This window comes from Perca fluviatilis, chromosome 19, assembly GCF_010015445.1.
Source record: "Perca fluviatilis chromosome 19, GENO_Pfluv_1.0, whole genome shotgun sequence".
Classification (NCBI taxonomy): Eukaryota; Metazoa; Chordata; class Actinopteri; order Perciformes; family Percidae; genus Perca; species Perca fluviatilis.
The window spans coordinates 19764709-20036718 of NC_053130.1; the positions used below are offsets into that span (position 1 = coordinate 19764709).

Here is a 272010-nt window from a genome sequence, read left to right on the forward strand (position 1 = left end):
CACCCAGTAAGAGCGTTGGCCCCAAGTCGGCTGAGTCGGCTGATTAACAATTAAAGGTACAGAAGTGTCTGCAGAGAAAAAAAACAGTGTTGTTCCTGTGTTCATCTTACCTGTCGAGTATTACACTCAAAGTCTTTGCTCTCGTCGCCCCAAACCTTCTGTGCTGCCACCACAAACACCAGCACACGGAACACAAACACCATGGACAGCCAGATCCTCCCGAACGCAGTGGAGTATTTATTGACTCCAACAGACTCTCCAGTCTGTTGAGTCCTGCAGCGGCGCAGGTTCGAATCCGACCTCTGCCCTTTGCTGCATGTCATCCCCCATCTCTCTCCCCCTTTCATGTCTATCCACTGTCACTGTCTAAATAAAGGGAAAACCCCCAAAAAATTATCTTAAAAAAACCCAAAAAACTTTAAGCTCCAAATATTGAGCTTAATGGACATCCGTAAATGAAATCACTATAAGGACTTTTTCTTATGTTCTTGCTCTCTTATGCTTTACTTGAGATGAGTCACGGGGTTGGTCCTCCTCCATATCTATTCTCATGTTTTATTCAGAGGATCCTACATCCTTCAAATCTCATGCAGATTTGACTGTATTGTCACTGTGCCTGGGAGCACTTGTGAGGGCATTCGAGATATTACATAGCCTGTCAAAACGCGTAGTGACAATGTAAACTAGATCTTGTGATTGGAAAATAAATGTGGAGAAATTTTCTCCTTTACCCTAAAAATGGAAACAAGACACACATGCCTTTGTTTTTATTAGGAATCCCATTGGTTTTCATGGCCAGGCTGCTCTGTAGGAAAACCATTGGGATATGTTAAAGGCTTCCTTTCCTTGACTCTAACTTCTACCCACTTTTAAAACAACTATGCTGTTATTTAGTCAAAGGCAAATTAAAGTGCTACACATAAAGTAATTGACTTTAATCTGTCAATCTGAGCAATCATTAGACTCATGTTAATTTGAAATAAGATGGCTTTGTGACCAAGAAGGAACTATTATTGGGGAAAGTGGGACGACTGGTTAACAACTAATATAAAGTGTTGTATTTAATGTATATTATTCAAAGTTATTCAAATAATATTCACTTGTTTTATCATTACTTTCACTATCAAAGGAAACAAGAAGCTCCCACTCTGCTCTGAAGTAGAATTATCCCCACCCACCCTCTGGAAGAGCTTTGTCCCAAACAGCATTAAATCTGCCAAAGAGAGACAAATGATTTTAGAGGTAACATAATTTAAACACATTTTCACTTCATAAATATGGAGCTGTTAACTGAGCCCATGGTAATTCCATGCTATGCTGTTTATTGGGCGTGATGTGAATAATTCTGGATTACATGCTTTGCTATTCACCAATAAATAGCTGTGAATCTATAAATCTGTAAACGGCAGTTTATCTTGCTGTCCACAGATGATTATTGAGTTGACAATACAAGACTGTCTGAACGGACAGTTTACTATAGTGATTGTCCACTATTGTGTATCATGCATGCTGTGTGTTGACCTTGCAAACTGGATGCATGTTATTCTATTGCAATGTATTATTATTTATTGCAGTGTATTGCATTTTTGTTTACAGTATTATACTATATTGTAGAAGAATCTATTGTATTGTAAATTACGGGGAACTGCAAGTGTATATGTATCTGTTCCCAAAAACTGCTTTAACTGAATGAAATAAACACGGAAAAAAGGTAAATAACACCATTTTAACATGCAAGTTGCTGTCCACTACAGCGGATATGATGAAGACAGCATTTTGTGTTTGTGTCCTGGCTATGGCTAGTCAGCCTTGAGTAAATTTGGCAATGTGTACTGTGTGACAGATGATCCCATCTGCATCACAGTTAGCGACAAGCGCAGGACTGTCAGGTGTCTCATCAACACATTTCAACAGAAAAGCTCAAGGGGCAGAAAACACCAGAGCACAAACACACTGTCCAATCAGAGCCTATTCATTTAACATACAGGTTGACTTTACCGCCTTTAACAGCAATGTCAAAAACTCTTAGAAACGCTCAAGCAGGATTTGGGCATTTTATTTGGGCACAAAGTAAGAAATAATGAATTACTTAAATCAATGGGGTCAGATGCTGCAGGAATATATATTATCTATCTGATATACTATTTTCATACAAGGGTACAGTACCAAGTGCTGTCCTGCTTGTTTTCTTGCCTCTGTATGTAATGCAAGTAGAGTCCTGTAAGCCCATGTGGGCTGAGCTCCTTTGGGTCTATGAAACCAGAATAAAAGTATATCCTTTCACCCAATCATCCACAAAAGCACATCACTCAACCCTTCAGAGCATGTTGTCTGGATTTGCACTGGAAAAATGCAAAAGGTACATCTGTGAACCGAATGAGCTGGGTTCTGTATTTTGCTATAAATGTTAGACATGCTGCGACATTAAATCATTAGAAAGACTGTAGAACATATTATGTCCCAATTAAGTCCCATATGTGACCTTGATAACAGTTATCAGTTATTATAAGTAGTAGGTATAAAGAGAAGGTGCATCTCATGCATGGTGTATTAAACCGTTTTCTTTGCTATATTAGAATGTATCACTTACATTTCAGCCTGACTATGTCTTAGGTAGAGTTCTTAAAAGTATCAGACTGATGCTGTGGCTAAATTTGAATCAAGAAAACTCAAGGAGGATGTGAACTTTTGCTGAAAAACAAGTCTTTTCTGACAACATGCAGCTTGTTTTGGTCTGGACATTGCAATCCTGATCTTACTCTATGTTGAAATGACATCAGCTGGCAATACACTGTGAACAGCACATTTTAAATCCAGTCAATCATACAATTAGTCTTTTCACCCTTTTAATCCTGAGAACTGCTCTGCCAACTGTTTTAGTTAATTTTCTGGATGTTGGATGCCAGAGGGCAGTGGGTTAGAATAAGAGGGGATAACTCTCACACACTTTACTTTCTGTGCTCACTGCATTTCTTCCCTCCATGGTAGAAAATCTCAGAAAAGTTCTGCACTGGAGCCAAAGAGCAGCTTCCTCCATTAAACACACCGCACAGTGAATTCATAACCTTCAAGCAAGCATAAAGAGTCAATGGGCAATGTGTTTAAAATAAGCTTAAATTAGGTCACTACCTCCCCAAAATGCAATGCAATGGGGTTTTCAGTTGCGGAGAACAGGGTGAATGCCTCTGACAAATAACTGTGCAAAGCTCAAAGTAGATTAGACTTGAAAAATACCTGACTTACCTTCTGCAAGCAGGCGCAACGCATGCACAAAGGAGGGGTCCAAGCTGCTTTTCTCGGCCACCAGTTCAGGTAAGTACTTATCTGGATGCATTATTACCACAGCGGACCTGTTCTCCGGCCAGGCAGGTGAGGCGACAGGAGTGCTGAGCGTCGGAATGCAACTATAAACCTTCCCGCTCCTGCTTTAGCTTCAGTGTACCAGTCTTTATGAGCGCCACAAGCGAAACCCCTCGAAAAAAAGAAAAAAATAGTCGCCTCGGGTCTTCGAATGAAGGTTGAGATGTGATTCAGAGGTGTTGGCGACTGTAGGTTGACTTGTGATTCAGAAGTGTGAGCCCATCTCCGCCACCGCTGCCTGCTACCTCTCCTGGGCACCCAGCCAGACTCTCAGACTCAGTGGGTCTGCAGACCGCGCTGCTCCCCGCCCCTCAGCATCATTATTGGCCATATTCTGGGACTGGCGCTGCTGGAAAACAAAGACGATCCCCGCTGAGCGCATACCAATTGGGCGACGTGCTTAGAGGTAATAGAGAAAAAAAAAGTTGACGTTGCACTAGGTTTTTTTTATTTTTTTTATTTTAACCTTTATTTATCCAGGTAAGTCGATTGAGAACAACTTCTCATTTGCAACAACGACCTGTCACATTCACACAGTTCCACATTCATACCTGGAAGCTGCCCAGTACAACCACAGTCTGATCTGCTGGCCACTGAGCAGCTCCACTGGTCGGGGCTGACACTCATCCCTGCTATAATCTCATCTAAAATGAGAGATTCAGTTGGTTTATTGAAAGTGTTATGTAAGTGATGTTGCAAATAGTGCCTTATTAAAAATGAAGTATTCTAATACTTATATTACTATACATTTTAGAATACTATGCAATAACACTACAAATTTATTGTGGCTACAAAAACAGAAATATGCCTACACCATCATAGGTCACTGTAAACTCGTAAGTCAGTGTCAGCCACACTGTAAATCCCTATAAGAGCTGTCAGTGGAGCCAGAATCATAGAAGATACAATATGATGTTTAATTATTGTTAAGCCAGTAATGGTAAGAGATAGTACCTTAACTCCAAGAAAAACATTTCTTATTCAATTAGTTTCTCGATTGAGCTGTGACCTGTGAGTTTCTATTAGAGTTCTCTAGAGTAGCTTGTACCTGTAGCAAAATGTTTATACTGTTTACTAGCAGTTTAACCTGAAGGAATAAAAGACAGGTCTCTGTGTCGCTGTCCATGGTGCTGAACACTGCCTGCATCGCTGAGTTTTCTCTGGATTGTTTTGCACATGTGGAGAAGCTATTCTTTTATTTATTATTATTGTAATAACATGCACTTTAAATAAAAGCATATAATGAGAACAAAGAACATAATGTCATTTATTTCTTCAGTTGTGCTCCCTAGTCATTTATGCTGCCTCTAGCCAAATGGTTTACTGCTCTTGTGTCGTTTATCGGTGTTTTGGGGTTGGGGTTAGGGTTAAGGTTAGGGTTATGTGCCTTGAAGTCAACGGTCGCAGCGCTGCCTTGAAGTCAATTAGGCAATGGTTATGGTTATGATTATGGTTATGGTTATGGTTATGGTTATGGTTAGGGTTAAGGTTAGGGTTAGGTGCCTTGGAGGCAGCGGTAGCAGCGTTGCCTGGAAGGAGCCGTTGGGGGCAAAAATCACCATCGAGCGTGTCTTGTAGGCCTTTAGAGATGAACATTTTGCACCCTGAAGGATTAAAAGACTTGCTCTACTCCAACATCTCTGTTAAACAAAAATAAATCAGACTGTCTTATTATGGAGTAAATCACTGTTTGGCATCTTACTTAAAAAGCACTGCAAAATTCTGACCAACTATTTTCTTTTTTTAATTGAATTAATGGCTTATGGGACCCCCAGGATCCTCCAACTTAAATTCAAGGCTTTTTAAGACCTTTTTAATACCATTTCAAATAAAATTCAATGCCAACTTCGTACCCATTTCGACAGAAGTATGGGTAAAATGTCAAATCTGTATACATTTGAAACCCTAGAAAATAATGATGTACAAGTAGTCTACTTGAATAAATCCGTCATATTTAATACAGTTTATTGGATTATAATATAATGGTGTCATCTATGTGAAAAGATCTTTTATCTGGCTCAAGGAAAAAAAAGTGCATTAGGTTTGAGCTTGGTGATCTTAATCACAAAAGAGCTGAAAACTTACACACACTATTCAATATATCCTGTCAGTTCGAATGGAGAGAGCACAGAAAAACAGCTGTTATCAATGTTCATTGTTGCAAAAGATACAGACTATGGAATAGTCTGAAGTCCAGATTTTTGAAAGTTCCTTGTTCAATATTGTCCAATGTGGAAATTGGAGATAAAATCTCAGATCGCTGAAAATTGTGGCACCAATAATCCCTTTACTAGCTGGATGGAAGGTGACAGATCAGTGGTGACAGATCTGGGGTGTAGCCCAGGGTCTCCAATTGGATTGACCGCTGGCTCAATTCTCCTCGCTCCTCTTGTTGGCGTTGGTGTTCCTCTGAGGGCCACATCCTCCTAAAACCATGTCTGACACCTGTGGATGTCATCACCGGTGTAACTGGGGATGAGACCTCTATAAGACCTCTCTCCATCCATATCCCTCCTTTTTTCAGAAACAGGATCTGTTTCTGAAATATCAAGATGGACCGGCTGAGCGTGCTGTTCGTTCCCGCGCCATCCTTAGCTTTTTCTGGTGTGTCAGCAGGTCCAGGGTCAGGAAGTGGACTCCAGTCTCCTTGTTCTGTCAGGAATCCACCGCAGGAAGTCAGCAGAAGCGACGCTCCATGCTCTCTGTCGGCATCTGGTCAGATGTTTGTTTGGCTCTCTGCTGGGCTGTTGTTGATCGCATGTAGTGTGAGCATAGACTCATGTGGCGTTCTTCACAGATCACTGTAATGTTGGTGTCCAGCAGCACCCGGAATGAACCTGTCCACCTGGACCTGGATTCCTTGAACAGCTGAAGTCATCTGGCTGTATGACAGTCTCCATCAGCAGGAGTCTGGGGGAGACTGCTTTCACCTGTGAATAAATGGCTCTGACAAGCCGACACAGTGCCTTGCAAAAAGTCATATTAGTGTTTTCATTTCGGGCAATGTCTAGGTGTGAAAACAACGAGAAAATGTGATAGAAGTTAGTCCTTGATTTGTCCATTAATTTCTCATGGAGGAGAAATGTTTCCTTTGTCATCTGTGTTTTCCAAAATCCTTAAGACAATGGGCAAAAAGCTTCAGTCCGAAACAAAATAAATGATCCCAAAAGTCATCCGTCCAAGGAAATTAGACATACATAATCACAAATTACAAAAACATAAATTTTTCACTGTATAAAGTTATCTTAGTATTTTCCAAAGTCTCTCAAGGGGTGAAGGATGGGCTGTGTGATTAATCTTTACTGGGTTTGTTGGTTGATACTTCAAACATCTGACAAATTTTGGTCAACAAATTGCTATTTTTGGAACAAATTGATATCAGTCACCATCCTTCTTTTGCACTTCTTTTTTTTCAATGTGTCACTCTATGTACCACATTCAATAACCTGAGAAGAATATTTTGTGTAACATTTCTGTGTGGCCAGCACAGAAGTTCCACAAATCCTCAACTCTCACAAATCCTTTTTTTATGAAACAAAATATTTACAAACTAGGGAGAAGAAAAACTAGTGGAAGAAGATTGGCTACAGTAAGATCAGAATAAATAAAAATGCAATGAATCATCATTTGCCTGTTATTTATAATTTTGAGTGAAAAACAAACCAATCATTTGAGTCAGGATAAACAAAAATGCCAAATATGCATTTACTAAATTATCCATTGAAAAACCCCTAAGAATCTTAAATTAATTTTGGTACAATTTTAACTAATGTTAAATTGCTTGAAGCATCTCAAAATATTTTTCCCCCTTTTCAGATAAATCACTGGAATGCTTTGACTTGCAATGGGCTTCATCAATCACGCACAATCCTACTCAAAAAAAAAAAAAAGAAAGAAAAGAAAAAATAACAGATGAATCAAAATAAAATGCACTTATCTCAATTACCTGAAACATTGAACAACAAGCATTCATTCACAAAAACTCTGAGTAAATTCAATTTGTCTGCTTGTGTTTAAATGAGGTGTGAAAACCCCCATGCCTCCCGGATAGTCCTTCATTAATGCAGGAGACAATAAAAGTTAGTTTGTTGGAAGAATAATTGAAACTTAATGTATTTGGACAGAAAAAAATGATTTAAAGTTAAACAAGACTAAAACTGTAAGGTATTCTCCATTTCTGTCCCTATAGAACAAAACATGAAATGGAAGATGTAATTGAATAAAACTAATCATTTTAAATATTCAATGTTTAGCAGGCATTTTGCTCCCATTTTTAACTGCTAGCTGTTCATTCATACGTTCACGAAAACTTCTGACCTTCACTGCAGGCTTTTCTAACATTAGGTAACAAAAGCAAGAAATGAGAAGCATTAATCTGGGACACAGCACCCGGTCGTCACCGTGATGATGGTACACCAGTTCCCACAATCTCACAGTTTGTTAAAACTGGCTTTAAAAAGACGTATTCTCGTCTTTGTTCCTCACAGAAACTTATTCTGTCGCCATGTTTAGGTCTTCTTATTAAAAATTTTAACAGGATTCTAAACCTGGCCGCATAAAAAATTGACTTCTAGTGCACTATAACCATGGACCCTCTGTGCGGGCTTTTTAAGCTTACCATGGACCCTCCATACGGGCTTTTTAAGCTTTACACAATCATACAAACACACACAATCAAAAACGTCATATCAAATGCAGCTTCAATTGGTTCAGACTTTTTAAATCTTTTAGTCTTTTAAATCTTTTAAAACTTTTCAGATTTTAGTAGACTTACGAGTTGATGCTTGCTGAATTTTCACATCTAAAACGTTTCCAATATAAGTTCTGCAACAGGTTTTCTGCTCACCTTTCAGTTGTCTGGGCCCATGTGAAAATTCAGCAAGTCACCATAACCCCATCTTTTGAATTTTGTCTATTCTCCTTTCATTTATCAAAAAATCCACGTCAAGGGCTCACCATCTGTTAAAAAATTACTAAGCGACGTGACTGAAAACTCTCCCAGGGTAAGGACACACCTCTGAAATCAGGTTTACTCCAGGTCACAGACAAAGGTCATTTATCATGGTAGTGCCAATTTTATTCAACTTTACAGAGATGTGCATTTCCTTTGTTCTACTCAAGTATGGCCCAGCAGGCAGAAGCAACAGTTACCTTTCCTGTGGGGACAATGAGTCTTCTCCAGTATTCTAAATGTCAGACAAGACCTGATGATTCTTGAAGCTTGAGAAGGTGTGAGCCAGACAAATGCTAATTAGTGTAGTTATTTGATTAGATCTAGCTGCAGGCTACATGAAACCAAAAGTAAATTGCTTTCAAAACATAAGCATGGTTTTAACTTTTAAAAACCTAACACCAGATGCAATGAGAACCCTAGGATAGCCAGACGCAATGAGAAACCTGGGATGGCCAGATGCGATGAGAAACCTAGCATCGCCAGATGCGATGAGAAACCTAGGATGGCCAGACGCGATGAGAAACATAGGATAGCCAGATGCGATCACAAACATAGGATAGCTAGATGTGATGAGAAACCTAGGATGGCCAGACGCGATGAGAAACCTAGGATGGCCAGACGTGATGAGAAACCTAGGATGGCCAGACACCATTAGAAACCTAGAATGGCCAGCCGCCATGTGAAACCTAGGATGGCCAGCCGTCATGAGAAACCTAGGATGGCAAGACTCCATGAGAAACCTAGGATAGAGAGACGCCACGAGAAAACTAGGATGGCCAGAAGCCATGAGAAACCTAGTATGGCCAGACGCCATGCGAAACCTAGGATAGAGAGACGCCATGTGAAAACTAGGATGGCCAGACGTGATGAGGAGTCAAGAAGAGCTGTTTCTGCTTGTAAAGTGAATTATATAACACTATGGTACAGACGTTTCAATGTCAAGTGAATGCTTCATTAGGTCTTTATGAAGCAACGACAGTGGTGTCAGCAATGTAAAGCATGCATCTCATATAAAATGCCTCTCTTTTCCCGTAGCTATGATATTGAGATGAATCCTAAAGTCATCTGCAGCACGGCAAGCAGGCTGCTTTACTTATTCACTATTCAATTTGTGCAGAACAGGCTGGTGAATGACCTATTCTAGCCCCATTTGACCTTTTATTTATTCTGACTGCACTGATCAGAATCATCGAGACTGTGGGGGGACTACAGACTCTAGCATTCAGTGAATGAGAGTCAATTTTGATGTTTTTGTCAATGTGCAATAACGACACACAACTATGCTTACCTGTAAATATATTATATTGTTCTCCCACATATTAAATATTAAACACATCAATACAACTTTGAAAACTTACATAATTTCAACACTGTGGGTGCATGTTGTTATTAATCCTAAAAATTGTTAAACTATTTCTTTCATTTGACTAGTGTCTTGGCATTAAAGATAAGTATGAAGTTACTGTAGTTTGATTGGGAGACTAAAATACAGTGTCATATGTAGGAATCGGAGGCCAGTGCCCATGTGGCATTGGTTTTATTAACCAAACAACAAACAAACAAACCATTGATTCATGACAATGATGATGGTACTTCCGCCACTGTTACAGTGGCTACTAATAGTAATGATGACTATGACTGTTAATGTACTTTAATCTTGTAATCTTGTGGGTGTGCATAATACTCAAGCAGGCAGTCTTCTTCATCATGACATTAAAGGAAAGAGAAAAATAAATATGGATGGGGAAAATATCTCATACAGCGATGTTTGTCAGGGCAAAAAAAACAAGACTTTCATCAGACTGCTGCATGTCACTTTGGACAAAGATGATTGTGACTCTGTAATTTAGACCCTCTCTGTATCAATACTGAAATTATTCAGAGTCTCAACCTGGATTAGATGCATTCTTACAGCTCTCTAGTGGTCAAATTGCAACATTGCACATTTCACTGCTACATCCATGTGATGCAGATTAGTCTTTATAGTGTTTAATTTCTTTTTTGAATATATTATATATGCCTTTGATTACCATGACAACCAAACCAGACTTTTCTTTTTTTCCCCCCCAAATCTTCATTTAACAAATTCAGGCCATTACAGTCTTCGTTTGACAATCAATACATGGAGTACCAAATACAGACTAGGTATCCAACTATAAGAAAGAAACAACTGAATTATAAAGCAAAATAAAAGACAGAAAAGTAAATAAATTAATAGAGGTCTAGTCCACAACCAATACTTGTATGATCTATGACATTCTCTGCTTGTTTAATTTTTATACATTTCAAAGATTTCTTATAAATACGTAACTCATTCATGAACACACAAAATAAAGGTCTCACCTTCAAAAATCTGCATTTGTGGATAATTTGTGTTGATGTCTTTACAATCTGTAGACCTAGAGCATCCGACATCCTCTGTCCAAGTTTTTTTACAAAAAAGAGAGGGAGGTAGAGAAAGAAAGAAAGAAAGAAAGAAAGAAAGAAAGAAAGAAAGAAAGAAAGAAAGAAAGAAAGAAAGAAAGAAAGAAAGAAAGAAAGAAAGAAAGGGAGGGAGGGAGTAATTGTGCTTTGGCAACACATGTCAAATGTCATGCCCATAAAGCCTACTGAACTGAAAGATTTAATTGAGAGAGAGAGACTGATGACTGACATAATGACAGAATAAACAACTAACTGAAAGTTAAGGCAAAAGAATGAGTTTAAAGTTGGGATTTAAAGGCCCCAACAGAATTAGACTGTCTGATGCCCACGGGGAGTTTATTCCAGAGGAAGGGGGCACAATGGGGGAAGTTGCTGACTTCTTTTTGACAGAACAGACAGGAGCCCTGTGCTGTAAAAGCGGAGAGTGCTGATTGGAGTTTAAGGTTTAAGGAGAAGTGGCGTGCCAATTTACAATTTTGTAGGTCTGGTGTAAAATAATAGTGTGGTCAAATTTGATAGTTTTAGTTAAGATTCTTGCTGCAGCGTTCTGAATCATTTGTAGACTTCTAGTACTAGATCTGGGCTGGCCTGAAAACAAAATGTTACACTAATCCAGTCTGCATGACACAAAGGTGTGAATTAGGATCTCTGCATCAGCCATGGACAAAAAAGACCTGATGCTGTGTAAGTGAAAGAAGGCAATCTTGGTTATATTTTTAATGCTGACAAAAATCTTAAAGTTTGTTTCCAATTCTCTTTAAAGTGTTTACTTGTTTATACATTTTGGCACAATTAAAGGGTTTGTGCTGCTTGTCCCTGCATGGAGTGAGAGTTTGTGTGTGTTAAAGTTTGTAACTGTATGTATCTCTGCAGTTCTTGCCATGCTTGTGAATGGTAGTATACTGAGTTTGCTCTGTTAAACTTGTATTTCTTACTTAAGTCAGAAGTTCCAGACAGAGAGGAATCAATAACAAGACCAAAAACCCACAAATATAACAACCCCCAGAATATGGATGTTTAGACCAGAGTTTGGTGAACACATACTCAATCTCGAAGTGTCCTGATAAAAAATCTGCTATGATTTGACACTATAAATAAAATTGAATTGAATACCGATTTATTTCCATATAACTTGATGATATTATTATAACGTGGTGATAGTTATGTAATGGCGAAGACCATTGTGATTGCTTGGCCAGCTGATAAACTCTGTCCTCTTTTTGGCCTCTGTTAGCCCCGCCTTCATCAAGCCAAGCACAATAATCCAAAAGTGGTGTCATACTTTATTTTCAAAATAAAACTATATTTAAAGATCTACTATACCCTATAACGCAAATATACATAGTACCCATAGACTATTAACAGTCTATGATAGTACCAGAACTGGCCTGGGAAAGAGACCCACTTAGGGCCCAGAGTCGTCCTAATTTGGCTACCTGATACAGGATTATCTATTTTGGTGTATGATATTTTTTGTAAAGGTGAAACAAAGGAGACATTATTGGGTAGAACACAATCATGCCTTGGGCACAAAAGGGTGTGCAATACCCGATGGGAAACATCGCAGGCACGTTTATCAGGCCTACTATCAGGCTTGTTATAGCCTTATTTTTACAGTGGTTAGGGCTATGGCTTGTGGATAGGCTACTGCCTGAATGTATGATTTAGTATGGTGCCAAAAGAACCTTTGGAAAACAGAAATTCCTCAGTATACCGAGCCTTTTTTTCTTTTCTTTTTTTTTAAAGATGTTTTTTTTTTTTTTACCACTCAACGTTCATCGAGTTGGGAAACACAGGTTTTATTTTGAAAGGTCACACCGGAAGTCTTACCTTGAATCATATTACACTTGACATTAGTGTGCTGTGCAGGCTGCCAGTCGCGATGAGGGGTGGTGGGGGGGCAAAACATTTGACAAATCCCACGAAATCACTTGACTATGGCGGAGGGATTCCCCCCCGGGAAGAAGCGAGAAGATCAGGAAAGGTAAGAAAATATTTAACTTTTTAGTATGTTTATTCAATTAGCTGCATAAAATTGATGGCACAGTTACTGTTTGCTGTACCTGTGTCTGTCCAAGGATACTTGCCTGAGAGGGTTCACACGTGTCCTGTAGTTTCATCGTCAGATCAACACTTCAAAACATGTATGAATCATCAGATGAATGAAGGAACCGTTTTATACTATTAAAATAACTGCAATACATGCATGCATGAAATCATGGTTGCACTCTTAATGGAGATGCTCGTTGATAAAAAGTTTAATGTTTACCTGTAAATGACTAATAAAGTCAATGGGTGCCCATAGAATCGCTTTGCCAGACCCTCCTCCAAAGCGCTGTAAAGGAGGGTCTGGCTACTCCACATAACATTCGGGGAAGGGAGGAAAACGTGCTCTGGTGTAATGGCAATTCTGTAAACCAATCAGAATCGTCATGGGCGGCGCTAAAATCCGCTCAGAGCCAATAGTCATGCATGAGAAAACTCAGATTGGACAGATAGTCTAGATAGCTGTCTATATTTACCCTGCGGAGATCTGAGGAATAGTCATCAATAGTCCTCATAAATCCACCGAATTTAAAATTCCGACACAAAGAAAGCGGAAGGAAACGGAAATTATGTAAAGCCTAAAAATTAAGTGATTGTAGTATTGGTCTTTTTCCTGCAGGAACTTAAAGATGTCAGCAGTCATAGTCGTGCACGGTGGGGCGTGGGCCATACCAGATGACCTTGCCAAGGCCTCTGTTGATGGAGTAAAGGTTGCAGCATGTGAAGGGTTTTCAGTGTTGAGAAGAGGAGGTAGTGCACTGGATGCTGTTGAGGCAGCTGTGAGGGCTCTGGAAGAAAACACTGTGTTTAATGCAGGTATACTGTACACAATTATTCTTCCCAATATATATTAACCATATAGACACACAAATCTACATTTAAAATCTACATTTGAACCACAGGGTTATACACTCAGTCGCCAGTTTATTTGATGTATTGCAGGACTGTTGTATGTATAGACTGCATAATTTTTAGCTAGGTCTACCTAATAAACTGGCAACTCAGTGTATATCTGTACTCTAATTTCTATAATTTAAATAGATCTTAGCAACAGGTTTGAAAGCCACAGCTCTTGGCTCTTATCCATTCATACACCAGTTTAAAAAGCCTCAAACTACTCCCACCTGTCCACTCAGGAGCCAATCATTGATGATCAGTATCCTCTTTAATGATTTAGTTAGTTTTATCTGCAGCTCAAAGTCTCCATCTGCTGGTGGCAATGCCAACATTCATCTAGACTCCATTTAGAATCAGAGTGGTGATGATGGTCAGCAGAGCTGAGGTTGCTGACTGATTATGGGGCTCAGCCTCATAATCTGGTATTAATCCAAAATGGAGTCTGCACCAAAATCTAATCTACATTTTAGAACTGTGTAACTCCCTCATGGTGACCTCAGCAAGCTTGAACAAAACATAAACCTGCCCAATAGAAGGTAGACTCCTGTACACTGTACAAAATAACAATCTGCTTGTGCTTGAATCTTTTGGAGACAACTTGACTTGAATTAAGATGAATCCTTTTCACGTAAGGTCTTGGCCATGACCGTCACTAACATACTGTTAATGGACAGTTTTCAGAAATGAATCCGTGTAGATCAACTGTCAGCACAGTGATGCATATATTGCTTGTGCACAAATCATTTTCTGTCAGTGTGATCACAAAACAAACACTGCCAACATGCTTCACACCGACATACAGTATGTGTTAACTCAAATCTGTATAGAATTAAGCTACATTAAAGCTAAATTTCAGACCGTTAAAGCTTTTGAATTATACATCAGCACCAATGAAACTCTTGAGAATCACTTTATGTACCAAACAAATCTGTACAAGTACATACATTCATTATTTCATAAGTACTATGCTCTTTTACACTGTTTTGTCACCACCATGTGGACTTGTGAGGCTGGAGCAGGCAACATATGACAACAGCCTGTCATTCTTGCACTCTCTCTGTCTGCTGTTGTTAGATTTGATTTAGTTTCTCAGCATTTATAAACTACCTCCAGTTTACATGGACACTTGCTATCAGCTGTGCACGGCTTTGACAACACATGCATCTGTCTGAGCCATTGTATAAGTTAGTTACTGATTGTGATTGTAGGGCACGGAGCAGCGCTAAATGCTGATGGAGAAGTGGAGCTGGATGCCATTATCATGGATGGAAGGACACTTGCCAGTGGTGCCGTGTCTTCAGTGAAAAACATTGCCAACCCTGTGTCACTGGCACGGGCAGTGATGGAAAAGGTGTTATTTTTCTCTTTTTAAAAGGAAACCGCAAGAGACCACTTATGGTTGGAATCACTGATTTGGATCCTTTTATTTTATTTATTTTTTTAAGTGTTTCTAATGGCAAAGAGCTTTTGTGTGCATTGAACTGAGTGGTATTACACAACAATAAAAATGGTTTTAGAAAAACATGTTCTGTTACTAAACTTTTTCTTACATGACTGCTGCCATTGAACATTTCAGACATCCCACATCATGTTGACAAGCAGAGGTGCAAACCTGTTTGCAGAGAGCATTGGCATGGCCACAGTTCCCACTGATACACTGGTAACTGAGTATGAGAGGAAAGAGTGGGAGAAGCACAAGAATTATCTCACTGGAGTAATGCAGGATTTCAACTCTCAGTGGTAAGTATCTGCAGTGTTGGACTTTATTTTGACCCCTTCTAGTCTAGTCTGGATTTCATTCATACATCTCTTCACAGCATCTTTTCAGGTTGAATAGCCTGGTGTGAAACAACCCTTAAATAAATTAAATATAAACTCTGGAGCCTGCTTGGTAGAGAATGAGCTTATATACAAAATGTTTTCACAAAAGTTAAAACAGCGGGAGAAAATGTTTTCAAGTCCTCTTCAAACCAAATACAAAAACAACATTCATTAACATTGGATCACAATGTGGTTTTGATGGCCATTATACCAAGTTCCATTAAATGTGAGGATTGCTTGGTAAATGCCTTCTCAGTTCTCAAAACATCTTATGTATTTTAGCACATCTTAGCAAAATGTTTTCCGTAAATTGACACCTGGAGGTCGGCTCTGTTTTGCCGTTGGGGAGTAAGAGCAAAATGTATAATGCAAGTGAAATATGTCCACCTTTATAACCTTTTGTTCTTATTCTAGGGCCCATGATACTGTTGGGGCGGTGTCTGTGGACTCTGCTGGTAATGTTGCATGTGCAACATCAACTGGAGGGATCAGAAATAAAATGGTTGGCAGAGTGGGAGACTCTCCGATCATTGGTACGACTTCATTTACTAGCACTTTTTCCACTATCAGCTGCAGTTCAACTTAGATTAAATGAAATTAGAAGTCCTCATCATCATATATAATCATTAAGTCTGATTTTATCACACCATAAGCTACTGTAGCCGAACAAGCTACACTGTAAGAGCAAAATTATCATTTCAGTTATACTCCCAACTTTGTTTTTAATCATTCATTTTTGTTTTGTTGTATTTTTTTTCATGTTCTCTCTTGTAAATAAGGCTCTGGAGGATACGCCGACAACTTTAGTGGTGCAGTGTCTTGTACCGGTCATGGAGAGTCTATTCTTAAGGTCACATTGGCCAGACTCATTCTTTCACATATTGAACAAGGTGAAGTATCACACTTTCAAACTATTAAGATAAGATTATTTGGGATAATCATTTAAATGTGGAATGAATGAATAATGTTAAAATAGTGTACATGTCTTATGGGTTTAGTATAGTTTAGAGTAATAACAGTTTTGCATTGTAGCCTGTAAGTTTTCTTTGTCTGGCAATACAGAATTAATGCAACCGTTGTTTATTTCAGACAGCACTCTGTTACGACTATGTTTGAGCAGAATTAATTTGACAGTATTACGATTTTAACTACGGCTGCAATGAGTTTGATAGATGAGTGTGTTAGTTTAGTTAGTTGGTTTAAGACAAGCTTCTCTATATGCTAAAAGCATATTAGCAGAATTAAATTGAAAAAAAACCCGTAGGACTCAAAGAATGAAATGTGGTCTTGTCTGTTTACTTGCACTTTGATGTAAATGTTGCTGTTGTAACATTATGGCTTTCACTGACATGGGTTTGCAAGTTTTTAGATGCTCTTGTTTGTCTGAAAATGGCAGCAAAAACAGCATAAATGGACACACTTCTATTTCTTGTGTTTATTGTATGGTATTGTGGAAGGACACGACCACACATTGATTCCCTAAATGTGTTTTGTTAGTTACCTATTTCCATCTATTTCCATATTTCCTCACAGGTAAATCAGTAGCAGATTCTTCACAGTTGTCTCTGCAGTACATGGGAGAACGTGTCCGTGGTGCAGGAGGCGCTATTGTAGTTTCTCCGTCAGGACAGTGGGCAGCCACATTTACCACGGAGCGAATGGCTTGGGCAGCAGTGGATCATGATGTTCTTTGGTATGGATTAGACCCAAATGAAAGATCAAAAGAGCAGTTATCCCAATATATATAGTAGTATATTATTTATATAATATACTAATATATAAAATTATCCCAATGACCATTTGAACACATTTTTTATACTTACTAATCATAGAATTGACCAATATAATATGGAACTGTATTTCTTAGGTTTTCCACTAATTCACTACTTAATTTGCTACTGTTGTTTGTAGTCAAATTAAACGAGTAGTTTCTTCTTCTCTAATCTGTGATGTCTAAGCCATGCACTGTACAGTACATGTGTACAGTGAAGTATATTAATAATATATTATTAGTATCAAAGTCTCAAGATCTCTGTTATTTGAGCAGCTAGTACATACATTTGCCTATTTTTTCTTATCCTCTGAATTCTTACATTTTACATATAAAAATATCAGATGTCTGCTTTATTTTATTAAAATCTCTTTAACATTGTGTTAGTTTTATTTCTCCACATTTCTGTTTATCTGTCCAACTCCACAATTGTACACCTAATCCAATTGAGGTCTAAACATTTTCAATCAGCTTAGATGTGTAAAAGCAGACTACTACATTGAATATGAAAGTAATTAAAAATGCATCTGTGTAAATGTGTTTTTCTCAAATTTGATAAACTGCCAAGTTATGCAAGTATTCAAAGTCATTATATGTAGTTCATAGTATGCCTTTTAAATTCAACTTGAACACCTTCTTTAGTTAGTGGGTTCCAGTGCTGCCATGTACTGTATGCTGAAAGCTGTAACTAGTGGATAGGATAAAAAACCATCCTGCTCCTATTTTAAAAATCATTTGTTTCATTTTTGGCATTCAATAAAATGAGCTCTTAAAGTGTATTGTTATAAGTACTGCATGTATGTGAAACATAACTGACACTGAAACTCACTGTATACAAACCTGATTCTGAATTCAAATTAGATAGTATGACCATGTGATCCTACTGTGATTTAAGACATAGGTGCAGCTCTGAATGGCTGGTTCATATGGTGCTGGAGACAGGAGTTGTTACAGTGCCTTGCGAAAGTATTCGGCCCCCTTGAACTTTTCGACCTTTTGCCACATTTCAGGCCTCAAACATAAAGATATAAAACTGTATTTTTTTGTGAAGAATCAACAACAAGTGGGACACAATCATGAAGTGGAACGAAATTTATTGGATATTTCAAACCTTTTAAACAAATAAAAAACTGAAATATTGGGCGTGCAAAATTATTCAGCCCCCTTAAGTTAATACTTTGTAGCACCACCTTTTGCTGCGATTACAGCTGTAAGTCGCTTGGGGTATGTCTCTATCAGTTTTGCACATCGAGAGACTGACATTTTTGCCCATTCCTCCTTGCAAAACAGCTCGAGCTCAGTGAGGTTGGATGGAGAGCGTTTGTGAACAGCAGTTTTCAGTTCTTTCCACAGATTCTCGATTGGATTCAGGTCTGGACTTTGACTTGGCCATTCTAACACCTGGATATGTTTATTTGTGAACCATTCCATTGTAGATTTTGCTTTATGTTTTGGATCATTGTCTTGTTGGAAGACAAATCTCCGTCCCAGTCTCAGGTCTTTTGCAGACTCCATCAGGTTTTCTTCCAGAATGGTCCTGTATTTGGCTCAATCCATCTTCCCATCAATTTTAACCATCTTCCCTGTCCCTGCTGAAGAAAAGCAGGCCCAAACCATGATGCTGCCACCACCATGTTTGACAGTGGGGATGGTGTGTTCAGGGTGATGAGCTGTGTTGCGTTTTTACGCCAAACATAACGTTTTGCATTGTTGCCAAAAAGTTCGATTTTGGTTTCATCTGACCAGAGCACCTTCTTCCACATGTTTGGTGTGCCTCCCAGGTGGCTTTTGGCAAACTTTAAAACGACACTTTTATGGATATCTTTAAGAAATGGCTTTCTTCTTGCCACTCTTCCATAAAGGCCAGATTTGTGCAGTATACGACTGATTGTTGTCCTATGGACAGAGTCTCCCACCTCAGCTGTAGATCTCTGCAGTTCATCCAGAGTGATCATGGGCCTCTTGGCTGCATCTCTGATCAGTCTTCTCATTGTATGAGCTGAAAGTTTAGAGGGACGGCGGGTCTTCGTAGATTTGTAGTGGTCTGATACTCCTTCCATTTCAATATTATCGGCACAGTGCTCCTTGGGATGTTTAAAGCTTGGGAAATCATTTTGTATCCAAATCCGGCTTTAAACTTCTCCACAACAGTATCTCGGACCTGCCTGGTGTGTTCCTTGTTCTTCATGATGCTCTCTGCGCTTTACACGGACCTCTGAGACTATCACAGAGCAGGTGCATTTATACGGAGACTTGATTACACACAGCTGGATTCTATTTATCATCATTAGTCATTTAGGTCAACATTGGATCATTCAGAGATCCTCACTGAACTTCTGGAGAGAGTTTGCTGCACTGAAAGTAAAGGGGCTGAATAATTTTGCACGCCCACATTTTCAGTTTTTTATTTGTTAAAAAAGTTTGAAATAGCCAATGAATTTCGTTCCACTTTATATATGGGACCCACTTGTTGTTGATTCTTCACAAAAAATTACAGTTTTATATCTTTATGTTTGAGGCCTGAAATGTGGCAAAAGGTCGAAACGTTCAAGGGGGCCGAATACTTTCGCAAGGCACTGTATATTTTCCTCCTAGACTGGACAAATCTTTGAATATCTTTTTTATTTTTTCATTTACAAATTTCAAATTACTTTAGTTTTTGTCCTATAAGTTATACAATTGTATATTAGGAGGTGTAAGAACACAATTTTGATACTGTAGTTAGGGGTGTAGATCTGTGCTATTAAGCACATACTGTATATTATAGATATTGAAATCTCAATCTAAAAGAGAGAAAGTCAAAAAATATTTGATTGTGTGGTAACTATACTATTTGTCCTGAAGTGTTATTATATACACTCACCGCCCACAACAACTTTGTCATGAATTCTTTTTTTTTACAAAGCTTATTTTTTTTCAGTTTGTGTTGACACTGTCAGAATTCAGAAAGGTAATATTTCTGTTATGTTTATTATTGAGGTCATACTGGGTGTTGGTGTTGTACTGGATCAGTGCATTATATTGAAAGGTGTTTCTCATATTCTGCCACTCTCTATATATGTAAATGGTGTGAATAAAATATTAGGAACATAATACTGTAACAGTATTTACATTTAATACTGTATAGAATGCAGTCCAGTTCCACACCACTGCAAATTACAGCCTCAATAACAAACATTTAGTTAAATTAATACATTTCTGACTAACTAACTAAACTGAACTATCATTGTAAAGACATAATATGGTAAAGTTGTTTTACAATGGTAAAAATGCCAAAGTTGAAAATATCCCTACTTAGTGGCTTGCATGCAGTTTATTTTTCAAAAAAGGCTAGAACTTATACATCCATGGCTAGAACCTGCTTTTCAAATGTAAAAAGTAAATATATTTGCTTTCCAGGCAAGACCGTGTCAAATATTTTACTTTTATATATGGAAATAAATCAACATTTTTTTTCTCTACGTGGGACTGCTGAATGCGTTTGAAGAGTTGACTCAAACATGCTCTATAAGACAGTTAACCCTCTGTAAAGTTACTCTTGTTTACAGATACAGATTAAAAAAGCACGCTGTAGACGTGTGTTATGTCTGTACTATCAGCTGCTATGCTACCTGTAAACAGAAGCCACGTGACAATCTGTCGGGCTTTGCAGCATCGGGACGAATGACGGCTGAGTTAGAGGAAGTTACTGGGAGCAGCTGTGCTAGCATGTAACCTTACACGAGTTGGATACAGCATTGCAGTAAGAGAGAGGTAAGAGTCTTATATATACGGAGACAAATATTTCTACACATCCATACAAGTCTTTGAACAGATGCATGTGGGTGTGATCATCTAACGACCGTTAGCAGCAGCTACAGAAAAAAACTTGCTACCTTAAGGCCTATGCTAACGCGACCTAGCTAGCCTGTCTGACAGATTTAGCATCGAGCTGTCTAAGTATTTTCACATTTTGTACAACATATTTGTAGCTTTTCTGGCACACGTTTGTATTAGTGTAAATGTTATTTATAGAAACAGTGCTAGAGTTTTGAAACAGTGAGTTACATAGGGGGTTAACTTCCTTCATAAGTTACCGTTAGCTTGCGTACATACATGTTAGCGTTCTGCAGCGTATTCCATGAGCGGATTGTTGTTAGCCGTTCTATAGCGTTAGCATGCTAACTAGCAAACCCTTAACTAATTGGGAGAACCTTTCATTATTAGGTGACATTAAATCAACCCGTCTATATATTTACTAACATATTTAAGTAGCGTTTTTTTCTATGCACTTTCCAATTATGGCCTGCTTAACGTTAGTTGTAACTTGATGAGCTAAAACATGGTAACTTGCAGGTAAGTTGAACACTATCTTCCTTCTTTGAAGGTTTTCCAAGTTTAGAATCAGAATAGGATTTATTGCCAAGTAAGTAATACTTAAAAGGAATTTGCCTTGGTGATTGGTGCATACACCAACGTATTAAAAGGAAATCAACAATAAAGTAAAGTAAGTTTCGGCAACAGACAAGTACCTTAACTATAGAACAGACATATACACAACAAAAATATGTAAAAGACGCGATAACCTAAACAAATATGTACAATATAACTGTTTTAACAACGAGAAAATAAGGCTTTATGGTTATGTGCAGGATCTGCTAAAAGAAAAAGTGAGGGAATGTGCAACAGTTCAGGATATAACATGTGCAATGGGCAGGCATAGTCCAGAAAGTTCGTTAATGTAACGTTTAGTGTCTAGTGGTGGGGATAAAAGTCTGTCAGTGGGAGTCCCGGTGTTGCACCGAAATCTGTGACCCGTTGTGAACTGTGTCCCTGTTAAAATCAGTTACTGATTAAAATGCGTAGCGCCCCCCTCCGTAGTTAAGGTTAGGGACAAGGGTTTGGTTCAGGTTTAGGTAGGGGGACACCGATCTCGACGGGTCACAGAATTCGGTGCAGCGAACAGAATGAATGAGCAACCATTAAAGAAGCATGGGCCCTCAAAGTTGAATTCCATGCCCATCCAATATATATTGGAACCCCACCCCACGTAAAGACACACATCTTAAAAAAAAGAAAAAGAGTTATGTTATCAGAGGTTCAGTGTTATTCACAATTTCATACTTTTGGTCCAAAATATACAAATTAGGTGATTTTTGTCCTTAAACCTTAATTTGCAAAAGAAAACCTTGTATGTTTTTTTCATTTAAAAAAATATGTTATAGGGACATTTTCTAAGATCTCAAGTTTTCCTGTTGTGCCTGCTATCGGTTGAGCAACAGCAGACGTATATGGCTGGGTAGGTCAGTCCAACACATGAATCCCTAATGTTGCCTCTGATTTTCTGTTTCACCTCGAATATCAATTCAGTTTTCCCAGTTGTTAGGAAGGAAACTACTCAAAAACAGAAAATTAAAATGAACTTAAGTAAAAAAAAAGGAAGCCTAAGTCAGCAGGAAGGTGTAGTGCAAACTTAAAGTCATGTGAAGTTATAAATATATTTATTTTTATTTTGAAGCCCCTGGTCAAGGACTGATGATACTTTGCTCATCTCATTTGGACTTAGACAGGATGCTTTGCCTTTTGCTGTGTATGGCTCCACTGATGTGAGTTTGGCCTTCAAGACCAATGAGTATCTGCTCAGATCATCCCTAGCTTCCTGAGATTAGACCATAATGGTCCCCTGAGCCCAGTTAAATGAACATGGTGCATGATAGCTGTCTTGGAGCATTATTAATATAATTTTTCTTGATCAAAATGGGTTATTTGACGCCTGCTTTCCCCACATTCTGTCTGTTGTTTTCATACAGGAAGGCAGCAGCATTCATGGATATTGTGGACACCTTTAACCATTTAATACCCAGTGACCAGTTGGATGAGTCCCTGGTAACTGGTCAGAATTTGGAATGTGAAGCCAGTAATGAGTTTGGGCCAGGACTCCGACTGGAAGATTCACTGAAAAACATGCTCAGTGACAAAGACCCCATGTTTGGATGTGCAAGCTCTCAGTTTAATCTTCTGGACAATGAGGACTCCACTTTTCAAATTGCTGGCTCAACAGGTATGCCAACAGATGAAATAGACGGTAAACATACACATAACATATGCTACTACCACAACTTATAAAGGTAATAAAGGCCATTCACAATTAACTAGAAAACTTGGTAGAGGAAGTTTAAAGTATACATTAACAGCTTGCTTGAAATTATTTATAATGAATATGTATAAGTTTGAGTATATGTTTTTTTTATTCAATTTTAAAGAGACAATACACAATATGTCATTGTACATGTGCCAGTGTCAACCAAATGGCAAATTTTTAACCATATCAGTGTTAAATATTGTTTTTGTTTAGTAGTTTGGCCCCTTATATTGATACACTGGGAGATAAATGACATGTATTCATTTGGGCAGTTGCAGGTCTCAGTGATGGTTTAGCATCCACAGGCCTCAGCAGTGAAGTGACAGTTGCAGAGACCCAAGTCAAGCGACCTTTTGGCAGGCAGAAAAAACGTCCACGTAATTTTTTAGAATACGGTAAGTGGCTCATTTAGATTCCTGTTTTTCACCAGATGACACCTTCAAATTAGAGATGGTGTGAAACACACTTTTCTGTTTTGTTTCTTCTCATTGAAACAGAGTATAGCAGTGGTCCACAACCTAACAAATCCCCCAGCACCATGCCCCGAGGACGACCTGGAAGGAAACCAGCGAACAGGCTACAGAAGTCCTTTCTTATTGAGAAAGGAGTTAAAGGCACCCAGCTGAAGAAAGAATTAATTCTGGGAGGGCGTATTAATGTTAATGATCTTGATGGTGGATTATGGCTGAATCCTTCTGTTGTATTGAGACGATTAACAGTCACAATTGCGGGATTCAGGATTGAACTGCTTCCAGGGCCCTCTTACACACAAAATGTTGAAGGGAGCCAGTCTGCGTGTCTTGAAGGTGGTTTTTCATATGCTGGGGACATTGGGTTTGCCGTGTTGCCAGATGATTCTGTCAGTGTACAGAATCCCACCCCTGAGAATGTGGCAGAGGTGAATGTAATTGCAAAGAGCTCGGCTGATGATGCAGCCCTCGGACTGGGCCCATATGTGAATCCTAACGACGTGCAGACCTCCAACGGGACGTTAATGGGGAGTGCCTGCACGCAAGAGACAAAACTTGACAATCAAAGTGTTCCTGAAAAGCAAAAGCCAGTCAGTAAAGGAAAAGATGACATCAAAGAGCCACAAAACCATGACAAGAACAGAACTACTGTTAGTAATAAGACAGATGATGAGGAAAAACAACAGATCGTGGCCAAAACACTGCTCAAGTCGAAGCAAGGACTGACTTCTAACAAGAATAAGGACTTGGTTTCAGGTAAACCAAACAACATGATAAAGGGAAATAAAGTATCCCAAAACATGCCATCCAAAATCCAAAGAGCAGACCTGCACAAAATTAAATCTCTAAAAGAAAAGAAAGACATTTCCCCTTTGAAACGGCCTGCAGAAAACACCCTAAGTGAGCCTGCTACTAAAATGCAAAAGACACTGGGCACAGGAGAGAGTAAGGTGAAGCCAAAATTGACAAGTACACCTAGCTCTGTAGTGAAGAAGAGCCCATCATCTGGCAACCGTGTTGATCAGCAGGTACCAACTAAACATACTCATCCTCCCACTATCCCCAAAGTTGAGACCACTAACCCGACGCCCGGTCGTCCAGGCCATTCTTTAAAAACACCTGACGAAGGAGGGCAGGAAAAGTCCAAACTGAAAAAACCAGAGAAGATCCTCCAAAGACAGAAAAGTAAAACTGCAAGAAGCATCTCCGTGGAGGAGCCACAGCTGTTTATTCCAGACAATGCTCCTGTTGTGAAGAAGGAAGCTGCGGAGGAGCAACCCGTTAACAGCGAGACTGTATGGGATGGAAACAACTGTTGTGGCCTGTGCAAAAAACACCACAATAACATGTAAGTGTGGCAAGACAGATTGTTATGTTGTTACTGAAACTTAATTACTGCATGTTGTAGATTTAACTTGATAGGTCTGTTTGTTACAGAACTGTGAACAACATTGAATTGTTGATGGTCACATTTACTCAGCACATGAAACGTGCAATATTTGAGGGCGTTTAAGACTTGAGATAGTTGACATGATGAGGGGAAGGTGACAGCTAACATACCACAATATTTGTACAATTATCAAAAGACCTGAGGCCTGTACTACGAATCAAGATCAACATGCCCTGGATTTATTTCAGTTACCCGGCTTCACCTAACCTAACAACCGCGGTCCCGCATAGCTTCGTCACGATGGTGGTTAACAACTAGTTCAATCAACCCAAGTTTCCCAATCCAGCGACGTGCGCGTTCGCATAAAAGAGGCGGAGTTTGCACAGCATGACCAATCGCAAACATCTACCAGAGCCGCATATTTTAAGAAGAGCACACTATAATTCTACATAAATATGAAGAACACAGACACGGTTTTACAGGCAAAACGCAGGGAGGAAAGCTGGCAAAAAAAGCAGACGCTGTTATGCATAGGCTAAATCACAATACTTATCCATATCACTTCCCCATCAGTCAGGCACAAGATCTGACCATAATTACACTTGTGCTTTCCATAAACTGTCGTTGCTTTATCCTATTATTTCAGTTGCAACCCTGGCAGTGGTAAGCGATCGTAAGAGAAAATAAAAAATATAAAAACATAATTCAAACCGATGTATGGCAACACGGCTCAACAAGCCGACAAATGGCCTATATGTAATTCCCTCCACTGAAAGTATATATCTTTCATAAAAATACCCATCAGGGAATGTTAACGGGGTTGTCGGTCTCTAAATGTTTTAACTTTTATGAGCGCACCTCTCTCTCTCTCTCTCTCTCTCTCTCTCTGCGCACTGAGCTCCACCTGATCTAAGAACGGTGACGCTGTCGACCAGGTTAGGTGTTCAGCATAAGTTACCACGGCGATTTAACCCGGTAACAAGTGATCCACTGTTGTGATGCACAAATTAATCAAATAGTACAGGCCTCTGACTGACAAAAATGGGATTGTAATATTGGTGTCATTTTTGTTCTGTGCCAGAGTGTATCTTGTGCTCAGAATGCTTATTTGCAAAAACAGCTCTTAATAATATCCATACTTTTGTTTAGGTTCATGGTAGGCTGCGGCCGCTGCGACGACTGGTTCCATGGCGACTGCGTTGGTCTCGACCTGACGAAAGTACGTGAAATGGAGGAGGAGGACCAGATGTACGTGTGCTTGAAGTGCTGTGAGGACGAAAGCAAAAAGGTGGAGCCTGAGGCCCCGAGTGCAACCAAACCAGAAGTTCAAGCGAAGGCGGAGGTACAGGATCATAAGATGTCTCCCAAGCCCCAACCAGGACCCTCCCAGACACTCACATCAGGGGGCGTCCGACCAGTAAGAAAGGTAAGCAGTGTCACCAGGAGTTCTTTAATAAAGCTGTTTGATCATGAATTCATTTAATACAAATATTTCATGTACAAAGGATATTTTATTTGTTCCCCCAGCTAATTCATCCTCTGATATTAATCATAGCCAGGGTTACCACTACACAAGGGTTTGTTGTCTTTTTGCTTTTACTTTGCCTGTACAGAAGGCTTGCACGTGGGTGTGTGGTTAACATGGTGTACTCACCAAAGTTTAGTGCATTTTCCCACAGATTAAACTCACCCTGTATTTCTTTTTAAACCTTTTTGGCGCGGGGGGGGGGTTATATTTTATGTTACCTTTTTCACACTTTTTAATTTTTATTCATATTTTCGTTCTCAATGACCTGTAATATTAATAATAGGGCTAATGTGCTTTTTGTACTGCTCTCCTTAAACAGGATCCTGATAGAAGGCAGTCCACAGAAGTCAGAGAATCAGCTCACAAAACAGGTATTTATTTAACATTCTGGTTTTAATGACACATTAGTTCAAGGCCAGTGTGGGTTCACTGGGTTTGTGATTCTGTGTTATAATATGTAAACAATATTGAAGATGATCACAACAATAAGTGACTAGTCCGTTTTCTTTTTGTTTAAATTAAAACACTTTAAATTATTACGTAACATAACATTACATTAAACCTTTTATACTGCCAGTTTAGATTAGACAAATTTCATCAACAAATATGCTCAAGACAAAAAAAAATGTATTTGTAATAATTTGTTAATTATATATCGATCTACACAAATCCTCAGTTACAACTACAACATGCTTTGCATTGTTGTTGACAGAAGTAAATACAAATCCTCATTGTCCTTCTTCAGATACTTACAGAAGCATATTGCTGTCCTTCGCGTTATAACAAGATATTTAGTTTTGTTTTAACAAGATATTGTCACGTTATCACAACATACAAACTTATCAATCTATAACAAGAAAATTGAAAATGTATTTTTTTTTTTTTATGTGCACAAATAAGTGACAGGTAGGGCTGCCAATTAATCAAATTTTAATCACGATCACGATTTTGGCTTCCCACGATAAAATTTGCGTGATCGAGCGATATTTAAAATGCGTCATTCCCTTCAAAGAACAGTTTTTGCAAAGCCAATCTAGCGCTCCATAAACCACTGTCTGATCACATGTCTCCATGAGCCAATCAGAGCTGTTCTCTGCCTGCACCGCGCAGCTTAGTTTCTAGATGTAGACAGTCACCATATGACAGTCACAGAGGACAGGGTAACGTGAGGAAAATTCCACAACAGGTAGCAGTCGGTCATCATAAGCCGGTCACGATGTTAACCAGTTTACCAGTAAACGCAACGTTTTGTCCCGTCTGTGTTGTTTTTCAGACAACAGCAGTGACCAGTGCTAGTTTGTGTCTTTTAGCTCATAGCTTTAGCAGCAGACTGTTGGACGTCCCGCTGTTGGAAACCTACAGTGAAATACAGACACACTACACTGTTTAGCAGTCAGCATTTTAGCCGTGTTTAATCCAGTTACTACTGTGGCTAACGGTAGGCTAACGTTACCTGCATTGTAACGTGTTATTAGTGTTTACTAGCGTGACATTCAGCGATTTGTTTATGTTGCCTCTAACGTGGGTTTCGGTGCATCAGAGCGCAACGCAGACATGTAAGTGGCAGTGTAATGAGCCACAGAAATCCGCGTAGCTATTTCGTCTGGTAGATACCAGGCACCACATGCGCCGTTAACGTGAACAGAAAATTGCGTTGCCTGTATCTTTCACGGCAAACATGCATGTGTGGAAAGCGGTCGCACAACAGCTGAAATGGCATACTCCTTCACAGTATCCTTCAATAAAGGAGGAATGTAGCACAATATGGATGTATTAGTAGGAATGTAGCACAATATGGATGTAAAAGCAGTTCTAATTATATAATTATGTGACAATAAAATTTGTTTTGGCTAAAATCAACAAATATTCGTGATAATTAATCGTGATCTCAATATTGATCTAAATAATCGTGATTATCATTTTGGACATAATCGTGCAGCCCTAGTGACAGGTACCATAAGATTTTCTTCTTCCTGTTCCTTTTTTTTTTTTTATTATTCATTCATGTTATGAATGAATGAATGAATGAATGAATGAATGAATAAAAAATGTTCTTATTACAATATACTTTTTATAATTTATCTTGTTAAAACAAACCAATTGAGAAATAAGGCTCTATATAATAAGGCTACGTGATAAATAGTATATTGTGATAACAAGAAAATTTTTCTCGTTATGACTTGATAAGTTTGTATGTTGTAATAACGTTAAAAAATATCTTTTTACAGTGTGAAAACCATCTTCTTACAATAAACCTTTCATGTAATAACGTGATACTGATACATTTTTCTTCTTTAGGCATGGTAGAAATACGCTTCCATAGATAATGGATAACCACCAAAGTTGCAAATAATTTTCACATTTTTGTATCCCAACTCTGTGTTGAATCTTTGATATTTTGTAATCCTTGTGGTCCCAGATTCCCCCCACCTGCTCAGTAGATATTGTCATTCTATCCTCATAGGTTTTTATCTGAAACAAGAGACAAAAAGTAAGACTTCAGCTTCAAAGAAGCCTGTGTCTGTGGAGGCAATCAGGCGAAGTGTGCGTGATTCTCTGAAAGAAATCCTTATACAGAGGTGAGTATTTCATGAGTGAAAGTTATTAAAAGAATTGTGTAAATACTAAAGTTTTTATTTTATTTTTTTTATTGAAAAAGTTTACAAACAACTACCTTAGTGCACCAAACATGTGACGCTTTCTGCACTTCAGGTTGAAGGAGTCTGATTTGGACGTCTCAGTGGAGAGGGCCTCTGAAGTTGCCAAGAAGACGGAGAGAGAGCTTTTTCACTTGTATAAAGACACTGACAACAAATACAAGAACAAGTACAGAAGCTTAATGTTTAACCTCAAAGATACTAAAAATAATGTAAGTACCATTTTAAATCGGGCATGATCCAAATGTAAAGTTTCTTGGTGTTGCATTAGCATTTGACTTTGAATAATGTGTACTTATAATTGTCTTATTTTAATTTGTTTTGTATGTTTTAGGTCCTCTTTAAGAGGGTTCTCAGAGGGGAAATCTCTCCTGGTAATCTAATTCGAATGAGCCCCGAGGAACTGGCCTCGAAAGAATTGGCTGCTTGGCGACAAAGGGAGAACCGACATGTAAGTAATGCCTAAGTCTGTGTTGTAGTTTCTTACTAATTGCATTGCATATATTCATCCTAATAGTTCACAATAATTAAATATAAAAGTTAAGCTCAGCAAGTAGTAATATAATTATATTTTAAGGTGTTCTCTTTTATCAAGAATGGTTGGTTGTATTTTGGAAACAATCAGTAACCCTCTCAAAAGCAATGAATTAATGTGTTTTTCTTCATTTTACAGACAATTGAGATGATTGAAAAAGAGCAAAGAGAGGCCGAGAGACGGCCGATCACTAAGATCACACACAAAGGTGAAATTGAAATTGAGAGCCAAGAACCAGTGAAGGCACCTGAGCCTGCCGAGGTAAGGGACACAGCGAATATTACTCTGCATTACTGTTTGTCAACAAGTAAAAGAGGGTGACAGGTCTGCTTCAACGTCATATTTTTTCCCCCTTGTCAGCTTGAGTCTCCTCCCAAGGTAACAGAAGTCTCAGCAGAACCTCCAAAACCCCCTGAGAAAAAAGCAGAGAGTACCAACAAGGACAAAGACACAACCAACCAACACAAGTCTCACTTATTTGACCTACACTGCAAAATCTGCACAGGTAAACCCTGACACGAGAAAAAAAGCCATTAAGCTCTGCCTTTATTTCCATGTTATTCTGCTTATAACGTGACACTATCCTCCGTTTCCAACGTGTGTGTAAACGTGTTTTTTTTTTATTTTTAATTTTTTTTTCTCTCTCTCAATAAGGTCGTATGGCGCCCCCTGTGGAGGAGGCACCAACCAAGGTGGTCAAAGTTGCTACTACAGTGGTCCGGAGGCAGTCCGCCAAAGTAGACGAGACAAAGAGCACAAAACCTGCGATCGACGACGACCTGCACCTCACTGTTTTAGAGGAGAGCTTCCGAAACGCTCAAGGCTATGAAGGAAGGTAAGCAGGTATTTCTGACACTCTGCGTGGTTTCTGGTGTGCATCTTCTTTTTTTGCAAGCTTTTTTGCAAACTTTTTTGCCGGTATATTCGACACAGGTCGGGTCATATAGCTGGAAGAGATGAAGAGGCCGCGTTCCTTTCCAACCTGACGGTCCTGTGGCGAGGATACATTCATATGCACGCTGTGGCAAAACTCGTGACAAAAGCTTTCCCCGTCTCAGGCTTATTTGACAACTTGACTGAGGTAAAGTGGACACAGCTCAACATATTGAGTTTGAATAGCTGCTGCAAAAGTATTTTGTACTAAGTCCTGTCAGAAAGGTTTGATCTTTTTTTTTTATTCTTTCTTCAATAGGACCTTCCAGACAACATTCAAGTTGGCGGAAGGATAAGTCCACAGATAGTGTGGGATTACTTGGAGAAGATTCGGGCAACTGGAACAAAAGTGAGTTTTTGGCAGCTTTCCTTCTTAAAGGGATAATACAGCCTGTAGTAAAAATCTGTCTATATATATATATATATATATATATATATATATATATATATCACCCTACATATGGTATATTGTGATCAAGAGCAGTTTATGTCCAGACTGTTAACCTCAAGATTTGTAATGCCATGTGATGCATTCCAAAGTTCTGGTCAAACTTCTTGCACATGGATTGCAGATTTTACTGACGCATGCTTTTTCTTTTCTTAAAGGAGGTTGGCCTGATTCGCTTTTCCCCTGAGACGGAGGAAGATGAGATCTCTTATACTCTTCTGTATGCCTACTTCAGCAGTCGTAGGCGTTTTGGAGTGGTGTCCAATAACCTGAAACAAGTGAAGGACATGTATCTCATTCCTTTGGGTGCCACTGAAAAAGTTCCACATCAGCTTGTTCCCTTTGATGGGCCAGGTAACCTGACCACTAAACCTACATTATTTCCTCTCTGTAAATGATTACCTTTCTCATCTTTCACACTTAATTCATCTTTTCATTTGACAGGTTTAGAAAACAACCGTGCCAACCTTCTCCTTGGGCTCCTCATTCGCCAGAGACCAAAAAGGGATTTTCTTTCTGTTGACATGAACGAAACTGCCAGGATTATTCCTGAAATCAAGCCCATCACCGTTTCCGCAAAAGAAACCAGAGCAACAGAGGAAGATGAGAAATTGTTCCTCTCATCCTTGACTACTGCACATAAAAAAGAGGACAAACCAGTTAACACTACTGATGATGTTGATGAGCCAATTACAGAGTCTGTGGAAGAACCATCTGCATCAGAGGAGACAAACAATCAGGAACCAGGAAAACCACTGCGCTTTCTTCCAGGTGTGTTAGTAGGCTGGGGTGGGGAATTACCACCTCTGCCAGATGTTGGAGGTAAACCTGCAACAATAGCAGATGACACCCAGAAGACCCAACCAGCTCCAAAAATGGAGGCATCAACTGGAAACTCAAAAAGTCCAACAGCTGCTGCATCACGAGATCGCTTTGTCATAAAGAAGAAGGAAGCTAAACCCGTTAAAGCTGAACCGGAGCTATCCAGCCCGACTGATACATCTGCTGCTAACAACTCATCAGGAAAGGATGCTGCAGTGGTGACCCATGGTGCACCAGTCTCTCTGAAAGATAAGCCTCCAGATGTATCGACTGAAGTTTTCCTGGCAAGCTTGTCAGCAGCTCCAGTTGGGACTGAAACTAGCAGCGCTGCCTGTGCAGACAAAGGCGACGCTGGCCTTTTGTCTGAAACTGAAAAAGCACCGACTGAAGGGAATTGTTTGTTGCAGTCAGAATCCCAGGCTGCTCCAGCTCAAGCTAATAGCTCAAAGCCTCCTTTAAGTGGAATACTGAAAAAATCTTCAGCATATTACACTGTGAATGAAGATAAAACAACGGTGCTACAAAAGGATAAAGCCAGCCACCCAGCTCCTTCGAGTCCCAAACCAGTTCCTGTGTTGAGTAGCACTAGAAATAATTCAGTTACACTATTTCACCAAGGATATTTACAGGTTTCTCAGGCCAGAAACAAACCGCAGGAAGAAAGGCAAACAACTATTCCATCATTTGCTAGTGAAAAAGAAGATCCTGGCATGTCCCAGGCTAATACTACAGTAACTCAGACAGTATATCCTCCTGCAGTCCAAGGACCACAGATAGAGTGTTACACAGACACCTCTGAGCTCCAACACGACTCCGTAATGGCGCCAGCTCTCCCAGAAAACAACAGTACTGCACCTATCCCATCGCAACAGCCTCAGGTGCCTGGCGGCTATGACTACCCAACTGGCCCTCCTCCTAACCCTTTCTCCGGCCCACACACCCTGGATCAAAACCACAGTGCACCATGGGCTCAGGGTAGCACTTCACACGCTCTTTCCGGACTTCAATCACAGTACGCTGAGAGCTACCCTGAACCAGCTGGCCGACCTTCATCCCTGGCCAAAGACTACAAGCGTCTAGATGAGAGATACTGTGACCCGTGGGAGAGGCCGCGAACAGCAGAGGACCGAGACCCCCACGGGAGGCAGAGCCATCACAGGGACACTCATCACGGGAAAAAGAGCAGACACCACGACAGGGAGCGGGAGAAAAGGCGTGAACGCAGCTATGACAGAGAGAGGAGTAGGCACCACGGACACTCAGACGACCGCTATGGTGAGAAAAGGAAAGAGAGGCACCACAGCGAGGACCACAGCAGCCGTCATAAGGACAGACACAGACATAGACGGGACTCTGATTATGAGAATGGACGGAGAAGTTCAAAAGACAGTTAACTCATAATTGTTTTTTTTTTGTTTTTGTTTTTTTAAGCCCTGCTAGCAAGCGTTGGGGGCTCTAAGAAAGACTGCTAGCTTGTTGCTTACTTTGCTGGTTCAAACCACTTCAGGTATATTGGCTGATAGTGGAGTTATTTTACACAGCGGTCTGCAGCTTGTATGCCATTTCCTTGATACAAGTTCCATTTTATGTTATTGACAGTACAGCCAAAATGATTTGATAATAATCAGTTGGATTGTGAAGATCTTTATAGTCATGTTCTCTTCGGACCAAGAAGAACTGAATATTGGAACAATTTCAACATTTTTAACCTTTTATTGTATATATTGTGTTCATTTTGAGCTGCTGTGCTACCAATGATCAGTAAATGTTTTCAGTCTTGTGGTAACATACAAAACAAGTGTGGACCATTTAGGGAAAAGTTTAAATTGGCATGAATGTAACACATAACATGTTTCACTGAGAGCCGTGATCTAAACAGCAGCTTTGCTTTCTCCCCCACAACTTAAATTCTTTTAAATTGCTTTAATATTTTATAACTTACTTTCTTTGAAAAAGTATGTACATTTGGTTTGTAATATACATAGATGAAGTGTGCCTTTGCACTGTGTTTATGTACAGTTCTTAATAAAGCTAATCCTTTTTTATTATTGATTATAAAACAAACTTCTACTTCTTTCTAAATGTATTAAAGATAAAACCACCTGGATTTACATTGTTGTATTACGTGTTGTACACATGTTGTAGATGTGTCTGCCTAGAAATCAGACACAGGGACTTGAATTTACATTGTCACAATTGTGTTTTAGAAATTTGTCCATTAGAATAGTGACGGACCCTCAGGGATTACAGCATATTTGTTTACGATATTTCATCCAATTGAGTTCATCCAAAAGTCAGATGAAAATCTAGCTGTACAGTGTTGAAGAAACAAGTATTAAAATATAGTGTAGTGTGAACTTCCCTTTTAAAAAAATTAAAATAAATCTAACTACTGCCAAGTGTTACACAAATCTCCTTATGGACTAGTTTGTAGTAGGACTAATTAAACTACTATCACGTCACAAAGGGAGTTTTACTACTACTCATTGCCCTCATAAACATTAAAACCCTCACTATTGAGAAATCCTAGCGGCTTGGTATCTTTAAACATATAAACATTTCTGAGACTTCCTTCAAAGCCTTTTGAAAACAACCCAGAAGTAACAATTGATACATTTCTGTATAATTCAAATCCTCCAAAGTAAAGCTGACCGCCATAGTTTAAGGCCACGTAACGCTCAAATGGGTCCATGTCTTCGAAAAGTACTTTCTTATTGTTCAGGAACACCTGGATAATTGTGCTGTTTAAAGATATGGACACATTGTGCCATGTGTTGCAGCACAGTGTGAGATTTCTGACCGTTATTGGGGGCGAAAGTCTCTCTCCAAGATTGACAGCGATTTTGAGGTGGCCGTTCTCAAGTCCAACTGTGAGGTAGTCATCATCTTCATGTACAGCCCTTCCCATCCACATTATCAAACTGTCATTTGAGCTTGTGTGGAAGCTGAAAGAAACCTGTGTGTATTGAACATTTCTTGTGTTGTATCTTGGGTCCTGGTATTTAACGTATGAGCTTCCCACAAACTTAAGAGTGTCTGTGGCTATTTCTGTGTCGCAGTACCTCCCACCCCATCCCAAGGGGCATATGCAGTGGTATGAGGTAACACTAGTCGGAGAACATAAGGAACCCTGCTTGCAGATGTTGTTTACACAGCTTACAGACTGGTTACACACAGAACCAGTCCACGATGACAGACATACACATGTGAATGAGCCATTTCCTGTTGCCCTACAGTGACCTCCGTTTTGGCACACCTTGTACCCACATGCGGTCCCATCCCAGTCCCCTACGTTTGCTCCACTTATTGCCCCTGTCTCTGTTAACTCAAACTCTTCACCGTTGAGGAGAAGTTCTCTTAAACCACCAGTGAAGCCCACTGGCCCCCCTTCAGTGGCATCTGTGGAGACGAAGCTCAGAGTGGACACGCCCCCGACAAAGATGTCTGTAGCAACATCGAGGGTGGTCATCCCTTTGGTCACATTCTCTCTAACCTCCTCATTGTCCAGACTGAGGAAGCCTTGGTGACCAACTCGGCCCGCCTTCACCGTGTGCCAGGTCCTGCCGCGCAAGTCCACTCGCTCAACAGACTGCAGGACGTGGGTGCCATCCCCAAGATTGTATCGCAGCTGGACAAACCCGGATGTCAAAGAGAGGCAGAAGAAGTCTCCTGTAGGAAGAAAATAAAACATTCAAACATTTCATTAGTAAGTTCTTTGTTGTAAAAAAAAGAGGTCAGTTCACGTACAATTTCTACAGTAGAATAATAATTCTAACGTAACCTGTTCGCTGCAGTGTCTGTTGATTACCTAGACTTACAAGAAGATTGTTTGGAAAGATGCCTTACTGTTGAATTTTTTAAATGTAATGTTAAAATTTGCTTTGAGCAACACAAACTGAATTGTACTCATCCTCGCTGTATTGAGGTGGCAGCAGAAACCTCTGACAGATATTTTAAAAAGCTTAAGTAAAAACATAAGTTTTATGTTTAAAAAAATTTGAAAAATGGGGCTCTGTGACTTATACTTGTGATAATGAGTAAAACGACTTTGACTTCAGTCTATAATGTAGCAGAGGCAAAGCTGTCTTTGATTATGAATTTGGCGGCTATAGGATCACTATGGAAATATGTAATATTAACTTCTAGTGTTTTTATAGTTAGCTTTAATTTCATGCATAACACATTATGGATTGTTTTATTCCATTTTCTTTTCAGATGCTCTTTCGCATGAAATCCTTACAGTTTGAAGAATAATTAAAGCTATTTTTTTTCTATGACTGTATAAAATGATGCAAGGTGCTCCAAAATTCCATTACATCATCTACTTAATGGGGCTTCTTTGTAGAGTTAAGTGCAAAGTGTCTATCATGTATTATTCTTTCATTATACTGTAGAAACAAAGGATGATTTGGTATGTATAATGTGTGCCATTGTGGCGGGATGTAGGGAGAAAACTGATCCTGGTTCTTACATGTAAACATAGTGACATAAATATAATATTTTGTTCATTAATATAAAGCTGGAATTGAATGCCCTCACCAGCTCTGGCACTGAGATGTTGTGCAATGTAGACAAGGATGCCATCCGGTGATAAAGGCTGGAACTGCAGCTGCAAAACAGTCCTATGTCTTGTACTCATAGGTGGGAATGACATCCATGAGGACTGGTTACCGCTGAAGAATGGATCACTGATGGTCACAGCTGAACAGGCAAAACAACATAGCAGTTAAATAACTGAATAGTGAAGATCTTGTCTTATTAATTACCAAAACACATGCTACAGATAGCAACCGTTCTCGCAGTAAAGTCCTGCAGTCCCCAGGGGGCACTGGCAGGTATATCCATTCGGGAGAGGGATGCAGGTGGAGCTGTGGGCGCACAGAGGAGGAGGACTGTGCTCGACATCACACACAGACACGGTCTCAGAACAAAGTGCTCCTTTCCATCCAAATGGGCACTGGCAACTGCAGACGGACACAGTCAGACACTGTAAAAAGCTAGTGAACACTGTCAATTCCTTTCGCTATACTTGCACTGTGTAACTGATTTTCTGTAGGTTACTGGTGTCTCGTCAAGAAACATGGGAATTTACATGTGACATAAAGTTACTGGGTGCATTCAGCTTAGCGTTATTTTTGAGTGGGATCCTTATAGATAATCAGAAAATAAATCCATATTATTGTTTATTTTCACTTACTACACAGATGAGCCAGAGTCCACGCATGTCCCTCCATTTTTGCAGTGAACATGAACACAAGGGGTAACTCCACACTGACCCACGCTGCGCCCAAAGGCCGGATGTCCCGCAGGCTGTCCCAGCACTTGGAACTTTCTGTCTCGTCTTGTACGAAACTGCACATCAAAAATGCACCCTTTGAGAAGAACAAACACAAGACCTTATGTCAGCGGGATATCTTTTATTTCTCTGATAGGGAACCATCAGAGGAAACACAGCAATCTTCCCTTGTATGAAGTTGAATGGTGCGCACACTAAAATGTGATTAATGTGAGCTGAGTTTGCCACTCAAATAAGGCCAATAAAAAGGAAACACCTATTAAAATGCGAGCAGTGTTCGAATTGAATATCTTTGATGGTTGTTTATTTTATCGGGTGACACCACAGGGTTTTATACTGAAATCTGCACGACTTTATTAGATGTTAACTCTTGAATTTGATGGAATAAAATCTCTGCAGTCTCTACACTTCACATCCGTTTTTTCCCCCTCCTTTCATCATGCATCTCCCTCATCATATAGGTTTTTTGCTTTAATTATGCAATTTTATCAAGACAATATTTGCTTTGGCCTGTACCTGCAGAGCACCGGGCCTTCTATAAATATAAGGCCTGAGCACAAACCATGTAGTCATCTGCACATGTAGACTCCGGTCTCTGCTGCATTAGTCATTGGCATAAACAGGATGCAGGGGAAATGTCATGCTCATTCATGAATATGCATGGCATGATGCTGTCTTCTTGGCAGACTCAAGTGATGGTTGCGGTGCTGCAAACATAGACTGTCGAAAAGCGAAGCAGATTCATAGGGAAGATTATAAAATCTGGTTATTTTTGTTTTAGCTGCACTCACTGACTCTTGTAACAGAACCAAGAAACCAGAGGAGCCAAGTCTAGCATTAATAAGTGACAGTAAAATGTGCAGTAAATCTGGTTTCAGAGTAATATTTTCTAAGTTCCCGTGGCAATCTTTAAAAACAAAAAAAATGACTGCGGTTGAAAAGTTAATGACCCTCAAGATCTTCTAGCAAGTCTGATAAAAAATATCTACATCAAAGCAGCATGAAATCAGTTTTTTTAATAGACAAGCTCGATAAACAGAAACTTCTGCGTTTCGTGTTATATGATCAACAGCTCAAATTGAGTAACTGATTTGTTTAGTTTTTCTCCCAGCAGCAGACACACTACCTCCTCTGCCACCTTTCCACAGGGGAGTGTGGATCTGTTGATAACTGGGAGTGAAGTGCATTATCAGTGTGTTCACTGCCAGCCATCATGATTAGGGCTCGAGGAAGGTCACACAGATCTGATTAGACGCTCATGAGTTCTCATTACATCCCGAGCAAAAAGGTTGTGGTACCACCAGGGTCGCCTGACTCAGGTAGTGCTTACCAGTACAGGGGGAGTATGACAGTCTGATACAGCATGGGCAAACTGATGCTTTATCACAGCTGATTTGATTTTGGAAGGTTTATTTGGCAAGCAGAAAAATGAATTATACGATGATAAATAAGCAAATGCACAAAAGCGCTCTGGTCCTTAAGTATATATAAAAAAAACTTGTGTTCACCTCAAATGGATCTGCCATGACATTTTAGAATAACAAGCTTCATTGCTGTAGTGCAAAGACTGCTGAATATGGTTATGATGATATTCATAGCTGTTGTCATCATTACGGTTATGGCAATTTTGCTCCACAGTTCTGCACATTAGCGGGCACAATGAATGCTCTCCAGAATACATTCCTACATGGGGTCACCTGAGAAAAAGCATAAATGATGATGATGACAAAGATTATTTCTATGGCACCCTTGTTCAAGTGACTTGTCAGCAGTGGAATGGATTTGCACACAACGCAAAACTGTACGGGGGTGTGAAGTGATTAAAGGGTGCAGATACAATCAACCTCAAAGCTTTGTTCTGCCCTCATACAGCAGTCCGAGCCTGTAGCTCCCTTTTTCATTACACCCCTTCCCTTCTGCTTACACAGAGACAGAGATCCTTGGAAAAACTCCAAGCCCCAGTGCTCTTTCTCCAGACAGCAGTGTTGGGTAGTAATAAAGCCGTAGCAGTCTTACCCTGAAAGCCATGACGGAACCTGGATCCAAGTGGCAGTAGTTCAGGGGTGTACTCATTATATCCACCTACAAAGAGTTGGTTGAAAACATTGAGGCCTAACAGGGGCCCTGGAGATGATCCTGTTCGGTTACGTTGTCCGTCAACCTGAGAAAGACATAGTGAAATGTCAATACTGAAGCTAGAGTCTTACAGTAGGCGGCAGCGTGGGAACACAGTTTATTTAAAAATCTGCCAAAACGTATGACCCCGGATTGATCGCTGAGTTATTCAGGATGTGTCCACCTATTAGCCACAGTAGCTGCCATACTCCCATGCTTTTGAACACACAGACCTTGCTGACTCGATGCAGATTCTTTAGCCACACTTAGATGATGTAAACATTCTGATTCCTGGTCACTGGATCAAAATTATTTGTTGGTACTAGCAGAAAACCTGATGGTGTTCACAGAAACTATAACACAATTAACCTGCCTACACCAGCACCACCAGGCAGGATAGATCTATACTATGTACACAGTGCAACATATAAAATATATAACATTTGTTCAGTATACAGTCAGGTGACAAATTAAAGAAAAATGGTGAATAAATGAGGGTAAACAGGGGTTGCTAAAGGGTTTGATGAGATGAAATGAGGGAATATCATTGAGAACAGTATAACACAGTAACATCCCCTCTTTCTATACTTCACCAGTGGTCTATTGTTCCTTCTTTACATTGTTTAATCGTAAAATGCCTCTATCTGCACTTTTGCTACTGTTTGAACTATCTGGTTAGATGCTTAACTATATTTTGTTGCACTGGTGCTGTGTGCAATGACAACGTTGGATCTAACCTAAACAAATTAATCCATTTCTACTTGTGACAACTTATCACAGGTCATCGCCTCAGTGTGGACATGGTTTTGAGCAGTTCAACTGAAGAGTACATTTTTTCACAAGAAATAGAAAGATACAAATACAAGTCAGAATTAGTTAGGTACCCCCTTAAATGGTAACATCTATTTTTAAAAGAATAGTGTTTGCAGCATTTAAGCTGTTCTGGTGGCTTTCCTTTCAATTATCCTCCATATGTATATGAGTACAGTATGTATGTACAGTAACCTTTTTTTAATACAAAAATGACACTTTTCTAAACACCAAATCACCTTTAGCCATCCTGTTTGCTTTGACCTTCCAAATGTAACGGTGTGAATGTTGACCTGGGGGTTCAGTTGATCACTGACTATAGCTGCTACACCTGATCCAAGGTTGAATTTATGCACAACTCTGCCATTTCGTAGTCCCAAAACGAGGAAGTCATCACCATCATTGCCTGGAAAACACATAGTTTGTCACAAGCACAGAAGACATATGTAAAAAAACATTCTGCTTACATTATTAACACTACATTTATAACAAACATTTAGAATGAACACTAAATTTGTCTCCTTTAAGATGAGTTTTAGTATTGTTTCATATTTTGCCTCTCTGCTTGTTTAATTCTGTGTAACTTGATCACTGCCATCCAATAATTAAAGATGCCACTTCATCAAACCAATTATCATGCGAATGGTTCGTATTTCATGTTTATATATTGTGCCTTTGAATTTGTACCATTTCAAAGAGTGCTGCTCTCTCTCTGTCCTGACAAGTGTTTCATTATTCATATTCATATTGTTTTGTTTTGCCTCCACCTTGATGCATTGTACTCTCAAGAGGAAACAAGTGCAGAAGATCCACAAGATCTTTTGCTTTTTAAATTTTTTTTATTCTTCTTCGTTTGATGAAATATGCTGGTGACAATGACGGTGGCGGTTACCTGCTACCAAATCTGACCCTACAGAAGGGAGATCCTAATTTAAAGTGATGGCTGCTGACAGCATCACATTGCACCTACACCTCAAAGTCTGTTTAATGCAATTAACACTGATACTTTTGAGATGCTTGGGTTTTTTTATACTAGCAATGCCAACATGCTCCCTTTGAACGTCAAGAGCAATAACAGTTTAACTGGATATCAACTAATTACTGGACTGCAGGAAGACTCATCATTAATGTCTCAAAATCTGCCAAGAAAGAAAATCCTCAGGGAATATTTTTGATTAGGGGATATCAGAGGAGTGAAAATCTATTAGATAGCACTTTACAATACACAGCGGGTTACACCTCTCAAAACACTTCTTTTTAAATCCTTAATGAAGTTTGACAACTGAAATCCAATGAAGGAGACGTCTCCAAGTTGTTTTTCTCTTTTCATTTGACTGTCAGAATGATTTTAAATTGCTGTGCAAGTGTCTAGATTGAGCTCACCTTGTCCTTTATGCCCAGCGAACAGCATCAGGTTGTTTTTCACAGCAGATGAATTATTGGCGAGTGTGAACCTCAGCTTGAACTCGTAGAAGAAACTGAGGCTCGGGATGGAGGAAAATGCCACGAAGGAAGTGTAACCAAACTCATCACTTCCACTGAATCTGGCACGAGTGATAGTGATGGCTGCAAAGCAAACACACGCACAACTCATTTAGTTCATATGTGTGTTAAAATGTGACTAGTGTTGGCTGATTAAGGGCTCTGTGTGTCTGTGCGGTTATGAATTGAACAGATCTGATAATTCATCATCTCCCTCACAAGTTACCAAAAGATGGCACTATTGCTACACATTACATACCAGGGGTTAGTGAGATATTTTTCTTTCTGAATGGTATTAGATGATGACCTGTTTTCAAACACTATCACCTCTTCAGTCCTATTCTATTTTCATTAGTAGCTGTTTAAGAAGGGTTCTGGCAAGCACGCATCGCTTCATACCCAATGTTCACAAGGGTAGTACAATAATCCCAGTGATATTCAATTACAATCTCAAGTTTACTTATTCAGCATGCATGGTTGATTCAATAATGCTCTCTCTTGTATTCCATCCCAGCATACCCATCTACTTGATTTTACACTAGGGGCTCAATGCAAATTTCCCCACGCTCATTCAAAATAAGTTTTTTTACGGTTCTTTTTTATTTTATTTTCTTTACACACAGCAATGAGGATTTAAACACAAAACTGCTCTTCTTCAGTGGAAACACCTTGCATATTCTTCTGCAGCCCCAGGCAATGGCTAAGAGGAGTTCAGAGCTACCCTCTGTGACTGCCCTCAGCTCTGTTTAGCTGCTAAATTATTAATGAAGCTAGAAATGCTTCTGTTATCATCTCTAGTCTGGTAGAGCTGTATTTGCCTATTGTTTCACTGAATGGCCCGAGTGTTACATGTAAAGCTACAGCTTATTTTTAAGATGTGGCGTGTGTGTGTTTGAATTGATCATACACATGATCGTCTTTATGCCCTGTAATAACAATAACAAGCTCAGACCAGATACCAACATGTCAGCCATTACTACAATATTAAATGACCTTGAGTGTGTTTATACGAGGCTATTTGCTCTGTTCATGGATGAATTACCCTTGAGCCGACTGTACAAATGAATTAAGTGTCCGAACTGATCTAAACTGATATTTGCAAATTTTAGAAGACTAGGAATTAATAAAAAAATTGATTATTAAAAATGGGATATGAAACTATTCTGTTAGTCAGTAATTGTTTAATATTGAACACTATTTGATATTTCAGAATTTCTTATTTAAACTGATTTATTTATAAACTTAATTTGAGTGCCTTTGTATTTGTGTCATATTACTTATGTACAAGTGGGGGACATAATATAATGAACCAAACCAAGAAAACACTTTGTGAGGGTTATATTGTTCAAATGTTTGCTTAGACTGTGACAGGAATGTTCTGACAACTTCTAAATCTTAACTTGAAGCCACAGTTTGCAATATTGCTATATTAGGTTTCATTATATTACAAGGGTTTGTTACCCTGTGTTTGTAAATTGGACAAGTATACAGTGGAAGGACAGGGAGTTAAATCAACACCTCTGACCTCTCCACAAACACTGAACATTATATGTTTCACAAAAATAACATTGCAATTGCATTTTTATTCAATTTAGGTCTCAATTTCCCTGTAATTTTTTAAAATAAAACACCATATGTACATCTTATTCAACAGATACTAAAACACTCTAAAGCTCCATATTTTAGAATCTGCAGGCAGGTTTAATCTCATACAGTAACTCTAAGCCTGTGTAAAAGGTTGACTTTACTATCAGAGACCTTTGGGTTAGCTGAAAAAACATTCATTCAAATTCGGTCCATATTCATTATTTTGATGTAGGAGGTGATAGGATTGTTGATGTGTGAATATAATCAACAGAAATCCTTTTTTGGAGTTTTTTTGGTATACCGTATTTGTTCCTATGCATAGTTTCTTTAAGCAAACTCAGCATTGCATAACACTTTGTAATTATGGCTCAGTGCTAAGGTAACTAGTGGTTACAGAACATACTATTAACAAAGAAGCTTATGGACTGCCTCCATGAAATGCATCCATATATGGATTATACACCATACTCTGTCAAATAATATCACATAGCATTTCCACTTTGCTGGGTATTTGTGTAATGTGGTGCAAAGCAACAGGATCGGCAGAAGAAAAACAGAATGACAAGCGGCACTAGATTGTGAAATGCATTCTGACAAAAGCTGCACGTATATGGTGTGCATCTTGGCTGCCACAGAGCAGCTGGGAACAACTGTCCTGAGTTAGAGATACTGTAAACAGTATACTATTATATTCTTTTCAATCTCGGCACAATGCAACGTTAACAGAAACGTCACTAAATCAATACTTAACTGAGGTGCTGATGCGGAAAAAGTGCTGCACAATGCACGGCTGTTAAACCATTGAAAATGGATTGTGTGAAATGTATCTATGAAAATATGATGTACTAAAAAAAGATTGCATTACATAACTGTATGTCTGCACTTGGCTGTTGTTTATTTGTTTATTATAAGACATGGGTTAAACCAAGTATTATTTTTCTTGCTAAACTTTTTCTTGCTTAATGCCCTCAGCCCTCAGGGTAGGCACTTTTCAAATAATTCCATAACAATCTTTTAGCATATTGTAATTCAAATGGTCTCAGAGAAAACTAGACTTCAGCACCTCCTCTTGGCTCTGTTTTCAGGCTTTAGAAAATCTAGCCTGTGACAGGAGACTTTGGCCAATCACAGGTCATTACAGAGAGATACAGTGTTCCTATTGCCGGTTCTTAAAATGCAGAAGTGCGTGCACATGTCCCTTCGATGAAAGTTCTGTTTACCATAGCCAAAGGCTCATGGCTGCAGCTAATTCAAGGCTAAACTATTATATAAGAGACTTAATTGTCATCCATCTATAGTACATAGAGGAACTAAATTAGCAACTGTGTGAACTGTGTGAGCTAATACAGCTAATTCATGTTCACGTGTATGTACCTAACTAAAGCTAAAGGCTTTACTAAGAATACAGAATGGTCATTCTAATAGAATTGTCACTATATAAGGGCATCTGGATGAAAGGAATGATTAGTACTCATAGATGTTACTGTATGAGGCAGTTGCATATTCCCTTGTTCGTCTGATGGAAGGGGCTAGACAGAGAGGAGCGAGGGAGAGCTGCATTAGAAGGTCTCGCTCTACTTCAAATTATTTTTTTTATGCCTACTGCAACTTTAAAGCATCCTTACTTGACTGGAAACATTTTAAAATTAGAATGACAACCACAGTCATTAACATTATAATTTGCAAACAAAGCTAATGTTTAAAACAAACAGGGCCTACCCTATGACTGGATTTGAGAAGCAAGAAGTGGTAATACTGTACTAGTAGTACTGTATAGTTCACATGGTGCATTGCCTTCAGTGTTTTAGTCTCTATTAATTCTAAACATGAATTTTTAACAGGAGGTATGGGCAACTTGTATACAAAGGTAGACCATTAAGAATTCTGAGTGAAGTCATTTTAAATATCTATTCATGTTTCATGAACTCAACTCTTCAGGCATTCCAGCATCAATAGCACTTCCTAGTCTTCCCTTTCCTGTTTGTTCATAGACCAACCTTATCTATTAAAGTGCACATGGGAACCAAGAACTGAAAATCTTCTATTTAGAGAAAATATTTAGCTCTTTCATGTTTCCTGCTGGACAAACAACTTTAGCTTTTTCTCAAATAGAGAAAAAAAGACAACTACTTTGCTATCACTGACAGTAGTTTGCTAAGGGTACCACATGATGAAAAATATAACAAAAAGCCAAGAGAGGCAGGGGACCTTAGGAGTGATCAGATTTGACCCTAATCTTGTCTGATGTTATCAGGATTAAAATTCAAATGTCAGCCATATACTTAGTTTGACACTGGAAGGTTAGATTACTGTGTTTGGGATGTGGGTGCTGAGTCTGTGGCATGGCTGAGCGATTTATATGCCAAGCACCCTGCTGCTCCTACAGTCAGTTTAGTCAAGCAAAACCCTTTGTTTCTGAGAACCACAATCTGTGAAGCCTATCTCTAATGGCATTATTGTTTGCATAGCATGGACAATTAAAACAGTCACTTCTTGGTCATGCTGAATTATAAGCTTTTGGTGACTGCTTTTTTTATTTAATTTTATTACAATTTTGAGTTAACAACTGCTCTGTGTAAATGCTTATGTCCCAATGACAATGATAACATACTGATGTTTAAACAGGTATGTATGTTGTCACCATCTTTGTTCAGTATGTTAGAATGCTAACAATTGTTAATTAGCATTAAACACAAATGGGAGTGTCCATTTTGCATGTATTTGGTCATTAACCACAATATTGGACAAAAATAAACATGTTGAGCGGTTAATGGTGCTAGGGGAAAAGTCTCGGGATCACTAAAGTCAGAGAGACTCATCCTCTGGGGATGTCTGAACAGAATTTCATGGCAATCTATCCAAACGTTCTTGAGATATTTCAGTCTGGACCAGAGTGTTGGACCGACCCAATGACATTAGCGTCCCTAAAATCATGCTGCTAGCGTGCGTAAAAATACAGCATGTTTTTTTTACAGTCAAATACAACAATATTTATTGAAATCCATTCTGTTAATCAGATGTCCCATGGTCCTTCAATGACTGCAGTTTGTAGCTGTGCATTTTAAATGTCTTGCTCAAGGGGAGACTATATATAACACCAGTTTTTGGGTTTCAATACAATAACAGCACGGAGCCCATCACTGATATCTGACTACTGTAAATAATTGCATGACTATTATAAACTGAGGAAGAGTCAAAATGCTAACAGCTCAGAAATTATCATTAGTGTTGGTTAGCCAGTAAAATCACTTTGTATGGCTGTGGAGATGTGTGATATGATATAAAAAGAAAGCATTATTAACATATTGTGTTATAAGGTAGCCTATGATGAACTGGTCAACACACAGGCCGAAGTAACGGCAAGCTATCTTATTAACATTGCTCGTAATGTGAGAACACATCAACACCCTGCTGTACAGTAGTAGCCTGACATTTCAAGAAAAAAAGTTCTTAAGAAAAGTTGCTTTGGGTCACACTGCTGGAATTGCAGTTGTTAGGAAATAAAATATTGTGAACTATAAGAGTTTTTTGGAATATTCAGTAAAGCTGCCATGAGTTTCTTGCTTGAGGAAGATGTTTTTTTTTTGCCTTTTTAGCATAATTTAGTTTCAATGATCCCTTTACTTAACAAGAGGCTCTCATTTGACCAACTGCTCAGGGCTCTCATACACCAACTGTTTGCAGATTAGCCTTTTTAGTAAACCTGCTAAATCTATGTGGCATTCATTTGTGTGGAGCCATTATTTGCAACACTTACGTTCATCACACAGTAGACCTTGTCTTCCATAGGGGCAGAGACATACGGCCTCCAATGGTGACTTTGGGATGCATGTGGCTCCATGACCGCAGGGGTTGCGCTCACAAGCGTTGAACTGGCACAGCCGGCCTGTGTAGAGCGGGGGACACTCACAGAACCAGTCCTCAGCATCACTAAACATGTAGACATAGAGGGAGACATCATTAGGCCAGAGGTGAAAATGGACCATGACATTGCAGCAACACATCCAGATGCATTACAAGCTCACAGTGGCCCACAGAACACAGTGAGATAAGTGATGATAAAACACCCCGTGATTTGTAAGCGATTTGCAAAGATGTTGAGAGTAAATGTGTCCAGCCTGATGAAATACTTGTGATATCTGCTGAAACACAAGCATTTGAGGGAATGTGTAGATACTGTCAGCGAAAAATAAGAATCCTAATCTAGCAGCTACTGCAGACATTTCTTTTGGTAAAGGTAAACACATACACCCTGAAAAATAACAGCAGAAAGCAAATGATAAGTAGTGTGTCAGAAAACGTATAACCAGAAATTTTACACGATTTTCTGTCTTCTTTCCTTGATTCATATACTCTATGTGTGCTTCCTCTCTTGGTAAGAAGATGAGGGTGATCTAGCATGCAAAGTAATATCCAGACAGGGACTTTATGAAATGCACTAAGATGTGCACAACTCTGAAAGGTATAATATCAGATAGAGGAAGCATTGGTGGGATTTGAAATCTATAAATTAATAATGTGTTTTGAGCAGCTGCACTGCGGGAGGTATTTTGCTTCTTGAGAAACTGGCTTCATGAAATGAAATATTTACATTCTGTCACCGGAGTTGAGCATTGTTAGACATGACTGTATTGAAGTACAAAAGGATGTCGTATAATGCAGTAAAAATTTCTAGTGTATGATTATTAACAGGCTGCTAATGTCAATTTCGAGACATTTTAAGGCAGGCTACACCGCTACACACTGTCGCTGCCAATTGTGACCGTTATTTTTATAATAACAGTCACAGATGAAAATTTATGACGTTTTGTTATTTGTATAATCTTTGATAAGCTGCAAGAGGAATAATCAAATATTTAATGGAGCACCTTCTGGTGCAATCTCCATGTTTCAATGCGTTGAGTGTTTAAATGTTGTTGACACACAAATTGCGTGAGTTTTCTTCCAGATGGTCCAGTTTCCTCCCACATTCAGAAAACATGCAGGTTAGGTAAACTGCTGGTAGGTGGGAATATGTTGAGAAAATGAAATTTATGCAATCCAATACTCCAACCTGCACCCTGCACAGGATAAGAATAGATGGATGGATGGATAAACAAATAAGAGTTTCTTCTAATTGCAGCAAACTTCTTCACAGATGATTTCTTATATGCAAAAAAGTAAACCTAAATTACTTTACAAATCAGATACTATAGATACCGTAACATTAGATCATGTTCACACATTTTGAATTAACTGCCATATTTCAAAGGCAAGCTATTCATATTTTTAACATGCATCTCTGTGGACTAATTGGACTCTACAAACTGCTTTTGTGGCTTAGTTGAGGATATATTTATTCCATTTACATATTTGTTTTATACAACATTAGATTATTTGTGTGAAATCTTCCTTAGGTACATAAAGGCTAATATGAGTTGCAGTTGCAAAATGGGATAACAATACAAAATAACCACACAATACAATGCAAACAATATTGGCCTACAAACAATTCACTACCTTTATTAGGCAAACAACAATTCTCTTCAGATGTGTTGAAAGCAGCATACAATTAACAGTGTGGGAAAGAATCAGGTCAAGTTCTGCCTGACATATGTTTGTCTTTGCAAGAGATACAAATATTTTTGTGTCCTCATAGAACAATTTTGATCCTCAAACACAAAAACAAAACCACATGTACTATAAGGGCAGATAAACCATTAAAGATGAATTGTCACATAACTAAAGACAGGCAGGAGATATTTCTGGCTCCAAAAATGTGTAGATCGAAGAGGCAAAGGAGCACAGTTGAAAACACTTGAGTTTTAATTGGCCTAATCAAAAATGTGATGTGTGTGATGACAAAAGGTTATTTTAATTTGGCTGAGGCAATCACTTTGAATATGTAATTGTTTTAATGTTTGCACACTCTCTTAAATATGTTAATCACAAATGCATGAAGTTGGTGCGAGCCATTACATCATTCAAAGTCTGCACCGCTGCAGCACGCGGGCTGGATAATTTATTAAGGAAGACTACATTTTTAATCTAATGAGTACCAGATAAAAGGATGAATAATTGACCGGTTAGCTTATGATATCCCTGTCAGCTTGAACAATAAGCTGTGTGGCCATATGCATTCCTCAGATTTTATTCCTTGTAAGTTATTTACAGAAGACTTCTTTTCAAGTGCTTGTTGGTATGCAAATACACTTCTACAGTAAGGCCTTGATTAGGCTCTGCTGCCATGGCAGTCTTCAGTTCTTGGGATGAAAGCTTTTAGCCCACTTCATTCTTTGTTAAAATAAAATGGACCACTGGGTTTAGCAGATATTATTTATAGATAAGAACTGCTTTGTTACAGAAACACCACTTGCTTTCCAGTATTGTAAACAGCCAACTGGACACCATTATGCTGGAGACACTGTGATTCCTGATGGGTGGGAGGAAAAATCATTTTAAAGACAACTGTTACCTCACTCAATTATTTGTCCCTTGAATTTCAATATGAGCAGAGGGATGAAGTGGAATTTCCACATGGCATTCACCGGACACACTCCGGTTCCTGTTTTAACAGACGGCTGTTCGATATTTCCCTGACCTCTTCCAGGCACTCTTTGGCGGTGAAGAAGGGTGATGTCTGTTAAGTCTCCATAACAGAGTCCTTTGAAACAGGCTGCCATGGAAAAGCATACTTTAGATGATACTTGAATTGAAATCCTTATAGAAAGGAGACACAAAAGCATGAGGGAACTTTTCTCAAGGGATCAGATATTTCTACGGTCCAACTTAGAACACTCTGCACTCTGCAGAAAGCTGTGCCTTTCTGTAACACTGTTAACGTATATTCACGTTTAAACTCTACACTCTTCAAATGTGCCAGTGTTTTTATTCCAGGACAGTTTTTTTACATTTCTAAACTCCTGAAAAGGAAACCTTAGCATACCTTATAGAACACTGTCCTTTAATAAACTGAATTGCCTCCATGTCTCAGAAATAAAGTTGTGCTTCAATTCCTCACTTACCCAGGTTCAGACGAATTAATTGACACAAGATGATAACATGTATTTGTTTCAGACTTAAGTTATAATCAGCTGTCAATTCAACCAGGGTGAGATTTTCTGAATTTTTTTCTGTTAACAAAAAAACTCTCCACTACTTAGACTGCATGCTGAGATGTAGCACTATAATTGGTCTTCTCTCTCACTAACACACCAGCATGGTCATCAAGATAAATGTTCCACCTATTTCTTTGAAACAATTTTTCACATTTTTGTGCAGTGAAATTCTTTGTGTACCTGTTCCGTCTCAATAAAAACAATAAAATCAACAATAAAATCCATAAAAATAGTAATATACAACACAATAGATGTCATAATATATGGTAAACATGTTGATATCGTCAGGGCTGCACTTGAACATATCCTGTGCGGTCTAGAGCGTCCTGTAAGGCGGCCTCTGATTGGTCAGTCCAGCGTGTCACCTTCCTTTGCACCGGGGCTTGCTGCTTTAGCCGTTGTTTATATTTTGGCATGAGGAAAATTACAGCATGGTCAGATTTGCTGAACGGAAGGAGAGACTTTGTTTTGTAGTAGTCCTTGAAGGGTGAGTAACAGTGATCCAGGGTTCTCTCTCCTCTGGTGGGGCATGTGATGTGCTGCCAAAGGACAGGTCTGACTCTTTTCAGGTTAGTACTGTTAAAATCCCCGTCTAAGATGACGGCTGCATCCTGGCGGTTAACGAGAGCCTCATGTAGTTTAGGCAGAGCAGTGTCAGTGTTTGCTTGTGGTGGGATATAAACGGCACTGATGATAACTGAGGTAAACTCCAGAGGAAGGTAAAACGGGCGGCATTTGATTGTCAGGAACTCAAGGTTGGGTGAGCAGGAATGCGTGAGATGATGGACGTTCCTGCTGTCACACCAGTAGTTGTTCACCATGAGACATATTCCACCTCCCCTCGACTTTCTGGACTCTCTCGTTCTGTCCATGTGGTGAACTGAGAGGAGATCTGCTGGTTGAATGGCGTGGTCTGGTACCGTAGGTGTCAGCCATGTCTCAGTGAGGCAGATGATGTTGCCATCCCTCTGGTATTTAATTCTGGCTCTGAGGTCGTCCAGCTTGTTTTCGACTGACTGGACGTTAGCTGGTAGGATGCTTGGCAGTGGTGTGCGGTGTGCCCGGTACCTCAGCCTGTTTCTGATGCCTGCCCGTTTAGCTCTAGGCTATGGGCTGAAATATGTGCCACCAGAAACTGAATTTGAATCATTTATATTTGAATTGCTAAACTTGAATTATTGCATTGAAAAACTGAATTTCAATCATATAATTTGAAATTGTATTGTTTAATTTGAAACACTGCATTAAAATACTGAATCTCCATCCATCTTCGTCCGCTTATCCGGTATCGGGTCGCGGGGGGAGCAGCTCCAAAACTGAATCTGAATAGTATAATTTGAAATTGAATTTATTCGTTTGTAACTGAAGTCCAATAAAATTTGATCCTCACTGAAAATTCAACTCTCTAAATATCTTCACATTCAGTTCTCACAATTCAGATTCAGTTCTCAAAATTCAATTTCAAGTTACTGTGACAGACATCCGGGTAGTTGGAGGATGAAGGAAGAGCAATCGAGCGCAGATCGATAGGTAGAGTTCAGTGGCGCAGATACACAGGACTCCTCTTTGGCCAATCAGCACCTATGTTTTGGAGCGCAGTACCCACCAGGAAACGAGGAAGAAGTGCTTGCCTCGCCTTGACCCAGAGACTCATAGATAATATAATCTACCTGTTCACAATGTTCAAAATTTAATGCCTGGTGTTAGTAGGCCTAAGTTTATTAGTCACATTCTTCCACTTAAGTAAACTTAAAATGAACTATCGCTACTTACCTTAGCCTAGCCTACTGCATGCAAAATAGTGTGACTATCCATATTTGAAAATACATGTTAATTAATTTAAACATTTGAATTGCATTGGTTTACTTTGCACATCAGCAAGCCTGCAATACAATGTGATGTAAGAGCCAGTCCCCTGAGTTTATACAAGATGTTTCCACATTAAAACGCAAATTATAAAAACGTAAATTATTATTTGAGTCTATTTTTAATCAACTAATATCTGATCGTTTGTCTCCTTCCTAAGAGCGTTTATATACATATTAGAGTTAGTTTTGTTTGATTTAAAAGTGAAGCTTTATCATCATGTGCAGTAACAAACAAAACAAAGAGACTAATTAATGTGTTAATACAAAGAATATTTATTATAATCAGTTCACAGATCTGAGTCCAAACAGAAACTTCACCCTTCTGAACTAAGAGGTTCTGCTTCAAAGTGAGGTTCAAACAGACTGAAATGTCCACTCCAGGCTCACCCCTCCACTATTTATTCATTTATTTCTGCATGTAGTTATTTATTTAACGAGACTTAAAGTCATGTTTCGTCGTCCACAGTCCGAGTCCCGCCAGACTCCCTTGAGGAAACCTGTGATTGAAATTTCAGCAGGCTGTGACCGCTCCGCTCCGCTCCGCTCCGCTGAGTCCTGGTTCTAGTTCTCCCGGGCTTCCCTTCCCTCCAGCTGTCCCAGCAGTACGACTACGTGGAAAATCCTGCCAATCACCACTCTGTCTTTGGCCGGTCCCATATGGATCAGCGGGGACCGGCGCAGCAGCGAGGCAAAGCGGTGTTCCTGCCCGGGGAAAAAGACGCTGCCACCGGGCCACTGAACTCTCCACCTCCCGCTGCCGCCGGAGCTCAGATTGCAGGTCCAAGGCGGCACAAATATCATAAAACACATTCTCACCTGTGAACTGTTATCCCTTGCTGTTTTTTTTTTTTCATTTCTTTTGTTCCAACATCCATAAACAGCACAACAGTCTGGCATCTTTAGTGCTAGCGAATCCTGCGCCACTGAACTCTACCTATCGATCTGCGCTCGATTGCTCTTCCTTCATCCTCCAACTACCCGGATGTCTGTCACAGTAACTTGAAATTGAATTTTGAGAACTGAATCTGAATTGTGAGAACTGAATGTGAAGATATTTAGAGAGTTGAATTTTCAGTGAGGATCAAATTTTATTGGACTTCCGTTACAAACGAATAAATTCAATTTCAAATTATACTATTCAGATTCAGTTTTTCAATGCAATGATTAAAATTAAACAATACAATTTCAAATTATGTGATTCAAATTCAGTTTTTCAATGCAATAATTCAAGTTTAGCAATTCAAATTCAAATATAAATGATTCAAATTCAGTTTCTGGTGGCACATATTTCAGCCCATACTAGGCCTTCTCCATGACCTGTCGCTAGCACATCCATTGTTGTTATTGCCGGCTCTCCTCATGATTTCGCTGAGCCAGTTTGGATCAGGAGTGAAATTTTCAGTGAGATGTCATGAGTCCTGTATATTAAAAAGTGTCTTTTTGTCATATGTAGATGACATAGCTCAGGTTAGATTAGTAGATTTTGAAACCCACGTAGCATTTGCAATAAAATAAAATAAGGCAGGCAGTGGCCGCGGGTTCGAATCCGACCTGCAGCCCTTTGCTGCATGTCATTCACCCTCTCTCTCCCCTTTCATGTCTTCAGCTGTGCATAAAAATAAAAAACCAAAAATTTTTTAATGTAATAAATAAAGGCTAGCATGCTGAGCGTATCTTTAAAAATATGAAACGTGTTGCGCTGTGTCATTGTTGGACAAAACTGTGGGAGAAGAAAAGCATAACACACCGATCAAACATGAAGAGAAAACAAACAATAGTCTGAAAGTAAATACAGATATTAAGTGAAAAGTGGTGTGCACACTGAAGACTGAAGTCTTTTGCTGCATGAATAGAATAACAATGTTTTTTTCTAGACTGCTATAGAGATGACTAACACCTCACTGTAGAGAATAGATTCCTTTAACTGGAGATCACAATAGTATCTACAAAAACCTCCTGCAGATGACACACACACGCACACACGCACACACGCACACACACACACACACACACACACACACACACACACACACAAAATTATTTTGCGCCTTATGTCTAATTTTCTTAATTATATTGCGGACTGCTGTGAAAAGACCTAAATCTATAGTCAGTCCTACAACTTTCAGGCTTCTCCACCCTGTCTGTGGCACTCAGCCCCAAGCCTATTGGTTTCTAGTGAAGAAGTACATCTTCAAAAAGGGGTAATAAATATATAATTTTACTATTAAAAATGCCTCCAAAATGTCCTTAAACAGCTGGGCACTGTAGTTCTTAGCAAGTGTGGCTCAACAGGAGTGCATTTGTCAGAGGAGTATTTTCAGCTGCAGTCGGTTACACATTTGTTGCTGCAGGGACTATTTACGGACAGTGCATATCAGATTGACTCAAAATAATGGTAATGAAGGAACCGAGAGCAACGATGAGCCCTACTTTATTGTGAAGATTATCTGGATTAAAACAAGAACATGTGTTACAGTTGTTGGAGCAGAACTCTGCATCCCAACAGCATCACAGGTTGGTATTCTGGTAACCAGCTTTATAAGATTTGACTGAATAGGCTTCTAGAATAGCACATCTGATTGTTTATTTGAAGTTGTGAATGGGAGGTGTATACTGTAGACTGTTTGGTTTAGAGTGCTTCGCGTCAGGGTCCTGCATCACTGTGTCTGGGTTCTAATTCGAAATAATGACCTTCTCGCTTGATATTATCCCTTACGTAGATGGGATGATAATTATTTCAAGCAGACCCTTGTCCTCTATAATGTTAATCGGCCTGCAAGCTTTAGCCACCCATTTAGCTATTGCTGTTGAAAGTTTGTTGCTTGTAGAGTCGTCGAGGCTTCTCTGTTGAAAACTATCCAGTATGACCTGCCTTTGGCAGGAGGGTTCTCTGCATCACCAATATGCTTGGCCAGCAAGTGGTATTTGAGGCCCTTTTTACACGATGACGCTCGCGGGTGAAAACGAAAAAATATTTTATTGGATGTGCCTTTCGTTTATACGGCGACGGCGTTTTTGGGGCTTAAAAACGTAAAAAAGTGAAACCATCCTCCAGAGTGGAAATCTTAAAAACGCTCCACCGTCGCGTTACCGTCTAAAGGGTAAAAACGCAAAAGTCTGAAGACAGAGGTGTGGAGAGAGACGAGAAAAAGGCGTCCAGGTAGTCTGTTGTTACAGAGTAGGCTACAGAAATTATAGGCTTCTGTTATCTAAAATAATTTCAATGTAATGGCTCAATATTTAAATGATTTCGACAATGTGGATAAGGTTGTTATAGTTCGATGATGATATGTATAGCTAGGCTATTCATTTGAGCCAGAGTAGGCGACAACCATTGACATATATATAATGGACCAACAGAGCCCGTTGCTCTGGACGGAGACCAGTGAAGGCTATTAGAAGCACTTTTCCGGTGATGGCCAGCTTTACTGCGCAGCCTCCAACTGAGAGAGACAGCGTAAATGTGACGTGAGCAACGTGTCTGAAAGTTGTAAGTCTTCTGGTAGCTGTGCCAAGAGAAATCTCAATCATTCCCAATCTTACAGAGACGGAGAGCGTAGGTATATGTAAGGAGATAACATAAGCACAGGCTAATTATTGCTAACTAACATGCTAGTTAACATTAGTAATTAAACCTAAACAGCTAATGTAAGTCGAAACTGCCTGCGAGCTTCTCCTGTACTATACGGTAATTCCTCTACTGTTCGACAGTAAGTCACGTGGTTATGACACAATCGTTAGCCTATTTTTACAAAAACGTCTGCTACGGAGCCATAACGTGAGATACAAGGTAATGGAGCCTTTTATACGTTGTAGTGTTTCTTTAGAACTAAACAATGGACAAATCGAGTCTTTAAACGCTTCGGATGTAAAGTTATTCTCAGTCAAGTGACGTAAAAAAAAAATGGCGTTCAGCGGAATGCTAACAGGAAGTATTTACCCCTTGCGACAACGCGATGATGAGAGAGAGAGAGAGGCGGGAGCGGCGCAAGCGGCTGTGGGCAGAGGAGGGTCTGCTTCAGCCTCCCTCGCCCTCTCGCTCTCAAGCAGTGGCTGAAGGGCCGCGAGGCTCAGGGTATTGGTAGTGCTCCCGTGGGTGCTGTGCTGTGGCTTATCACGGTCAACTGTGCCGGTCATCATCAGACAAACATGCAACTCCACCTCCTCATCTTTCCTGACAAGCTTTTGTTGTTCGCTTCGACATGTTTTGGTTTCGCGCTACTAAGGAGAGAAGTAGAAGGAAGGTTCTACGCAGGCGCGCTGACTTGGTGGTGTTGTGTGGCAGTGCCACCTAGCCGCCTGGCGTGCATATGCACATCGAATTTCACACACTTTCGCGTCACCATATGCACGCAGATTGCCCCCCCAAAACTCTCGTCTAAACGCGGAATAAAAAGTGAGAACGCAACGCCACTTTTGCGTTTTCTCTTCAGATCGTTTCCGTCTAAACATAGCCTGAGACTCGATGTACTCTGATGGTAACTTAATTCACATCGACAGTACATACAACTAAATTAAGACTTGTCAAGAGAACCATCTGGAAGGGCTTTGAAACTGAACTTGCCTTCCAAAAGACCCTTTTGTTTATCCATTTTTGCTCAAGGAGGTTTATTTCTGCTAGCCATCCACAGCATTACTGCTGCATCGCTTTCTGATTTCCCAAACTATGGAGCGACCCAAGGACCAAATCACAAAACCCGAATGTGTTAATTGGCCTTAAAAACATTAGTGGCGTTAAAAGGAATTTGTGTTAATTTAATGTAATCATCAGTAGACATTCAGTATAGCCACATATATCGGCAGAAACTTATTGACAATGAGAAACATATATACAGTACATATGAGTAGCCTCATACTGAAAATAATCCTGATTATTTTTAGTTCACATTATTTCTTTTCAGTACTGTCAAGGCAGTGCAACATATTCATGGACACACATTTTCTTTCCGAAGACATCAGAATAATAAGACATCAGACATTCACTGGCCTATTCTGTTGTACTGTAGTTAGTTGTAGTTTGGAGTCAGATATCTGGTCTAAAAGAAAAAATCAAAATCAAAAGCAGAGCATTTCCTGTTCCTGTATGTTTTCACATTGAGTCATGTGAGATTTGTCCCCAAGTCATTTTAATACTTACAGTATATAATCATTATCAGCAACTTTTAGGAAGTCAAGGTTACACAGAAACTCTTTTTTTAAACAAGAACATCTCTACATGTCTAAAAATAATTGTATGGTTGTTTTAAATGCAATCGTCCTCCAAAATTTAAAGACAAAAGCAATAAATCCTGTAATGAGCAAGTTTTCTCTAGAAATATTCTTGAGGGACTGGAATCGCACAAGATGGTAAGCTATTTTTGTTTCTCATGTTGAATTAAAATAATTGTTTCTTGGACCTTGAGTTATTTTTTCAGGTTATTTGAAACAAGTATAGCTGGAACTCATACATTTGGTTTCACTTTTTACTACTTACACTGGACTACTACACACACAAACACACACACGCGCACACATACATACATACATAGCAAGAGGTATATTATTATTATTATTATTATTATTATTATTATTATTATTGTTCGTATTCGTGTGTATAGTTGTGTATTGTTGTGTGTGTGTGTATATATATATATATATATATATATATATATATATATATATATATATATATATAGAGAGAGAGAGCGTGAGAGAGAGCATATATCCATCCTATACTCAAGTGTTTCTTAACCTTTTTACTATTTACTATTATTTGATATTTATTCTATATTTCTCATATCTGTTTTATGGTTGTTGTTTTTTTTTTATCTTAAAATTGTTTTTATTATTACTGCCTTGTATTTATCAGATGAACGGCACCCTCCCTCCATGCCGCCAGTGCCCGGTGCTCCCGGGTTAATGTGCACTAGTGGCTTGGAGGGAGGGAGGGCGGGTGCCATTCATCTGTAGGCTGCCGCTGCAGTAACACAGAGACAGGCTCAGGCATGCTGTAAACTTGTGGTGTGGGAGGGGGGACCGGAGCGAAATTGGAGCGAGATGGTGCGGGAGATAAGGTAACACTCCAACTTTTAAAAAATCTGCTCTGCACTTCATCCGAAATATTCCCTGCTCTGATCACATGTTCTGATTTAGAGGCACCCCAGACAAAGCCAGACGGCACCACAGGGTGCTATGGCACCCTGGTTGAGAAAGGCTGCTCTACTCAGTAAAACTGTGGATCTATTTATGTGATCTGTGTGTCAATGTGTTCATTTTTTTACTTCAATAAGAAGATAAAAAGAGGTCACACTCTGAAAACTTTAAAGCAGCTATAATCAACATTTTTACATTAACAATGAATCAGGACTATGTGTGTGTGAAAGGTGTCAATCATAGTGACGAACCCACAGAGAAATGCCAAACTCTGCAGTTCCCTTCAGCGTTTTGGTCTTTAAGCTAATTGTTTTGTTTAATGGCCTGTAAATGTAATCTTTTGGGTCACTCTCACCATTCTCATCAACTATACACTATCTTCTTATCTCTTATCTTAAAACAGCAGATCGACAAAATGAATGACTAGTTAGTGAACATAGTCAAGCATTTAGCAGATTTTTATCAGGAATTGGTAGAGACCAAAAAAAAAATGAATGCTTGTTTATGAAAAATGCTGTTTGTCAATTTATTATTGCTCATTAATCTATCTAATTAAAAATGTGAATATAATACATACTGTATCAAGCACATCTTAGTGTGTTATTAACTGTTAAAAATCCTAAGTTGGTTTATGTATCAGACAAGGTCTTCAACTTTTAATACAACATATAAATTAACAAGAAACTAAACATCGCTAGGTGCATTATAGATGTTCTCCATTCCTAGCCTCCATCCATACAGTAACCGTAGACACCCTGCAGAGTGCTGCCACCTTCTCCCACACTGAGCCCACTATACATGCCTATTACAAAAGCACAAAACAACTCAACACAGGTGCAAGTCTCTTCACACCGCACCTACCACAACTGGTCACAGGTACATCTGTACGCCGGTTGTACAGGGATTGTGCAGTTGTATATATTTTTCTCTAATTGTCTAATTTGGAGATAATGACATGTTGCATTTCATAACTAACTGTCTGACTGTATAAATACAGGTGTCCACTTTCATCTGAAGCAATACTCTTTTCTTGGGTCTGCGCTGCGTTCCGGAGGCGCCGCGAGCAATCGTGGGGGCCGCGATTGCCTGCCATTCAAGTCAATGCTTGACAATCCACCAGCCGCGCCACGGCGCATCCCAGAAGCGTGCGTGAGGGCTCTCTGCTCCGCTAAAGATACGCGGCAGGTCTATTTTCACGCGAGCCGCAGATTGTTCGGACAACCGGGCAGGAAGTGAAACAGTGAGACTATCCAGTCAATTTACCAAAAATACCCCCCCCCCAATATCGTTTATGTCTCCTTTAGAACACCACGGACAACGAGAGATTCATCTTGGAGGTTGAAAAACATAATACGACATCACAGATCTTTTTAAGGACAACACCAGAAAAGAGAAGGCATGGAGTTAAATGCAGCACATTGCCCGGCTTTTCACATTGATGTTCCTTAAATACCTATTATACAGTATATGTATCACCCGTCAACCACAAGCTATTATGCTCTTAGGTTTAATACTGATATTTCTACATGCCTAACTGAACAGAGGACCACATGAAAAAGGGGAGAGCACCAATATCACCCCAACTGAAGCGACAATCAAAATCCTTTGTCCTCCTATTACATTGTGGCAGTGCATTCCAGGGCAACTAACAGAATGAAGAGAGCTCTGTGCACTCCTGATGCCCCCTGCATGCTGTGAGGTTCAAGAGGATACTGCATTAACGCTTATTCATCACACAGATAATTGCAAGGTGCACTCTTTCGCAGCATGACAAGCCAATGTGAGCACAATGCCACCAGCTCTTAATGGTATTCTTAGAGCCATTCATATTCCAATATTAATGGTGCCTCTTTTCATTTCCTGTTTAATAAAAGTAACTGTTAATTGACAGTGTCATAACACAATGAAGAAGACATTTAAAGCAGCTATTTTCTGGATTACCTCAGGTGAAAGAGCATCATATGTAGTTAATGCATACTTAAAAAGACAGGCAGAATTGCTGGTAAGTGGGGTGTGATGGCAGTCTGATGAGCTGTACTAGATGAAGATGAAGGGAAAACGGATCCTCACATATTTGGCCTATCACAAGGGACTATGTTTCACCCAGGGATTGCCTTAACAAGGAAAATACTGTAGTTTTTTTTTTTTTTTTTAGAAAGAAGAAGGAAGGAACAGGACATTACCAACTTACTCAGACAGGAACTCAATAACTGTCAATAATCTCTCTTACTATTATTTTAGTAGGCGTTTTGAAAATTTAAGTAACTGACCATACATTATTACATATTTCTGGGTATAATCATTAAAGGAATGAAAGACTACAATAATAATATAATAATAATAATTTAACTTCCAATGTAATATGTGATATGAACAAGAATATTTAATGTTAAATATGTCAACAAACAATCTAAAATGAATTTAATTTAAAACAATGGATTTTTTTACCGCTTAAGGGCTAAAAAGCGGAAATAATTGCTGTAATTATCTTTTTGTGTCAGCAATCAGTTGCTTACTTAAAAATCCAGCAGACATGTAACAACAGTAGCATTCATTTGTTGCGTCCACCTAAGGAACGCAAGTCCAATGTTCACTCTTCTGTAGTATTAGCTCTGTTTTTGCTCTCCACTAACTTCTAAAGGAAATGTCAGGCTCTTCAGCAGTTTTCCCAAACAAGTAGCCATGTGGGTGAGCCATTGTTAATGTGTTTTACATTAGGCCATCTTCTCTTCAGCCAAATAAGTAACTGCTGTAGGATATTTTGGCAATTTAGTTACAGTATTTACAGTGCCTTGCGAAAGTATTCGGCCCCCTTGAACTTTTCGACCTTTTGCCACATTTCAGGCCTCAAACATAAAGATGTAAAACTGTAATTTTTTGTGAAGAATCAACAACAAGTAGGACACAATCATGAAGTGGAACGAAATTTATTGGATATTTCAAACCTTTTAAACAAATAAAAAACTGAAATATGCTGCGCAAATTATTTCACCCCCTTAAGTTAATACTTTGTAGCGCCACCTTTTGCTGCGATTACAGCTGTAAGGCGCTGGGGTGTATGTCTCTATCAGTTTTGCACATCGAGAAACTGACAATTTTGCCCATTCCTCCTTGCAAAACAGCTCGAGCGCAGTGAGGTTGGATGGAGGGCGCTTTGTGAACAGCAGTTTTCAGTTCTTTCCACAGATTCTCGATTGGATTCAGGTCTGGACTTTGACTTGGCCATTCTAACACCTGGATATGTTTATTTGTGAACCATTCCATTGTAGATTTTGCTTTATGTTTTGGATCATTGTCTTGTTGGAAGACAAATCTCCGTCCCAGTCTCAGGTCTTTTGCAGACTCCATCAGGTTTTCTTCCAGAATGGTCGTGTATTTGGCTCCATCCATCTTCCCATCAATTTTAACCATCTTCCCTGTCCCTGCTGAAGAAAAGCAGGCCCAAACCATGATGCTGCCACCACCATGTTTGACAGTGGGGATGGTGTGTTCAGGGTGATGAGCTGTGTTGCTTTTACGCCAAACATAACGTTTTGCATTGTTGCCAAAAAGTTCGATTTTGGTTTCATCTGACCACAGCACCTTCTTCCACATGTTTGGTGTGTCTCCCAGGTGGCTTTCGGCAAACTTTAAACAACACTTTTTATGGATATCTTTGAAATGGCCTTCTTCTTGCCACTCTTCCATAAAGGCGATGATTGGTGCAGTATACGACTGATTGTTGTCCTATGGACAGAGTCTCCCACCTCAGCTGTAGATCTCTGCAGTTCATCCAGAGTGATCATGGGCCTCTTGGCTGCATCTCTGATCAGTCTTCTCATTGTATGAGCTGAAAGTTTAGAGGGACGGCCGGGTTTCCGTAGATTTGTAGTGGTCTGATACTCCTTCCATTTCAATATTTTCGCTTGCACAGTGCTCCTTGGGATGTTTAAAGCTTGGGAAATCTTTTTGTATCCAAATCCGGCTTTAAACTTCTCCACAACAGTATCTCGGACCTGCCTGGTGTGTTCCTTGTTCTTCATGATGCTCTCTGCGCTTTACACGGACCTCTGAGACTATCACAGAGCAGGTGCATTTATACGGAGACTTGATTACACACAGCTGGATTCTATTTATCATCATTAGTCATTTAGGTCAACATTGGATCATTTCAGAGATCCTCACTGAACTTCTGGAGAGAGTTTGCTGCACTGAAAGTAAAGGGGCTGAATAATTTTGCACGCCCACTTTTTCAGTTTTTTATTTGTTAAAAAAGTTTGAAATAGCCAATGAATTTCGTTCCACTTCATAATTGGGACCCACTTGTTGTTGTTTCTTCACAAAAAATTACAGTTTTATATCTTTATGTTTGAGGCCTGAAATGTGGCAAAAGGTCGAAACGTTCAAGGGGGCCGAATACTTTCGCAAGGCACTGTATCTGTATTACATTTTCACCATTTTATGCAATTAACAACTCGACTTTCCCAGTCCAATACTTGACAGTGCACAGTAGGCCTACATTAAAATTAGTCCAATGTAGATAAGATAAGCTTGACTGATAACTGAACAATTCTGCATTAAAAAATAGCTGGAAAGAGGAGCTGTTGCCAAAACTGTAATTTCACTAGCTGGTTGACTGGGTTACGGTGTGTTCAAAGCTCCCACAGCTCCATTCATGTTTTTAGTCATTGGGAAAACAATTTAAACTGGAATACACGGAAACACTTTGGCTTCATACTGAGACACATGGGCTAATGCTGCAACAATATGCCACTTTTTTTATGACCTTTGTTGTTTATAGCATAGTGAGTAAACACTCCTTTCTTTTTTTAGCATATGCATGTATGTAACACTAGTTTGACTTAGCTGCAGTTCACCTCATTTCTGGGGTAATTTCTTGCATATTATGCATCATTATTACGGAAGGAAAATGCATTATAGAAGGTGTATTTTATATCCTTAATGGCTTTTAAGTTCAAAGGTGGTTTAGTAATTTTTCATTAGTGTAAAAGGTGACCTTGTACCTGACACAAGTTCCTCCGTTACGACAGGGAAGGTGCTGGCAGACAGGGGGGTCACAATTCCTGATGTTTCTTCCTCTCACTGCCTCACCCACCAGGTAAATCTCCTTAAAGTTGACCTGAAGTTCCCCAATACATCCAATGAATCTCCTCGCTCCCTTTGCACGCCTGTCATGCATCTCCCAGTGGGACGAAACATCCCCAAGAAATATGGGTCCATAGGTTCCCTGCAAAAAATGGTGGAAAGCCAGTGATCAGTGTTATCGTTTAGTAAATCACACTTAATCTTACAAAATATGTCTCCCTTTAAATACGAGCTGTGCAGCTGAAAACAGGCTCTCCATATCAGCATGTGTAAAAATATTAACATTATTATTACATTAAAAGGACCTTACTATATATAAAGATCAACATGAAAGCGTCTGCTACTCTCCAGCTTAATGTGGGTTTGGCATGACCTAGACAAGAAACTGAAGTTATAATCATTTATGTTTTCACTCCTGCTGACATCATATGATAATACACATATTGATACGATGAGAGAGGTAGAATATCTATACATTGCTGCAAGCTTTCTTTGATGTGCAAGATAATTGGGTAGAATTAATGTAGATACATTCTGTGAACTTGCAGCTTATCGTACCATAACGGTCAATTTAACAAGTAAGGCATAATTGTCTCTGCTCTGCACAAAAAGAAATGCAGCACAAGACGGTCTCCTATTAGCACTAAATTACATATATTTCATTCCCAGCCATGACCTCTGGATGTTCAAATGTATATTAAATACTAATTTCTATTTAGAAGGTTTACATAACAGGTTCCAAATCACACCATGTATGATGATTAATTCATGAAAGACAAATCAACATTTATCACAGCTTCATTACACATTCTTGCATATTATGTAACATGGTGTCAGTGGATTTCAAAATAAAACTCCCCTAAGTCAAAGTGATTTTTATAGTAAATAGAATCAATGTCTTCCCTTTAGATTTTGCAGTTTATCATTACACTAATTTCTATTGTAATAAGATCACAAGTACTGACCCAGCCACTATTACTTTTTTTATTCTTTAAATATATTTGTTTGGGCTTTTTAGGCCTTTATTAGATAGGAGAGCTGAAGACAGGAAAGGGGGTAGAGAGAGGGGGAATGACATGCAGCAAAGGGCCGCAGGTCAGAATCAAACCTGTGGCCGCTGCAGCAAGGAATGAGCCTCTGTACATGGGGAGCACGCTCAACCAGGTGAGCTAACCAGGCGCCCCTGCCACTATTACTTGAACAATTTCAAAATTGTGTTCAGTAGAAACAAAGACCCTTTCCTGTTCATATGACTCACTTCATTCCAGAACAAGACCTAAAAGTACTTCAAACTTTAGCTGTGTCATGTCCAAAATAATGTGGATACATTTGAAAATCTTGTCCAACATTTTCCACCCATTTAGAAGAACTAACAAAACTGACGATGACTGTACTCACTATCCTTGTTTGACCTTCTTTACATGGCTATTATTTAAAATCTAGTCATGGCAGATATAATAACTGCTTTTCATACAAAGGGTCATTACATGTAATACCTTACTTAAACAATGCAGGCCTTTCATGTCATTTATTTAATAGGTTCTGTATCTGACAGAAATTATTGTGTAGTTATGGGAGGCTGTATGTCAGAAATAATCAATCTTACTTATGTGGGTCTTCAAGGCTCAGATCATCAACATTACTGCTGTATATTTGAAAGCCTATAAAAACACACGGATGACAGGGGTCCATAGGAATGTTTATGTAATCTCGACACAATGTTAAGAGCCCTAAAACTATTTAACAAAGCTGAAGATTCAAATAAAATATGCAGCTGTGGCTGGATACTTTTACAATGAGGTTAACCATATTTTGTGTGATACAACTAGCTATGCGCCACTGGAGCTGCATGACGATGAAGAGCTGATATGGAATGACTTTATGGTGCCTTCAAATGTGTTTACCATGTTTATGAGAAGAGTCCATTCAACAGACCGATGTAATATTTATGACTTTGTAAGTGGACTAGCAGCACTGAGTTCATGAGCGCTGCATGCTACGTTTTGAATTCAATTTGATGGCAAGACAAGTCAATGTGGCCTCCATTTCATTATTGTATTTCTAGGTAGTGGTATTATGCACATGTGGTGCCAGTGTATGTGAGTAACTTGGTCACACTTAAAAACATAGCGTCACCAGGCAAAAAATGTTGTTCAGTTAATTGCAATTGAGCACTAAAAGCCTTCTTTATAAACACGACTTGACCTTAGTTAAAGATCTAGCAGTAAAAATTTCAAAGCAACATAATCAATATCTTCATATTCCAGGTCTTGAACCCTTCCACTTGCAATCTGTGAGATTTATGACAGAATTTAAAAATATTATGATCTCCTCTCCCTGCTGCATGTTGGCTTCCAGTCTAAATTGCCAAGTTGCAACTTCATGATCTCTCTAAGATCTAGAGCAGGGCCATGTATAGAGCATTGCTTTTAACCCATTGGAAGTTCCTTTCTCGGTTCACAATGTCAAGTTTACAGCACCCTCGATAACCCTAAATAACTGCTAGTAGCTTCTTTTATTGTTGTTTCAAACATGTGTTTTCTGCTTTATATAATTTTAATGAAATTAGCTCAATCAAATCTCATTTTATTTAATTTGACTGGTGTTGAGCAACAACTAAAATAAAATACCATGCAACCAGTATAACTATAAATCACAGCATACATTATATAATAATATTATAAAAAAAATTTTACGACAACATGTAATATCCACTAGCTTGTTCACAGATCCTTGTGTAATGAATGTGTTATTAACAACAAAGAAGGAAAAGAAAAGAAGCATCTTGGCATCTCAAATTAGAAGACCATAAATCACATTGGATGAGGGGGAGGCATGTGGAGCCTGTGGGAAGGTTGAGCCCCTCTCCTGAGTCTTCCAAAGTAAAAAACACAAATTATTAATTTAATAACAAATATAGGTGTTGTTAATCAAATTAATGAGCCAGAGTGAAAAGACCGGTCTGTGATTAACAAGTAAGAACTAGCTTAGTGCTACTTACATGCCTGCCATTAAGGATATTATTTTCCAAGTGTGATATTCTTGATAAATAATGTTACAGGTGCACATGTTTTTAATGGAAGCTCCTGTTCTTTATTCATAAAGCAACTGATGTTTTTTTTAAAAACAGTGTGCTTGGCTGGCTTTTGATAACATACACTTAATGTACTCATGATGTTTCTGTCATGAGTCCTGTAAGTGATTAAGCAAAAATAAATGATCATACAATATATGATTTACCTGGATATCTACATGCAGCAGCTACTGCAGGTGTTTTAGCTTATAGAAGTCAACCAATACAAAATAACACAAATGATATTTAGAGAAGATACAACTTTCCAGAGAAGTAAAATCCTTCCTTGTAACATCATAAACTGCTGTGCATTGTTTTGCTAAGCCTTCAAACTCATAGATCTATTACTCAAGCTGTAATTCCTGGATACTTTAAATGTTATTTTCATGATTATTTCATGTCTCACAAGTACCTAAAGCAACACCACCCACCGCAGGGCTGTATTAACACCCACTTCATTTACACTAAAAAGAACAAAATATATTGCAAAAGTTGGTAGAACCTCAAATTCACTTGATTCCACATAAGTTAGACAATAATGTGCTAAATAAGTGAATAGAGTGATACATATATTTCCCAGAATAAGGAGGGGGAAAAACATAACTTTGATGTGTCTACATACAGTTTTAATATTATTTAACATTCATGAAAACAGCTGTGGTTCTCTGTGAAAACATTTGATCTGATGTATTTCCTTGATTGTTTACTCATGGATGCTGAAGTCATCCATGATAAATTATATTACTGTTAAATTAGCATGTTAATATGTGTAAGGTAAACTGTCCTGTAAAAGGAAGGGGATACAATGATTATGGGTTCAAAATGCAAATGTAATAAAATGATTGTGACAAAGGGTTGATTTGAATGCAGGCAGGTCAGGTTACCTCTGACACGGGGTGTGACACGTCTTCCTCGAGATGCTGAGCTGTGCCATTATCTGCAGCTATTTCAATCATACACAACCCTCCTTGTTTGCCAACAGGCAGGTTGTATCTGTTGAGAGAGAACAGAGGGAGACTAGGGTTTGTAATAATAAATCCAGCAAAGCCTGAACAATATTTTGATGGAGAGAGCGACAGAGCAGTCACAGCAATGAAGCTGCTAATGTGACCACTGAGACTATACTATAAAAATGGATGACTACGTATACATTACACACTATTTTCTGGGAAACTTTATGCACTGGTGGATAGGGTTGGAATCAATGGTGCGTTTGTGTCTCACGCCACCGCCCCAAAATCCAGGAGAGACAACACAAATAGAGAATGGCTTCCACTGCTGGATTTAGATAATAAGTCCAGAAATAGGTTTCTTCTCAGTGCTGTGGTGATATACCTTAAGTTGTTGTGTTCCTCAGCAGATATGAAATTCACATAATCATGCTTGTAAATACACTACTGACAGACCATAGATTTGGACCAGTCAGAACCAGTTAAATTTACAGGATCAAGCACTAACACATGATATGCATTACTATGTCAAACATTTATAACAATAGCAATAATACTAAGGACACAAATCAACCAGCAAAAACATTATCACGAGTGAAAATGCTCATTATGTCATTCAGGATTAATTAATGATAAAAATGAGGGCACAAACTAGATATACATTATAAACCTAATGAGTAGGAAGACAATTTTATCATTTGACCCTCTGTGTCTCTCTGGGGAAATATACAATTGCACTAGTCATTAATGTTGCAGCCATAATGTTAAGTAGCTGGTCTACTTGTGTCATACTCCAGCTTTGGCAAAGTCAAGTGATTGCCTCTCTCCAATTCATCATTGGCTTTACACCGGCAATATACAATAGCAGCCTCTTTACAGGGCTGTACATTATGCAAATGGTTGTGCACTCTGTGCCATATGTGTAAACACAATTCTGTGAGGGGGTAATCTACACGGTGGGCTTTTGTTGTATCGGTTCATCACTGTTTTTCTGTGAACATATAACACTCTTATCTGCAAATCTGGTTACTGCAAAAAAATTTGCCACTGTTGATGAGGGGAAAAAAAACAACCTAAAATGTCTGCTTTAATGGCCAGATGGAAACTATCAGGGCAATCACCCTCCTGCTAATTTCAAACAGCCTTCCAGGACGCCTCCCTGAGGCAATTGCATGCAAGCAACTTTAGGCAGGACTAATTAAAGGTATGGGAATCACAAGAGCTGTTTTGTATACACACACATTGATAAATTAAGGCACATTTAAGATGGTAAACACCAAATGCAACCTAGAGAAGACGTTCATCACCAACTTGGTGTTGTGTTTCTGAGGTCATTCTCTCATTCTCAGTGAGTGGTTTCAGAAAACTACATCCCCCCCACTGTTTATCACAAAGTCACAAGAATAACAAGATCCTAATGAAAAGACTGAAATGATCCAATACTGCAATCCATGTAATTGTGTACAGACTGTTGGTGAGGTATGAATCATCACAACATTGCTAATAAAACTCCCTCTTGCTGAGGGCATTTGAGGCATATTGTGGTGCTTACTATAGTAGCTTTTTATTTGGCCTGCTAATGCTGCGAACACTGTCCCTATGAGACACAGAGAGCATGCTCACTTAAGCAAACAGGATGATGTTACTTGATGAGCTCTCGTAAGCACATTGAATGCTCCACCAGGTTAATTTACATTTGTCTTGCTCTAAGGCAAAGATGACTATTTATAAAGATGACTATGACTACTTTTCTTGGTCTAGTAGCTAGATAGCTAGGAATATGCCCCATAGCGCCACATCACCATACACACACACACACACACACACACACACACACACACACACACACAGACAGACATACAAACACAAATGGATTATATTACACAGACAAACAAATGGGAGTGAAGAAAAAGAGGCCGGGGTTTGTCTAACGCAGAGATGAAACACTATGTAATTTCTTATTGGTCTCCCTTTGCTCCATTCAGTGCTGGGGTCTCAAAGGACCAACACTAGCACATTCCCAACTTGAGGTAAACAAACAAAAAACAAATGAATATTTCATTCTCTCCAAACACACAACCACAATATAGCTGTGATCATTTTTACTTACTCGATCATCATTTATGTATTTCTTCATCTGGCTAATGCTCTAATCATAAGTGATTTGTCATTTCTAACATCCTCATTTAGACCGTGTCTGGTGTGACTAATTCAGTGCAAATGCATTACTGAAACTTTCCTGAGGATCACCACTGAAATATTACCTGCAATGTTAAGGGATCTTGCAAATATTTTCAGCACAGCACCTTTGCACGGAGGTATTTGTTAAACCGTATGGTAGGTGTTTGTCTTTGCAATCCTACAATATTTGAACGAGCCTCCTTCACAGTCCCCTGCAGAAAATTAATAATGAGGCAGGATCATCATTAAAATATTACTATTGCATAAAACATCTAAAAGTATTGGCAACAGATGGCAGTAAAACATCATACACTGCGCTGGTGCCCTTGCAACAGTTTTCCCTGGCTGATAGGCAAGATGCAATTCTTTTTTAAATGACTTAGTGTTCTAATATTTCAGATTCTTACAAAAATCAAATGGTAATATGGAACACATTTGTGGTGAATTTAGTAATTTAAAGTAATTTAGTGATTTAGAGTCAAGAGTCTATTAGCTCTGCAGCTGGAGACTGTAGTGTTTCCTACCTGCTAAATGGGTCACACAGATTACATATGGACGATGAGTACCACCTGTTACTTTGATATTCTTTTTAGTACAACATGAAGTAGACTTATACATCAGATATGACCGAAAAGAGAGAGAGAGAAAAAAAACATTATTTATAATCATGCATTATTATGACACCACAGTCAACTACACAAGATGTCAGACGGGATCGGTTTGTTGGTTTTTCCTTAGTTGCAACAAGCATTGTATCAGACCATACTACACCTACATTGACTATAATGCCTGCTCTGTCTCTGGTGCAGTGACTTTCTCACACGCAGCACTGCAGCATTTGCTGCATAATTTGTGCTGTGACTGGCAAGCCTCAATTAATTTGGGTAGCCTGTGTTCTATCATTATATCGCCAGCAATACAATTAGACAGCACACAGCAAGCTGCTTGGCATTGTGGCTTCACAAAAGAAATTCCAAGTGAGCAGGCAGAGCTGCTCGTTGCTTCTTCAATTCATCTTCTATGCGACTACTTGTCGATACAACACTGAATGCTGTGTGATTGAAAAACATGGGCTACCTCAGATTTGGCATTGTGTCAAGAGGATGTGGAATTAAAAACAAAAATGCTCACTATTAAGAACTCACTTTTCACCCAGTTGCACATATGGCATGGCACTTCCTCAAAATAAATGTTGTTTCCTCATTACTCTTCCAGCTATTAAAACCCAGTGGGAAAGTGGGATGGGACGAGAGGATGAGTTCTGTCCGCTGTTATTGTGTAGTTCAGAAAAAGTAATCGATGGCTGTTTACCAATTGCTTTTGCAAAGGGATTACTTTACACATTACTCCGATATACAATAATTACATCAGCGATTATTTTATTTTTGAGTTACCAATAAGCCTATGCACATGGTCATATATGTACCAAAATGAAGAGTGGATAGATGGACACTAAACGGCCCTCTTAATTCTTTATTAGCAAGCAAGTTATCGGTCAAGGTGACAGGAGGCAAACAGTTGTTTCTGACCAGAACAGAACATGAACTCAAAGAGCCCTATTTTAACAATCTGAAACGCAAGTATCAAATGTGAAACGCAAGTAGCTTTGTGGGCGGATCTCGCAAATCTAAAATGGGTTGGTCTGAAGTAGCTAGGTGTGGTTTGGGCGTAACGTGCAATAAACCAATCAGAGCGTCATCTCACATTCCCTTTAAGAGCAGGCGCGCTTGTTCCATGGCGGATTGCTATTATGACGGCGGATTTGCCTGCCACACGCCAGCGGGAGCTGTCCGTGATGCGGCAAAGTAATAAATGCCCGTCTTGGCCGGGTGGCGATGTTGCTGCGGCCTCTCGGGCGCATCTCCACAGTCTGGAGAGGATTGCTGCAGCCATGGAGCGTACCTCCAAACGCACCACCTGCTCCTGTTGTGTCCCTTCCTCTTCCCCCCACTCCATCTCCGTCCACCCGCTCCACCAGGAGCACATTGCCACTCCCGGACCAAATCCCGCTAGAGTGTCCAATCCCGCCGTAGTTCAACATCATGTCTCCTTAAGTCCTCTAATATTTCCTCATTTATGTCATCAACACATCCATGATTCATTTCAGCAAGCCACAAAGAATGCTGCAACTTTTTGAGGACTGTACCTCCTGACCTATCCAAACACCTGAAGCGCATTTTCAGTAATATTTTCCTTGTAATTATGTATGATTTGCAAAAATGGGAACTGCTGCGTCCGTGTAGATGAGAGAAGCAAAGTGTATGCGCGTTGTGCACACACTACATTATGGCCAAGCATGCGCCCTTAAAATAGCATCTGAATAACGCGCCACTGACTTTAGACCAGGTTTTTCCTGGTCTGTGGCAGAATTGTTTTCTGAAACTGCAAAATAGCACCAGGGAACGTTTGCGCCGGAACACGCCTCCTCTTTTCGCTGAACCGCCCCCGGGAGCGCAAATACATTCCGTAATTTACCGACGTGCGTCTGTGGAGGGAAGTCTGCTGTGCGTCGGGTGCAAAATAGGAATGATACATGCGTCGGTGTACAAAGGCAATTGTGCTGAGTGCAAGATAGGAATAGGAAATTTGCTACTACTTTAAAACTTCTTTCTACAGCACCAGTCGGTTTCCTCCTCTTACAGCAGCTGTTGCTAGGCAACATTTTACACTCACAGGTGCATTTTTACATCAAAACAATATTCAATGGTAAGGGTGGGAGGCTTGTTAAAAGTTGTAATTGCAATGAAAAATCAATAAAAACATTGTTAAAAAAAAATAGTAGGGTTGGAAATCACCAGAGGCCCAAAGATACGATATTATCACGATACTTTATTGAGATATTTTGAAACATTTTGCAATTTATTACCTTTTTTCAACTTCAAATTTTTTTCAACTTCAAATGATGTCCCCAAAGGAATCTTTGTCAACATCTGATTTATCTAAAGAAATAAATGTCTGTTTGTTCATCTCACTTTCAATCTCATTTTATTACTTCAAAATGGGATTGTCAAGCAGATAAACTGACCAACATGTATCATAAAATATCAATATTTGGCATCTGTGTATCGATACAGTATTGTCACAGAAAATCCCACAATCCTTTGCTGTACTTAATCCCCTGCCCCCCCTCCCCCATTCAATAGTCAGTAAATATACTATTAAATACTATATAATAATTTTTTTTTTAAACATGAACGTGTTTCATTGTATTATGAGTGAAAAGTAACAGTGACAGCAGCATATTACTTATTATTTATTAATGGGTTACCCACAACACAGTGGTTTTAATATTTTAGATGTCCTGTGTTTTATGTAGACTTTAGCTTTAGCGAGGGTCTAACAAAAGTTGCTATTGAGTTGCATTATAGTAAATGTAGGATCCAGTGTTTTTTGGAGCTTGACCTTCAGGGAATAATAGCCAGGACATCTTGGCTTCTGTTGGCTTTATGTCTGCTAAATTAATGTAAGGTATAAACAGTGTACAGGACTAATAATCTCACAAAATAACAAATGTCTCACTATAAAACACCAACTATTTTATCTTTGATCACTGCAGTGCACTTTTGTTGGTGCAAGTGCTTTTTGGTTGGAGTGAGAGCATTTTGAATTCATTTATCACACATAAGTTAGGCAAGAAGCAAATTGAATTGATCTGAATTATTAAAAGACACGCTACAATACTCTATCCAATCACCAAATAAACATACAGGTGAGGTATTTTGGGTCCTTTATCTTCTGTGATCAACCATGACATTCACATTTCAACAGCATCCAACAAAGAAATTCAGAAAACTGCATCTGATACATTTGCAGATGTAATGGCAAAGTGTTCATGCACGGCTCCTACTGAAGAAAAATATTCAGTGCTTTTTTAACAGAAATAATACAAGTCCATAAAGACATCGACATGAACATCAAAACCCATGAGTTTCTAGACACAAAATCCTCTGTCATAAAAAGAATATTCCCAGTAAGTCAGAGCCATACTTGACACACTACTCCTATTCCTTTGACCGAAGAGAAAAAAGAACCCACAAAAGTGGCATAAATTTAAATAATCAAATCTGCCTGGGATTCTGAGTTCACCTGTGACAAGGGAACAAAATGTAACGCTGCAGAATGCTATGTGTCATTTTTGTTGATCTTTGAGAATGAAAATAACTCCAACAGTGAATGCTAAGCACAAAGGATTCAACCAATAATGTATACACCCTGGCAAATGACCGGGGGAGCATTTGGAGTCTGCCACTCTCAAACTCGTAATAGTCTTGCCCCAAACATCCCCAAAGGAAAACTTGCCGACATCAAAAAAACAATGCCAACAACAAACCTGTCCTCCCCAAATGAAAAATGACATAGCCTCTCCGCTGCACATTCCCCTTTGTGAAATAATTTGGCATCACAGGGCATTTAAACAGTGGCCTTTTGTCTTGCTAACTTTACAGTCTATATTGGAGTGCTACAAATGGGTTGTAAAAAAATGAAAACATACTTTAAAGTTGCTATGTTAATGTTGTACACCTACTATCAATCTGCCTGTCCATTAAGCATTCTTTCACTGGAAACACAATGCACCGTAACACCATTACATTCAGAAAATCTGCATAACTATTGATAATGCGCCTGAATAAATTTAAGCTATAATATCCTACATCCTTCAAACCAAAACTGCTGTTTCTACACAGACTGCAGTCAAATGCAAGCTCTTCTTTGTTCATTTCCAACAAAAGGTCAACCCAGTATGTTTTACATATATGGCAGTCTGTTTGCATTGTTCTGGTCATTTTATGCAATCTTGCTTCACAAAAGCTGCTCTACAAAAAGAAAATGTAATTCATTCAATTATGTTTACTGTCAGAACAGGCTGATAAACTCTTGATTAAATATTCACAATGTCTTTCATCCCTTTGTTGGGGATGATTAGTGAGATGGATGGTGTAAGACTGTTTAACAGTGCTCCTCTGTGGCTCAGAGAGAATTGTAAATAATAGGGGTAAAAACACAATTCCTTTACAGCGTTTAATGAGTTTTGGATATATATATTTGATACTGGAACGGAAACTACATAAAGGTAAAACATCTGTGCTGCATCAACAGCTGTGTAGACCATCCACTAAAGGGCTTTTAATGTAATTTAAATAAACCCTCCACATTGTTTAATGTGTTGTTTTGTACTTATCCTAGTAACCACAAGCAATTATATCATTATCAAAACTACAGTGCTTAAAAGGCCAGCATTGAAAAACATCAAGAAAGTGAAGTGCTTATTTTCATTGTATGGCGCTGTATGTTAAACAGAGGTGTCATACCACTTCTTCATGTGAACAATACTGCATCAGTGCAAAAATGAAGCAAAAGGCAATTGTTTACGTTACGTCTTGCTTTGCCAGACCCTTCTCCAAAGCATGCTGCAGGTGCCGCTGCAAAATAGGCTCGGAAGGACCTTGTTTTGGTGGAACATGTGTACGTTTAAAAGTTGTTTTAGTCATGCAACAGAAAACTCAGATAGTCTAGCTAGGTGTCTGGATTTACCAGAGATCAGACAAAAGGTTAACCATAGTCCTCATAAATCGACCAGAGTTTAAAATGTCAACACAAAGGAAGCCCAAGGCAATGAACATCCAGCCTAAATGAGTGAAATCCGGCGGATTTTCCAACGGCAATCCCGGAAGTGGAATGTCAAGGATATAGACTAGTGTTACAGTGACATCAGGCAATTCGCATTGTCCCTGTTTGGTCATTGAAACTTGTAATATTTACAGTTAAATACAGCCACTGCCCAGCCCTGCATAGACGCTGACGGAAAGTTGAAGCATGTACTCAGTACTGCCAACCATCATCCGAGGAAAGAAGGTATTCACTGCTCGAACAAGACTAGATGATGTCATGCGCTCATTTGCATATGAATACAATTGCTGAACCGATCAAGAATAAATAGAGGCAGAGCTCAGCAGCAGGCCCTCTCTCATTTCTCCCCTGGCTCACTCTGCCTCACAGTTCCTAAGCTGTAAGCCTGTGTGCACACTACAGAGACGGAAGATCAGCTGTGTATGGGGAAGCATTGTGATCAGACCTATTTGGATGAGACAAGCAAGTGGTGCGAATGCATGTGGATCAGGTTCAACATTTGGTACCAAATCTATTGCCAAAAGCTTAGGAGTTAACTGTTTTCCCCAGATAATCCAAAAGAGTAGTAACATTTGCTGCTTGTGGCTTTTAAGAAATCCTTTTACCAGGTGGGCTGTCTGAAAAAAAGCTAAATCTAGTGACAAGTGTGGAAAGTTGGCAGAGTTAATTGCTTTTTATTATTAAATTGTCATCTAAGTAAGCTACAACCATCTGACTCCAGCTGAGTTTACTGCTATGCAGTTAATGTACTGTACGCCACATTACTGCAGCTCAACATAAAAGCATTTACATACTGGGTTATTTCTTTCTATATTATGCTATATGGTTGTATTATGTTATGCATCCAATCTAAAGGTTTGTTGTGAAAAAACAACTTGTTAGTTGTGTGTCCTGGCTGGGATCAGAGTTATTGAAATGCAAAAAAAATCTTTATCACATGGGTTCTAATATGGACACAATTTCTAATTATTGCATTGACAAGCAAAATGTTAATTTATTCTTAGCAAAGGCAGAATTCTATACAATGACTAACTTAATTCTCTGATGTAATTCAATATTTTATTATTTATTTTGTCATTGTTAAGGTTAAATCTAAGCTTTTAAATTGGGTTTTAAATAGATTTTTAAGACGGTACTGTACACACACACACACACACACACACACACACACACACACACACACACATATATATATATTACTGCTAAATGTAGTTGTACAGTCATTTGAATGCTGTGGTTTTGTGTGCAGGTGTGCATTTTACTTTAGGCATTTAACTTTAATAGTCATGGATCCATTGATGGGTCAGGCTTGATCTACAAGGCATCATCATGTATGCAAGATCTTTTTTTTCCAAGTAAAGAAGTATCACACTGTGTGCACTGCAACATACTGAATCATAACACTTTCTGAATAGGTATAATATAATGACTTGGTCATTCAGAAGGTGTAAAGTTTGCCTAATGTATGCAGACAATAAAAGAGACTCTCAGCCACTTACGGAAAAAAAAAACACAACCATTTGCCAAAATGGCCAATCTTTTCAGCAGACTGAATCTCAAAAGGTTAATGATCCTAAATCTCTCCGTGAACTAATTGCAAGATGCCACAGACAGTAACAGATATGTTGCCCCTTTTTTTCATGATCAAAACAATAAAACTAGAGTTAATATATCCACATTCTGACATTCAGTAAGCTAAATTTGGTACTTAGCATAAGGTATACCTAAGGCAGAAGGTATTCTTATTTATTCTTGCATGGTTCAGTACATGAAAGATGTCAGGGACTACACTGTTCCGGAGGTGCACAATGATCCCAGACATTAAAGTTGGGATTTGTCTGAAATAGTAAGCTTCATTGCACAATTCTCTGATCAACACTGATGTGAACATCTACTGGACAGACAAGTATTCACAGGGTTTTATCAAAGACACCATGACATGCCCTTTGTAAAAATCCCATTGAACATAATCAAAGTGGGAAGCACTGAGCACTGCATAACTTTTTTCAAGTCTTTAAATAGGTAAATGTGAACACTACACCCCATCCACTATGCTTTGCTACTTCCAAACGGCTTGCCAGTCCCTTAGTAGGAGGAGGGCCAAGCTACAACTCAACAAAATCACAAATGTTTGCTGTCCTGGCTCCACAATGGTGGAACAAGCTCCCCACTGAAATCAGGACAGCAGAAACCCTACACATCATCTGTTGCAGACAGAAAACCCACCTGTTTAGACTGTATACTTGGCCCATGAAAAGATGAAAATAATAATAATAATAATAATAATAATCATTCTTTTCTATTAAACTGTAGCACTCTAAGCAGTTTTGCTTATTTGATACATTTTATATACAGTATTTACATGATTCTGATTTGTGGGTGGTATCTTCATGGTTAAATGTACTTATTGTAGGTGGATTTGGATAAATATGTCAGCTATATCAATGTAATGTAATACATACAAAATACATTGTGTTTATTGTCTTTTTATTTTTTGTTCATGTTTTGGTATCTACTTAATTCTTGTTTTATAGTCTTTTGAAAAAAGTTGCAATTTAGGAATTAAATTGGTGATTCACTTGCATTCTTTTTTTCTTTAAACAACAAGAATTATGAACATAGACTCATGTTTTACAAAATGTCATGGTTTTGTGAGATTTGATTGGTATGATGCAGAGATCTACCATATACATCTGGAACAGTATCATTCCAAAGACAGAAGGAGTTTAAAATCTTAGACATCCTTGATTTGATATCATTAGCCCTTGGTGGCTTCTTAAAAGTGACAAATACTGTATTTACACTTGGTAAATCTGTACATCAATCACAAATACATCCTGATTTATAAATAAAAAGACTATTAGTCTTTTAAAAAGCACAGGTAATAACATAGATATCATGTTCAAAAGAACATTAGGGAACAAAGAGACAGATAGAAGAGACATATCATACCGGATTGTGATTGGGATCCATCTGTTATTGTTGACATTCTGGCCTGCTGCTGCATTCAAAACATGACTCCCACCACACCCAAGTTTAGCAACAGGGCTTCCATCTTGAAGGAAAACATGAAGAAACTGATCCCCAAAGTTCTGCTCCTGATCTGAAATGGTAATAAAGTGTGTTTAGTAAAGAGTCTTTTCTTCTGTATTGCCAAATTTAAACATTATGTAAACTACAAAATGTATGTCATTACTTCAGGCTTAACTCTCAAGAAGAAGAATAAGAAGAATACAGAAAATGAGTCCCCTCGGTGTGTCTAGAAAAAAAAAAATGTTTCAACAAGAAGATGACGGAGACATGGTTAGAAAGAGAAAATTGTTTGACATGAGCATAGTGGTAAGTAATTATATTATGCCGGGTAAATCCCAATCCATCTGTCCCACTAAGCAGCAACCAGAGGTTGCTATATTTTATCAATTTGAGCAATTTGGCCCTAGACTTACCCAACTAGTGGAGCCTTTTAAATGTCAGTGTGTTGAGTTTGCCAGTAACCTAGTTGACATTGTTGTGCGCTCCACATCATATGCCAATAGACACACAGGGAACCAAGAGTGCAAGGTTTTCACCCTCTAAGAATAACACTGAACTGTCCAAGATTAAACAGCCTAAGATGGACACTGCATTCAAGACTACTCTACTTTTTTCTTAAAGCATTTAGCTTGGATGGTCCAAATGGCATACAAGTCAGTCACTCTTTGAGTGAAAAGTAACAAGACAACAGTAAAAGTCAATGACCCAAGAGAAATATAGCCAAAGGGCTTGAAGAGCTCATTTAAAAGGGTTTGGAAAACTACCATCAATTCTTACTGAGGTACAGAGGAACTTTCTAGTGGATTCTTCCACCTGCAAGGGATCATAGGAAATGGTTGAGGAGAGAAGAGACAGAGAGGGCTGATTTAAGACAAATCCCTACTAATACTCCTCAAGACAAGAAGAAAGCTGTTGCAGAGCCTATTCTAGTAGAACCTGCAAGAAAGTAAACACCGGACTCCTCTACTCTCACACCACCTTTGGAAACTGAAAGGATGGACCACAAAGCACACTTTGGACCTCAGTTTCCTTGATCCACCAAATTGGTCCTCTAAGAACCCAAGCTACGAGAAGCTATCTCAGTCTAATAGATAAAGCACTGTCCACTTGTGATAATAGTTCAAAGTACAATGCACCAGCACAGCACCAATATTAGCTGAATCGTCTCTGTGTACAACAGTGCCATCGTGCTATCTGGGGCTACTAAGATAACCATCCACTTTTTAAGACTCCCCAGTAGAGGAATGGTTTTCACAAGTCTGTATTAATGTGGCATTTGTGCAAATATCTCCAAGTATGGACTGTCATGGGTTAACAGAAGGCAGTGGGTTTTATGCCCTGCATCTTATTTCCACCTTCTGTCCATGCTCCAAAGAGTCTTGGTTATAATGGGAGTGTGACCTCAGCCTGATGGTGAAGTCAATAAACTGTTTCTGTTTACAGCTAGTTTAGGTTGTGAGACAAGACGCCATTATTAGATTTGACACTTCCTAGACTCCAGTACATTATATCACAATGGGAGTTTCTGCTGGGCTTGCACAGTGTCTTGCAAGTGAGGTTGGGGGAGCGAAAGACAACGGCAGCATTAATCCTCCCACACAGGTTACGAGGGTCTTCAGGAGGGAGGTAGAGAGAGGGTGCACACCAGTCCTGCACCGTTGTCTAAGAAGACATGAGAAGAGGGCAGGCAACATTAGAATGCAGCTCTATAAGGGAGACAGAGCTAGAGCTTGCTACTCTTGTGCCAGTGTCAGGGATTACATGGTTGCAGGGCAGAGGACAGAAAAGAATACTGCCTGTTAGAGAGACCTGTTTTTGTGTTTTCAAAAGGACATTCCACACCTGGATTAGAGAGATTGACAGAGAGCCAAACATCCAGAGAGAGCTACTGAGTAGGAGCAACACTTGATTGGTTGATCCCTTGGATTTCACAATTACAATGATAATTGAGCCAGGACTCTGTAAAAAGGATAGGCTGGTATAGCTTGCTGGGCTATGACTTGGACAGAGGTGTGTGAGCTGCAGAGACTTGAGTCTTCAAATTGTGTGTGCCCTCTCATGAAGTAATGGCATGGGTTGAGGATTTGGACACCACAGGAAAATGGCGTGAAAGCTGTGCTTGTTGTTTCAAGGCTGCATTGCAACTGATATGAAAGCTCTGAACAATTTCTCCATAGTAAGAAGGGCATCCGGAAAATCCCCATCTCTTTGTTGGAGGGAGTATGCTGAGCTTAATATGCTGCCCTCTGATAATGCATTTTCTCAGCCGACTTGGAGGTCTTCCCTGTTTTACGACTCAACAGGGATGCACTTAACTGTGCCATACGTGTATTACTAACCGCTGTTGCTGAATGGACCACAGGAGGAATATCTTGTTCAGATAATCCACCGTTTCCTCATGCTTGTTCTGTGGAAGAGAAGGACTTCTACCAATTCCTCACAAAATAGTATTAGGGACAAAGAAGGCAGCCAAATTGTCTGTGAGGTGAAAATATATTTTTTAAATGTTTTTATTTGCCTGCAGCATTTAGTTAGTTTACATCCTACTTGAAGGGACAAATCTCCCTCTGTCATTCAGTAATTTTATGTCTATAAAGGTTGACTTTGTATGTGAAGTTCCCCAGGGATCAATTATCGGTCCCCTGCTGTTTAGTTAGGACCATGCTGCCAGCAGGCTACATCATCCAAGTTTTGCCATTGTTATCCTATTGGCACTTATGTTGTGTTTCCGCTGCATGGTAGGGCTCTGCTTTACTCAGCTTAACTCACTCTTTCTTGATTTTCAATTAGCAAACGTTTTGGATAGTACCTGGTACTTATTTTTAGTACCACCTCAGTCAAGGTTCCAAGCGAGCTGAACCAATATGAGAAGGTGGAGTTAAAACACAGCAGACCACTGATTCGTCATAGAGAATCATCACTAGCCCGCCCAAACGTCTGCACAAACCCCCATTCTCAATAGTGACTGCAATTTTTGATTTACTACATACACTAAGCCGAACAGTAGAAGTGCAGGCGTTCCACTTTTTGGTTGCATGGATATCATGCCAAGTCATGTTTGCAACATCACCCAAACTACTCTATTATAAAAAAAATATTACATAAGTCACAGGCAGATGCAAAAAATTTAAAATAAACCAGTGTTCCAGTGTTCATCTCTAGTTGGATAACTATTTTCAATGCTCTACTTAAAAAGACAGTGGGGTGACTTAACAAGAAAGAGAACATTTTATCACATCTTACCAGTCCTAAGAGCTCTGTAATCGCTTCCTGTTAATTTTAGAACCGATTATAAAATGTAACCTTTCGTCTGCAAAACCCTGTGTTGTCTTGCTCCACAGTACATTGCTGACATGCATGTCAATACAATATATGGACATCAGGACTTTAAAGGTGATCTGGTCCAGGCCCCATAGTTTTTCCAAGGGTTACTAGAAGCTGACAAAGCTGCTTTTATTTGTTATGCTTCTAGATGCTGGAATCCTTTAACAGTGCATTAAATATACTCAAATGATTCAAAATCATAAAAAGTTCCCCTTTCCCATGCATTGATTAGCCTTGTTTTTATATTTTTTTATTAGCTGCTTAATTGATTTTTAAATGTATTTGTTAGCATGCTTCTGTAATGTATGCATGTGTTTGCATGTTTAATGCTCTTAATGCAAATTGTAATTGTAATAAAATGTACATCTGTACAATCTAATGCAAACAAATACACAGCCCTGCGATAAATTGTACCATTACAAAGCTCATAATGTGTACATATATGTAAATTACTGAGCCCACACATTACTGAGCCCACAGTTAAAGGTGCTGTTGTATGGGACTACATTATATTGAGAGGTGTTTCTTCTTCTTATGTCTTATCTTCTTATTTACATCGATAATGCAGTCCAGAACAACATCATCACTAAATGTCCAGATGCAGTGTCTGTGGCAAACTGAGCTCAAGAGAACAGCTGGAGAGCACACATTTTAGATTTTGTTAATAGTTAACTTGTTAGTTACAGATGTAATTACTTCTTTGCATATTTCTACAAGGTAAACTTTTTGTCAGATTTGTAAACTACGTATTTGGCTGGTAAACATTGCACCTTGTTAAGAAGTGGAGCTACTGAAAACTTATAATTTTTTCATATCTATCTATCATTCTTCTCTTGCAAACAAATCTTTAATTTGTGGCATAAAATGTGGACATTTATTGATTCCTGCTTATTCAAAGAAACACAGTTTCATATCCCAACATTGACTTCTCTGTAACAAACTAATATCTTTGATACAATCAGTTTTTGTTTGTGGTGTGTAAGAGAGTTTTTTTTAAAACCATTTTTCAGATTCAAGAAGGGCATTTTCAGGAAAGCTTGAAAATATAATGGAAACATACATCAAACGTTGTGTTATACCTCAAAAATGGTATGACTGCCAGGGACCATTTTTAGCAGTGCACACATTTCTTTTGGCTGAGAGAAGGCAAAAATTGAAATGTAACTTGAGGTAACAAACAAGCAAAGATTTTTTTATAAATTAATTTGAGGCTTATGTTCAGTAAAAAAGGATTATGACTCTCCAGCAGGTAGCGGGTCTCTCCAAGTTGTTTGTGATGCTGGTAGGAATAAAGCAGAAGCAAATGAAGTCACCTTGAACAGTCGGTGAGAGGAAAATGGGTAAGTTTTCCAACTGATGTGAACTCACAACGACCATTATGGTTATTTTTATAACGACATCAGGACATTATACTTTTTTATTACTATCTTTTATTATTGTATGCAATTTCACAAATTTACATATTGTTAAATTAAACTGTAGGCAATTCTTGAACTTACAATGAAAAGCCTATGTCTGGTATTTTATTGGAGTTTTTTTTCTTTAACCAAAGCATGTTTGTGTGGATAAATGACAAGTAAAAACATAATTATGCTTGGCACATAATCATCTATTATAATTGCTAAACTACATATTCAGTAGAGACTCGAGAGTTAATGAATGCGGCAGCAAAGACAATGAAAACCACAGACGCAACTTCCTTCTGCAACAATGAGCGTTTGTCTCCTTTTCAAAGCAGTTGTTTCTGCTTAGCACCATAACTCATTTGTTGACAAATATTATTTACTAGATATGTCAATGTTGCCCCATCTTTTATTTTTCTATTTTTCTTCAGTAAGGATATTGTTCCCTGCCGTCCCCATGGCCCTGTTACTCTGCACGGAGCATAACAGAGCGTCTGTCCTTTTGTCAGTGCCTGTCACCTCTTCTCTCTCTCTCTCTCTCTCTCTCTCTCCACCTCCTCGTATTTCTCTTCTCGATCTGACAATTGAAGTCCAGGGGGAGACTTGCATGTTTGCTTCAGGGAGAGGTGTAAAAAGGGGAGCGGAAAATAAAGAGCAGGTCTGAGCAAAGAGATTCTCTGCATCTCAGTGCATGTCTTCTGGTTCTCTTCTGATTAACTTTGTCTGTTTGATCTCTGGAGTTTTATCCTCTGATGTGAAAAAGATGGTGCACTATGAGCCAGCTAGATAAAAGGCACTGTGCCATCTATGTATGCTTTCTGATCATTCATCTATTTTCATGAAAAGGCTCACACTCTCCTTTCTGACATAGGCAGCGGCAGTAAACTATTATAAATATGTTTATGGAATAAAGAATAGAGTAGGTTTAATTTAACTGACCAACTTAAAATCATGAATAGGGCTGGGCAATATATCAATATTGATATATGAGGCTAGATATAGTCATCAATTTTCATCATAATATCCTGATATGACACGTGTTGTCTTTTCCTGGTTTTAAAGGCTGCATTACAGTAGAGTGATGCAATTTTCTGAACACACCAGACTGTTCTAGCTGTTCTATTATTTGCCTTTACCCACATAGTTATCAACATAACTGATGATTATTTATCAAAATTCTCATTGTGTGCATATTTTGTGAAAGCACCAATTGTCAACCCTACAATATCGCCACAATATCGATATTGAGGTATTTGGTCAAAAAAAATTGGGATATTTGATTTTCTCCATATCGCCCAGCTCTACTCATGAATAGGTTCTCTTAACTTTAGGGTTAACATTAAATCCTGGGAGTGGTGATGAATCTGTAAAGACTTCAGACAATCAGTGACTAAAGATCAACGCGGCCAGATAACTGGTGGCAGTGATTAGATGAGGCAACTAATATGACAGGGTGGAGGTGAAACGATTATGCTAGCCTGATATCAAGCACACACTAATTCACTTGACACATTACACATCTTATAACTAACTTCAGGCATTTTTCCAAAGTGATCTTCCTCTAGCTAGCTCCACTAAGATGCTCCATGGTAAGTTCCATTTTTCTTTGAATTTTAAGCTCCAATATATATAAAAACAAATGATATGCAGGAACAATGTCCCACTAATTACTTTTTATTTTTCTTCATTCACAATCAGTGTATATATTAAATATTACAGAAACTTTTACAGAAATATATAGTTGTGTGTTTATTATTACAGATCTGAAATGCTGTTTACTATTCATGTCCACTGCATGCAAAGGGATATGAAAATTGGGAACAACTTGCATTGATTGAACACAATTTCTTTGGTGTATTTCAAAGTTTATAAATGCAAAGTCTTTCATATGAAGTGCATTGCATTTGACAATTGTAAAGGTATCCCCAGTCAAGAATTGAAAAGCATCCAGGGGGCAAATTAGGACTGAGAAATATACACCTCAGTTCCCTACAGCTGCATTCTTTTTGTTCATGTAATGTGCTGCTTTTCCAAAAAATCTCAAAACAAGCATTAATTCAAGTACGGGGTAGCGTACAAAAAGCTTTTGCTCTGCAATTAGTCTGCTGCTCTGTTCTCAAACCTATAATTTTCCAAGTGTCTCCAAAACTTTCCAAAACTCAAACCACTGAATTTAACAACACATGATTACCAGGCTAGTGCACACACAGACACACACACACACGCACGCATGGACGCACGCACTCACACACGGAGATTCCTCGAATTTATAGATAACTGAAAACTCCAACATCTACTTATAAACACGTCACGTTGCTCTAATTAGGCACCTGTGTCAGACAGGATACTGTATATTTGTCTTAAAATTGATAGCACCATCGCCTATGTGTATTTAAGATTTAGCTGACTGACCTTTCTAGTGCGCCAACCTTATAAAAAGCACTAATTTAGAGTTCTATTAGGTTCTGAGAGGTGGCTAATTAATAGCTCGTTAAACACAAAGATTTAAGGCTTTGGTGGAACACTGAGGCACTCAGCAGCCATCATGGGAGGCCAATGTCAGCTCAAACAGAGAAAAGTCAAGCTATTATTACTCTAAGGAGCTAACTGTTCAATCTAGAAAGAATAGTTCTCAACTGTTATTGAAAATATATTTAATGAATTAAAAGGACTTCTTTGTAATTGTACGCAGTGTCAGTAGCATCACATTTTGGGTTTTTGACAGGGCAATGGAGCTTACTGCTCCCCACCGAACGTTATTGGAGCCAGAATCTCCACATTTTGATCAAAGGAGATGAACCCTGTGGTATATTGTAATGTTAATTAAGTCTATAAATGAAGGGTTCATTTGCAAAAACCGATATCTCTGCTTTTATTTATTTTAATAAATCATGTTTTTTATTGTGCACTCAAAGGGAAAACCAATCAAACTGGTGCTGGTTTATTCATTTTAAGAATGCCTTTTTATGTTTTTGCAAATGATCTCTTCAAATGTAAATGAGAGGCCACGGACCTGTAGACAATGTCACAGATAAGGGGTTGATCTAGGTTACACCAGCAAGATAAATGTTGTGATGTCTGTGCCCGGTTTGTGTGGAATAAATCACCCGTGATCACCACACAATGCATGGTGGTTACAGTTCTGTTGGACTTGCACCCAACTTGCTGTGGTGTCACCTGGGAACGATCAAGGTGGCTGCAGTTTTTAGAGCGAGGAGCTACAATTCCGGTCCACCGAGACACACAGTTGGATGTTTTTGGAGTCATTAGGGGACCCGCAGCGCCAGGCATTCATGTAATGGCTTCACCTCTATGCTGGCTGGTACTTAATATATGCATAAATACTATGAACAGATGCATAATACAGTACACACAAAGCTGGATAAATGGAACAAAGTTCTCATGGCTCAGCTTTCTCAAGCCCTAAAAAAACTACCCTCTCCTCTCCTCCCAAAACAATGCTCTATTGTTAAGAGGGTCTGTCTGAGTGGCTGTCAGGGCTACCTATCCAAATCTCCTTCTGTAACAAAAGAGAGTGTATGTGTATGTGTGCAGGTGTGGGAGAACAAAAGAGCTGGCAGGAAGTAGATGTACAATGTAGAGCTCACGGTTAAAGGGTCAGCCCAATCCTCGCTCCCCATGTGACCGACCAGCTCTTGCCTTCTTATGAGGATTCCTTTGTACGCTTTTAGGTTACAGCTCATATCATCAGCAGTGAAACAACAAAACAGACGGTTCGCAGCTCGCAGCTGTCCACAAAAGACAAGGCTATTTGTTGTCCTTCACCGGAGCACAGTGAACTTCCTTTCTCTCACATGACAACTGGTTGTGGTTCCTTGCCTTTCTCCTGTAGCCTTGGAAAACAGTACTCATCTTTGTGTCCCACAATTCACTGCAGCAGCATTACATAACTCGTGGTGCTGGTATCCCCAGGTGACTTCTTTCACTCCAGTGATTTTTATTATTAATATTTGTGATTGATAACTATGTGTTTTATAAAAAGAAAATTGACAACACCACAGGCAGTTGCTCCACTCTTTTCTCATCCTTGTGTACTTGCCCTCTACATTGTGAACATGCTATTGAACTTGAATCAATTTAGATTTCATTCAGTGTTTTCTTGCTGTGTTTTTATCCTGCCTTTTCTATGGCACCATAACTGTTACTAAGTACCCTTCTCCCTAGCACTCAGAAACAGCATCATATTTTCAATATAATCACAGGCTGAAGAACAAAGCACAGGCTGATTTTGTGTCATTTCTGCATTATTAGTGATCCAAAAAAAGAAGAGGTCGAGCGCAATAATAATAGTAATAACAAGAATGACAGTAACAAGAGGGGAAATATTTCAGTCAAGAAAATACCCATTATTTATAACAATTCTAGACAGCATGATGCTGTGTAGACTAGCCCTTTTCTTCTGAGGGGCTAACATCACAACATAAATCATATTTGGTTTCTGTGACTAAATTCTCACTGTAGCTGCACTGGAAATATATCTTGATGTGCCATTATGGGATCTGTTTGCCCAGTTTGTTGAATAATGTCAAATATTATATATAATAGTTATTATTAAAGATGTGCTTGTTTTCTTGCCAAATGTTGATGAGAACTTTGACACTACTTTTGTGTCTGCACAATAAATATGAAGCTACAGCCAACAGTCGGTTAGCTTAGCTTAGCATAAAAACGCAGGTGCAGTTACTTTGTGTCTTGTGTGATTGTCAGGCAAATCCAGGAAGTCACTGCACCTGGCTAAAAAAATACTTCAGCCCTGTTAAACCACAATGTGTTGTCTTCTTACTTGTTTTGTGTGTAGACTGAATGAATGAGACACAATATGTTAATTAGTGAGCTTTAGAGGTGCTGGTAGGTGGATTATGTTACCTAAGGGCAGAGCCAGGCTAGCAGTTTCCCCCTGTGTCCAGTCTTATGCTATGCAAAAAATAATCTAAGCTAACCATCTCCTGGCTACAGCTTCTTACTTAGAGCACAAACTTTGAGTGTGGTATCAATCTTCTCATCCAAATATTTGGCAAGAAAACAAATGTAGTGTATTTCCCAAAATGTTGAACTATCCCTTATAAATAAAAGGAGTAGCTTCCTTGGTGAACTTTAGTGGCTGATACTGGATCACAGAGGATTTCCAGTTTGTCAATTTTCACACTAATACCTGAATAATGTCTTATTAAATGTACAAATCTGATTTTGTCAATAAGTTGCAGAATTTTAATATTGCCAGCTAAGATTCCTTTTTACTTTATAAATATTTTGTAGATATGTACTCCACAGAAATTAGATTAGTCTAGTCTAGTTTGGACTTGTAAATTAAAAAAACAGCTTTTACAGTATAACCTACTGTGTATCTGAAGTATGGAAAATACAGATTAATATTAACATGTATCCCTCATATGTGGCACAGCTACATACGGAAGCCCTGGAAGTTTTTCCGGGCATCGTCGGCCAAAACCTAAGTTTAAGTGTACGAGTTAAACTTTGGTTTTGGCAATGAAAAGTATCTCCTACGTACTTTTTAAAGCACTAGGATAAGATGGTTTTAATTGTCGACTATTGAGATAGCTGTAAGAAAAATTGACATATTAATACATATGTTCATATTTTCCAACATCTATCTAAGTGCTTTCAAATATTTGCAATAAAATGAGACTGTACTCACTATAGAGGATGGTGCCCTGTGTAGATCTTGTTTTAACTGTCAAATAGAGAATTACAGTGGTGTCGTTGACAGTAGCAGGGACATTATTACTGGCACCAGAAGACTGGAGAAGGGATGAAAGGGGCTGCAGCTCCAAATACGATGTGCCATCAAATGAAGGGATATATACTGTGGTCTCTAGAAAGAAAAAAAATAAATACAAATTGATTAAAAGCATTTAAATGTTATGAGAAAAGTGAGTATAATCATAATACTCCTTAGAAAACACATTTGTACTTGAAAATATAACACAATTACGCTTGTATCTAAATGAATAATGACATATATAGTAAAAGCAATGCCCTACAGTGCTTTTGTTAGTCAACAGAACAGCAAGAATTGGCTGGTGTGTGCCTTCGCAGCACTGATAGCTTGCCTGTGAGCAGAGTCAGCAGGGCCCTGTCAGGACTATGTGCTAGTGTGTTATTTCCCACTGGATGAAAAAGGGGTATGACTTTAAGGAGAGGTGGAGGAAGTACCCGCTCAGGTCATCAACTCCACAAGCCAGTGATTATCTGCTGGCCTTTACACAAAGGACACTGTACACCTGGTGGATAGCTTGCTGTTCAGGTGCATGACAGTCGATTCAAAATAGGCCACCCCGGCCTTAGCTCAGGGAATTCTACCATAAGAGTCCAGCTCTCAAGGAAAAGTACAGTTTATCCTCAGCTGAGAAACTCATAATATACAGTATGTGTATGGTTAAAAAAAAACTGTTTCTTGTATTGTAAAAGAAACAGTTTTCTTAGTTGCTTTTTTTGTTGGATCAAATGTATTTTTTTTAAAGCAGACCTGTGAATGACTGACAGTATTTACAACAAAAAGTAAAAGAAAAGCAATATAAAAAAATACTGAGAAATGTGATAAAGATGAAACACACATTAAGCAGCAGTCTTACAGTTGAAAGTTTACATGATTGGCTTAACAGTGGCAATGGCAGAGAGGAACAGATGTCCAATCAGTGTCAGTGTTTACTCAAGTAGTGTGGTTTTGGATGTTAACACGTATAAATTTCACAACTCCGTGTATACAGGAGGTTCATATACTCTGATTATGTGAAATCAGGTTAATTCTAATATGAAATGGGCAACTAAGACATTTTAATACCTTTCTGTATTTTTTGTAATTTGTCATATCATAATGCTTTAAGATTAAGAATAAATCAATGCACACTTTAGTGATAATTTGTATCCCATGTATTGTAACCTAAAATTGGATTGTCAAAGAAGAGAGGATGAGGTAGCTGCTGCTCTTTAATGTAATTTACTGTTGGACTGCTTGTTCTATGACTCAGACACTACTGGTGGACAGTGAGCGTCCGTCATTCATAATAGCTTATCCTAAAAATGGCTTGCTAGAAAAGGAGCCAAGTTATATAATAAGTGAAAAGATCAGCAAGGGGTTAACAATAAGGACTCCTCAGTGACCTGGGGGCTACTAAGCCACAGACTTGGTCCAGTTTAATGATCAGTCACCAGACCAACACCCAAGAAGAGTTTCTAGTCGGACCATTTCTCAAATGATCATAATCCTGTTATCTTCGCCTGTGGGCTCTGACACTTTCTGACTCTTGCTATTCTCCCGACCAATCAGAGTGGATGACTTTTCAGAGTTGCACAAAGAGTTAAGTGGAGCAGACATGAAAGCCAATACTTGAAATTGCAAAGAGAAAATAAAAACTGTGTTTCTTTTGTTGTGGAAGGAGCCGTTTCCTTGGACTGAAAATAATTAATCAATCCTGTAATGTTTGTTGGCAATTTCTGAGTAAGGCAGATTGAGCTGGCTCATTTTTAAAGGCACCAGCAATTACAGCAAACACACACTAGATGCCCACAAAAAGAGCTGGCAGCACCTAAGCAGTGTGTTGGCAAAGCAGGAAGCTGACAACCCCTCATCAGGTCCCATTAATGTCAAACACAAAAACAGAAAACTCTCACCACCCTAAAAACCTATTTGTCTGAATGCTTTTACAGGACAAACATTTACAGGACTCTTTCTGGTCCTGATCTATGAAAACATTAACTGCGCTGAGGGGCAATTTATATCTTTTTTTAGAATTAGATCATTTTTAAATAACACACAATGAATAGTATCAGAGTCAATTAACCTCATGTATTGCAGTTGAATATTGTTATAACATGTATTTACATAGTAAAAAAAGAAAAAAAAAAAAGAGTATGAGTAATTAGTGGGGTTAGATGAGATTGAAGAGGGTAAAGGCAAAATATTAAAAAGAGAATTTAGAAGCAACTAATTTGACAAAACCAGGTTTTGTAGTTTACACCAAAATATAACAAAATGAAAAAAAGGAGTTCACATTCTTATTAGGATTGATGTCATGGTTAGGTGAAAGTTGCTGAAACGACATAAATGGGACAAAACTGTTCTCAACTTTCATTTTATTATTCCTTTGGCCTACATCACAGCTTCAAATATATGAGAAGTAAGGACATAAGGTAATGAGCCGTAAAAGGAGGTCATGATCAATACAGACCAAGACTGAATAATTTCCTGCCTCACTGGTTTCCTCTTTTTTTTGCTTAGTTCCATACCTTGCAGCCATTTACACCATAACTAATTTTTTTTATTATCTTTTTTTTAATTAAATCCTACAAAACTTCCCAAAAATTTTTTTTTCAACTTTTTCCCCCCCCCCCTCTTTTTTTTAAAAAAAATTTTTTTTACAAAAAAAAAACTCCCCCCCCCCCCATTCTTTTTTTTTTTTTTTAATATTTTTTTTTTTTTTTTTTTCTTTTTTTTAATTAATAACTACCCAACCAACCACCTGGCACTGGCCTGGATTACAGTACACCCCACCAGAGGGGCAGCCCCATGGTCCAAACACAAGAGAGTGAGACTCGCAGATTACACACGTCAAGCTTCTTATTTACAGGCCGCACATAACATACCAACTAAATCTGACTGAGAAGCAAGTCTGAAAGCTGCTTTGGATTTACAGTCTCCATGTGATATGAAGAAGAAAAACTATATCATTTTAGTGATTTAACCGATTTGGTGATATCGTAGATGTGTGTAGACATTTTGCGTGTAACACTGTCTGAGAAAGGCTTGTAAATCAGTTCCAGTAATACATTTGACAGTATGACACCTGACATTTTAGCTACAAAGCTTTGCTGTGTATGCAAATGTTATTGCCAATCCCTGTTGTAGTATCACATATTCAGTTAGTAGGAAAAAGCTAAAAAAACTCACTGTATGCGACCTGCTCAGCACCAAACTGAAAACAGACACAGTTAGCGACTAGCTGGTGAACATAGTGGAGTATTTAACAGCTAAAAAAACAGATGAGTTTCCTCATGAGTTGGTAACGACAAAAAAAAAAAAAAGAGCTAAAAGAGAGTTAAAATTGGAGACGACTCTAAACAAATGATAATGTCAGCATTTTATCAAAGACACAAAAAGGTCCACATCATTAGTCAGTGGGTAGGATGACACATCTATAATTCACTTATTCTTTTCTTATGTCTATTCTTAATTCAAAAAGGTGTGAAGACAAGGCTGTCACCAAGCAAAGTCGCTGTAGCAATACACTTTCACAGACTTTGTCAGCATGTAAACAGCCTCTGGACTCCGTCTGCCTGCTATCAGAACTAGTGTTGCAAAGCACATCGCTGGATGAGTGTTCATATGAGATTGCACTCTGTTAACCGGAGAGACTGAACTGCTTTTGAGGCAGAGAAAATCCTCAAACTCAGCAGAAATTACTCTAAAAGGGCAGTGCTAGTATTTAAAGGAAAAGTTTATGAGTGTGACAAGTTGAGGGATAAGCAGGAACCTACTTTATGGTAGGGAAAAGGCTGGGTGAAAGTCATTTTTATGATTGATTTTTACAAAATTGTGAGAATGTAGAACATATGATTCATTTTATTAGGAATGGTGGTGGGAATTTACTGCATATATTGTATTAGTATGCATTATAACATCACACAGTCAGGTTATTATGCATCTTTGGCGTATCAGGGTTAATTTCCAATGAGTAAGGTTAGCCTTAAGCTCACACATTGTCACACAGGCAATATGTCAATGCATAGGGTTTATGTGCTGTGATTATGTTTTGTGGCACACTATAATTACCTGAGAGGTACAATGGTGAGGAAAAAAAAAGAATGAATACATGAGTGAATGAATCAATGAATGACTCATATTCCTTTTTCTCTACTGGCTGCTAAGAAGTTGGCCAAAGCTTATTTAATAATTGGCTTAGCAAAGCAGAATCTCTGTCATGTAAGCAGCACGTCTCCCACGGGAAAAACAAATGAGAGTGAAGTCCTAAAAATAGCACCATTTTGTTACATTGCCTGAAGAGACAAATAACATTTCACTAGATTACTTAAACACCTGTAAATTAGCATTTTTAGAACACATGGCATGAGTTGTCAAATAATGGTGTAAGATGCACACAGGCTGCTTAAACCATGTCAATGGCTGTTAAAATTAGCTTTGAGCAACCTTCTGTCAGATTTCCGTGTATTCTACAAGATTATGCTATTAGCCTATATCACGTTCAGGGGTTGTAAAGTTGAAGATCAATCTGGATTTCATCGCTGAAACTCTCTGAAATGCTAATAAGTATTTGCTTCGCTTACCATATTCCCAAGGCTAAAAATGTACAGCACATATGGTATTTGGTGGCTATCGTTCTCAAAAGATCCTTCATTAAAACCCATGACTGACAGCATTGTGACTGCAATGCTCTATGAGTTGCAGAGAAAGATAAAAGCTTTACGTTCCTAGTTAAAATTTCTATCAGTTGTGAGCAGCTTGGCTTGTCTTATCAAGCACACAAACAATTATTTACATCGTTAGTGTTACTGCTGTTGTCACTGACAGAATGACCACAACAGCAAAATATACATGAGGGTGTTTTCTACACTGTCTGTGCATATCATGCATGACTAGAGAAGTAGCTACATCATAAGTGCACTGAGAAGAAATCTGTAAAGGAAATTCTCCTTAGTATGTGTGTCTAGTACTGCGGTTGTGTCGGAGCGGTTGGTACAAAATAAATATTTTTGGTGGGAACAGGGGTTAGAGCTTTAGCTGAATGTTGAGCAAGTGCTGCAAGGTCGTGTTCTCATTCTCAATGAGCGTTGGAGGTGAACATGGACACACAGCGATGGTTCAAGCTGCTTATAGGGATCTTTCATTTCATTAATCATATCCTGAATAATTCACATCGCTCAAAATTCCTAATGCAGCTCTCTATTCTCCTTCATAGTGAAACCTATTAGCCAAAGAGGCTCAGCATATATTAACCAACATAATTTGTTGGCTGGCTCTTCATGATACCACTATGGAGGTCACAGTACAGTAGGTTTTAAGTTTTTCACTGCCTGTGTGTGTTATATATATATATATATATATATATATATATATAAACTGTCCAAGCCTACCTTTCTCACAAAAAGTTCCAGTAAAATGAAGCGGGCAGTGACAGGAAGGCAGAGCTCCACCAGACAGCTGTAGCCAATGACATGTTCCTCCGTTGTGGCAAAGATCGTCACGGCAAACTTGAGGTCCATGCAGAGGAGGTTTTGGTGTTTGTGTGGGAGCTGCCATTGTTGTTGTTGTGTTCACAGTGTCAGGGGGGGTTGACTGAGTTGTCAACTTGGAAGAACTTGTTGTGGAGGCTTCTATAGCATACAAAGTATCTCTGTAAAATTGGGCAAAAGTCCAATTTAACATTAGAATTGTTTGCTTTTAAGGCTAAAGATATGAACTAGATTCCTGTGCAGCTAATTTTACACATTCAATAAGGGGGAATGTAAAGTGCAGTCATTTACCAAGTAGACAGATTTTTTACTACAATCCCAGGCAGAGAGGAAAACTCAAGTGTTATTTATCACAATAAGTGCATCAGATAGAGCAAAATGTGACTACTGGTGATTATGTTATACTTTATTATCCAAGTATCAAAATATTAAGTGTTAATGTGTTGAGGAGATTTGTCTTGTGTAAACCCAGGAAAACCATAAAACATGTTCTACTAATAAAAAACAACAAATTCTGGGTAAAAATGAAATCAAAAGAAGAGATCACGATGACGTCATTGATTTACTTTACCTGCATCGGTCTATGTTCCTGCCGGCGATAGCATCAGATGTGTAAAAGCTCCTGACTTTATTAATTTGAATTATTTCAATGCAGCCAGTATAGTTGTGGAAAGGTTTCGCTCTCTAAGGGAAAAAACAAAATTCTATTTAGACAATTGATCGTTTTAGCAGTCCTATCCTATCTTTTACAGTTATTCATTAAGATGCAATTTTAACGATATATATTTCATGTATGTAACATTCATGTAACTTTAAAGCATGTATGTCTAAGAGCATTACGATTTCAGCAGGTAAACTACTCAGGACTTCTACAGTCTTACCTGATTGGATAGATATTGTTGCGGCAGACCACCTGTGAAGACGTGGTTTGTCCTTTGTATGTGTCCCAACCAGTAATGACTGGCTGTACTTTTGATTTTCTCATGACCAGAAAGAGTTAGCTCTGCCTCACACGGGGTCAGGTGTTGTCTATAAAGGAGTATGAACACTTCATGTCAAATGTACAGCAAGCGCAGGTACACTAGTTGTTGTAGTTGTCTTAAATGTTTTCAACATGCAATTTGGTGGAGAAGAGGTTGGTTGTACAAGGGGTCTTCAATTAATATTTTTCCATAATCACAAATCATATCCCAAAAAAATCTGTATTTCTACAAGTTAAAAAAGAAGGAACTTTTGTTGCCTTGATGAGAAAAGAAATGTTTTTGTCAACTTCCTCTTGCAGATAACATGGAATTTCTAAATTTTATTATATAACAGTGGTCTGAGAGTGAAATATTAAATGCTGAGATTTAAAAACTGTGTGTAATTGTTTTGTTTACTCTGTTCATACATTCAATGATCACAATCCTTTTCTGAGGTGTGACTGCTGACCTCCATTTTGTTTTCTCTAGGAATCTTATACGCCTTCACGCAACTATTTTGGACCCACCCCACAGACATTCATAGATTGCTAAAAACCAATTCTCCACTTTGAAACAACAGGGGAGAGCAGATAATTACCTAAGTGCAGATTCTGAACTAACCATCTGCAGCTTGAGGGTACTCTGGCCACGGATGCACAGTCTCCTCTCTAGTGTCTCCTGATACCCCTTGTTCCCTGAGAGGAAGTTAGGAGGTCCACGAAGCAATCTAGTCTGATTTGTTAAGCCTGTACTTTGCAGGCTGTTGCATATGGCGGCTAAACACTCGGGGCACTAACTCCGAGCTGCAAAAGTCCTTCCTCTAGAGCCAGCGTGGAGAAGCGGTTAATTTAGAAGCAGTCTGCCAGAGCGGCCTGGCCAGCAGCCAGAGGGCACTGTGCTCACTGTCCTTGAGAAGTCAGCCCCACTGGGTTTCTATTTAACATATTGAAAAGCGTCTTTGACGGGAAGATATATTAAAAGTCTATAATGAGTAAGGCTGTGACGTTGAGGATGGCCACGGTGTTGTAGCTCTGGGTCAAATCAGACAAAGATGGACGGACTCGGCCATCAGACAATTACAAAGAATTTGCTTTGTGACACCAGGAACCATTTTTCCATACTCCCAACCCTCTAGTTATGACAGCTCTCTTTCTTGCAATGTCTCCAAGGGGTTGGTACGGAACATTATGATTGATTCATACTGCTGTTGTATTTTTATTGCAGAAAAAAAAGAAGAAAAACAGGGGTGGGGCATTGCAGCCCCTTGAACCTGATAGGCCTTTCTAGCTGCACTTACATATTTAGGGCAGTGCAGCTTTCTGCCATAAAGCATGAGGCAACCTTCCCACTCAGCTTCGTTTCCACAGGAGATCATTTGCTCACCTTTGGCACAGTATGTTCATAATCACCTTCAGTAGCTTACAGTATTAGCTGCACCTTGTATCTGTGCTCATCTATTTTAAAATTTCATCTTCAGAAAAACTTCATGGATTTCCTTACTTCTCATTCTCTTAATCTCAGTCTTTTAGATCAATCTAACAAAACAGAAGAGTGTTTAAAAAATTATTAACTCTGCCCGAACAGAACTTCTGCAAAAAAAAAAGATGAAATGGCCTCTTTGCAACACTGAATTAAATCTCTATACACTCCCCTCAAATGCAAAAGAAAACTGATTTGATATGAGTTAATCATTAGCCACATTGTTTCAGCTTCCAGCTCATACATAATAAACTTTGTGTCTTGAAACTGAACCACAATCTTCCTCATGTCAGAATATAATGGAGAGGGCTGGCAGCAAGATTGCACATGTGCTTCGGAACAATATAACTAAAGGGGCCACAGCCTCACTTTAAATCATTTAAACATTGATTTTGTGCTAGGCTCTTGCTTGTTAATCTTTTCGTAATGAAAAACTGCAAATGAAGACTTTAGAACAGCCAATAAAACATGGTCAGTGATCACTAATGCATTTTAATAGGCACATTCTGACGTTTGCTTTAGTTCTTTAAAATGTAAGCCCATTTGCTCATTCGTAATAACATCTAAATTCTCAGGCTGGTGATTCCTGCCAATTATGTATCTTCCCCCGGTATTAGTTACAGCCCTTCTCTGAAGAAAATGTCTGCCACACTTGAAATGAGTGGATAACTAGGGATATCTAATACCACCTGAGGTGCTAACACTATTTGAACACAACTTGTATATTACTAAGACCTTCTGTAAGTAGCTTATCGTGAATGTGCCTCTTTTTTTCTCTATAGAAAATATGTTCTTGCCTGAAGCAGATACATAACACACTGCATCTGGGTTGATGTGTTTGTTAATACAACTTGTGAATTAAAAGCTGTAAAATGTAACTCATTTACTTCTGATGGAACATGCTTTTTTCTCACATAAAAAAAATATAAACTGAATATTAATTGACCACAACACAGAATCTTCACACCTAGATTCAAAAGGTTAATTGAATGTAACAAAGAACATACCTGATATTAACAATGTGAACCTTTCCATCATCAACATGAATTAAAGTATTGATCCGTGTAACCTCTTCGTTACAGAAAAAGACATACTGAAACAGAGTGTAAAGAGATTTTTTTCATGTTACTGCTCTATGAGCTGTATAAATTGACCATGTGATAGCAGTCTTTCATGGGCAAATATAAGGAAAATTGATGTTGTGTCTACAAAACTGAAAAATATCCATGCATAATAACTACAGTATATAACTTGAGTTTTACCTGCAAGATTCCATCCAGGATGAAGAGTTTCAAAAAAAAGAAATCACCGTTAGTGGGTCCTTGGTCCACATAAAGTATAGTTCCCTGGGTCACTTGAGTCTGAAATCTCACAGTGATGTTGTTGAATGCGCTGAGTTCAATTCCCTCAAACTCCAGGTATGAATTCCCAAAGTACTGAACGTAGCTTGCAACTGGGAAATAAAAAAATATATAGAAAGCTGAAATGGGGGGAAAGTGTAAACAAAAGCAAGACACAGTGCAGTTTATGCATCTAACTGTCAATTCTGCTGAGATTCGCTATTGATCCCTGTAAAAGGGAATTCAACTTTTCACTTGCTTCCTCCACAGGGAGGTCACTGCACAGGGTGAGATACAGAACATCAACCTCAGAACTAATGGAGACTCTTGAATGAAGTCTGGCTAAGGACACCTCAGCAGGAAAGATGCTTGTTGCCACTGGGGCTCGAACATGGACTTTCTGGTTTAGTTATTCTGTGGTTGCACACACTACTGCATGTTGCTGCAATAGATTCAAGATTCAAGAGGTTTATTGTCATATGCACAGTAAAGACAACTTACACCATGCAATGAAAAGCTTGCTTTGCCAGTCTTCCTTGCACAACGAATACAAAAGGAGAATAATACAATAAAGCTAAAACAAACAATAAAAAAAGTTACATTTAAATGTGACCCGTTTCCATCAAATAACCTTGGCAACATGGATGGAATACATCAGCACAGAGCAGGAATTTAGTGTGGGAAGGAAAAAAGTAGTTATTATTTTTGAAAGCAGAAAAAAAGGCTTTCAGGGCTCGGATAGCATCACAGTTTTTTTTCTTTTGCTCACTGTACAGGCATACAGTAAATAGTCTTATTTGCCAAAAAAGCTGTGAAGCATGCAAATGGCACTATATTAGGCGAGAGAGGAGTCTTGGCTGAAATGAGCGTATTCATACAAGTTTATTACATGCCTCATTTTATAGTGGAATAACTTGGCTTTTATCATCCATGAGAATGGGCAATTATGGGATATTTCAGTAAAAGTTCCACTGCCCGCCAGCTTATTGGGGGTAGTGACGCAGACAAACTTAAAAGACTGCAATTGGAGGCAAGCATTAGGGGTGCTCATGCTCAATATATTTCTCATTTGAAGGAAGTGGTGCAATTTGTTGCAGAAAAGTCAAACCAGAGAGCCTGTTAAAATTAAAAGCATTCCTCGATGCACCTGTCTCATGCTCTGTCTGTTCTTGTCTGAAAAATAAAATCGTTACACTAGAGAAATCACTAAAGCTCCTTTAAAGTTGTTGCCATGATTAATCGGGCAGCCGCGAGTAAGACCTTTATCAATATTTGTTACGCGTCCAGTCCTAATAGGCTACACCCCCTTTGATCTGACAGTGGGCCCCTCAGGGCATTTGGCAAACAAGCTAACCTAAATACCCACACTTTCTCCAAAGAGCAATATGACCAATACCCTACGGGAAATCCTCTGACAAAAAAAAAAAAGAAGACAATTATTGGGAGCAGACCTACTGTGATCTGTGAATTAATGAGGATAAATGCACACAGCAACAACGCTGTGCTGTCTACTGCTTCACTCCTGACAATGGGGTTTGCCAATGCTGATGATGGAAAATTACCCCTCAGAGACAAAGCTATTCATTAATTTTAAAGCCTTGTTTAGTCTGATGTAGTCTTTGATGCAGTCTGAGGCTGCTGCCAGGAGGCAGTATCACACCTCATTAGAAGTTAGCTTCAGTCTCTCCTCTAAAGGTCTCTTGTTTTTACCGCTACCGTAGATTCTCATACCAGAATGTCTCATCCACATCTCAAGTAACTAGTCGGGCTAAATCATACTCCAGCGCTAGGTCTGGCAACGTGAGACTAGGTGCAATCTAAATGAACAAATTTGTGTACAATTTAAACAGTATCCTAATTTCTTTTCACTTTTGTATTTTCTTTACTGCTTTAAGAGAAAAAACGCTGACCAAGGAGTTTGTCACTACTGCACTCTGTTCAAAAACTTTTCTAGTTTCGATGGGGGACAAAAGTTATCGATGTGGGAATATTCCTTGATATAAATCTTTCAGATCAGATTTAATTAGGACCAGTCTTAATACATGTCCATAAAAGAGGTGAGAAAATTGATATGCGTCTTATTTAATGTAACTTAGAAAGGTGGAGCACAATGTTGCAGTACAGACTGTATGCACAAGATATTCCACTAGAAAAATATATTTGGAGAAATGCGAACTTATGAAGATAGACTGTGGGCGACGAGATTTAATTGATACAGACTCAATGTCCCATTTATTTAAAAAAAGGCAGGATGTAAGCCCCGTTTCATCCCTGATTTATGGGGTAAGGTAATAGACTGACTGATTGAACTTGTCACAGGACAGAGATAAAATACTGCTGAGGACCATTCTTGGACACTTGCAATTTCAGAGCCCTGAGGGAAGCCAAAAGGTCATTCTGTACTGTACCTACAAAACTGGCAGAAAATGTCTTTTATTCAAGATATGTGATGTAAGAAGATTTAGTTGAATATTATTATACTGCTGACATACACGGAGGAATAAAATCCTAAATATAATATGGCTTTTTTCTAATCATATCTTTTTTGTCTGGTTTTAAAAATAACTGATTAAATGGCTCCAACACACTGCACTGTCAATTACTGTACAGGAGTACAGAGGCCATAAGCTGCAGCTGAAGTGACAAATTTAGACACTGCTTTTTCCATCTCGAGGAGCCTTTTTCTCATGAATATTCATAACTGTGCACATCATGCGGACGCCATCATGACTCACTAGCAAAGTTGTGTCCCTGAATATATCAAAATGGTTATAGGCAAACTAATCAGGCCCTGCCAACTCAATCATAAACAAACATGCTAACACAAATTAGTGCTTCACAGAACAAATGCATGCATGTTAAACTGAAGGTCACAAAGGTGGCTGCCCCAAGACAGGTGCTGCATGCTTGAAAGGACCCTCTGGCTAACCTCTTACTCATCAAGTTGATTTTGAGAAGCTTAAGTAATTTCATTTCTGCTACACGTGGCAGCAACAGATAACAGCTTCACCTGTGCTGTGATGATCACTCACAGGAAAGTCACCCAAATCGTGGCTTAGCTGCAGTAAGCCTCCCTCCACCAGCAGTGTCCTCTCTAGATTCCCATCAGCTCTCATATTGTACAGCTAAAATATTGTGGACCTCAGCATTGAAAGTATAGTGATGACAAAAAAAACAACAGAAGACAATCATCTCAGTCTGTGGAATAAGGTTTCTTTTTTGTAGCTACTAGTTTTAGTGAACTGAACCGAATACATTTTTTACATCAAAATTTCATTTTTATTAGATGTTCTTTAGTTATTAAGATAAAATAGTGTCCTGTCAGTATACCATATTAACTAGCCCCTCTATGTTTAAATTCCCATTGACTTGGTATTTTTCAAAGGTTGTGGAGCAGTCTTAGGTTTAAAGGAGCACTGTCTGAGTCTATTTCAAGCAGCACCAGGGGCACTGCATGTGTTTAGATTGTGACCTAGTTAGATAAACTCGTGAATTTCTGGGTCCTCTTACTTTAAAACTTATTTACTTTGATTATGCACGTATATGTAAAAGAGTGAAGAGATGTTTTGGCGTGTAGATGCTTGGGTATGTTTTTCTTTCTTGTGTCTATATTTAACCCTCTCCAAACCAATGCAATATGCACTGGATGAGAGCTGGATCAGCTGCAGCGGGGCGGACTCCATTATGTTTGGCCCACAGTGATTTTCAGAGTGTCTCACTGAATTGTTTCAAGCTCGTCTGTGTTCAATAGGTCTGTTTTACAGCTCTGTGAACAGTTTCAAAGGTAGACAGACCTCATCTGTCAAGGAGTAACAATCTGCCCAGTGCTCCGAATTCCTCCTCTCACATAGATGACTGAATCCAGTACCAATAACGTAGAACATATTGTGTCCTGTGTCTTTATTTTAGTGTTAAAGGATATAGAGCCAAATACTGATTGGACTTATCACTCTTTCAAATTCTTGTTCTCAAATAGAAATAGAAAATGCACTTTAGTCGCCAATACAACATTATATTTTAACAGGATTTTCTTTCACCACAGCTGCACAAACTACAGCAATCACTTAATCAGACCTAATATGTCATTGCCTGCTCTGTTCCAAAGGCTCTAAAATCACATTTGGAGTACCAACACAGTGGGAGTCTCCTCTCATTCGAAACTGGCAAACCTTGTGCAGCAAAAACAGTATGTTTAGTGGGAAGGACAAGGGAAGGATAGCTTTGTAATTTGTAAAAAATGTTATATATATATATATATATATAAATATATAAAAATATTTTTTTACCTTCAGTACAAATTGATTGGTGTAATGGCTTATCAGTTTAAAAAAAATTGTGTCACTTTCTTGCACACATAATGTGAATAGAAGCAATAGCATACTGTAGTAATGCGAGCTTCATTGAATGACTTAATTGAGAAACATTTAAGTTGATACACTGCCATATTCAGAACAATTCCAGAAACCTTGAGTCACAGTATATAAATCTCATTCATAATCATATTGATCTAAAGTTTTTCCTCATACAAGAAACTTATCAAAAGTATGTAGAAACATCCTAAACACAGTTCAAAAACAAGAAACTAATTTGAACTGATGCAAAATTGAAACTTCTTAAATGTATGCAGCCTTTGAAGTCCTACACGTCTTTCACAATTAGGAACTGAGCTAAACTGCATTTAAGTCTGCTTAAAAGAGAGCATAAGGATACTGCTGCATACTGTAAATGCCCAGTGGTGGAAGAAGTAATTAGATTGTTTACTTAAAGAGATGTTTTACTGATTTAAATCCAGCTCTGTGTAATCTTAGTGCCACATGACGCAAAACGACATCAAACCGCACAACAACCAGCGGATTGTGGCAGATCTCTGTGGTTTTGCTCTGCGGAGAGCAGCGCCAAGAAGGGAAGCCACACATCGTTCATCCACACACAATGTCCACGCTAAGATGACACAAAGCTGGTTTAAAATTGGGAAAATATTCCTTTAAGTAAACAGTGTAAAAATACTATACATTATAAATAAAAGTCCTGCATTCAAAACCATCTTACAGATATTTAATCTAATCAAATAAACAGTAGTATAAATATAGTATCAAAAGTAAAACTACTCAATGCAGAGAAAATGAGTGTTATTAGTATGATGTAAAAATGTGTAAGCAGCATTTTACTGCTGACGGTGGATAAGGTGGACCTACTGGTAGGTTATCTACTTTAGATTCAAGTAGTTAGTTATATGTTTTTTTTAAATGTAAAATCCCAATCCCAATGAAAAGTAACTTGTGATTATAGCTTTTGTAGTGGAGTTAAAGTATAAAGTAGCATTAAATGGATATACCCAACTGCATGTGCTTACATGCATGCACAGTGTGCTGTGTACCTGTGGATTGCTCAGCTGTCGATGTCGTGTTGAGTGTTGGCGTTGGCGTTGGCACCCTGGTTGTGGAGCCGCGAGTGGTGTTCTTGACTACAGTCGCCAAGGGAACAGCATCCGTAACAGGAGGCAGGCAGCTGACCTTGTTGATGCCATCTACACAAGAAAATGCTTCTGGACATGGATTCAACAGGCAATCATCATAGTTGTGCTCACAGTTCCTCCCCTGTGTATGGAAAATAAACAGCCTTCAGATGTGTCCTCTGCGATGCTAAATGGGATATAAAGTTTACAGCTTGAATAATTAAGTTAGCATTAAGTAGGGAACATAAGATTATGTAACAAATACAAGGCTTAAAAAAAACTACTGTAGAACCCATTTGATGCAAGATAGTATCTGACTACTGACATCTCAAATTCAGATTATTTTCATTTTAATGTGCAACATTAAGATAAAAAATCTGTTGTATTTTTTCCTAAGAAACATTTTGTTGTGTATATTGTTTATATAAAGTAGTAGTAGTTGTAGTAAAAGAAAAGTCAAGTCCTGCTATCTGTGTGAGAAAGGCATTTGATTTACCTGCTTTAAAAAGGGAATACATTAATTATGTTTAGACTATAAACAACAAAGAAAAAGGGTATGACACATTTTAACAGTTCAATAGATCAGTGCCAAAAGAGGACTCAATAGTTGAGGGTGCAAGAGGGTAAGGGGTAATAAAAAAAAAAGTAAACAGACGGGAGATGGGGAATAAGGTGGGGAGCCTCACCACAAATCCAGGACGACAGAAACAGGTGTAGCCATAGCCTGGATCATTCTGAATGCATATCCCCTGGTTGCAGGGCTGTGGAAGGCACTCATTAATGTCATCCTCACAGTGAAGGCCTGTCCAACCTGCCAGGAACAAAAGCCCACAGAGTGCTGTGGTGAGCCCAGGCTCTCCCACTTCCAACCTCTGAAGTGAATATCAATCAGACTCTCCTACATTGATTTGCTTCTTTTTAGGTTCACACACATAAAAAGACAAGAAAAGGCTTTCACTAAAGAGTAAGATGCCACATGCATTTTAATGAGCAGGGGCTAACATTGTTTTTATCAGTCTTTTTTTAGTACTGTATGACTACAGATTTCTCCCTGGAGGAAAGCGGATGACTTTTGAATGAGGCACATAAGCTATGTAGGCAATATGGTTACCTTCAGTGGTGGAATGTATAATTACTCAAGCACTGTACTTAAGTACAAATTTATCTTTAAATCTTTATAAATCTTTTCTTTTTCTGCCACTTTCTACTTCTACTCCACTACATTTCAGAGGGAAATATTACTTTTTACTTCACTACTTTGATCTGACAGCTTTAGTTAGTAGTTACTTTACAAATTAAGATTTTTGCACACAAAACACGTTTTATTATACATTAAAATTAAACTACCCTACTAACGATATAATGGCCAACAAGTACAGCTGAAATGAAGTGTTTTAACGCTCTTTTTGACGCTTTTGAAGCTTTTTTGGACACTTTTAAAGCTTTCTTTGATGCTTTGACAATGTTTTGACGCTTTCAACGCTTTTTTCATTTCCAGTTTCTAAAATGTGAATATTTTTCTGCATCAAGTACTTTTACTTTCAATACTTAGTACATTTTCCTGATGATACTTACATACTTTTACTTAAGTAACACTTTCAAAGCAGGACTTTTACTTGTAACAGAGTATTTTTTTCAGTGTGGTATTAGTACTTTTACTAAGGATCTGAATACTTCCTCCACCACTGGTTACCTTAAGTGACACTTTATGTTACCACTTTTCAGTCCAATATGGGCATTCTGTAAGTATTAACATGGTTTACATACGGTAAACTGTACTCTCACACATATGGGGCACAGTGAAGTGTTCCTATTCACAAATGTCTGCCATGACATTGTCTTAGTAATCTTATTCATGAGGCACAAAGGTTTCCTGTAACAGGTCTTATTAAAGGAAAAAAACTACTTTGGTTGCCTCTTTTCAAAATAAATTGAGAAACTCACAGGATGTCTGAGTGACTCACCTGACCTGCAGTGGCAGACGTAGCTATTAATAAGATCTTGGCAAATGGCACCGTTGTGGCAGGGAGCTGAGCAACATTCGTTAACATCCACTTCACAGAAATCCCCCATGAAACCTGGTGGACAGCTGAGAAAACATATCATATTTTAAATCTGTTTGACTGTCTTGCAGCGCTGTCACTTCCTTCTAGTCGCTCTGACACACTGCATCTGTAAGAACTGCTTGCTGTCATTTATCAGAACAACTTTTTCCAGTCAGTTGTTGCATTGGATTTAAGAGTTTATTATTTAAAACAGACGTCTGGAATCTTGAGAGACACAGCAGTGAAATCAGTAAAGCAGACATTAAACTGAAAAAAGTGGGTACTTCAAACCAATGATTTTTAAATTTCTTTTTAAAGGCACTACTTTTAAATAATTTATCATTTCAAGTCCTGGATAATATCCTTATAATGAATCTGTGGAGACTTACAAAGTATCTGTTATCTAGAAATTCTGTCTTATTTTACAATAATCTACACCTACAGAGTAGCCTACTTTCTGTTGAACTTAAGAGTCTTTTCCTCAAACTGTGTCAAAATAAGTGTAATGATTGTTATATTTCTATCTTAACATATTGTCCTAACCTTCATTGCACTATACTATATTTGAACAACTCATGTCTGTACATCCAGATGCTCTCCTATATAAAGGAATAGCAATGTGTTAGTCAAACTTGCAAATTGTCAGCTGAATATTCATAATAAATCCAAAAACTAACTGTGACACAAACATGACAGAGTACTTTGGAGTGCTGGCACAGGATATTTGCATACCACCTGAATGAAGTTCAGAGAAAACACTGTTCAGCATAGTTGATGTGGCCAAATGACTGCTCTCAAACTAAGGGCCCTGGTTTTGTCCATTGTTGGATTAAATGAATATGGCCCTCGTGTTCATATCATTAATGTTAATGAATGTCTTTGACAAAACCTGGTCGTGGTAAACAATACAAAAAAACTCACTGCTAAAAACTCAACTTGAAACTAGAGACCTTATTTCAGAGGACAAGAACACATAATGGATTGATTCAGCAGTGCATAAAATCCACAGGCAAACAAAGTCGGAATATCTAGGGGTGGTAATGGTTTTCTGTTGTGGAGTTAGTGATTTGCAGGGGATGCCAGACGAACTTAACCCCACCCACAACATTTGAGGTCGGGAAGTTCGGTCTGGACTTGATCCGTTGTGGAGCAACTATGCTCGAACCAGAGCTGTTCAGACCAATCAAATTGTCAGGGCGGGCTTTATACGATGGACAGATGATCAATAGTAACGTAAAGCCTGCCTTTGACTTGCAGCTTCTGTGACATCTGTCTCCGTTGCTCTTATTGGTTGTAGGTCTATCCAATTGAGTGCAGAGGCATTGTCTTTCCTGGTTCGGTTGAAACACGCCCCATAATCACAACCCAATGGAGCAGTATCAGACTCATATTCTGATTAAAATCTGAGTATGACAACGTCAGGCTAACACCTTGGAGCAAAGAGAGGTACCACTCGATTCTGCAGATGTCATCCCCACTGGCTTTAAGTTTTGTAGAAGAGCAGTCATTTTCCAGATGGGCAATGAGCCTGATCATGCATCAAAGCTACCTGAGGCCAAAGGAAGACCAAGGTCTGCTAACTTGCATGGATTTCCAATTCACAGTCACCAGACCGTAAACCCGCTGAACATCTTTGGGAATATTTGACATCAGAAAAAAGCAGAACAATGGGAAAGAAACAATGCAGATTCTAAGATTTACCAAAAACCTAGCGGTTTTCTTTTAGGATTCAGTAAATGCTTACAAACCCCTGCTGTATTCACGAGGCTAAAATTCCTTTTTTGGGAATTTGACTTTTGATGAGATCTGTGAGGCACAGTTGATTAAATCATGTAACACTACAACGTCAGGAAATTGGCAAAGGGTGCATGCAAAACCTCTTGGCTGACCACCATAATAGAGAGAGAATGGAGTGGTTTGAGGCCATTTGCTGTACAGGTGCGAAATTCAATGTGTACCACTTCACACAATACATGCAGATAAAACAACACTGTATTTCATGTACTGCAGATGAGGTCTGACCAAGAAACTATTGCATGACTGATTTTACATTTTAGGTCATTAGTCAGTGTGCTAGCCTGACCAAAACCCTCTCCATTAAAGTGAAAAACACAAAAACACAAGATTGGAACCTGCTGTCACTCAAACACAACTCTGTATTAATGATTTCTGGTGGTGTTAATGTATTTGATTTGATTTAAATCATCATGAAACTTTCATTATGTCTGTTAATAAACCTCCCCACAAAAAAATACTGAGAACTAAATCTAAATAAAAAACAAACCGTGCGCATGGAATAAAAATCTGTTCCCTCGGTTTCATAAACTGTTCGCATGGATTCATAATCCATGCCCTCGGTTTTATAAACGTAAGCAAATTCAGAAAGATATTCACAGATTCGAACTTCCGGGATCAATTACTTTATAACGAAATGTTATTAAATCACAAACGATGCATCTTTCCTAACGTAGTAAGGTTAACAACGAGCTACAAACTAATTTTCATCAAAACGAGCTGTCCTCCAACCTGGAGAAATAACATTGGTCTCTACGAGCAGCCAGCGGTGAGACGGCAGTAAAACGAGTGCTTAGGGATCGTCTACAAACTACAACACCGAAAAGAGATACAACAGAAATATGTAGTCATTAAATGATTATATAAGGTAGTGTCTCCAAACTTACCTCAATTATAACTTGTCTCCTGCTAGTTGTACTACAGCAATTACTTAAAAAAAAAGGCATATTCTTAATTTTGGTAAATATTTTTTGCCAACATATTTTAATATACACTCACCTAAAGGATTATTAGGAACACCCTACTAGGACCGTGTTTGACCCCCTTTAGCCTTCAGAACTGCCTTAATTCTTGGCATTGATTCAACAAGGTGCTGGAAGCATTGTTTAGAAATGTTGGCCCATGTTGATAGGATAGCATCTTGCAGTTGATGGAGATTTGTGGGATGCACATCCAGGGCACGAAGCTCCCGTTCCACCACATCCCAAAGATGTTATATTGGGTTGAGATCTGGTGACTGTGGGGGCCATTTTAGTACAGTGAACTCATTGTCACGTTCAAGAAACCAATTTGAAATGATTTGAGCTTTGTGACATGGTGCATTATCCTGCTGGAAGTTGCTATCAGAGGATGGGTACATGGTGGTCATAAAAGGATGGACATGGTCAGAAACAATGCTCAGGTAGGCTGTGGCATTTAAACGATGCCCAATTGGTACTAAGGGGCCTAAAGTGTGCCAAGAAAACATTCTCCACACCATTACACCACCACCACCAGCCTGCACAGTGGTAACAAGGCATGACAGATCCATGTTCTCTTTACGCCAAATTCTGACTCTATTATCTGAATGTCTCAACAGAAATTGAAGTTGATCTTCTATCAGCTGGAATCAGTAGGCCCATTCTCCTCTGACCTCTAGCATCAATAAGGCATTTTTGCCCCCCAGGACTGCAGCATACTGGATGTTTTTACTTTTTCAGACCATTCTTTGTAAACCCTAAAATGGTTGTGCGTGAAAATCCCAGTAACTGAGCAGATTGGGAAATACTCAAACCAGCCCGTCTGGCACCAACAACCACGCCACGCTCAAAGTTGCTTAGATCACCTTTCTTTACCATTCTGACATTCAGTTTGGAGTTCAGGAGATTGTCTAGACCTGGACGACACCCATAAATGCATTGAAGCAGCTGCCATGTGATTGGTTAATTAGATAATTGCATTAACGAGAACTCTTACAGGTGTTCCTACTAATCTTTAAGGTAGGAGTAGATTCCATAAAATCATCTCTATATCATCTCTTTATCAGGATGCATAGTATCCTGGATACTATGCATCCTTACTATGCAAGTTCCCTTGGTCTTTGGAATTAAAATAGCCCCACATCATCACATACCCTTCACCATACCTAGAGATTGGCATGGTTTTATGTCAGTTAGCCTAATAGCTAGTTTGATTTGCATTGAGATATGATTTTATGGAATCTACCCCATGCCAATCTCTAGGTATGGTGAAGGGTATGTGATGATGTGGGGCTATTTTAATTCCAAAGGCCAAGGGAACTTTATCAGGATGCATAGTATCCTGGATCCATGAAATAACTGGCCTTTAAAAATGAAAATCTGCCTGCCTCTATGGGAATTTAACATAGGGGTGTACTGACTTTTGTTGCCAGCGGTTTAGACATTAATGGCTGTATGTTGAGTTATTTTGAGGGGACTGCACATTTATTATTATACAAGCTGTAAACTTAATACTTTACATTGTAGCAATGTCTTCAGTGTTGTCCCATTAAAAGATATAATGAAATATTTACTAAAATGTGAGGGGTGTACTCACTTTTGTGAGATACTGTATATGTTGTTGCCTTAAAACATGATTTGAGACTGAACATTTAGTAAGTAAAAATTAAGTAAAATTGTATGCAAACTGTAACAAAAAAGGTGGCAGAACAAACTCAAATATCAATATCACACATTCAGTCATAATGATCACATCCACAATTAATTTTCACGTAGAAAATAATTTCAGATCTGTATTAATAATGTGAATTATGGAAAAACACAAATTAAATAAAAATGTTCTAGCTTTTGTTTACTTTTCTGGTGTACAATTTTTTTTGTGTACAATTACCATCGTGGCAGTAGTGGGAATTTTGCATCCTTTAGTTATCCAGACCTAAACCCCAAACTCACCTACAGCCTCTTTAGCTATAGGGCTGTTACACAACATACAATCCCAAGGGGTATTTTTGTTTAGTATTTGTGCTACTGTCATTCCACTTGTGCAAGTTCCACACTGAATCCACACACATATTAAATGTTTTTGGCAAAGAATATTCCCCAAAATTATACATATGCCTATTTTTGAAAAGTGTTGTAGTACAACCAGCAGAAGAGTAATTATCTGTGAGGTACGTTTAGAGACACAACTCTATTTAATTATTAAAATATTAAATGTTTTTGGCAAAAAATATTCCCCAAAATTATATTATGCTTATTTTTTAAAGGTAAGTGCTGTAGTACAACCAGCAGGGGGGCTTCTATGTGCAGAGTAGTTTTGGAGACATGACTCTCTCTAGTTATGACATAAAATAAAATTATGAATTTTTTTTTTTAAGTAAGTGCTGTACTACAACTAGCAGGATACAAGTTATAATTGAGGTAAGTTTGGAGACACTACCTTATTTAATAATTTAATTAATACATATTTTTGTTGTATTTCTTTTCGGTGTTGTAGTTTCTAGATGATCCCTAAGCACTCGTTTTACTGCCGTCTCACCGCTGGCTGCTCGTAGAGACCAATGTTATTTCTCCAGGTTGGAGGACAGCTTTGATGAAAATTAGTTTGTAGCTCGTTGTTAACCTTACTACGTTAGGAAAGCTGCGTCGTTTGTGATATACTATAGAGTAATTGATCCCGAAGTTCAAATCTGTGAATATCTTTCTAACTTTGCTCACGTTTATAAAACCAAGGGCACAGATTATGAATCAATGCGAACAGTTTATGAAACCGCGGGCACGGCTTATAGAATCTGTGCGAACCGTTTATGAAACTGAGGGAATGGATTTTATTCTTTGGCCAAAAAACAGTTAATAATGCACAATACCACAAAACATTTCATTTGATGTCCAAATTCAGCAAAATATTCTAGAAGGTGCACACGATGCACAATCATGTTGCAAATCAGCAGGATACTAAAGGACATTGTTTGTCCTTACTGTGCATATTTATATGTGAATGCACAACATACACATTGCCTCCCTGTGATATATACACAAATTCACCTACAACAAAGTAAACATCATAAAAAAATGCTGTGCTGAGGCAGTAGGCAGTCCAGTGCATCAATATATAACAGCGTAAAGTGCACCAATCTATTTGGAGTTGTGGTAGTCTAGGATATATTAAATCATGACACTGAGCATATAGCAGCACATCAGCACAAGGTTAGACAATGTAATTAACTGTAAGGCATCCAGGGAGCTGCTGTGTCAAATGTGCACACACTGACTACATACACCTTGTATTGAGATACACTTCATCACACAGGGGAGAGCATGTCAGCGATTAAAAAAACGATGCTTCACTTGCAGCCAACCGGGAGTACTGCTACTGTACTGTATATGAATGCACAGCTATACTCACAAGAATGGTGCATTCAAGCACAAAATGTATTTTATGTTGGAGACAAGGACAAATCCCAGTTCACCAACACCAATTCTTAAACATTTTACCAGTTTACATGTGAGACTTGCAACTCCCCAATGTTTGGGTACTGACCTTTAACTAAGCCCTGCGGCACATTTGCAGTTTACAATGATGACTGTTGCACATTTATCACTCACAATTTTTAATATTTTTTAAAACAATAGATCCTTGACTCAGACAGGTCTACGTAGACAAAAGGTGGTAAGCTAGTTCTATTCGTATAGGCTTCGCCCTCTAAGAGCTGTCGCTATTGGGTTAATCCCTTTGCTCAAGCGTAGTTGTGAAGATTTCTTTCGCTCTCTTGTGCCCTGCGTCCGCAGTTACTGTATATCACAGTTGTGCGACCGTAGAACTGCTCCCTATTTTTCTTCACTGTCTGCGGCATGCGCACAGGCATGCGCATGCCGCTCTCTCGGTCATGCTCTACCATGGGCTGTGATGACCGGGCACTCGCTTCTCACAGCGCGGGAATGGCTCAGTGCTCTCTGTTGCTATGGCAACAAACAACACACGGCTATACGCTTCAATTCGCCAACCTTTCCACGGCGTGGTAAAAGCTATCATGCTATCCAAAGTTCAGATAACGGCTCTGACGTAGGTACTACACATTCACTCCTCACCCCCGGCCGTCTAGCGGGATGGGGAGAGCAAATGCATGGAGATGGTGTTACAGCCGTTATGTAGAAAAGGGATCAAAATCCTGCGCTCCACACAATGGAGGTCGTGCAGCACCTACAGACAGTGGGCTTTACTATAAACTGGCAAAAGAGCTTGCTGGTCCCCTCACAGACAATAATTTATCTGGGCGTGGACATATACTCAACCACTATGAGAGCCAATATCAGCGCAACACGGTCTCACGGCAGTTCGTGAAATTGTCACGTTATTTTTAATCTATTGATTCGTGTACAACACGTTTATCTTGTTTTTTTCGTGGTGGCCAGCACGAAATGGGAACCATCTATATGGAGGTTGGGTTTAGGAAAAGATTAACGGGGAAAGCACATGTCACACCCAAGGACACGATCCGTGGTCTCTGAGGACACGCGACAACAACAACGGGATGGTGGGGGTTGGGTTTAGGAAAAAAACAACAGGGAAAGGACACGTCACACGCAGGGAGACGGCCGCGGGGGACGCGCGACAATAATGGGATGGCGGAGGTGGGGTTTAGGAAAAAAACAACGGGGAAAGGACGCCTCACACGCCGGGAGACGGCCGCGCGACAATAACGGGATGGTTGTGATTAGGAAAACAACAACGGAGAAACAAAACGCCACAGGCGGGACGCGATCCTCGGTCTCCGGGGGGAAAGTCCTGTATTGTTTGACCCATCCACCACCCCAACCAACCTCCTTACACGGATTTTCGGCATATCATACTACTCGCTACCGTAGTCGTGCTGTGATCACGACATATGCTTCCCATTGAAATACATTAGAAAAATACGAGAAAAACGTCCCTGTGAACACAAATCAATAGATTAAATAACGTGACCATTTCACAAACTGCCGCGAGACTGGGTTGATCAGCGCCAAGGCTGGACGCACTGAGCTCTCTGCAGTCATGCATCACGCCACACACAACAGTGTCGGCTCTGTCTGTGATGCATCTCCTGGGCGTGATGTCTGCGAGTCACGTGGTGGTTCCCCTGGGTCTCCTCCACATGAGGAAAATTCAGAGATGGTTCTGTCGAATGCACCTCGACCCTATCCGCCACAAGTGGCGGATGCTCACTATCCCTCCTTCCCTACAGTCGGATCTGGCGTATTGGGGAAACTTCCGGACCCTTTCATCCGGGGTTCCCCTGGGCAGAGCGACGTCACACTTAACAGTGTACACAGGCGCCTCACCGGCTGGGGAGGCATGTGCGAATCACAGGTGGTGGGAGGGAGATGGTCAGTTTCTCCCCTCCCCCACATGAACTGCCTGGAGCTGTCCACGGTGGTGAAATTGTTAAAGGGATACTTCACCGATTTAGCATTCAGCTTTGTATCAGTAGAAACCCGATAGTATTTCTGAATGACCGTGCCTCCCTCCCTCATGTCCCCCTGAGACGAGAGATTTCTGCATTTGGGGCCTGGAAAAAATCTTCCAATGACGTAAAATGACGATTTTTGCGTCATTGGAAGATTTTTGGGCCAGAGGCAAGGGACTACAGCCAGTAGTAGGATCTACTTCCGTATGTTTTCAACACGCCCACAGGGGGTTGGACTGCCGAGTCTGGCCGAGGTATTCCGAATGAAAACGACTGTCAGCCATCTTGAATCTTCGCTAAACAGGCTTTCGGTTTTCAGCAGAAAACATTTACAACAATTATCTGCATTCAAACTACCGGACGTGTGTAACCACCGGAATACATCCGGTACAGATCGGAGAATATGGAGGAAACGTTATTACAGACGGAATACTTCGGACACTACGTGAGCTTGCCTGCACGGAGAACCGCGGTGTTGCTCAAGCCGCTAGCCGGCTAGGGGACATCCTCATCGGCTAGGTGGAAAGCTAACGCTAGCTGTCCACCTGTCCCAGCCATCCTGCTTGCAAGTGTCTGCTCATTAAACAACAAGCTGGACTACATCCTCCTTCAACAAACTCCTGCTGTGTTTTGGTTGTTGTGGAAACATGCCTGAACAACAGTGTAACGGAACCGGGACTATCCAGCTACCAGGCTGCCTCGCCCGGCCCGTGGAGGTGGACTGGTGTAGAAATAAAATCCAACTAGCTACTGCTAACTGCTGGTGGAGCTTGTGACTGTTAAATGCCGACCATTCGACATTCCACGCTAATTCACGCCTGTGTTTATACTCTGTGTTTAGCTACACCAATGCTAGTATGCGTTAGCTGAACTTTACGGATCATGCTTGCAAGTGTCCGCTCATTTAGACCACAAACTGGACTACATCCAACTTCAACGACACTCCCAATGTGAGTTCAGAGACTGCCGTGTTTTTGTTGTTGTGGAAACCTGCCTGAATAGTGTACCGGACTGTCCAGCTACCAGGCCTGCTAGCCCTCCGAGCTAGAGATGCTCTGTCGCCAGGTAAAAGAGGTGGGCTGTTTTAACACCGAGTGGCGCAGAAATGTGGTGATTTGTATCCATTTAACTGCTAACTGCTGGTGGAGTTTGTGACTGTTAAATGCCGACCATTCTACATTACACACTAATTCACGGCTGTGTTTATGCTCGGTGTTTACACCCCACCAAGCGCTAATGCTAGTATGCGTTAGCTGAACTTTACGGAGCCTATAAAGTGTTTGTACTAAATGTAGCCTGTTTCGTATGTTGTTTTTATATAATGTCGTTTTTATATATGTTAAATGTGTAACACCACTTGAGTCACGATGAAACGTTGTTTCGTGTATATGGTTGAAATGACAATAAAACACGCTTGAGTTGAGTTGAATGCCTCTGTCGGTCTGTCAAGCGGTAGGCGTGGCTTGGGAGTGGACTCAAAGCAACGAAGCAGGTGCATTCTGGGATTTGGTGTTTTTCATCCATATAAGACCAAAACACATTTTCTGGCTTTTCTCGGCCTAGAAGGCACCAATTTCAATTTTTTCTTCACATTTCTACTACATAAGTGACCCAATTTAAAGATATATTCAGCTTTCCAGCGGTGAAATATTCCTTTAAAGTACTTTGTGCCAAGTGGTAGTAGGGAGACAACTGTGGGCCCACAGACACCTTTTGTCTCTCAAAGCAGTCTACATCCCCGGGATTTTGACCCGGCGACAGACTTCATGTCGAGGTGGGGCGCGTGGAAATTGAATCCCACTATCGTTCAGATGCTGTGGAGCAGGTTCAGGAGAGTGAAAGTGGATCTGTTCACCTCACGCCTTTTCCCACTCACCTTGGCCCAGAGCCCTCCTATACGCTTTCCCCCGGTCCCTCTGATCCCTCGCCTCTTGGCTCGCATCCAGGAGGAGAACCTGTCCCTAATGCCAGAGCACACAAGCGCATCCTGGTTCCCACTCTGGTTCAATTACTAGCGGGGCCCCCTTGGCAACTGCCTTGGCACAGGGACGCACTGTCGCAGCTGAACAGCGCGATATCCCACCCTCCGGTAATAAGCCAGCAGCTATGAGCCTGGCCGCTGAGCGGGAGCGCTTGGAGAGATTAGGCTTGCCCGCTGCCGTGGTGCGCACTATCCAGGGCGCTAGAGCCCCCTCTACTACAGCGTGTTATGCAGGGTGATGGCCCGCTTTCCAGCGCTGGTGTATGGAGAAATGTGCAGAACCCACATCGTGCCCTCTGCCCCTCGTGTTTACTTATCTCCAAATTGGTGGATGACTTGGTTCCGTCTACAGTCAAAGCCTACGCGACAGCCATTTCATCCTGCCACAAGGGCTATGGAGAGAGGTTGGTTTTTGCACACCCCCTAGTTAAGCGTTTTTGAAGGGGGTTAGACAGAAACCCGTTGTGCGCTCTCTCACACCCCAGTTGGACTTATCCCTGGTACTCTGAGTTCTGGGGAAACCTCCTTTCTTATTAGTCATGATCAGACATGGGCCTTACAATCAGTATTAGGCCAATGCATAATCATGACAGGTTTTTATCAAAATAATATATTATTTGATAAAGTTAACTGGTTCAGTGCAAATAGGAAGAGCAATTAGTCTATGTTCTGCTTGTGGACCTTGTGTCGCAGGTGGCATTGACTACATGAGCTTCACCCTTGACCCAATAGAGACAGCTCTTAGAGGGCGAAGCCTATACGAAATAGAACGAGTTACGTATTGTAACTCCAGATTCTATGAGTATAGGTGTAGCCCTCTAAGATTCAGGCCACCTGCTTCACCAACCTTGGCTGAAGAAAATTGCTCATGTTTGGAGCAGTTCTATGGTCACGCAACTATGATCTACAGTAACTGCGGACGTAATAGAGGCCCCGTGCAGGGCACAAGGGCGCGAAAGAAATCTTCACGACTGCGCATGCACGAAGGGATTAACCCAATAGCGACAGCTCTTAGAGGGCTACGCCTATACTCATAGAATCTGGAGTTACAATACGTAACTATCGTTAGCCAAACATGCTAATGACTGCAGCTAATGCTAGAGCAGATAAACACACAATTGCTGTTGTATTCGCAGTTTTGGAAAGGCTAAAAAAAAGATCACCCTTGAAACTCATTAAATGCCCAGTGTCGCTCTTAGTACAGCTCCATGTACACCACCCATAGCATGCAGAGAAATCCAACGCGTTCCAGGCTTGTCGAACCTTGTTATGTTATATTTAAGCTATCTGTCCAGGTTGCACTCAGCAGGGCATGTTGTTCCAATCAACTCATATTATTACAGGACTCCATCCAGGAACAATTCAGTCAGTATCATTACATCAAAGCAATACAATACTTTTAACGGTAGACCAACTCACCTGCATGTAAAGTTTGATCCCTCACCGTCAAGGCAGGTGGCTCCATTGAAACACAGTGAGACATTAAAAGCGGCATCTTTGCAGACATCTATATCGTTCTCACAAGTTTTCCCTGTGTAACCATCCTGACAGAAGCATGCATATTTATCAATGAGATCCACACATGAGCCTCCATGCAAACAGGGACTGGAAGCACAATCCTGGAAATGAAAAGACAAAGGCACTTTACCAATAATACTACAAGTAAATATTTTGACAGATAAAACCATACAAGCCATAATTCTGTGGTTAAAAAATAAAAAGACGACAACTTTGGTTTAGAATTAATTGTTAAAAGCCGATGATCAGATTATCCAATAAACTAAATGCACACAGAGAGAGATCTGTAAGCAACACAATGTTTTATCTCTGGAGTCCAGCATAAGCTGTGGCTTAAATCAATTAGGCAGACTAAGCAATTTCTTTTAATCAGGTGTTTGTACAATGCTTGCATGATCCTGGTAGTTGAATTGACTTATCCTGTAGAAAATCAATAGTAATGAGTGATACCAAAGTAAGTAAAGTTTATTTAGCACTTTTCACAGATACAAATCACAAAGTGCTTTACAATAAATTGGAATATATATGATAAATAGAAGACATGACAATACAAGGAAAACATAGGTACATAAAATCAGCTAGATAAATCAGATAAAAGCCCTTGTCTAACTAAAAGCATGTTTGAATAGCCAAGTCTTCAACCGCTTTTTAAAAGAATCAACAGCATTTGAACAACGTAAAGAGAGCGGCAGTGCATTCCACAGCCTGGGTGCCATTGCCTGAAAAGGTCGATCCCCTCTGGTTTTAAAATGAGTGCGGGGGACCACTAACAACATCTGACCTGATGACCTCAGACACCGCCACACAAATCGTCCTGACATTCTTTTTGAACACGCAGCAGCTTTATTAATTAAGTTCAACTCACGTCAATGTTTGTTTCACATCTGCTGCCAGTCCATCCAGATTCACAAAGACAGGAGTATGAATATACTCCATCTTCACAGCTGAGAAGGCCACAACAAATTGGGGTTAGAATGTATTTATCAGAACTATTCTACGGTATGAAATCAACAACAACACATTCATATATGCAAGTCTTTTGCTGTATAGTTCATGCAGAATCCTTAGAGAGAGCCATAATATTTTGAACAAATGAGTATTTCCCCTTGAACGGAATTAATGACTGTAATTTGGAGACCACTGAGACAACCTGTAAGCGCGTCACATTAGCTCCTTACAACATGTGACACATGTCTCCCCTCACTGCGCTGGCAAGGATGTAATTAAAAATAATTCAATGCAATTTCTGCAGTGCATTTGCAGTCTGTTTTAAATGATGCTGAAAAAAATCGGTACCTCCCATGAAGACAAGGCGCTGACATGCATTCATCAATGTTGGTTTCACAGTGGAGCCCAATGAAGCCATCAGGACACATGCAATGGTATCGATTATGCGCATCAATACATTTCCCACGATTTTGGCACGGGTTTGAAACACACTCATTGATGTTAACTTCACACCATGGCCCTGGGAAATGAAGCATACTTTAGTAAGACATTACATATTCAACAACGTAATAAGAAAAATATATTTTTAGTACTTTGTCTTTAAATTAAATAAACAAACATCCTGAGTTTTGATAATTGTGCAACAACTCTGCGACTACATTTTGGATCTCTGGAGACATCTATGCACATGCTTGGGGACATAGTCCCATTTTTACACCGTTTTTTTTTTTGTTAATACAAACTGAGAGGAATAAACTGCACTGGCTATGTTTACTGCAACAAGGGAATATGCTCACAAAATGCATCAGTATGGCTCTTTCATGTTTTTAATAGTTTCTGGATGCAGTGGAGGTCTGAGGCAGAGATAATCTACTGTATATCAGGCTGAGGCTACAAAGACAAATTATTGTTGTTGGTATTGATGGTTGATGTCTTTTCATGGGATTTGTTGATTATATTAAAAATAAACTTAAATGGTAACCAATGCGGTTATACATGCCGTTGTCAAGCTATGTAATGAGAAAATGAAAAACTGTGTATCCCATTGACTATGTTAACTGCTTTGTCAGCATCATTCATCATTTTCAATAGATCTAAAGGATGTGATTCACATCCAGGTCAAACTACCTACTTTTCTTTTTCTGACAGTAATGTATTTTTGAGATTGCATTGTAACTGCAATCTTTATCATGACTAATTCTGACTCTAAATCAGAGGAAATCATACTGTTGTAGTATCTTCAAGTAATCTGGATGAATTTGAAGCTGCTCAAGGACATTTCTTTGGCACAAACTTGGCTGCACTAAAGAACATCCCAATCATTAGAACTGTTCCTTTCTGCCCAATGGAAATTCTAGCGGCAGGTCTGTACATTTCTCCGTCAACAGAGAGTAATGAATGAAACCTAAAGGACCATACTGGACAGGTTTTAGCCTGATAAGTACACATTTGTACAGCATTCTTTACAATATTATAGTTATGAAAATGTTAAATATACAATTTGTAGTTAATGCAAAGCCATCAGTATAGTAATTTAAGATCAAACAGCAGCATAATGTCCAGATAAAGCAGCCTCAACAGCATGACATGTTTTTACTCTGTGGTCTCTTTGGTAACCTTTGAAATAAAGTGATCACAGACTGGCTGGGATGGTAAACACGAGAGTGCTGAGTGTAGTTAAGTGATATTGCATTAAAGGATTTCTGTGTTATTTTTTTTACCTCGAGTTACCTCTTGCTCACATATTATTGAACATCCCTTGAATGTTTTTAATTAAAGTGTTTCAAAGTGGCTTTAACTTAAATTATCAGTACCCAGCTTCCAAATAACTGAATTAGTGAAGCAGAAATGTTATCTCCTACTGATAGTTTAAGCCTTTCTAGAAAATAGAAAGTTGCTCAATCTGTTAATTGAATTTTTAGAAGAGGGATCGAGCTTACGTGGCTGATGATAGGACTAATGATTAGCAACAGAAACATGTTGTTATATGCAGCATACAAACATAACCACAGATCTCTAATGAAAGGGAAACGACAGATAAGCTGTTAAAACCCCATACTAAAGACAGTCTGCTGCCACGAATTTAAACGGTGGCTCACCAATATCTGAAACAGAGCTCGATGAATCAATTATTTGATATACAGAAAAAATAATTCTAAACAATTGTGATTTGATTAATCATTTAAGGAAGTTATTATGCAAAATTGCCAAACATTCACTGGAATATAAGCATTTGTGGATTTTCTAAAAATAATGTGTGACTTCAAATTGAATATATTTGGGTTTTAGTCTGTTGGTTCAATAAAACAAGCACTTTGACTTGAAATCGCCTTGGGCTCTGGCAAAATGCGCATTTTTCATGATTTTATTAAGAATCAATTAATTTAAGAATTGAACAGATTAAGGATCATAAAAATAATTGTTAGCTGTAGCACTGACCTAAACAATAATTCATGGTTACATCTTCAGTTTAAATTCAACAAAAACTTGGTTGCGTTGAATTTAAGTGATAATCCATTGTCTTTGTTCTACTGATAGTAGAGTGCTAACAGTAAGTGTAGTTCATTGACGTACTGACAGTTGATGTACTTAAATTATTTCCCTACAAAAGTGACACTAAAAGGCCAATTTACCCAAATGCGTTCCTGAAACAGTTTCTGGTTTACTTTCTTTATGATGATGGGATGGATACTGAAGTCCCAGAGGTAAATATCTCAAAACCTGGGCAAATAAAACCAAAGCTACCTGTCTGGCAATGAGTGTTTTTTTAATTTGGGTGAACACCTTACACTTAATCAAAAATCAAAATGAACTAAATTAATCAGAAATATAAAAAAACTGTGTCAAGTTAATTAAACAATATATATGACCCAAGCCCACTAAGAGAGCGGTGCATGTGCCCAAGGTCCCTGTGAAGTGCAGCGCTGAACTAATAGAAAAGTGTGTCGCATAGTGTACACACTGTATATTCTTACAGCTGTGCCTAGACAGTATCATGTCTCTTAAGGCACAATGTACACGAATATGTTTTGACTCGAAGAGAACACATTAATTATCCTCAAAACAATGTATATATTTACTGTCCATCAGCCACATTTAAGATAACTGAGGATTCACTAAGTAAGTCAGCTTTACTTATACAGTTGATGATATTCATCATTCACGCAGACCTCACAAAAAAAGCAATAAGATCAGAGGAAAAATTAAGGGGAGGGGAGAGTTAATGCTGTGAAGTAAACACCAGATAACCGAAAGTGTCAAAATTTTTCTCTCTTCTGCCAACAAATCAGAACACAGTGATGACTGTTTATAGTATCTAATTTAAAGCAGGTGCTGCTCATTTGCTGAGGAATTGAGGGATGAAAAATAATGGCTAACCCATCATTAATCATTTGGTTAGCTTTTTATCTGTTGGCTGAGAAAGTTGTAAACAAACATAGTGACAACTGTGGCAAAAATATATTTCTTGCCTCCCGTGTTTTATCATTAAAGAGAATAAATAAACCATCCTTAGTGTACACAAAAACAATCATCATGTTCTCTCATTACAGAATGTAAAACCGCTCCTTTCTTGTGCCAAACTAATAACTTGTTTCATTTAGCTAAAAGGAAAGCTATATAGCAACTGGAAAATTCACAGTTTATGACTACAGAGGTTACAAACCCAAAATAATAACAGAAAGTTGCAACAGAAAATGTACTATGGATAATGTAATAAAGAAGTGTGATGAGGGAAATTTCGTATTCATTAAATACGCACATTTTTATGACACTTCTATCAGATTACCCATAGACTGATGCTCACATTTTATATTTTTATGTTTCTATTTAGGTCAGAAGTCATTAAATACTTTAGGTTCTGGGCTGGCATTTCACACCCAATCTAAAACATTAAGAGGACTGAATTATGAATGAGAAAAGGGACTATACATTTAATATTTAATGCTGCAGACTGGTCAATAAGTGTCTCAAATAACATTTAAAATTAGAATACGTAATTAGTACCAAAAACTCATATATAAGTCACGTACTAACTCATGGTAGCAAGAACAGTTTTGGTCTTCAATTGATACAATAATTAAATTCCATTATTCCATTTACATTAAATGTACAGTGTATCTTTAAAGCAACAGATCTATGCAGAGGCTAAGTCACAAGATAGAAATAATGACCAAATATAATTCATCATGTTCACCCAGCAAAAGACAGAATTTACTGAAGCCTTAATAGCAAACAGCATTGCCAGGGCCAGAACATCATCATCTGACAATGTGCTGACTGAGGAAGCTGCCTCAATGTGCTGATTGCACTGTACCATCACTCAAGGGAACATGCTCCTTAATGATGGGTGAAGAAGAGAAAACAGAAGGTGACAAATAGTGTGCTTAAACCGTGATTTATATAAAAACAATTACCCATTAATCATGTCGCTGTAATGACTTTTGACCTCAGTACAGAGCACAGTGCCTACAGTATGTGCACATAAATAATACATTATTGGAATTACAGTGCCTTTTAGACAAAACATCCTAAATAATGATCAGAGAGCTGAGATCTTGGCAACTGCCAAGACTATCTTACAGTGTAAGACACGGCATGCTTTATAGTGTTTGTCAAGATGACACATGGAGAGCAAAATTGCACTGTATATACAGTACAGGCCAAAAGTTTGGACACACCTTCTCATTCAATGCGTTACCTTTTTATTTTCATGACTATTTACATTGTAGATTTCCACAGAAGGCATGAAAACTATGAATGAACACATATGGAATTATGTACTTAACAAAAAAGTGTGAAATAACTGAAAACATGTCTTATATTTTAGATTCCTCAAAGTAGCCACCCTTTGCTTTTTTATTAATAAGGGAAAAAATTCCACTAATTAACCCTGACAAGGCACACCTGTGAAGTGAAAACCATTGCAGGTGACTACCTCATGAAGCTCACTGAGAGAACACCAAGGGTTTGCAGAGTTATCAAAAAAAGCAAAGGGTGGCTACTTTGAAGAATCTAAAATATAAGACATATTTTCAGTTATTTCACACTTTTTTTTGTTAAGTACATAATTCCATATGTGTTCATTCATAGTTTTAATGCCTTCAGTGAGAATATACAATGTAAATAGTCATGAAAATAAAGAAACACATTGAATGAGAAGGTGTGTCTAAACTTTTGGCCTGTACTGTAGAAATAAAGCATGTGGTTAGGTTAAAGCCATAACGAAAGGCTGTTATTGAACAAGTGATTTATATTAACACCTGGATTGCTAAGAAGTTAGGAAAAGATAAAGATAAAAAAAGCTGTTATTTTAATCTTAATGTCTACCCTCAAAGTGGGTCACAGAGACTTTTAGAAAGGCAAAAATATATACAGTGTATATATATATATATAAAAAACTGGCAGAAGTGTCAGAAATGTGAAGAGAATAATTTTCTGGCTTTTTGCATCAATTATGTCTCAAAGCTCAAACATGTAAAAAAAGAAGAAGCTTAACATAGTGTTAATAGTCCGAGCATTTATACAACAGAAAAAAAAACATCTATATAAAATAATGCACTGACTCACTGACCAACCACTAAGAAAATTCAATATGAATAGTGATGCAGGTGGGAATGAAGTGTCATTATAGCTTAATCACATCCATGAAAGTGAGTAGGTATAGCACAAGACTGATTTATTAGTAAGCAGCTTCAGCTGTTACAGTCAAAATGAATGTTGGCATTCAATATGCGAAAAAACACCCTTGACTACCCTGATGGCTGAAGCAAATAATATGACAATACCATCAGGTGACAGAACGAGTTACAGTATCCCAGTAATAGAGGAGATGACACGTCATACCATCAAAGCAAAATAGCATTTCAATCAAATCAGGCTGCACAAACATGATGTGATGAATCAACGTAAGACGGCAAATTTACTATCAGAGTAGAATAAAAAGTCACACACAGCTACAGTAGCACCACGAACCCGTTTGTGTTTTTGTGAAAAGTTGCAATGCATTTTCACGCGTTACTAGAGCAAATATTTTGTATAAGTTCCAGTTTGTTTGAGCCAATCCAAACTGTATCCTCTGGCCGCTTGCTCTCTTGGGGAACCCTGTTTCCTCAGATGAGCTTAGAGCAACAGAAAAAGTAATGACTTGTACTATGCTGTGCGTAGGCCTAATAATAAAAGCTGCTTCTGTGGGAATTGGGCCATGTGTGTCAGGTTTGGCTCTCCAGAGTAGCAATACCTCAGAGATTTCCCCTCCCCCCCTCTCAACTGTGGAAGAATAAATTGATGATACAATGTGGAAGACAAATGAAATTAATCTTCCCAGTACCTGACAGGAATCGGCTTTAGATAGTGCACACTCACATATACACACACATGCGCTAAAATAGCTTGATATCAGTCTGAGTGGAAAATAAGACAAATGGATTGAAGTAAAACAACAATAGCGCTCTGAGACCAAAGAGGCTGATGAAACAAAATAAAGGCAACTAACAGACACTGAGATGTTTTCATCAGATAAAACAGGTGACATGAATTTATCTCTTGTTAGCTTTACTGAAAGACAGGCACTGTATCTTGCAGAGGCAGGCAGGCTAATTAAAAGCAACTATAGTGTAGCAGTTTTTTTTACACTAAGCCAGATCTGTGTCAGACTTGCCTCAAGAGCGTGCGGCCGCAGCAGTCTTGATAAGCTTTTTAGACTCTCCTATTGATCTTCATGTCACCTGAGGGCAAAAGAGCTACCTGAGTATCCAGGGCGACAGACACACTTGAAGCCCCCGGGTGTGTTGATACAGATGCCCTCGTGTAGGCAAGGTGAAACTTCACACTCATTCACATCCAGGTCACACAGCGTTCCAAAATAACCAGGAGTGCAAATGCAGTGGAACCTGAGGAAGATGTGATAACACTCAATCATTAAGGAAAATAAAGTGAAGACCAGTGTGTCCGACAGTAATTATAGCATACTTTGATTTGTGTTTAATTCAGTTCTAACTGTAAGTTTAAAATACTATTTTTATTTCAGCAAAAACAGCACACACTCTTGCAGAAGGTACATGTGTTCCAAACCCACCAAGACAAACAAAGGTGCGTAGTAAGACACATTTAACTCAATTCAAATCCCTCTCTGCAGCTGTCGGTGGGTCTAATACCTGACCACACACCTCAGAGGAGATGCTTATCCTGTTTGCAAGTGAGATAATAAGAAGACATGTAATTAGACACCTCTGTGCTAAAATCTAAACTACATATTTTGATTAGTAAGACATCATTTTTCTTCAGTAGACCAATTACATAACATCATCACATTTCTGTCATATGCTAAATGGTATTTATTATGCCACAACGGAACTGTGCTGCCTAATTATGTCAACTCTAAAGGCTGAATTGATCTGAGACATATCTGTCAAAACAATTAACATTTTCTCAGTCACAATTAGTTCATATGTGTTTGCCTCAACTGTACATACAGAGATGAGACCAAATAATGCACATTTTACAGAGTCAAACTCAAAGTATATAATGAAAAGAAAAAAAGACAGCAAGAGCTCAGAGAGTATACTGCAGAGTCTGATTCATCACCCCAGTACAGATGGACTTGTTCGACTTGTTGGGTCAGGGAGACAGAGGAAGTGGTGTGTGCAGTGTTTGTGGTGGGCAGCGAGGTTAAAACACACCTGATGTGAACTCCCTGGACTGTGCAATCAGGGGAGAGCTCTGAGCAGGGCCAGGTCACATGGGAGGGAAATGACGGGATACAAACTGGAGACAAACCATTTAGGACTCAAATTGGCCCTGGGACTTTGCTACCCATCTGTCCGACTAAGCCTGGAAGCCCCGGGGCTCCCATTAAGCACAGCAGAGAGAAGCACCAGTGGAGTAAAGCCCAATCTAGATACATGATGTGTTCCTGCTGAATTCGCTCTCTGTCTTTAGAATAGCAGCTTATGTGTGTCAAGGATGAAGACAGGCTTGTTATATAAACCGGAACACTTTGAAGAGGAGCATCACAACCTTGTGTGGTTTCTTCGGTTTTGTTCGTTATCCTTTTAAAACAAATGCAGGAAATGAATGCTGCCTGGCCTTAACCGATATGCACCTTTTTTTTTTTTTTTAAAGCGCACAATGAATGAAGGCTAAGGACCAAAGTTTGAGCAAAGGAGGAGTTATATTCATACTCACTTGTTCACAAGGTCTTGACAAATGGCAGAGTTGTGGCAGGGGCTAGAGGTGCACTCATTGATGTCTTCCTCACAGTTAAGGCCGGAAAATCCTATCTTGCAATCACAGCTGGATAGGAAAAATTCATTAATATTGATATTTTGTCTCAGATGGAAAATAGAAGATCTAGCTATGTCCTGGCACATGCACAGAGGGAAAGAATTTATAGAAATGTAATGATGATATTTAGTCTGATTGCACATACTGTACAGTACAGTGACATAAACATGGATTTTGACTGTTTAAGAGCTGCATGACAAGAGCAATTAAGGCAGATAGTTTTTGTTAACAATTTGACCTAATTTCAACCTAAAATGGTACATAACTAAATCCATTAAAATATTTTTTCAAAAAGGGCATGAGCTCAGAGCAAATCTATTAACTCAGTGTATCAAAATTACAGTTTAATGGCCTGAAACATGTACAGAAATGAAGGTTACTGATACTCTGGATTTAAAGTCACTAGAAAGCCTGACATTTTCTGGCCACTAACAAATGAAAAGCTGGTTATGGATAACACGTTTTACCTGTAACTGTTGACCCGGTCCACACAGTTGCCCTGGTTTTGGCATGGATTTGAGCTACACTCATTGGTGTCAATTTCACACCAACTTCCTTCAAATCCTGCAAGATAGATGAGATGGTCATGGATGAGGAAACCCCACTACATCCTGAAAAACGTCAGGGCCGATGAGAACAAAGACCCCAGTGAATGCCATTTTAATGGAACTAGTAGCCCCTGTAGCATATCTCATCTTCCAGCTCTCAGCACTCACTGTTTCCCCTTTGAGAGTGTGCAAGTCTAATAATACTTTAGTGCCACAGACAGATTGGTCTGAGGGTTAGTGGTTTGGGGTTTGGGAGGTGTGTTGCTGTGTGCGCCATTGTGCATATATGTCTGTGTGTGTGAGAGAAATCGAGCGAGTGGGGGGACATCTTGTTAAGTTAGGGTAAGAGGGAGAGGCTAAACCCAAGAGCTATTTTGCCCTCGTTCATTAGAGGGTTGAGGGGCAGGATGGCTAAGCAGATCAGCATGGATGTTTTGTTGTACTTTTGAAGGCAGCCTGGGAGCTTGTAATGTTCTGCCTGTCAGAGGTATTCCTCTGGTGCTTGGTCTTGGTCTGGTCCATATGATGGGTTTCTGCTGAACAAGTCAAACTAAATTAGGTAGGTTCATGAAGTAAAACTGAATAAAAGATTAATAAATGAAGACCAGAATTGTATAAGCAACTGAAAACCTAATTGTGAAATTAACTCACTACTAATTATGTTGAAATTGAAATACCATACCATTAAAAAGTTCTAGTAAATTTTAATTTGTGCAATGAACTTTTTTTTTAATTCCAGTATATGTACATCTATTGGGTTCACAAACTCAGATAGGAAACATCAAAAACTACAGTATATTCAAACTGCTTAAATTCAATAAGTTAAGTTCAATTTGGATAAAAAAAAACAAGTCAAAGATGTTACATTCAGACCTAAAAATCCAAGACATAAAGGATAAGCGATCATGCCTAACTTATCAATTCCTTATGGCCATAATTTGCTTCCGTAACATTGACTATCAGCATTCTGAGACTGCTGTTGCATTTGTCGTGGTATGAGCAACCATTTCCTGTCCAATTCCACTATTCTCTTTTAAAACTGAGCTATTTGAACTATGATGGGTTTTGGCTTGTGTATGTAGGAATTCTCATCTGAGAGAAGTACTTGTATTAACAATGATGAGGTTTATAATTATTTGAGACAAAGCGCATGTTTAATCTTGCAAATGTAAAAATGTGAAACCTAAGGAGGCAGTTAAATATGAAGATATGGTTTACATTATATTACATTATGCATCACTATAAATGTATATAAGATTGTATCTACTGATTACTCCATGATTACCATGTATTAGGTTTGCCATTTTTCTGCTGTACATTATGTAATGATACCCTACATCACGAGATAACACCACATAATGCTCTGTAATGTGAACAATGCCTTTTGTCATTACAAACAGAAGAAAAACAAATAGATGGCAGACAATTATACAATAATAGTATATATAGATCATACATTTCTGAGTGCAGATTGATGTATCAATTGTCAGCTATTATTTGTGGTTTACTATTCAGTCAGATGAAGGTCAGTACAAATGATATGGCATAACAACAGGATGTAGCTCTCCAAGCAACTCTCACTGTTCATTTGCTATCAGCTGAATAAACAATATTGTATACGATTATGTTTAAAAAGGCAGAAAGAACAATTTCCAATACAGCTAGAGTGACGCTAATGAAGAAAAAGTACGACAGCGACACTGACGCAGCTCTGTGTATCTTGGGACGTAAGAATGAGAGGGAATCCATGAGACCACAGAGAGCACAGAGCATCTGGTGAATTATGGGACAGCACAGGTTTCCCAAGCTGGTCTGTCAGTCAAAGCAATGGTGGAAAACCTCAGGGACTATTTCGAATGTCACCGCAATGTAATGCATCTTCTGCCACTGAGCAGTGACTGGAGGCTCCTCTTTGACAGAGTACAGAGAGGGATACCCAAGGCGTGTGCATACGTAGTCATTCCATCATCTGGCTGGAGCTACACTATGTGATCACTGCTCCTGCCAACGAATGTCTCCGAGGAGAAGAAATTGTGGGTAATCCCCAGTGGATAGCGAACTAACTTTGATGGACGTTTCAATTGAAAAATGAGTGATGTCTCCATTTTAACTGTGTGAATTTGGTCTGGACTGCTACATTTGTGACTATAGTCTTCTTTTCAAAGTTGCTGTCAGTCTGATGTAACAATTTCTCATTAAAAAAAAAATTATATTACACTCTGCTTGTGCAATATAGATTATGGTCTTTGTCTGTGATGTCAGTAAGCTGTCTGACAATACTCAAGTATCAGACTTCACTGATCGCTTAATCTGTGTATGATTTTAAAGGAATACGCCACCGTTTGTTGAAATAGGGCTTATCACGGTCTACCCTGGTTGTAGATAGGTGGGCCAACGCATTTTTTGTCTCAGTGCAAGTAATTAGGTTGTTTTTTTGTCTTTTGTTGGCTCACTTTTACTCACAACATGCTAACCGGCAACATAGGATTCCATTCACTACGCTAAGCTAACTAGCGCCGGCGCTGCCGGTGTTGCACCGGACTTAAACAATGCATGCACAAAAAATGCATTGGCCCACCTATCTAAAGCTAGGGGAGACCGTGATAAGCCCTATTTCAGCAAACGGTGGCGTATCCCTTTAATGCTGAAACCAAAATACATCATCATTCCAAGTTTTCTGTGTTAATGGTTTTTTTTTGTAACACAACACAATGCACAAATACACATCCCATAGACCATGGACTTTTGTTTGCATTTAAAGCTTTCACCTTCAAACAAAACACCCTCATCATTGTAATTTTTTAAAGGCCACATGTATAAATAATGAGTTTGCACAAAAAACATGCATTCTGTACACCATGTCCCATACATAATCTGGTATACATAAAAAAGAATGTTAGCGCACCTCGTGCATAGTTCAGACCATGCGTGGTTTTTCTCGAGGGTGATGGGAAAAGGTTTAGATGAAATATTAGATGAGAAACAGAATCGAATAGTAAAACTTTTAGGTTTATGATGTTTTACATATGATGCATTAATGCAACAAGCACTGCAAATATCATGGGTTATGGTTGTATGTAATAACGGCTGAAATTGTGCTAATTCTTCCATGCAATGCATCACTATCAACATCTAACAGGGCAGATCGCCATTAAATTCAGTAAGCACAACCATGTCCCTGAGAGCTTGAACATCTATTTTAAACTCGCCATGAGCTTTCATCTTGTACTGCACACATGCCAAATTGTCAACCTTGAACTTAATAAACACGAGTTATGAGTTATCAATTATAACAAAAAAATGAACACAGTAGCCTAAACAGATTTCTTATCTGTACTGTTCTTGTTTGGTGGTCAGAAAAAAACAGCATGCTACTCTCTTTGACTGAGCGAGAACTTCCTTCTGATACAAAAGGAATTAATGATACTGATTTTGGTGACATGAAAAATGTGCGAACACTGCTGTCTGCTGTGGCAGTCTGCATTCACACAGAAAGCTAAAATAAAAATAAAATGAGAAAGAGTGTGGCAGTGATCCATCACTGCACAGAGACAAATTTGATGGAGTGTTTTTGAATTCCTGTTACATCATTGACGTGCATGCAGCAACACGAATGGCAACAAAAACAAAGTTTTGTGTAAGACTCTAGGATTAAAGGCAGGGTGGGTAATGTTGAAAAGCTAGCAAGGTTTGAAAGTAGCATCTCCTCGGGGCTACGACTAACACCTCCCCCTGCCCTCGGGGCTCCGACCCACACACAAACGTGCAGGAGGACCGCTGTGTCACTGCTTCAGAGCAGATGAAGAAAGGAACGCAATTTTACTTCATGTCTCATTTACCGGTAAGCAAACACCTAATATTATCAGTACAAATGTTTAAAACAAACACGATTACTGTCACGCACTTTTAGCAATGCGGTGACGAAGCGCATTAAGCTTAGGCTCGTACACAGGAGTTGTACAGTATGCGCAACGGGGCAAGGAGGCATTTCATTGGTTCTTTCCAAGCGGACCGCGAGACAGTGATTGGTGGGCGTTTTTACAGGATTCCAGCAGTTACAGATGACGGATCTTGTTCGCTAATATTTCAGAGCCCATATGTTATTTATTGCTGTTGGGGTGTAAAGACCATATCAAACAATATATAAAAAGTGTATATAGGAAATAGTTACCAATCCTGCCCTTACAAGATAACTGTTATAGAGCTGTCGGTTGCAAAACATTTATCAAATAACGAATATTTTGTCTGTAAATAAGAGACACATCTGGCACAGGCAGACACATCATCAATCCTGTAAAACAAATACTAAACAACTAAATTTAGGAAATTAAAAACAAATATAAATGGGCAGACAAAGCAGATCTCAAATTATTCATCATGGTTGTGTTTCTCATAATCAAGGGGTACAACATGCTTGTGAGTCCTTCACATACACTGACCAAATCTAGGTTACTTGTATAAGTGGGTTACGAATAGAAACCTCTTTACATGTAAACACCAGCCACTGCAGCCAATTTACCCCACTGCTACACACCTGGACCACCTCCTTAGTACTGCTAATGAAAGCACAAAATGATTAAACACTGAGTTTATTTAAAATGTGTTAACGGTACAGCTGTTGTAGACCCTATTTTTATACATTATGTAGAAATGTAGCCACTAACCACTTTCTCACAGCTACTCTCTGGCTTAAACATTGCTCAACATACCGCTGATGTTGTTATCATCTACTGTTTTTCTACTTTGCACAGATACTGTACCATAAAACCAGGAATCTGCTAAATGTTTAAAGGAGAAGAAGTGAAAAGAGCCATGTGGAACAGCCTGGGCACAGGTGTGTTGTCTCAGAGGTCTGCACTAAAGACAGCCACCTCCATTAAATGACCTAAAGTGATGAAAATACATGAGTTGCCTTCAATTGTGTGCCTCTATTATATCATCTGTAGCACTTCAATTACGAACAATGCTCCACGATGCAAAATCTAAAACTGACTATGCTGTGAATTTTAAAGCTACAATAAAAAAAAAAAAATCAACATCTCTTCGATATGATGTTTGTGAGTACTGCCAATCCCACGGGGAATCAACACCCTGTCTATAACTCTATGCAAATTTCTGGATGGTGCTGTGGTTTACTGGTCCATATGTTTGAGTTGGAAGGTTATCAACATGTATGTCATATGACACAGAAAGTCTCAAATGTTTTGTTTCTTTTAGCAGTTGGCAGAACAAACCAGGGCTAAAATGTGAGAAAACAGTGGGCTTGCCATCGACAGGTGACAAGAACGGAGGACTCCCAAAGAAGATGACCATGTTGCTCTGCTGCTACTGCATATGTAAGTAACAATGTGTTTGCTAACATAAACATGAAAAGTTAATACAGTATAATTATTGTTGCCTTGAGTTTGTCGAGTCTTCTTTCTGACAATAGAGGGAAAAAAACAGCTTAACGAACCCTTGGCTAGTCAACAAAAAAGAGATTGTAACTTTATATATCATCAGTTTAAATGATACATATTGGCTATGCTTAAAGGCATAGTTTCCACTGAGAAATGTATGGGACATGATTCTGCCTTTATTTCTTTTTATATAATTTGATTAAACCCCTACAAACTCTCTTAACAGTGTCCTCTACTGCCAAGCTGTCATAATCTAAATGAAAAAGTACTCTGACTTAAAAGCTATAAAAGTTTTAGATAGAAAATCTAAAATATACCATCACTGTCAGATTTTAAAGAAACTTGAACTGCTAGATTGGGAGAACACTGTGAAATACATTGACTCTATATTAGTTTTTAAAATCCTTCATGGTCTAACTCCACCTCCTTTACAGGAATATATAAAAAAGAACTCAAACAGCTCAACCAGAGCAGGCTCCAGAGGTAACTGCACTGTTCCCTTTAGGAGAAGTGCATTTGGCCAGGTTATTTTTTCCTTTAGAGCAACCACTACCTGGAACTCTATACCAAGCACAATACGTGAATTATCAACTCTCACCTCATTTTCCAAACAGTTTAAAAAATGGCTACTGCTAAATCAAACCTGTTGTCATTAGCTGGGATAATATGTAATCTGTTGTTGATCTGTAATTTATGTAATTTTTTATGGCGATGTTTTACTCTGATTTGTTTTATTTATTTAACTTAATTTATAGGGACCATCAACCTGGGGATGGAAATTAGCATTTGGCTATAATCCTGTATATTTACTTTCTTCGAAATGTTCATTAATATACACTGTCCCCTTCTGAAATAAATAAACTTAACATAACTTGATACAAATCCAGATGCACTCATCTAGGTCGCCTTTGGCTGGTGCCCTGTGCTTACAGAAATAACCTTCCTGAGCTGTAGTGAGTGCTTTGGTGACTGTTTTTACTCTGAGTTTTGCCTCTCAGGCTACACACAGGGTGCCTTTTGATTGGTGAAGCTTGTTGGGGCTGTAATGGGGTTAAATAAAGAAAGAAAGAAAATGATTTATGTTTATTTTAATTTGCAGGTGACAGTGTTTTAATAAACAATGTGTATATTATGACATTCCTAAAAGGACACACACAATTGATTATAAATAAAAAGCTGAGGCAAGAAATATTTGGTGACTACAAATCAAAATCAGATCTCTATAACTGTAACTAGGCATTCATATAGAGTAGACTCCCTGACTTTATTGTGTCCCCTAACATCTGAAACTAAATCCATGTCGCTGGTCTATGCTACATGGAAATGAATATATCCTGTCAGAATGTGCCCATTTTCCACAGGTTTATTATATAGAGACTATTTTGGGTATGTTACCTCCTGTTAAGCATTCAGAGGTTAAACACCAATATGTTAGAAGCTACTAATGGCTGAGAATTTTTCATGAGGGGAAAACCCACTAAAAACACTATGTGCTCATTGATGCAGCTGTTGTTCGGGCTGGAAACAGACGTCTCAAAGCTAAAATGGAACAAAAGAACCACCTTTTGCCCTCAGCAATTGAATATCACCAGCGTGCTGAGACCTTTGCTCACTGAAGGGGCACGCCCTCATACTGAGACTGAACACCTGCTTCATTTTAATATTTTGTTGCTTCTCTGTGTGACTTCACTTTCAGATTATCAGACTAGATACTGCTGCGGTTCTCCAAATAGAGCTGTGGTTTACATGGACTTTGCTTAAATACAGTATGGTCATTGACTGCCTCTCTGTCATGGACTATTATTCTGTGAAAGAGATTTCATTGAATTATTTTTGTTCTCAGTTATTATACTATGGGGAGAAATGATTATTGTAGAGGCTTATTGTAGTTTTCTAGTCATATGTAACGTATATATTCTACATGCTACTGCTATGGCAGCCATTATGCTCCTGAAGAGATTTTTAATCTCAGCACTTTCCTCCTTAAATTATTATTAAGCATATTATGAACTAGCCAGTAAATGCATCTTACATAAAAATTGTATAAGTTTAGAATGCTAAACTTAATCTTGTTAATCATCTTGAATATCAGCCTATAAAACAAGGATGTATTATTTTACTATATTGAGACAAGAAATAAAGGCCAGTGATATTCTCATACATCTGCCAGGGCAGCTGGTTTATAGATTGAAATACATCTACTATAAGTCATAATGTCTACCTCCTCGTAAACAAAAAAAAGAGAATTATCACTTAAAATGAATGCAGCGAGGACAGACTTTTTCCAAGACATCTTTGGCAAAAAATATTCTTAACACATCTTTTTCAATATCATATTAGGTATGTGTCGACTCCCATGTTGGCACAGGTTCACAGTAGCTCATTAACCAACTGTTTGGTAGGACACAAACTCAATCTTGTGGAAGGTGAAGGCTAGTGTAGCATGCCATGCAAATAAAGGGGTTTGTTCTCCATCTGGCCAGGAACACCTCTGGGGATATTGTGAGCCATGGAGACCAAATGGATTTTGCATGTAGAGGGACCACACAGTGTTTTTGAATTAATTCCCTATATTGCAATAATCATATTCCTCCACTCTAGAGGCAATTCCCTTGTCCCCTTGTCAAATAGCTCACTTTTAACACTGAAATATGCCAACTTGTCACCCAAAACCCAATGAAAATGTAGTAATGGACACTCATGAAGACTTTTATAAATCTAAAACATAAAGTCCTACAGTCATGTGTTCTTATGTAAATATAAAAATGTTAGAAATTATTACTTTTGGTCATCATTACCATTTCAAAGAACCTTTGAATACAAGGGATTTAGGAATACATACATATACTTTGTTATTGCTTATCTGTAAATAAACATAGTTACCAATCTTTAAATCAGCTACAAGTGTTTTTTAACTAATTGTGAAACAAATTCAATTCAATATTGATGCCTCTATATGCCCTATGCAAACTAGAAAATCAGCCATAAGATTGGTATTTCTGTATAATGCCTGTTACTGGGTCCAATTTTTGCACGCAGACCAGAAGAACCTAAGATTACATCTTCCCAGGCAAAGTTTTGCAGTGAGTACTGCGTTAGCCAGTTAAAAGGTAGCAGGGGGATATTTGTGAAAAAAAGCTTAAAAGGGGCAGTAATAGAGCATGGGCAAAAACAGGAGTCAACCTTGGTCGGTCATTTAACAGATGGAGAGAATTGCGGGATTTGAAATAATTCAAAGCTGATCCTGAATTGACCCTCTTCCTCCTACACAGGTGTGTAACATGTCTATTTTATTCATGAATATGAGACGTGGTTTTATATCAATATATTAATTTACGTTGGTAGCTAAAACAAAGCTAGCTTAGGTTATGTTATAATGGCTTATAACATAACCTTTTTTGTTAACCTTGCTACTGAGCCATGTCTTGCTGTTGGCTTATTATTATGTAGACATAACATTACTAGGGAATGTTGATAACTTTATCAACAAAATATCTATTATAGAGCAACCAAATCTGTTAGTTGTAGGCTTACATGTAACCTAGGTGTATGAACAGTACTAAAACAAAGTTTACCTTGTTTCACCCTTGTCATATTACAGGTGTTAATCTTCCATAAATTGATACATTACCTTAAAAAAATATATTAAAAAATAATAGTATTAAAAATAAGTTGGTCTTTCCTTCACTCACTTCCAAAAAAAATGCATGCACTAGCCAGATCAAGATCTTTACGAAACGAGGCAGTGGTGCTCATGGGAACTCCCACTTTTGTCCACAAGGGACGCGAAAACCAACACAAAATGAAAGTTGTAGCTTGTTGCTTTAAATTATTATTATCAATTACGAATTGCAAATCTTGAAAAGCTAAAGTCTAAGTTGTTACAATCTCATTAAAAGGTAATAATAAAACATGTTTTGAATTTAATTATTTAGCATCTCTAAGATAAAAACCCATAGCAATACAAACCACAATATGGCACTTTATTTGCATCTTTTCAAAATATAGAATAAATTAAGCATGCATTATGGATCTCTTGGATTGAACTTTGTGTTTTCATATCTAGTATTAGTTGTAGTTCAAATAGTTCAAATTTGTCATGGATTCTTTGTGTTCCGTAAATAGATTTTGAGGCAGCGATCTTGACTATTACAGATATAAACAGATTTTAGTACTGTGAACTAATGGTGTGTAACATTTTTTAACACCAACTACTGTATGTGTAGCTTCAACATCTAAGTCTTTTTCCATTACAATAAAAAATAATATATTTTACCTACCAAGAAGCTTGTACGTTTTGATAAAATTAAAAGAAAAAGCCTGTAATTATTTTTCACCTAAGCAAGCACAACGCGTCCTTGACAGACTAAAAGACAAAGGTTTCAAGATCAGATTTCAATCTAGGATGCTGCAGTTTAATAGTACAAACTGTTCTCTGATCAGCAAACTGAGCAAGGACACCCAGACCTACAGTATAGATTGTGTACAGGAATCTGTTGTAACTCTGCCTTGTACCATAACCTGTGGTGAGTGATGCTATGCGTGTTTGTTTCATTTGTTGTGGTTGTCGGCCAGTAACCCTCACCCCAACCTCTACCCTATCTCCCCCATTTTCAGGTTGCTCTTCTATCAGGTTTGGCACTCCCTGCTGAGGCTCCTCATTAAGAGGAAAGTGGAACATCTGTGCTGGTCAGGCAAGATGACTTAGGCCTCCTGGCCAGAGCTTCAGCAGAGAGTCACTGCTGGGGAGAACAAAAACTTCCTACAGAAGCCCTCTACAATCAAGAGAGGATAACTGCTTCCCTTTTATTTTATTTTAAGACGATTCTTTCAGCTGCCTCTGGTTTTATTCTAGCCTCTGGGTTCTCAGAGTACACCTTTGTAGACAAAACTCATTTCCATTGTGCCTGTGTTTTACAAATCCCTTTAATACTACTCCCAGTAGGCACCTCCTAATGGCTGCCTTTAAGTTCCTGTTGAACTGACTAACACTAAAGTTGCCACATCACCCTTTTTCTGAGACTGATATAGTCTGTGAAGTGTCTTGGGAAAACTATGGCCGCACACTTAGCTTCAAAAAACATTACGTACAGGAGGTTTGAGAAAAAGGATCATTAAACCCACAGTGAAAGTGGTTATCTTCAGTGAAAGAGCCCTGCCAACTGCCATCAGATATTGTCAGAAGAGTGGCTATTAAAAAAGTTTGACAGTGACCATCCACTATCAGAGTATTACTGTTGTCTCCTGGGTATATTCACATTAGATACCTGTGCCTCTTCAGTTAACAACAACTGTAGCTAAAAATCATGTAGCCAGAATCGAAACACAAGAGTAGAAACAGATAAAATATTGCAGATAAAAAAAAGGTGATGCATTTTAGATACAGCATGTAATAGTTAAGCTAATGAGAAAGTACTTTCCTATTTGTAATGACTATGTCTATTATGATAAACACATTGGTAACATTTCCAGTTTCAGTAAAGGTCAACTAGTTTCCCAACCCACTTTAAATGATAAATGATTTTTTTGTTTAACAATATATAACAGAGAGCCTAACTGATACTAGACTTCTGAAGCTGTTACCAATATAGATATTTGAGTTATGAAAATCCAACAATGATATATTGGCTTATAATATTGTATTTAACCAAATATATTTGGTATGGAGCCCATAAAGCAGTTTTTCTGAAGAATCATAAAAGATATACTGAGCGGGAAATTTTACAGTTCAAACATTAGCTTGTCAGTGCTCTCTGGTGGACAGACAATATAACGGCCTTACTTAATTATCTCAAACACCTTTGCCATTTCTATACTGCAATTTCTTGTCACTTGCCGGCCAACATTTACACTGATACCAATATATATACACATTGCTGACTGAGCCATCTCCATCGACATACCATATCTAAACATCTAAAAATTGGTGAAACAGCATGGAGTGCTTCAAGCGCAGTTCAAATAACTCCTCTGGCTGCAAAATACACCCCATGTCTAGACAACTGATCTATTCCATAATACAGCCTCGTTAACAGCACAAACCTTCATGTCTACCCTAAGGCATGTTTTACCATGGTGCAGCTGCCATGATTTCCAACTGTGCCCACACACTGCCCGTATTTTGTTTTGGAATGTGTACCATTATGCTTTTATTTCATTACTCAAGATACAGTATCTAAAGCAAAATGAGAGGTTTTGCGTTTTAATGCAGTGCAGTTTAGTGCACATAAGCGTGTTTTAAGTACACACTGATGCCATACACTATTTTGTATTTTGTCTTTTACTGAGACGTGTGCCATTTCATGTTTTATAAACACATCAAACCCCATCTCCTTCATTCAGTCATTTTCGTACCCTGCACTTCTACCAAACAACATGCAAATAAGCACAACTAAAAGCCATGGACAAAATGGCTAATTGGTGAGGATTTTATTACAAGTTAACCTTGATAATGTTTACTGTGTGTGTCTGTCCATCTCGAGTGTGTGGGATAAGATTTGCTTATAGCAGTCAACTGGCAGACATAGGCAGACGTATTCCAATTTAATTAGGCCTGGGAATAATGTGAGGCCTACACAATTTCCTTGACAAATAACCTACATTGAATGGTAAATAACAAGTCTGTAAAATGGGTCGCATAACAGCTCTGTGTTCGTTCAGTAGAAGCTATGTACTGTAGGATGGATTTATGGTGAATAATAATGGAGAGCAGTGAGTCACAATAATGTGTGAAGTGAAGACGACCAAGCCCACGCAAAGCTCTTGGTGCAATGTATGCAGCCAGTACCTAATTTCCCAATTCCTCTCCAAGGAAGCCTTCTGAAACTAACCCAGTGGTTCTATTTATATCTGGCAACATCTTTTCATCTCGGCGCTGATAGAGCCATTAGGCACAACACAACCTTACAGCATCTTCACCTGCACACTGATATGTTTGAATGTTTAAACAATATATCATTTGATAAACTACCTCACAGGTAATTTTCCTAAAATATAGCTTTTTTTTTTAACTGACAGAGCTTGTAAATTGAACATAAAATGTATTTTAATGTGCAGAATATCAGTAGTTTGTGTAAAGTATGTATGTATTTCGGAATGTTATGAGGGAGCAAGAGTAAAACCAGTATGCTTTACATACACAAAGTAATCGGATTATTTTAAATATCTAAATTACAGTAGGGGAGCAGTTTTATTCAAAGCTTTTACATTTGCAGTAATTTGAGTTCCTCTTTAGTATCACTGCTCACCAATTGTAGTTATATTCTTCTGTGTGAGTTCATGTCTGTTACACCGGATTCCAACAGTGACACAGTTTGTTAGTCGCTCGACACAAATATAATCAAACACGAGAAACACAAGCTAAGCCAAATTTTGGCAGTATTGGGTAAAATATATTTAAAATTTAGCATTCTGAGCATATGAATAGACAGTAGAGAAATTAATTTTGCTTCAAGAGTAGTAAGTTGTTTGTATTGATTTTTTGGATAATCTCCCTCACCGTGAAAACTTTTGACCACAGCTTGAATTCCCACAAAGGATGAAATCTAAGTATGCATGAGGTTCATTTAATGGCCTCCAAACAGTGCACTAGAGGACCAGTGAAATCTACTTTGTTTGCCCCTTTATGAACATGCTATTTTATTGTACGGATATCCTTGAAGAGCAAGTATCTACATTTACAAATGTCAGAACATACAGTATGATAAGATAAGATGGCTTGCTAGTGGAACCTGCTAGTACAGTTAGATTTTTAACAAACTAGTTTAACAAAAAGTGGAGGTAAATCCAAAGCATATTTTCAATTTGGAATTATGGTACTGTGCAATTTTAACAGCTGATGTGTACATATTGGTATTTCATGTTAAATTATTAGTTACAAATAGTGTAGTTTACATGTTGTATCCTGCTTATTCCTATTTACAGTTGTAACACAATTTTCAAAAGGTAACATTGACTGGTGCATTTGCTGTGACCAAAACATAGTAAATGGTAAGGCACGGTTAAAAGGACTTTTATCATTTGCCATACTGATTGGAGCTAATGGGTTTATCCAGATGACTTGTTTGGACAGTTAATGAGTCAAAGAAAGGAAAATAAGTGAAAGCTTTATGCAAAACAGAAAGAAGGGTTTAATCAAGAATTGATTGCAATGACATGCCAAATGTATTAAGTGCTGACAAGTACACATTAGGCTAATATGATGTAGCTTAAATAACCTACAGTTGGCGTTTGTTATGTAGATTTAAAAAAAAAAATACATTTAATTGAACAAAACTCTGATGTTGATTTTAATCTGGATCTTGGCCCGGTCCTGCAAGGTTTCCATAAATAATCATCATACTGTATGAGGAGGCAGTATGTATTGTATAATGTTAGTTTTGTTGGCCGCCTGACTGCATAAAATGAAAGTATTACTTTATTATTATTTATATGAATCAACCATTGTTAAAAAAATGCATTTTAGTACAGTTGAACATATGATTCATACACAAAAAAACAATTATCATCTCTGTTGATATAGTAAATTTGTGGAAAACCTCATACATTTCAGGGAGGAGATAAAAATGATGCATGCTTAACTGTGACCGGAATATTTTTCATCTTCTAGGCTAGAACCTTTTGGTCTACCATGTTAATGTTTAACTTGGATTCTTTACAATTGGCAAAGTATTAAAAGCTAAAGTGCATAGTTTCTGTCGCCCCCGTGAGGAATTCTAAGTAATGACAACAACACTGTTGGAACATCCACATGACGCAAGCCCTCAGTGATCGCACACACATCCCCACCCCTCCTCCATGCAGTTGCTAACACTGAAGATTAAAAAAAATATTAAAGACTCTTTTTTATGTCCTCTTTGTCTCCAAAGCTGACAGTTGCTGTTATCCTTTCTCAGCGGTGACATAAAACACATCACTCGAGCTTCTGCGCGCGAATGTCCCCGTGCTACACCATTTTGTAAACAGCCATTCTGGGCAATACAGAAAGAGTTTTGTGGAGCTGATAGGCTATATTAGCTTTGTATCAACTCATGTGGCAATGGCTTGAATGTAACGGATGTTCATTAATATAAAATAGTGGTGCAATATAGCTAAGTGCAGATTGTCTATGTACAGTAACCTATTGAACAAAATTGTGTAGTTACTCTTGAAAAGTGGGCTAAAAGAAAAAAAGCAACATTAGTATGAGGCTGTGGCGGTGAGTTCACTCACCAGCTGGGCATCTGCAGAAGGCTGTTCCATTGGAGCGTGTCAGGCAGGTGGAGTTGTGCAGGCACGGATTGTGGAGGGGGTCACAGGGGTCATAAGGCTGGTTGCACAAGGGGCCACTGAAGAAGGGGGGACAGGTGCAAAAGAACTCCCCAGGTACAACTGACTCCTGACACTGAGCTCCATTTAGACAGGGTCCAGAATCGCACTCATTCACATCCTCTGCACAGTCCACACCTGTCCAGCCTGGCGAGCACAAACACCTTGGAAACACCAGAGAGGAGATATGGCGCTGTAGAGGTCATTGTGGCATAACTTAAAATTAATACTAAATAAAGAAACACAACTTATTTAGTAGTTTTCCTTAAGGTTAAGGGTGTCATTATCTTTGGGATAATCATGCAAAAAAATTAAATAGCAGTGGTACTGTGTGGCGCTGCACATAAACTACCACAATAATTCAAATGATCTGCAGGACACATTCTTCTGCATACAAGTGCACAGTGGTGCAGTCCATGTATTGGCACAGCACTCCTGGATCTCTGTGTGAGACAGTGCAGGGAATTTAAAGGTTAATTGAACTTCTGGTCAGAGCAGCTTTTAATTCTGGACAGCTGAATGTAGGACACAAGAGGTTAGAACACTGAGTGGGGATTAAATGGAATTGTATGCATGCTAGACACAGACAGAGAGAGCTGGAGACAGAAAAACAGAGATTTCTGAAGTATGTGCTCTTAAGGCAGGTGAATATTCCACTTGGTGGCAGTGAGTACCCAAGCACTACTAACCACTCCACCTTGCATTCCTTTTCATCCCCCAACTTATCCACCTGAAGCGGTTTTACGTCTCCCTAGCGAGAGGAGGACATTAGCTGATGCAGATACACCAGCTTTTTCCTCCAATGAGTCACAGATCCCCTGAAACCTTTTCATGCTGTGAGCCATTGATTGACTCATTTGTTTTACCTGCCATCTGCAATTCATTATGTCCGCTGCCAGTGGAAGGACATATTGCTATCTCTGAACGGCTTCTTTTTCTGCATTTATTAAGTGACTGATGCACCTCGTGAAGACAGCGCCCTCGGGCCGGCTCGCACACCTACTTGTAGCTGTTGAGAAGGTCTGTGCAGGTGGCGTTGTTTTTGCAGGGCTGCGATAAACATTCATCAATTTCTTGTTGGCAGAACTCCCCCTCCCAGCCAGAGTTACACACACACTCATAACTCTGCAATACGAAAAAAAGGAAACACAATTACACAACCATTGAAATATAGTGACATCTTACATTTGCACTTGTCTTGGTGTAGTAATTTAGGTAGTTAGATTCTATTAATTATAATAGCAATGGATGCCAATATAATATAACTAGAAAGTATTGTATATGCATATGAAAGCTGTTCATTAAGTGGTTATGGATCAATCAGAGGGCAATCTGACACTTATTCGTGTATTTATTTACATTTTAGTGAATGGTGCAAAATAGTGAATTTTCTCAAAAAGGTTGTACTCCCACTCACAAAAAGCTCTTTCCTGTGAAAATCTGTTTAAACTGTGGAAGTGTCATGCTTGTCGTACATTTTCACATTCCTGCCATGCAGATGTATTCCTCCTACCAGCCCAGCCTCTGGATAATATGCACGCAGTTTCTTTCCATGCCATTCAGGGTATATTACATGTTTTGTTTGGAAAGGTATTTTTATAGACAATCAAACATGTAAAACATGTTTGATTAAGATTTGTCTGGATTTCTTAAAAACCAATTAATATGTTTCTACTCTAAATTAAGAATTAGATTTATATACAGCTCCTACCCTTAATGTTTTTAACTCCTCCATTTAGAGCAGTATGTGGGCTACTTGTCCTTTATTTTATTTCAGTTGCAATCTGCATTATGATAATTAATCATGGCAAGAGAGATGAATGGTCTGTTGTCTATTACTTTCCAAGGTAGCAGCTTAATTTAAATTCCTTTTTGCATACAGGATGAATGAAGTCATATGGTCAAGGGTTTTTCAGGCTTCCTCATTGCCAGCATCCTGTCTAAAGGTCCTGGGTGCTGCTGGTTGAATGCATGCTAATCTTTATTTCATACACTGGAGGGGAGCCGTTAAACTTTGTCTGATATAATTTGTACACTGTGGGCTCTATGGGGACAAGGGGAAAATGCCGTCATTTCTTGACAAATTAGATACCACCAGGAGACTCCTATAGCTTACCCCTGGCAATAGAACATAATCTCATTTTTGCTGCTAAGTCACCTTCAGGGAACGCAATTCTCCAAAATAAGCTAAAGCTCTGTGGGACATGGTGTTCAGAGAGAGGAATAGCTGCACTGTAAACAAGACTAGGTTGAAGGGTTTCCAAAAACTTTCCCAATTTGAATAATGAGTGGAGAAAAAATATATAATGGTTAAACAGAGAACAACTTCATTTCAACCCCTCACATCAAACCCAATTTTCTTATGCAGTGTCCTTTTGTCTTTGCATTTGTAGTATTCAGTTTATCCCAGAAAATGACATGGACATGTTTTAACTATGATTTTGTGCTGGGGCAATTTTGAAACCTTGTCATAGAATCCCTTGTAGACTGTCATAATATAGAGAGGGAAAATGAGCATTTGTCCTTCAGTTATCCTGAAATTGCTACAGTAGCACTTTCTTGAAACCTAACATAAGAAAATGCTAGTATTCCTTTGGTATTGCCTATGAATAGATAAAAGATAAGAGATAAATGTACCAATAAAAGCCTAAAGTTAGTTTTTGATGAGATCATTTTCCAGGCCAATATACTTTGTTTATTAAGAGATGGAGAGGAAACAAAAGTAATATTTCTAACACAATGAAATGTAAAAATATGACATGTTGGCTTTGAAACTTCAAAAGCATGGTTTAGTAATCCATAACATGGCTTTAATTATTTTAAATTATAGACTATTATCGAGAAGTTTCTATGTAAGAAGTTGACTGTCACAAGTTTTGAAAAATCTTGAAGATAACTTTAAAAGTTTGACATTAGAAATAAGTAGTAATTAGTTTGTCTTTGTGACAAAAACAATTAAAGAAAATTGTTATTACAGAATGGATACTTTTTTAAGGAAAATACTTGTGAGAAAAAATCTTTCTTTTTTTAGTCTCACTATGTGGCTCCTCCTGGACGTCATAGACTCAAATACATTGTTAAATATATCACATCTTTCTTACATATATTATAAGTTTGAAAAGCACAAACTCTTTTTAAACCTGAACATTAGGTGTGGACTATAAACCAGAAGTTATCTGTCTTTGTCTAAAAAAAAAAAAAAAGACTTTATCTGTGACACATCTGCTCCACCACTGCAATCTGTTAGCAAATAAGCAGCTGTTGGAAAAAGGCCCCTGGTACTCATTGCACAGTTAGTAAGCAGCATGCAGCTCCCAAGGCCTTTTTTGCAGCTGCAACAGATCAATGTTATTGGCTTAAAAACAATTGAATAACTAGAGAAGCAGAGCTGTGCCTTGCAAAAACAAAAGTCTTAAATTGTTCTCTTAAACCTGAGTGTGTGCATCTGAAACATCAGTACAGAAGGACCAGCACACTAGGAATACAATTTACTGAGAACAATGATAATTTAAAAAATCACTTTGTCTTTGATGTAGGAAAAGCCTAAATTTTACAAACTCAGTTTTCCTTCATCATTTTAACAAGCATTCACGGAAAATAATCAGAGCTCTGCAGTTACTGTGCAAGGCAGACCAGGCCTGTCTTGTTCATCCTAAATATCCTATACTGTAGTTTAATCCAAATCGCTAGATTAGCTTAACTAAGCTGTAACTGTAGTGCATCTTTCAGAAAGTACACTACTGTACAAGTGGCCTTTTTTACTGCACATTTGACATATGCATTCAGAATTTCCTACCTGTGCCTACACATGCTTTACCTAGCCAGGTACGACAGACCCTGCAACCATCAACGGAGAATATACTGTAGAGAGGCTTACAAAATGTAAAGTCACTGAATGGCTTTACAAACATCTAAAATGAAGTACCAACTCTGGTGTTTGCCAAATGATTTATGATCTAGAAGATAATCCTAAAGATAAACTATTTAAATGTCTAATTACTGACAAAAAGGAACTAGTGTGTTGTTTTCAACATCTAATTGATGGACACTTATGCACTTGCATAAGTGCATTTAATATTTATTATGTCTATTGTAAACTTGTGTTAATTTCCACGTATACTTTGGTAACCTTTTGGTCATGTTGGCACATTAAAAGCTCAGCCCACAAGGCATAAATGGCCTAACTGGCAGGATTTGTCCATTATGAGATAAAATAACGAGGTGCATACATTAGATATTATGAGGCATTTCCTGTTCCTATCTTGTTTCACCCAGACACCAGGCACTTAAAACATACTTGCATCTCCTCCTGCTGAACCAATTTCCCAATAAGACCAATAAAGTCTGCCAGATTTGCCTACAATATCTAAACCTGATTGTTGTGCAGATGTAGCAGAGCCCAGAGCCATGCAGATGCTATTTTATTATTTTTAATAATACACCGCTATTCATGTTATTGCACAGTTGTTTATATTTTACTGCAAAAGAAATGCTTTCAAACATTAACTGCATGACAGTCATCAAAGATAATAGGCAGTGCATTTTTTTTATAATAAACTGTAGTGCTTTTCAATGAGTTACCTACTAGAGTGATTTACAGGACATTGTGCCATTATAAAGCCTTTTAAATGCCATTATATCAGCCCATTATACTGCCAAACAAAAAAAATGTGTCTACTTACCAGATGGAGGTCCTTACATCTTGAGTTTGTACTGCATAAACTGTTCCCACAGTCATCAATGTCTTGCTCACATCTCAGCCCAGCATAACCAGGATTGCAAAGGCAGTGAAAGCCGTCTACAACTGAAAGAAGATCAGTGGGACAGTTACAACACCTTGCATCATAAATTAATTCACTTTACTCTGCTAATGTACAACATCTCTACACAGGTGAGTGCTGATTACGTCTTTAAAGCACAACCACCCACTGTGATTTCATTTTTTAATGGATATGACCATTGAAATAAAACACCTTGTGCTGTATCAGTCAAACCTGTTGTTGCTAAATCTATGTGACAGGTTACCACGCTCTGCATCAACCTGACAGAGTTTGACATTCTAACCATCTTTAAATGAACCTCTCTGCAATGGCCACTCAGTCTCTTTTCTCCTACTACTTTCCTCGTCCCCCGTCTGTACTTACTCGACTTTTCGTCAATGAAAGCCTGAAAGCCTTGTCATTTGTTTTCACACTCTCAACACACTTGCAGCACACTGAATGAGCGGGGAAGAAGCACAACAATAGGAGAGAGCCCATTTTGAGGGCCATTCTTTATTCAGATGTTACAAATGCGCCAATTTCTTCCATCAGAAGTTAAAATCTCCCACGTCCATTAATCCATTCCTTCCTGTCTTTAATTATTAATGATGTTAAAGTGGGATGCATCATTCGGTTTCTCCAAAACAACACTGGTGTACAGGCTGCCAGTGACAGAGGTAATTGCACTTCTTACTGGAGTGAATTTATTACTTCCCCAGTCAGGGTCCCAGGATTCTTCATTATCCCAAAGATTTACCACGTAATCTATGCTGTCACTCTGTCTAGGTGCGTGTAGCTGCTATTACTCTCATTAAATGCTTTAGGTCCTGGGTGGCAGCAGCATTATTCATCTCAGCCACTGTGGCTATGCAGTGCTCTCCCTGGTGGCTGGCTGGCTGGCTTCTGCTGAGCACCGGCCAATAGGTCTTAGAGGCCTGCCTCACTAACCTAAGGTGAACTGGCTACACTGAAGATTAGTCAAGACAGCTTGCCGAGGTCTACTGCAGCACAGTGAAGGATAGGATACTCTTTGATAGCATTCGACTGCGATACTGCTTTGTATCGGCATAAGCCAGTTGAAACAACATTGGCAGGATTTGTTGAAATGCCACGAAGGCTAGAAGGTAATATTACAGCAGCACAGATATTTTGCTACTGAGGGAAATCTAATTCGACTCAGGCATGTTAAAACTAAATATTTCATGGAAATGTGAGCAATTTTCAAATCTTGTCCTTTACAATACACCAACTGGTGATAAATAGGCCTCAACTTTAAGATTATTATTTTGATCAATGAGTTTTTAATCACGTATGCTAGAGACCAGATAGCCTTTGATTGTATTAATGTAGCCATTTATCATCCATTATTCAAATTACAACACAACATTGAAGCTTAATTGATTTTCTTTTACAGTTATGTTAAGGAACTAATCAAGTCTACTCCAGCAGGCAATGTCCTGGATCCTCACATCAGAAGGAGTAACTCCACTCCCATAACTCTTATTAGATGCAATGGTGACCTCATTGAAAACTGCATGTCAGACTTTAAGTGAGCAGAACAAATTTGACAGATTCACTGTGTGTGTGTGTGTGTGTGTGTGCGTGTGTGTGTGTGTGTGTGTGTGTGTGTGTGTGTGCACACGTGCGTGTGTGTGTACATGTGTGCATGCTTGCATACATGCACGTGTGTGTGTACATAGAGGTTTGCTTCCATCTTGAGTGTCTATTATTAAGCATGTTAGCAAGATAGGCTGTTTCCTACCATCATAGCAAAAACCGTGAAAACAGGGGCTGGAGCTGCACTCATCCACATTGATTTCACAGCGGGGGCCAGTGAAGCCCCGGGAACAGTGACAGCGGAAACCCAAAGGGAAATGGTCCTGATCCAACTCCTCCACACACACTGCACCGTTCTCGCACGGATTACTGGCCTCACAGGGTAAGAACTCACAATTATGACCTGGAGTGAGGCAAAGAAATACACGTATCTGAACAATACAGCAGACAACAATATGCCTAGAAATGCAATAGAACTGTAAACCTGGGGTTGTTAAAAGTTATACCCTAATGTACATTTCCTTGAACAAATCATGTGGTAGATTACATGCTGTGTCATACTCACTCACAAACGATCAACAGAGACACAAGAATATTACAAATGTTCCAGTAGAAGCTGATCCAGAGTCCTCTTGTTTATTTTTTAACCAATTAAAATTACTGTAATTTTTTAAATATAATTTCTTGGAAATCTGGCCTTTTTCCCCATGCAGCAGTTTTCCGTACACTACCAAAGTGATAAACATTCAAAATTCCAAATATTTGCAATCACAGATTACCCTCGCAGATATATTGTCTGATGAATAATGACTGAACAATATAAATGAAATGGCTGATGTTATTACAGTACCTAAAATATTACAAGTTTTGTGCTTGTGACAAACACATTACCAAATCAATGGTCTCCGTCCTCAGTTCTGTCATGTTCCATGCTGATTTATTAAACAACTCATAAAAGCACACCTGTGGCTGTGAAGCACTCCATTTTCATACTAATGTACTAACTGAAAGTTACAATATGCAATATAAACTTTTTTGTGTCACTTAACAGTCACTTTGTTGTAGCAAACTGCTAGAACTGTACAGAAAAATTAAAATGCCAGACATAATATTCAGATAATGCATGAATCTTTTGAAGAAAATCACTTTTCCCAAGGACAAATAAGAAAGTTATAAAACACAAACAAATGGAAAGAAATAACATGCATATACACATATTGTCTTAGCAAAGCAAGTAGAAAATTAATCACCCCACACAATGTATATTAAATTTGTGAATAGCAAATGTTGAATGTTGCAAAACATGCAAAACTAAACATAACGCAATGGTTATGTGTCCTACCTCTGATCATTTCTGTAAAACATGTTGAGAAAAAATTATGATTAGGACATTCTTACAAAAAGTTCTGCAATAATCTGATGTGTAAAAAAACAACTGGTGAAATCATTTGTAGAAGAAGTAAATGGGTTCTGCATGCTTTAATCAAAAGTATATACAAGGCCCATTATTGCTTTTGGCTTGGACATCAGGTTGTAGTAGCCACAGCTGATGAAAGTTCAGTCAGTCTATGTCAGCATATAACATAGAAACTTAGTGAAATATTAAAATGTTGTACTTTAATATTGTGATTCTGACAACAGATCTTATGTAGATAGTTTCATAGTGGAACTACTTCATGACCAGGCAATAGCTAGTTTCCTTGGGAAAGAAGTGGCAGCACTATTATTGTCAAAAACACAATGCTTTCAAAATGCTTACTTAACTGGCCATTGTATAAGAGGGGAGCAGTATTACAGCTGCATGAGGCAATATTTTGATATAAACATTCAATCAAATCACTCTCTGTAATGTGAAAGGAATGCCAAAATACCTGCCAATCTCATTGAGAACCAACAACCCATTCTACAGCTGTTTGCAGCTTTCAGTCCCGGCCGCTTAGTACAGCTACATTTCCATTGCCGAGTCCCTTATTTTAGTATTATCACTTGGTACTGTGGCTATCTACTATTTGGAGATACTACTAGGGTTGGAGAAAGAGTGAAATTGTGTATTAAATCAAAGGAGACAAAGAATTTCTAATTGCTTTACACACAATTTGCTTCTCAAATGTGTGATCGAGGAAGATGAATGAGTTGCTAATTGGGTCTAACAACAATCTGGTACAAACCAAGGCTTGTGCTTTTGTAAGATGTAGCATTGACGTAGCACTGAAAACCTTCGGCTACAAAGTGATTTGTGCAGATTGGGACTGAAAACAGTAATTATTTTGAGGTGATTCTAAGTTACTGTATGGCATACACATGCTTATTACGACGCAATCCTGTTACATACATTGATCTGTTGCTTTAATGATCCCAAATGTTATAGACTTTCTCAGAGAATACTTGTATTCAGTTTTATTTACAAGGCCCTTTACCTTTGACTATAAAAAGCAACCACATCACAATGTGGCCACTGCAATCCTTTATACATGTAGTAGGAATGGTGTTACATGGGTAATCAACTGTCCCTTCATTTCTGCCATACTTTCTATAGTGCTTTGAATTACAGCTGAAGACTTCCATATTAATTTCCGTATTCTTAGACTTAATGGTAGAGTCTCTACTCCAACATGCACAGTCAACAGTCGATCTCTAATAATGACAAACAGCTCATGTTGGTTGTAAATCATATTCAGAAAATTGCAGTCATTACCAACAAGCTGTGCCAACAAGTAAACATCCTTAAATATCCGGTCATTTAAGATTTTTTTTGTCTTTGATCATTTGTTTATGGAGGTACAAGAAGTGTAGGACCAGCTACATCCTAAATCTACTTAACAGCAGCAACTGATACATCCTAAAGTAATAAATTCCTATTGCGATAACCAGCCTTGCCTATTTATTTCTTTAAGTATTAACACAATTTATAAATCTTTTGTTGATTTCTTAAGGTAATCAAAGGTCCCATATTATGCTCATTTTCAGGTTCATACTTGAATTTGGGGTTTTTACTTAAGTTAAAAAAAACAATTTTTCTTATACTGTCTGTCTGAATATACCTCTGTCTGAAAAGCTCAGTTTTAGCACTTGTCTCTTTAAGCCCCCCTCTCGAAAAAGCTTCCGGGTCTTCCGCATCTGTGCTCTCGGCATCTCTGCACCCTCATTGCAGCCGGGGAAGGACTGTAACAGCACTTTAGCAGTACCTTCTACCTATATATAGTATAGTTGTGACATCACAACCATCCTGAAGTCATGACGGCGCTTTAAAAGGCACAGTTTCTGAATATGAGCTCTGTGCATTTCTCTGTGGATTGAGACTTTCACAGTATAATATAGCACCTCAACCTGCTTTATAATCAAAAATGTGAGTCTGAGGGCCCTATCTTGCATTCAGCGCAATTGCCTTTGTACACCGACGCATGTATCATTCCGATTTTGCACCCGACGCACAGCGGACTTTTCCCTCCACAGACGCACGTCGGTAAATTAGGGAATGTATTTGCGCTCCCGGGGGCGGTTCAGCGAAAAGAGGAGGCGTGTTCCGGCGCAAACGTTACTTTGTGCTATTCTGCAGTTTCAGAAAACAATTCCGGCCACTGACCAGGAAAACCTGGTCTAAAGTCAGTGGCGCTAGTCTAAAGTCAGTAGTGCGTTATTCAGATGCTATTTTAGGGGCGCATGCTTGGCCATAATGTAGCGTGTGCACAACGCGCATACACTTCTCTCATCTACAGCAGTTCCCATTTTTGAAAACCATACATAATTACAAAGGAAAATATTACTGAAAATGCGCTTCATGTGTTTGGATAGATCAGGAGGCACTTACAGTCCTCAAAAAGTCGCAGCATTCTTTGTGGCTTGTTGTGTTTTACACAACATTTCCATGAATCATGGATGTGTTGATGACATAAATGAGGAAATATTAGAGGACTTAAGGAGACGTGATGTTGAACTACGGTGGGATTGGACACTCCGGCGGAATCTGGTCCGGGAGTAATGCACGATGCGCTCCTGGTGGACGGAGATGAGTTGGGGGAAGAGGAAGGGGCACAACAGGTGCAGGTGGTGCGTTTGGAGGCCCACGCTCCATTGCTGCAGCAATCCTCTCCAGACTTGAGGAGATGCGCCCGAGTGGCCGCAGCAACATCGCCACCCAGCCAAGACGGGCATTTATTACTTTGCCGCATCTCGCATCGGCAGCTCCCGCTGGCGTGCGCCAGGCAAATCCGCCGTCATAATAGCAATCCGCCATGGAACAAGCCCCTGCTCTTAAAGGGGAATGTGAGGGCGCATGGATTACGTTATTGCACGTTACGTCCAAACCACACCTATCTACTTCAGACCAACCCATTTTAGATTTGCGTCGGGCGCAAGAGTAATTTATCCCGCCGGTATAATAGCAACAGCGCCAGAGATCCGCCCACAAAGCTACTTGCGTTTTGCGTTTCATACTTGCGTTTCAGATCGTTAAAATAGGGCCCTGAATGTCTTCCCCTTTTGGTAAAATAATCCTTCACCCAAAATCACCCATCAACATTTTTATTTTCATTGAAATGCAAAGATAATGGCGTACAGTTCTAGCTCTATCCTAGCTCTATCCTCTGACTAAATTATCAAAAGTTGTCAGTTGTGTAGCAGAAGCACACACCATAGCCTAAATCTCACTAATAACTTGAGTTGTCTTTATTTTACCACAGTTAGCAAATGAAGACATACTCATTTTGTTGAGACATATGAAGTGAGTTCAGACAGGTGAAAATAATAGTATGTGAACTTAATTAACTTTGCTTTCTGTCCTCATTCCCTCAGTGCGCATTACCTTTAAATGGAGCCACACATTGGCAGAAGTAATTACCAGGCTGGTCAATGCAAGTGGCTCCATTCTTGCAGGGAGATGAAGCACACTCATCAATGTCAAGTTCACACTCTGTACCTTTGACAGAAAAGGACACATGGGTTGCTGGCATTAATGTTTGGCTTTTCGAAAACAGTCAATGTTAAAATCACAAACCACATCATTGCAGTATCTGTAAGTTGAATCTGAAGAGAAGTCAAGCTTTTCTCTCTCAGAGATGATGGCTTGCACATCAATGTTGTCCATACTACAGGCGGGTTAATATAATTTTGGAACAACCACAACCTTTCATCTGGGAATAAACAGGGGTTGAATATAATAGATAAACAATATAAACCTACTGTAAAATAATTGGGTTCAGGTTTATTTTTTAGTCAATTCTGATCATAAAACCATACACACAGATGATGTGAACGTAGTGCCTTAAGTGCTGAATAAAGCTACAACACCTGAGAGGACTCTCTATGGTGCCACAGCAAAGTATGAAACAGCAAAGGTATGAACATTCAGAAAAGTTTTCTTCAACACATTATTCATAGGGATTATTGTTTGTAATGCACTGAACCTGGCTCTGTGTGAATTATCAGCAATTATTAAGAAACAGTTCAAAAGCTGTTACTGTGTCTGACTTCTACGGGTGGAAATACATGATCCATGTTTTAATCGCGAGCCATTATTCATCTTTGTCCTTTAACAGTTGGCATCGCAGCACCACATGTGGGGACATAATTATTCTGGGTTCTGCTACTCTGCTGTCTCTATACTATAAAGAGGAGCTGCTGATGGCGGCTGACTTCACAATTATACTTGTTTTAATGGCAATTCAGAATTTATGAATAAAGATGTGGTTGTCCGAATATGTTGCACATGCACTGTACATATCATTCATGTGAAAACACGCAAAGATACTCCTCACCTGAATACATGAAGTGCATTCACTAACCTGTAATTCCAGGCATACAGACACATCCATAGCCATGAACGAGGTCAACACACGTGGCATTGTGCAGGCAGGGGGAGGATATGCACTCGTCTATGTCGACTTCACAGTAGTTGCCTATAAAAACAAGAGATTTTAATGAGTCAGTGGGCACACATGTCCAAAAATTGCCATACTGCAGCTTTGATTTGTAACATTTTATGACTCACTTTCCCTAAACTTAGTAAAATGTATGTTACATTTGACGTAAAGCCTCTGCGTTGAATTTGAAATGTGATGATTGGTGACAGTTTCAATCCTTTGGTTGCAGTATTTTAAGACAGTTGTCACAAAAATTAAGTCAGCCTGATATTTTGCTTACGCATTTTGAAACACATGAAAAAAAACACATTTTACTGTTATGCTAGCAAAATTAAATTTGACACTGATATTTTATTTTGGATATTTAACAAATATGAGCTTTAATCAAGTTTTAACAGATGAGCAACTGTACTGTTACAACAAGAGATTGTCATCTTTCTGTCCAAACAGCATACCCTAAGTAGCTGATTTATATATATTTATATTGTATATGAGAAAAAAATTGTTAATGTAATATAGAAAACTGATTATTCTCTTGGTTTTTCCCTTTCTAATGTGTTTACTCTGAAAATACAAAGCAGATTAGCTGCACACAAACTAAGCCGTAAGATGATTTTCTTTTGCATTATCACTATTTCACATATTTAAAGTCGCTGTAAGCTTTGGAGGAGGCTGTAATATAGTGTGAAATGCCAAAGTGAGAAGAGGTCTTTGAATTAAAGCAACATTCCATGTGATTACAGTGTACTGTTTGCCCGCTTTTGTAACAATACAAAGGTCTAAATTGAGCTTGTTTTATAACCTCATCACCTCCCATGTGGCCTGGATGTGGCCTTAAGGCTAGCATGAATTCATTGTTGACACTGAGGTTTTCTTAGAGATGTTGCCAATACTGATGCTCAATGTAGTCAAGATTGTCTTTGAACCATTAGCAACAAAAATCAATCACGGCACACAGAGTACTGGCCAGTTTACCATGAAACTGGGTACGCACATTCATGCTTCCAAAAGGATGATTACTGCTCCATGACGTTCCTCTAGTACTAGTTTTGCATGCCATACCTATCACTGTAGTGCCAACATCTGGCCATGACATTTACTGCTCAAATGAGAATAAACCTTTAACATTTTGGCAGCTCAAATAGACAACGTTGTATGCAAGATATAAAAAAATATGTGTTTTTATGTGTTTTTAGAATTTGATGTGGATACTGGTCCCCAGTGGATGACTCCTAATGTCTATGTGACCCCCTTGACCTTTACTCTAGTGTCACCATTAGGCCATTTTTTGCTACTTGCACAAAGTATAATTTAATAGTGTAATGCAATTTGCTGAACATGTTCATGCTCCCACATATATAACCCTTTGGATTTTAATGACTCCATGCCCTTTCCTCTATCACCATCCTAAAGATAAACACTACATTTTAACCACAATGTGGGTAAGAACAATTAGGGTCAAGCAAAACCAAAATTACTATAATTTTGTTTATTCTGACAGCATCTAGGGTCTGGTAGTGGTACTTTGGAGTGCTAGTTTTGTTGATGAATGGATGAGCATCTGAAAAATTTGCCTTTTACAATATAAATCTCATAACTCACAAAGGATAAATCTCATCACATTAATTTAAGAACACTTCACTATTCTTTACAGATAGAAACATACTACTACTACTACTGCTACAAAGTCAATCTATTCTATATTATTTAGGTGCACAAAACAGTTTTTTTCTAAAAGCAACTGTATCATCCATTTAAGTTTTTATGATTTTAGTATCTAAGATACCTGCACAATTAAACACATCATGCCACACACTATGAACAGAGACGGTAGTTTCCCTCTTCACGTAAAAAATATTGCCCTGTTGGGATTTCTGTGGCTCCTTGTAATTGTGCTTCAATAAAAGGTTTCCATTGAGAGGCGTCAAGGTTGAATGAAATGTGATCAAAAAACTGTTTGTTGCCATACATTTCCCTCCGGTCGAGGCAGATGGCCGCCCACCTAGTCTCGCATTGCCAGACCTATCTCCACTGCGCTGTGTCAGCACTGCAGTATGGCCTGCTAGTACGTTCCTGGGCAGCGCTAAGCCCAATAGCGAAATTAGCGAGAGGGGATGAGTCTATGGCGCATGGGAGACACGCCGGATGTCAGGCTTTATCCCAACAATTTACATTGGTTGAACAAGACTACCACCCACCTACAGCCAGGTTCTGTTCGAGGTTTCTGACTGTTGAAATCATTTTTTTTCCTCTGTAAAGTGTCCTGAGTTAACTTATTTTATGATTTGACACTACAAATAAAATTGTATTGCTTTAAATTGAATTCGTAAAAACGTGCAGGTGGCAGCCAGAGTATAGTATATATTTATTTCCCCATAATTTTAAAGTATCACCTGTAGTTTAAGGAGAAGTAGAACAAGAGCTGTGAATATAAAACATGAAGTAAAGAGAGGGAAAATCATTAGCTCCAGCCCCAAGCATGAAAAGGTATAAGTACTTAAAGCAACAATAGAGAACCTTTCGCGCTTCGGTCCCCCTACAGGTTGGAAGCGGAATTGTCCATTATATTATATGGGGATTGAAGTTAAAAGTTCAAAATCACATTTAGCAACAATGTTAATATTGAAGAATAAGCAAGATGTTCTGTTTGTTGTGGTATGTGACGTTATGTTATACTTTATGTACACCTATTGATTGGAATGGAAATAGAAAGTGATTGTGAAAGTGAACACTTGACCAAGCAGACTGTAAAAGACATGCTCAACCATGTACTGCATGGACACATACTGTGATAGCACAACACTCAAGAGAACACAATATAGTTAAACCTACTTAAAAGTGCACTCATACATGATGCATGATGTTGGAATTATCTCTTAGAAAAGTTTCACTGCAAAATTAAAAATGTAAACAGTTTTTATTAAAATACATGACACATGAACATTTTAACTATTACCACTCTTATGACAACCAAATGTATGTGTGTGTGTGTCTGTCTGTCTGTATATATATATATATATATATATATAGTGTTTCTTAATAAATTCATGCATCACTTTTACACACAATGAGTAAGATCCATGCTGACCACTTGAGGGTTAAGGCACCCACAGGTCTGAATAGGTTTTAATATCTATTTTGGCCAAATTCGAAGTTCTGTTTCTAAGTCAGACATTACATGAAAATTGTCTAAGTGCAATCATAATACTTACATTTCCTCTTACATACCTATAGCCATGAATATAACCACACTGGCATGAAGAGTCACACTGAAGTTGCCTATCACTCATCATTCGTCACATAAAAGTTTGAGCAGTGTCAAACAAACTCTGTCACGGTAAGAAGTGTTTAAAATACCTGTGATTCCAAGAGGACACTGGCAGCTGAAAGAGTTGAGCTCATCAATGCAGGATCCTCCATTTCGACAGGGCTGGCTGAGACATTCATTTACTTCAATCTCACAGTTATTTCCTTAGAAAGTATGAAAGGCAGACAACATGTTGACACATTGCTTTTTAAAAATAAAATGTCACTTTAACTCACACAGAACAACATCAAGATAGCTTTCACTTACCAATAAATCCAGGTGCACAGAAGCAGTTGTAGCCACCGAGCGTATCTTTACAGATACTCAGGGCTCCACATGGTTTTACTCCACAATCAGCAATGTTTATCTCGCAAAACTGGCCTGTTAAACCTGTAGAGAGAGGACAAGGATTTCTCCATTTCAGAAGACAATCCTTAAAGTAATGCCTGTTGGATGAATAATAACACCACCTAATAAAGAACACTAGTAGCGATCATACTCCTACTATGATTATTATTAAAGAGCAAAATAATTACAGTATTCAATTAGCTGATTTTCTTACTTCCTTTTCTTCTAATGCACAAGTAAATGATGAATTGTAATGCTGATAAAAAAAAACAGTAGTAAGTACGACTAGGAACAATCTTTTTGTGAATGGGTCACCTATTTTTTTTTGCAAAAAGACCCATGTGCTTTCACTGTCCAACCGTGGGTAGCGGTAATGTGTGCGGTAAAGTAGCAATATACCCGCGAAGGCAGAGAAGAAGACTGCTAGCAAGCAAACATGGACGTAAACCATGCAGGATTCATAATATTAAAAACATTGGTTTTGTAAACATTTTATGAGTAAGTAAATGTGTCCAACAGGTTTGCTTCAAGCAAACAAATAATGCATTTCTGTAAGAAATCATGGATTTAAACGTCATTTTGTTTAAAGCTATAGTGTGTAGGTTCTGTCTCCCCCATGAGGAATTCAAAGTATTGACAACAAAACTGTGGGCGCATCCATGTGATACAAGCCTACTGTGATCGTGCATCACCCCCACCCCTCCTCCACGCAGTTGCTAGTAGCCAAGGAGGACACAGATGATTAAAAAGACATGATGGACTCTTCAGATAAGAGTTGATTATCTTCGCTTGATTTTCTGCGTGCGAAAGTCGCCGGATGACACCATTTTCTAAACATAGCCATACTGAGAAATACAGAGAGTGTTTTGTGGAACTCAAAGTCTTAATTAGCTTTGTATAAACTCATCAATGCAAATGGCTTGAATGTAACGGACGTTCATTAATATAAAAAAGTTACGCACTAAAGCTTTAAGCAGTGTACCTTCAAGCACAAAATCAAAATGTATTGCAAAGCTGCATCTGACATTTACTGTAATTGCAACAGGTGATGCAATGTATGTCCGTCTTTAGCAAAATGATGGAGGTTTGTAATATTCAGACCAATCTAAATCTAAATATAAATAACTGATCTATTGATTCACCTTTTCCAATAATTATTGGCCATAACGGCCACTGAACACTTAATGCCTTACACACTGTTTACTTCTTGTGAGCTGAGGACCTTAGTAGCTTATTATTAAATTGATGATGGGTACAACATGGCCATTGTCTGCAATTTGTAATATGAAATAATAAAAAGTAAAATGATCAAATTTGTTTTTATACGTTTCCATTAGAAAACATTTAACAGGTACACTAATAGGTATTTACTACTGTATGTGAATGCTGTTATTTATACTTATCTATAATTACCTTAATAACCTCTATCTAGTAATTATAAATTAATTACTGCAATGAAATGTAATCACAATAACAAATTTGACTTAGACTTAATTCAATTTTGAACTGACACAATGTTATAACCTCAGAAATATTACGTGTAATATGCTCTAATGACAGTATATTCCTTTGATGTAAACAATTCCTTTGATAAAATACCAGTAGAAGACTTTCGGATCCTAAATGGGCAAACATATATTCCAAGCATCCTCACCGCTTTGAAGTCAACTCACAACCTGATGAACTCAGCCCTGACTTACACATTTCATAAGGATGTGACATGTTGTTGCTTAAGGCCAAAGAGATTAGACTCCCACAGAGAGGGAAGCTGAACAAGCGCAAGCATCAGACCACGAGTGAGTCTGCTATACACATGATTCATTCGAGGAATTGCCTCCATTTGAGACAAGCCGCTGCTGGATGGTAAACCTACCTGGTAAACAATCACACTTGAACCCTCTTGATTGATCCACACACACTGAACCATGTTGACACAGGCCATCAACACAGTGGTTTATAGGTGTTTTGCAGTACGGCCCAGAGTAGCCACGTTGACACACACATCTATAAGTATTTGCCAGCTCTTCACAGAGGAGAGTCCCCTCAGGGTCGCAAGGATTTGACACACATTGGTTCACAGATGAGGAGCATTCATTGCCATGGTACCCTGTAAGAGGTGGGATCAAAGCAGTGATTGATGTGTGCTGTGCTGTGTACAGTATCCTCCAGACTTCCCACGTCTGGCAGATATCATGGATTGTGATTTCACGTAATGCTGTCATTGCCAGTGTTTTTCCTCCCTGCTGATTTAAATTTTCTATCCAGCCAGGGCCAAAAGCACTAAAACTAAGGAGGGATTTCAGCAACAGTACACAACCTACAGAGGAAAAAAACTGTGATTTTTGTCATGTTTTTTTTAACCATTTGGAATTAATTTGTGGATTTGTACATGTGCTTTCTAATGGTATTCACTAAGAGGTAAAAGCTGTTTTGGTAAAGGCACAGTAATCAACAAAACTAATATATTTTTTACATGCATTAGGATTTAAAAGAGAGGGATTTATGCAGAATAAACCAAGAAGAGGACAATGACACACTGTGGCAATAATGATTATATAGCTTAGTATTTTTTTACTTAGCACACTGTTGCATGTCTACATTTCTACATGGTATTACTATAGTATTGACTAAAGAGCAAATAACAAGCTTGATTCATACATCAAAACAAAAATTGAGCTTAACAAATTCATTACCAATTGACTGTTTAAACATGCTTCAATACCTGGAGGGCAAATACATTGCACTTCCCCAGCTGAGTTGTACGAGCAGGTTCCTCCATTTCTGCAGAACTCAACATCTGATGCACATGCAGGGACAGATGTGGAGCAATTCTTACCTGAGAGGTAAATAAAGATGGTTAATTGAGCACTATAAAAACAAACACACACAAAAACAAAGAGCACATCACCAACATAATGATTCTCAATACGTCTCAATATCCTGTTCTACAAATGAGTTTGACTGCAGAGAGTGATGAACGTGATGAACTAACTTGATGTGAGGTATGCATGTGTTGGGTAATGGAGCCAGTAGTGGTGATACTACAGTATAACTGCCATATCTTTGTACTATTGCAGTTTCTTCCCACAGCCTAAGGCACACACAATTTATTTAGTCTAGTTTTCTGCCTGCTTATAGTGTCACCGTACAAACATATGAATAAAACTCCCTTGCTACTACTGCTCAACAAAATATGGGCGTGAAGTACCTATTCATACAACACCAACTATCAAACTGGAGACAAAATGAGCATGTGTTAGTAATGTACAGCTTAACATTTTGTCAACATGAATCAGTAATAATGTAAGGTAAACAGCACATTATTTTGATTTTGTAAGCAATACCATCTTTGGATATTCAGGAGATACAAAAATATATTTATACTCAATCAGCTGTAGTCGTTGGGAAAATGGTGAATGAGCTCTTACATTGGACAATGGGACCACTTTGATGGCTATCACTACTTTAGAGTCATCAATCTGCACTATATCCATTAAAGCCTAAACTATGAAAATGATGACATAGATAACTCACCAGCAAAGCCCGAAGGACAGATGCACTCATAGTCTGCAACCAGGTCAATACATGTGGAATTATTGACGCAGTATCCATGGACACATTCATCATAGTTGATTTCACAGTTCAATCCCCCAAACCCTGGAAGAAGGAGAAAGGAAGAGAAATCTCACCAGTTTATATCAGTAAACACCAGACCTGAAAAGTTACTAATTAGTATCAAATTGCACCCAAAAGCTATTTATTGCTGTTGTGAAAATGTACATGACTAGTGGAAGCTCCTCACAAGTAAACAAGTACATAATTTGGAGAGTAGACTGCACTAGTCTGTATTTGAGGAAATAAATTATATTTTGTCATACTGTGTGACATTTTTTCTAGCGATTATATCAGCATATTTGATATTTTAAAAATAAAAAGGTAAAAGTCATTAAGTAAAAGTGAGTGCTGCCAATTTCTGACATTTACGTCCCCCATAAATATATTCCACTGCATGGTCACGCTATAAAATGACTATCATTAGCACTGACACACATTGCAGCTACAGGAGGCCCATGACTAATGCTTGGCTATCAGCACCATCGGTGCAGGTCAAATTCTCATCATTTCTCAAACTGACCATGGAACCAATTTCCACCTCTCTCCATGTCATAAAATTTGACAATTATCCTGACTTCATTAAAAATGCATAACAGGCTTCACTCGCAATCAAGGTTTAATCAGAGGTATGTCTCACAGGTAAGATGTCAGCTGGACCAAAAATGATTGGGAAAAATAGCTGAGATTTATTCCTTCTTACTCTAATGATGCAAGCGACAATTTCTGATGGAATGGTTTTATGTGATAGGAGAAATTTAAAGCAAATATTTGTTAACCTTATGGGTATTGAACTGAAAGCCAGGAAACATGAGGAAAAGTGTAATTGAAAATCATCATGAATAAAAATAGCAATCAACACCATATGCAAAAAAAAAAAAAAGAACTCTTGTTGAGAGTAAACAGGTTTTCAGTCCAAGCAAACACTCCAACAACTGAGTTCACTGATTAGTTCCTGCTCCTTGGCGCACGGTGTGCTAATCAGCAAAATGGACAAACTATGGTAACTCTCAACCCTCTATGGCACATGGACAGGTATTAAGATAAACCTTATGTTGTCGTCACATCGAGGGCATGGTGTTGGGCAAAAAAAGAAGATAAGGAATAAGAAATTCTTCCAGTTGTGCAAAAATGGTTGAATCCTTGTACATTCCCCATGTGCATGAAGGTCGCTATCAAAGTTTCTTTTCAGGACATACTGCAGCAAACTGAATCTGCAGATAAGAAATAGTCCGTAAGGAATGTAATGTGCAAGAAGTACTAGTTTCTTCAGTTAGTAGCAATGATTTGCTAATGTTGAATGTTGCATTTACTGATTGTTGGAGATTTTGTTGCAGGGGTCTGAGGAATTATGTTTCAAATCCATTTTCTGCATTAATGGGTTCTTGAATTGATAATGTTAAAGTAACTGGTTCAAGGAAGGTCACGTTTCTATTGGAATTGCTGACATGATTAGAAAACCTTGTCCATTATAAAGATCTGAGAGGCAAGATATTCCTTTTTGATTACAAAAAAATAAAATGGATAAGAGTAAACTCATAATTAGGCAACTGGCCCTATTTTTTCTCTTTACTTCTTTAAACCATTGGAGAGTGTGGACTGACATTCATGACACAAAGTAGGCTACCCTGATCATTTTTACTGTAAATATTTGTCCCATCAGAGAAATGGAAATTGGTACCAGTGTTCAAAATCTGAAAGTAAACTGCAATAGGAGATGGTTTGTATAGATCATTTAGTTTATCTGGGATTTATATATCTAGTTACGAAAAGTGAAATGAGTTGTGGCTGCATTTGATTCCTAGATTCTTTCATAAAATGGGTTTTTAGTTGTATGGTTGTTGACCATACGCACTAAATGGAAGACAGCCTTGGTTGTATTTTTGAGCTTTAGCTGTAGTGGAAATAACTCAATGACTTTTCATCTCCCTTTGTCAAGTTATCCAAATTATCCAAAGAAATAAGAAATACACCACCAAACAATAAAATGGAGAAAGAATGAGTGTTAAAGTGTTTCTGAATCGATTTTTTATTTAAGCCAGGGTCATATAACTTCAGGACTAAAACTGGTTGGTTGCACACCAACAAAGGTCTGAATTAGCCACATTGTATTGTCTCGACTATTGGGGGATCTAATTGCATTGCAACTTACCCTCTGAGCAGAAGCACTGATACAGGTCAATGCCGTCCACACAAATACCACCATTCTGGCAAGGCTCTGACTCGCACTCCTTGAGATTTACTTCACAAAATGACCCTCCAAACCCTGCAGCATATGTCAAAAAAAAAAAAAAAAAAAAACGCTGTAATTAGAATCCTTTTTGCCTGGTTTCATTCCTCAGCCAATTAGGATCAGCATGACTTTGTTTTCACAAACAAAAGCTGGTTTTCAAAGCCTGTATTGATTCAAAGAGCTTGCTGGGCACATGCAGACTCAGCTCACTGGATCATTTAATCATGTTTAATAAGAGCCAGTCACTGCCGTTCTGATGTATTACATTAAACAAGCCAAATCCAGTGATTTTTAAGATCAGTCAATCTATACACAAAAGGAACCACATTGACACAAATAACATGGATCGGTGCACATGTGTAAATGTAATCACACCACACACACACACACACACACACACACACACACACACACACACACACACACACACACACACACACACACACACACACACACACACACACACACACACACACACACACACACACACACACACACACACACACACACACAGGCCATTAAAGAGAAGAAACATGTCAGTGTTTAAAGGTACATTATTGCTGGTGCTACACAGGCTTTTTTGTAGGTTAACTTCACACTTATCTACCATAGAGTATTTGTTACGTGTTTGCAATGTTTCACACAGTCAGCCAAGGATTAAACGGAGCATACGGCTGCAAAAATGCTCTTCACAATTAGGAATGTGGGGAAAAAATGAACATAAAAAGAACAGTCAGAATAAGCAGTTTTCCTTTCAAAACAATACTGTAGGGTTATATAAAAAGAAAAAAGAAAAAAGAACAACAGCCAAACAAAAGCAACTGCTGCATTGCTTAAACCTGTGGTATGACAAAAACATGTCTCATGCTATAGTGGGGCTTTTGATGAAACAACAGCTTTTGAAGCCCAAATAATTTTATGGCAAAAATAAGCCTTGCACTGCAAAGTTGTTCCTTTGAAATAAATGGTAATGTAAAACAAAAAGATACGGCAGTCAAAAAGATAAAAAACACAAATCGTAAAAACACAATTATTGCCCTTCAAAATCTGCTCTTCAAGAGAGTTTAATCAAATAGAAATCTGTAAAGAATTTCCCCAGCAACCTTCATAACTACATAGCACTGTATTTCCTCTTTTTGCACAATTGATACAAACGCAAAATCATACAAGCAAAATGAGTTCATCAAACATTCTTAGTTCAAGGATATGATTTAGTGTTAGTAATAACTACTACTAGGTCAAAAGGTTGGGATATGCAGTATAGCGAGGGAGGGTATGAGTAACATGTTTTGCCACACATTAGGTTGGCAAGCATTAGATAATACACATGCCAAGACTGCCAACCTGAAACGTCGAGACAAGACAGCAACTCACAGTTTGCCCTTGAGAAGTGATCTGGGGCGAACAGCTCACCGCAGGTTGCTTTCATTTACATAAGAAATCACTCACAATCCTTCACTTTGACATCTGCTGAGCATAAGTGCAACAGGAGTAATGAAGTTAGTGTTATTGATTGGGTTACATGAACTTCTATGTAATAGCCATTCATTTGAAAAGGGATAGCAGAGCTGGTGTGGAGTAGCGTCGACTGAATTACCATTGGTTTGGCAGGAAAAAAAATTTTCATTCCAAGTACCGTAACTGTATCCAGAAATAAGCTGCATGGTTTCCTGTGCATGCAGACACAGTACTATACAGTACTGGCACTCTGTCACTTACTGCATATATATCCTTGACTTGCTAGAGTATGAAGCCTGATTACCCCAGGCAAGCCTCAGAGTACCTAACAGGTCAAGCCTCTTCCTCTTACTCCTGTGTTATCCCTGTCACCACTGGCAGTGACTGCTGTGATAACACTGTCATCCTCTTGGAGGGGAATCAGTGGGACTTGACTGACACGCAAACAAAATAGTTTTTTCTGCAGGAGCTGTCAAATTAACCTGCGTGAATCAGCATGAGATTAATCAGGTGGTTATGAGTTTAAAAACGTTATGTACCAGTTTGGGGGCTATTGTAACCCTTTAGAGGTGGGGAACAGAAATGGATTACTCTATAAAAATGATTAATTATGGCCAGTGGAATCAGAAGTTCTATGTTCGACTACGGAGCCCAGGATTAACCAAACAATACGCCAGGAATGACTCAAACAAAGTTATACTTTCTTGAGAAACAAAATCGCTTCCCTTTTATTACATGGGTGGGAAGGATAGCCAAAAACATATGAAAATTACACACTTTAAAATTGCACAAATCTTCTTTCGCCGGGTAAGTAAAAAAATAAAAAATGTAAACAAAACTCACAGCTGTGATTTAAAGTTTGGAATTTCCCCCGTTCTCAGTCACTTCAATTCTGTTTCAGTTTCAGTTCGGTCCACTGTGGAAGTGGAGAGAGTTTGTCCTACCGCACAGTTGGTGGTGGGTGTGTGTGTATGTAATGAAGTGTTGAATTCTGCGACGCCGTATCTCTAGTTCTCCTCTGGGCTGCGGCTCGCCATCAATATCTCGATCCAGGCTCCAACATCCAGGTAGATCAAAGGTTCAAAGGGTCCAACAAAAAAACTGACGCGTCGTTTCTTTCGTGAGGGACACGTCCGTTCTCTCCGGCTGCACTCTCACAGGTCCAGGGCTCCACACTGGATTGTTTTAAGAGTTTTTAGTCCGAGTTTTAACAACTTTTATTGGAATGTCTTGACGAGGTAGGTATCGTTTCGACGGGGTTTGCTCTCTGTTCTTCCAACAGCTCAAGGGGAAGTGAACTCTGCTCCGTGCAGGTCAACAGTCCGAGCTTCTTCCTGATTGGCTGACAGCACGCCCCCTTACACCACCTCCTTCAAAATAAACTTCCTATTTATTTTCTCTCACATTTGAATTGGTTTTTAGACAAATATGTTTTTAATCTTTAACATTAATAACATACTGAATGAATTGCTTTTTAATATAAACTTAGCTCTTAGTATAGATTTTTAACCTTGGTTACACCCTCCCCTCTTGAATTCATGCACGCCTCTGTGCATGGGAGCGGCTGTTTAGTAACAGGTCTGAAGGATGAGTTCAGGTTTGTTCTTGAATCCTCAACTTCCAACAAAGCATCAGTAAGAGCCGTAGTGAGGCCTTGAAACAGAGACTGGACAATGGATATAAGTGGGCTTCCAAGATGTGAATACTGCAGTCGTTCAGGTCTTTCTCTGTTTCTGGTTGAACGTCTTACAGTGCTGCTTTGTCCATCAGTGTCAATACTTTCAGATGGCACTGTATCACTGGTAACTTGTGCACCATCATCCATCTCTCTCTCTTTTCTTTCAACAGGGACATCCTTTTCAGGAGTTTGTATAGTTTTCTCAGTAAGGTCATCTCCAGCAGATCCAGGGACACTGAAAGGTAAGTATACACTTGTCGATTCTTTAGCCCTCGTTTCTTTTTCAGGTGTTGTACGAGAAGTAGCAGGCGAACATCCACTCCCGACAGCAGCTGGCAGAGCATCAGGTAGGTCTCCTGTATCCGCGCTACATGAGTCGCCAGATGAATTAACGGGTAAGCGATCTTCACCCACTGGAGCATCGACAGGTTTGGATATGTTTCTTCCCTCGTTCTCTGAGAAGGTGGACTCAGGATTGATGTTTGATCTGGGAATTTCATAGACAGTTGTAAATCTTCCAATTTCTTTGTCTGGCTGTTCTCTGAACCACTCGTATGGAATGTCATCCTCGGAGTCACACTGGTCATTGACATCATCAGACTGTTCAACTGACTTGCGTGTTCGTGGCCTGCGTGCTTTTGGCAAATCTGGCTTTTCAACACTCAGTGGGAGAGAACCACAGGGAAGTAGGAGGTCTCTGTGAAGAGTCCGCGAAAGAGGCCCCTTGTGCTTTCTCTGGTCTGAGGATGTAGACTGGAAGATCCCCAGCTTGCTTCACCACCACATAAACATCCGACTCCCACTTGTCAGCAAGCTTATGTTTGCCGCGCAGACGGACAGCTCTCACTAACACTCTGTCGCCAGCCTCTAACTTGGAGGCATTGACGTGCTTGTCGAATCTTGCCTTGTTCTTTGCTGCTATCTTTGTGGCGTTTTGGGTGGCTATCTTGTAGCTCTCTTCCAGATGAGACTTGAGCTTTTGTACATACTGTGAGTGAGACTTGTACTCACCATCCCTCAAGGGTAACCCAAGTGCCAGATCGATGGGCAGCCTTGGTTGGCGACCAAACATGAGTTCATAAGGTGTGAACCCTGTTACATCATTCTTCGTACAGTTGTACGCATGTACTAAGGTTTTCACAAAGTTTCGCCACTGTGATTTGTCTTTATTGTCAAGTGTTCCCAGCATGTTCAGCAATGTTCTATTGAATCGTTCGACTGGATTCCCTCTGGGATGATAGGGAGTCGTACGGATTTTGTGGATTCCAGCAATTTTGCATAGCTCTTTGATTGTCCGTGACTCAAAGTCAGGTCCTTGGTCACTGTGCAAGCGCTCAGGGATTCCATAGTGGACCATGAAGTTGTCCCAAAGGCACCTGGCGACGGTCTGAGCTTTCTGATTTGGCGTCGGGATGGCAACTGCATACTTTGTAAAATGATCGGTGATCACCAAGATGTCTTTTGCACCACTTCTGTCAGGCTCTAAAGACAAGAAGTCCATACAAACAAGTTCCAGAGGCCTGGTGGACTTTATGTTACCGCGTTGCTGCCTTTTCTGGCTGTGCTTTTCTGCGGATGCACCGATCACAGGTCTTAACTTTTCTTTCCACATCAGCTGCCATCTTTGGCCAGAAGAATCTGGTCTGTACCAAATCCAAGGTTCGTTCAATGCCTAGGTGGCCCATATCATTGTGAAGGCTCTGCAGAACTACAGTCCGGGAGCTCCTCAGGTAAGACAAGTTGATATGTGACTCTGCCATTGTCTTGCGTTTCCTGTACACACGCAGTCATGCATTTCAAGACGATTCCACTCCCTTAGAAGGAAGGGGATACCAGAGAGTTCTTTTCTGACTGTTGGAGGTACTTTTTCTCCACTCTCCATTTGAGCTATTACCTCCCGGAGACAGGGGTCAGCTCGCTGTTTGTCTCCAATCTCTCTCTCGGACAGATGGAGAAGACCAGGTAAATCACCATGCTGCTGTTCGTTCACAAAGCTGTCCGGTAAGGCCTTAGGAGAGATTGCCAGAGATTGCACCAGCGTCATGCCTCCATCTCTGTCTCCACATTCATCAGGTACACCACAAACAAGATGCCTCTCACAGATGGCGTGCACAATGTCTTGGCTCACAACACTCCCAAGATCGGCCAAATGTGTTTGTGTGAACTGACTGATGCGCTCCTGTTCTTTCTGGGACTTTAGGTCATTTGAAAGCTCTCCGTGTGGTCTTCTAGAGAGACCGTCTGCATCAGAGTTCAGTTTGCCGGGTCTATACTGGAGCTTGAAGGTAAAGGCTGACAAGGCTGCTAGCCATCTGTAACTGGTGGCGTCCAGTTTGGCACTGGTGAGAATGTACGTCAAGGGGTTACTGTCTGTCACGACAATGAACTGGTTTCCGTACAGGTAATCATTAAATTTTTCAACGACAGCCCACTTTAAAGCTAGAAATTCTAACTTGTGGGCAGGGTAACGTGATTCACTGCGTGATAGCCCTCTGCTGGCGTATGCAATCACCCGCATGTGACCGTCCTGCTCTTGATATAGGACTGCCCCAAGGCCCAGGGTACTGGCGTCTGTGTGGAGGACGTAGGGCAACTTGGGATCAGCGAACCCAAGAACAGGAGCTGTGGTGAGCTTTTCAATGATGGTGTTGAATGCTAGCTCACATCGGTCAGTCCAGCGATCACCGAAGGGCCTCTTTGGATCATGGTATTGGTTAGTCTGGGTCTTGTTTTTGATGTTCTTGTGCAGTGGGGGATAGCCAGATGTCAAGTTGGTGAGGGGTTTGACAATGGCGGAATAGTCTTTTATGAATCGTCTGTAATAGCCTGAAAATCCGAGGAAAGACCTTAGCTGTTTCAGGTCTTGGGGCCTTGGCCACGTTTTCAGGGCTTCCACTTTTCCAGGGTCAGTCCCCACTCCATCCTGTGATACGATATGCGCCGCGTACTTGACAGATGTTTGAAAGAACTTGCATTTCTCGGGGAGAGCTTAAGGCCGAATTCTCTGAGACGGTTCAGGACTTTCATCAGCCTCACCTCATGTTCTTCCAAAGTCTTGGAAAAGACAATGATGTCGTCAAGAAATACAAGAACCTCCTTCAAATTCATATCTCCCACACATCTCTCCATCAACCGCTGGAGCATTACTCGGAGCATTTGTGACTCCTTGAGGCATCCGGTTAAATTCCCAAAATCCCATGGGACAGACAAAGGCGGTTTTGGGTTTGTCTTTTCCTCAACCTGGATCTGATAATAGCCGGACTTTAGGTCAAGGGCGGAAAACCACTTTGACCCAGTGAGTGAGGAGAACGCCTCTTCCATATTCGGAGGGCGTAAGCATCTTTCACAGTCTGGAGATTGAGTTTCCTATAACCAATACAGAGACGGACCTCTCCGTTCTTCTTCCTCACTACCACTATGGCGCGCGAGAATGGAGACTCAGATTCTCTGATACTCCAGCTTGAAGCAGTTCTTGTAAATGCTACGGACAGCCTCCACGTCATGGGGATGTATGGGGGCGGGTTCTGTGCTTGAATGGCGTCTCGTCTGAGAGCTTGATTTGGTGTTTAACCCGATCAGTTTTGCCGAAGTCAAGATCATGCTGTGCGAAAACTTCAGGCATGCTGTTCAGTTTCCAGGTGATATGCTCTTTCCATTCCGCAGGAACTGGAGAATCACTGAAGTTGAATGTGATGTCTGACTTCTGGAGAGAGTCTGATTTTGAGGTAAGTACACTATGCTCTTGTGAGAGAACTTTCTGAAAGACACTGATCTCACCAATAATACATCTTTGGGGGACAATAACATCGTGGTCTGACTCATTAGTAAGTACTACTGGGACTTTGCATGGCTTTGTAGTGGGCAAATCAACAAGGCAGGTTTTCACCAGTAGACCACCTGGCAACGAAGATGAGGAAGGGTGCTCCAGAACTACTGATTTCTCCGTAATGAATCCACTGACTGCAACACAACCTTCCAAGACCACGGTCTGGCCAGCTGGGACCAACTGGGGGTCTTTGCCATGCATCTTCACCAACCCAAGGTTACCATCCTTACTCTGTTGCTGCCTGAGCTCAAGGACTTTGAGCACTGCCTTGTAGCCATGTGCTGTTGGCTGTTGTGCCTCAGGAGAAGTTTCACAGTACATCTCATATAGTACATCAAGCGTGTTGGTACCGATCAGCATGAGTGAGTCAGAAGCAGCGTGAACATCTGGAACCACCAAGGCGAGTGTTGGCACCTCGATCTCCGCTCCCACGAACTCTTTAGGGAAAGTGACACTCAGCTCAATGTATCCAAGATAAGGTACACACTGACCATTGGCTCCTTGAACTTCCAGTAAGTCGAACAGTGGTTTGATTTCATGTCCAGAAAGGTGTTGCTGATAGAAAGACTGAGGGACCGTGGTGACTTGGGAGCCCGTGTCCAGTAAGGAGATTGTGGAGCTCCCCTCCACTTCCACTCGTGCTGTGCTCTTTGTGCCTACTAAGCCTTTAGGTAGCTTGAAGGGACGACCTCTTGTATAAGACTGTTTTAGCATGACACGTTGCTTGGGTTCAGTGGGACATGGTTGACTAATATCAGTTCTTGTCTGTCCCTCGACAGGAACTGAACTCAGTTTAAAGGGAAAGTAGGGGTGTTCTGTGCTTCCCACAACTGCTGTCGTTGTCTCAGTTCTTTCCGTTTTGCTGCTACCAGAGCAGGGTTGGCATCAGACTCACAGGTGGCAACGACGTGCCCATCCTCCCCACAACGAAAGCAGTACCAAGGCTTTGGCTTGGAAGTTGTACCCTTGTGAGAAGGTAAGTTGGTTCCTGTGGTTGCATGGTCAGGTTTTTGTGTGTTCACCGTTGTTGAAGTTTCTCTTTTTGGAGACACGGTCTTTTTCTTTTTCATGAAGGATGTTAGCTGACTTTTCAAGTCTGCAACTTGTTTCCTTAGCTCATTTATGCTGCTAGTGTCAGGCTCAGCTTGGGTCTCACCGCAGTTACACACAGTTTGCATGCGGGACACAGCTTTCTGCTTCGTGGTGCCCAAGTGTTGTTTCATTCTCATGGCCTTGGCTTCTTGCCTATCTTCCTCAGTACGTAAAAGCATTAAGAGTGCAGCGAATGATGGGGGTTCGTTTTTTATGTTCTAGGCAGAGGTCTTTAAGAGAACGTTGTCCCAACAGCCCCTGCAGAACTGTGGAAGTAGGTGACCGTTCCGTCCTGTGCTGGGACGCCTCCTCTGTGCACAGCTTTACACAGGGAAACTTGAAGAACGCTGCAGGTAGGAAGACGGGGTTTTCTCCAGAGTCCTGGAAACGTGTTGATGAACCGAACAAACAGTTCCTCCCCATCTTAAACAGGGGAAAAAAAAAAAATAAAAATTTTTTATAAATTGTGGAGGAATTGGGAAAAAAAAAAAAAAAAAAAAAAAAAACAAAAAAAAAAAAAAAAACAAAAAAAATTTTTTTTTTTTTTTTTTTAAAAAAAAAAAAAAACAAAAATTTTGGCTATCATAAAGGTGGCAAATAAAAGATTTACATTTAAATATAGAGAAAAAAAATTAAAAAAAAAAAAAAAAAATTTTTTTTTTTTTTTTTTTAAAAAAAAAAAATATCATTAAATCAACATGAGACCCGCCAAGTGTCGTAATCAACCTCACTGTATGGTCTAGGGTTTTTCCCCAGAGAAAAGCTCTCAACCTCAGAGTGGAATGAGAGTGTGATGGTTTGTCTTCGCTCCTTACAATGTGCTCCACCACTATCTTTTGCACCTCAGGTGGGTTGAGTTCACTGGGGCTCAGAGTCATGGGTGTCTTTGAGTTAAATGAGGGAGCAGTTGTTCTCTTATTAACATCCAAGAGATCAAGTTCGATGAGGGGGAAACATCAACCAGCTGTTGTGATGGAACGTCATGCTGGCTGGTCTCTGCAGCCTGCTCAACTTCCTGTAGGTGTTGGAGGGAAGTAGGATCCTCACTGGGTCCAGCACCCCCAATAGACTGCTCTATTTGGGACATTACCTCCTTTAACACCTGCTCAAAATCCTTTCCACTGAGCTTGGCTATTTCCTTGAGCTTGTCAAGGTAAGTTTGTGTGACATTACTGCCTGCTTGTTGTGTGTAGACACTTGCAAGGGCTCGAACATAGTAGGTGATATCAGGACTGTCTGGTAATGGGTGAGTGTAAGGCAAAAGAGGTTCTAATGCTTGTACAGCAGTGCCGTGGTTATACTCTACTATCATGTTTGTATGAAACTCTGTAGTTGGGTCATCTATCTTTACAGTCCTACTGATTGAACCATATTTTTTCAAAAAGTCAAAAATGTTTTCATCTTTCTCGGATCCTGTCAACCCACTCACTAGAACTGCATTTGGGACCTCGATGCTCAATTTATCAATAATATCCATTTTCTAGTGGTGTGTCGAATTATCATGCAGTAAACAAAAGCAGTTAGTTCCAGGTAATTGTTTGGCAATGAACTGGGCTCCTGGCTGGCTCGCCAAATTTTATGTAACCCTTTAGAGGTGGGGAACAGAAATGGATTACTCTATAAAAATGATTAATTATGGCCAGTGGAATCAGAAGTTCTATGTTCGACTACGGAGCCCAGGATTAACCAAACAATACGCCAGGAATGACTCAAACAAAGTTATACTTTCTTGAGAAACAAAATCGCTTCCCTTTTATTACATGGGTGGGAAGGATAGCCAAAAACATATGAAAATTACACACTTTAAAATTGCACAAATCTTACCCGGGTAAGTAGAAAAATAAAAATGTAAACAAAACTCACAGCTGTGATTTAAAGTTTGGAATTTCCCCCCCGTTCTCAGTCACTTCAATTCTGTTTCAGTTTCAGTTCGGTCCACTGTGGAAGTGGAGAGAGTTTGTCCTACCGCACAGTTGGTGGTGGGTGTGTGTGTATGTAATGAAGTGTTGAATTCTGCAGGCGCCGTATCTCTAGTTCTCCTCTGGGCTGCGGCTCGCCATCAATATCTCGATCCAGGCTCCAACATCCAGGTAGATCAAAGGTTCAAAGGGTCCAACAAAAAAAACTGACCGATGCGTTTTCTTCGTGAGGGACACGTCCGTTCTCTCCGGCTGCACTCTCACAGGTCCAGGGCTCCACACTGGATTGTTTTAAGAGTTTTTAATCCGAGTTTTAACAACTTTTATTGGAATGTCTTGACGAGGTAGGTATCGTTCGACGCGGGGTTTGCTCTCTGTTCTTCCAACAGCTCAAGGGGAAGTGAACTCTGCTCCGTGCAGGTCAACAGTCCGAGCTTCTTCCTGATTGGCTGACAGCACGTCCCCAACCCACCTCCTTCAAAATAAACTTCCTATTTATTTTCTCTCACATTTGAATTGGTTTTTAGACAAATATGTTTTTAATCTTTAACATTAATAACATACTGAATGAATTGACTTTTTAATATAAACTTAGCTTAGTATAGATTTTTAACCTTGGTTACACCATTCTTTCGATGGTCTAGCACATGATAATTCAATTCAATTCAATTTTATTTATAGTATCAAATCATAACATGAGTTATCTCGAGACACTTTACAGATAGAGTAGGTCTAGACCACACTCTATAATTTCCAAAGCCCCAACAATTACAGTAATTCTCTCAAGAGCAAGCATTAGCATTGGCTGTTGCGACAGTGGCGAGGAAAAACTCCCTTTTAGGAAGAAACCTCGGCAGACCCAGACTCTTGGTAGGCGGTGTGTGACGGGGCCGGTTGGGGGGGTTATGAACAGTGGCAATAATAGTCATATTAAAGATAATTCTTTGGAACAGTGACTTTGAAGGTAGTCGTTGTAGTTCATGTCATAGCCGGGCACATCGTGTCATACTGAGTAGTGCAGTCTCCTATACCAGATGCTGACTACTCTGTGTGTATGAACATCGCAGCAGGGCGTTGCAGGATGTAATGTGGCACTGCAGAGCACGGGTGGATGCAGCGAATGCAGCGGACGCAGCAGGACGCGACTGGGCATTGCAGGGAATCGCAGAGCTATGCGAAGACACATAAGGACTCCGGGGAGTAAACTCCCCAGAGCTAGGTTAGTAACAAGCAGTTCTGGGACAGGATGCATACAAAAGGAAACAAGTGAAAACAGAGATGAGAGAGCAGCTCAGTGTCTCATAGGAAGGATGGAACTTCCCCGGTAGTCTAGAACTATAATAGCATAACTAAGAGAGGCAGGTTAGCTTAGAGAGAAGTGCCGGATCGGGCTTGAACTCTCCCCTGCCGGATCGGGCTGTACTGGCCTGCCTCCCTCTACTCTCACTATATTATTGATTATATGATAAATAAATCTGATGACTACGAAGAGAAGCAGGTGGGCCGGGTTAGGCGGACGCTGCACCTCCTCACTCCCTAACTTTAAGCTTTATCAAAAATAACTCCTAGATTTCTGACAGTAGTGCTGGAGGCCAGGACAATACCATCCAGAGTAGCAATATCTTTAGATAATGAAGTTCGGAGGTGTTTAGGGCCCAGCACAATAACTTCAGTTTTGTTAGAGTTTAACATCAGAAAATTGTAGGTCATCCAGGATTTTATATCTTTAATGCATGCTTGAAGTTTAGCTAACTGACTGGTTTCGTCTGGTTTGATTGACAAGTATAATTGGGTGTCATCCGCATAACAGTGATAGTTAATTGAGTGTTTCCTAATAATATTACCAAGAGGAAGCATATATAAGGAGAATAGAATTGGTCCAAGCACTGAGCCTTGTAGAACGCCATGGCTAACTTTAGCGTACTTGGAGGATTTATCATTAACATTAACAAATTGAGATCGATCAGAGAAATAGGACTTAAACCAGCTTAGTGCGATTCCTTTAATGCCGACCAATTGTTCCAATCTCTGTAACAGGATGGTATGGACAATAGTGTCAAATGCAGCACTAAGATCTAGTAAAACGAGTATGGAGACAAGTCCTCTGTCTGCAGCATTTAGAACGTCGTTAGTAATTTTCACCAGTGCCGTCGCTGTGCTATGATGCTTTCTAAATCCTGATTGAAAGTCTTCAAATAAACTGTTGCTATAGAGAAAATCACATAACTGATTAGCAACTACCTTCTCAAGGATCTTGGAGAGAAAGGGAAGGTTAGATATAGGTCTATAGTTTGCTAAGACCTCAGGATCGAGGGTGGGTTTTTTCAGATAAGGACTCTTATGTAGTCTTGATCTGATAAAAAAAAAGCTTTAATGGCAAATAAGTGTGAACACACAAGAAATCTGACTCCGGCATTGTTGCTCTCAAAGCACATACACAAAAAGAGACATATGGACATACGGCTAAAAACAAGGACAATAAAGCTGAACAAGATGAAGATTAACATTTTTAAACTATGTATAGATATACATTTAAAAAAAAAATAATGTAATATACATATACACATGCATACACATACATACACACATGTAAACAAAGAGCTCTATGAGGATTGTAAACATATACAATAGGTCAATGCAAAAGTGCCAGTGGTGATAACCCTACATACTCCTTTTAGTAAAGAGACCTTGAAGCATGAGAAAAAGCATGATTTTCCACCTGTTATCAATATACCTGCATGACAAATATAACACCCGTTAAATGTCTTCCTCACCTCTTTCACAAGTGCAAGAGACATTTTGTCCATCCTTGGTCTCAGCGCATATTAATGTATGTTCACTGCATAGTCCAAATGAGCAAAGGTCAATATCCACAGAGCAATCTTTCCCCTTGAACCCTGCAATGAAAATTGAGTTAGCAATGCAGAAGGGAAACTCAGCCAAACCTTAGAAAATAAGCGAGGAGGACTGAATTCTTAAAACAACAGTAACACATATTACGGAACACATGTATGTGGCTGTATGTTTTATTAGGTTTAGGGACTGTTCGGGATTTATTTAAGGGGCCACCGGAGGAGTTTTGGGACCTTTAGGATAAAAAGACTAGACCCTCCCCTCACCAGTAAAAGATTTCCTATGACCCTCCAAAATAACTTGAAAAAGAGGCATGACCCTCCCCTTATGTGCTAGTTAGCGCTTAACAAAGATGTACAGATGCAATTTGATCTTTTACAGCCATGACATACACAAGTTAACCTCTGCATTCTCATCTTACACATCACACTCCTCTGTTATGGTGTGGTGGCCATTTCAGTAGATTTACTCACTAACATTGTTGTGGAAACACAATAAGCATGGAAACTAAATGCACACTTCCTGCATTACTTCAAATACTAAGTTACTCCTCTAGTAAACTGGTATTCACATGAAATAAAACAAACACATTGAGACCATTCAGCAAAGGACATTGTAACAATTTAACAATTCGCCCTTATGAAATCCAATCGCGGCACGGCTGTCTTGGAACGCAATAGACCGATGGTGGCGGGATACCCCGACACCTAAATTCAACTAAAATGTAACAGTTAACACTCAGTGTTGGACCTACAGTCTGTTGAGATGCCGCTCCAAACGCAGAAACGAAGCGCAGTCACACCATAAAACGTTAAGACACGTTGAGATAAAAGATCCGAGTTTTGCCGTAATCCAATGACACGGGAAAAAAAAGTAATCCACAGCGATCAGTAGATCCACAAACAGAGTCAAGGTGTATCAAGCAAAGCCTATATGAGCGTCACATTCACCAGCCAGGTCCAAACAGGTGAAGGAGGCCTCTCCACTTCGCCATTTAAACAAAGTGGAATAAACGTATAAAAGTCCAAATCTACACAAAACCCGCAATCAATTAGTAAGCTGACAGTGCTCCCCCTGCCCCCCAGCAAACTCATGGGTCAGACCCATCTGGTAGCGAAGGAGGGCCGAGACTAAGAGCTACATGAAAAAATATGCACCAAACAAGCCACTTTGAAATTTTGCTGTTTTCATGAATACAAAAGTTGGGTGACCCCTCCCCTCCCCCCGACAACATTTTTTAGGTGACCCTCCCCTCAACAAATAATAAAAAGACATGACCCTCCCCTATTTTCCTCCGGTGGTCCATTCCACAAATACCGAACGGTCCCTTAGACATCTTTTCTTTAGCGCATTAATGTGGGTATTGATTCTTGCCCTTGCAATCTACCTGCTATGAAGTATGCTAATTGAGTGAATCATTGACAGAGGCCCTCCCGACCAAACTGATCTGTATCACATTTATCTGCCCCACCAAATGCACGTCTGCATGTCACTGATAAATACCCATGTCAATATGTATTGTTGTAAATAAAGCACAGACAGACGGTGTGACCGAAACTCATTACATGTTTGTACAAATAAAAATGACTTAAAGGGAGAATCCTAAAATAGATTACTGTGTTTTTTCACTGACATCCCACTGTTCAACCTGTGCCCATTAGCTCATGTGGAACAACACATTTGCATTTAATTGTTACATTCACAAAGCTTGGGAGATTCACTTTATGGAGTCACAGAGGTTTCTTTTTGTCATGCTAACCAAAACCCTCTTTAACCCAGAAGCCTCTAAACAGGAAGAATGTGCCCATAACCCCCCGTCGCATTAATCTGAGTGCAGTGAGTGTCTGCAAAGTAGTTCTTACTCACTGACAAAAGACAGAACTATTTCAAACATCACTTCCTAATGCAAATCCTTTTTATCAAGACTTGAATATACCCACAGGACAGCGGGTATATTAGACTATGTACTTCCTGTCTCCACTTTCTTTACATTGTAATATCTTTCCAGAGCTGCAGACTTTACATCAACACATCTATCTAGATGTCTGATGACCTTCCAACTACCCTTTTCTCATTATATTATGTATTGCCTTGACTAGTTAATGGACAGCTACTGCCTCCAACAGAGTGTTTCAGAAGTGTTTAATAACCAATTGTGCATGCAATTCACTCCAAGGTTAATGTTGCATGAAGGAATGTCACATTTACAGTGTCACCATCTCCAAATGGGACTCCCTGTTCTATCTGACAGCTACTAGTGGCTCAGCCCATCTCTGCTGCAGAAACAAAGGCAGAAAGTAAAGCTGTTTTTCACTTTATCTCAAAATGTACAGTAGTAACAAGACATACTGTGATGTATTGTTGAATACATTAAAGCCAAGTCCTTATGTACCCATGTTCAGTGGTTAATGATAACAGCCATGGGTCATAACTATTCCTTGGCCCAGAGAACTGCTGGTCATCAGCATATTTAAGTAATCTCTCATCATCAACAACGTCCTGGTTGCTTCACTGAGCTGAAAAACTGAAAATCCTGTTCATAGATAGAAATCACCAAATACAGTTGTTACTTCTAAGTGAGTTTGATAAATAAAATGAGAAACGGTTCAACCCTGACCGGCGCACATTGTGAAATGGTTGCTGTTTTAAACACGTGGTTAACGTTGTGAAATGAAACAAAACTACTTGGTTAGGTTTAGTCAACAAAACTACTTACGTTTACGTTACATTCGGTTACTTTTAGGAAACGATAATGGTTTGGGTTAAAAAAAAAAAAAAAAAAAGGAGGTACATTTGTTAAGTAACTTAAGTTACAAACGCAAGTTAAGCACCACCGTAAAACAACAAAAAACTTCTTGGATTACTCGGTTTAAGACAAATCAGCATCTAATTTATGCTAAACTATTTCAAACTATTCCTCCTAAATTTCATCTTATCTTTAATAAGTTTGGTACATAAATTTAATAGATGCGGCGAAGTCAGGTGACAATGTTATGCCACCTGCTATTGGTTCTAGACTTCCTGTACCTGTAGACTTGAATAAATGCTGCTAAATGTGATCTGCAGTTTTAACCAAGTTTAAATGACACATGCTGCAAAATGTGTAAGTGGCACAACAACAGAAACTTTATACATTTAAATGGTTCTGACTTTATAGTTACCAGACTGAATCAGTGAAAGGATTTAGACATTCTCCAAAAACCACAGCTGCCATCAGATGATTGGCATTGCCAATTGCTATGTGTGTTTTGAGAGCCATGTGCAGATTAAACGATTGTATTTTCTGTCACCAAAACAACACATTTAAAGGATGTTGTGCGACTCTGGCTGAAGTATCCCTGAGAGCTTTCTGGTTTTATTTACAAAATATATAATATTATACAAGAAATGCTACAATATACACAGTACAACTAAACACAGAGATACTGTAATGTAGTTGCAAACAGGAAACTGTGGCAGGAGTGGTAAATAGTGATAGTCTTTCTGATTCCTTATGTGTGTTTTTGCAGAGAGAAGCAAGCAAACCTGACAGACCATTTATCTAATTCAATTTCTGAAAAGATAAAGTGATCAGAAACACCTGTCTATAAATCTTTCAATGAAATCAAAACAATAATGGAAGCTGTACTGACACATTGGTGTTCTGTTTTTGCCCAAATCTAATTTGAGCAACGGGCAGAAAAAATAATAAGAGCAGATTATTTACAGTGATGCATTTGCTGTGTCCATAATGTCATAAAAACACACCATGTAACAGGTGCTGCGCATGTTTCAAGGCAGTAAATGTTTTAATGACTTCACCCACATTTGTGTTGATTTATGACGCAGTAAAATAGAGGGATATTTGGCTGAGGGAAAGGCACAGAGAACTAAAACAAGATGCACAATGACAACCAAACAGCAGTGATATTGTTTCACTGCATCATATTCAAACAACTTAAGTCTGAGGCTACACTTTCCAAAGAATACTAAATATCCAACACAACTTGTGCAGTTATTCTGCCATTGTGGAATATATTGAGAAAATAATTTAGCAAAACAGACCATTGCCCGGAGTGTATTTTGTATCAGGTCAACACCTATGTTTAGTGGATTTTATTTGTCAAATATTTTTCTGTAAATCCTGTTCTGTGTATTGTGGCTGTTTACTATTGAATGTGACATTGGACTGTGGCATTCTGATTCGTGCAATCAAGTAGTGATTAAGTATTTTATTACCAGAGGGCATAGTAAAATCAGCCGCACACGAAGGAATGCAACATCTCCCTCTATTATGGACTGATTACAGAGTCTTTCTGGAACACAGGCTTTGAAAATGTCTTAACATATACAAATGTGTAACACACACACAATGTTAATTGATTAAAGGGCAATGCCGAAAACTAAATCTCAGTCTAATTAGGGACGTCCTGTTTATATGCATTAGAAAGATATAAAACTATTTTTTTCTTTACAGGTCTACAATTTTAACCTTGATTCTAAAAATATATTTGTTTTCAAACCCTAACCCATAATACAGAGTTATTATTTCTATTTGGTTAGTGTAGAGCTTTTTTTCAATGCTTATTTTAACTGGTTTCTAGCCTGCATTCAAATCTATGCACCTGCTTATTTCTGTCTTTGCTATCTTTGGAAACATATCCTGAGCAGCAATTGAAAAATGATCTAAGTAAACAAACAAGTTTGTATGTTAATGCCTGAGAAATAAACTTTTTATGTATTCCCAAGGTACAGTTTACAGAAAATTAATAGCATGATATTTTTGTAAACATGCTCAATAATACACAAGTAGTTGGTACTTACCAATAGGACAATGACAAATGTGGTCATTTATCAGATCCATGCACAAGCCTCCATTTAGACATGGCTGCGACCAGCAATCATTTACATTCTCAGAGCAGGTCCTTCCTGCAGGACGAGGAGAGAAACAAATAAACTATTTAATGTCAAACGGACTACAGTTTAAAATATGTTTCTACTAATACATTTTGTTGTGACTGTTGACATTCCCTGTCAAAGGTGTGAAGCTCTTGTACGTGAATAACAATTCTAAACAATTCTAAACACATTCAGGACATTTCTGTGCATTTTTACAACAATGAGCGGCACCTGGTAACGGGATTTTATTTCATGAGGCTGCTGATTGCTTCTGATTCTACTGGCTCAAAATGTGATTGAATGATTATGTGTTCAGCATGTTGCAGCTTGTATGTATGCAGACATGGTTTAAGCTCAATTTTAATATCCTTTGGGCAAGAATAAGACACAGAATTGATTCGAGAATTTACTGACAAATTTAATGCTCCACTAGGCCTGCCCTCTGGCGATGTTTCAGACCTCTTAGATCTCTATGAGCCGGAGAGCTCATAGAGGCACTGCTCTTCTGTCTGCACTGCTGTCTACACCAAAGGTAATTGTACTTTTGCCATCACGACCCCATACACTGGCAAGTGCTCTGTTAATCATGTACTGTAAGATAATCATACAATTAAGATAGCTTCTGACTGTACCTCCTGCCTAAGTATATTGTACAATTTCGATATTTTCACCACACATGGCCACGATTGCTAACATTATGTCCACATTATAGCGGATGTCTAAGAGACGACTGTTTAAATGAGCATTGTCTAACGCTAATTTGATTTTGGCATAATAAAATTATATAATAAGGGATATTCTAGGGCTAGGCAATAAATCGATTTTATCGATTAACTCGAATGTGTAGTTAACATCGATTTGTTTAAATGAAAATCGGTTTTCTCCTTAACATCCGCCAATGCTCCCCTCTGGGCTCCCATAGTTCCGAACGGGCTCAGCCCTCCCCCCATGCGTTTGCCATAGAGATACACAAACAACATGGCAGCGACAGGGACTAACATTAGTTCTTTTCTTGAATAGTCGTTTCATTACTTACTTAACCGTAATCTCCGCCGAAATGACCAGTAGCTCGCGGTGCTCTGTCCCCGGCTGACAGTCACCTATTCTCAGATAACTGAACCACCAACTAAAGCCTGACCTGACGGAGCACCAGGCGGAGCACCAGAGCCGGTGTTGAGGAACTCTGTTGCAACACATCTACTAAATGCCGCTGATACGACCAAGCTGTGACGAAGGTCTGTAGCGGCTTAAACAACTAGCAATCACCGCTCTGTAGCACGGAGCTCCTCTTCAACATTTCTTTTTTACCGCTAGTTAATACGAAGGAGCTTGCTACAGGTATGCTACATTCATGAGACCATTGGATGTTAATGTACGTTACTCAGCAGAACGTGAAAATAATAGGGGCAATGTTGCGCGACTAAAGTCAAAATGACTTGAAGTGAATTACCTGTATGTGCGAAAACAGCTTAATCTCGTGCATCCGTTTTGTTGTTATATTTCCCCAAAATTGGCATGAATAATCCCAATGGTACACATGCCCCGTGTGTGTGCCTGTGTGTATGAGTCAAAACAAAATAAAGTTAAAACTTGTTTTGAACAATTTCTTTGCCATCTGCAGATTGATTTTAAGTAGGGGGAAACAAATCGATTTAAATATTAAATCGGATTTTTTGTGAAAAAAATCTGGGATCTTTTTCTTAGGCCATATGGCCCAGCCCTAGGATATTCCTACAGTATGTGATCTGCATGTTTTAACATAAACATGACATTAATTGTAACAGGTAACATTAACTGAGTCCTCCTTGTCCTAAAACCATCAGGTAAACATGAAACAAATGTTATATATACACACACCATAAAACCAGGCCTCTTAACAGTGATGAGTGAACGTATACCTTCTAGCTACAAGCTTTTGTATGTGGTTAAGTTCTAAATAACTCAGTAATACGAGTGAACCGTATTTCTTCTATTCATTACTGCACTGAAACAGAGCAAACAAGGTTTTTATGTCACTTTAAAACGCATTCTAATGCATGATGATTTACACAAGGAAATTACCTTTCCAATGCTATCAAAAAGCATTTTAACAATTAAGAAACAGTTTTTTATTCACACCACTGATACAGTATATGTCTGAATTTTAATAATTTCTATGTATCATATTCCAAATTTCCATCTACTTTCATCTTACAGTATTTGACTCAACCTGACAATGTTGCCCTGGCCACTGATACGTTTAAAATTCCAATGTGAAAACTGGACCTAATGTGCAATAATCATGAGCAAAATCTGATGAACTTTCTATGTGAATGCACTGTATTTTTGTCTCTAACATCTTAACATTCAAACACTAAAGCCTGCCCTAAAAGCTGATATCCCTGTGGCTGGCTATACTAATGGCTGCAAATAGGCTCACATTCACATCTGATGGTCTCATACCCTCAAACCCTGGGGGACAGTGGCACCGATAATCACTGATTAGGTCCACACAGGTGGCACCACTTGCGCAGGGGAAGCTGTTGCACTCATTTGTTTCCAGTTCACAGAGCAAGCCTTCAAATCCAGGCATGCAACGGCATGTAAAGTTATGCTGCTGGTCCAGGCAAACACCATGTTCAGAGCAGCAATGGCCAACACAGTAATCAATGTCCTCTTCACAGTAGACGCCTGTGTATCCTCTGGGACAAAGGCAGCTAGCAACAGATTAAAAAGAATTTCTTAATACTGTATAGAGGTAGAGGAATTCTTTCAACCCTGAAGGAAGAGAACAGTAAATGTCACGGGTTTTACAATCATTGACATTCTGGAGCCTGAATTGCCCGAGGGCAATCAAGATTTGAACACTCACCTGTAACCATCAATCTCATCCACACAAGTGGCTCCATTTTGACACCAATGTTGAACACAATCATTGACATTTATATGGCAGTTCTGACCAGACCAACCAGGTGTACAGATACAAGTGTAGCTACTGACATCATTGAACACACAGCGTCCTCCGTTGGCACATGGCTGTTGATAGAAGACAGAGCTGTTAGATACACATGGAATAAAATAGGTTGCTTCATGTGCAAAAATGGAATCGCTTCATCTTGTATGGTAATATTTTAGATTGGATTAAGCACATTCTGGTCAGAAATATAACCATAATTTTACAATGCAACCACTGGTCATTTCTTGCTCCTGGCTGCCTGAAAATGATCTTCATTACAGCCACATGACACACTCATGAATACTGATCCGTGCTCTATAACTGGGTTCACTCAGTATTCCACGTAGCATCTACATCGTGTCTTACAAGACAAGATCAATGGTCATTGAGGTCTAAACCTCCCAAGAGTTCTCTGTAACTAAACAGATATGCCTGCTAGCTGGTACATGTGTCTATAGAGTAGAAGGGAAACAAAGGGGCTGAGGAAGAGCTGGCTTGTGGGAAGGTGTATAATGCAGACATCATGGCATTTCTGTAAGGCGGCCAACACAAGGCTTTCTCCACAGTGAGTGATCATCTCCATCTGTCATCTGAAGAAGCTCTTCTGTTCAGGCTTGGTCGCTACGTTTTAATTTTTTTTTAACCCAGAGGGTTGATTCATCTATATCTAAAAAAAAATAAAATAACCTGCACTTTCAAAAACACAGACATTAAAGTGGAACTCATCCACATCAGGTAGTCCTGTAAATGTGCTCTTCTCCTGCATGCCAAAAGTAAAAACTCTGAACAACAATCACACAATTCCAGCTTTGTCTTCTTCCACAATGAATGCTTAAAAATCTGGAGGATGTGCAACCACATTTAAAATAAAAACAAAGAACATAGTGCTTCACTGATTTAAATATGCAGTATACAGTATACTGGGAATATATATATACTGTATAGTTCAACATTACAGCCATTAACCAGCTGTTTTTTGTATTTACAGTCAGGCCATAGGTCAAACAATATTACTTAACTATACACAGCAAAATTCCAAATGCATCAATAAAAGTCACAAGAAAGCAGTGAACTCCCTCATTAGTCTAATCGAGCTTTCTTCCGGGGTATTCCGACATGTTGTACAGCTTCTGCACCAGCTGATTGCTGTGTTTATGGATTATCGCATTTGTTGTCGATCTTCCTGTGAGACTTCTGCTTATTTTTATCCCTGTGTATAACAAAGGATTATCCCACAATTTATAAATAAGATACTTATTCAATATTTGATACCTTCTCACTTTAGTCCTCAATGTTAAAATGTCAGCTTGTGGTGACAGTCTGAAGACATTTTGCAGGTTACTATAAATAACTGGGCATATACTTTCTTACTTTACATATAAAAAGTTAAAGTGCCCATAAAACCCAACCCCATAGAAGATGTGCTTTCTGTATTTGTATTTGGTTTGATTAAGTTAAGTTTTTTTGCCACAGTGTCACACTTCTCATTTGGAAATGCATTCATAATACACCACTATCCTGACTAGATATCAATGAGATTGTTCTGGTGAGTTCAATGCAAGTTCTGTGTTCTTATTTGACAAAAATGATTGTCGAAGCGCACCCAAATAAAAAAGGTGAGAAAATTACATAAAACATCCTCATTAATTAGCTTGTTAAGATTCCCTGTTGTTGTGATAATGTGTTTGCACTGTTGTAGAGAATACATAGAAATGGCTTCAAGACAAAAAAACAGAAGACTGGGAGCTCTTTAAAATTTTATAGGACTGAAGAGGAATACTTAACAGAACCGCAGATGAGGACAAACACTTGAGAATTTTTTTACCCACTTGAAGGTTTTTAGGGCAGGGTACACGGCAGGTATATTTAAGGCCATCTGGGAGATCCAAACACTGTGTCTTTGGTGGACATGCGTTGTTGGGTAAAGCACAAGCATCTATGTCAACTTCACAATTCTTTCCCAGAAAACCTGAAAGAAAAGATTTAATATAGTTAATGTAACTGATGCAATACTGCAAACCCATCTCCAATTATTGTCACTGTACTAGATCATCTCTTTTATATATACAACTAGAAAGGCTCTCGGAGAGCAAAGAGGCCATGCCCTATCTCACACTGTTAGTGCAGTGTACATTTTCCCAGTCAGGAACCCATTTTTCTGATTTTTCCAACACCACACTCATGCAGCACAAACGGCCTTTCTCGCAATGTTAACGAAAGTGAAAAAAAAAAAATTTCCGAGATTTGGATCCGCTCCTATATGTAATGAGTTCTTCCTTGGCCAATGCTACACCCTTCCACCAGGTTTCATGAAAATTGGACAATGAGTTTTTCAGTAATCCTGCTGACAGACAAACAAACCAACAAACAAAGGGACAAGCCAAACCAAAAACATGAGCTCCTTGGCGGAGGTAATTAATGTCTGTATCAGGTCAGCTCTTCTATATATCTAACTAGACTGGCACTCGGAGAATGCAGACCTCTGCCAAGGCCATGCCAAATCTTGCAATCTCTCCCTGGGATTCAGATCTGCCCCCAAATTAAATGGGTTATTTCTTGGCCCACGCTACACCCTAACACCAAGTTTAATTGAAATGGACCTTTTTCACAGCAGACATTTTGACTTGTCATAGTAGGAAAAGCACAGCTGAAATTGATAACCTTAACGATGGCTCAATTCCATCATGTGTCCCAGTAAGCTATTTCAGTGAGTCAGCATGCATAATACCAGGGCCTTTCCTAAGTAGAATGCAGCCATCATTAATGCTTATGAATACATCTGTGCTTTTCCTACTATGACATGTCAACATGTCTGCCGTGAAAAAGGTCTATTGGGCCAGTAGTATTTCCATAATGCTCCTGTAAAACAGACAAACAAACAAACCGAACCAAACACATAACCTCCTTATACAAGACAAGAATTGGACCAATTTTGCGTTGACTGGAGGATTGGCCCTATATTGAAGGGTATCTGATGTGCCACAGTGCCTCCCTGACTTTTGAGCCTCAATTTAATTCTTGAGTTTGAATATGCAAACTTTCATATTGTGCTTCTTTTTTCCCCTGAATTTTCATCTAATTCCTCTATTTTTTGCTATTTTACTTTGAAAACTCATCTGTAACCATTATCAGATTTGTGGGTGACAAAAAAAAATGGTTGGTTAGTATAACAGCAGAGACATTGTCTTGTCACTAAAGGAAATCTGTCATTGAGGTGGTGTAATTGGAAATAATGTCTGATTTGATCCAAGAGATGATACATTTGGCAAAACCATGAATTCTGTAAGCTTAAGAACAGTGAGAACTGTGCAGTAGTTTGACTTTGCCCATGTAACATGCGGTATTGATTTGGTAATATATTCAGTGGCAGGCTGGGCTTGGAACAAAGAAAGTGACCTGTGACTTATAATTCCACCCATATTTTAAGACTTTGCTTAGTACTCGGTTCCGGCACACAGCAGACTATTTTCTTATATTGTAAAACTCACTTCACCATGAGAAGATGCAGCAGATGAGGCATATGAGCGGAAGAGGCTTAGGTTTACTGAGATAACAGATGGGATTTAGTAGCAAGGCTGGAAAGCCAGGGTGTGCCCTGTGGAATTTCGTTACCATGGATCTGTGGCCACATCTAGTACCAGTTTATTTAGGGAGTTAGGGATTCATGATCAGGGATTACTGCAGGCTGCAAAGGCAGCTTCAGAGGCTGCTGAAAAGAGAAACTTATGGCTCTGGCTGAAAAGAAAAGGCACCAGCTTGTGTGCAATGTATGGATATATATCTCATGTTTGCAATACAGCAAATATCAGTGTCAACTCAGTGTTCAAACAATACTTTCTACTCGCTGTATAATCATCTTGGGCTTACTGTTGATATTAACATTAAGAGGGAAAATACAGTCATCGTAGGCACATTTGTGAAACATGTATGTTCCTAAAAATAGAGACAGGCCTGTGTGGATAGGCACAGTCCTGATCGCTGCTCTGAGCAGGTGTAATGGGGGCGGCACAATGATAACTGTTGAGCCTTCTGGGGTGTCGTGGGTCTAATTCAACTTGACATCTGTGATGGGAGGTTCCCACTCGATAACCCCAATGACATAGCCATCAGCCCACCCCGTCGTTCCTCTAAAATCACAGCCAGATTTCCACATAGATGCTCACCCAAAAAGCACAAGGGACAGTCACAGCAGATATGGTGTATTGGAAAATGAGAGTTAAAAAGAAAAAAAAACATATAGTGTTGTTGTATAAAGGGTCATATTCGTTAATTGAAGAATGGACAGATCCCCATTAGGATCACCCCTCACACATTCTGTTGGAATCCAGGCCTTGCATTATTAAAGTAGGATTGAGCTTAAATTAAATTAAAGGTAAGTACTGTAATGTTAGGTTTTCCATTACCAGCACTTTTGGTTTCTATGTTGTTTTGCATTGTCTATTATTATTCAGATGGTTCTGTGTTCAAACCTGCTGGCCTTTAAAATAGTTTGCAAGTTTTCCTTGTGTCTGCAAAGGCTTCCTCCAGTTTCCTCCCTAAATTCAAAGACATGCCAGTTAGGTGAACTGGAAACTCTAAATTCCCTGTAGGTATGACTTTGTTTTTCTTTCTGTGTGTTAGCCCTGAGATTGACTGGCAACCTCTCCAGGGTGTGCCCTACAGTACATCTCGCCCAATGCACGGTGGAGGAGTCTCCAGCCCCTCACAACCCTGAGCAGGATAAGCAGCATAAGAAATGATGGATGGATGAATGATGCTTCAAGCTATCATTCACAATCTTTGAAATGATGGAGAGTTGCACCTTAGACACTTCAAGGGCTGACAGAATTCATCAGTTGATGAAAAAATACAATGCCACATCTGAATGTCACCTTAAATAGTGACTCTAATGTGCCTTGCTTCAGTAGCTGATGAGGAATTAACACTGGTATTGTCCTTTAATTAATTAAACAATTGAACAAGAGTTAACAAACACAATGTTTCATTACCATCCATGTTACATTTCCCTAAAGAGCCAAAAAACATTTGATGAGAACAGCGGCTAAAAATAACAGCGGTAAATTCTTGTGAGAAAAACATCATCTGGCCACTAAGACGCTATGCCCATAGTGTCTTTGGTCTGTACGTGCAGTAAAATGTTCCAGTGAAATGGGCAAGAGCAACTGCCAGACACACTAACTGTGCCCTGCCAGCAACACAAAGCTCCCGCGAGTGGTCCATCAGTTTATGTTTAGTGAATGTAAATTCAGACTCAGCCCATCAGGCACTATAAGCATTTACAGGAAAATTATATTAATAGGAGTTTCACAATATGCTATTATGAAACTCCCATTAATATATTTCCACAATTTGGTTGCATCGCTGGGTTCTGGCAAAGAGCTTGGTGATTTTTCTCAGTTGTTCATCACAGGCCAAAGCTGTAAACTGATACTGTGAATAATGTGACAAAGACCCTGGCTGTGCCTTGATGCCTCTACACTGCACAATGGAGCATGTTGTGATCAGTGAGAGGTGGGCCTTTTATATATACACACACACACACACACACACACACACACACACACACACACACACACACACACACACACACACACACACACACACACACACACACACACACACACACACACACACACACACAGTACAGGCCAAAAGTTTGGACACACCTTCTCATTAAATGTGTTTCTTTATTTTCATGACTATTTACATTGTAGATTCTCACTGAAGGCATCAAAACTATGAATGAACACATATGGAATTATGTACTTAACAAAAAGTGTGAAATAACTGAAAACATGTCTTATATTTTAGATTCTTCCAAAGTAGCCACCCTTTGCTTTTTTTACGGCTGCAAAGCCTTAGTGTTCTCTCAATGAGCTTCATGAGGTAGTTACCTGAAATGGTTTTCACTTCACAGGTGTGCTTTGTCAGGGTTAATTAGTGAAATTTTTTTCCCTTATTAATAAAAAACGAAAGGGTGTTGGACTGTAAAGAATCAAAAATATAAGACATGTTTTCAATTATTTCACACTTTTTTTTAAGTACATTCTATAATATTGTTCATCACATAATTTGATGCCTTCTAATGAAAAATAAAAGGAGACGCATTTGAATGAGAAGGTGTGTCCAAACTTTTGGCCCGTACTGTATATATATATCAACATATTAAAAAGTAGTAAAAAATTATTTCAAATACAGTATATGAAAAAAATATGAATAAAAAAAAGAACCCAAGAATTAAACAAATTGTTAACAAGTTATAAGTAAGAAATATGATGGGATGAATTAAATCATGCTGACTTCTCGAGCCTAACTTCCTCAGGCAGGATATGGCACAGTCTAGGGATCCCGCTGGCAAAGGCTAATCGCCTTTGGTTCTCAGTGTACACTGAGACAGCTGAGGATCTTAGGCCATTTTAACAGCAGTTTAAAAGGTCTGCAGCACTCCCTGCTACCACAGCTAATACAGATATCACTTAAATGTCATTACAAAGCTCTAATTTTGACAATAGCCCAACGTACCTGTAGGACATTGGCATTTGTGGTGTCCTAGCAATTCAGAGCACGTGCCATTGTGCTGACAGGGACTGGAATCACACTCGTTGATCTCAGTCTCACAGTTTGTTCCTGAAAAATAAACGTAAAATTAGTTTGAAATTAGTTGCATTTGTATCACATCACCATATTCACATAGAGCTCCTTTTGAGTGATAACACATTGTCATTACCTGTACATTAAAATACTACTTTGACAAAAGCCCCTTTTTTCTGTATGAATAGAAGCTCCAAAAGAAAATGATTTATTTACCATTTTTAGTAAAGTAACAGCCAGTTCAAACAGGGGTATATTTTCTCTAACATCTCCCTTTGCTATTCTTGGGACTCACTATCTGAATTCTACAGGACCCTACTAAAGAGCTATTTGCAGTCTAATTATTGCTCAAAAGAAAGCTTAGCATAAAGACTTGAAGCAGGGGGAAACAGCTAGCCTGGCTCTGTCCAAAAAGTACAAAGAAATCAGCCTGCCAAAAACTGTAAAGTGCACTTATTAACATGCATCTCATTGGTTTAATCAGCCTTAGTGTAAAAACGACATGTAGGGGTTATATGCAGGTCTATTTCTTAACTGGGAGTACAGACAACCTGGAGTCTTGTCATCTCTGTGACGTTGCCAGGTAGATTTCTTTTAGTTTTACCTTTGAACAGAGCCAGGCTAGCTGTTATTCCCTGCTTCCACTCTTTATGCTAAGTTAAAATAATTGGCTGCTGGATTTGGCTTCATATTTAGCGTACAGATATAAAGGTAGTATCAATTTCCTCTAAATACTTTTGTTAAGAAAATGAATAAGCATATTTCCCAAACCGTTCCTTTAGGAGTTGCCTGCAAGTGTTTGAGCAACTTTTCTCCTGAAACAATAATTAGGCCACAAACATTCCTTAATAAGATGCTGAAGGATACAGGTGGCGAGCCCCTGGAATTGCAAAAAGCGATAGGGTTGGACAGTCTCACTTTCTTGTTAAGAAAATAGACACTTTATAAGGAGCCCTGTCCCGGCTGAAGCAAACAGAAGTAGTGGGGGCTGCATGTTGCTTGATAGGAGATTTGTTTGCTGCTGAGCTGCCTCAGCAGCTGCTAGTTCTACCGCTGTGGTTGAGGGTGGGTGTCTTCCAGTGCAGGTTATTAATTCAAAATGTCCTATCATCAATAACAGAGCAGCAATGACATGTAGTGAAAGTCTCTTCTTGACAGCGGCAACCTCATGCTACGGCCCAAACACCATGATGGATATCATCTGCACGGTAGTTGCTACAGGTCATTATATTCAAAATATGCCATGCTGTGCAGCAGACAATTATACAAATATTTCCTACTATAATCTGAAAAACACCTACCCTCATTTCTGGCTGTGAATAAAATCAGTTATGTAGTATTGTAGCCTTTTTTATGAAACTTCAATGATGTGAAATATGGTGATTTAGGCTAAAACGTGTTTGTACTGCAATGTCTTGAATGTCTAGAAATTATCAAATGTATTTAAAAAAAAAATACTGTGATGTTGAAGGCCATATGAATTGAAGGTTATTTTGAATGAACTTTAGCAAAACACTTCTTTCTAATGTGCACAATCACTATTTACCTGCAGGTTCCTTAAAGCCAATATATTTGTATTGCCCAGATAAAGATTCAAATGTAAGACCTTATTCAGTTGAAGAATTACAGATGGTTTCACAATTTGTCTTTTAATCACACTCCTGGATCTTTGGTGGATTGTCGCATGTAACTGAATGCCCTGTCTTATATTATTATCCACACAAATGAAGGGAGTGTGTATGAATGAGACCAAAATATATGCCAATAGTTGTTGTTTCTTAAAAAATAAAGCCTTCCAAAATTAAACCCGAATGCTGGGGCGTGAGTAATGTACCCTGAGTTATGATCTATGATAGAGTACAGTGGGTTTTCTGGGCAAAGCCTGAAATTAAATTGGCCTTTCTATGCTGTATGGCCCGAAATTCCAAAGCAAAAATCCCAAGATGCCAGAAAATGATGAATTCTATCAGTCACTAAGACCTGCCATGGTGTAAAAGACAATTTTCCATTACTGAAGTGGCAACAGATTTCAGCTATGAACAGAGAAAAAAAAAAAATCTTGTTCATGTATTGCTATGTAAGGGCTTATCTGACCGACAGGACTTAAGGCTAGATTGGGAAATACGCTATAGGCCAAAACCTGAATGCACTGGGGTAGAAAAAAGAAAAATCACATTCACTGGTTGTTTAAGCAACAAAACAAGAGATGAACAATATTGTGCAGTACCATCATAACCCTTATAGAGCATAAACAATGTTCTGCAAGGATCACAATCTGTAGTGTTCCATACTGTCCTTTTTTGTCAAATAATGTCTAGAATAGAGAATGTTACAACGTCTAAATAGAGATGTTCTCATACTGTACATTATTATGCTGATGAGTTGCTTATGATATAATGTATGATATATATGATTATATTTCTGAAGCAGAATGAACAGTTCAGATATTTATGTTTACACTGTACTCCAATAGCATTTGTACAATCCATTGTATAGCAACACAATCTTTTTTTACCTAATCTTACTGTTACTTAAGTTTTTCATTTCTTGCACTTACTTTTATACATGTATTGACTAGTTGTTTTCTTACTCTTATTTTTGTCCTACATTTGACTGTGAGCAACTGCAACTTAACAATTTCACTTAGGGAAAGTATTCTGAAAATGATTCTGATAAAGGAAAAATCTTCTACTATGCAGTAAAATGACATAGCTGTGAATGACTTAACTACACAACTCTCTTAAATGGGTCTCTGCTAGAGACAACAGCACAATAGCATTTATCTTATTTACAGGTATGTACTGAAATTATGTTTTTTTTATTCATGGTCTCCAGCCTGGGAGGTCTTAGATGAATGACGCACTTATACACATCACACTTGATTTTGTTGTTTTGTCTCTAAGACTTAGTTTTTCCCTATATCTCATACTCCGTAACAACCCCTTTTGTTTTTGTGTCTCTCCCTTGTTCCCCTTGTTTGTTTTTTTAGAACAGTTGTCAGCAATAGCGTAACAACTTTCTGCCATGTTCCAAGTTGGCAGCTAAATAGGAAGCAGTTTGCCAGAGTACTTGGATTAAATGCAATCAGCAGCAGGCCTTAGAAATGTCAAGCAGGCAAGGCTACTGGTAAATAAGCTTTAAGGTTAAAAAAAATCACTTCATCAAAAGAACTAGCCTTTGCTCAAAATCTGTAGTTGGCTTGTGATTTGTAAATCACAAACCACATATTTCTGGCCTGAAATAGTTATTTTTCAATTCATTTGCACAAAAGACATTCAGTTCACTGTAGGGAGTTTTTTCTTGCACACCTGCTAAGGGTGGTCACAGGGCAGCTATGGAGCAGCAGCCCTTGCGCTGGCTTGGATTCAGTCTTTTGAGATGCAAACATGGAGGTTTGAACCAAAACCTGCCGGTTTTAATAGTGGCCTCCAGTCTCACAATGTTGCCCTGCTGATCCATGTGCAATCAGTGCACAGTGTTAGAGGTCTTTGAATGAACCTATGTGACCCTCTGTCCCCAAACACACTGCTCTCAGATGTAACAGTTACTTATGTGTTACTAGGGAACAGACTTATATAATTCATGTCAGCTGTAAGGACATTAGCAAACACTGACTTCAGGAAATTAAATGAACCTGTTTCATTTAATAACCTGTTTGTTAGTGGGTGTTTAAAGGTCAATGCCAAATGTACGCTCAACAAGTCTATTATACAATTTTTTTTATTAGAACATAATATACTGTAAGATAAAAAATTGCCAACAATTTTTAAGCTACATAAGATTTTTTCATCTGAAAATTGAACAGTGGTGGAAGAGGTCTGCAGATCCTTTACTTGATTAACAGTAGTAATACTACATTATGCAGAATAATGTCTATTGTAGTATTAGATTACAATTATTGATGCAATAATGTGTACATCACAATTTTAATTACACATACTGCTGGGTATATTAACCTATTACAATCTGGCAGTATGTGTTAGTTGATACATATTTCGTATTACTAATTTAAATGTACAAAGTAACTAGTAGCTAAAGCTATCAAATAAATGTAGTAAGTAATGTCAGTAAAAAGTTCAATAATTAGCATTTTTTTTTAAACATTTCTTTTAGTCTTATTGTTTTTTGTTTACGTACAAAAATATTCATGTAAGACAGTGGTTCACGTTTATGTTGTGTTTAAAACCCCTACAGATAGATGGCTATGCTGAGACACACCACTAGTTTCCTTGCCCAACAGTGCCTAGCAGTGCCTGACTTTTTGCTAGCAGCTAACAATGTAGCTATGGCTGAACTTTGGCCTACTTTAGTATATAAAAATTGGATCACTAAGAACATGTGAACCACAATCCCAAACTGGCAGTTTGATTTTCTGTGTACTGAATTGTTTACCTAAAGTAAACTTCTTTGACTTTTATGCACATCATGTCTTTTTTTAAATATTAGTTTTTCTAAAATTATACTTTAAAAAAATTATAATATATGGCCTTATGCACAGTATCGAAATATATTGCAATATATTGAATGACCCATGTATCGCGATACGTATCGTATCCCCAGATTCTTGCCAATACACAGCCCTAGTCAGTTTAAATAAAAAAAAAAAAAAAGGTACTCCTTTACAGGAGCTAACACAAGCTGATGTGAGCTAGCCTACCTGCCCAGGGCAAAATGGAGGCAAGCTGAAGTAAAAAGGATGCTGAAGACGAAGTATTTACAAACGTAGAATGACAACATTGAGTGTTCTCAAAAGTTGATGGAGTAACTACTGTAGAGCTAAAACAACCAATTGCAATGAATTGTGTGAATAGGCGTTTCTGGCCCCTAAAGGTCACACCTGGCTTAATGCAGCCTTTACATTCGTTTGCAGACAATTTAATTCATGGTTAGTCTTACCATCGAAGTAACTGGTGATACAGAGCAAGTCATAGCGCAAGTATGTTATCTAGCCAATGATGCTCAATGACATTGCCTGATATGCAAAGACAATAAAAGGAAGAAGTAGAGGCGTTCTTTATAAGAACATTTTGATGAAGTTGGTTAGTGGTAGGGATTTGGTGGGAATCTGGGTCTACTGATACAGCCCATAATCCACCCCTATTTTTGCTACAATAACTCATCTCTCAAATCAAAGTGTTGTGCCTTTTAGATAATAAGGTGTTTTTAATAACAAGGTGGCAGTAAAAAATGCATTTCCTTCGCAAACTTTATATGACATAAAATGTTAAGGGACACCTGCCAGCCAATCAGAAACCAGTATTTTCTTTGCATTAAAGAAGTGCATTCATTCTGGAAATGATTCATACCATCTACTTTAAAACACCAACAAAAGCAAAATAGAAACATTTATAATTTATGGATCGCTCTCAGCATTAGAGCTCTTTCTGTCAAATGTCTTGCATGAGACTGCAGAATCACCGTCGTGATGGAGTAAACAATTAGAAAAAGACTCTCTTCACCACCTGTGTTGCACGTCTGCCTCAAATCTTTAGATAATGTTGTGCATATATACATATATACATGTTTACAAAACACCAAATGTCAAAACAGAACACAAATCTCTGCCAACGGTATGTTGCTGTCAAGCGTTACCAGTTCCACAACAGATTTTCCCCAAACATCAATCAGTCATTCGTTGCTCCATGACCAACCTTCCCACAAGGGTTTGTAAAAATCAATCCATATTTTGAGATATCTTGCCAACAGACAGGCGGACAGACAGATGGAAAGGGAGGGGAACAGATAATAAAGCAAAGTTATCTCACCTGTGAAGCCAAGGGGGCATTTGCAGGTGTACTGGGGAGGAGATGAGGGCTGACTTGTTGTAATGCATGTGGCTCCATTCAAACAGTGGTTTGGTTTTATCAGACAGGCATCACCTACATATTGGCAAAACTCTCCAATCCATCCTGGGGCGCAAACACACTGCAGGAAAACAGCACTTTATGTGTGTGATTAGGGTACGGTATAGTATACATGAGTATGAATTAAAGCAAAGATGTGTTTTTCATCGTTTTTTGCTCTACCTCAGCACACATGACTATGAGGGTTAAGTTGTTTACTTTCAGTTTTAAGGTTGGTGGTTACCTTACACGGCCACTGGATTCTTCTTGCAGTATCACGCAAGATAAAAAAAAAATCCATCTTGTCAGGTTTCAAGTAATGCGTTTGTGTCTGAGCCACCGTGGCCCGGCTAATCAGCGTCCTGTGAGGAGCAACTGGCAGCTATGGCCGTGGTTTTGGTGTGTGCACTGAGCAAGTGTTCATTTAAAACAATGGAGGCTCCTAAAGAGGTTAGCGTAGATGCTGCAAAAGCATCAATTATATCAGAACTAGAAAGTATTTCTTCATTGAAAGAATAGCAAAGAACGGCACTTAAGGCTTTTTTCAATGGAAAAGATATTTTTGTTTGGTGGTGTTCACCCTCCATATTGGATGAACAGTGAAGGAATCATGTCCCTTTTTAACCTTGGGCAGCAACTAGACACAAATGTTCATCTGATGTGGCAGTTAACACCCTCAAATAAAAGAGTGAGTTCACCCAAATTACAAAAGCCCAACCTTTTTCACCTACCCCAACATCTAGCCACGCAGATAGTTTTGGTTTAACTTGCTCTGGTTTTGATATATTCCCCTCTGAGATTTCTGCCACTACCTCAATATGATGGAGGTGAGTGGAATTTGTGGCACTAACATGTTGTTAATGTCACAAATTGACAAATTATATTCAGCAGTAGATCAAATAAAAGTAAATAAAAATAAATTCAGCAGAATATTTTATTTCCAGAAAGATTTTCTTCTGTAGACTTCTGTTGACACTGAGACCTTGGTGTCAACAGAAGTAACCAGTCATTGTTTCTGAAACCAAGTTTTTAAATGCTGGCAGCACAAAATTAATTATATGGTAGTGAAGGCAAACATTTTAGGGACAGACATTGAGAAACAACTTAATGTAAATCCAAACCTGTCTGCATGGCTAGATACGGATAGTGTAAGTGAGAAATGGTTTGTTTGTTTTTTTTGGGTGACCTGACCCTTTTAAGCTAGAAATCATCACATTAATCTCAGCCATGATTTCAATTCAGTGTGCTGAAGTACAGAACCAAAGCAAAACAGTCAAATTATTATCCATATGGTCTGCTTTGTATATCCACCAATAAAATCAGTGTTATCAATCAAATTTATTTAAAGTGTAAAATCACCATTAAACATGGTCTCAATGCACTTTACAATTAAAGGAACACAGAAATAACAGACAGCAACAAAACAATTGAACAGCATTAAAGCAGTAATAAAAAACAATACAAAATGAGCAACATAAGACAATAAGTGAAAAGGTGTGTTTGTGAAGGATGCAGAAAGGATGGTGTGTTATGGTTGGCTATAATAAAATAAGTAGAGGTGGGTTTTCTAGATTTTAAAATGTCAACTGAGTGAGCTTCTTTAACATGTAGTGGGAGGCCATTCCACAGATTAGGGACACGGTAGGAGAATGCTCTATAATCAACACATTTTTTGTTTACTAGGGGAATGACCAGGAGACCAGCATCAAAATGAGTAATAAGCTCAGATAAATAAGGTGGTGCGAGTCCATGCAGGGCCTTATATGTTAAAAGTTGAACCTTAAAATCAGCTCTAGCTTGCACTGGGAGCCAGTGAAGAGAGACCAGAACGGGTTTTATGTGATCATATTTTCTAGTTTTTGTCAATATTCTGGCTGCAGTGTTCTGAGCAAGTTAGTTGAAGGTCTCTAGTGTCACAATTTGGAAGACCAGAAAAAAGACATTGCATAACTTAACTAATTACATGTTGGAAGCGGAATTGTCATTTCATAACATTATGCAAGTTTGCCAGATCGGGTAGCGCGAGCTGTAGTTCCAATGAGACAACCTGTAGGGGGGCCGAAGCGAGAAAAGTTCCCTAGTGTTGCTTTAATCAAGTCGGGAAGACACAAATGCATGGATTACAGTTTCAGCATCACAAAATGATAAAATGGGTCGAATTGATGAGCCATCTAGTTTTGTCAAGAACATCTCCATGACAAAGGAAATAAAATGAGCAGGCTACTTTTAACCCAATGATTTTTCATAGTCCAAGGGAAACCACATCAAAATTATAAATATGGCCCATTTGCAGTGAGCAACAATTTTGATTATGTATGACCCCAGTAGAAGGCGTACCAACACAAGTGGATTTTAGATTAAGAACAATCTCAGTGACCTAATGGAACACGACTGATGGAGAATGAATAGGAATTATGGGGCATTATGGAGCAGTCACAGGTGTGGTAAAAAAAATATAGATGTTAGAGGAGACTGAATAATAGAGGCAAATTACACCAGAACCTGAGCAAAGCTTCCACATAGTCACAATGATTAATGGGTTAGAATTGGATTAATGCTGTAGAAATATTCTATCTGTGATGTTTCAGTTATTCTCCTTGTGTTTTTTATTTCAACTAATGATAATAGTTTTCTTATGCACTATTTTATGTTAAAAACTAGAGGTGTTCAGTAGAACACTTCTATATATTTGAACTCTTAGGTTTAAATAATTATGTATTCAAAGAAAGAAAAAAATAGCTTCCAGTCAAAGGCATTCGGCAGTAAAATCAGTCAATAACATATGTAAATAAAAATACACCCATAATGATTTTAAAATGTTTCACAACTGAAACAAAAGATTGATTGTATGTATCACATCCTTCTTATGAACGTGGTCACTGTAATGTGGTTCATACTGTAATTAAGGTGCAGCATGAGTTGTGGGATTCAGAGTATTTCATTTAGACCGAAACTTTGAATCACTTACCTGATATCCGCCAATTACACTCAAGCACAATCCCTCATTCAGGCAGTTGATATTGAGCAGCCTGCAGTAGTCAATTATTTCTTCACAATTCTTCCCGGAAAACCCTCTCAGACATCTGTTAAGAGGAGGTCAGTGTCATCAGAATCAATTCACCCAAAGCCTTGAGCACTAACAAGCCATATTTTCTTTTCTTTTATAAGATACATGGGGTTATAATTTGGTTTTCTACATGACCTGTTCGTGATACGGATGTGGGTGAGATAGTGTCTGCAAATTATTTTTCCAGTTTTTATGACCTGGATTGCCAGATGGGTGGATTAAGCATATCAGGACAAATTAAGGTCCATTATAAATCACGGATTATACTTTCCTACTTCAACCTCAACAATCCAACTCCTTATTTTGCTGATTGTACTGCCTAATACGGCAAAAAACACCATTCACTTGTTTAATTTCCCTTGTAATTTTCATATACTGTATGAAGATTGAATCTAAATTTTCTTTTCTTCTTTTATAGCCGTCATAATGAGAAAAACTAAATTGTCACATTTATAATATAGAGCCTTGGAGCCAAGGTCAGAATGTATGAAAACTAATCTTGTGATCTGGTACAGTATAAGAATCTAAAAGATATGGAGACCTCAAAAGCAGAGCCTAATAAACATTAATTTCCTTTTTCATCAGTGCAGCAGACCTGAAAACATTTGATATAAATCCCAATAGTGAGTCACCAAAAAACATTTCTAACTTGTCTGTTTCAAATTGGTTTGTTTATACAGCCATATTTCAAGTTGTTTTTATGACTGTACTACTTCAGTTTAGAGTTTACATATGGACAACGACTAGCAGTATACGCACTAGCAGTAGTTTAAGTCTTTGATGGAAAAAAAAAAGGTTTAGGAGTGATGATAAGTATCTAGAGAGCATCAAAGGCAGGCTGTAATGTAGTAGAAGTCAGTATCCAGTGAGAAGCACATTGTTCTAAGATTAAATTAAAAGTCTGGTTGCCTTTCACTTGTACTGGTTTACAGTGGTTGAAAGTGGAGCCAGTACAATACAGGGTGATTGACAATGCTTTGTTGAAAACTATTTTTTGAATCGAGTAGACCAATGGCATTTTTTTATTTAAATGATGGTGGTGGCATTATATTTTTTACTTTCTATGTCAAAAAACAAAAAAACTAAACTACAAATGTGCTGTAAGTAGGATCAATTCATTGTTGGTTTTTGAACTAACATGGGATTAATTGACAAAGAGAAAAATATAGAATAATCACCACCCAACAATGGATCTTGAGGTCTGCCAGACCAGTATGTACAGTATTACTCCTAGAGCTGAAATAAGTAAATCCTAATCACATTTAAAAAGGGAGAAAAATAATAAAAGAGGCTTTTCTATTCACTCTCAGTGGGAGACATAATCACAAGACATTACAGTCATCTAGAAATAGGACTATACTGTACTGTATGTGAGTTTGGCCTCTACTAGATCCCTGTATGTGTTTCACCTGCAGACATAATCATTTCCCCTGGACACACAGGTCGCATTGTTGAGACATGGTGATGGGCTGCACGGGTTCTGCTGCCTCCTGCATGCTGGGACAACACTATCATCGGCACAGACACATTCAGAGGCCTGCATACAGAGGGAAAACAAAACAGGTCACATCTCAGCTTGGGATAGATTACACAATAAGATCACTAAATGTATAAAAATGATCAATACAAAAGTAAGTTACTGTACTGAAAAACTTCATTGACATTGATTATTGTGTTCATTCACTCATCTCTACAATTATATTTAAATCAAATCTAAGTAGGCAATAATAGGATATATGTTTTCATAGGAGTTTTAGACACCATGAGAGGCTAATAAATTCTAATGGTGTTGTAATTTATTTATTTAAAATAAAAATGTACTTAATTTAGTCTGCTCTACTCTGGTATTCTTAGTTGGGCTGGGAAAATGTGCAGTGCACTTGGCAAACTGTAATGAACAAAACAAAGGTCAGGGAAAGACAATTAGACCTTACTGTATTTTCTCTAGTGTATCCTCAAGAACATTAGAAACACCACTGCCGTTGCAAAATGTATGACCGCAATAGCATTTTCAGTGAAAGGTGAAAATTGCAGCAGGCGTCTAATTACAAAAAGCTTTTGATGAGAGACATTTGAAACTAGCAGTTAAACATGCGCTGGGTCATTCAATCAAAATGCTCGAGGAAGCAAAACACTCTTTCCCTTAGGTCATCTTCAGGAGGAAATATTAATGCTGTTGCAGCCTTCAGAATGAAGCCATTTGATCTCATTTCAAGACACTATATTAATTTTCATGTGCCATTTCTTGTTTATCTCCCACTAATATAACACAAATAAGGGAAATTAAATCCTCACACGCACCCCTGCAATGCAAATTTGTTCCTCTTGACATGCGTATGACATGCAATCGAAGACAACTCGGGAGTCACAGTAGACACCCCCGAATCTTTCTGGACAATGACAAACAAATCCCTTGGGGCTCTCCTCACATGTGCCGCCATTTCTGCATGGATTTGGATCACAGGGGGCTTTCCTTTTCTCACAAGGTGGGCCTGCAAAACAGACACAAAATGGCAACACTTTTATTCAGATTGTAAGGATGTAATTAAGTCTAGAAACTATAACGTGTAAAAGCCTGTCAACTGGTGTTGCCCAGCAGACGTTTAGAGTATGGAGGCAGGACCAGTTCTTCTAAAGACCAGACCAACTGAAAATACCATCATTGCTGTCAGAATCCTGATGATGATGATGATGATATACTGTAGAGCTGAACCTAATTGCCCATGGAACAACTGGAACATAAGCAAAGCCAGCAATATGTTATCCAGCACATGGAAACAACGTTTACGTCAATATACGCAAACTATAGTTGCCTCTAAGTTCTTTAGTACTTGGTACTGTACTTGTTGGGCCAGAAAAGTTATTATAATCGAAACGTCATTTTTACCCAATTCACTTGAGGGAAACCAGATTTATAGTGAAGAGCATGGCAAATGTTCTGAACAGCTAACAAAATAAATCATTAGGTTTGGTTCACCAAAAAAAGCATAGTTTTCTCTATAAGCTATAAACAGGGAGTTGTGTGTGCCCTTGTGTTTTTCCTGCTCAGTGCTTGAGATGGAAAATTGCCTCCATTTCAGGGTGTTGTGTTTCATGCTGTGAGTGTGTGTATTAAAGTTTGTGCTTGTGCAACACAAGACGTGCAGCTGCCATTCTGTGAAGTCAGGTCTACAGTAGCATTAATATAAATGAGCATTTGGGTCAACACAATAATCAGGAACGCCAGTTATTTGATGGTAATGTAAACACTGCTAACACAACATGCAACATAATAAAGAAATGTGTGGTTCCATTATATGCTATTATTTTTGTCAACTGTACCGGTATTATATTTTATGTAATGTTCTATCGTTCACCTCATTCTATTTTAACGGATATAGTTGTGTTTTTATATTGTTCCAATACATTTTGTCACCTTACCAAATGTACAGTTTAAATTGCCTCTGTGCTTTTAAGTTGCTATAAACTTGCCTGTATGAGCATATGCTGTAGTGAGCCTTTTACATCATACCGTATCATGTCTCAAGATGCGCAACAGACTAGGTTCTCCAAGAGTGCATAGTTATATTAATTATTAATTCTTACTGTATTATTAAATGTTTGTGATTGCAGTACAGAGCACAGAATGTTTCAGTCAATCTATCTATACTGTATATCTATATCTAAAATTACAAAATGATGCAGCCATTATTATTAATTATATTAATTTTGTCTATACTGTACAGCACTTTTCAAGCTTAACACAAAGGGCTTTCCAGATAAAAATACAGATTCAGAGAATAAAACTGCTGCTCCCACTACATTATTATTATTATTTCTATAATCATTTACACTTTTACTTCATTTTTAGCATTCTGTGCTGTAATATGCAACACTTTGGTCTGTAATGACCATTTACAGTATGAACTGAAATAATGAATTAGTTTGCAGACCCATAACAGAAGAGTTACCAACTTGGAAATTGTAATATCCCGAGCCTGGAAACTAAAAAAATAAGTTGATACCTCAGTACCAAGTACAGTAATAAAGGAAAAGTCATCATAATAATATATAAATGATTTTCATGGTGGATTTTCACTGAACTGTAAACTAAGTAGTCAGTGCTGCAGCCCGTTTCATAAGCATCTTCCGAGATAAAGTACTTGTGAACTAAGCTGTAGCCAGTAGCTTTCTAAATACTGTAGGACCACAACCCTTTCACCACCAGCAGCATAACCAGAGACAGGGTAACGCCATAGTGACATTGTATGCAACGGATAAAATTAGACTGAATTCCCTGCAGGTTCAAGGTGAATAAAATTTGATGTTACTCCCTGGTGAGGGTTTTCACTTTTGTGTTCTTCACAAGCTGCCTACACATTTATCTTTCCAGTGACTCTTTCTTTGAATATTTTCTTTAATCCCCCTGCTGATACAAGTGCTCATGTCCCAGAGGCTCCTCATAGCCTCCTCTGTGGGCATCAATCTTACTGTGTACAATTTCTGGGCTTTTTTATTCCTCAACTCATTTTCCACTAGAAATTGAGTTTTCATTACTGGTCCACTAAAAGTTGCACAAATACAAATTACGATATGTTTAGGAACACGCCCACCCATCACATATCACAGATCATTTGTATTTGTGCTGGCATTTATGTCTACGTCTACCACAGATCTGTTTATTTCAAACACCCTTATTATTGCAGTGATTATAAAGTGTAGCATTCTAATGTACATAAAGACATTGTGTCAGTATCTAATTAAAATAGTTTAACAAGGATAATGACTGTATTTAGAGTCCAAATTAAACTTTAAAATTTTGACATTACTACCAACAAGACTGCAAAAACAATTAACACCAAATGGAAATGGCCCTATAAAGATGGTAATAACTTGCAACAAATACCCTAGAGGAAGTGCAAAGGAGAGTCAAATCAAAAGAAAATCTCATTTGAAACGTCCCACGAGTTTGGCTCATTATTCTGTGCGCATAGACTTTGGCCTATGAGGGCAGCCAGCGCTGGAGCAGCCACTAACATCCAGTTGATTAATGAGGCAACAGCAGCAGGGAGGTAGACGAAGCACAAGCTCCACAGAACTCCCAAGAAGCTGTTGGGACAGCAGGACACCATGACTAAGCGAAAGCACCCAGTGGAGTCTGCTTACTTGAGAGAGCAGTGGCAATTAAAGCAAATCAGATAAAAGCTGCAAAGGCAGAGGTTGCGTGTAACTCACCAATTTGTTTGTGGATGTGAATTATATGAATTATCCATTTAAAATCAGACAAAGGCGGACATTTTTACAATGCCACCGGTTTTGTTTGGTTTAACCACAATGTCCTGTTACATCATATATGTATTGCAAATTCCACTTTCTCCTTTTAAAAAAAATTTAAGTTATCATTGACCGGTCTTTAAAAGTCTTCACATTTTATCAATAAAACAAGGCTAAACAATGCTAAAACTATTCTTTGTATGTTTTAGGCCCTAAAATATATATGAATTGGATTTCCTCTTCCGTGGCTTTAGAATTTTGGGCCATGGAAGACGAAATCCAATAGATGAGGAGTTGTAATATTCCAAGGGAAAAATGTAAAATTTCAGAGACTTAATAATAATTTCAAAGTTCATATTAAATTACTCTGACATACAATCTTGTATTTCAATGTTGCCTTGATAATCATCAAACATAGACTATTTGTTAAAACATGCGCTTTATCTGATTATAAACAGCCAGCATTTAATTCAGCAGCATGCATTTGATTTTCACTACATACAAGAGGATGAAGGCAAAGCGCTATTGTTCTCTTTTAAAGATTCAGAGAATTATCTTGTAATCTTTTCTTTTAAATGTAAAATTTAGTTCAGAGTTGCTCCATGAAACATCTTATACTACACTTCACCCCCTGTACTGTACTTTCTTCTTCTGTATAGACTTAAAAACAGATGTCAGACAGCACTGGAGTAACCTTGAAACCACTTCTCCTAAATAATAAGCTGAAAGCATGGGCTGGACTCGAAAAGGCAAAGCTGTGACACTTCAAGAATGCTGCCAGGACAAATTGTGCTCCAAACAAAACAATGAATCAATGTGAAGAGCCACCTGGAGTTTTTACTCCAGAAAGTTCAATGTAGGCTTGTTTTCACAGCAGACAGTGATATCCAGGGCAACCGAAGGAGTATCCAGGTCTTGTAACCCACTTGTGTGTGTTACCCATTAACCTACTGGAGCAAATGAGGCTCATTACCTAAATCATGGGTGAAGTGGTAATGTCTCATAAACAAGCTCACCAGATCACGAGTGCCACCCAACACTCACACAACCTCCAGAAAATCACATGGCAAGCGACAGAATTTGGCTGCTAATGAAAATGTTACAATTGTTTCCTTTTTGTAAACTACTCAGGGAGATAAGCATGAGCATCCCTGTCGCCGTGACATGGCTAAAGCTGAGACCACCATGTCATTTCAACATTTGTGGACTCACATTAAAAACAATTCAACAACTCGAAAAAACAATTGAAACACAGCCAGTAAAGTGATCCCGACTGGTCCTGGCTAGTCCTGGCTAACGCCGCCATGCTAACCCTGCTAACTGCTAACGTTACCGGAAGACAAGGCAAGCAGCCCAATGGCGGTTTACGTGTAGTTCAGCGGCCGGAGCCGACAATGGTGAGTTATTTTAAGCCACGAGAGGGGGGCTGTAAATCGGCAAGAGAGGACTGTGAGTTTGCAGTGTGTTAAGCGATTGTTGCCGTAATTCTGAGCCAATGAAGTGTGTTCAGTCGGCATTTTTAGTGGTTCCAATTGTAATTCTAAGCCAGGGAAGTGTGCCTGTCTGGTGTGTGGAGAGGACGGCGAGGTTGTGGGTTTTTTGGCGGTTCCTACTGTAATTCTAAGCCGAAAAAGTGTGTCTGTCAGTTGGGTACAGAGCTCCGCGTGAGCACAGGCTTTTAGTACTTTCAATATAGCCAGCATCTAACGTTAGCTACTCCGCTGTGCTGTGAAGTAATGTCTGGCTATGTGAGACAAGCGTCTAGCAACATTGTTGTGGATGCTGCGTTCTCAGACTGGTAACCTCTGTGAACTTCGAGTCTGGGGAGGAGGGGGCGGGGGAGACGACTCTCTCCAGTATTTTGAATTTGTACTGCAGTAACTATTTTAAACACTAGCTGTCAGTATTACATATTGCACCTTTAATATGCTGAGCAGGAACAACATGCAATAAATTACATTTTAAGTGATTGCTGTAAACCTTTGTTTTATCAACTGCGACACGCTCAGTTAGCCAGCAGTTTAGCACTGGCTTTTTACAAGCGCATGTCATAGGTCGTAACATGAGGTATTTGATTTGAAGTGGCCGCTTCATATATTATGATGACATATATAACATCAAGTGGGATCAGGTTTAAAGCCTATAAGGAAGTGCTGATCTTTTTAAAATGTATGGCGTTTGTAGTTTTCAGCTTTGACCTTTTCCAAAGATAGTTGCCCCTTCGAGGCAAATGGCATGGTTGTGAATATGGAACCGGGATGCAGCTAAATCTCTCCCACTGCCTTTTGAAAATAGCAATATTAAAAACTGATTGGATATCTATGATTCACCTGTCAGGGATAAAAGCCACATGATTGCATTTAAAGATTGTGTTTTCATTGTCCATCTCCAATATACAAACAACCAGCTGAATAAGACCTGCTTACCAGAGAATCCAGTGTCACACATGCATTTGAAGGAGGCAGGCGACCATTGAACGCATGTCCCATTTTCACAAATTCTGTCACAGTTTTCTTTTCCGACGACTTCAGAGCAGTTTACCCCTAAAACAAATGGCAAGTCAGTTGACTACAAAACAGAAACACACAGAGATAAAAAGATGTGTCTGGGTCATGAAGTTCATGGGCATACATAAAAGCTATAGCTTGTGCTATTTATTTGAATTTCTAATTGACAAACTGTGAAATTATATCAGTACGGTAGATAATACCGCTGCAGAGTACACGTTGGCAGTAAAGAGTTTAAGAAAGAAGTCATTTGGAATGCAAGCTGATTTAATATTCATTCTGTTTGCGTTAGATCCGAGTGTTTGGGTTTATTCTGAATAACATTAACTTGATGTGTCCAATAAATATATAATTGAGAAAGTGGCTTGCATTACATTTTAAGTTATTTCTATATTATTTAGTTACTCTCAATGAAACGGAGAGTAAAATCCAAATGCATAAATCAGATTATACAAAATATACAAATGATGGGTTTTTCCGGGGAGATAAGAGTTCTTTCATGCAGACGTCACTCAATACATCAAATATCTGATTTAGAGCAATTTCATTGCACAAGACAGGGAGAAATCTATGCAGTGTAGAGAATATTTTGACGTTTTTGATTAATTAATTCAAAGAAGACAAGAGAGCTCAACAACTGGAATCAGTTGGTTTTGTCCTTACCTGTAAAATGTGGAGGACACAGACATGTATATGTTCTGTGGTTTGGATCTGTGGATCCATTGCTCAAACAGACTCCTTTGTTTTCACAAGGGTTATCCAAACAAGCATCAGACTTTTCACAAAACCTTCCAGAGTAGTGGCGGTGGCACAGACAGTGGTATGCACCATCCCAGAGGCCTGTTTGACAAACACCGTTCCCGGAACAAAGTCGAAGCAGAGGAGAACCCTGACAAAGTTGCGTTTTAACAGACACATTGAGTCGTAAGCCAAGCCTGCACAGCTGTGTGTCTCCCTCATGCAGAGCGATGAAGTAATGATGACCCGGGACGAGCCACTTGGCCTCAACATGCTCCCTTCCATTTATATTGTGGGGGAAAAGAAACTGCTCTTTTATCTGTCCATTTGTGGAACAGCTCTCAAAGCTGTCTTTTGACACATTGAGGAGTCTGATGCCATATGACCTCAGTGTTTCATCAGCAGACATCAGCAGTTTGTCTCCATGTTGCAGCTGAAGTGGGCATATCTGTGGGAAGTTGACAGGGTGTCCAGTTGATTCCTCTCCCCCTTGAGAATCCCAACACTCAGAAACACTCCTACAGATGTTTCCTATGAGGGTCCAATTCATTTGGATTGCGTGTTGTTTAGGGTGCCATTCAAGTGAATTTTGTCTGTTGCAAACTGTTTGGCAGTGGATCATGTGGACGGCCACAAAGACGGCAATCAAGTGAAACAATGATGCCCCCATGTTTCCCCTCTCTTTTTTTATTTAATGCAAATCAATATGGGACTTTTAAACTCAAATTGTGTCATCTGGAGAATGGATGATGCAAATGGGTTGTATCATACTACATGAGATGCTGTTCCACATACTCCAAGAGGTCCACATGAATAATAACCTGAGGAAAACAAATATTGTTAATGCCTTGCAAAATGAAGGTGATTTCTACAACATTGTTATTTCTACAGCTTAAAACCTGATGAAAAACACAACTATCATTAACACTTTGTTTCACTGTAACACAGACTTTTGGCTTCAATGAGTCTAGCAGTGCTGTCATATGCAGTGCTGCTGACCACCAAGTGTGTCACAGCAGTCTCAGCTTCCCTGAGGTTTCTACAGAGAGTGACAATGTCAGATAAAATATTCTCTCCTCCCTGCCGGTGTCTGATACCTCAGTGTCACGCAGTGAGATGAGTTAAAGCAGACAGCATTGTCTTTTTCCCTCAGGCCCTTTTCATCCATGCGCTGGAGATAAAACAACAAAGTGGAGAAGCCTCCCTACAAGAGAAAAACTGATCAGCTCACAAGGGCTGATTTAAATAACTGCATGGTGATGAGTAATAAATCGCTGAATATGAATATGGAACACCTATATCAATAAAAGGGGGAGTGAAAGTAAACGAGATTGCAAGTATTGTCATGGGCTGCGTGGGCACCCAGAATAACTCATTTACACGAAATGAGGTCGACTATTGTGTTGCAGTGAACAAATCGGAAAGCTGACACCTGATTTCTGAAGAACAAAATAATTAAATTCAAATAAAGAGGGGGAAAAATGCGTAATGGTTTGTGTATGTAGTTTTAGCAGGATATTCATTATACACAGCAGCGAAGGAATAAATAGAACGAGTAGGTTATTTATCCGTCTTTGATTCAACTTTTATTCAAAGTCGCTCTATTCAATCATTTATATTAACAATGAATCACTATGTCTAATGAGTCCCTCGTAGTCATGAACCTTTACAGAGAATTTAGGGCTGCACGATTATGGCCAAAATGATAATCACGATTATTTTGATCAATATTGAGATCACGATTAATTATCACGATTATTTGTTGATTTTAGCCAAAACAAATTTTATTATATAATTATAACTGCTTTTACATCCATATTGTGCTACATTCCTACTAATACATCCATATTGTGCTACATTCCTCCTTTATTGAAGGATACTGTGAAGGAGTATGCCATTTCAGCTGTTGTGCGACCGCTTTCCACACATGCATGTTTGCCGTGAAAGATACAGGCAACGCAATTTTCTGTTCACGTTACGCGCGCATGTGGTGCCTGGTATCTACCGGACGAAATAGCTACGCGGATTTCTGTGGCTCATTACACTGCCACCACTAACCTACGTTAGCGCGCTCGATAAACTCCGTAGAAACATCACGTATAAAAACACATACACATTATACAGCAGGTAGCGTTAGCCTACCATTAGCCACAGTAGTAACTGGATTAAGCACGGCTAAAATGCTGACTGCTAAACAGTGTAGTGTGTCTGTATTTCACTGTAGGATTCCAACAGCGGGACATTCAACAGTCTGCTGCTAAAGCTATGAGCTAAAAGACACAAACTAGCACCGGTCACTGCTGTTGTCTGAAAAACAACACAGAAGGGACAAAACGTTGCGTTTACTGGTAAACTGGTAAACATCGTGACCGGCTTATGATGACCGACTGCTACCTGTTGTGGAATTTTCCTCACGTTACTCTGTCCTCGGTGACTGTCTACATCTAGAAACTAAGCTGCGCGGTGCAGGCAGGGAACAGCTCTGATTGGCTCATGGAGACATGTGATCAGACAGTGGTTTATGGAGCGCTAGATTGGCTTTGCAAAAACTGTTCTATGAACGGAATGACGCATTTTAAATATCGCTCGATCACACAAATTTGATCGTGGGAAGCCAAAATCGTGATCGTGATTAAAATTCGATTAATTGTGCAGCCCTAAGAGAATTATCCCTTTAGCTCTACAGAGCAACGGAGACCACCATCGATGTACTGTACAAGTTAATCAGCAGAACATAACACAACTGTATATGAAATTGTAAGGCTCTGTACTGTACATCAAAGGGAAAAAGGAAGACAGCTTGTAAATCGACCTGCTGCATTTCTATATTCTTTCACTTCTTCAGTTTTGTGATTGAAATGTAATAAATGCAAAAATGATAATTTTGAGAGAAAAAAACAAAACAAAAAAAAGCCAACCTCCTCTATATTTTGTTAATGTAACTTATATGTTTTATCTGACTTTGAAACCACAAAAGAATTATCCCTTCAATATAGCTGAATCTCTTATTTCTTATTAAAAGTTCCACATTTCAAAGAACTTTCTCTTAGATAGATCTGTGTGAGTTTGACGCCCACCAAAAGACTTCTAGCTGCTCTGTTCAAAACTGTCTGTCTGGAGAAATATCATGTAATGGAGACAAAACAGCTCAATGTCACTGCAATAAAAGGACAACTAACTTAATTTTCAAGAATCAATTCAATACATTAAAAACTGTTAAATAGCCACTCAAAAAATACAAACAAGCCCAAAGCTAGTGTGGAATTATGTGTGTCTAAACTAATACTGCCTTCTAAACATATAAGTAAATATATAAATTGAAAAATATATTTTTTTTAACTCCTTCCCAATGAAGTTATAAACATAATGGTACAGTTACTTTATTTATACGTTAAAAAAATCAACTTAAACAATCTTTAACAGCACATTAGCTGACTAGGGTTTAATGTGAGCATTACAATAATTTGGATCCTGTTTACACACCTTGCATTTGTTAGAATGCCAATGATAGAGAACCAACAAATAAATGCTTATGTTACTCCATGTCTGCTGGATATGTAAATGAGCAACCATTTGCTAGCACGTTCACCTTATCAACTGTAGACGGGAATACAGTATCAGTGTTGTTTTCATAGCTTGTTGCTCTGCCCCCATCACCAGTAAATACATGCAGGCAGGAGGTCAACACGGTACTGCAGATAGATATTGAACTTTTATAGTAGCTGCCACAAGTCAATAATATACGGCATAATAAAATATATAATAATAATAACATGCACTTATTTTCACCTAATCTACCAACCATAACAAGATGTTGGTCAACACGACAGTGATTCTGTCTCACCAAAATCTGTAACCCAAAATTGGAGCAGAGAGACAGCTGGTATAAAAAGACCATCTTATATCACCACACGTGACAGCAAACTGGCAATGTCAACAAGCTGCAAGAGTAATGGATCGATGTTAGAGGAAACACTGTGGCCAGGGGAAATAAATTGCAGGAGGAAATACTGCTTTCCCCCCCAATTTTCACAGATATGCAGCAAGGAAGCAACACACATGCAAAGTCTAGTGGTTTATATTCTAGTCAACACATCTGATCCCAATACAGATTTTTACAACAACCTCTAATACAATTTGATTTTAGTACAACCCAGAGTGAGATATTTAGAGGCTGTTTCAACTCTACAGTTTGCATGATGAATGCAATTTGGACCAAAAGCACAATAATCCTTCTTAATTGTGCATTGAATCTGAAATACATTCAATACTTATTCATACCATTACAACACTGTTGGCCCTCACTTAGATAAACAGACCAAAAGGTTTTCTGGGATATTAGGAGGCCTTAAGGTATTGATCAGTCAGGATTAAACTGCAGACCACAAACTGAAGGGGTTCAAGTAAGGGCCAGGGGGTCAGAAGCAGCATAAGGGGTCAACTAATCGTCTCGCACAGCCACTGTTTTCATTATAGCTCAGTTCCACCCACATTTTAGGACACCAATCACACAGGTGTGCAGAGGGCAATTGATCAAGGGAGCTGTGTAAATCCTCGCTTGACTGATGACAGAGAGACACCGAGAGGACACAACAAATTATCACATCAAACTGCCTACGTGTCACATGACTGAAAAAAAATGATAAAAAATGATTAAAAAAACTGCTGCAATGATTGGTCAATTATTTAATGACAATATACAAAAAAAAAGATATATATGATGTAAATCAATTGTCATAAGTCATTTTGTTTAAATTGTTAAAAAAAAATTTTTTTAAATTTTTTTTTTTTTTTTAAAAAAAGGTAGTTGTGAAGGCTATTTTTACACTAGCCTATGATTAAACGATGTATCTATTCATCATGAAAAAGATCAGTATTGATAATTGATAATGAGAATAATTAAACCACTGTAGGCTAGATTTGATACAGTTGGATCATAAACTAGGCCACATCTGAAAACATTTGCTAACTTGCCATCTAATGAGAAAATGTTTTTTCTACACAAGAAGAAAAGTTTGGCTCATTAAGCAGTCAGCGCGATGCACAGAAAGTGAGGAAGATGTTGGCTAGTGAGTGTAACTAGTTACAGTATAATGGCACTTATGCAAGAATGAGGACGCACAGGTGTAAGTCAGGCCAAAGACTGTTGAGATAAATAGTGCAAGGCTCCTTGTGTATGGTAATTTCTCATTATGATTTTCTTGATTCAGAGCTTCTCAGAGCCTGACAGCTGCAGTGACTGAATGTTGTTAGTGTTTGCTATTGTGCTGTATTTGCGAGTGCACTTTTGTTTGACTGCTTGGGGATAGAGGATGACTTCATTAAAATAAAGTAGAATAAAAACTAGCAATTCAAGTTGTAAGCCTGCTACACTGATGAAAGCTGCTGTCTTTCTGTCATATATTCCTCAGGAACATCAACAAGAAAGAGCCCTTTACAAATCTCTGCACCTCAATGAAGCAGCTGAAATGATTAAATCAGAAAGTGAAAGCAAATCTCTCTTCAGTTATCACTACAGATGACTGAGGTATGAGGACTGCTATTACAGAGTCCATGTCCAGTCTTTTTTTTTTTATCTCAGCAATCATTTGGTAGAGAAGGAGCATCATTTCTCACCAGCATGTCAATTCATTTGAAAAGCCCAGTCCTTTTTTTGTGACAAATCAAACAATCTTTTGGAAAGTTATTTCACCTGAAAATATCTCAAAGTAACACAGGCTTTAAATCAACTGGCACATAACTCATTTCTCTGTCCACTCACTGTTAAACAGTCTATTTCTGACAACACTGTGGTGATGGATTTGGTAGAAGATGTCCTATTTCAGAGTGGGTTAGAGCAGAAAGAGGTCAACTGCCATCATCATTAAGTATGTTGGAATGCAGAGGTTTCTGAAAACATTTACAAATCAAAACCACTTCAGCTCCAAGATCTGTGATGATGGACCAGAAACATTATCATTACTTGATCATGTGAAACATAATAACTCTCAAATATCCTACAGCTAAGCTTCTAAACTATAAAAATCTGTTTATTTTTTCATGTTCTATCACCAGCAGGATGCCACTGAAACAGCACTGAGCCATTGATGTCACTGCGGAGCCACTGGAGGACTGATAAGCCAAATACAAGCAGGCTGCTGGCCACAGCCGCTGCTGGACTGATCACTTGTGCTCCCTGGGTAGCTATCTGCATCACCACTAATCAGTTATAACACTGATGAGCACCCGGGCCCTGCAACCCTGAAAACCAACACCAGATACATTTTCTCACTCTAAATGCTCAGTAATTGCTCAGTAAAACCCAATTTTAACTCTTTAAGTTTTGCGAACCGCTAACATTCATTTACTGGGTAATAGCAAAAAGAAAATTATATCATTCTGACTTATATCTTAGAATGGTAAGAGCATTGGATGTTGAAGTGAATGTGTACTTTCACCTACACAAATATACATTGTTTTGTTCTCTATAACCCCAAGGAGCATTTCAAACTGCAACTGTATGATGTTTCCTAGACCATAATACTTCAAAGAAGTTATAACCATGGGTTAAATTAGGCCAGAGCCAGCAGCAGCACAGCTTCACCAGCGTGACTTCACCTCTATGAATTGCTCATTTTTGTTTGAGGCAAAACCTTCATCAGTCACTATCCCCCCCTGTAGTATAGACTGCAGTGTTCCCTGTTTATTTGGTGCTCAGGAGGAGAACCTCAATAAACCAAGGTTGTGCGTCTTTGTTTGTTTGTAACACTTGTGCAGTGCTTCGGGGAATTGCTGTATACAGTATACTATTGTAGCCACAGAAAGCCTTAAGAGGCCTGCATGAAAGAAATACTCCAGGTCTGTGATGCAGTATTGTCGCATAATCATTATCCAGTGGTAAAGAAAATTGCTTTAGGATTTTCTTTACTGTAGTGGGTTGTATGAATGAATTAATCAATGTATGAATTAAAAGTTTCATTCAATGTTCACTAACACTAAGCAAGCTGCATCTTGATGTTAACAGGTGTTGTTGCCCGACTTAAAACAGTTCAGCTCACTTCAATCAGGCAAACACACCCTCCACCAAACCCCCTACCCCTTCTCCTTCTCCTGGAAAGCTCTAGTGCACGTATTTAAGGGGGGGAAATCAATCCCTCTTTCATTAAGATGTGTTTTTGCATTTGCTTTGCTTGAACATGAACTGAAGCTCAACACAAATGGAGAAAAGCCAACAAACACCTGCTAAATCTGATATTATAAATATATATAAGTGAGAATAGTGCTACATAATAATAAAACACAACAAAATGTTATTCGATTGAACATGTTTCACAGCTTCTAATGTTGTTATAATAATTTAAAAGATGGCATAGCATTTTGTTCCACCACCAGATACAAAAGTACATAGTATAGGCAATCATAAGGGCTACAGCACATATTGGTTTATGTCAGAGTAAAAAAATAATAAGCACAGTATCTGAGAGCCCTGAAGTCTCTGGTGATTAACTCTGCCAAGAACGTTAGGTTTTATTTTTTCTGTCATCAGATGTTAATATTTGGGAAAATTTAGGCCATCAGACAAGCTCTTAAATTACAAATGTCTAATGATTTGCAATGATCACAACTGTTAAAAAAAAACTTGATGAATTCATTTGTTGGAGATATTGCTCCCTGTGCTTTCTTGTTTCACCTGATTTCATTTTCAAAAATATAGCTGCTACAAATCACATGAGTACACTCACTAAATAAAGAACACAAATGTATTTCTTATAACAAGTAGGTCATGTCTCACTGTTGAGTCCTATTTGCATCATAGATCGTGTCATATATACAGTGCTTGATTTCTCCTTTGATCACCTTTGGCAGTATAAGAGTCAGTCTCATTCAGTCAGGCCCTATAGCCTATCCACCACATCAGTTATGTGTATGTACAGGTATTGTGATTCAGTAGTGACGTTCTGGTGATTTGTTTTTCTCCGTTTTTTTCTCTGTTACTGCACAGTACAAGATTGGGTCAGTAAAAACTATACAGCAAGTAAGCAGTTTCCCAATCGTCTGAGCAGGCAAGTCTGTATGAGAGTCCACCTGCTCTGACCTGTCTGTTAATTAGAATGAGGGTGAAATTGACAGAGACTGGCCGGCACATTAAAGAGCTGAGGCAGGCCTGCAGCCAAGGGGTCTGCACTACACAACAGCTTAGCATTAAACCCAGCCGACGCATCTTGCTGCCCCCATTCTGCAAGGCCCAGGATTTAATATGGACGGTAATCTGACTAGTAGGGAGCACTGCACACATGTACATGGACCATCTGCCGCCGCGTGCAGCACGGTACTAGCACGCCTCTGCTGACTGACAATTACACTGTAAGGTTACATCGTGTGTGCCCGCGCGGTAGGATGCATGCTCACCATTAAGTTGAAAAGGTGGTCCACCCTGGGACGGCGACTTGTAACATCATGTTGGAGAGTTTCTTATTCGGAGGTGAGAAGTCTACCTCTCTCTCTCTCTCTCTCTCTCTCTCTCTCTCTCTCTCTCTCTCTCTCTGGGGGATATGACAGTTGAGCTAATCTAAGCGCCCACAGGAGGAAACACGTTGCTAAGGTAATGTGATCAGACGCTGAGGGCGTGCCCGGCTGCAGAGGAGAAGGACCTCTGGGGCAGGAGGAGGGCGGGGATACAGCCTGCCTGATTGATTATTAAATTAGGCTTAACTAAATATTCATTAGCCAAGTCGAGTCATTATCTTGTGTAAACAACTGCTCTCCCAATGAATGAAAATATTTTATATGGTACCTGTGGGGTGAACAAAAATTAAATTAAAGTGACTGGACAGTCTTATAGCTACAATAATTGGACCATACAGTGGATCTGGATAAGAAAATACTTTTAATGAGACACAAAAAATATTTAACCCACTTATTAAATTAACTGATGGTTAGTTCATGCATTAAGTCTACCCAGCAAGCATTATTGTAGTTTACTTTAGTAATCCTGTAGGATACCATCTTTTAAAGGTGCTGTAAGTAGGATTGCGAAGATCCAGCCAAAAACATTTGAATATTAACTTCTCAGTCCCTCCCCCCTTTCTGCTAAAGCCCAAAACTCTAAGCCCCTCCCCCCACAAGAGAGAATGAATGTGTGTGCATAAGCAGTGATTGACACGCAGTTAGACACGCCCCCTGGCCCTGATTGGTGCATCTGAACAGGGAGCTGTGGGTTTTTACAAATCGCACTACAGGCTGTAGGTGGTGCCAGAGGAGCCGGATTATTTTTTAAATTACCTGCTTCATGTAGTTCTACTGGAACATAGGGTCAGTTTCAGCAAATATGACAGAAAGTTAGTTTTATAAGTCTTACCTACTGCACATGTAACATCCTCTTAAAAGCGACCAATGAGACCAGCTCATTAAGTTTCATGGATTTCTGTAACTTGTTCCAGGTAGAGGGAGCAGCAAACTTAAACACCTCTTTCCCCAGTTTAGTTCTAACCTTTGGAACAGACAAAAGGAAAAGATTGTGTAAGTCCCAGTACTATTTACACTGATATAGGTCAGAAGGTAGGATGGAATAGCTTTGTATATAAATATATGACAGTGTTTAAGTCTCCGTGTTGAAAGAGAAGGCCATCCAACACGTTCATACAGTCCATGATGGTGAGTGAGGGTTTTAAAACCAGAGATGAACCTCAGAGCTCCAGTGTCCACTGCATGTTAACTTTGATACGACGCATGCATGTAGCCTATAAAACCTCAACATCAACATAAAAGTGGCAGCGGCCAGCCTCTTTCTCGAACGAAAGGAAATGCATTAATTCGCAGTGTGCTATAGATGAGAAGATTGATACCACACACTTATCTGTACTATAAATATGAAGTTACAGCCAGCAGCTGGTTATCTTAGCTTAGAATAAGGATTACAAGCAGGAGAAAATAGCTAGTCTATCCAAAGGTAACAAAACACATTATATCTCATTTGTTTAATCTTCACAAAAAACAGAGGTAAAAACAACAATTTACTGTTTTACCTTGGGTAATGTGCCGGACTATTTCTTGGGTTGGTACAGTATAACTTCCTGGGGTTGTCATCGCAAGACTCCTCAAAGGATACTCATTGTGCAACTAAAGAAATGCAATATAACGTGTTCATAAGTGAGCTTTAGAGTTACTGGTAGGTGGATTTTATTACCTTTGGACAGAGCCAGCTAGCGGTTTCCCCTTTTTTAGTCCAAGCTGAGCTAGTCTTGTATTGCCAGACCTAGCGCCAAAGAACTGTGGAGTAAGGTATGGCCCCTCCACACTCCTAGATAGGAGGTCTGTGTTTGCATTTCTTTAAAGCGATCTCAATGATCTTGGGCGGCGTAAAGCTCCGGGCGTAAAGCTCCGGGCGTAAAGCAAAATAGACCTAGACGTCTCGGGACGGAACTTGTTTTGGTGGAATATTTGCACATCGCTAAAGAAAACACCACATACAATTTAAATGAAGTTAACTGTTCACAAAATACAGTAATGTGAGCTATATAAATTGGTTGAATAGGCCTACATGGTTAAACATAATTTGCTCTTACCAGTGTATCGCCAGTGTATCGCTGTGTCCATCGCAAATTCCCGCCAATAGGTCCCAAAACGTCCCTGTTATATGCCCTAAACATTTTCTTTGTAAATCTATACAATCATTCCACAAAGGAACAATGCAGGCCTGAGTTTTTGCACGATCCAAATTTTCTTCAAAACTTGCCATTTTCAGCATGTAACGTTAGCTTGCTAGCTCGGCGGTTCTGGTTGCTCTTTCTTGAAGTGATTGGAGTTTAGAGCGTAAACACAAAGGAAGGGGAAGGTGAGGGACAACCGGCGGAACCTCCGGTAAACGAACCGTCTAGCTAACCAGCTGGAGGCTTTAGCTTCATATCAGTGTCAGCAAGAACGCTAACAAATGTAAGCCTATTTCCCAAAATGTAGAACTGCTCCTTTAAATATTGTTTTCTGACCCAACCCACATTAAGTGTGGTATCATAGTGTCTCACAGTTCACTTCTTCATTACCTCCTCCTCTTTCTACAGTGGCAGCAAGAGACTCATTTCATAGTAATATTGTATTCATATGTTTATTTGCTCAAGGAATGTTTTGACAGCTTGTGCATGGTGTTTTTTATTTTGCATTGACCTACATCCTCTTCACTGTACAGCTACATTCATGCCAGTGATCTGCCCTGCAATCAGTCTTGTACTGATGGTTGCTATGCAACAGTATAAGTAAGGGGTTAAGTGCCTTGCTCCAGGGCAATTCAGTGGTAGTAGCTGAGGGAGAGGGGACTGTTGGCCATTTACATTCTCAGTCCAGATTTCTCCAGCTGGCCAGGGATCAACCGCCCCCCCCCCCAAAACGGACCAAAAAAAGAAAAAAAAAAAGGGCCCCCCCCTATTTACAGTGCTGTGAAATGTTCAGTACCAGTGCCCCTAAGAAAGTCAGTTGATTAGTCAAAGAGACATCTTCCATCTTATCAGAATTTTGTTTTCCATGTAGTTTTACTACCATAAAAAATGAAGCGCTGCTTTTTATGTGCACATGTCCAAAGCAGTGGCTTGATTCTTTGACCCACTTTTAAGCCGCACCAATAGAGAAACACAGAGCGAGATTACAGATGTTTTCATAAAGGTCACTGGCTTCTGTTACACCTTACTTTTCTTGATTGTTTGCTCACAGTAGGATTCTCACCACACTCTAGATCTCAGTCTAGAGTCCTCTGTGGTTTATGCTTCATACTCCTTCATACTTCATATTCCGCCCTCTAAGCTTTTGCCCTACAGAATCTTCACAAATAATAGTCTTGCCAGTCAGTTTCAATAAGTAATTTCAGGATCAATTTTGAGATGACTGTTCTTATCAAAATGCATCCGTATGAAGCACCTGCCTGACCTTAAGGTTTGACATATTCTATCTCTTATGCTTATCCTAGTGAAAGACATTTAAGTTCTCAAATTTGGTTTGCTTCCCCACTGTGACTAGATTAACGAGCTGCCCTTTTGCTTGTAGCATTGGCCATATTTCCTGCAGCTTTAGGTATCTTCATTAGATGTAGAAATATTGACCTTCAGTGCTTTTTATGAGAATGTATAACAGAGAAAAGCAAGCATTTATCTATATAGCTCTGCAAACTATTCTCATCATTCCAAATCTTCCTGTACTGTACCAAGTCCACAGCTGTTGTTTTGTATTGAATTGTGAGTTCTTATGTGAATCATTTTTTACATCAGTTTTTACATGTGATTCCTATTTCTATATTTGGTTCATTTAAAACAATAACAATACATTTACAACCAGGGTAGTGAATTTGTGACTACATCTGCAACTCTGCATTATCTCTGTCTCTTAAAACCTCCTTATCCCCAAATAAAAAAATGAAAAACTATTTATTATACCCCACACGATAAAACAATAAAATGTAATGATTCCGATTATATGAGGTCAGTAGTGTTAAAACATAATTTAAATGGAGACCAGCTTTATGTAATATTTGATCCAAGCTACAGTATGTCCATTATTCCAACACACCCATAAGTAACACTGGGAATGATCATATTTTATTACTGCAAATGTTTACATGTCATCTTGTGCATACAGAGCCAGAAAATGTGTATTAAATACATACACTTTATTTAATTTAAATTGCCTAAAAGTCTTGGTAACGATTACCTTTAAAAGAATTAAGTGAAATTTTACAAGTAAATTGGCCAAGAGTCGCCGATAATCGATCAGCTGTAATTTATGCTGTACTTTTTAGCACCTTGCTGTAGGTTAGAAAGTATGTGGTCTTGAAGCACTTTACTACAGTATGTGCTGACTCAACAACTTGTTAATCATACCCACTGTTATGCACATACAGTCAGCTGCATGGAGCCCGCTGAGAAATACTCGGTTCCCGCTTGAATATAATTATAATTAGATTGTTGCACAAGATCTTGCTGGCTGAATTATAAACTCAGGCACACACTGTATGTTCACTAAACAGAATGCAGTGAGTGTTGCTGCAGTATGCAGTCTAAACAATATCACTGTGAGTGAGATTGTGAGATTTGATCAGAGGTTCACACATTCCTACATACATTGTGGCTTGTTTGTAATGTAAATAGCTGAAAATGTGAAATTTCCATTTTGTCAGTTTATTCACATGTGTCAAATAATATTTATTTTGGCAATATTGTCAGCTATTAACTTGAACAAGCAGTGCAAATGTCAAAACATACCCAACAAGAACTTCCAGATCAGAATGTCAAATGTGAAATATGAAGTGAAAAATAATGAATATAGACAGACATTGATAAAATGTCACTGACAAACATTCATAAATGAATTATAAATGAAATACTGATTCAGAGGCAAAATGACATGTTGTAATTGCCTCAAAACTTAAATGTTTGAGGTGTGTGGTATATGGACATTCAGACACTACAGGTGATAAAATAAAAATATTATACTTCAGAGATTAATCAAAAATTACATGGAGCAGCGCTTATACTGCCCCTGAGTTATGTGACCTTTCCCGCTCTCTTAACTGCATACAGCAGACCTCTGGGGTAAACGCTGTTGTACTGTATGAAGCATATGCTCCTTTCATACAAATGCAATATATTATACAAAGAATGTATTCCCATCAGGTTTGGAGTTAGAAAACACCTACAAAATGAGTAATTGCTGCAAACAGAGGGAAATGAATCTGTGTTTACACAGTTAACAAAATCTTAACATCCACACAGCAAACACATTTAAACACAGATGAGATAGGCAATGTTGTATTTGTGTGCACATCATGCTGAAAAAGTGAACAATAGCAAATATAAGAACAACCACAAACAAATGACATCATTATCCTGGCAATTGGGAATGGAAATTGTATCAAAATGGTGTCTATATATCATAACCTTTACACATTTCCATATCCTTTTAGCAGTATTCAATCATTGTTGTATGGTAAAACATGAACTGTGGTCACATATTGCGCTTTGCTGTTTGACTGATTACCCTGGACCGAGTTGATAGAGTAGGGAGGGCACTCGAAACAAGGACACCGCCATCTTTCTCTCTTTACCTCTGGGATTTGAATTTTAAACATAAAGGATGCTAGATTATTATCCCTGTCACCTTGCCTTAAGCAATGATATTCTGTTTCAACAATACCATGCTGTGTCACATATTAGTGTGAAATGTTTATGAGGCAGTGAGTTAAGGGATAGAGTGGTTTCGTTAGGCTCTTAGTCATTGGTTACAATCTGAAATAGTATAGTGTGTCTAAATTAATACAATAATGATTAAGGTTTTTCTTTTACTACAACAACTCAAATGGCTCTTTAAGTCTTTGCTTTTTTTTGTGTTACATTAAGATAATGATATTTGAGCAACACAATCACAAGCTCAGAACCTTTCCCAATTTAACATGTCTTGCTGCAACAAACGCTTTATGTCAAGATTTTTTTTCAGTTCACTAAACAACAAAGAACCCTGATGCTTAACCTATTTTCACAACATTTAATATATATATAAAAAAAAACGATTCTGTCGTAGTAATTTCGCCCAACAACTAAGTTAGAAGTCAGTAAAAAACATGTATCAGCTTGTATGTTTTGTGATAAAAACAAAGTTTCCATCTAGTAATCAAATGCAGCATAATCAAGACAAGCCGTTGAAACGCAGAGATATATGAAAATAGCTCTGGGAAAGTGACAACAAAATCAATGCTCAGAGGTCAATCTACTTTGAGCTAGTAAAAATGGCTAGTGAGTGCTGGGAAAAAAGAGCAAATGTCACATGTGGTCCTGGTAAGTGCATACTATGAAGGTTACAACATTTACACAGAGCCCAGTTCTGTGTGATTCCACAGGTTCAGTCTGTCCTAAAAATAACATTGTATAACAGCATTCCATACATTTTTAATAACAACAATTTAATAACAATGTTTCTTTCCTCCAGATCTGTATATTTCACATTGTGCATTTTTGGCATGAAAACACTGTAAATTTCCACCAGGAAGAGCTCTTACATTCTACTTATTTTCTATACCCCATTTCCATGACAATGTCATCAAAATTCTGTTGCTGCCATCGCTCTGCATTACAACAGATAATGACATGACATACCAGGGTTCATTCAATCCACCCAATGTTTGAATTGAATACATTTCTTTATACTGTATATAGAATATATATTTATAGATACACAACAACATTCTCAAATTCACATTGAACAATGAAATGTTTTTTTGTATTGTTTATCTGTTTGAAACCAGAAATATAAAGCAGCTTTAAGGCTCTAGCTATTTAAAAAAAAGGAAACTTGGGTTTTCATAAATCCCACATAGGATAACCCAAGTTTAGCGGAGATATAGTTAGAGACTTAACTCCTGTGCCCGTAAATAGACTAAGATGTGTAATATTCTAAAACCATTTAAGAAAAAAGTCGTTTTCACAAACTTTTTCAGCAAGCTGGCTGATGGATTTCACGCTAGTTTAAGGAAAGCTATAGTCAGAGGCGTCATATTACAAGAATCCAACTTTAGTGTCCTAAGAGAGCTATGTGAAATCTTCAAAGCCGCCAAAACATAAATCATCACAGAAGCACTAGACATATTCGTTTTAATGTGAGCTCTGCACTCACATGAAAGTCGATGCTGGGAAATCAGTGAAGTAAAAATGTCACTACCTGTCTATACTGGGGTGCTTTCTGGCTGTATCCTCAAAGTCTCTCCATGCATGGCTTCATCTACCAGATAATTTGAATCCAAGCTTCATGACACACACAGAGAAGATACTGTACCCTAGTTTCCTTTCCTTGACACAGTGTGTTATCTCATAAGACCCACCCAGAAAGAAGAGTATATTGCATCAAATGAGAAATAAGAATATAAAATCAAATATTTGAATCAAAATGATAATAAAAGATAGCAACGACATCACAGTAATTTGTTATCAATGTGGGAGGGAAAATAGGCCTATTGCTTCACTGCCTTCTGTGGTTAACTCCTGTAGATATACCATTAACTATTCACTTTACAATTGAATTAAATTGCTTTTGAATTACATTTCTTACAATTGCTTATTAGCCATTCCTACCTCCAATTCCAGTACACAACCTTTTGGCCTTAGCTCAAGCTAATTTTTGTTTTGTTTTGGCCTCAGTTTTAATGTTCAGGAAAAACACTTTCTTTAATGGAATTCAATGCAACAAAAGAAGCATGCCAGCAGTCACCCGTAACCCCAAACCGAACTGAATTTTACAGTAGCTCTGTCTTGTGTCGCTGTAGGGGCAATTCTCTCTGCCTTGTGCCCTTGTTTTGCCAAATTTCCTTCAGCATGCACTCATACAAGTATGTTTGGATTTTCCAAGTGCCAAAATATTATAAAATATGTAGTCATCCATGAAAGCCTCCACTGTTATCATGGGATGCAACTTTTTTTGTGTGCTGTTGGCTGTTCCATTGTTTATTCATCTTTACTGAGTGGTATTTTTGCAGTAAGTGATGCTCTGAGGAGATCATTTATTTGGCCGTGTGTGTTCAGTAGTTCATATATGCAACCTACAATTTCACTGTCTTTTGAAGTGAAATTGGATAGGTGGGAGATCTGAATACAAGAATATAATGCTTGTAGCATTGTGATCCTGGACAGAGCTCACTGAAGGTGATCACTGGGAATTTAGAAATAGGGGACCAAAATGAGTGCCTTGCAGGGTTGTTGTATATCAAGGTGAAAATAAGATTGCAAACATTAGCTACAGGTAAATAGTTTTGTATTGAAATTTCCCCATACCAATCCCTGATTCAAGTTTTGTATTACAATTCTTTGGGTTATGTCTGTCACTTTTGTAGCAGGATGGGAAAATACTTGATGGAAAATGGCAGCTAATTCTGATGGTTCATATAAAAGATGAAACCTTGCTTCAAACATAGTGGGTGGCCTTTACATCTTCAACATTTCACCCTGAGATCTTGTCAAACTGTAAGTGAATATAGAACATCTAGCCTGGATTTCATTCTGAATGTGTCATCTGCAGCTTAGTCTGAAAACTGTCAAATCTCAAGAAATCACGCTTCTACACATCTGAGCTTGTCCATAACGTCTCATGTCAGATGTAAAACTTAAATAAAGTCCACCTTTGAAGTGTTATATATATTTAATATTATCCATAACCAATTATCCCTGACACATTTATCCTGACCTGCACATCCAATATACCATTTCTAGTTCAGATTCTCTTATGAATATTAATTCAATAACCCATTAGCAGAGAGAACAGTTTCTGATGAGTTGATGAATGCACTTTTTACTCCTGCAACCAATTAATTTTTATTTTTAGATTTTCTTTCCTACATTTCTATTAAAAGGAAAATAATAATAATTGCAGCCAAGTTGTAGACATAGGATCAGGGGAAAAGGATCAAGCACATCCTCAATTTGACCTAGTTATCAATCAACCTGGTCTCCCTCCAACTGAATCATTACATCTGTGATGTGATCCAAACCAAACGCTGCTACTGTCCATTACCCACAGGTGTCTTCAAGTCACTTCTGACTTTGCTCAGTCTAGCTGTAATTCCCATGATATATTAAATGATGGTAATTGGATGGGGAGTAGCCATGACTCAGAGTGGCCGGAACATGAATCAAGTTGGACAGAGCATACCATTTGTACCCAGTGACACCGACGAGGTCATCACGCTTGAAAACCATAAGTATGTTTTTCCTTTTTGATAAGTAACGACAGTATTAGAGTTTTACTGTGATGTTAATATGACGGCTATTTTGATTTCCTGTGCTGCATCTTCATACTCACTGAGGATAAATTGTGTGATGACAATGTATTCAAAATGAGAGTTAACAATGTTTATTAACTGGTATGATTTAGAACGGTATTCACTGTTGTGTTGCACCTGACTCCAAAGACAGTATAATGTGATGGCCCTTTAGTAGACAATCCATTGCTGAGCACACAGATGATGATGTGTTTTTGGAATAGTTGGTAACACTTTATAATAAGGGAACATGAATTATCATGAATTCACGCATGACTTAATGCAATAAAAAGCATGAATTAATTAATGTAGTACTTCATGAACTATCAGTAATGTACAAGGATTAATAGTATCTCATGAATGACTTCATGCAGAGACGATACGTTAATTAATGCATCAATGAATGTATTTCAGTCATCATGATTTCTGATTTATTGATGATGTTCATGTCTTCTTCATAGGTAAATCTGTAGTTAAAGTGTTAAATTGTTAGTCGTGACTAACTAAACATTACTTCTTCATTACCTCATCATGTTTGTGGCCCTTCAAATAAAGTGCTGACCTGGTCCATATTTAACATTGATAAATATGATATTGGATACCCGAACTGAGCCCGATGGGCCGTGCGGTTCGGACAGATATTTAGAAATGATGTTCGGGTTCGGGTCAGCCTCGGTCACATCAGCGCGATAAGGCATTGAACAGTTTAAATTTAAAAAAGCGTATTATGTAGGTGTGCGCCTGTGTTAATGCGCACTTGTTGCCCCGTGTGCTCTGATGCGCTCATCTGTTGACCTTTCCGAATGCCTTCCTACAGTTGCTTAATAAAAGCTGGCTTTCCACACAAACAAACGTACATGTGTCATTAGTATGAGACGGGTTCGGGGCGGGCTCGGACATAAATATCTTAATGCCTGGTGGACTCGGGCCGTGTTCGGTTACTGCTCTGTCAGAAGCGGGCCGGGCTCGGACAGAAAAATGCGGCCCGATCCGCACTCTAACATGAACATCATCAATAAATCAGAAATCATGATGATTGAAATACCTTAATTAATTAACTTATTGTTCCTGCATGAAGTCATGCATGAGATACTATTAATCCTTGTACATTAGTGATAGTTCATGAATAAATTCATGCTTTTTCATGCATGAAGTCATGTGCGAATTCATGATAATCCATGTACCCTTATTATAAAGTGTTATGGAATAGTTTGAGTCATTGAGGGAAATGCTTATTTGCTTTCTTGCTGAGAGTAGTGTTAATTTTGTCACCTATTTTTAATTTAGTCTTGTGCTAAATATCCTTGTTAGTTTTAGTCATATTTAGTCATTCACATATCTTTTTTTGTTAGTCAAGTTTTAGTTGTCTAAAAGTCTCGTCATTTTAGTCTAGTTTTAGTCAAAAAAGAACTCAATATATCTTAGTCAAGTTTTAGTCAAAACATTTTAGTCTTTTTTTAAACAACAAATTATTTCTGAGATTATTTCTGATAACCATTTCAGTCAAATAGTTATATAAAAATAAATTATATAAAGTTATATAAATATCGAGCCTCTTCCTTATTTCACCAGTAAATTCCTGTTAAACGAGAAAAACAACCACTGAATAGGAAAAGGGTATTTTACAATAACATTGAAAGCAGCACGAGGCTGGCGAGGCGAGTTTAAAGTGAACGCAACACATGTGTTGTTTTTCAGACAACGGCAGCTGCAGACTGTCGTACGTCCCCCTGTTGGAATCCTCTACAGTGAAATACAGACAAACTTTTACACCGTTTAGCTGTCAGCATTTTAACCGTGTTTAATCCAGCTGCTAGCTAATGGTAGGCTAACGTTACCTGCTGCCAAGTATAGTGTTAACTAGCGTCCTGTGCAGCGATGTTTCGGTTGCCTCTAACGTCCGTTTAGGAGCATCAGAGTGAAGCGCAGGCATTTAAGTGGCACCGAAATCCGCGTTGCTATTCGGTCCGGTAGATAACGGTCATTAAGGCACCGGTCGGTGCCGTATTAACACTGGGCCTCGGTACCCAACCCTAGTAACAGCTGAATATTCTATCTCATGATGGAAAAGTAGAGACGATTGTAGACGAAAATGTAAAGAGATTTTATCTTAGCTTTTATTTTATGCAAAACATTTTAGTCTCGTCTTTTTTCATCAACAATAATGCATGTTAATTTAGTCTTTGTCAGTGTTTTTGGACATTGGCGCAGTCTCGTCATCGTTTCGTCTTAGTCATGGAAAAAAAGGTCGTTGATGAACATATTTAGTCTTGTCTCGTCTGACGAAATTAACACTAGCTGAGAGTAAGATGACATTGATACCACTCTTATGTGTGTATGGTAATAGCCAAGTAATAGTCTGGTACATAATCCCTGTTAAAAACATGTATTTTTTATGCTTCCATTTTGGTACAGATTAAACAAACAAGCTATACAGTATTGTGTTAATTAGTGAGCTTTAGAGGTGCTGGTAGGCATTTGGACAGAGCCAGGCTAGCTGTTTCCTTTTGTGTCCAGTCTGCTGGCTGTAGCTTTATATGTTCAGTTTGGGCTCCTGGAGAAGCCCGACCCTCTTTACCAGCTCAAAAGAAATACTGTATTTTGTTTTATCACCTTGTTACCTCATGAGTTTTTTAATGAGCTAATTGTTTTTTAAATGACATATTGTAAGTCCCTTTAATGAATAATAATGAAAATGTCTAGTTGGGTTGCTGTTGTTAACATTACAGTAACATCAAAATGTAGGATAACATACTTTACATTTCCTTGTCTGTGAATGACCTTTTGACAAACAAAAGGAATATTTGTTCATTCGTAGCCCGAGTAACATATAGAACATGAAATATGTCCTTATTTGGCCGTTTACTGTAACAGTGCTTTGTAGTCATTTTTGTACTTTGTCACCATCAATCGTACAAGCCCAGTTTGTGGCAATGGGAAAGACTACCACTTAAATACTTTTCTACATATCTGGTTTTCATGAGGTTAGAAAAAAAGAGAAAATGTTGTTGATTTAGCAATTGTCTTTTACACATACAGCAGCGGGGTCTCTAGGACCCCAAATAATAAGGAAGGAAGGCCAGTGTCAACAGAATTACCACACATGTGATGATCTCTAATTCCATGCAAGTGAGTATCAGAGTAAAAGCAAAGAAATAATTAAGATGATCCTGGCTGGTAAGGGAGTGTGTGACCATATCTCTAAAGAGGCTTTGAATCTTGCATTGTTCTTGCTGCATCCAGTTTCCAGCCTTTGGTTATTTTACCAGGTGTTTGGACCGGATCAAATGTGCCTTTGTGAGGCATGAGAGGCGGTTTGCCTAGGAGGTTCCCTTAGTCAGCACACTGGTTCCTTAGATGTAATATCCTGTTTCTATACTGTGTGCTGCAAGTTATTTGTTATATTTCCCCTGGCACTTCATATAATATGTTGTGTTTTGTAATGTGGTGTCTGTGCAGTAAAATAACTATTTGCTTACTTTGAATATATAGCAAAATAGTATATGAAATTAGAGATTATAATGCTGCACACATAATTGTTTAAATAACCAGAGGTTTATTTTCTAATTTGTCTTAAAATTGTGCAGCACACACTTTTCTACTTCAATATACTTGGATTATTTCTGTCATTTAGATCCCAATGAACCATCCAAGGTAAGCTTGATAAAAATACATGTACTGTATGCATGTTTCCTCTGGGCCTATAATGTACTTTTCTACTGCATTGTGCTATATTTTGTGCAAGGTATAGTTTAATTCCCTGAAGACATGTCACATCATCAATGCATGAGTCAACCTTGTAACTGAAAAGTGAGTATTTTCCATATGCAATGCTATCAATAATAATATCAACTAGAACTGCAAGCAGATATGACGGGGTCCAAGCCTCCCCGGCGCGAGTTGCCCCCCGACGACCCACCCAGCATGCATAAGCGATACCCACGGTGCAACGGTGGGGAGGCAATCTGGAAATATTGTGAGGTGTGAGCTTCAGCGTCTGTAGTGCATTGCCTTTGCAAATTTCCCATTTACATTGATTGAGTTATAGGCCAAAATGCGGCTACGTTGATTTTAGTGCCCCCTTATGGCTGGTCTTCACCAAATTTGGTACAGAGCCTCACAGTGGGAGGTCGAACAATAATACTAGTTTTGCTCTGATACCTATTAATTTGGCCGAGATTTGCTAAAGTTCGTGTTGCAAGGTCTAGTAGGAGTTTGAAAAAGTAGGTTAACAATAAATCGCGATATTTCGCGCGAAAAACAAATCTAGGTGGAAATGGGAGAGGCCTATATAAGGAGATTCACCTGAATTCAGGGAATTCGTGGATATTATTATTTTTATTGTGCGATGTATGGTTTGGGAGTTATAGGGCCAAAAGTGTTTGCCATTGCAAATTTCCCATTGACATTGATTGAGTTATAGCCCAAAATGCGTCAACGTTGATTATAGCACCCCCTAATGGCCGATCTTCACCAAATTTGATACAGAGGTTCGGGGTGGCAAGGCCAATAGGATTACCAAGTGTTGCGCTGATAGCAATTAATTTAGCCGTGATTTGCTGAAGTGTGTGTTTGGTAGCTAGCTATGAAATTTTGTTTGGTCGGTAATTGTGCATAGTTTTACTTAGCAAAATTCTTTTAATAACTTTTAGTCAGGTCCATCTGGAGATGCTACCTACCATGTTTTGTGCAAAACAGTCGCACAGCCTAGGAGGAGTTTGAAAAAGTTTGCTTTGCACATTGCGCAATATTGCGAAAAAAATTCTTCGCGGAAATGAGCGGGGCCTATATCATCAGATTCAGCTTGATTCAAGGAACACATGAATGTAACGTTTCCTAGTGTGTAATGTGTAATGTGGGAGTTATAGGCAAAAACACGTTTGATGTCATTATAGCGCCACCTAGAGGTCAACATGTGTAATTTTTGGTAGTTGAGGTCCATGAGCCATTGCACATCTACCCTGAAGTTGCTCACATTAGTGCAAGTGGTGAATCCTAACCTGGATCCCATGGGTTTGACCCATTTCCCCATATTTTTTTTTTGGAAAAAAAACAAAAATCCTTCTTCTTTGTTCCAAAAAAAAGAATTTTGTTTATTTTTTTTTTTTTTTTTTTTTTTGCTTTAAAAAATTTTAAATTAATTTTTTTAAATTATACTTAGCAAGCAATCTGACATGCCTCACCAACAATGCCCGCAGACACCTCCATCCTCATGTACTTTTTTCCAAGGACTTTTTGCTTTGACGTACGTAGACCTGGTATTGTTAACATCGGCAAGGTGTGCCCAGCATGCAAGTACTTTACAGCAGATATTTCTCATATGTACAGGAAAAGCACAGCTTTTCTCAGGAGCCTTTCTCCTTGCAGGCTGTCGTAAAGGTGTGTGAATTTGGCTGTGTTCTTGATGTGTTTATGTTTTCATTTACCACTAAGAAAAATAAATAAGGCCGGTTACACACTGCCTGTGTGGCGTGAGCGTGGCGTGAGCATGGCATTTCTGTTGCGTGTCAGCTACGTAGCGGACAACGTCCGCAGTATTGACAGCAAAATAGGCTACAGAATATTTCGTTCTGTATTGACAGGTGCAATATTAGAAAATCGATTTTTTGTTTTTAAATTACATTTATATCTGCATTTATATCGAAACCTAGAGACTTTCAAACATCAACATGTCATTTATTAATATGTATTTGTGTCTAAACGACATATAAACATCTTTTGTCGTTTATGAACGGTTGCGTCTGTCACGTGAAATCAAATCAAAACATAGAACAAACGATCTGATGGGTTTTAAAAGATCAAATACAACCCGACACGAAAAAAAAACAAAAACAGACCAGGCCTCTATTTGAGACCGGCCTTTATTTACCCAAATCTGTTGTCACACCAGGCGTTTAAAAGAGACAGGCGTCTATTTGGGACTCGGCTATTATTTGAAGTTTTAAGGTAATATAATATTTTAGTCAACAAAACATGTTAAACTTACATGAAAAATGTAATATTTAACCCATTTTAATATCTGGTGAATTGGAGTAACTCACCAACAGCTAATAATGTTACCATGTAACAACCAACAAGCTGCTGGTAGAGTTTCCTAATAACCTCATAAAGCAGAGGCAGAATAAAAATGCACCATCACACCAAAACAAGACGTCAAAACAAATCACAGATAGACACCAAATAACTCAGAGTAATAAATACCTTGAGGCTGCATTATTTTTCTGACATGTTATCTGCTGCTGTTTTAAAAAAAAACATGACATTCAAGTAACGAAATTACAAATCGAAGCACAGCATTTCAACAATTTGAACAACAAAAGTCTAAATTGATGATCAGAAAAAAAGACATCACTGCAAACATCTGAGCTGAGCATCAATTGCTAGGTATTGTGATGACTTGCAATGGATGTTCTTTTGATTTGAAAATCACGAGGTCTTAAATGTGCTGTGATGCCAGCAAATGCACCTCTGTACCATTAAACCCCCTTGCAGGACAAATATTCTTAAAAGAGCTGCAGATCAATCGACGAATGCTTTATATCACATATACTGTAAATGGAGCGTGAGCAATTGAGGGAGCACAAGAATGTGAGGCAGTGCTGGCACTGTTCCAACAGGGAGCTTTTAAACAAAAGTGAAGCTGGCTTTGCCAGGTATGGATGCAGGAACAAACAAAACCTTGACGTGAGTTGGCGATACACAGCTCAGAGTACTCAGTGTAAAGTTATGCACATTTGGTCTTTGTTGGACTCAGGCAGGTGGAGTGGAGGGCTGGAAAACCTGTTACAAGAGTTGATACATACATTCCAGATGAAATGCACAGTACTTTTGTAAGTGATAGAGTGTCAATGAAACCTGGAAAAGGCATTGAGCCACATTCTTGGCATTTTTCCTGGCAATAATAGTTGCAGTTGTAATGTTATACAAATAAAAGTGCAGTTAAAGTCTAACCCTAAATTCTAGCCTCTTTAGTAAGGTAAGTTCAAATGGGTGGAAAAACACTGATGGAACTGCATGTTAGCTCACGACAGGCCTTTTTATGTTGTGATTATATCAAAACTAAGGGGAGTTATTCGGCCCGATGCGAAGCGTGATATAATTAATGCATATCACGGTCATAAAATATAGCAATACAAAAGTTATGGTCACATTCCAATTTAAATAGATTTTAAATTATAAATAATTATATTCACAATTTAAAAAAGCATCCTGGGCTGGCTGGCTGGCTGCCTCCACATACAAGGTTATTGCTAAGCAACGCTGCGCATGTAATGTCAACCTACACTAGCAGCTATCACAGGCTATTTATTTTTCTTAACACTAAAGAAAGGCACACAATAACACAAAGCAACTAACTCGTGTTCTGCAAGGTAAAATGTCCGCAAACTAGCGGTTGTAAATATACTGTACACTTAAAGGGATACTAAGGCCGGTTACACACTGCCTGTGTGGCATGAGTGTGGCGTGAGCGTGAGCGTGGCGTGTCAGCGTGGATTTTTCTATGTCTTTACACACCAGAAACGTGTCTGACGCGGTGCTGCTGCTGCTAGCCTTGTCTGGATACATGTATGTTTACATGTTTGTGTTAAACATAAATATATACTGATTTGATTACAGCAAAGACAACGTCGGCAGTATTGACGGCAAAATAAGCTACAGAATATTCCGTTCTGTATTGACAGGTGCAATATTAGAAAATCGATTTTTTGTTTTTAAATTACATTTATATCTGCATTTATATCGAAACCTAGAGACTTTCAAACATCAACATGTCATTTATTAATATGTATTTGTGTCTAAACGACATATAAACATCTTTTCCTATTCTATTTTGCCTGGAAACGCTTCCAACACGCTTGCCTGTCGTGTGAAAAATAGGCGTCGGTTCTATTTCTAGCAGGCCCGCGTTTTCGATGCGGCTCGAGCCGCGCCTGAGACGCGCGTGTCATGCAGGCAGTGGGTAAGCTCTAACCTGTTAACATGGGAGCCGAAATATAAACGGACACGCCACGCAGCTGACACGCTCGCGCGACGCATCCAGTGTGTAACCAGCCTAAGACATACTTTACTGATCCCGCAAGGGGAAATTGATTTTTCTTTTCACTCTGTTGTTAGTTATTACACACAGGCCTGAAATACACATGCCCAGGACCAATACATGCACTAATGAAGAGATGTCAGATGTCAGAGTGGGGGGTTCAGTGCCTTGCTCAAGGGCACCTTGGCAGTGCCCAGGAGGTGAACTGGCACCTCTCCAGCTACCAGTCTACACTCCCTACTTGGTCCACACGGGGACTTGAACCGCGACCCTCTGGTTCCGAAGCCTACGGACTGAGATACTACCATCCCACTACTATAATTTTAAACCAGCTGTGTCATGGCAGTGTGTGTGCAGATGAACATCTTCCCTCCGTTGCACAAGCTATCAGTCTGTTAGTCTAATTTGTTTCCTCAAACGCAGAGTGATACTTACTGTGCAAAGGAATTAGATGTCATAGCCGTTGTATTTAGTTATTATATCACAACTATGAACCAATTAAGATTGCTTGATTTGAGATACCCATTTTACAATATAATGCCACAATAGCTCCTGGAAAATTGCTCCAAGCTAATAACTCAAAGAGCTTATGAAACTGTAGCTATGGTTGGGATGCAGGTAGCCTTTCCAACCTATTACCTCTTCATCCAAACAAACCCCTGCCTTATATTTAAGCCTTTAAAGGTCAACCTGAGTGGCCCAGAAAGGCTGCTGACTGTAGAATGGGTCCAATGATTAACATGATCGATTATAGTGAAAATGTTATTGACATTACCTTTAATAATGTTGCTTATTCAGCTCAATACACTGCACCATATTACTTACCGCAAAAAGGAAAAGTGTTTATTGTGCCCAGTTCTAATGGCTGCTTCATCACTCTCAGATCACAGTGATTCACCCATAATGGTGTGTTTTGAAAGCATTTTAACCCTCCACACTAATGACAGAATGAGCACTCAGACACAGCCATCATCTTTTGAAATACACAGACAGCGTACTCCCACTCACTCTGCTCCCAGAGTCTTTATGCAGAAAATATCTCCTGCTCCATGCTGCCAGTTTGAACTGCTCCCATTGGGTTTCTGTCTTTGCCATACCGGTTGGACAAGATAGACATCGAGCCTCCTTCCTGCCTCAGGCCATCCAGTTACGAAACTAAACAGGACAACAACAAAAACCCATGCATCTCAACTTTGCCCGCCTATAAGTAGCAGCTGAATAAATGAATTTACTCTTATGTAGTACTCTTGTAGTTCAGTTGCTGTGAAGCACTCTGACCTAAAACAACTCCCCAAATAAGATGTAAAGATAGAACTGAAATCTGAAGTTAACAGACCTTGAAGTGAACAGAAATGAACCAAGCTACACACTGTGTTGGCGGTTTAGAATAGGATGAAATGCTATTCCAGGAATGCTAAATTAGGTGTTAAAGGTCCGATATGTAATATATTTACTGTAATAAATCCAAAAATGATCATCAGATATTAAGGAAACATGCTAAGTTGAAATAAAAAAAATTCTGACAAGCTAATGCCAGTATTTTCTCCTTTTGAAATTTCCATTCCGTGACGGAATATCTGTTTGTGTTTTGGCCTGTGTGTTGTTGTCAGCCAGGCCGGGTTGCCAGATATACCTGTAAAAACGTAAACCCAGCGCGCTACAGCTGTAATGTTAGTACAGCCATGAAAGCAGCAAACAAACAAACAAACAGGATCAATGGAGATAGATTCTACCCGACCTAAAAAGACCTGGCATGTTTCTAATAGTTGCATGACCAAAGACGTTACAAACCCCGGGTAAATATTGGAGATGTATTTGAAAGATGGAGACAGCTTAGAGCCCAAACACTAATCACTAATAAACACTGGTCAGTATTATATATTGCACCTTTAACTAAATGGTAAGTAAACATGAGTAATTAAGAGCTTCACCTCACCTTACCTATAATGTTACTCAAACTAGGTACTGTGTAGTGTTTAAGGTTTACTGCTGCAGAATCTTTGTCAGTTTGTCGATATACTGTAGCTATTGGCACAGAGGTTCTTTACACGTAACATTTTTAGCTACACTAGCAGCATGGGTCTCAGGAAGGCAATCTTAAGTGGCCGGTCTACCACTTTGGTCCAGACAGAAATATCTCAACTATTAAGTGAATTGCCATGAAACTAGGATAAAGCCCACTGCATTTTCCTCTAGCACCACCATGAGTGTGACATTTTTGTTTCTTAGTGAAATATCTCCATAACTATCAGATAGATTGCCATGAATATACATATAGGCTTTAAATAAAGGGGACTTGCTTACCAAAACATACCGTGTCTTCATTATGCTATTATTAAAATAATACAGCATAGTGAGATTTGGTCTAACGAGGACATATCTCTATGCATTAGGATGACAGCTGGATGCAAGAAACTGCAGATGATTGGCTCAGTATCAAGTTGATTTAATCTTAATGTTATGCACTAAGCACGCCTCTGCACCGATAATGTGATTTGACTACACAGACAGGGTGACATTTTAAGCTAAGAACTACAATTCTGAAAAAGATATTCATGGTGCACAGAGGATAAATCCTAAACACGTTGTCAATCCCATGAGTTGTGATCTAGTGTAACCAGCAGGTGAAAGTTTTTACTCATCCACTGAAATATCTTTACATCCAAATGAATTGACACAAAAAAAAATTTGTAGGGCTCAGCTGTACCTGTGTTAAAAACGAATTATTAAATGTTACGTATAGCTCGCTATTATGGCTGTAGACTCTTGTTTCATCTTGGTATAGGAGAAAGGAATATCTGATTCCTGACTGAAAAAGACAATCTGATTAAAAGCCTGAAATACCCAGCAGCCTTTGGTTGTTGATGTTCTAGAGTAACATATCAAACTTTTTGCTTGCTTGTGTTTTGTTGTTTGGCTTTTGCTCCTGTTCTCTTCCCTGTCCAATTAAACATACAAAATAAGGTTAACTTGTAAAAATCACAGCACTGCATTTGCAAAATATCATTTAACCCCTGTTGCCTCGCACGTTGCTCACAGTGACACAACACAGTTAGGTTTAAGAACATTTAGAAAACTGCCTGGTTTGCACAAATGCATTGTAATGATGTGGCGTGTTTGCAGAGAGAATAGAGAGCAGAGGGGCAAGACAGAGTGATTTTATTTCATAAGGTCTCTAATAAAGGTTTTGAACCATAAAATCAAGATGTGCACTCATGCTGGGTTGTCGACCTGCCCCTGTGACTACAATTACTGTCAACAAACACCCAATACTGGTTTATATGAAGCATGTAGTCTGTTTGTTCACTTTGATCTAATTATGAAGCATTGTGAAACAAGTTTGATTACAGAATTGTAAAACAATTGAAAATTGAAAAACACTCTTCGTCATAAAAACTGGTTTAAAGTAAATGCTTCTTAATTTCATGATTATGCATAAGATTGGTACATTTTAATATAAATGGTCAGGAATTTTAACATTTGCTTCACTACTGATTAATTATTATGAGCACTGTGACTGTGACTGGTTGATGAATATGTGCAGGAATTGGAACAAGGTGACCTTTTGCAAATATAAATGTCTCTCACAAGGCAATATAATTGGCTACACTGAATACCACAGGGAGAAGAATTAAGGATAACAAGCAAATATCTTTGTCCCTAAACAGTAATGTGATGGAGTTAAAAAAATAATTCAAAGCTGTGTCTGCAGGCTTTTACAGTAACTAAGCATAGCATGCATATGACCACAATAACTCTATACATTTACAGTAAATGTACACTTTGCTGATTACAAGCCCTTCTCTTAAAATAGATTAGACGCGCGGTGTGCTGCAGAGGTTACGCAGAGTGCTCCACGTGCAGGAAATGACAGTGTAATTACTGAGATGACTGCAGCATCCTGGAGACCTGCTTTAGCTCAGTGTGCAGCTGACAACAAACAAGCTCAGCGCCTAAATTTGACTTGTCACACCTTTGTAGGAGACCCTGCAACACACAGCAGTACATACAAACTGATCACAATCAGACAGATGTTTTCACAACATCGTAAAGTCATTGTGAGGAACATGATAAATGATTTTAAACCCACCTCTCTTATCAAGATCTATAATTGTTGACAACAGATAGGACAGCAGGGGAGTTTCGAATGTTGTAATAGATGCGCTACATTCATAGTGTGTAACATTTATAGAAAAAGAATAAGAACACCGTCATGTTCATTTATAAATGAGTTTTGTCTGCTTACTTTTGCTGCTGAGGAGTTTGTGGAGCCTGTGCAGCACTGCTGCTGCAGTATAGCTGTGCTTGAGGAGTCTGTTTTTTTTTGTTGTCAGCAGGATTTTTTTTCCACTCCTACATAATTCATAACTCTGTCCTTCACTTTCATATAGTTCTACTTGAATGCAAGTCAACCCCCTCCACACAAACACAAAAATAGATTTTAGTTGTGAACATCCTTTTCCTGGCACGGTAAACCCCCTAACTCACACAGAATTTAAAACTAAAATCTGACTATGACAAAGTGTAATGCTGTGTAGATAACATTGGCGCTTGAATCAGTGGTTTCAATATATTGTACAATGTATAACAATGTGACAATCAATTTGTTCAGATATGGTGTGACGGCCTTATTTCAGCATGTGGAAGGCTTTTTATCAAATCAAATGTAGTCAGTGAAATGTTTCTGGAAAAAACAAACAAACATTAACCAAACCTTTGCTCACACAGTAGCCTTCTGATTACTAGCTTTTGCAAAAACAAGCTTCATATCTTTGTATCTTGTTAAAGGAGTTATGAGAAGATTGATACAACTCTCATGTGTGTAAGTTAAATATATGAAGCTACCGCTAGCAGCTGCTTAGCTTAGCTTATCACAAAGACAAATAGTCTGTTCATAACCCCCAATATGACGTTTTTACATTTTGTTTTGTTGTACGGATTGTACAAACAACATATAACATGCTAATTTACCTTTAGGGGCCCTATCTTGCACTCAGCGCAATTGCCTTTGTACACCGACGCATGTATCATTCCTATTTTGCACCCGACGCACAGCAGACTTCCCTCCACAGACGCACGTCGGTAAATATAGGGAATATATTTGTGCAGCATTCTTTGTGGCTTGTGGTGTTTTACACAACATTTCCATGAATCTGGTCCGGGAGTGGCAATGCGTGATGCGCTCCTGGTGGAGCGGGTGGACGGAGATGGAGTTGGGGGAGGAGGTATGCTCACAACAGGAGCAGATGGTGCGTTTGGAGGCCCACGCTCCATGGCTGCAGCAATCCTCTCCAGACTTGAGGAGATGCGCCCGAGGGGCCGCAGCAACATCGCCACCCGGTCAAGACGGACATTTATTACTTTGCCCCATCCCGGACAGCTCCCGCTGGCGTGCGCCAGGCAAATCTGCCATCAGAATAGCAATCCGCCATGGAACAAGCGCACCTGCTCTTAAAGGGAATGTGAGATGACGCTCTGATTGGTTATTTTCACGTTACGCCCAAACCACACCTAGCTACTTCAGACCAACCCATTTTAGATTTGCGTCGGGCGCAAGAGTCATTTATCCCGCCGGTATAATAGCAACAGCGCCCGAGATCCGCCCACAAAGCTACTTGCATTTCACGTTTGACACTTGCGTTTCAGATCGTTAAAATAGGGCCATAGAGGTGTTTAGATTTTGTACCTTTGGACTAGTCTTGCGTTTCCAGACCTATCTCCACAGCACTGTATCAGCTCTGCAGTATGGTCTGGATACACCACCTATCTATTCTGGGATAGGGGGGAAAAATGCTCTGCCTTGTTTGTATTTCTTTAAGGGACTTAAGCAACATGACCAGCCTCAGAGTAACAAATGCATGGATGAATGCACAGGATGTACCACATTTTTGCAATGTTATGCAGGTTTAAAAAGGTAGTCCTTGAAGTTTGTTTCATGTGGGCGTTAAAGGATATATCCTGATCAAAGATCAAACTCCGAGATTCCTTACAGTGGTGCTGGTCAAGGCCAGGCAATGCCATCAACAGTAGTTATATCTTTAGATAATGAACTTTGAGGCCAAATACAATTACTTCAGTCTTGTATGAGATTAACAGTGGATTCTGATGGAGTGTTTCCTAATAATATTGCCTACAAGAAGCATGTATAGGGTTAATAGAATTGGTCTAAGCACAGATCCTTGTGGAACACCATGACCAACTATAGCATGCATGGAAGAATCATCGTTAACATGAACAAACTGAGATCGATCTGATAAATAGGACTTAAACCAATCACAGCCGTCCTGGGCGGCGCTAAGCCCCAATAGCGGAGATAGCGAGAGAGCAATGGACATCCGTTGAGCCAGACTATCTTTGGACAGACTTGGACTAGCGTTTCCATTTTTTATGCTAAGCTAAGATAACTGGCTGCTGGAGGTAGCTTCATATTTACCGGACAGATGTGAGAGTGATATCAAACTTCTCATCTTACTCCCGGCAAGAAAGCGACCAAGCAAATATTACTTTAAGAAATGTGATAGAAAGCAACAACTGTGCACTTTACAGGAACGGCGAGGTCATTTGTTGTTGTTTCTGATAAAGTCTGGATATGTTTTCTTTCCCTCCATGTTTGTAGGTTTTTTTTGTCCTCTAGGTTCAGTCGGATTTCTTAAATCCAGACCCCTGCAATTGGCTGGCAGTGAGAGGCTAGGAACACTGAAAGAAAAAGTGCATAATTCAAAAGAGTAGCAACTATTAAGTATCAGTCTGAAAATGATTTTAAAAGCAAGATGATCTCATTTGTCTGCATCTTGTGCCATATGGGAACCACAATAAGGTCAAAGGTTTTGTCTGTCTGAATGTGCTAACTTTGTCTTTGCTTGCATGTGTTTCCAGAATAGGTCAAATCATGTTGCCATTAATATTTCAAACATGCTAAATGGAAAAAGATGTTCATATGGTTGTGGCGTCCAAATAGCTGTCCCTTTTTCTAATAAGACAATATATATGAGAGACAATTTCCAACATCAGATCGGGAAGATGGCCCTATCAATTTCTTGTTGAGTCATTTATCTTACCAACATTGATGAATTCATTATGGTGACAATTCCTGTTGCTATAATGAAATGCCACCCAAAGATTGGCCCCTGGTTGAAATGGAGAGCAGAGATATCTACCCCAATTATTGTAGAATTTCACTCCTTGGGAGATCCATCTTTCTTCTGTAGGCTCATATTACTCAGCACGCTATTGTGTCTGCCATCGCTGAAGGTCTCTTTGACATCTAAATGAGTTAAGAACATCCCCCTTCAGCAAACCCTTTCCTTTAATTGGGCCCTTTACAGGTTTAGACAAGGATAGGAAACTTTGTTTAAAACTCATTATGGACAAAACCTGTATCATAAGTACCAATCAAAGTTTTCATTACAGTATATTACCAGGTTAAAATGGCTAGTCTTAGGTACATCAATTTTTGACTTAAGGTTTTATTGACAGACAAGCATGTATCCTGATTACTACATTACATTATATTAATATCATTAACATTCAGTAATAAGCACTCTTCTTATAGGGCCTATTATAGTCCAATTAATTTAGGTATAAGTTTGGTTGTGAAACCATGCAGAACAAAAGAAAGGCACACTCAAAGCCAGCCCTAATGGGGTATGAGTACATAATGGCTCCCAAGTAACCAATTAATATAAGAAAATGCTCCATAGCCATTAAGCAAAACACTTCAAACATGCTTCAGTTAAAGGAGACGGTCTATACACGCTGTCCCTCACAAGCGGTTATCACTCTCCACTGCCCAGTGCTGTAAAAGTTTTGATGGGATGTGTGTCACTGGATTATCTCGCCTACATTCCCCTTAGGCTTTCATTGTAGGTGCGTGACATGCGCACAGGCATTTAGTGAGACACCCAAGTGTCACTGGCAGCACAGCAGGACCCTGCAAGGCTCCAGGAAACACCATCTATCATTGTCATAAGACCAATCATCCACATCAGCAGGGCCTTTCTTTCAACAGGGACCATGACACCCATTAAGCGGTCTCACTGACCCTGTTCTGGTATATATTATTTTCCCTTTATCTCATTTTTTTCTGTGGTTAATATAATAAAAAATATCATCAGGCCGTGTAAAAATCTCTACCAAATTTATTTAGTTTTGTGCTGGTACCATGTTGAAACCATAGTTGCGTAAATTGAGTATAACCTCAGGGCAGGGTTGAGGTTAAGTGGTAATTGCCTGCTACAGTAGATATCAAGTAGGATTTGTATAGTTTATATTCCAGATAAAAGTTGGGGTCATTTGAAATCACAATCGTTTGATCATCCTACTTTGTTCCTCACCAGATAAGGAACTGTTTGTATGATAAGAGGTATTGGATATTGGAAATTCAATAATTGCCAACTATTAAGGGGTCATGCTATAATAAACTCTATGTAACCAGAAACATGATAGGAAATGGGACCACAAGGGAAAAAAGTTCATTCACCAAAAATAATTTCTTTATTGAAGAGAGAACACCTGGGTAATACAGGCGCAAAGAGGAGAATATCTGAGATTTATGAACAAAAGTAGATATCATGAAGGGGAGATAAAAAGTGTCAATAAAGTTCTTATTGAAATACATTCTTACAACTATCTGAAATATTTTTATTTTTTATTTTTATCATTATGCTTTTTATTTGTAATACAGTGCTGAAATGTGGTTTATATAGTACGTATAGGCTATAAATAAAGGGAACTTGCTTACTAAAACATACCGTATCTTCATTATGCTATTATTAAAATAATACAGCATAGTGAGATTTGGTCTGCAAAGAAACTGCAGATGATTGGCTCAGTATCATGTTGATTTAATTTTATGCACTAAGCACTCCTCTGCACCCATCATGTGATTTGATTACACAGACAGGGTTAATTCTAAGCAAATAACTACAATTCTGATAGCACTATACATTTTTAATCTAGTTCAGTGTCAGCGTTTGCTCAAGCCTTAAGTGTACATATTTATAAGGAAATACATGTACATGTAGGCAAATTGAAGCTTTTTATACAGATGATTTTCTTTAATTACATCTTAACAATAGGCCCCACAGACATTTGTGTTATTTGTGTAAACTTAAAATGGTTAGACTGGCAAAACCTTTGGGCTTGCAGGCTGCTTTGTCCAGTTATTTAAGGTGAAAATGCTTGGCAAAAAAAGATTCTGATTGGTGTTCAAGTTGAAATTCACTAGCAACGGTGCCTAGTGAGCCAAGAAGGTAATTTCAAGCCATGCTGGCAGTACACAAATGAAATGCAGTTCATTTTGGTCAGTTAAAGCGTTTTCATGAGCCTATATTCCTTACATGCTTATATTTCACTTTACACAGCCTGTAGCTTAACCATGAAATCCAACTACAAAATGTAAAATTACTGGTCAATCAAAACATGCACATTCCAAATCTCAATGCACTGACAGTTCTTACAAGACATTCACAAGCCTTATAGTACATGCTGAGCTTTCTGCCCACACTACTCCCACGTTCTCGCAGCTTGTTAATGCAGATTCCAACAAGGAGAACCTGAGGCTTTTATTCTCTCGGTGCAGATCATGAAATAGGATGTTAGCTCATTCAGTTTGATACAAGCTTTCCGCTTTGGCTTACCCAGAGACATAGTGCCTTGGCCAAACCCTGTGCAAAGATGAGCTCTGGCTGTACACATCTGGAATAATCCACCTGCACCTCTGGAGAGCCGTTCAATTCAGGGCACGCAGCCATGTTTCAGCTGACCCGTGTCAGAGCAGCTTACAAGCTGGATCATGCATCATTTTCTTTGGTTGTCCAAGCAGCAAATGGACATTGTCATTATCTGTGTCATTTGAGGAATCACATCAGTGCCTAGCATTTCCAGAAACGATGACGGCAAACATTTCTTCATCCGAGGGGATGAGTGTTTTGTAGCATTTTTTTCTGCTCTGTTGCACAAATGTTTGCCATCTCATGTTTGTCTTTTATCTTAAAATATATTTTTTTAATTATGATTTAGCAGATTGTTTAACTATTGTATACACTGAGTAACATTAACTTGGATGGATTGTGTACATCAATCATAAATGAGCACATGGCTGCAGCCGTTTTGCCCCAAGCTGGAGAATAACTGCTCTTTTTGAAACATTCGTTGTGAGGGGCTTTGTTGAACAGCAGAGCAAGGAAACATCCTCCAGCCGAACAGCCATAAACAGGAATGATGTTTGTGACCAAGACGTTTGACTTTATCCAGTCGAGCTTGAGAGGGATCATTCAGCATCATTGAGCTGTACTAAGGTTTTGATGGAATTGTTTTTGCCACCATATTTTCTTTACCTGTTGCCAGCAATTATCACTGGATGCCATATGAAGCTCAGTGTAAATTCTTTCAGGAAGACTTCTAAACTTCATCCATATATACTGTGTATATATATATATATATATATATATATATGTATATATGTATGTATATATATATATATATTTATACATAAGATCCATAAGATCATCTCTCAATGCAAATCAAACCAGCTATTAGGCTTACAGAAATAAAACCATGCCAATCTCTAGGTATGGTGAAGGGTATGTGATGATGTGGGGCTATTTTAATTCCAAAGGCCAAGGGAACTTTATCAGGATGCATAGTATCCTGGATCTGCCTGCCTCTATGGGAATTTAACATAGGGGTGTACTTACTTATGCCCCCTGCATTTTAAGGAAGAACATTTATTTATTTATGATACATTTTTCATTCACAAAGAAAATTGGTGTCCTTAAAGGTTGGATTTTTCCTCTTTTTTTTATTAAGGCATTAAGATCATTTTTGAAAAGATGATTTTTTATTCCACTTTTTAGTCAACTTTAGTATGTGTGTATTCACTTATGCTGAGCACTGTATACTGTATATATTATTTGAGGCCTTAAAAGTGTATTTGACTTCATCCTAGTGTTTATGAAACCACTGTTGTTCAGGAGTGTGCTAGGATATTAGCATCCTGCAATATTTGAACATAAAGAGGGAACACTGTTTGCACCATATGATGCATCTAGCCCTGTAAAATAGTCTCATATTCCTTGGTAGCTACTCATAATGCATTGCAATCATGGGACCTATTGTCTCTCATGGGTTGACTGTCCATACTATTATAGCACTACCACCATCATGTTAAACAGTCTGCGGCAGTCATTGCATTTTGAATGCAATCCTTTATTTTCTTCAGATTGAAGCCCATCTGGATTTAGAAAAATGGCCGAAAAAATATTGCTTTGTTTAAACTGTTGCTCTGGGGTACAGCCAGATATTGTCCTTTTTACACTAACCAATTTTTGAACACTGGGTTTGTAAAACAGTTTTTTGCTTTGTAAAGATGCAACCAGAATAAGAACGTGGCAATTTTCAATGCAGCACCCAAATTGTTAAGTGTCTGTGCATCTCTGTAAGACCTACAGTATGTGAATTTAATTAAAAGACAATTTTTTTTTCTGGTGTATTTTGTTATATTCAGTGAAAGAAAAGAAAAACTACTGAATTAACTGTTATCTATTATTGTTATGATAATGTCATTAAATGTCTGAGATAGCGGTACACTTGTTATTATGGGTGGGTTTAATAAACAGAGTGAAATTAATTATTTGACTGAGGCTTTCTTTTTAATGCATGATCCTTTATAACTAAAAACATAAAGAATCAAAGTATTAAAAGCACAAAAGGTGTTTCAGAAAATAATACAGTAGCAGAGATTGTAAATACTTGACTGAAAGGTGAATACATGTTATTACATCAGAGAACAGAGACACTACAGAGACATTACATTTGTTGCATTAGATCTCCTTGGTCTTACTGATTATTATTCAGAATTTCCTGTTTAATGTGTCACTTTAAAGATGATTCTAAAACACATTCTAAAATGAGACCTACTGTTATTTAATAGTTACCTCTGCCAACTGAAATGTGTTTGGTATTTGAGGTGAGGCAGGTGCAAATGTTTGGCCATGGTCTCAATTGATGTTCATCTTTTTAAGTGACATTTATGCAGTGTGTGTAATAATGTTCAGCTCAGTCTTACAAAGTTTCTTCACCGCTGGGCAAACTGTGCCACTGGAGTGTGCATGAGAATGAGCTTGTGGTATAATCTGCAGCGATATCGACAACACATCCTAAACTCACACATCTCCAAGTCTCTGCTTATCGGAAGAAGTTGGTTAAGTGCTTCCTGCCACGCTTATTCAATACTCCCATTCAGGACATTGAAAAAAGAAACTGGGGATGAACAACTTAACCTAAAAGTACCTCTCAAAATGAATGGATTTTTAATACAAAATTAACCTACATTCTGTTGTATTGCGTTACCATATTATTTCCAGGAACTGGATATAACAGAAAAGTATTAATAATATTTTTTTTCTACCTTTCTTGACTCATTACAAGAGTGTGGATTTGTTGAATTGCAAATACGAATTTATGAATATAAGGTTTTGTTAAAATTTGATTCAAGATTTTTATACGAAAACTCAGGGGGCACAGGGCACAAAAACTTAGTTGAAAGCAGAACGTGATGTAAAATAAAGACCAAATTAAAATGCAGGACCCAGTTTCTCTCATAAGTAGCACCATTTGCATGATATAAAGTCTGCTGGATAATATACCTTTAATGTCTGCAGTGTCTGCCAGACCCTTTGCACTTTGCATGTTTAACACACCCTAAGACGTTTTGACTCCTGCAGTTTCACCAACTGTCTTTCTTGTTACCTCATTTTAATCTCACATAGGACCACACAAACAAAAGATAACACATTCTTCTGTGATTTAATTGCCATTAGTGCACTGGATAAATAGATCCTGGAGGATGCGAGACAGAATTACTATGCTGTATATAATTAAGTAATGTTATCAATTTCTATTTGCAATTTAACATTGCTGATTCCATGTCCTGGGTGAATATTTGATTGCCTTATCTAATCACTGCATTACAGATACAACCAAATTATGCCAAATTAGGCTCAGAGAGGGAAGGTCTCAGATCTCAAAACAAAACATACTGGATTTGATATAGCAGATTTGAAAAGATGATCAATAAAAAACCTTGGTAATGAGACAAATGTTGGTTTTAGGGAAGAATTTTCCAATATCTTGCTGAGATAAACTTTTACCTTAAAGCAATTTATGCTTATAAATAGCTAAATTAAATGGGATGAATCCTACATTGGGAGGGAATACACAAATGTCAATTTTTTTTATAGTAATATAACACAAAATCCACTGCTGCAGTGCTTTGTGTTCTGTACGTTTAGTGAGTGATGGCAGCAAGTAACTGATCATGCAGATCATGCAGATCATGCAGACATGCAGAAGCAATCATTCCCCTAAACCACAGTGACATGTTTACTCTGAACCTCTGAAGAATCATGAGCACCAGTTTGCTGTAGCAGCCATCCCGATCACTAATGCACCATTTGATGAAAAGGGAATCCTGTTAAGAAAAAAATTGCCTAAACGGTAATATTTAGACTAATTTCAAGCATGGTGGCTATGTTTGTAATCCACCTCAAATTACTGAGCATATTTGTAATTACTTAATATGTTAACATAATCATTCCCCAAAAAGATATAGAGAAAAACTAAAAATTTAGTCATTGGATTTTTTTGTTGCGCATCAGTTGCTGAAAGGCTGCTGAATAATTAACAGTAGTTCCATTTAATGCTAGAAGAATGCTGATGAAATGCCTACCCATATACCTAAAGACATTTATACCCTACATTAATATATATTGGAAATAGAGTAGAACACATTAATATAGATTGGTATTTTCAACATGGGTCAGTTTAACTGGTCAAATGTCATTAATGTAACCAAGGTTTATGAACATCGCAGTCTAGTTTCTAGACAGCTCACTGAGATTTAGCTAGGTTATAACCTATTTACAGGAGAACTGCATCGGAATGATCCTGTTATGGATATGTGATAGGGATCACTGAAAATTGGGAGAAGTAAGTGGCATTCTGATCAAAAAGAATAACCATTGTTTGCAAATGACGAGTGTTTTTACATCCTTGTTTATTTCATATTAATGTTTAATATGTTTGTTTATGTATGCACCAACCATCAAGGCAAATTCATTGTAAGTGTTACTTACTTGGCAATGAATCTTTTTCTGATTCTGATTCTATACTGACCCGTAGCACCATCCAAGAGCGCCACATTGTATTAAATCAAACGTTTCACCCAGGAAACGTGTTCATGTCCCAGGAGTAATACTTAAGCCTTAAAGGTGCCCTGCCACACGTATTTCATTACTTTGTGGTCTGAAGTTCTACCATGGACTCTGTAACATTTTTTGTGGAAAAAATGCCTTGGTTACCTTGTTTCAAGCCATTCTAGCGTGGTGTAGAAAGCCTACAGGAAGACTCAGCTTGATTTCTGCCAGTTCTCATTAATATTCAACAAGCTAAGCTGTTTGAATCTGATTGGCTAACAGCTAGCCAGTGAGAGCCTGGCTGTCAGAATCCTTTACCCAGCCCAACTGGGCGAGCTAATGAATAGTAATGAGCTCAGGCAATATGATGTTGAGTTCTCTGCTTATTTCTTTTCAGTGGCTAGAGCTGACAAAGGAGGTAGCAGTTCATTTTCACATTCACAACATAACACAAACACATATGGACCTAACATATTTAAAAAAAAAATGCAAGTAAAAATGGTTTTGTATGGCAGGGCACCTTTAAGTAGTAGATTGTGGTTTGGGTTAAAACAGGGGAGCGGTGTTTTAACCCAAACCACAATCTTTTTTCTAATCTTAACTAGTCGTTTTGGTGCCTAAACCTAACTGTCATTGCTGCATGATGGTCACCTTTTGTTGGCTAAACTTAACTGCAATGGCTGCTGAAATGATCATCATCTCACAGTGCCCTGTACCCGGCTCATAGTCACCTTTTTTCGGTTAACTTAACTGCAACTGCCGCTATCGCGCAACTGTCCCCTCACGGTTCATTGTACCCAGGTCACAGTAACCCTTTCTCGGCTGAATGTAATTGTAAAGACCAGTAAACTTAACTGTCATGTAACCGGTCGTCACGTGATTGGCAGGCATTTTGTAGGATATCACAAGAATTGTTGTGCAAATGTTTTCGTACGATATGAACCCATTCATACGTTGCCAGGAGACATGTTTGTTGTTTTCTGCTTGTGGTCGCATACCTCTCAGATTGTGTAATGATAATAACATCCTTAAACAACTGTCTGAAGAGAATCTTCGGAACATAAGAAAAATGTAGTGCCATTATCCTGTAATTGCAGCTTGTGGCCACAGTGGACGCTGTTCAAAATAGTTCATATAGTCTCGCTTTATAGCTATGGGCCGTTTATATTTTAGCAGAAATCTGGTACATTTCACAATAATACCAGTCTATATTCATATAATCCCTACATTGTTATGTGTATTTACTATATGTTTCTAATAATAATATGAATTTATTCACTAAAAGACATTTCATACATGTGAAGAGGAGATAAAGTTGAGACAAAACATGAATATTCTTTTATTCCTTCATCCACATAGACATATTGGTAAGGTTTCTAAGAACCACTTCTGTAAGATCCAATACTTTATTATGAATGTATGAGGACACAGAGAGAGAGAGAGAACAGTGGAAATGTGTCAATCGCGATTAAGTTACTTCAAAGAGCAGTGTCTGTCATCACTGGGAGCTTCAGAGGAGGAGACAGTTTCCGTCAAAACTAGTTCACGTAGTTTTTTGACAAATCATGGGCAAATGTTATGTGCTTTAAAATGTTGCTCGGCTCACAAAACAAAAAGCTTTGAGCAGGTACAAGCAGCCCCTGTAATTACCTCAGCAGGAATTCGAAATAAAAGTAAAGTAAGGAGAAAAAAGGCAATTTGACTTTGCAGTTGCACTTTAGTTTTGAAATACATGTAAGTGGAAGAGATTCCAACATAGCACCTTCACATTATGTTACATCTATAACACTTTCCTGAAAGAGCACTTGTTGATGGTGAAATAACACTTTTTGTAACCTGTGTATGGGAATGCCACACATAAACACACATTAAAGGACAAATCCGGGAAAACAGTCACGACCAGTCGAACGCCAATGGTTTGACTGGTCGTGACTGTTTTCCCAAGATGGCGCCCGCCTGTATACGTGAAAGGTACCGTCTTTCTAAACTATCTTTTTACTAAACTGTCTGTACACTTACAAAGTTCTCAATGCTTCGGTTTACATGTAGGGACCCTCATTATGCTACTGTGGAAGTGTGGTGCTATTTTGAGCCTTCTTAGTGGTATAGAAATAGCGATTTCTTTTTACTTTAACCGTGCCCTGACTAGCGTTATAAGGTAATTAGCAGTTTGTGGTAAAACTGGTCACATTCAATTAGCATGAAAACAAATCCCAAAGAACGGTGAACTCGGTACACGTGTTATTAACCCCTAGGTTCATTTTGCGCCAGATTTGTCCTTTAAATTATTAAAGTATTGGGGACTATTTTCCACTCTTCCCAATAAAAAAGGAAGCCTGTAAACCACAGCATGACCCCATACTGACTTTATGCTTTTTATCCTCTTTCAACACGTATTATCTGTTTACTGCTCTTACTCCTGGGACCCAGTAAATATTGTTACTTTAGCATTCTGCAGCATCTGAGCTGTTCAACAAGCTTGAGTTTTCATTTGATAAACGCTAAATGTGTTCGTCTCCTTGCTACCACTGGAACTCTAGGAATGAATTATAAACAAACAACACAAACCAACCAGCTACACATTTACACAACTGCATGTAGAGTGAAGTACACTGTTTGTCACATCCTACCCACAACCAGAAATGGGTTAGTTTATATTACAAATGTACCATTATGCACCCAGGGCACATTGTTGCTAACCTTGGGGAAGGACCTTTGCCACCTGGAGATACTTGGCTGACCTAAATCCTATCCAACAGTGGTAGTGTCTACTGTGACTCACCTGCTGTCTTTTGGTCTCCATGATATGTTGTGTATGCTCTTTGAATCGTGTTGTGCAGCTATACCATCAAAAGCAATGAGATGTATGGTGACCTAGATTTATGTTTTGCCTTCACTGAAATTAATACAGGGTGATTGTACTATGATATGTCTCCACAGAAAAATGCTGATGAAAGGCATTTTGAATTGACACTCAATGCTCTTACATAAGCATTCTTTAGAAGAGTAAAGAATAAGTAACATATAAGGAACATGTAATGGTGTGATAAAGGTTTAAACAGATGACTAGAATTGTTAATGTATTGACATGAATTGTATTCAAATGAACAAATAAAAAGATATCTGCAATGAACTGTAAAGAAATACAGAATATGTGTTTATTAATGATAATAATAATAATACATTTTATTTAAAGGCACCTTTCTCTGCACTCAAGGACACCTTACAGGGATACAAAAGACATTAAAAGCAGCAAAAAATAAAAAATACAACAGCAATAAAACAACAGAAAGAGGCAGAGCAATTGACATCAAGTGGTTTTAAACAGATGTGTTTTGAGTTGCAATTTGAAATGGGGGAATGAATCAATGTTTCTGAGTTGCGGTGGTAATGAATTCCAAAGACGGGGAGCAGAGCGGCTGAATGCTCTGCTCCCCATGGTGGTGAGACGGGCGGAGGCGACAGACAGGTGTATGGAGGAAGAGGATCTGAGGGAGCAGGAGTTAGTGGGACGCTGGATGAGATCAGACAAATAAGGCGGGGCGAGGTTGTGAATGGCCTTGATTGCAAACAGGAGGACTTTGAATTGGATACGGAACTGGATCGGGAGCCAGTGGAGCTGTTGGAGGACAGGAGTGATGTGATGGATGGAGGGGGTTCGAGTTATGATGCAGGCAGTGGAATTCTGGACCAGTTGAAGTTTATGGAGGGATTTGTGAGGGAGGCCAAAGAGGTGAGAGTTGCAGTAATCCAGACGGGAAGTGACGAGATTGTGGACAAGGATGGCAGCAGTGTGGGGGGTAAGGGAGGGGCGGAGGCGATTGATGTTTTGTTGGTGAAAGAAGGCAGACCGGGTAATATTATTGATGTGTGGTTGAAAGGATAGTGTGCTGTCAAGGATGACTCCAGATTTCCACTGGATGCAGAACGGCTGTGGACCGGCTCCGCTGCGTGCTGGCTGCGTGCTCTGCCGTCCGTCAATACCCACTACGTCCGGATTTGTTGCGGCATGGCTGCGGCCATGACTGACAGCTGTAGTCACGAGGACCCACAAGTTCTCGCAAATTCACGTAGAATAGAACCACAAAACCAACTAACAACAGTTAGTTTCCATCCAGAGGAGTAGAGGGGAAAGAACTCTGTGCTGTGTTTTCAAGGTGTAGTGCAGGGAACTGTGATCTGCCATGAGCACGGTATATTTTATTTTGAAAATTAACCGGATGTTTTATTTTGCTTCTGTGCTCGACTTCCTGTCCCGCACTATCTGCCGTGTGCTGAATTGCTGCGCAGCTCTACGGCGTCCGGCAAAAATAGAAGCTCTGCGTATCAGCTCCGGAGGGCTGCGGATCGCCGGAGCTGTGCCAGATTCGGAACGCAGACGTTCTGCAGTCAGTGGAAATACACACATTGACTTTAATGGAAACCTAATGACTCCGCTGCCGTTCCGCAGCCGTTCCGCAGCCGTTTCGCATCCAGTGGAAATCCGGGGTGACACCCAGACTCTTAACCTGGGGCGTGGGTGAAACGGGGGAGTTATCAATAGTTAGAGAAAACTGTCGGTTTTGGATAGAGTGGATTTGGTGCCAATGAGGAGAACCTTGGTTTTATTACTGTTTAATTTGAGGAAGTTTTGGATAAACCAGGTTTTTATTTCAGAGATGCAATCAGTAAGGGAGGTGGGTGGGAGAGTGGACGAGGGTTTGGTGGAGAGGTAGAGCTGGGTATCATCAGCATAACAGTGGAAGTGAATGTTAAATTTGCAGAAGATATTGCAGAGGGGAAGGAGGTAAATGATGAAGAGAACCTGTCACACCTGAAGTGACGGAGGAGGGAATTGATTTAAAAGACTTGAGTTGAATGAACTGAGTGCGTCCAGAGAGGTAAGATGTGAACCAGTCTAACGGGGTGTGGGTGATGCCAATGGAAGATAGCCTGTTGAGGAGGGTGGTGTGACAGATGGTATCAAAGGCTGCACTCAGGTCGAGGAGGATGAGGATGGTGAGGAGTCCAGAGTCAGCTGCCATAATGAGATCGTCAGTGATTTTGATTTTGATAAGTGCTGTTTCAGTGCTATGGAGTGGGCGGAAACCGGACTGGAACTGTTCATACAGGTTGTTGGGGGATAGGTGAGAATGGAGTTGAGAGGCAACTGCTTTCTCCATACTTACAGTAACATGCGCTACAGATTACAAGAAGGTCCCTATAAGCCCACAGAATACGAATGGTAAACATCCGCAGAGCTATGTCAACAATAATTATTTCTTTGAATGATCAATCAGTTTTGATCAGCATTGATCAAGATAATTTAAGAAGCACTAAGATCGAGACAAACTCAGTTGTCTGCTAAATGGAGGACATTAGTGACAGTCAACTGTTTAAATTTAAGTTTATCTGCGTTGTTTGATACAAATAGGTATTTATTGATGTGTGATCAAGGCTTTTTAAAAAGAGGCTGGACAACAGCACATAAAATATGCATTAAAAATGATCATTGACCATAAGACCTATTGAGGTTGAGGCAAAGCCAAGAGCTCTCAGCCACTTTTGCACAACACAACAAAGAGCCGAAAATGTGTCTAATCTGTGAAATTGTGATATAATCATATTTTTAGCAGAAACTAGAATGTTCACATATGTTGCACAGGCAACACACTATCTGTTTCAGGATCGGGCTCATGTTATAAACCTTTATGATATAAAGATGAATTAACAGCATAAAAAAAATATATATTACTCAATACAACAGGCTTATCCATCCTCAGAACATCACTCCTCCGATCTCTGTTATGGTGGCCAACAACTACTGAATGAATCTGCTTTTGTGCAAACACTACCAACTGTAACTCTAAAGGAAACATACAAAAGTCTCCTATCTGGCAGACTTCTAACCACAGCAGACAATGTTCAAGATGTATCACCATCAAATTATTCTATTTCTAAAACATTTTACTCACTACAGTATTTGTCATTTCAATTCATGTTAATGTTCACTATCCATATACTGAATGGGAATGTACACATTCAATCAATTTTAAAATGGTAAATATGGGGGAAGAAAACTTGTGAAAGTATTTGTTAAAGATAATGTAAAAATGTTTCCATTTCCTGTACTTTTTCATTGAGGTGAGCATTGAAGTGGATAATTAAATGTAAACTGCCGTGTGTAATTTGTCATGTCATGTGAAGGACCCAAGGCATTTTCACAGCGAGCAGATGCTACTCAGCACTTCTCTAGCAAAATCTTTCATATAGGTCATAGTTTCCTTTGCTGTTTGTTCGTGCCAGATGGCTAAGTTAGAGGGGTTTGCCTTTCAAAGCCACCTTTATGCACATTTAATAGCTTCTTAGTGTTACAGTAATGAGAGGCTGGAATATACAGTTGTTGTCCAGGTGCCTTTGAGCAAATTGACCCCCAGCTGCTCAGTGATCAGCAGTGAGGCTGTGGTTATACTGGCCAGATAATAATGTTGGGTAAAAATGAAGAAGGGTGTTACTGGAAAAACACAACAATATACAATTAAACTTTACCTGAATACAATAAATCAAAAATAAGAGTGACATAGCCTTTATTTCCATATAAACCAGTAACACATTTCAAGGGGTGATTCTATTGGTCACAAAACAGGCACATCGCGGCACATCGTACTGTGCCGCAAGTGGGCTGCATGCTTGGAGTCACAAAGCCAATAAAAATCAATAGCCACAAATCTGAGCTATCAAAACACATGCCCACGAGCCCTTAAAGGAATATTTCACCGCTGGAAAGCTGAATATATCTTTAAATTGGGTCACTTATGTAGTAGAAATGTGAAAAAAAAATTGAAATTGGTGCCTTCTAGGCCGAGAAAAGCCAGGAAATGTGTTTTGATCTTATATGGATGAAAAACACCAAATCCCAGAATGCACCTGCTTCGTTGCTTTGAGTCCACTCCCAAGCCACGCCCACCGCTTGACAGACCCGGACAGACCCGGACAGACCCGGACAGACCGACAGAGGCATTCAACTCAACTCAAGCGTGTTTTATTGTCATTTCAACCATATACACGAAACAACGTTTCATCGTGACTCAAGTGGTGTTACACATTTAACATATATAAAAACGACATTATATATAAACGACCTACGAAACAGGCTACATTTAGTACACACACTTTATAGGCTCCGTAAAGTTCAGCTAACGCATACTAGCATTAGCGCTTGGTGGGCTGTAAACACCGAGCATAAACACAGCCGTGAATTAGTGTGTAATGTAGAATGTCACAAACTCCACCAGCAGTTAGCAGTTAAATGGATACAAATCACCACATTTCTGCGCCACTCGGTGTTAACACAGCCCACCTCTTTTACCTGGCGACAGAGCATCTCTAGCTCGGAGGGCTAGCAGGCCTGGTAGCTGGACAGTCCGGTACACTATTCAGGCATGTTTCCACAACAAAAACACAACAGTCTCTGAACTCACGTTGGGAGTGTCGTTGAAGTTGGATGTAGTCCAGTTTGTGGTCTAAATGAGCGGACACTTGCAAGCAGGATCCGTAAAGTTCAGCTAACGCATACTAGCATTGGTGTAGCTAAACACAGAGTATAAACACAGGCGTGAATTAGCGTGGAATGTCGAATGGTCAGCATTTAACAGTCACAAGCTCCACCAGCAGTTAGCAGTAGCTAGTTGGATTTTATTTCTACACCAGTCCACCTCCACGGGCCGGGCGAGCAGCCTGGTAGCTGGATAGTCCCGGTTCCGTACACTGTTGTTCAGGCATGTTTCCACAACAACAAAAACACAGCAGTCACTGAACTCACGTTGGGAGTTTCGTTGAAGGAGGATGTAGTCCAGCTTGCTGTTTAATGAGCAGACACTTGCAAGCAGGATGGCTGGGACAGGTGGACAGCTAGCGTTAGCTTTCCACCTAGCCGAAGAGGATGTCCCCTGGCCGGCTAGCGGCATTGAGCGACACCGCTGGTCTCCGTGCAGGCGAAGCTCACGTAGTGTGCCGAGTATTCCGTCTGTAATAACGTTTCCTCCATATTCTCCGATCTGTACCGATGTATCCCGGTGGTACACACGTCCGGTAGTTTGAATGCAGATAATTGTTGTAAATGTTTTCTGCTGAAAACCGAGAGCCTGTTTAGCGAAGATTCAAGATGGCTGACAGTCGTTTTCATTCGGAATACCGCCCCCAGACTCCGGCAGTCCAACCCCTGTGGGCGGTTGAAAACATACGGAAGTAGATCCTACTACTGGCTGTAGTCCTTTGCCTCTGGCCCAAAAATCTTCCAATGACGCAAAAATCGTCATTTTACGTCATCGGAAGATTTTTTCCAGGCCCCAAATGCAGAAATCTCTCGTCTCAGGGGGACATGAGGGAGGGAGGCACGGTCATTCAGAAATACTATCGGGTTTCTACTGATACAAAGCTGAATGCTAAATCGGTGAAGTATCCCTTTAATCACACTATATTTCATTGACTGATTAGCAAATTAAGTGTAAACAAGGTGACATGTCTGGATGGCTTATTTGCATTTCTTGTAAATGGGATGGGAAGTGTTTAAATGTTCTTCATCTCATCAAAAGCTGAATATGTGGATAGTGTAATTAGTACTGGACTGACTGCAATGCATTTGGGACTTTGTATTTGTAATTTAAAATAAGCAGAGAAATGTATGTATTCCTCTGCACAATTTTCACCGTCCTGTAAGATGATTGTCAAAAAATTTTTATTAATTAATTAAATTATAAACTGGTCTTAAATCACATCACCACACAATACTTTAACATTCACAGAAATTATTACATTTGAGACTGGGTTTCTCTGTATGAAACCAGTTGCTGAAAGCTGGTTTTATATATTATTTTGCTCTCAATGACAAGCAGTTATAAGAAAAACAAGTTTTAAAGCTCTTAACTATAAAGGCTTCCTTTGGTGTAGCCCACAGCCTTTTTTAAATTGTCTTTTGATTTAGCTTGAATGAGATACTGAGAGCAAAAGATGTAGCCTGCTGTGAAACTTTTTCTTACCTTGTGCATCAGTTACAGAAAATGAGCCTGTGATGACATATTGACCTAGCCTAGAAATCTAGACACACCCTATCGGCAGCAAATGTAATTTCCAGCCAGGGGGTCTAGAAACTCTCTGTTGGCTTGCGAGCTGGAAAAGCCAAACTCCAGCCGGGCCAATCACATTGTGTATAGAGTCGGTGGGCGGGCTTAACATAATGACGGCAGAGTTACGACGGTTCCGCATGAATTCTCTGCTACTTGAAAACAAAGACGATGGCTGCTGCTGGTGAACAGCAGTCTTTCGAATCAGCTTTGGCCGCGACTCTGGAGACTTGGAGTTAAGCTTTTCTTTGAGAAAAGAACAAAGAACGGCACTGTGTTTGGAGTTTTGCCGACCGGATACCTTCTTCGTTGCTCTGGTTGGTTGTAGCGCTATCCTACTGCGTGCAGAAGGAATTTGAAAGACAACCGTTTATCCCGTCCCTCGGATTGAGCCCTGCCAATGGTAAGTTCACAGACCCAACATCTTGATGTGGGTCTGGCTTGTCAGGCTAATATTGACCACTCTTTATGAACAAACAAAAACAATCTGAAATGGCACATTCTGAATCTTGTGTAAACACTGTCGGGTGAAGCCTCTGAGTGTGACTGATTTTCACAAACAATCCCCACTGGCCAAATATCTACATGTAATTTTAACCGCCCGTTATTTATTACACTTCAGTAAAACTCAAGTTTGAAATTGAATTTTCTTCAACCAGTCAGGCACAATTATTGACATACATGTCATATTTTGTTTGCAATCTCAAATAGGAAGGTCATTTGTAGAGAGCACTGCATAATATGCTTGCTCTTGTGTGTGGCCATGAGGGACCAAAGGAAGCATTTCTTTAGTAGAAAATAGTTCCAGTGATAACTGTCCACAATGTATCAGTGAATTACTCAGAATAGCATGGACCCTTTCTTGAAAGACAAGTTGCTGCTGAGTTTTTCAAATGTAATTTCTCAATTTGTTTAACAACACAGACAAAATTCCATTTACTGTACCTCCATCATATTTGGGCAGCGGAAGAAATCTCAGAGGTAGATGTCTCAAGACTTCAGCAGATAAAACTAAACTATTTGCATATGCCTACATACTGTATACACCACTAGGTGTAAGTGAATTTTTTTTTTTATTTAGGCAAATTACCCTTTAAAATGAGGACTATTGAAACACTACTATTATGAAGAAGGTGGGGAGAATGTTTTTTGGTCTAAATATTTTTTTTTGTCCCTGACTGTCAAAGCCCAATTACTCAAAATGATGGCTAGAACATTCACGTTATGAAAAGGATTAGTATAACCACTGTTTAACCAGGAACACTCAACACTTTGTATATATATATATGTATATATATATATATATATATATATATATATATATATATATATATATATATATATTTATAGTTAGCTGTTTGCCATTCATATGTGATCTTCACTTCACAAGCTAAGTTGCATTTTGGTCTACTGTCGGCGGAAATATTATCTCTGTCAGCCTATCATCAATTACAATCTGTATGATTGTTGCAAAATAGTCGCTGTAGAAGAAAACCATTGGATCTGGGAGAATTTGATATTGATGTATTCAATCAATAAAAGACTTTCTGAATTCAAATTAAACTCTAGTCGTACTGGAAATATCATCTACATTACTTTTTTCAATAATACAATTTTAGCTTTTTCAAGTGTTGGTTATATTCAAGAGAATTCTACCGTGAGTAATAAATGTTCTAACTCTACAGAATAAGTAAGCCTGTGGTCATCTTTTATCCTATTATCTTTTAGTCATTAGGTCCTGCAGACCTAATTTGTCAATCATGACATAGTAAGCCCTGACTTAAAGATTGGTGGTTGTGTGCAGGCAAAACATCTTCAGTTATTGATCCACCAGACTCTAATGCCCTTCTGATCCATATCACTGTAAGCCTTATCAGTGGCATTCAGGGATTTTCTGTGATGAGTAGTCTTCACTGAGGTTTCATGCCTGAGAGGGTACTAGACTATGCAACTTTACATTAAAGCTTTTGCACAGAATAACAATATATTAGGGGAATTTGATGTAAACTAGATACAACATTGCATGGTATGCATTAAATTGCGCTCATGCAACTTAGTTTATAGTACATCTCTAAAGAAATTTAGTTGATTTGTGCTCAACGATTTGACTAGCTCACAGTGCTTAGGGGATTATGATATGCACTATGAAGGCATTGTAGAGCTCGGCTAAGGATAATAAAATGTGCTTGTACACCAGTCAGTATGGTATATGTGTAAGTCACCTAAGCAGGGACCAACTCTTTTTTTCGGTGCATATCACATTGACTTATCAAGAAAAAATATTCTTGTTGAACTTAAGAGTCTGGGTCTGCCAAGGTTTCTTCCTAAAAGGGAGTTTTTCGCAATAGCCACTGCTAATGCTTGCTTTTGAGGGAATTACTGTAATTGGTGGGGTTTTGGAATTTATAGAGTGTGGTCTAGACCTACTCTATCTGAAAGTGTCTCGAGATAACTCTGTTATGATTTGATACTATAAATAAAATTGAATTGAACTTCTTTTCCTCTAAAGGAACCCCTACAACATTATAAAAGGTCTGGGGTCAGATGACCTGCTCCTCTCCACATTCCTCACTCTTTGGATGCACAAGATGCAGCTGTTCCATGGCAATGTCATCTCTCATGTTCTCTCTTTACCTTCCTGTTTTTAGGACCCCTTCTTCATTCTCTTTCTATCTTGTGTTTCCTGTCAGAGCAGAAATCGTACCATTGATTAGCCCGAGAATTTCATTACGATTTTATTGCAGAAACCTGAAGCCACCTCATAAGATACAGAGACAGATTACAGAAACCATTAAACATCTCTCCAACCTAATGACCCCTTTAAAATGAAGTTTATATGTCAAAGGGGGCTTCCGAGCAAATTCATGACACATACATAAATACTACAAAGAATGATTAGGGGACAAAAGTAAAAATCATGAATTTACTACTGGTGTCATTTTAGAAATTGCGCCATTAGATTAATGTGTCATGCTAATCTTTTTCATTTGTGCACATACCAGGTACTTTGAATATGTAAAAATGAATACATATCCATCCAGTTGTTGTTGTTTTTTTGTAGTATTTCCAATAATTTGTATGTTTTTATCCTGATTACATTATTTGTCTTGAACAGAAGCATTATGGCAGTAAAAGAAATACATAATTTGTATGCATGGTCCAGCGTAAACACACCTATTGAAGTCTGAATTTCTAAAGTTACCCTTCCAATCTTACTTGGGTGTATTGAGAAAACTATCACAGTTGCAATATAATTTTTGTTTTGACCCTACTAGAAATATATCTATTAAAGCTGCACCTCTTCAAATGTCCAGCATAGAGAGCAGAAATACTTGAGAGGCAACCAATATCAAAGAAAGCAGACTTATAGAAAAATGGAAAAGCGTCTGCTGTTATAGTTCTCAGAACACAAAAAGTACACAATTTGTACTTCAATGAATACAGCCACAGTTGAAAGAATTATTTCATGTACTAATCTGCCATTGTTATGATAATATATGGCTAAGTTAATAAAGAGTTTTATGTATCAAGCAGTTGCAGTTTCACAATATATTATGTAGTCAGAAATGTTACTGCGTAAAAAAGAAAATATGAATATGTACATAAGAACAAGAATACCCCTAGTATATAGTTTATAATAATACACAACCTTTAAATTCTTTAAAATCAATGCAACTATATGGGATTTTAGTCTGCATTTAATCTTTTTTTTTACCACATTACTACATTTTCCCAGGGTTTCCTTGAAAGGTTTTCCTTGAAAAAAGGTTTAAATTGTGAAAATTGGATTGAGAGGACTTTATAATTAAAATGTCATGTTAGAAATGCAGAACTAATATTTGCCAGTGAGTCAGTCCAAATGTGTAATGAGAGTAAGACTTCTGTCAGCTGCCCATTTTTTTTCACATTTTCATAAACAAAATGAAAAGTACTGTACATGAAAGGTTTATGCTTTTTCCCAATAGGATATTTGTTTATCCCCCCCCCCCCATTCTGTGTGATTATATATATATATATATATATATATATAAGATTTCCAGGATGCAGAAACATGCAAGGCTTACATAAATGACAAAATAAGTTGTCATTTTTCATTTCTTTTTTTTCAGAAAGACCCATGACTGAAACAAAGACTGTTATGAACATTTTCTGATCTGCACCCTCCATAGTTGATGTCTGCTTACATTTGGACAACTAAAACTACTGGTTTAGGGTTTGGGAAAGATCATGGTCACGGTTTAAAGAAACCAATTTGACTGTTGGTGAAGGACACAAGATAAAAAACACGGTCTCCAGTATCAGTCAAGTGCTTTGAATCCCCAACCATCTATGGTGGCAGTTTAATGGTAAATGGACTGCAATTATATGGCGCCTTTCAAAGCGCCTTTCGCAAAGTGCTTCACAATTTGCCTCTCATTCAACCATTCACACATTCATACACCAAAGGTGGCAGAGCTGCCATGCAAAGCACTGGCCTGCCCATCGGGAGCAACTTGGGGTTTATTGTCTTGCTCAAGGATACTTCGCCAGAGGATAAAGGACACCCCACTATACAACCTGAGCCACAGCACCACCATGCATCAGAGAGATGTATTAAAGGACAAATCCGTTATAAGGTAATTAGCGGTTTGTGATAAAACTGGTCACATTTGAAAAGATATCCCAGAGAACAGTGAACTTGGTACACATATGTTATTAACCCCTAGGTTCATTTGTGCCAGATTTGTCCTTTAAAGGTAGAAAAGCACTTTAGTTTATAGGTACAGTAAATTAAGAGACTGCAAAGAAAACTAATAGAGTCATTTGAAAAAAAAAAATAAATCTATTATGAGGACAGCTTTTAGCAGCCACTTATGGTACTGTACCTTAAGGCACGTTGGCAATGGCATCTAGTTTTGACCATGGTTGTTGACACATGGCTAGCTGCCTTCTGTTGGAATCCAGGCTAAGCATAGCGTATGCCTTCCATCACAAAGAAGCTCTTGTCATTGGTTGATTTTTATGACTCAGTTCCCATCACTTAACAGTTTAACATTGAATAAGAAGAAATAATGTGGTTTGTTTACTTTGTGTAAACACAAAAGTATCTACAGTTGGATTCAAAAATACACATATTTAATGGTGTAGTTTCTGTTAATATTTTTTCTGCAAGTACATTTTGAGTAGGCTACTACTTGAGTAGGCTACACCTGCACTAATGAGTCATACAAACAAACTAAATTAAAATTAGTTTCACTGTCCTACATTTAAAGAGGAGAAAAGTCACATGTTATAATATTCGCTTTTTTATAAGGCCAATGGCTCATTGGCATCATAGTCTGTAGTTTCATATAAAATATTAATGTGTCTCTGCAAGTCTTTTAAGTCTAGCCAAGTTAACACTTGCAGCACACCTAAACCCCATATCAAACAGCAGCAGCTGCAGAGAAGCCCCAAGCCACCTCAGCTTAATCCAATTTGACTGGCCATCACTGTGGGCGATGCTGGATGGAACATTATGTGAGGTGGATAGAGCTTTTTACTCTGCATTAGTGGAAAGGGATTTATCAGTCCACTTTTGACTCTGCTATGAAAAAATAAATTGGTCAAATGCTAATATGTATGCTGTTATGTCCCAGTGAGTGATAAAATGAACAATCTGGCATTCATCAGTATTAGTGACAAGACTGGGTGGAAATTGTGGGTATGTTGACAGGTGGCTTATTGTATTTGCACAACTTTAACTGTTCATAAATAACAAACAGAAATTGTTTTAGAAATATCTCACACTATTGGAAATTATTTCTATTTTTTAATTCTTTTTGACCTTGAAATGTGAGATGCATTTCTGTTGCTTGGACTCTTCACAGCCTGCACATATTTTGGAAACTGGTGAATTGTCTGAGGAGTCTGGGCCCCAGTGACAGAGAAGGTGCAGAAATAAGCTTTTAGCCAATCCATGCCAAACATATCAGACATCTGTCACTCGCAGTGCCGGCCAGCCTTCTGTTTTCGCGAGCTCATTTGGCACTTGGAACTAAAGATTCCGGGAGACAATCTTCAGATTATACTGCTATATATCTGCTTCTATACCTTTCATGATGCATGCACTCTGTTCTTGCTGCCAACATCTCAGGGGCTCCCTGTGGTTTAAATGTCAGAAAGACGCTCATTCCAACTGACAGAATTAATTTACAGTCAGCTCAGCAAGCGGGGCCCTCAAATGATAGGATGCACCATCAGGAGATAATGGCACTCACCTGAGCTGCAGCACTGTGAAAACAAATAACATGTGAACAGTTGCAGAAACACTGGCATTGTGATGACCTCAAAACAAACAATTATAACAGAGTTCATGTGAAATATGGTATGATCATGCTGCTAATCCTTGACAAAAAAAAAGCATGAGCAGGTTGTCAATTTATTTTCACACACTCAAAACACATTTTATATTCATCACATCCTCTTGCTATCTCTGTTTCTCTCTCTCTCATAACAGATGGTGAGAGGGATTCACTCCTGGGTCAGATACATACACAGAACAGGTACTGTGTACAGTAGTAACTCAATACTCTTTCCTGCAGAGTCATGGAAAAGTGTTTTTCACAACAGTAGAATTTGAAGAACAAAGTTTGCTGAATGATATAGCCTGCAATATTAACACTACTTGACACGCTTGTGTTAGCACGGTAACGGTTGCTTCCTAGTGGGCTCTAAAAATCAGAAATAGATGTGGTGTGATAATTGCAGCATTACACCATTTTACTCTATATGAGTAAAACATTGCTGTAGTGCAGTTAACCCAATTATACTGTATGTTTCATGTTTCCATTTCATCCAGACTGGAGATCTCAGGTCCTGAAGAACAAAGAAAAATCCCATAAAGTAGACAGAGGATGGGAAAGTCAGCTTTAAAAGCACCTGGGAGTGAAACTAGTCAAATATGCTGATAAAGAGCAGCTCACAGGGATTATGTAATGCTGTGTTGACGGTTCATTTGACAACGATGTGTTAAAGAGGCCCCAATAGGTTTTTGCCTTTACATTAAGCCCCCACTATTAAGTTAGTTCAATTGGCTCGACTGAGCAAATTGTATTTCTTTAAATCGTGAAATGGAAACATAATCTTGTGGCTAAATAGGGAGGTTTAAAGGCAATGAGATTCAGTGTGCCTGGAAATGTAAAACTGAAAAGCTTTGGCACCCTCTGCTGTTAAAGTGATTTCCAGAGGTAGCTATTTACACAGACCTGCTGTCGTGATCCACACATGGCAGAGTGCGGGAGGAATGTGTACAGCTCGACTGAAAGGAAGATGAAAGAAATGGCTCCTTTGTGAGATTTTAGGACACTATGATGCTCTTATTAACCCTCCCATCAAGGTGATATTGTTGTTTTAAGGGAACTCATCTGGATAAATATTTGACTCATTTTAAGGGTCATCTCTTATTCATCACAGGAATCCGCAAGTCTCTATATAAAAGAGCAAAAAGTCTCTATAGAAAAAGAGAAAGAAATGCTTCTCCAGTTTAGTTTTCTGTTCAAAGTTCTTCTTTGTCCAGGTCATGATTCCCAAAGGAGCACCAGACTAATTGTTGCTGTTGGTTGTTTCATATTCACCTAATACCTTGCAGCCTTTCTCGTGCTCCCAGGAGTACCGCACATTTACATTTGGTCGACAGTGCTTTGCCTGCATGGTGTAGTTTGCTTTGGTTATCCGGGGTGAACTACAAACATTAATTGGTGGCACAGGATCCTCTGCTATGTACCTGCTGTGAGCCCACACGCCACTTCGGTGTGGCAACCCCATCATCCCTCCCATCCGAAATCTCCTCTGACAGGGCCAGCAGCACCGAGCTCCTGGTTATCATTTATCATTCCGGCAGATTGGCTCATGCAACACACGACAGACTGATGGGTCATCCTCATGCTGGGGACCTGGCTGGAGTAAAGCCGCGGCCAGTTGTCTGCATGATTGCAGTGCTGAGAAATGGAGAGGAGGGCTTGTCATTTAAGAGAAAGGGGGGGACACATCTAATTCATCTCGCTAGTCATCGCTGTGCAGTATAAGTGCTTCAGACAGCTCCAATATCGTATTAGCACACCTGCACAGGCCCCAAGAGGATAGAATAGGGCTTCTTAGTGGTGTTCCTCACCAGCTCCCTCGGAGATGTACACCAGAGATTACCCCATTAATATATCCCACAACTCACTGGGGTGGGCGGGGTAGCTCCCCTCCAGTGCACATCTGTAGGATCCCACAGGTGGCCTCCCCTCCGCACTGGGAGGTACCCTGATTGCTTTTTCAGAAACAGCTCAGTTGAGAATGTTGGATGGGCATTGTCCGCTGCAGTGTTGTAACCTCTTTACAAGGCATCCAATCACTTCTTTCAATGGTCAGCCAATTTTATTTTTGACTTAAAACAACACTTTTCATCTTCACTCCACTTCATTTATTGTGAATGCCTCGAGTTGATCAAAACATGGTGGTTGACAGGTCATCATTAAGTCATAATCCACCCCCAACTTTATTTGTTATTCTTAAGATCTTGTACAAAGCAATAAATGCATACTTATGAGCAAGGAGTATTGTTTTGAAAAGGTCAGGCCCCACACAAACAATGATCTGCTCCATCAACCAGGAGGTGACTTTGTGGATTCACTGGGATATTTCCTGTAGCCTCCACACATTAATGAGCTTAATTCCATAGCAATGCTCAACTAGGGAATCTCTCTCTCCCCCTGACCGTCACCATGGATACTGACTCTTATTGTGTGTTAATGGGGCAGACATGGACAGTTTTGCAAATTGAAGTATTGGCTGGCTTTCATCCTTTCACAAGCCTAGATTTCACCCTCCAACTTTATATAAACTGTTGTATAAAATGTTTTACGGAAACTACTTTTGCATTTCACTTTTTGGCATCCAGCATCTCAGCTGTTGCCTTACTTACAGTTACTCAACTGATGGGATAGACAGACTTGAATTGTGCCACACATTATTACTGGTTTAGTAAACAAGTGAACAAACAATAATATAATAACAGGCGCAGGTTTGAAAAAATACAGACGATTCCATTATTACAATCCACATTAGAAAAGACTTTTCTTGACTTTTTTTTTTTTTAGAAAAGACTAATCACTTTTTGAGCGCTAAATATGTGAAAACTCAGCCATCCACGCTGATACATTCAACTAGTTATAATAGAATTGAAATGCTGGTGTAGGAACATTCGCTGAGAGGTTTTGTTGTGCAATTTTAAATGGACTGTCTGGTTGTGATGACAGTGGCACAGTTTACCATGACCATTCATGCTGTTGAAAGCAGCTCTCTGGGCAGATGTGATCAGCAAGGCAGTGTCTACCTCCAGTCCAAATTGACAAGCCAGACCAGACTCAGGAGATGGATATCACAAGGGACAGCTGAGCTGAAGGAAACTAGTGGTGCGGGCAGTTTTCAGCCAGTCTCATTACAGCAGACAGGTTGATCCAGGCAATTGGTCCTCAGAGAAGGTTGACTCCAAAGCACTCATTGTGTAATGCAGTATAGGATGACGATTATGAAACAGTCCCCTGGTGTAAGGAATGGGATGCTTTTTTTAAAACATGTTTACGAATACATGAGCTGTATTTTAAGCAGCATGCTGTGGCAGTATTAAACAATGTAGTGTGAGAAGATATATTGTTCAATGCACTTGCAAACAAATTCCTCAATGTATAATTTCAGACAGGCCACATTAGTCAGAAGTGAAACTGTGAATGGGCAATTTATTCCAACTGTGTACTATACAATTGCAATCACAAGTCAAATGAAGGAAACATCTTGTCTAGAATTTGCTCATTTACCTCATTTTGTAACAGGGCATTGTTTGTTGCTTGTCTACTTCTTAACATAAAAGCATCAGATCAATTATCGCCAATGCATGGTCTGTCTCCATTTCAGTATTCTCTAATGTGTCTCACTCACCATGGCAAGCGAGCCTAATCTCTGAGCATTAATCTTTATTATTCAGCAGAGCCACAGCAGAATTCAAATCACCAACAATATAGGCCTACTCAAGGTCATGGTAAAAAAAGAAAGAGAATAAAATACATTTTACACAGATTAATAAATCAAAATGTATGCCCCCAATCAAAATGTAAGTGGAACACTCAGTATTGATTGAGGTGTCCTCATTCTGCTCAGTAAAACCATACTAAATACATATTTCATAACACATCCAAAGACACTAAAGGGGTTCAATTGAAAGAGGTTTGCTTTTCACTTACTACTTGTTCTATGAATCTAGCAATTAAGCATTCTGCGGCTGTAATTGTCATCTACTGTGCTCTGGGAATGCAAACTGCCAAGACAAGCAGTTGTCCCCAAACATGCTGTGAGAGTAGAAAGATCATTGGCCAATTTGCTGATTGGATACTCATGTTATGTGCAAAGAGCAGCAGCCAATACTGACCTTGTACAGTACGCAAAATGAATTTCTCAAAATCAAATTGGGAAAAATTAAAAAATAAAATGTGTCAAAGAGATGTTAAAGGAAAAGGTGGACACATTCAAGCTTTTTTTTGTACCCTTAAATGGGACGACAATAATTACAAATTAACAGCCTGCTAAACGATGCTGCTTCTGTAGGCCCACATGTTTTTTTTTACATGGATTATCAACTAGTGACGATGCTGACTTTTTGCTTCGGACATGCAGCTTGCTTGAGCCTCAGTCTTTTAGCATGATATCATATATGACATATGTAGTCATCAAGGGCATATTTTAGACTCCTTTGACAGGGTTCTGGTTTTAATATGAGTAAGAGGGAAACACTAAGAAGTCAATCAACTCATGGAGCTATCATTACCTTAAATAGCTAGCTAGCTACAGCTGATAAGATCTGCTTATGACAGCTGTCATTTCAAAAGTTGCCGACTAGAAATAGTAAGCCTGCTTTGTTTACCCCTCTCTCTAATTAAGGGTCCATTGATTAAAAAAAATGTTTAGTGTTAAACTGCCACCATTATCGTTATCATTAGCCGCGCTTTCATTCACGTATTTAGATTATTATGAAGTTTGTATTAGAAAAACTGTATGGAAACAAAAAAAATATCAATAAAACTTCCACAATTGCACAAAACATTTTCACCCTTGCTTGAGGTGGTTTTTGCCTTTGCCGAATAAGTTTGAACGTACCAAACATGCATTGTCTTACCTGATATTATATTAATTTGTGTTTGCCTGCGTGAAACTAGCTGACATGTAAGAACAATTAAAACTTGCCCAATTAAAACAAATTCCTAAAGACATATCTCCATTTGTCTATCGAACATGAGTTAGATGGCCAAGGCAACTTGTTTTTTTTTCTGGTTCTCAACCTTTATTTCTTCTACTCTCTACTCTGTTGTCGCTACTATTTAATGGCGGATTACAGCCATGCAAAACCTATAGCACCAACTTCTGGCCAAACTACACCACAGCTTTGTTTATTCGCTACAAACCAGTTTATGGAAACGCACCTAATTTGCTTTTTTTTGGGCGACGTTGCAAAAGGCTTAAAATTTGCTTGACAGTTGAATGGATAACGGCTATTGTAAAGCATGACAGGCATAGCAAGAGGGGTTTGGTTTGTGTTGGTCAGAAATTATTTCCCTAATTAGTCAAATTAAAACCCTGCCACTTTACCTTAATGTAACTTGCAATGTTCTTCTTTTTTGGAATGTTTACCTGTATTTTTAAGACTTAGAAGTCTTACACCATGTTTTGATCCACTAGTGCATATCCACCAACTGGGATGTGGGCATTTATCCAGGTAAAGAACCTTGTACTGTTTAAATAATGAATAAAATCGTATCTGCCAGTGAAAATTACTAAATGAGTTGTGGTTGTCCTGTCGACAAGAAATTGTTCGATGCTTGAAAAGTTTCTTATCAGTTCACTTGAGTGATTAAGAAAGAATTTCATTCTCCATTGTCTGACGGGGAGGCTAATTATTTTATCACAGAAATTTTAATTAGCTGTATCTCAGAGTTGTCCACGGAGCTACAAAAGCTACAATAGATAGAGCAAATAGTGTATGTGAGGCTTTTTATAGGAAGAACTAAGCTTCACATAGAATAGTACAAAGAAAATATGGTCTGTACAGGATGAATGAGGAAGCAGTGCTTATGATAAAACAAGAGAACAATTCAGTACAACTTAGGACATGTTAAATACACAACATCAGTGAAGAGATGCATGTGATGAAAGGACTGTGATCAAGTTGCATTATGCTTGAGATTAATAATACAGAGATAATTTTACAGCAGTGGAGCAGATTTTAGGGGTTAAAAGTGAAGGTGACAGAGATTGATTAGTAGCTCATGATTGATTGGTGACACTATAGCCTATTGAAGACAATTGAGCACACTAACGGCAATGACAAAATTAAGGGGTTAACTCATATCTGACTCTATTATTAATGACTAAGCAGCTATTTTCCATGCATCTTCAAATTGTCAGTGTTTTTCTATCCCGCCCCTCCACTTCCTCATCGACAGGAAAATGAAAATGTGGCAGGTGATTTGTCGGAAAGATAGTTTGTTATTGTGTGCATTCAGAATTTATAATTGCCAAGGTGACCTATGATCTCCTTGATTAACAAGGACGCAGCTCTCTATCGTGACTGCTGCGGGGCTATTTCCAGAGCCCTTTGTCAGCATGATTTCTCTGCCTTTTTGTACTGAATGAATCACAAAAATACGCTATCAGTCATCCATATTTTCTACCTTAAGACCCTGTGAAATTATAATGAAGTTTTCTTAATTTACTTGTTTGTTTACTTGTTATTGTAACACCTATAACAAGGGGAGTCTTGGGATGTTCCACATTAATTGACATGTGCTGTGACTGCAAGAAAACAAAAAACATTTGTAAAATAAAGCATGAATTCTGTAGGTTTAAGTCTGTCATCCAACCTGCTGTTAAAGATGAAGTTTTCAAATCAGGAATGCTTGTCAATCCACAGTGTAGGGGCAAAGACTCATGGAATATTTACACAGCCAGAGAGGGGGGGATTGCGAGAGTCTAAGGCCTGGTGGTTGGAACCACATTCAAAGGAAACGATAAAGGCCTTGAGGATTCATGCAGTGCAGCATTGTCTCTGTAAAAAAAAAACAGAAAAAAAAAATAAAAAAACTGGAACAATGCTGAGGGAAAATACCTTGATTTAAAATTCAGTTCTAAACCCAGGCATGGAAAAGGCAAATATGTGAGCGGAATGTAAATGTAAAGCTGAGCTGTATGCGGTCACACATCCATGACAGGCCTGACATATTTTTTTCCTGAATGATAAATTCCAGTTAAAGAAATTGTGCCTATTGAAGCTCAGTGGTATCTTCTCCCAATAAGGCTGCCCGGCAAGCATCTGCAAAGCTCACTAACAGGTTTTCTCGCATTTGATTTCTACTCATATATTTATCTTCCCAAAGATCATCCGAATTATGCCCGGTTTCTTACACATGTATTAAAAATGAAAGTGAATTTATTAATATTTATACCGAGCAATATGGTAAACAAGTAACTCTGTGGCTGGGAGATTTGGTCCGGTTTGGTGGATGTCAGCATCATTCCTCTAAAAGGAGAAATTTAAAAAGAAAATTCCTTTGAGTAGACAGCAGACTGGTATATTTAACATCAAAAAGACCTGGCAAGGAAAGTAATGAAAGATAGTGATAGAAAGCACACTTGTCATCATGGAGATTTTACAATACGGTTGATGTTTGATTGCCTTTTTTGTGACTGCTAGAGATAGCAGCCACTGATGACACAAAGATTGCTCTTTAAAAGTCCCAATAAAGAGCTAAAATGGGAAAAAGCTTTTTCACTTTGTTCACAATCATTCTTATTATGATGTACATGTTTCAACAATTGAAGACAAAAATATGATTAAAACGGCCCAAATCCCATTAAATCCCAATAGTGCCGGTGACCATAAATATGACAGCCAGTGACCGCATTACAGATTTCTCAACCCCTCCTTTTTCCTCCAGCCTTCCCATCAGATAAAACCTGCCAAATTGCAATTTTAAAAGTAACAATGTAGTTGGTGCATGGCTTGGTTTGCACCTGTAAACCTAGTTTTCATGTTTGTGTCCTGCTGGCTGGAGTCTATTTATTTTTGGAAGAACCGGGATTTGTGATTATTTCCATCCGAACATCCTGCTTCTTCCAGAAATATGTCAAACCGCTGAAGCAAGACAACATCAGTTTTCCCTGTATTTGTGAGCACTACATCTTAGCTTTAGAGGATTTGCTTATTCAAATAAAATGAACACTTTGTGTGTGGGTGACTGCTTGCTCAACTGTATACTTAAAGTTACACTAGAATGATTAATTAAAGACAGCACCCACACTGTTAGAGCAACCAGACTCAGTTTAAGCCTCATCATCTTTACTCTACACGCGCTATTGTTGGTAGACTGTTATCAATAAACACAATGTTTGTGACTGTCAACTATTAATCACAAAACACACAGTTAGAGCTAGTCCTAAAACCTCAGCCATCCAAACAGAGTAGCCACCCTCAAATAAAACCTAACTCAGATAAGCACTGGGTTTATTTACCCCTGTACAGCAGCTCTATCACTTTGATTTTCATTTCCTAAATAGATTCATCTGTGTCATCAATGTCTATTTTAGTCAAGTTCAAGGTTCATCAATGCTTTTAGCTCTT

The 272010-nt window shown here is 38.8% G+C and overlaps 4 protein-coding genes and 1 long non-coding RNA gene across 12 annotated transcripts in view; 2 read left to right on the top strand and 3 right to left on the bottom strand.

Moving 5' to 3' along the window:
* The window catches only part of khdrbs2 (KH domain containing, RNA binding, signal transduction associated 2), an 85465-nt gene extending 81752 nt beyond the window's left edge, over positions 1 to 3713 (bottom strand). For 3 of the 5 annotated variants that reach the window (XR_005637188.1, XR_005637189.1, XM_039784845.1), the window contains exon 1: positions 3244 to 3710. Coding sequence is in view for 1 of the 5 variants with exons in the window: in XM_039784845.1 (XP_039640779.1) it covers positions 3244 to 3334 (91 nt within the window). In the remaining 4 variants the exon portion in view is untranslated. Of the gene's footprint in view, positions 1 to 3243 lie in introns of all 5 variants that reach the window. The other 2 variants (XR_005637186.1, XR_005637187.1) reach the window with 2 other exon arrangements.
* Positions 3714 to 9426: 5713 nt separating this feature from the next.
* On the bottom strand, positions 9427 to 12644 carry LOC120548586. The gene is made up of 3 exons (XR_005637200.1): positions 12569 to 12644; positions 10658 to 10732; positions 9427 to 10484 (listed from the first exon to the last, which is right to left on the bottom strand). It is a non-coding gene; the product is annotated as an uncharacterized LOC120548586 (long non-coding RNA).
* si:dkey-103j14.5 (isoaspartyl peptidase/L-asparaginase) lies at positions 12583 to 18052 on the top strand. Its single transcript, XM_039784951.1, has 7 exons — positions 12583 to 12722; positions 13404 to 13600; positions 14890 to 15032; positions 15258 to 15421; positions 15917 to 16035; positions 16282 to 16392; positions 17036 to 18052. The coding sequence occupies exons 1-7, from the start codon at positions 12676 to 12678 to the stop codon at positions 17248 to 17250; spliced, it is 996 nt and encodes a 331-aa protein (XP_039640885.1). The 5' UTR covers positions 12583 to 12675; the 3' UTR covers positions 17251 to 18052.
* A 2846-nt stretch (positions 18053 to 20898) lies between these two features.
* Positions 20899 to 34225, top strand: phf3 (PHD finger protein 3). 2 transcript variants are annotated; one of them, XM_039783200.1, is made up of 16 exons: positions 20899 to 21026; positions 23063 to 23313; positions 23667 to 23789; positions 23892 to 25212; positions 26404 to 26680; positions 27102 to 27153; positions 29247 to 29361; positions 29495 to 29651; positions 29774 to 29890; positions 30113 to 30235; positions 30335 to 30479; positions 30629 to 30809; positions 30908 to 31055; positions 31167 to 31256; positions 31514 to 31709; positions 31800 to 34225. In XM_039783200.1, exons 2-16 carry the CDS (start codon positions 23079 to 23081, stop codon positions 33569 to 33571), a joined length of 5052 nt encoding a protein of 1683 aa, XP_039639134.1. In that variant the 5' UTR covers positions 20899 to 21026; positions 23063 to 23078; the 3' UTR covers positions 33572 to 34225. The 2 variants fall into 2 exon arrangements, with proteins under 2 accessions (XP_039639134.1, XP_039639135.1); XM_039783201.1 differs by having other exon boundaries at positions 23673 to 23789.
* Positions 33877 to 216783, bottom strand: eys (eyes shut homolog). Of its 3 annotated transcripts, XM_039783196.1 has the most exons (52): positions 216636 to 216783; positions 208173 to 209068; positions 207429 to 207545; positions 202051 to 202241; positions 201159 to 201286; positions 199651 to 199765; positions 196605 to 196764; positions 190771 to 190875; positions 186078 to 186217; positions 184165 to 184328; positions 183756 to 184009; positions 181239 to 181343; positions 176357 to 176479; positions 163529 to 163642; positions 161299 to 161421; positions 160487 to 160600; positions 159638 to 159871; positions 157684 to 157806; positions 157467 to 157580; positions 154032 to 154145; positions 153053 to 153166; positions 149594 to 149605; positions 148457 to 148654; positions 146617 to 146738; positions 142938 to 143059; positions 141839 to 142098; positions 127149 to 127245; positions 126583 to 126690; positions 125143 to 125288; positions 118747 to 118918; positions 118316 to 118394; positions 117352 to 117551; positions 105671 to 105795; positions 104393 to 104517; positions 103629 to 103848; positions 98174 to 98364; positions 97919 to 98004; positions 95352 to 95499; positions 95042 to 95154; positions 94372 to 94631; positions 88919 to 89095; positions 78434 to 78584; positions 67607 to 67715; positions 63568 to 63791; positions 47225 to 47397; positions 41782 to 41964; positions 40638 to 40804; positions 39490 to 39634; positions 37375 to 37549; positions 36969 to 37141; positions 36717 to 36878; positions 33877 to 35846 (listed from the first exon to the last, which is right to left on the bottom strand). In XM_039783196.1, exons 2-52 carry the CDS (start codon positions 208915 to 208917, stop codon positions 34657 to 34659), a joined length of 9210 nt encoding a protein of 3069 aa, XP_039639130.1. In that variant the 5' UTR covers positions 208918 to 209068; positions 216636 to 216783; the 3' UTR covers positions 33877 to 34656. The 3 variants fall into 3 exon arrangements, with proteins under 3 accessions (XP_039639130.1, XP_039639131.1, XP_039639132.1); XM_039783197.1 differs by lacking the exon at positions 149594 to 149605; XM_039783198.1 differs by lacking the exons at positions 149594 to 149605; positions 153053 to 153166.
* Positions 216784 to 272010: the final 55227 nt, after the last annotated feature.

What these genes read in the sequence shown, in the direction of transcription:
- si:dkey-103j14.5 (XM_039784951.1), top strand. Translation starts at nt 12,676, where the DNA reads ATGGCGGAGGGATTCCCCCCCGGGAAGAAGCGAGAAGATCAGGAAAG. An exon ending in AAGCGAGAAGATCAGGAAAG is followed by an intron (nt 12,723 to 13,403) that starts GTAAGAAAATAT and finishes TTTTTCCTGCAG; the next exon opens with GAACTTAAAGATGTCAGCAG. An exon ending in CACGGGCAGTGATGGAAAAG is followed by an intron (nt 15,033 to 15,257) that starts GTGTTATTTTTC and finishes TGAACATTTCAG; the next exon opens with ACATCCCACATCATGTTGAC.
- phf3 (XM_039783200.1), top strand. Translation starts at nt 23,079, where the DNA reads ATGGATATTGTGGACACCTTTAACCATTTAATACCCAGTGACCAGTTG. An exon ending in GCGTCCGACCAGTAAGAAAG is followed by an intron (nt 26,681 to 27,101) that starts GTAAGCAGTGTC and finishes CTCCTTAAACAG; the next exon opens with GATCCTGATAGAAGGCAGTC. An exon ending in AAAGAAATCCTTATACAGAG is followed by an intron (nt 29,362 to 29,494) that starts GTGAGTATTTCA and finishes TCTGCACTTCAG; the next exon opens with GTTGAAGGAGTCTGATTTGG.
- eys (XM_039783196.1), bottom strand. Translation starts at nt 208,917, where the DNA reads ATGGGGGCATCATTGTTTCACTTGATTGCCGTCTTTGTGGCCGTCCAC. An exon ending in GACCTTCTCAACAGCTACAA is followed by an intron (nt 142,099 to 142,937) that starts GTAGGTGTGCGA and finishes GGTGTTTCCAAG; the next exon opens with GTGTTTGTGCTCGCCAGGCT. An exon ending in TGGATCCCAATCACAATCCG is followed by an intron (nt 67,716 to 78,433) that starts GTATGATATGTC and finishes CTCTCTCAACAG; the next exon opens with ATACAACCTGCCTGTTGGCA.